Source organism: Hesperophylax consimilis, chromosome 13 (assembly GCF_061612785.1).
Source record: "Hesperophylax consimilis isolate HC1 chromosome 13, BYU_Hcon_1.0, whole genome shotgun sequence".
In the NCBI taxonomy this organism is placed as follows: Eukaryota; Metazoa; Arthropoda; class Insecta; order Trichoptera; family Limnephilidae; genus Hesperophylax; species Hesperophylax consimilis.
Window position 1 is genome coordinate 34,784,761 of NC_142848.1, and position 288,358 is coordinate 35,073,118.

At 33.5% G+C, this 288,358-nt stretch overlaps 6 protein-coding genes, 2 non-coding genes and 1 pseudogene across 20 annotated transcripts in view; 6 read left to right on the forward strand and 3 right to left on the reverse strand.

Moving 5' to 3' along the window:
* The first annotated feature begins 9,111 nt into the window (after positions 1 to 9,111).
* LOC149418891 (aldehyde dehydrogenase, dimeric NADP-preferring-like) lies at positions 9,112 to 145,985 on the forward strand. Of its 9 annotated transcripts, none has more exons than XM_089639053.1 (12): positions 9,112 to 9,349; positions 12,929 to 13,230; positions 75,935 to 75,978; positions 91,838 to 92,077; positions 92,429 to 92,650; positions 93,400 to 93,563; positions 98,303 to 98,533; positions 99,872 to 100,069; positions 100,205 to 100,320; positions 103,296 to 103,431; positions 109,193 to 109,343; positions 145,930 to 145,985. In XM_089639053.1, the coding sequence occupies exons 2-12, from the start codon at positions 13,059 to 13,061 to the stop codon at positions 145,966 to 145,968; spliced, it is 1,713 nt and encodes a 570-aa protein (XP_089495179.1). In that variant the 5' UTR covers positions 9,112 to 9,349; positions 12,929 to 13,058; the 3' UTR covers positions 145,969 to 145,985. The 9 variants fall into 9 exon arrangements, with proteins under 9 accessions (XP_089495179.1, XP_089495180.1, XP_089495184.1 ...); XM_089639054.1 differs by having other exon boundaries at positions 13,043 to 13,230; XM_089639058.1 differs by having other exon boundaries at positions 13,067 to 13,230.
* Positions 145,986 to 147,816: 1,831 nt separating this feature from the next.
* LOC149418892 (ejaculatory bulb-specific protein 3-like) lies at positions 147,817 to 158,051 on the forward strand. The gene is made up of 3 exons (XM_089639070.1): positions 147,817 to 147,889; positions 151,527 to 151,730; positions 156,323 to 158,051. The coding sequence occupies exons 2-3, from the start codon at positions 151,538 to 151,540 to the stop codon at positions 156,508 to 156,510; spliced, it is 381 nt and encodes a 126-aa protein (XP_089495196.1). The 5' UTR covers positions 147,817 to 147,889; positions 151,527 to 151,537; the 3' UTR covers positions 156,511 to 158,051.
* A 6,183-nt stretch (positions 158,052 to 164,234) lies between these two features.
* LOC149418893 (allergen Tha p 1-like) lies at positions 164,235 to 170,408 on the reverse strand. The gene is made up of 3 exons (XM_089639071.1): positions 170,296 to 170,408; positions 165,677 to 165,956; positions 164,235 to 165,064 (listed from the first exon to the last, which is right to left on the reverse strand). Exons 2-3 carry the CDS (start codon positions 165,932 to 165,934, stop codon positions 164,951 to 164,953), a joined length of 372 nt encoding a protein of 123 aa, XP_089495197.1. The 5' UTR covers positions 165,935 to 165,956; positions 170,296 to 170,408; the 3' UTR covers positions 164,235 to 164,950.
* Positions 170,409 to 182,323: 11,915 nt separating this feature from the next.
* On the reverse strand, positions 182,324 to 188,405 carry LOC149418894 (allergen Tha p 1 pseudogene; annotated as a pseudogene). The gene is made up of 2 exons (XR_016303020.1): positions 188,270 to 188,405; positions 182,324 to 182,814 (listed from the first exon to the last, which is right to left on the reverse strand). The product of XR_016303020.1 is annotated as an allergen Tha p 1 pseudogene (transcript).
* Positions 188,406 to 205,334: 16,929 nt separating this feature from the next.
* On the forward strand, positions 205,335 to 207,468 carry LOC149418895 (myb/SANT-like DNA-binding domain-containing protein 3). 4 transcript variants are annotated; one of them, XR_016303019.1, is made up of 5 exons: positions 205,335 to 205,506; positions 205,935 to 206,160; positions 206,261 to 206,399; positions 206,806 to 206,931; positions 207,017 to 207,468. XR_016303019.1 is itself a non-coding variant. In XM_089639067.1 (4 exons), coding segments are annotated over exons 1-4 (462 nt in total). In that variant the 5' UTR covers positions 205,335 to 205,411; the 3' UTR covers positions 206,808 to 207,468. The 4 variants fall into 4 exon arrangements, 3 of the variants coding, with proteins under 3 accessions (XP_089495193.1, XP_089495192.1, XP_089495194.1); XM_089639067.1 differs by having other exon boundaries at positions 206,806 to 207,468; XM_089639066.1 differs by lacking the exons at positions 206,806 to 206,931; positions 207,017 to 207,468 and having other exon boundaries at positions 206,261 to 206,765.
* An 8,266-nt stretch (positions 207,469 to 215,734) lies between these two features.
* TRNAK-CUU (transfer RNA lysine (anticodon CUU)) lies at positions 215,735 to 215,807 on the reverse strand. The gene has a single exon. It is a non-coding gene; the product is annotated as a tRNA-Lys (tRNA).
* Positions 215,808 to 255,583: 39,776 nt separating this feature from the next.
* Positions 255,584 to 255,655, forward strand: TRNAA-UGC (transfer RNA alanine (anticodon UGC)). Its single transcript has one exon. It is a non-coding gene; the product is annotated as a tRNA-Ala (tRNA).
* Positions 255,656 to 258,499: 2,844 nt separating this feature from the next.
* LOC149418898 (allergen Tha p 1-like) lies at positions 258,500 to 261,442 on the forward strand. The gene is made up of 3 exons (XM_089639069.1): positions 258,500 to 258,682; positions 259,408 to 259,534; positions 261,318 to 261,442. The coding sequence occupies exons 1-3, from the start codon at positions 258,505 to 258,507 to the stop codon at positions 261,427 to 261,429; spliced, it is 417 nt and encodes a 138-aa protein (XP_089495195.1). The 5' UTR covers positions 258,500 to 258,504; the 3' UTR covers positions 261,430 to 261,442.
* Positions 261,443 to 286,867: 25,425 nt separating this feature from the next.
* LOC149418899 (uncharacterized) overlaps positions 286,868 to 288,358 on the forward strand; it is a 3,274-nt gene continuing 1,783 nt past the window's right edge. The window contains exon 1 of the mRNA XM_089638704.1: positions 286,868 to 287,262. Coding sequence (XP_089494830.1) covers positions 286,944 to 287,262 — 319 coding nt within the window. The 5' untranslated portion in view covers positions 286,868 to 286,943. The remainder of the gene's footprint in view (positions 287,263 to 288,358) is intronic.

A 288,358-nucleotide genomic window follows, 5' to 3' on the forward strand; every position in this document is an offset into this window, starting at 1 on the left:
TCATACAATACCTGGAAAATAGTGTGCAATTAGTTTTCTTTTATACAAAGTTTTATTATTAATTTATGTAAAGACTAGCTGACGTGTATTCGGCGTTGCTAGACTTTTCTCTACTTTCTACAAATATAATATGCATGTATTATGTATACAAACCATCCAGAACAGTAGTGAAAACCCTATCACAATCCATTGCGTAGTTTAAAAGAACTAAGCGCATAAACGGACAGACGCGGATAGCGACTTTGTTTTATACTATATAGAGAAGAATGTCTGTGGCGGGCGGCCAGACTCTAGCCGTGCGGCGTTGATTTGATTCGTATACAAATCAACAGTTTTATTCCGAGATTTGTGAAATTTTGACATTCAAAACAAGAGGAAAGTCACTACTTATTAATAAAATATATATTTTTATCTAACAATGCAATAAACACATATTTTTAAAAATTGACAAAAATCCCTGAGACACATTTAAATTGCACTTATTGAGAAAAAGCATGAAATGAAAGAAAGATAAATGAGAATGCATGGCTAAATAGATCTAGTCGCTAAACTTATCTAATGTTTATGTATATGTTCAGATCAAACTTTAATTTTTATTAGAACAATAAAAAATGCCAGCATTATGATATTTCTGTACATACGTATTGGTCAGTGGCAGCTCGCTTTAACACGTTCCCGGACGAGCATGCTATAGCATTCGCATTGGATAGTTTAATTATGTCGCGGATGCTATAGCATTCGAAGTTTATTGAGTTTTTTTGTCAGATGCTTGAGCAGTTGCTTTATCCTTACAAAATATTGGTAGTCTATTTCTTACTGCCACTGCTGACACAACCACAGATCGCTTACTGTCGCATGAGACCTTTTCTGCACACAAAGATAAAACAGTGTTTACCCCTTCCCCTACAGCTCGCCCGGCGTACCCCGCGTGGTGGCGTATGCTATAGCATGCGTCAAATGTATTGAGATACGTCTGCTAGAGCATTCGCGTCGCACTTGATGGTGTTGTTGGTACGTATCATGACGGAAATGCTAGAGCAATCGCAAAAATCTAATCCAAAAAAGTAGTGCCAAAGTAGTGTGTCTCACTGCCCGTGAACGTGTTAAGGTGTGTTGGAGCAAGGCACCCCCAAAATTTCAATCAATCTAAAAATAATAATTGTCAGCCGATAATAATATCATCGAAAATCAATGCAAATAAGATTAATAAAAGTAATACTATAAACATATTAAGTTAAATTCAACCGGCTCGAATTTTTGTTCTTTGTGTCACGTGTCATAAGTCACGTGGTGCGAGCGAATTTCATAACGCTCATCGAGAAACGTCACCCGGGAACATTAATTATCTATACACACAGAGGGTGGATGTCGACCACAGTATTGAAATTTCTCCGGAACATGAACGGCGCTCGCCAATGCCTCATAAACTCTTCGGTAAGATGGCGCCACTTTAGTTTACAGTTTGCCTACCGATCATTCTTGTAGGTAGGGATAGATTGGCAATATTTTTAGCGCACTACCCATTTTTGTGAGTACAAGCTGCCACTGTTCATTTCAAAATGATAAAGAGAAAAATAATTTATTTTAAATATTAATAAGTAAATAAATGATTCCTCTAAAAAGACTGATTTCTTTAGAGTAAGCATTGGTAGATTTGATGGCTGCTTTTACCAATCAAAACTGAGCAAATGTTAATTAGTTAAAAATGTATCTGTTCTGCGCCGCAAAGGATTAGTCTATTATTATTTCGACATCATTTTTTAACTGAGCGTTCAGATAATTCCTTTAGTTATTCAAAATACAACTTAATTAATTTAGTTTTTGGAATAACTTAAAAATCACAAATTGTAATATTCATTGAAGAAAATATTAACGGCTCTCAAACGAAAAATGTGAAGCAGAAAAGAGAGAAAAGGATTCAGTTGCATCTAGGAATTGAACTTAGGACGGAAGTGCTCTGACCACTAAGCTAATTCGACCACATCACATTATGTCAGTTTTTAGTGTTTCAGATTGAGGTTTTGCTCATTACGTTATTCTAAAAATAAAAATATTTGTCATAGGCTTATAGAAAAGTCAATAGGAGTCACATGAAATAATGTTGGATATATTTATCCCAGACACTATCTGTATTGCATTTAGTTCGGGTAGAATGTTATAAGATAGCAGCAAATAAAAAAATCAAGGTGATGTTGATAGATCTCAGTCGAAGTATGAAACAGTTAAAAATGAAGTAAGTTGATATGGTCGAATTAATGGTTAAAGCACTTCCCCAGCAAGGAAGAGGTCCTGGGATTAATTCCTACATTTCATTAAATGTTTTTCTGTCCCACATTTTTCGTTTGGGAGTCGTTAATATTGTTGTTGATGATTAAATGTAAATTTGTATACTATAGTTATAGTATAAAATAAACATAATACTGTTGTTCTGATCTTATCCCTAAGAATTGTCCATACATCAATACCTATTACTTGTAAATAAAGTTACGATTTTGTTACCTACGTGAAAAACTGTGCGGAAAAGTCACTTTGAATATAATCAACATATTTATTATGGTACCATGATAACTCCTCAAAACGACAATTCAACATACCTTTAAAAGGTGTTATAAAGTCATTAAAAGCGATGAAACAAAAACTAGCTTAAATAGTTACATATGTAACCTATTTAACGTGGTTTTTGTTTCAACACTTTTCATAACTTTATAACACTTTTTATATGTGTTTTGAATTGTCATTTTAATGAATTATCAAGTCAACATTTATTATATAGCATTGGTCAATCCATTCAAATTATTTAACTATCGCTTAGTTTGAGAGGTAAAATTTGTGGTTAGTATTATATACGTCGTAAATTGCTCAAAAACTACGTAGAGATTTGAATATTGTAAAAAAACTTTTTCGCATTGATTTTTATTTAGTCTTTGGTCTCATGTAAATATTTTCTCACTTTAAGAACATAATATATTTATAATTCCAAAAAAATAAAGCACAAAATAGAAAATAATTTTAGCTATTATTATGAAAATAGAATGTTTTATTTATTTTTAGTCGAGGATAGTTTTTAAGCAATAATTAATATTTTTCAAAAATAATAAGGAATTGACCATGAGATTTCGTTTTATTTCCTTTACGAAATATTTTTTTTTACTCCCGAAAAATCCATAGTCAAAAATCATAATAACTATGTACATATCATTCTTTCATATCGTGTTTTCTAAACGTGATGACACAAGGAAGTGTAACCTCCATGTATCGAAATGAAAAATAGAAAACAAGTTTTTTTTCAAGACGAAAAAACAATGCTGAATAATCAAAGTTTAATATAATTCGTATTTCATAATGTGGCCATGTGCCATGTGAATTATTATTTCATATTAAGCAAGTTAGTGAATTCAAGACTCTCTTAAAATCTACATATGCATGTATTATTTGATAATTCACACATTATTTCCAAGAAGCTAGATGGTTTTAGGTGAGCATAATATTTCATAAAAATATTCAGGTACTTACCTACCTATGATTTTCAAATAATCAAAGGTTTTGCAAAAGAAGTGGTTAAATAAAATTAAAAAAAACGACACTTCCAAAGTTTTTTCAGATTCTCAGAATAGCTAACTATAAAATTTGGCGAAAACATAAATAATATTGAATTTGTTTCTTTCATCTGTTTACCTAATCAGTTTTTCAATATTTGTATCTTTATCTTTTTAAATGCCTACTTTCGGACATCCAATTTTTATGACAATGCATTCTCTCAACTGTTGGTGGCACTGTCGCACTCACACGCTTTTCTCTGAAATTTAAGGACATTATAAAAAATTTTAGCAGTTAATATACGAAATAAATCTCGGTATCATCCAATCAGGATTTGGCTTAAGTGATAGCGCGGCTCACTCATTTTAGTTAGTCCCTGGGGACGAAGGTTTAATCCTCAATCAAACAAAACAAAAGTTTTAAAAGACATTTTGAAAGTTCACAGCGGTTGAGAGGCAGTTCTTGGGGAGGAAGGTTAAATCCTCCGTCAAATCATTTTTTTTTTTTTAATTTTAAATACATCTATTTATTTTTTAATCCGGTAGAATTTTTTAAATTTTTCGAACTACTGATTATCAAAACAATGATCATGACCTATGAATTTTTGGTTTAATAATTTGCAGAATTACAAAACACCTGAAAAGTCAATGGCATGAATATGTTTCAGAATCACCAAAAGGACAAACACGTTCGTAATCATTGTTACCATCATTTCATAGTATGTAATTAAATTTTCCGACTTTATGTCCGGGTTAAATCTTCCCCACAGGAAAAACTAAACCCTTCCACACACTTTTCCACAAATGATCATCTAGTCAATCCAAATTATACAAGTGCATTATATAAGTATAATAAATACTAAACAATACAAGAACAACACGTCAAATCACCAGAGATCAAATGGGAAAATAATTCACCGACTCCAGATATTTTCGGTGACCGGATAAATCATCACAATGATAATTCATCACATCTTTTAAAAGTTATATAAAGTCATGGAAAGTGATGAAACAAAAATTTTATTCTGGGTTAAGTAGGTTAGGTTGGGTTAGGTTAAAAAAAAAATTTCATCGTTTCTAATGACTTTATATCACTTTTAAAAAGTGTGTTGAATTGTCACTGTGTTGAGTTGCCATGGAACCATATTTTCATATCAGAGGATGCGGCTCGGTAGAACTCCTAACTGGATCTATAAATCCTACTGATCCCCCAATACAAATATTTAAAAAATCTTCGGAATCATACGTGTATTTAAAATGACTTATTTTTGCAATTTTTATATATAAATTCTTTGACAGATCTAATACGCCTAAATTTTGAATGAGAGAGCTAGGTATAATGCCAGTAGCCGAAATAACAAATGGTAATATTTTTATAGTCTGAAAATAATAATTTATTTATTTATTGTAAGAAACAAACAGCAATTGTATACAGGATGAGTTATACAAGAGGTTAAATATGAGGTAAGCCAAAATAGTTTCTTATGCTAATGTTGGTTAATATGATATAATACAAAATTGTAATTGGTTATAACAATTAACTGAAAATGAAATTAACAAAAAAGAAAAAAAAATCATATCATATTAGAAGGAAGAAGGAAAAGGAAAGTGCAAGAGGCAGAGGAAGATGGGATGGGGATAGGAGATGCTCATGTTGTACCTTTTCTATAACTGTGCATTAATTTAATTAACATTTGTGGTCGTACGCTTGACTTCGTTTCGGTATTTCACAAGAGTATTATTAAGAATATCGATATTGTTAAATTGCGTGTTATATTGCCCGCATATACGGGAGATTGGAGAATTTTTTCTAAGGTTGGTTCTGCACGCGGGCAAATGAAAAAAATGGTTTTGTCTGGTTGGCCTTGTAGGTATGTGAATTCTTAAATAATTTACGAGTTCAGGAGAGTCCAGGCCGTTATTCAGAATTTTGTATAAAAATATTTGATCAGATATTAATCTACGTGTTTGAAGTGGAGTAAAGTTGTGAAATTTTAAGGATTCGGTGTTATTTGCAAAGAGTAATTTGAATTTATAATTTATGTGTTTAAAAAAATTGTTTTGCACACTTTCGATTCTGTCAATATGGCATTGGTAGAACGGTGCCCAAATTAGTGTGCAGTATTCTAAGTGGGGGCGGATATACGCGGTGTAAAGGGAATACATAGTGTTAATAATTAATAATAATAATTGGATGGCTTGTATAGCGCCGTTTTTGTGCAAAACCACCTCAAGGGCGCTGTAAAAACTTATAATACAGTGATCTATGTTATTACTTAACTATTTATGGAGATAATATACAGTACAATACTTACCTGGTAGGTCACTTGAGATTAACAATTAATTAATATTATCTAATTGTTTTTTAGCGAAATTTAGATACAGGATTTAGGACATAATTGGAAAATTGAATATAACTGGACTTTCTCTTAGGAATGGTATATTTAATTTAAGGGTATATTAATACATAAATAATATTATTATTATTTGACCATCGCAAATGAACCATTTAAGAAATTAAACAATAAAAGATGATGCACCTTCATTTATTACAATCACAAAAAAGTGAGCAGTGAAAAGTATTCACTAAAAACAGTTCAAAATGTATATATGCCACTAGGAACCAGACTTGAATGTAAATCAATCGCCTCTAGTTGTAGCGTGAATTTTAATTTCTTGTTGATGGAAAAAGTCCATTCTTTAATTCGTTCAACGATTCAATATCCCTTTCTGGATGAATATGATGAATTCAAATACAAGAAGTTAAAATATATAACTAACCCGTAAAAAACAACATTACTATAATTTATAACCTTCAGTACTGTTTATCACTTTTGTACAGTTTGCAATGTTTTCTGTGTATTTCAAATGCGCAATATACATCTTATTTTGTTATTTTCCGTAAAATAAAATGACTGTTTTCAAAACTAGATAAAAAAATTTCCGGTGTATGAATTTAAAATAAACATAACTATTTATAAATAATATCAAACATGAAAAATGTTGTCAAAAACGCTAACCACATTTTTACTTAAATTTTTACTCTAATCTTAGAAAAATTGAGAGAAATCGATGTTTCGAAAACACGTTCGTTTTGTTTGAGGATTTTTTTAAGAAAACTGTACCTTCACTTTTATCTCGTTCATATAATAAAAAATAATAAATAATTTAAACCGATTGTTACGATAGCTGCGCGAAATATGAATTATTCATTTTGGCTATTTTTATGATTTTATTAATCGGTTTCATTATCAATATCTGAGGCAAACTGGAAAGAATTATTATTTTTATTTCTAACATCAAAAAAATCAGTATTTCTAAAAAAAAGATAAAAATACCTTTAAAAAATTTAAATGTTGTAAAATATGGGCGCCCGGTCATATATGACCCTCAAACGCCGGAGTCGTTAAAATTTTAAAGAAAACCAGGAACTACCAAACTCGACAAAATTTAGTTCGAGTAGGACTAAGACGGACATTTATTTCGCATATTAACTGCCGTAATGTCGTCAGATTTCAGATAAATGCGTAAAAATAATCCATAATCAAATCTACCCGTAAAAATTTTTTCGGATAGATGCATATAAGTCCGCGTGTGTATGTTATTGCCACCAATAAATATAATGTAATGTCATCGACAACGAGTATATCTGCCGAGTTTCAGCTCGATCGGATATCGGGAAGTGAGTTAATTTCCGCTCCTAAGGTTTGCACTCATTCATTACCGGAAACAAAAGTGAAATTCAAATAAATGTGTTTAAAAACAAAGTTTAAATATCACCATTCAAAATCTAAACATATCGTGAAATAGCCGTGTAGTGGTAACTAGATAGCTAGGTACTTCCCTTTATGTTTTCTTTCCTTCCCTTCTACCTTCAATCTAACAACATAACCAATTTTTAGATACCATAGTCCCATCAACGCTGGTTGGGAACAGTTGAGACTCTTGTGCTAAAAAATCATCGTTACGTAATTTAATCCAAGCTATTTCAATGTTGATGTCTTTCAAAAGTAAAGATAATTCAAAGTTAAGTGGGAATCATGTTAGTTTATCTGTTTGAAATTATTTAAGAGTGATTAACTAGATTAAAAATGTTACAACATATCATTTACCCGCAATATACACTTTTTGTCAAGTTTTTTCTATTTTCCTCGTAGTTTTCTTCTACAGTAGAGTAAGTTAGAATCCTCGCTTTCACTTTTAAATTGTTCACAATATCGACCGCGGTAAGCGACTAGTAAAGCATTGGTTTAAAGCAGTTATTCTCAACCTGGACAATATTTACCCATTGCATTAAAAGTGCTTTGGGGAGCAATTTTAATGATAATTTTGGGCGATAGGCGTACTTTTTACGCATCACAGACCAAATAAACTTCCGAAGTCTCTTTTATAAACACTGTAGATAATTCAGCAGTTTTATTTTTAATGATATCTACTTTTGATGCAAGTTTATGTGACATAACACCAAGAATTTTTTTATCATGCGAATCAGCTAGTGAGGCGCACAAAAAAGTTAAAACGGGCACCATCTTAAACCGGAACCGGAACGTGACAAACAAATTTATAGAAACACGAAATGCAAAACGTTCGAGTAGTCCGGATTAAAACAGGACTTGCTAGGCTAACTTAATAAATAAAGTTCAAAAAGTTTTCTTGGCAATTTTTTTCTTTAGAATGTGTTTTTCCGAACGATAAGAATAAACAGCTATTATTCTGTTTGAATTCCACTGTTATTAATTATTATTATTACACGCCCTAATGGGCTTTTACACACTACAAAGTTTAATAGTAGAGTATCACAGTTATTATAGATTCTACAAAATTAAAACAATAAAGGAAACATAATACAACGAAAAAGGAAAAATATTAAATGTTACAACAAAAGCATATAATAAAATAAGATACATCAGTAAAAATGATAAGAAGTCTCACATGAATGGAAGATGTTTTTTTTGTTATGCATTACATCTGCATGCAAATTTGTTTGTGTGTTTTCTGTTTCAAGATGGTGGATTAATTAAGTTTTAATAATTTAAATTTTAATTATTCTTTTTTAATGTGAAATTGTCGTGTTTATTTGGACATTCTTCTTCGCAATTTTTCATATGTTGTGGTAGTTACCTAGTACCTACCTTCCGGAAGAAAGTTTTTTTAAAAGTCATTCAAATAGTGACGTTTCTTTAGACAAATTGTGTAATTCCTTATTTTAAATAATAAAATGTTACATAAAATATATTTTGTAGGTATGTAGATAATTACAAATATTATGATGCATAAGATAAAATTAGAACCACACTTTTTTGGACGGGAGGTCTAAAGTAATGTTCACAGAAATACAATTATATTTCCTATTAGGTACTTACTTATGAATATTCAAACCAACTTCTTTACCGGCTTCGTAATGCCTTCTTCTTTTTGTAATGCCTCTAATAAAATGTCCTCAAGGGCGCGTTCGCTAGTTCTATTGAACTTCCCTGATGGTCACCTTCGCCCAGACCTACGGACCACCACTCGCACTCATTGAGGTATTAATGGTCGCACCAAGCGGTATCCAGTTTCATGCGAGACTTCGGTACGTCAACACGACGCGCTGTACCGGCGCACGAGTCTTTTGTACTTTTTTCTCACGGAGTTATGTAAATATTTTCATACGAATTCGGTGCGTTTGTGCGCAGCGCGGGAAAACGGAAAAAAATCGACGCCATTGAAAAATAGTGACAGTTCGTTCTGTTTAGTTTTTCGAAATATTAACAATATTGTAATTTTTCTTTCTCACAAGAAACCTGTGTGACATTTTTAAATTTGGTATTGATGTAGGTATATTATGTTAAATCGACAATTGATAATAAAACATTGTTGTTGTTTCTTTAATTCGTAGAACACTTTTTTTTAATACAAAATATATCAAATTTAATAATGTTACCATAAAGTTCTGCAAGCAACGTGGTTTTTATTATTCTGACAGCTGTTTCCGTGCTTAAGGCCATTGTCAAACTGTGGTTATTGAGACGACTTATTATACTGTTTTTTTTAATACCTCTCTATGAATTTCATTTTTTTTCGTGAATGATTAAATACTAATCTCGGAAGCGGAAACTAGCCTATTTTCCGACATCCTTTCCAGCTGAAACCCTGCAGATAGACTCGTTGTTGATGACATTGCATTCTATAATGTTTTGGTGGTAATCACGTATACACTCGCGGATATATATGTATTTCTCTGAAATCGGGTGACATTACGGCAGTTAATATACGAAATAAATGTCGGTCCTACCCGGTCAGCGTTTCGCGAGATTGGTAGAGTTGACGACTCCAGTTCTTGGGTAGGAATAAAATAAAATGTTAGAATCACTTAAAATTTTGGTTTTCCCTTAAAATATTTTTTTAAAGATTTAATATACAGAGTGATTTGTTGTAAATAGTCTAAATTAAACTGTTATAATATACCATTGAACCTGGGACATTCTTTTATGGACACCCTGTATTTTACCATACGATTATTGAATTGTGTAATATTATTTTTTTGTTTCTGAGGAAAGAAAATTTCTCTGATTTCATCTTGGCAAGCAAATTATATTTCGTTAAGCATGTACCAACTACTAATGATTTGTTATTCTTTGTGTATTTCTTCTTAGTAGCAATTTTGCAACAATCGTTGATAAAATTGCTGATTTCCGCCGCACGTAAAAATAGCACTAGGTTTCAACTTAATTACTATAAGAAACATGTATTAAAGTAACATTTTTTTCTATATCAAATTTAAGTTTGAAGGTTAGGAAATAGGAAGTTATTAAAGTAACACTAATTGACAGCCTGAATACCTATTTCTTGTATGTTTTGCATCTCACCCTACTTAAATAGTTGTTTACAGTAGTAATTATGTTGAAAAAAAACTTGGGAGGAATGCAGATCACGCCAAACTCTGGGAATTGAATAAAAATGCACTTTCTAGATGAAAAAAGTGTGTAGAAATTCATTAAAAAAATAATTAAGGCGCGGAAGAATAAATTGAGGGAGATACAGCCGATCAAAATTTAATAAATTGCACTTCGCGATCTGATATTATCACCATATTCGGACAGTCCGCCGCCATATTTTGTCACGAAAATCAAATTAAAAACTTTTAATACTTTTGAAATTTCAGTAGTGCCATCCAAAAAATAAAAAGTGTTGCCATATAATAATATCAATGCATGGAAAATTCTGAAAATTAAATATCATTTGCCAGATTGGTAGTTTATTATTTAAAATCTTGTAAATATTTAATTTATGTATATATATAACCTAACCTAACTGTGATTTTCTATAACAAAAAAATGACCCTTTAATAACGCCCACTCGCGTCCCCTTTAGAGTTTTATCCCAGTTTTCAAGTAGTTTGTGGGCTACGCTAGGTTTGTATAGACGGTTTGTGATTTAATACTAATACCTTTTTTCCATGTTATTTCCTGTTACACAAAATTGCCCCTTTAATAACGCCTGCTCGCGTCCCCTTTAGAGTTATATCCCAGTTTTCAAGTAGTTTGTGGGCTACGCTAGGTTTGTATAGACTGGTTTGTGATTTAATTCTAATACCTTTTTCCCATGTTCTTCTGCCTACTCTAACCCAAACTAAACACCTAACCTATTTTGTAAAAAAATATTATTATTATATGGCAACACTTTTCTTTTTTTGATTGGCACTACTGAAATTTCAAAAGTAAATAGTTGCTAATTTGATTTTCTTAAGTCATAATTGATAAATAAAACATGGTTCCTATGTATCGCGTACGAAGTTTCAAAACCCTATAACTCAGTTAATAGTGCCGACCCCCACCTAATTCTTTCAGATTCGGATTCCTCAGCCCTAAATTAGACTAAATCAAGTTCAATTTCGGTTATACTCCCATAAACCGAATATTACCCTCAGATCGCGAAGTGCAATTTTATTAAACTTTGATCGGCTGTATCTCCCTCAATTTATTCTTCCGCGCCTTAATTCTTTTTTTAATGAGTTTCTACACACTTTTCTCATCTAGAAAGTGCATTTTTATTCAATTCCCAGAGTTTGGCGTGATCTGCATTTCACCCAAAAACTTATTTTATATTGCGTGAGCAAAGCTGAATTTGGCATCTTTCTCCAATCGTTAATAATTATTATGTCAAAAAGTAATAGGTAATAATTGTTCCCACAGTCACATCACATCACAAACAACCGAAATTAGTATGCTTGATGATGAATGATGATGTTTATTGTGCTTGTGGATGAAATGCTGAATCAATATTATCGAAATTTATTCACGGTTGTTACAATAATAATGTCTTTAGAAAATAAATTGGAAACGCGGAATTCATTCTGCATTTTTAAATATTTTACGATCCTTTTGTATTTCCGGAAGAATGGTTGATTCAGCATTGTAATAAATTTGTGGAAATTTCTTTTGTTGTATGCACGAAGATTACAGTTGAAAAAAACGGCTTTTTATCGAAAGTACTGAAGTATGATTAACGAGTACAGCGTTATAATTGCGAACGAAAAGTAGTTGCATATATTTTTTTATAATAGAATAACTTATTGCGTAAAACCTCAATTAATATTCAATCATTGAAAACAATATTAAGAACTCTAAAATAAATAAAAAATGTGAATCAGAAATATCCAAAAAGGTGCTGTCTTATTTAGTTTCGTTTAGGATATATTATAATGGATTTAGACAATTTCAATGTTTTCGGAGTAACAGGGAAGCAAGCGAGGGAGGAGTGGGGACATTTTTGAAAATACTCCCCGCAGTAGGTACTATCCACCTACAAAAATTCAGCTTTTCCCTAATTTGTTCCAGTTCAATGCGTTCATTGACTGGGCTACCAGATGCGACCGAATCTTTTTCTATTTCACATTTTCGTTAATATTACTAACATGAGTAGCTGTTAATATTATCTTCAATGATTAAATATTAAAATATTCATTATGAGGTAGGTACATAAAATTATATTATTAAGGTAACATATTATATTATAGGCAGGTACTTTATCGCTTATCTGATTCTACAAACAGCACACTCCAATTTTGAAACGACATTCAAATTCAAATGTTCTAGATTTCATTAAACTAGACTCATACCGGAGTTACGGATAGAGACACAACAGAAATGAGCATTTTCTATTAGAATTATAGCTAACTTCGACAAAACATAAATTTGGTAATTAGAATGCCGAAAGAATTTTTTGTCATTTTATTTTAGTACCTACCTACCAAGATGGTTACGCACCAAAAATATTGTTCTAGTTTTATAGTAATTTTATGAGCCTAGCAACATTATTTCTATTTGACAGTTCATTATTACTACAAATTAGAATTTCTTCGAAGAATATCCATAAAATAATTATAATATATGTTGTATTTCACACCTCAGAGTTTACAAATGCAAAACCTTGACATTCAAATTAGCAAATAACACCATCACTGACAGTCGCAGTAAACTGCGACCAATATTACTTGGTGAAGTGTTATAATAATATTATTACAGAATATTTTCTTTGACAATGGCCAGTGACTTGACAAATAGCGCGATAGTTGGCGGGAAATATTCAGAAATGGAGGAGAAAAGTGTTGCCAGTGATTTTATTATACAAGTGGACAATAATGGATCTCTTTCGTACAACGGGGATGGAAAAACAGATGAACATAATGGAAACAGACCTGAAAATGGCATGGGTAAGTAAAAATACAAATTTATTTAATTAGAATGCGTTAAATTTCCGTACTACCGTTTTAAATTATTCTCGCAACGACTGGAAAAATGCATCTTTTACCATCTTCACCAAATTAAGTTGAATCGAAGTGTTATTTCAAAAAAAGCATTTTCAGCTACGCTTAAAGATTACCCTAGAATCCAAGAGACTAGCTAAAGCTAAAGCTATTTACTCGGGGAGATGGTAAAGAGGCATCAAAGTTAATACCCTGTTTAGTTTCTGCTTTAATCTAAACATACACAAATTATTTATAACTATTATAACCCAAACTAAGAACCTAATAACCTACATATTTTGTGTATGTTTTTCCATCTCCCCCGACTTAAATAGTTGTTTCTTGTATTAGTAGAGTTTAATAAAATTGCCTTTCCAATAATTTGGGCGTACACTATTGAATATGAAGTAATGTCGAAGTCAGTACATCAGATGTGTAAACGGTGTGTATGAATGTGACTGAAACAAATAATGTATGTTAAGACAGAATTGTGTGACGGTCCATCTTCCCTGCGTTCCCCCTCGGAGAAATAGTCTATTGGTTAGTTTGCGAGTAGGTACCTACCTAATAGGAAATGTACATATACTACTTAGTACCTACTTGTACGTCATAAATAGTAGTATACCTATTGTGATGGTAATAATAGAGATGTCGCAATCTTGGACCACTTAAAAAATTGCAACATTTTGTAACAGCCAATCGACGTTCACATATCAATAAATAGGTATAAAGCATGAGTTATACCTACAGATATTCTCACATACGTCCAGTTATAAAAACTCAGTTAAAATATGTAAATATAATTACAAAACCTGCTTAGCCAAAGAATACATAATATCTGCATAAAATTACACGAATATAAAGTTTCATAAAAACTCACTCAAATAACAAATAATACAAAGAGAGGCAAGATACACAAGAGACACAAGAGTTACAAGAGAAACAATAAACACAAAAGACACAAGAGTCACAGGTTTCTCAAGAGACACAATAGACACAAGCGACATAAGAGACACAGCCGATGCAAGAAAGAGGCACAAGAGACATAAGAGACACAAGAGACAATGATACACAAGAGACACAAGAGTCACAAGAGAAAAATAAACACAAAAGATATAAGAGGTACAAAAGGCACAAGAGACACAATAGACAAAAGAGTCACAAGTGTCTCAAGAGATATAAGCGACACAAGAGACACAGCCGACGCAAAAAAGATGCACAAGAGTCACAAGAGACATAAGAGACACATGAGACACGACAGACAAAGAGACACAAGATACACAGAAGACAAAATAATCACAAGATATAGATACAGAGGGATACAAGGAACATAAGGGACACACGTGACACAAGATCCACAAGAGACACAAGAAATACAAAATACACAGAAGACATAAGAGACATAAAGGGAGAGATAAGATCACTTATATCTCTATCTCTTTACGTCTCTTTATATCAACGTAATCTAATTAGCTCAACAATTGTTATTTATTGGGCAGTAGCAGAACATTTTTTCTGAATCCGTATAAATTATCGACGAAAATGTCTACTTCAGCACACTCTATCCTATTATACAGTGGACACATTTGGGTCAGAGGTCTAACATAGGCAATATTATTTTTAAATGTATTCAGATGAAACACTCAATGGTGTCAAACAATGGGAATTATAGGGAACATTTATTTCAATATTGCTGAGACATAATGTAGTATCAAGATGACCCGCGATTTATTGTATGTAAACATATTAGACCTGTTAATTAATTGCCTCCTAATTTTAATGGATTATTAATCTTGAAGTATTCAAAGCTTAATTTTTTGTATTTAATTTAGTAATAATATATGTGTTTATACAGGTTAAATTGAAAATAGTAGCAAAGGGGCCACATGGCTGTTTGTCTGCCGGTTCTCCCCTATTTTTGTCTTAAGTAATAAGAATATAAAGCAGAATTTTCAATATTAAAGTGAAAATTTTTGTTTTTACTGTACGTCATAAAATGATCTGAGATTTTCATGTAGACCCCAATTAAAAGATCTCAGCATTTAAAAAAAATCTATTCTACATACGATGTTTTCAGATTTGCAGTAATTTGGATTCGAAATAGTGCTTTCATATTCCAGTTTACTTCTAATTAAAATTGATTTCGGGTTTCTGAATAGTCAACACATTCTGTGAATAAATTAGATCATTTTAATTTTGCACCTAATGTCTAAAGCATAATGATTAATGATTGAACAATAAAAAACCAAATAAATTTAAGAGCCACAACCATTCTCAGCCTCATATAATGTGTTATGAATATAGTTCAAGGTCCGTCGTTTGGTCAAAATAACATTTGGTGAAAACTTAATTTAACTGTATTCTTACATAACTTTTGCATAAGTAGTTATTAACACTATCCAGGCCGCGACTTTGGAAGCGTGCTAAGCGTATCACCTCACGAACATGGCACGTAGTTTATATGGGAAAATATTCAAACCAAACACGAACATAGTTTGGACTCGGTCGGTTGGTTAGCCGAAAAATCTATACGAATCGTGAGATATATAGATAGAGCCAACATTGGCGTTCAAAGTATGGACCACTTACATCGGTTCATTGTCCGCTGTGAGATACCACGGGCTTCAGTCGGCTACAAGCGCTCGCCGGGCACAGTTCTCTGGCGATAACTTCAAAATGCCGACATGCACGCTGATATATTGTGAGTCGTACTGGAAAATATAGGGAAAGCAATGGTATAATCTTTCATCGGTAAATAGGGTTTTACCATAGTCAGTAGTCGTATAAATCGGCTTTTTAATGTTAAAAAAAACTCCAGAATCACTTGAAACTGGCGCGCTGGTAACCCAAATGCTACGGGCCGCTATCGGAAGGATTCGTCGACATCGACAGCCGCCACACCTACCTTCCTACTTCACGCACGGGAATAACATTTTAAAATGATTTTGAAATGAAAAATAGACTACCAATATACCTCAACGTGGTCGTTCGGAGTTCGTACACGACCGGATGAGGATGGAAGGCGAGTAAAGTGCCGGCCAACTGGAAGAAGAATGCTTACCGAACAGAGTCCGTGTATGGCCCGGAAAGTATCATTTCACACAATCCAAGATAATGTGGTTGAGGGGTAAGGTACTTCCAGAGTACGCAAGTACATTTTATATGATTAATTTGTATTATTTAAATAATTGGTAGCATATTTTCCGCACGTTTTACAGTGGAAGATACTCTTAGTATCGCCCTGGTGAATGAACACCATTCATAATTGAAAAGTTGATTGAAATCTATTGAGTTTTTGATTGAGTATTTAAGTGTGTAAAATAAATTGAAAATTTGAAAAGTTAAGTTAGGTTAGGTTCAGTTAAGTCAGGTTGTGTTAGGTTAAGTTGGGTTAGGTTAAGTCAGGTCAGGTTAGGCTTTTTTGACGAATGTAATCCTGGGCATTGGTACATGAAATTCACGTCCGCATAATTTCGTCGTGTAGTTCCTACCAATCTTCATTATAATACTGCAAAATTTCCGAAATCCAAAAACTGTTTCCGTAGCAAACATTCCATTAAGTCGTTTTTTATTCATTCATATTCATTAACCTTTGACTTGAATATTGCAAAACTTGATGAATAATTCATTTATTCTTTCGTAAATCTAACAAAAAAAATATTTAACCCGAACAAAAGCTCATAAATCGGTTTTGCTTGTGTTTTTGGTAAAGGTGACAAAGTTCACACCTAATTAACAGTTTTTCAACAATTTTCCGTTTTGTTGCAAAAATAGTGTCACATTTAAAAAAATCCAATCCAATGCAAGTTTCACTGATATTTTAATTAAAAACATGTATGGAATAAATAATAATTTAGCATCTTCTAATTTTTTAAAGCTCACAGGCGACGGAAATAACGTTATAATAATTTTAATAAAATAACATTGTTTTTAATACCACTTTATTGTATATATTACTAATTTATAAAACCAACCGGTTTCGATTCACACTGAAACTTCATCCGGGTTATATAAAAACATATTAAGGCGAAGCTTAATGCTAAATCAATATTTTGATTAATCTTTGTAACGAATTGGTGTACATTATGAATACCAAAAAATATGCTTTAGATAAATTGAACGTTTTCCTATCGTTTCGTTTGAATAGAATACAAATAAATAAAAATTACTCAATAAAAATATAAATGTGAACTAATAACATTTTTTTCAATATGAACGTGTAAAGGAAACAACTTTTGAAAAATACAGTATTATAGCTAAGATTATCTGTAACAGTTTCATTTGATTAACTTTTTTGCTTTCTTATAAAATTATTTACAAAATAAACAAATAACACGGGCATGTGCCTAGCATGGTGGTCGAAAAATCCTAATTTTTTTTTATTTTAAATTTTTAAAAGAAAGACAAACATTCCCGGGTTACGAATAACCGAACAATGTTTGAAAATCTCCTATTACCATCACAGAAAGCCGAAAATGTTGCTTGTGTTGTGATGGAGGACTTAGTCAGCCGAGGAATCGAACACGCGACGCTCGAGACCCAAGCGCTATGCCCACTCAACCACTGACCGGTCATGTGCATGTAATAAATAATTTCAATGAATAAAGACACATAAAACAAAAACAAACTAGTTTTGTGCTTGAAATCGAACGTTTCTAGACTCCGTTTGTCAAGCGATTTTAATGCCTATTGCCTACAATATATAAGGTATACCAAGAATGGTGACCGGATAAATCAGCACAGTGATAATTCATCACATCTTTAAAAAGTTATATAAAGTCATGTAAAATGATGAAACAAAAGCTTTATTAACTGGGTTAAGTAGGTTAGGTTAGGTTAGGCTAAAAAAAAATTTTTTCATCGTTTCTAATGACTTTATATCACTTTTTAAAAGTGTGTTGAATTGTCACTGTGTTGAGTTATCATGGAACCACCAAGAATATTCACATTTTGGCTTGTAGCTTCCTCGTAAATCAATAACAGAGTTACAATGTATTTATAGGTAAGATACAAGAGGGATAGGGAACATCAACTTTGATGGGGGGAGGGGGAAGTCGAGGAGAAAAATTGGTGGAGGGGAGGGGAAAATGTTTTATTTCGCTATTCGACAAGTCTAATTGTTAATTTAGTAATAAGTTTTATTTGTTTTTAGGGATTTTTTTTATTTCCAGTGCTTCTAGATTGTTCAAACGTAAACCTATCCAATTTCTGCTAAGCACAACTATTCCCGAGGTTTTATTAAAATATTCATCTTTATCTATTAGGTGTGTTACAAATTCTGGAAATAACTTTGAGATAAATCTGTTCAATGTCTACAAAGTCAGAGCTCACTATTCGAGAGTTAGTAATTTCAGTACCTACTGTTACTTTATTTGATAGCTGACGTGTACCCCCGGCGCACTTTGGACGGAATGGAAAAAAAACGCGAATTAAGTGGTTTTTGCAAATGGTAATTTTTTTAAAATTTATATATTTTTTAGTGTAGTACAATAGTTTCTGCATTTTTTGTGTTAATTTAAATATGTCAATAGGGCTTGATGGAAGTTTGGCAACGCTGCAAAGTGTGTCTTAAGATGGATGTTCGGTATCGCGTTTTTCAGTTCACTCCTACGCGTGAGCAGAGACGGTTGTGTAATTAGTGACATTTGGATATATTCACAAAAGTTTGTTATGGTTGACATTCCTCAAGGTATTTTTAAATTAATTTACTAAACTATATATCAATATATTATGTGTGTGAAATTTGAACTAACATCTAATTTTACACTATTTTTGAATTTTTTTGCTGTTAAAATGCATATTTCAATTAGCATTTAGAAACAAAACATCATTTGTTCCCATTTATGAATATATACGTATTGTAGACTGAAGTCTCACCTTTAATGTCATATATAAATTGTGATCATCTTTTGTCCTTTCTTGAACAATTTTGTTATTTTCAGGAAGGCCTATATGCATTCAACGGAGAGAATTATTCGAGGCATTAAAAGAACGGGGTATATTAAATGCCACTTCTGTGAAATCAAAAGAGTTTTTATTTAATTACGTAACACAAAAATACCACATAGCGGCAGGTTCTAACATTTTGAGCCCTACATTTTACGAAAACATTAAGAATTTTTCACTACAATTAATGAAGAAATGGAGAAAAAGCCGCAGTTATATTGTGAGGTTTGAAAAACATAATTTAGAGTGGTTGCAAGAAAAGCTAGTTTTCTCCAAATCTTTGGGTAGACCAATAAAAATATTTCAAGAAAGTGGTTCTAGATCAAAGCAGAAAAAAGTGCACGATCTGTTAGTCTCGCACTCTTGATGAAGTCCAGTTAGCAGCAGAAATGAGTTTTCGAAGCGCAGGAAAAAGTGATGCTGCAAAACTCGTAAAACAGATAACATTTTTACCTTGTCGAGCATCAAGAATACGTCAAGCTTTTGCAATGAAATGTAAAAACATCCTTAATCCATACTCACCGTAAGAGGCTTTAGCGCTTATTGTGGGCTTAAAGTTAACGAAAGAACAATACGTCAGTAATGAAATTATTTTTACTCCCAATAGGACAACTAAGTGAAGATGTGCAAGAATCGAGGCATAAAGAGATAAGGTACTACCGAGAACATCATAGCCCAAAAAGTTTTCAGAACAAGCACCAATCAAGATATATTAAATAATTTGTTAATCTCATCAGACCCCGTAATTTTCTCTATTCGACCACTTCCTAAAAAAAAAGTTCTGTGTTACCAATTGAAGTTTTAAGTCTACTAAGAATTCCGTCCAATGGCTCTGGAAATTTGAGTGATGATTTAGACTTCGATGACAACGGAGACACCTTTAGCACCTAGATTTTCTATACGACCATATTTCTAATAAAATATGTGTTTCTGATTATTGCCCATCTTTTTGTGTTCATAGAAGTGACTTATAATATGTAATATTTATGATTAATATATTTTATTTTCCCAGATATTTGTATATCTTCAAATTGTATTGAATTATTTGTCGTTGTAAATTTCTACATAAGAGTATATTAATATTTTTACTTAAAAATAGTTATAATTCATTAATAAAATAAAAAATAAAAATATTGCACTAATATTTAGCCAGCAAACAATTAATTCGTGTTTTTTCTTCATTCCGTCCACTGTGCGGCGGTGCTCATTGTTTCTACATTATATAAATATGGAGTATGGAGTATGTATATGGAGTATATCCACTGGAGTATGCTTCCACAATATGGAATCCTCAATATAAGGTATACATAGATTTAGTAGAAAGTATACAGAATAAATTTTCTAAACATTTACTCAAGAAATACAACAATACTACAAATAATATGTTAACTTTACAAAAAAGACGCACATTGTCAGACCTGTTGTTTCTACATAATCTGCTAAATAATAAAATAGATAGTCCCGAATTGCTATCCGTCATTGGTTTAAATGTTCCAACGAGGCGTACCAGGCACACTACACTATTTCATATTGAAGCCAACAATACCAATGCAGCAAACAATTCAGTTATTACTCGCGCAATCACAACATACACCCATTACGAAAAATTACTACATTTAGACATCTTTCATGATTCCTTTCTAACATACAAAACTAACTTATTAAATTTCTTAGCATGACATATTTCAAAAATATTTTCACATCATTTTTCAAAACTCCTATTTATTAACAGTCAATTACAATTCGTCAGCTTATTATAATTCTTGTTTTCAATTCATTTATTATTTATTATTTTTATTATTATCCACACACTTCCTTCCTTTTATAACAATCTCAGGCGAAATTACATAATGATATTTTATGGACATACGTAATAGGTACTACAACTATGTAATAACTAAAAATATCTAATTGTATCTAATTGTACTGTGTATGTCTTAACAAATAAATAAATAAAAATATACATGTATTAAATATATATATAAACCTTCCGGAATAAATTCTCTAAACGATAGTGAAAACTCTTTCAAAATCCATGGGGCAGTTTAGAAGAATTAAGCGCACAAACAGACAGCGGATAGCTACTTTGTTATGTACTATTTTTAGTATAATAGAGATTATAAGGATTTAAGATTACACAAAAAATGTGTTCGGTTGATTGGTATGCGTTACTATTTGTAATTAGTATACATTTTTATATTATTAAATGTTCATAATTAAATAAAATTGTCAAAAGGCTTTTAAATAATCATAACAAAATAAAGTCTGATCATGTTTATACAGGGTGTCCCAAAAGTCAACGATAGGCCAACTCATGATGGACCAGAATATCATAATATGATTTCAGTAAAATTAAATTATTATATTAAAACTTCAGTAGAGTTAGATTTCGAGAAATGGGGACTTTTATGAAAATTTTAGTGAAAATCAACACCTTAGATTAGTTTTTCGAGTGTCACAGTTACAAAATTCAATATTCTAAGATTCTATTATTACGCAACCCTAAATAGTACTGCTATCGGTCAGAGTCCAAAATACAACTAACAGTGCCTATACCTTTGGAAAATAAATACATTTGTGCCCGATTCACGAGTTTTAATTTTTAAAATTAGTAAACTTTGACCAGGCAAGTTATTAAAAAATGAAATTTACTGCAGTTTTTTAAATGGTGTAATATTAGCCATATTAAAAATTAATTTAAAAAAATATATTGCTATTTTGCAGAATGAGCTCGAATTTTGGGAAACCTGTTCAAACAGTTAGTTATATTGATCAAAATCCTATTTTTAACCTTTCCCTTACTGTGCTAAAAAAATCCACGCGTTCCGGTGATGTGTAGTCATTACACATCTCAAAATAAGCTATTTAATATCGGAAAAATATTAATATTTATAGCTAATCATATTATATTTTATATCAAAATTGATAATAATTGTAATTTAATTGCTGAAAACATGAAAAAACCGTACAAAAAATGTATAAAAAAACGTGCGAGAGTCCTTATCTAACGACGGCCCGCGACCGACTGGCTGCAGGTGCTGGAGGGGCGCTGGACTCACACACACAGCTATGCGATCGTAGGTATCGATGGTCTAAAACTCTAAAGTGTCAGCTACACTACTCGCTTCGACGCTTCGACGAAGTCCTCGACGAAGTTAGCCGAAGTTCGAAGTGCGTGCCCATACACTCGTGCAACTTCGCGAGTAACTCAGTCCAACCAGTCAGTGATTGGTTTATTTATGCCGTGACGCTTCGAGTCCTTTGACTCGGGCGCATTTACCGACAACAATCAGAAGTCGGGCGAAGCGAAGCGAAGTTCGTGCCCACACTATCGTATTCGGTCAACTTCGATCAACTTCGCGAGTAGTGTAGCTGGGCTATTAAACTCTAAATACAACTGCGGACGTGTGGATTTCTCATGTTCCCGCATAGCGAACTAAAGCGGGACATCAATAGCGTGTCATTTCCTCGCACACTATTCGCGTAGCAGTGTCGCGTGGTTGATTGTATTAGTGTATTTGTTCCCGATTTTTAAAAAAAATCTCTGATTTTTAATTGAATTTGAAAACTATGTAAAATATTATTTTTTAATTCAGTGCATAAATGTATAACGGAGGAATACCTAAAATCTGATTCCAGAATTTATTTTATTTATAGAGTTATTAATTAGAAGCAATGTGTAGTAAATACACACCACAGATCAGGAAAGGATTTAACGTATTGCAGGGTCGGAACAAGGCATTTTAGCGCCCGTGCGTGGGCGTACGTTTCAAAAATAAAAATATACCCCATTCACAATGGAGTTATAAAATTTGCTTCAAAACTAGCATGGAGTATAATCGTAGGTTGTAGCTTGTCCATTTTAAATTAATTTCATACGTTTTTAGGCTCAACCGAGCTCAATTTAATTTTTACCGACCACACTTATTTACGTTCTATCATGGAATAGCTGAAGCTCCCAGCGTTATCTGGGCTTTATACACATTTTAAAATCATATGTAGACAATAGTTTACCTCCTGTTGTTCAAACATTAAGTGTTTCACCAAGAAGTATCAATATTCTGCTGTAAGGGTATGGAAAGGGGACGTTTTAGGAAATCTCATGTAGATAATGGCCTTTATCTTGTATTGAAGGTCAAGTATTCATCAATCTCGGAATAAAACTGTAGATTTTGTATTCAAATAAAATCCACGGCGCCAGCCAAAGACACTCTTCTTTACCCGGGTCTTACACTGAGTTTTTGTTTATAAATTTAATATAGACAGACAGTTACCTTCTTCTTGTTTTGAAGGCCAAGTTCGCAAAATTTCATTAATCTCGTAATAAAATTGTTCATTTGTAAAAAATCAAAACCACCCGCTGAAGATAACAGATAGATTAAAATCCTTATTTATAATACAACATTTTGATTGTACCCTACGCTATTAATAACATCATTTAATAGCACGTTTTATAGTTCAAATCACAATTACCCGATCAAATTATAAAAATCCTTTGCGCAACTAAGACATTTTAATGAGATATCCGAGTACACAATAATAATTAATGCACGTTCCACTCTTCGATATTTGTTATTGTGATTTTTTTCTTATTAGGTACTATTACGTGCACTCTTTATTATTTTAAATTATAATATAATGCGTGTAATGTAATAAATTGTGGAAGACCAAATAGGTCATGAATAAACTGTGAATTGTTATTACAAAGAGATCACTCCTCTATTCAGAACTACAAAGTCATTTGGAATTATTTTTTCAGAATTTTTTTTTAATAATATTATTCTCTTCCCTTTGTCTTATTTGGATGAGGGACCATGGCTTCGATGAGACGCCTCGAGGCTTCCCTATCCTGGGTCTTGGATTTCGTTTGCTGCCTCTGTCCATCTAAGGTCCAACCTCTCCTGGCACAACCTCTGGAGTTGATTTCCCCAACTTTATCTGGGAAGACCCATTGAATGTTATCCCTTTGAAATTGCTGCCAGTATTTTATGAGTAAGTCTGACTTCTGGCGTTCTAGTACATGTCTAAGCCAGAAAAACCAGCGAAGTTTTTACAAAGAGCATATCACTTAAGGCGATCCACCTCGAAGTGTAACGTTGGAAATTGGCCGAAATCACGCTTTTCTTAAGCCGATGGCGATAAGGTTGAAATTCCTCTGGCGTATTGTATTTTTACTTATTTCTTAAAGACGCTGTCATAAGGTCGGAGAATTCAAGTGTATATCCGCTTTGCATTAAAATCCAAATAAATGGAATATTTCTGTACGTATCCGAAAATTAAAACTTTTTTTTGAATGGTGACAATTTTTTTTTTGTGAGAAATGAAGGTATAATTTTGGAAATATTGAATGCAAACATAAAAAAAGTTTTAAAAAATGGGTCTCTTACGTTTTTTCGTCTAAAAACTGAAATACGACAAAAATACATATTTTATTAGACAAATATATTATAAATTTCACTGTTATCTTACTTTTTTATCGTTTCATATAAAAATAATTTTAGAAAAATTCACAAAGTTTCATAAATTATTCTCAAATTGCGGTTGGAACCTTTGGTTTCATAGAGGTGCACATGTTAAGTATTTCGTACTTAACTTCTAGATTTGAATATAAAGTGTAGTGTTTTCTCCTTCTAATGCTGTTTAGTTCATATTTCTTACTATGACGGTAAGGGAGACAGCGATTTCTTTTATACCATATGTGATGTTCCGTTAAAAGCGAACCAATTGACTCTAACGGCAATAGCTTTTTTGTTCGCAAAACCGAACAAATTAGCTCGAGGGGTTAACATGTGTATTTTATTTGATTTATGCATAAAAAATATCGCTGAAGTTCATTTTTTATTTTATTTTGTGAATTTCAGGTACAAATATTACAATTTTTTCCGATCATAATATAAAGAACTTAATTTGCTACAATATAAAATTTAACCATATCCCAAAAGGGGATTTTGCACTTCAAAGCATTTTTTGTAGGCCTGATACTTTATTTTTGTCTAGGCTTAAAAAATAATTCATCAAAAAAGTGCTCGATTATATCGATGGCTAAGATGTGTTCTATTCGCAGTATTTAATCAAAGAGTCTATAATACTTCGAAGCGATCAAATTTCAAAAGAAAAACACATGATATTTCTTTACTGCGCGTTGCATCGCCTCAATGTTATTTTTTTCTTTTTCTGGTTGATTTTGGCACCCTTTAGAAACAGCGCCTTGAACTATAACTGCCCGGTTTCTTCTTTGATCCGGCTCTGACATTTTATCGTTTTCAAACCGAATACAAATGGCACCAAATTAAATTTAAAAAAAGAAACTCAATACGTTTTATTATATTTTGTTTATTAGCCTGCCTCGTTTTATCTCTGGTTTTTTATTACAAATATAAAACATTACTGACGTTTGTAGCACAGTCAAGTTAGCAAAGTGCGCAGTCAAGTTACAGAAAATGAGTCAAGGCAGCATTTAATAAGTTTGAATTAAATGTCTTTATAATTATTCAAACTTATCTTTAATTATTGGTAAACGGCCTTGAAAAAAGCCCGGTTCTCTTTTCGCCAAATTCAATCTGAAAAAAATGACACACTTGTAGATTCGTGTAGTAAAATGACAATGTACAATGACACGATAATCATGAAAAGCATATGGATCATTATTGTGTAATATGTTATCGGGTAGGCACTTGCAGTGGTTCTCAACAAAAAACCAACATAATTAAAAATTACAAATAAGTTTTTTTTAAACTTTAAGTCGAAGCTTAATGCTAAATCACTATTTTGATTAATCTTTATAACGAATTGGTGTACATTATGAATACCAAAAAATATGCTATAGATAAATTGAAGGTTTTCCCATAGTTTCGCTTGAGTAGAATAGAAATAAAAAAATTAATTACTCAATAAAAAATATAAATGTAAACTACTAAAAAAAACATTTTTTCAATAGGAATGTATGAACGCATGAAGGAAACAACTTTTGCAGTATTATAGCTAACATTATTTGTGACAGTTTCACTTGATTAACTTTTTTGATTTCTTATAAAATTATTAACAAAATAAATAAAAATCAGTTTTGTGCTTGAAATCGAACGTTTCTAGAGTCCGTTTGTCAAGCGATTTTAATGCTTATTACCTACAATATAAGGTATACCAAGAATATACACATTTTTGGCTTGTAGCTTCCTCTTAAGGTATTGATAACATAAATAGTTCATCTAAATGATAGTTGAAAAAAATGCATCGAATTATATAAATCTTATAATAAACTAGCCGAAGTCCTCGGCGTTGCTCGGGCTTTGCACAGATTAAAGTAATCCTGTTAAAAATGGGACTGCAGGCCCTTAACCAATGAATCGATAGGTCTCATGTTAAACTTTTAGTAAAAAAGGAATCTATTTTCGGGACGTCGGAACAAGTGTTCATATTTATTAACAGGGAACGTGCATGAACACGTGTTCGGACATATTTGGAAAGTACTAAAATGTTATTAGGAAATATCCTGCTATCCCGTATTTAACAGGATTTTAATATATCAGCAATACTCATTTTTATTCGTGCAGATGAAGGCAGTGACGTACCTACCTCTCGTTTTGAAGGTCAAATGTGCAAAATTTCATCGATATCGGAATAAAACTAAAGATTTGTATTACAAACCAATCGCCCGTTATCCACCACGTGGTCGTCCGCCCACTAGCCACAAACATACCGACATTTTAATTTATATAAATAGATTTGTTTTCTGCCTTTCGTTCATACATTTGTTCTCTGCATGTTAATTTTGTTATTTTTGCAGGTAAATTGCATAACTTCATTCCCATTAATGCACTCAAAAATTAAAAAAAGGGTTTAATGGTGAAACAGGCACATAAAAAGTTAACTCATTTTATAACATTTACGGTTCCCACTTGTAACATATATGCGTACACTTTTCAGGTACAAAAATACCCACCGAGGCTGTCTGATTGGTACCTAATTACATAATACAAATACCATATTGTATCGGTGATTCAATCCAATATTGTATTTGTATGCCTTTCTTGAAAGAGTTTTTTTACGAATAACACTAATTATTCATATTCATATGGGCGCAAACAAATAATTCGTCTTAGTATTCCAAACTTAACTTAATGCGAAAAGCGTATTTTAATAAAATAATTAAAATATACTAATTAAAGCATGATAATTAGATTTTAATAATTAAATATGAATAATTTAATTTTAATACTTAATTAAATTTTAATAATTAAATTTTAGTCATTAAATTTTAATAATTAGATTTTAATAACTAAATTTTAATAATTAAATTTTAATAATTAAATATTAATAATTAAATTTAAAAGTTAAAAATTAATAGTTAAATTTTTATAATTCTTATATATTTTATGAAATAAGTAATAATTATTAAATATTATTAATTAAATTAGATTTATTAATTATTAAATTAGAACACTTAAAATTGAATAATTAAATTATAATAGTTACATTATAATAATTATATTATAACTCAATATTATAACAAAACGTAAATTTAAATGAAATAATTGAATTGTCACCATCTATGAAAGAGCAGACTATGAATTCTTAACGCTCTTACTTTTAACGCTTAACCGTCCCGCAAGTTAGGTAAGGTTCCGTAGTAAGCGTTCAAAAAGAAGAAGAAGATGGCTTGAAAGGGAGATTATCTTTAAAGAGTTTGTATTCGACGTAAGTCTTATATATAAAAATTCAGCCTGTGTGTGTTTTAGCTCGCAAAACTCGAAAACTAGTTGACTGATATCGAAAACTAGTTGATTGATATCGAAAACTCGAAAACTAGTTGACTGATATCGAAAACTCGAAAACTATTTGACTGATATCGAAAATTCTAAAACTAGTTGACTGATATCGAAAACTCGAAAACTACTTGACTGATATCGAAAACTCGAAAACTAGTTGACTGATATCGAAAACTCGAAAACTACTTGACTGATATCGAAAACTAGTTGATTGATATCGAAAACTCGAAAACTAGTTGACTGATATCGAAAACTAGTTGATTGATATCGAAAACTCGAAAACTACTTGACTGATATCGAAAACTCGAAAACTAGTTGACTGATATCGAAAACTCGAAAACTAGTTGACTGATATCGAAAACCAAAAAACTAGTTGACTGATATCGAAAACTCGAAAACTAGTTGACTGATATCGAAAACTAGAAAACTAGTTGACTGATATCGAAAACTCGAAAACTAGTTGACTGATATCGAAAAATCGAAAACTAGTTGACTGATATCGAAAACTCGAAAACTAGTTGACTGATATCGAAAACTCGAAAACTAGTGTTAAGAAAGTGGTTGAAAAAGTCGGGAACGCCCACGGAATACTTACTCAATATCTCTGCACAGGAATGAGATAAGGAGTTGAATTAAAGTCAATGTAATGTAGTTTTTTAACAGTAACGTTGTGGTATACAGTAGTGAATGGTGGAAGAAATCGGAGACGCCCGAGAGAGACATTAGCAATAGCTATGCATTGCGGGTTCCATTAATATGTTATATTTCGGTGGGAATTCGGAATACGGGGCCTTGATATTGTCTATTGTCCACGTGTTGAGTCACTTATCTACACATGAAGCGCATTTGAAAATATATGTCGTACATAATATTATTTCTACATATTCTTTACAAAACGTTTCCGTCAAAGTAAACAGTATCCATTGAATACAATAAATTCCATGTAGAGATATTGAAAGAACTTTAGTACAATCTATAGCCTTTAGAATACGCTATTTAAACCATTGATGTATTATTTAGTCAATTATTTAAACTCATTTAAGTTGTTGTCTCTATGTCCACTGAAAAATGTTTTGTTTCTACGAAAGAATACACATTTCCACAAAAGCCAATAATAACCATTAAAATGTTTTATTATCGTAAAATGGGGTGACTTTTTCAATTTTAAACTTTTAAACTATAACTTTTTTTTTAAATTGCATTTGATAATGTTCTGTCATATTTTATATATTTAAACTATCGAAATAGGTTTATTTTTATGAATATGTTTTGGGGAGTAAAAAAACGTGTTAAAAAAGGTAACCTTTCGGAGTGGGGCAACTTTGATACATCATTTTTAATAAGCTTATTACAATGATACTGTAATCCAAAAAATATGTAAGTTTGAATTGCCAACAAACTTAAAAACTTACAAACTTTTTTTGAAGTTAGCTTCGTTATTAATTTATTTTATTCTTTGTCATAAACACTCGCTAAACTACCAAAAAAGGTTAATTTATCAAGTTTTTTTACACAAAATCACAAATAAAAAAACAACGCAACGTCAACTTAAGTGTGTGGCAACGTTTATAATACCGTAATACGTATTTATAACTTTAAAAAAAATGTTTCCAGATTACATGTTAGAAAGTGTCTGTACAGTTCATGATACAAGCCGCAACGATACGAAGAAAATGTATCTAATAAAAAAAAATATATATACCTACCTACACAGTACACATATTATACCAATAATTACACACACATTGGTAAGTTTTTATTACTGCCTTCATTATTATATTTTTATTGCTTAACTTTATTTTATTTAAATACATAATTTGTCACATAAAATTGTAAAATGGCGGCCTCAGCACAATTAAAGCAGCCAGTGAGACTCACATTGGTAAATATTATTTTATAAAAAAATACTTCCAATGTATAAAAAAAACCAAGACAAATTTATCGGAAACACGAAACAATATTTTTAATAATGGTCCTAAAATGTTCAATGAACTCTCTTTAAATGTTTAAAAAGCAAAAATAAAACAGTTTTTCGTGGGTTATGGCTCAATATTGGAAGTCTGAGTTTTAGAACGTAGGAAATAGAATTTTATTATATTATATTTTAGAATAGATATACACTAGATGTACAAAAGATATAAAATGTAAAAAAGTTTATGTCAAAATAAAATAGAGATAGAACTCATGTTCTTAAAATTATTCCTACAGTGTGCCTTACCCAATACAGACCTTAAATTATAACACTATACTGTTTATACAAAGTGATGACAAAAATTAGAGTTACAATAACAGCAGGACAGGACAAAACAAGAATATTAAAATTAAAACATATTATAAAACAGGAAAAAGTTTGTGCTTAGAAATGAGAATCTTCTGAAAAGACATTTTAAAAAAGTACAATAAGGAGGCAACCGAAACAAAACAATTACCGGAAGTTTTAGAATATGGTTCATTATAAAATATTGAAAAGAAGTTAAGATTTATGAATGGTAAGATTTTTTAAATAATTTTGTTTTTAAAGCCCGTTTAAATTCAGCCAAATTCTGGAGATTAGTAAGAGCTGAGGGAAGTTTATTCCAGATGAGCGGGCCTCCTATATAAGTGACACGAAACTATTATAATCGTTGAGGATTGTATAAAATTTATTTACATTTTTTTTCTAAATGTGAAAATAACCAAAAAATAGCTTAACAATAATAATGACCGACAATGTGCTTGAATAATTCTATAAACCAACTAATTTGACACTTATTTACGACGAGCCAAACCCTCTATAGACCACTCACTTTGATTGGTTCAACCGTTGTGTGGCGAGTATTGCGCTCAGACATGTATGGTTGGTTCAATTTCGTCAGTTGCTCCTCTGGGGAACAAACGCTGTGTGCCTCCAACTTTATAAAAAAAATTGCGATCGCTCTAGTAGCGTCGTTATTAACATGAACAGAAAAATAAATAAATGGCTAAAAATGGCTCATGTAAGTAAAATAATTCAGTAATATGATGCAACCAACAGATTAAATAAAATGCTTTTTAAGGTTTGGTTCGTTGCATCCTTTTCAATGCTCCGAAAGGATCACAAGAGTTTCGTTCCTGGCATCTCTATCAAAGTACGCCTTGCTTATAAGTATCCCATAAGCAATTTAAATCTTCATGTAACACTTCACAATCACGTTATATTTATTTATTCGTCAATTGTACGCTCGCAAGCAACTACGCACGACTGCTCACGCTACAGGCGATCCAACTTGGTTGGCAGTTGGGTGGTTGGATGGTGGTTGGATGCTCTGGTGGCACAACCGTTCAAAATGATAACCACAAAGATATTAGAAGAACGAGATGTGCTATGAGCAGTTCATACTGTGTGGAATTGTTTTGCCCAGTGTCGCCGGTTTTGTTCACCAATACTACTGCACACCTTCGCTTACGCTAAGGTATCCGCACTAATACATAGAACAGATTTCTGTGCGTACACGTCTCGATAGTATTCAAAGTACCCTAATTAGGTAGTACTCCGCCTACGGTCCGGCGGCCAACATGGCATATCTCGTTCTTCTAATTAATATCTTTGGATAACCACGACCCTTGTCGCATATAACGCATCTTACACTGTTCAACATTACGTTCAAATCAACCAGATTAATACAACCGCTTAACCAAATCGAGTCGTGGCCGATTATGACGTATCCACGTTGCCCGATAAAATAACATTATTATTAAATAGGAATTATGCAGATATATATGCGCGATGATAAATTCGCCACCTGATTCATAAGTCACACCACATTACGGTATTTAATTATTTTCCGAGGGCAAGTTATTTCTTCATTAAAAAGAAATACAAACATTCGAGTTACGAAAAACATGAAAATATTTTAATTCTCTCTGCTTCCATCATTAAAGATGATGATAAGATTATTAATATGAGAGTGTGGAATGTATCGAGAGCATCTCCTATCCTCTTCCTATATTCCTCTTCCTCTCCCCTTCCTATAACTCTAAATGTATTTTCAGATATTAAAACTTCATTTCCTATGAACTTTAGCATAAGAAACTTCTGTGGCTTAAATTCAGTTCACTTTTATATTTATTATTGTATTTTATGTAAAAGCTGTTTGTTTACAAATAAATAAATTAATTAGAGGAGGGACAATGTTGTTTGTGCAATGATGGTGGACTTGGCTAACAGAGGATTGATCCAAAGCATTATCAACTCGGTTTGATTGATTTGCACTTTGAAACCTGAATAATGAATTAAAAGTATGTATCGGTTTCACTGACCCAGTAACAGAACGCGTTCGTTCTTGTTATTACTCGTAGTTATTAGAACTAATCATCGGAATTATAATAAGAACTCGCGTGCCGAAGCTTAAGTAATTGCTAAGTACATCCTTTATCTTAATCGGACGACATTGTTATCTAGCATAATGAAAATAATAACTTTGATACGGGTTTCACGCAGATAGATTCCATTCGCACTGTTATGGGCCTGGTACACGTTTGCCCCAATGTATTGGGCTAACGCGCTGGCCCACCGTGGCGACTTGGCCGTTGCATGCGTTGGCCGCCAACTTGTCGGTTTTCGTGCACACATCAAAGGATCTTTGCGCCAACCCGCCAACAGCGTTCACACGTTGGCTCTGTCTTCAGTTCGCTATACGCGTTCAGCGGAGACAATAGTGTTGATTATTGCATTAGTGATTATTTACGTTAACGAAGTACGATGTTTAAATGTTTAATCGTTAAACGTGTTGCACAAATTAATTGCCGCGGCTGCCATGATTTTCAAATGTATCTGAATTTGACAACCTCCGTGATCGAGGGGCAGGGCTTTTGACTAGCAATCTAAAGGTCGCTGGTTTAATCCCGGTGTGCGCCTGTAAATTTTCTTTGATGAATTTGTATTTGTTTGACACTATTATACAGTATATTTGCGGCACTCTCAGTATCGCCCTGTTGTAAGATCACTATTCAGAATTGACACGTTGCTTGAAATGGCTTTAGCCGTTTTTGGTAACCAAATCTGAAGAGTCAGGCACTACCCCACCGAACGATCCCTTAATCCCCTTAATTAATTATACGGGATCAATTGATTGCATTCCAGCTTTCAGAAAAATAGTTCTTGGTTGTGGCTAATGACCACATAAACTAATTAAATCCATTTTTAGTGTCAAAAAGTACATGCTAAATGCCAATGTACATTCAAATATTGTGAAGTTATCTAAGTCACTGTGCCCCCTGATCAAGTACCTAGATATCTTGAATCGTTTGTTGATTTACGCAGCGGATCCACAGGCGACGTTCAGCACTATCAACTTGGGTGTTGGCAATGGTTGACAAGACGTTTTCTAAAAATGAGGTAGCGTAACACGGCATAATACCCCAATATTAAATCAATTAATTAAAAATTAAAAATTAAATTAATAAATTTAAAAAAAACTTAAGAAAAACAACAGAAACTACACTCGTCTAAGCGAAGTGAAATGGAAAGCAGGCAATACGAGATACGGATTTATCGTTTACCATCGTATAATTAACATGGTATTTATATCCAAGCTTTCCTGTCTATTCCTGATGTTACTCGTCTCCACAAAGATAAATGCAGAAAATAACTAATTAATTACCTACAGTACAGTTCATACATTTTCGATAGACCTTGTACATTACAATGAACATGTACATTACAATGTATCTATTTATTTTTAAAATTCGACTTTATGTCCGGGTTAAATCTTCCCCACAGGAAAAACTAAACCCTTCCACACACTTTTCCACAAATGATAATCTAGTCAATCCACTTTATGAAAGTGCATTATATAAATATAATAAATACAAAACAATACAAAAACAACACGTCAACCCACCAGAGATCAAATGGGAAAATAATTCACCTACTCCAGATATTTTCATATCAGAGGGTTCGGCTTGGTAGAACTTCTAACTGGACATATAAATCCTACTGATCCATCAATATAAATATTTTAAAAATCTTTCGTTATCCTACATGTTTTTAAAATGACTGAATCTTGCATTTTTATGTATAAATTCTTTGACAGATCTAATACGCCTAAATTTTGAATGAGAGAGCTAGGTATAATGCCAGTAGCCGAAATAACAAATGGTAATATTTTTATAGTCTGAGAATACCAAATTCTTTTAATCTCATTTCCTAAATCTGTGTATTTTCTTATTTTTTCAGAAACAGTTTTTTTAATATTACAGGTAATAATAATATTAATTTTAAACACAAACGATATTATTACTCACTATAAATATACACATTATTATTACTGACACACATAATCTTAAGTAACAAAAAACTAAATGCTAATGAATAACAACTATTGATTGGTAGTGATGACTAGTTTAAAGTATATATACGGGGGAGCCATGTTTTCAGCATATATATCTTAATCTATTTGGGAATTCTGTACCCCGCCAAGAGTGGCTGTGTCTCAATCCGTCTGTGCAAATAGACAAACAATAGCGCTTGTTGCTTTTACATCCAACTTACCAGTCACAGGTGATATTTAACTATATAATATAGGTATTTATAAAAACACACGTGTATTCCAATGCAATCTTGAGTCAAAATTTCAAAGCAATCGGGGAAGAACTTTCGGAGATTTAAGACTTAGAACAAATGAAAATAAGGAAGTTGAGTAAAAAATATTTTGACTTATAAAAAATATGTTCATGTAGATCAAAAAATATCGATTCTAAATATTTAAATATATTTCTATATTATTATTCTTAGAATTAGTTAAACGTTCTTGAAAAAGCATTCAATAGCAATAGAGTGTATACGCTCCACGATTGGTCGAAAGAATTCTGACGTCACATGTGTCGTGATTGTACGTACAACAGATCACCTATGGTGCATCTCTTTCTATTACATGAGAGATGGTCGGTTTAGATGAGAGAGGTGTATAGGCCAAAGGTTTATTTGGGTTTGTCAAATATATGTACGTATTTGTTGTTATTATTATATGAAATGGATTTCTAAAGATACATATTCGTATAGTGCTTTATAATAATATGTTGTTTATTGCATAACTTAGAAGTTTTTATTATTATACATGTCACATAGCATGTGATACACTTCAGGCCGCCGGCCGCCCAGAAAAGTCAAACAGTGAACTGGGCTGTAAACCGTTATTTTACTATTGGTCTTTACTTTTCTGCGCGGTGGTCCTGAATTTGCGCGGGGAACGTCAACAAGTAGCGACGGCAATACGGTACAAGTACCGTACCGGGCGAGAAAAGCAAATATTCTAACTTAAAATATTAATTTAACTATGAAATCTTAATCAATTTTCTTTTTTTTTAATAACATCAATTCTAATAGACGGTTAACATTGGTAAAAAAATTACTGGAATTCCTTGTTGAAGAATTACAAATTTTTCGATACAAAATGCTTATGCGACGTGGTTTTCACAGTTCTAATGACGTCACACTACACCCCGCCTCTTACCGCTCGGATTCCGCTCGTTTTGGCGGGCTTAATAAAATTTAAACTTTGAGAATTAATTTAATTATGAAAACAAACTTTAAAAAAAAAAAAAAAATACCTGTATTTAAGTTTGAATGCGAACATTGATAAAAAAAAATAAAAAAAATGGACTCAACTTCCTTTTTTTATGTAGATTTGCAATTTTTGAAATTACTTGGTAACATTTTGGGCACATTATACTCAAGGATTCACTGTCCGTAGTTATTTTTATGTTTTGGAACAAGCATGCCTTCATTCTTTGTGAACCTGGTGTTGTGTTCATGTTCCATCTTCCTCTTATATTCTGAGTCAAATATATGCTGAATCAATATTTTCCCTGCAGTAAGTCTAGCTTACTCAGTTATGGCCCAGTAGTAAGCGTTTAAATATGGTTTAAAAGGGAGATATGTTAATACGAATGATAGAGGGAGCGCCATCTGGCGACCATCATCTGGCGACCATCAATAAAGTAACCCTGCTCTGGGTACCAGGACATAATGGTATTGAGGGCAACGAGCGGGCTGACGAACTAGCAAGGAAAGGGGCGAAAGCACCACTTGCGGGATCCGAGCCGGCTGTAGGAGTAGCAGCTTGCCACACCAAACTACATATCAAGAGGTGGGTCAAATCCCAACACTGGAAGGAATGGAAGAAGGCACCCGGAATAAGGCAATCTAAAGTACTCATAAACGGACCGGACCCTAACCGAACCAGGCAACTACTCGATATGGACAGAAACTCACTGAGGGAACTGGTAGGTCTACGGGACACTGCCATCTCAGGAGACACATGCAACTGTTGGGAGTGGAAAACACCAACATCTGTAGGAAATGTGAAGAGGAGGAAGAGACTCCAATTCACCTATGGTGCCAATGTCCCGCTCTGCTGGGAATAAGGCTCAGATACCTGGGAAGACACAGTGTGGAACCAGAAGACATCGCCACATATCCAATGACAGCCCTGGTGAACTTCATAAAAGGGACCGGGTTACTAGCAAGGGAATGAGGTAAAATGGGAGATAGTACAATGGGCCTATGGCCTAAGTGCTCGCGGGGAACGTAAGTAAACCGCCTCCGACTTAAAAAAAAAAATGTAGATTTGCAATTTATGAAATTACTTGGTAACATTTTGGGCACATTATACTCAAGGATTCGCTGTCCGTAGTTATTTTTATGTTTTGGAACAAGCATGCCTCCATTCTTTGTGAACCTGGTGTTGTGTTCGTGTTCCATCTTCCTCTTATATTCAGAGTCAGATATATATGCTGAATCAATATTTTCCCTGCAGTAAGTCTAGCTTACTCGGTTAAGGCCCAGTAGTAAGCGTTTAAATATGGTTTAAAAGGGAGATATGTTAATACGAATGATAGAGGGAGCGCGCTAATATTAAATAAAACGTCAATAAATAAGACTCGTTTGAAATAGACAAAAATCTCTCGACAAATATTTGAGTTGCATTTAAAGATACACGATGATTTTTTTCATACCTAGAATATGTTAAATAACAGGAAAAAGTGTGTTTTTAATAATTTTTGAAGCTTACTTTGGGATTTTTTTCTATTCAGGGAATTTCATATAATTACCATTTCGGTTTTAAAAATGTATAGATATTATCTTCAAAAATAACATATTTTATAGGATCTTAAAAACTTCTAAATGTCATAAATCAAAGCTAGTTCTGTTTACTTATAGCTATAGTTACTAGCTTGCTGTAACCGTAAATAAACCAATAACTAACTTGAAATACTAGCCTCGTGTGGTTCGGGCATATCTGAAGTATGTAGGTAATAATTTATTACATCAACAAAAGAAGGTCAAGTTAACGATTACTTACACTATAATACTGCGTCTGTTGCAATATAATTACATATAGGTATTATTAAATTAACTTTGCTCTACAAAACGTGAAAATTTCTGGTTTTAGTGAAATATAAAGTATACACAAGTATTACAATGTAAGTATTATATTATAGGTAATCGTTAACTTGACCTTTTTTATGTCAACACCGCACAGGAGTCTCAACTGCTCTCAGTTATCTGGAGATGGCTTTCCCAATTGGGGTATGTTGTGAGGCTGAAGGTAATGGTGAGGGAAGGAGATGGGGACAGGAACGAGATGGACTGAGATAATGGGGAAGTACCTAGCTATTCAGATCTGGTTACCAAACACGGCTAAAATCATTTCAAGCAATGTTTCAATTCTGAATGGTGGTTTTACACAAGGGCGAAAAAGATAGTATCTTTTACCCTGGAACGTGCCGCAAAAAGGCTACATGTTCTTTTAAATGAATAAGTTGTGAGAAAACACAAATTAATCAGATTAAATTTATGGACATTGTGACCGGATTACACACGGACACACCCCTAGACCGCGAAGGCCGTCAAAACCATATGCTAAATTCCTTTATTCCAAAGTTCTGTATATAAATTTCGGATTGATTTTATTATTGATTATTGAAAAGTCTTTCCTCATTGACGCGATCCTTTAACTACCGCCTGGTTTTTTTTTCAAAATTCTTGTCAATTATTTATATTTCTTATTTTATTACTTATTTAATCGTAAATCACAATCCTAGCAAATTTACGCGTCTTCGAGAAGTAGAGATACTGCTAGATACGGCAGGTCCTGGAAAGAGGTTTTGTTTGTTACGTCTAGGTTTTTTGAAGTTTTATGTTATGAAATTTTGGTAATATTGTCTTTTTTGTTCTTTGATCCATTTTGTGTCTGAATTTATTTTGTTTTCCTCAATTTTATTTTGTAAGTGTTGAATGCTTTTATAGCATGGTATTGATAGTGTCTTTGTCCGAAGCTTGTATTTACCGTCGGAGTTTTTATGTTTTCTTCGTACGCTTGTCTAACTGGTCTGTTAGTGATATTTCGTGTATGTTTAAATTCGTTTTTTTGGTCAAAAATGTAGTTTAGTAGTGTTTTAACGTATAATTGGCGTATACCTAGTACGTCACAACTGTTAAATATTTGGTCTGTATCAGTCAGTCTGTTGTTTTAGTATTACCTTTATTTGCGATTTCTATGTAATCGATATCCGAGTTTGTTGCTCCTTCCCAAGCCATAATTCCATATTCTATTATTGATTGGCAAAGTGCAATATACATTGTTGTATTTTATAAATGTTTCTTATGTTTAGTAAAATGTGTATTGTTTTGAGGAGTTTATTTGTGATTTATTTGATGTGAGACATCCATCTGAGGTTATGGTCAATTACGATTTCTAGATACTTTATTTGTTCTGTTTTTTCTAGAGGAGGGCAATCGCAGATGTTGTTGTATTTTTATGGTGTTTGTGTTATTTTTTGGCTGTCCTATGCTATTTAAACTGTACGGTGTATATTTTGTTTTCGATATGTTTTGCGCAAGTATGTTTGAGTCTAGCCATTTTTTTACTTATGAGATTCCTAAACTCGCTACGTTGTATGTATATATATATATTTTGTTTATAATTTTTAATTTTTGTTTATTTAGAAATAATAATCTTAGCAGATTAACGCGTCTTTGAGGAGTAGAGATACTGCTATATATGGCAGATCCTAGAAAGAGGTATGCAATCTCATAAGGGGATCAGAAGTGATAAGTTATTCGATGGCATCCTCGTACGGCGTACGGCAATGTCAAAGCCTTGAACTGGGCTGGTCATGCTGCAACCATAAAAAATATCGTAAACACGTCTGGTGGAGGTGTAATAACTAATTAGTGTTTCTATTGCGCACATTATAGATATAATGCGCAATTATATTTTTTTAAATCTATCATAAATTATCTTCATCTTATTGAAGAAGAATATAATATATTTTTTTATTTTATTTATGTGAGTTATAAATATTCTTTATCCATTCATATGTTACGGTATTAAGGAAGGAAGAGATTATATCATTGACCAATAAAATGACAACATTATAGATGAAGACCAAATAATTAAATAAATTAGCAGTTCTGATAAAGTGCTACTATTTAATGATTCAGTTAGTACGACGCCTTTTTTAAGATGATTTCTAAGATGATTTTGAGCTTAACTTGACAGATAGACTCGTTGTCAACGACAAATTATTCTGTCAACTTTTGGTAACAATCAAGCACACACACGCGGACTATTTCGCATTTCTGTGAAATTTTATGACATTACAGCATTGTATTAACATACGCAATAAATTTCGGTCTTATCCAATTTGGATTTGGCTCGGTTGGTAGAGTTTTAGACTCCAGTTCCTGAATAGGAAGGTTTTATCCCCAGTTAAATAATTTTGAAAATGTCAGTACGACTGTTGCATCCCCAATTTGGGGTATGTTGTACACCCCTCCCTCCAAACTAGTGTATAAATCTTTAAAAAAATATATCTGTAAAAACACTAAGGACGGATTGTTTCACATAATTTGAACAATTCATCAAATTTCAAAGTTCATTTGCAAGTTCTGTGAAATTTCGATTCAAGTTCTATTATTATATCATTATTAGCCAGTTGCTTCACACAACTGAAATCACAACAAAACTTGAATAGAACCTTCACAGAACTTGTAAATAAACTTTGAAATTTGACAAATCGTTAAAATTCTGTAAAACAACCCGTTTTAAGTTCCGAACAGTTTTTTTAGCTTGGCAGAGTGTGTACACAACGCTTTCACATATGGTATAATCTTCACCAACATAATCAACAAATCTATTTTTAATTTTAAGCCTAAACTTAACCGATTACGTCTTTCGGGACTAGTTTTATTTTAAAGTTTCCATAGATAACTTCCGTATGATAATGAGAGATATTTCGTATCAAAACTTCTAAAATGTACTCAAAACAAGTTTTTTTTGTTTTATTCACATATTCATCGAGTCCCAGACATTGAAATGTTAAATTGACGTTCAAGGATATTTGTTGTTATTATTATTTATACCTACAACGAGCTTATCAATTTCTGTAATATTTTTTCAAGTAGGAAGCAAACAGGTTTTTTGTTTTATATTCTAATGATACATTTGAGGTCAAGACAATAATGATTTTCATACTCGATGTAAACAACGATGTTTTGGTTCAAACGCTCGGAGAAAACTTACCGATATGAAATACTGTTTATTTATTATAAATCTAGCCAAATTATTCGTTTTCCTGTTTAAAAAGGGACTGAAGGTCTTTGGAGAATGAATTGACAGAGTTCCTAACAAATTATATGTTAAAAACGAATGTCGCATGAGGACGGCTGATCACTTGTTCATACAAATATCGATATACTGATATTGTCGCATTCCGTCATGACAGTTATTAGGAAAAGAAGACGTTTTCTCCATAAATTCTCAATAAATAATAACTTTAACATATAGCCCAGTCAATGAAGGTTTTGTGTCGGAACTAATTCCCCGGAAGCTGAATTTTTCACAGATGTTAGAAAACCTTTAGACATGTATTTTTACAAAAGTCCCCGACTTTCCCCCTTGTGCTTCCTTCACCACCCCCTCTTGAATATATTTTTCAAAGCCTTTCGGAATACGCTAATATCTCCTTAATGGTTTTATAAAATCAGATTTTTTTTTTTTGTTTAATTTATAATTAGTTATTCTAAAAAGTTTTATTTTTGCGAGAAAAGCTATACAATCTCTTCAATTTATTAGTAAAGGAAAAATATCAGTTTTTGAAATTCTATTTCAGAATATATTTGCACATAACTTTTTTCTGAGCCTGTTAACGAAAAAAAAAATCAACAAAACTTGTAGACAATATTTTTAGCTATAAATTAATGTATATAATGATGGGTTTTAATTTATAATAAGGCACGTAGGCTGTTAATAAGGAGCACGGCGCGCGGCGGCTCGAACGCGCAGCGGTTCGCGGCGCAGCGAGAAATTACAAAAAACTAAGGATTAATTCATGTATTTGCTTGTTTTTTTTATAACAAATTCATTTAACGTTGAAGAGTTTTATTGTTATTTACCAGTTTTAGTCCGGAGGGGAGGGGGGTAATATTAATATTTTCCCCTGCCCAATGAAGCGCTTTCATTATCCACCAACCACCGTGCCCCGGTCTGGCTAAACAGTCATATTATGTTGTATGATTGTTTGTAACTTATTATTTAAATAAAGTTATGTGAAATAAGCCAAAAATACCTACAACAGCGTGGGACTACCCTTTCACCACATTAAAATATTGCAGACCTTATGTTATGGCGAAGTTCTAAAAAATCTTTTGTGGAAATTCTCACTTGTTTTATTATGTGCACCATCAACAATAAAATACCGAAACAACAAATCACTTTAAATAGTGCATAAATCTAAAATGGTTTACATTCAAACAAGTTTCTTAAAATATACCTCAAAAATATTTTGATGACAAAACGGATTGTAAATTATGTTATATACTTATCAATATTATCTAAGACAAAACTAGGCAAATATTCAAATAATTTTCTATTCAAGAGAGTCTTCCATTTATTCGTCATACTGGGGTGTGTTCAGACATGATTATCCGTTACGGTTGTAGCACATGGCAGAGCAGGTAAATCCAGATTTTCTGCAGCCAGAGTAATTTCCACATCCAGACTTGCAGGAACAGGACACCAGAGAAAGAAGGTCATCAGGAGAAAATGGTTTCAAAAATTTCTTTTTTTCACCATTTTCATTTACATATTCATACCTCCATCCCCAGTTTATAGGGTTTAGTTTGTTTCCTAACCAAAACTGTACTTGCAAATAAACTCTCAACAAATGTTGATGACACGATTCTGAAGTCGGTGGTAGTTTTGCCAAGTCAAATTTAGATTTAAAAGCTGATTTTGTCGTTAGTCTGGTAAACTTATAGTATCGAGCTTCGTTTCAATTAGAGTAGCTACCAAGACCATACATGGCGAGAGCGAATTTTTCTCCATTTTGCAACAAGTTCTCTTCAGTTGCATCTTTTTCCAAAAATGCATCAGCTGCGCGTTTTGCTTCGGGATTGTTTTTCATCATGTCAACAGCTTTTATCTTTCCTAACCCATATAAAGATGGGGTCGTATCACAGCCCGTAATGGCATGGGTAAATAGCATGTGTTTTCGAATATCTTTATGTAACGTTATAGGTTTCTCTATGAGGTAGAAAGTTCTTGAAGGGGCCTTTCCACCAACATCTTTACAGAAAAAAATAGATTTTCCCTCAGGAGCAAGACTTACAAGTAATACCAAAAGATCACTATCCGTGCCAACAACAATCACTTTTGAGAAGATGTTGAGTTGTTCGATGCCGGTTAGTACAATGTCAATATCGGCATCACCTGCGGCCGTGACTATTTTCAAACCAGATTCACTAAATTCATGACAAAGTGCTTGCTAAATACTTTCGCCATACATGATTTTGTTCCTTTACGAAGGGAGACTTCATCAAAAATAGAAGGGGTCTTGAAGCCAATTCATATCCCAAGTAGGTCTAAAGCTTGCTAGGACTATCACGAATGTACAGTATTCTGTAAAATAGCTGCTGGGGGTTTACTGCAACTTGTCTCGTCCTAACAGTTGCGGATTTGAATCTTGCTGGGTAGTCACCATGTTTTTCCTTTTCAGTCGTATATCTCCAAAATTACATCCTTTCATTTATTGCATAGCTGCCAGGCCCACCTCATAAGAGTTTTCACAATTGACACTATTATCTGAAATAAACCCTGAAGATAAAGACATCAGCTCCCCTGAGAGCTTGGTGAACGGGCTGTGCTGTGTTAGCCATGATGTATATTTTCCTATATCTAGCTCATCCCTTTTCTTCCGTGATTCGCGCAGCTCAACATGCTGTTCAGTAAAATTAAATTCTATACCGATGAATTCTTCAATGCTCTCGTGCACTTTCACGCAGTAAGTGGTTCCAAGTTTCCACTTTGACAAAGCGCTGTCAGTTATTCCGCGCCCAAGTGTCAAACCTCCTACTGACTTCATTGGTCGCATGAGACACGATGATCGATGATCATGTCTGTCCACGTAACTAACTAACTAACCATCACGCCGTTTCCCCGCAGGGGTAGGCAGAGAGGACGGACCGCCAAACAGCTCGGTCTTGGCACACACATCTTGCCTCATTCACATTCATACATCGTCTCATACATACTCTTCTATTATTCTGACTCTTGACATGGCCCGACTCGAGTATCTGATTCACTTGATCGTGCCATGTCTTCCTCGGGCGTCCCAGACTTCTGCTACCATTCGCATTTGCATCATATATCCGCCTTACACTCCTATCTTCGCTCATTCGCTCTACATGCCCAAACCATCCGTCCACGTACCGGACTAATATCTGTCACTTCTTCTTTTTGTAAAGTACCCATTTTCAGTGAATAGTTTATATTCTTCTTTAGTTATTCTTGATTCGAGTTGCAACATACTTTGAACGTACATATGTGTGGACTTTGCGTATGGTAAATGTCCTGCCGGGTGGAAAAATGGAAGCATATCAACAATAGTATTTAGGTGAATTTTCCGATTCCCGGACTTCTCTGCAAATATAAATCTAAGCCTGAGGTCGATGCAATGTAGAAGGTAAAGCCACAACTTGGCAGTCCTACTCGATGATTCCTTAATCATGTCTTCACTTGCTTCAGTATATGGAATAGTCTCTTTTAGATTGTCATCATTATTAACCTCGTTAATATCTTTTTTCCACGTAACTAAATCTTGATGCATATTTTCTATTTGTCTTAATTTCCCATCAATATATCGGTATTCTTCTCTCATTACGTGGACAAGAGACGCTGCTGTTAAAGTGTAGGGTCTGTTTGCCCGAGAATATTCTTGTCCATGGAGCATGTGAGTTACTGTTAAGGACGCGTAAACAATTCCCATAAATTTCCCACATACCTTTATTTAAATAATAAATAATAAGTAACAAACAATCATACAACATAATATGACTGTTTAGTCAGACCGGGGCACGGCGGTTGGTGGATAATGAAAGCGCTTCATTGGGCAGGGTAAAATATTTATATTACCCCCCTCCCCTCCGAACTAAAACTGGTAAATAACAATAAAACTCTTCAACGTTAAATGAATTTTTTATAAAAAAAAGCAAACAAATGAATTAATCATTACTTTCCTTAGGTTTTTGTAATTTCTCGCTGCGCCGCGAACCGCTGCGCGTTCGAGCCGTCGCGCGCCATGCTCCTTATTAACAGCCTACGTGCCTTATTATAAATTAAAACCCATTATTACATACATTATTTTTTAGCTAAAAATATTGTCTACAAGTTTTGTTGATTTATTTTTTTTCGTTAACATGCTCAGAAAAAAGTTATGTGCAAATGTATTCTGAAATACTATTTTAAAAACTGATATTTTTCCTTTACTAATAAATTGTAGAGATTGTATAGCTTTTCTCGCAAAAATGAAAGAATACAATTTTTTAGAATTACTAATAAAAAACTAAACAAAAAATAAATAATCTAATTTTATAAAACCATTAAGGAGATATAAGCGTATTCCGAAAGGCTTTGAAAAATATATTCAAGAGGGGGTGGGGAAGGAAGCACAAGGGGGAAAGTCGGAGACTTTTGTAAAAATACATGTCTAAAGGTTTTCTAACATCTGTGAAAAATTCAGCTTCCGGGGAATTAGTTCCGACATTGGGTCTTTTTTTCCCTTCATTGACTGGGCTAATACATTGGCAGTCTGCTTTGACCTTAAAAAAGAGTTAATTAGTTCATTTGTCATAACTACTCATAGCTAACAATTTCAACTTTCAGTTCTAAGAGCTTAGTTAGTTCACCCATATTCAAATAAACCAGCTATTTTGCATAACAAACGAAGTTATCCAAAAAGTCGAACTAATTGACAGCTTATCCGACTCCTTGGAGGCCGCGGTAAAAGTAGCGGCTTTTGTCTACCGATTCAAATCATATTCAGGCCGTGCTCGCAAATATCTCTAACTGACCATAAATGACGATTACGTCAATATCTTATTGACATAGGGCTTTATCGATCGTCCGGTCTAGACATCCTGCTCCAAGTATTCCTCATTCACAGCAGCGGTCTTGAATACAATACAAAAATTAGACATGCACACGGAGAAGAATGATCTGATAGCATGCCGATTTCCTGTTAAAATATTAGTCATTCAGAATATATCGAGAACACGCGTTTCTTTCCGAATACATATCATTATCTTTTACATGAATTTTAAAAACAGTATATATCTAGTAAGCTATCAAAAATTATACAAAAAAATTTAACAGTCAACTGAAAATAATCATGACGGAATGCTACTATATTCTACTTCTATTAACTTCTTGTCATATGTAATATGTTGTAATTGGACATGATCCGTTAGTAAATAAATACATAAATATTATTATGTCAGTATCAATATCAGTATTTGTATCAACACGTGTTCCGCCGTCCTCATAGCACATTTGCTTTTTACTGATAATTTGTTAAGAATTCTTTCAATCCCCCAAACCAATACTAAATTAATGCAGACACATAGCAGTTTCATTGGTCCTCGTACATTTAACCTTCTACCACTACAAACTCAAATGATAAATAAAAAGATAGAATATATTAAAGAGGTAAAATTATGGCTGAATGACGCAGATATTGAAACGCTTTTACTATAAATTTATTGATCCTTTCTACAACTCACTTGCTGAAACTTTATAAACTATTATACATAATGTTTTCTCTTTACTTTTTATAATAACTTAATTTTTTTATAAACAAAAAAAAAACTTTTTCTACTAATGTATATTTATTTATTTATTTAAACGCCCATTGGGCTTGTACATACATTGTTATTAGTGTTATTACATTAACTATGTGACATTTAAAAGTTTACGTACATATATAAATAAAATAGTTATTATATCTGTAGTACATAAATGTTTTACAAATAATACAGAATACCATTATGGAGAACAGTTTTTTTTTATTTTTTTTACTTACTTAGAAAAATAAATGGATTGAAATTAATCAGCATTTATAGGGACTTAAACTCATATTCGAATTGTTATTTAAATTACAATATTAATTTGTAAAGTTAAAACATATTATTATACTTTAGGTACTTGAAATATAGTAATCGTTTTATATTACCCACTCTCAGACAGTGCCTTAGTGGGTTTTCATTTCTTGTGTATACTATTTGGTGTTATATATTATGTTATTATATACTATCTATTAATATGTATAATATGTGTAAAAAAATGAAAATAAATAAAGTTAAAAAAAACTATTATTAACAGGATAATGAATAATTTGACCAGATATTTAATAAATTAACAGTATTTCATATCAGTAAGTTTTCTACGTGTGGGTAATTGTCAAATGGGTGTTTTTGCGCGATGCTTTTTTTCTTCCTGATCCCCGGAATGATCCGTTGGAATTTATATCGGAATTATGGGTTCCGAGAAGAACCTTTGCTTTCCACGATCATTATTTCACGCTTATGAATTCGTAAAGGTAGATGTCATTACAGAATAAATTATAATAAATTATACAATCATACACGGTGAAAAATGAGTATTGATAATTTATTAAGAATCTCTTAAAATTATCCTGTTAAAAACGGGATCGCAAGCCCTATACGAATGAATTAATAGGTATCCCGATAAACTGTTTAGTAAAATACGAATATACTATCAGGATGTCGTAACACGTATTCATAAAAATCCAATATATTATCAAGGCGAATGCAGGTGCATGAACACGTGTTCCTACGTAAAAACAGAACAAAATTATGGGAAAGGAACGGAAACACAATTTGCGGCTCGACTACTGTGGCTCGAAATTTTATCCTGTTTATACATACCTAGCATTAGGAATTTTCTAAAAAATATCAGGAAACGGCTTGCAGTCCCGTTTTCAACCGGATTACCAATAATATTAAGAGATTCTTAATAAGTTAGCAAACTTATTTTTCTAGATGTATCAAAAAATCTGATTTTTATTGATCAGAAAAGCCAAAGTCTAAACGCTGGATGACCTTGTACAAACAGTTAAGAAAGAGTAAAAGAAAAAACACATCATAAATCATGTCAAAAAAACAAATTGCCTAAATGGCATTTTATGTGTTGGTTTTTTTGGGAATAAAAATGGTGCTGTATTCTGTTATTTATTAGGGCCTAGATTTAACTTAAAAAGATTTGCTCACTTGGAACTTAATACTCATAGATTAAAACAATATTAATTACCGTTGCAGCGGTCAAAGGGTCTCCCCAAAGCAGCCTCTCCCGATCTGGCACGTCACGCAGTTGATGGGCAGGCGCGTCCTGAACACACCTCTCCCGACAAACCCGGGCACCCCTGTTAAATCACCAACCGTTAGTAGCGAACCTCTTGGGGTGACCTATGGCAGAGGTGTTGGTTAGTTTGGTACCCAAACCCACCTCTTAAATTGAAATATATATTTTAAATCCTCCATTCGAACAGAAATGTAGGTAGTTATACTATTTGACAAAATTATGCGTATACCATAACATAATATATTGTCAAAGTGTTACTTTTATCCAAATGAACACCACACGTCTATCCACAAACAAATACTTCTAATAGAAGAGCAGTATAAATAAAATCATAAAATATAAAATGAATTATTATGTACATTATTATGTAATGTACTAAAGTTTTATTATAAATAATGGTGATTAACTATGCTTGACTCGCTAGGAAATCATGTCTTTAGAGAAGGTGCTATTTATCACATCACAGTTTAAAACACAATATTACAAGATATATCACATCACAGTTTAAAACACAATATCAAAAAATATATGACATCACAGTTTACAGCACAATACTACAAGATATGTTGCACTTTACAATATGATTAAATTATCGTGTGATCACCCTACATGCACTTAGGTTGCAGTTAAACAAGTACATCACTTCGTTTTTTGGCTAAGTTATGTAATATGGGTCAGTGAGTTGGCAAGTTACTAAATGGAAACCAGTGTCCTCTGTTCAGCAGATTGGAGTTGCCCTGAAACGAAAGTAAGGCGAAGAGTTAGTAGGTATAAGAGATCATGATTTTGAGTGTTGCTTTCCCTTTCGTTCTTTCGTCATTTTTGCAACATTTAGTAGTCGGTTCCATAACCGATAAAAATATAGTAATTCCAACGACAGTCATTCACTTACCTACCCTTTTTATGTATTTTAACTATTATTGTAGGTATGTAGCTGAAAAAACTAATAATCTATACTACTAAAAAACTAGCTTTTACCCGCGGCTTGGCTCGCGTGGTATTAGGAAGAATTGCCTGTACAAAGAATTTTCCCACGAGAATGAAACATCTTTTCCGGGATGAAAAGTCACTGTCACGTGTCACTTCCTAGTCCTCCAAAATCACGTCGATCGGTTGCTCTGTCGCGACCTGAAAGAACAACAAACAAACACACTTTCACGTTTACAACTATCGTATGCATGCATGTTCCGTTTACACTGTATAGTGGCAGATACTCTCAGTATCGTCCCTGTGAAAGAACACTATTCAGAATCGAAACGTTACTTGAAATGTATTTCCTGACCAAATCTGAATATCCAGGTACCTCTCCACTTTCCCTTTACTTATCTCCCTCCCCTCTCACTCTCTTCGGCGTCACAATATACCCTAATTGGGGTAGGTAGGTATCTATGTCTTCACCTCAGAGAACAGGCCGTTTCTCAGACAAACTTTATACGCGTATTTTTCCTCCTTTTATTAGGGCATCTCCAACAGTCGCATAACATTCCTATGGATGGTCCCTTCGTTTTCTCGTCTCAAAACTGTTGAAATATTGTATCTACACAAAACATAATATTGAGAAAACTGAGTTTGAAGATTTGAATACCTGAAATCATTAGATTTTGTGATCTAAAAACAAGTTTTTTGTTACATAATACAGTATATTGGCATGTACTTTAGGATAAGGCTAATAAATGTTGGGGAGATACAATATCTGTGCTGATAAACACAATGCTTGGAGGGTTTTAAATATATTTTAAAGTATATATTTAGGAAGGTAGGTTTAGGAGATGAAATATTTGAACCCTTAAAAATATAGGCTGTCTTTGGTTCATTTCAGTACTTAACTCATTTTCGACTGAAATTGGAGATAAAATATTTTAGCTATAAGTCATCGTTTTGTAATATAATCTCCCTTGATCCAAACGGTACAAGCAGCAAGTTCTAGTGAGTTGTCACATTATGAAATTACATATATTATATTTTTTTACTATGTCAGATCAGATCTTTCGCTGGCAGGACGATACATTCAACCATTACATAAAAAAATATTCGGACTTACTTGCATTATTCAGTAATCAGTAGGCGAAGCATGGATCATTGAATAATGGGCTGAGATACGTGACTTACTGATGAATAGGTAATGATGGGACACCATGCCAAATTATCTATAACAAATAGGCGAAGATTGCTTCATGCATATTTCAATAGACTGTCTTAGCAAATAATGCTGTTGACGATTAGTATTTTACTGTATTTTTATTTTTTTATTATTGTTCATTGGATACAGAAATTTTATATGTAACATACGAGTATTAGGCCAAATAATGTATTAGGATATTGGATATGTGCACAAGACATGCAATAAAAAATAAAATAATTTTTTAATACATTAGCTTCACATAGGAAGCCCTTAGGAAAGGAAATCCCTCAGGATGCTTTGGGATGATTTTGGGGATGCAGTGTGGAGGGTCTTTTTAGGGAAAGGAAGTAGAGGAAATTCTGGGAAGGATAAAGTTGTGATGGATGAGTCTGAGTCTGGGGAGTCGATGTGTCCAGGAGTGACAAACGTATGAATCCATCGCTACCATTGCAGTGCAAGGTGATGGGTCGAGAGAGTCCGACTGGAGAAGTCAAAAGGTCTCCCTCAACCAGTTTCTCCCGATCCGACCCGCCACGCAGTAGGTAGGCAAACGCATCCCCCGCCAAAACCTAGACAAACCTCACCCCATGAACCCGGGCACCCCAAGTCAGCAAACGTAGCGAAACACTTGGGGTGACATATGGCAGGAGTGTTGGTTATCCAATAAATGGTTCCCAGGGCGGCGGTACACATACCCGCCTCGCAAATTGAAAAGTAAATGTACGTCGAGGATAAGCTGCAATACCGGCCGTGAATACATTATGGCCTGGTCAACATTAGTTTCCAACAAGGCAGTGAGAAACTAACTGTTACTTATATAGTCAAAATAATACGTTTGTTGTTGCTGCCAAGTCTTAAATGGTTCTTTTCTTATTTTTATTTTCCTAGCTGAAGTCCCCGGCGTTGCCCGGCCCTTTTCGCAGAGTTTTTTTATAATCAGATGTATACAGTAATTTTCGTCTTATTTTTAAGGTCAAGTGTATAAAATTTCAGAATAGATTTTCTTGATCGATTCATACTAACTAACTAACCAGCGATTTCTGGGCATATTTGGAGTAAAAATATTGACATCATTTTGCTGTGCATTAATTTTTTTTTTCAATTAAAAGAAAAATATTTTTTCTACCACATGTCGCCTCTGATCACACTGCTGCATGTCGTAACGGATCACCTGATACGAGCTCTGTTTCGTCTGTACGGTGCTGCTGGAACGAGACTGAGTGCGTATCACAACATTGTAAATAAATAAATTTAAAACTTATAATAATATTTGACTGAGGATTTGACTGAGGATTTAACCTTCCTACCCAGGAACTGGAATCGACTACTCCAACAACCTCGCCAAATGCCGATCGGGTACGATCGACATTTATTTCGTATATAAACTGCTGCAATATCATCCGATTTAAGAGAAATCCGCGTACGTCCGCTTGTGTGTACGCGATTGCCACCAAAATTTCATAGAATGCATTGTCATCGATAACGAGTCTATCTGCAGAGTTTAAGATCGATCGAATGCCAGGAAATGGGTTAATTTCCGCTTCAAAGATTTGCATTAATATATTACCGAAAACGAAAGTTAAATTCCAATAGATTTATTATGAAAATAAGTATTGATAATTTCATACTCAAACCTATGTAAATATATTTCAGCCTATGTACTCAGATAGGGCCCAGTAAATCATGTTTGTACAGCGCTCTTGAGGTTATTTTTTACAAAAACCGCGCCTTACAAATTATCCAATTATATTTTCTACTTCCGATTTAGTTGTCCGGGTTAAATCTTCCCCAAAGGAAAAACTTAACCCTTCCACTCACTTTTCCACAAATGATCATCTAGTCAATCAACATTATGTAAGTGCATTATATAAGTAAAATAAATACAAAACAATACAAGAACAACAACACGTCAACTCACCAGATATCAAATGGGAAAAAAAATTCACCGTCTCCAGATATTTTCATATCAGAGGGTTCGGCTCGGTAGAACTTCTAACAGGGCCTATAAATCCTACTGATCCCTCAACATAAATATTTAAAAATCTTTTGTTATCCTAAATGTATTCAAAATGACCGACTTTTGCATCTTTATATATAATTTTTTTGATAAATCTGACACGCCTAAATTTTTAATTAGAGAGCTAGGTATAATGCCAGTAGCCGAAATAACGAATGGTAATATTTTTATAGTCTGAGAATGCCAAATTCTTTTTATTTCATTTCCTAAATCTGTGTATTTTCTTATTTTTTCGTTAACAGATTTTTGAATATTACAGGAATTTGGTATAGCGACATCAATGATATAAGTTATTTTTTTAATTATTTTATTTTTTATTTTTTTATTATTATTAGTATTATATAGTTTTAGTGACACGCTTGTTTCCATGTCTGTACTGCAAGACGTTGAACGATAAAAACCTAATTATATTAAACGTATACAATATAGAACCGAGTAAAACTGAGATAAAATGGTAAATTGTTACCTAACTTGCAGAATTACATTTTAGTTCAATTTCCTAGTAGACGATTCTGCTGGAGAAAGTGTAATTGCTATTAGATACTAGATATTCCTGGTCGTATAGTTTTCTTTGTGCATAATATGCAATTATTATTTCATTGAGCATGCAGCTATTCATAAACTAGTCAATTTATATGATTTAAGATTTTCACGGCCAAAAGTATTTTTATTATTTGTTTTTGGGCTGTTATGCCGTGTTGTGCGAACTCCTTATTTAGACCTGATGATGGATACTGTAACGTTATCCGAAACGTTGGCTAAAGAAGAAGTTAGTGCAACACGGCATAACACCCCAAAAACAAATAACAAAAATAGTCAAATAGTCAATTTATGGTTTACACTTGAAACGTCAGGAATAGTTTATACATATAATTATGTCTCTTTCGGTGTCAAATTTTATACATCGGTACCATAATATGATCGATAAAGCCCTATATAAATACGATATTGGTGAAATCCTCCATCTATGGTTGATATTTGCGAGCACGGTAAACAATTGATTATTTTTCCGACCGAAGACAGACAAATTTTTAGCGTGGTCTCCATAGTATCAGATAAGCTTCGGATAACTGTAAATATACACATCTTTTTAATAATGTCGGTCGTTTCGCAAAATCAGTATTTTTTTAACAAACGGAGTCGAACTAACGAAGCTCTTAGAATTGAAAGGATTCGTATACGGGTCGAGTTGAATCCTTGCGGGCCAATGACGCTACATTGGTTCGAATAAAAAACCTCATTAACTAATTAACTCCCTTTTTTAATGTCAACAAGTAAATGTGGACTGCCAATGCAAATTTACTAGTAGGTTAGTATTTCAATTCATAATTGACAATATATTAATATTTTCACAGAACTGGATGACGTTTGACGTTGAATATCAATTCAAAGATAATACGGTCCGGTGTTGCCAACAGCGCGACCGTGCACGGGAAATCGGTTTAAAATCATCGGCAGTTACTTCTATCAATCCGATATTGTAAAGTTATCGATCTCACTGTGCTAGACGAGGATGGTGACCGGGGATGTCATCAAAATGACAAGTCAACACACCACCAAAAAGTGATATAAAGTCATGAAAAGTGATAAAACAAAAACTAGGTTAAATAGGTTACATAGGTAACTATAAAACCTAGTTTTTGTTTTATCACTTTTAATCACTCTATATCAATTTTTAAAGGTGTGTTGAATTTTCATTTTGATGAAATATCAAAATGAAAATTAAATTTTTTTTACTCTCCAAACACAACACATTTTTTAAAATATATTTCGAGAGTTTAAACGTGCGTGAAATATGACATTTTCCGACAAATGTTTTTGTAAAAAAGTTATCGAGTTTCAATGTTGAAAATTGATCACGTCACATCAAGTCACCCCATTTTTTAAGGTACTCGAACTTTTAGAGTACTATAATCTCTAATTCTTCTTCTTCGTATTTTGAAGGAAATTTTGTGGGTACCTAGTACCCGGCATCATCGGCGTTTCAATGTTTTTATTTAATATGAAAGAAATGCCATTGCATCTAATTTGTTTATTGTTTATGGTTTATTGTTTATTGTTTATTGTTTATTGTTTATTGTTTATTGTTTATTGTTTATTGTTTATTGTTTATTGTTTATTGTTTATTGTTTATTGTTTATTGTTTATTGTTTATTGTTTATTGTTTATTGTTTATTGTTTATTGTTTATTGTTTATTGTTTATTGTTTATTGTTTATTGTTTATTGTTTATTGTTTATTGTTTATTGTTTATTGTTTATGGTTTATGGTTTATGGTTTATGGTTTATGGTTTATGGTTTATGGTTTATTGTTTATTGTTTTACGTTAGAATTTTAAACCTCACTAGGACAAGCCTGTGTTGAGGTAAATAACTATCGATTGATATTGAAATGCTCCACAACTTATTGTGAAAATGACGTTGCGAACTCATAACAATTTCGTTTACCTAAAATAGCCACTCAATTAGGTAGATAAAAACTGTGCAACATTGTAAGATCATTGATTGGTTTACAGAGTTTTTGTTACTTGACACAAACAGTCTTTTCAATATTGCGAAACTATTTGTACAAGCTCAGGTTATAATGGCTAAAATGTAATAAAAATACACCCAAGATACAAGATACGAGGCAACTATCCAGACGACCTTACATAATGGTAATAAATTATACTGTAGAATACACGATATTATAACCCATAAATACCCCTGTGCATCGGCAAGAGAATTGCATATTTACAGTCTCTGATCTTTATAATTATTTAAACGTTTGTATTTTATCTTATTGTAGGTATTATCTAAATTCACTCTGAAGCAGTGAAATTTAGGTTTCTTTTGGACGTTAAAATTATACCTCAGTTGTCGAGGGGTAAGGCTCTCGACCAGCAATCCGAAGGTCGCGAGTTCAATTCCCGGCGTGCGCAAGTAAATTTTACTTGACGAATTTGTGCAAATTCACAATTTACTCATTTAAAATAATATGGTTTCCTGGGGTAAAGTCAAAACCTCCTAGATCACAAGGCCAAGTGCACAAACTTAGGGAGGTAATTCCGCACGACAGTACAAGAACAAAAAGGTGAACTACGTTTTTCGGCATTCCAACGTATTAGAGTAGTTTCAGGTAAAGAAGTTGAATCTTTTGTATGGAAAATATAATATTCTTCTTTAAAAATATTTTTGTATACCAGGTACTCCCCCGCCTTCCTCTTACCCATTTCCTTCCTCATCTCCTCCCCTCCTCACTACCTTCAACCTCACAACATACCCAAATTGCGAATGCCATAGTCAAACTGGCCCCAGGCGGTTGGGAGCAGTTGGGACTCTTGTGAAAACTACTTTTACCTTAACTGCGATTCTTGTGCTCTCGGATGACAGCACCGGTGACAAAAGTCACCGGAATCGCCCACCAGGAATCGCAGTTAACCAAAAAGTCGTCCATTCTTACCCCCACATTACGTCCCCGCATACTTAATTTCTACAGATTTTTAATAGTTTCTCGTTAACTCCTTAAGTTTTTAAGTTCCAAAAAAATATATATGTCATTTTTTAAAATATATAAATATAATACATTTGTTATGCTGAAATGTTAACTATGTGAAATTCTCTGTATATAAAGAAATCGCAAATCGCTACAAAAATTATCAAAAACACGTTTTGTTTTGTTATTTAATATGTTATAGGCATGAAAAAATTTACAGTGTATCTTTAAATTCAACTAAAGCATTCGTCGAGAGATTTTTGATCTATTTCAAACCAGTCGTGTTTTATTCAATATTTTAAAAATTTTCGCTTAATTATTATCGTTTTTTAATATTAACGAGCTCCCTCTAACATTCGTATTTACATATCTCCCTTTCAAAATATCTTTGAACGCTTACTACGGGGCCTTAAGAGATATTTTTTACGTACGTCAAGTTACTATAGGTTTCCTGACAAAACTGAGCTTTCGGCCCTTACTAACTTACTCTAGTAACGCTTACGTAATAACAACCTAACTTACAGCTTACAAGTAAGCTATAATAATAATAACATTATTAGGAATATAATTACACACAACATATATCTAGGTACATAGGTATAATAAATTTATAACAGGAACGTCATTTGATTACAAAAATGTAATTTGTCCTATTATAGAGTATCATAATAAAGTACTTATTTTATGTTTGCATAATAATTTATTCAATGTTACTAGTAGGTATTATGATTTGAATAAATTCTTATCATATGTTTGAATAATAATTTATTCAGTGTTATAAGTACTTGAATAAATTCTTCATCATTTAACGATAATTATATAACCTTAATAATATGCAAAAATATAGTAAGAAACGTAATAAAGTTTTATTTGTTTGAAATTATATCATTACTTGATTGATAATTGTTGTAAGAAAACACAAAGGCGCAAAGGTTTTTTTATTTCATTTTACACGATGTAATAATTTTCAGCGTATGTTTCTGATTCCTACCTACAAAAAGTCTTAATATGTATAAATGGGCTAGGTCTAATTCACCATTCCTCGCCATACAGATGCCGACGAGTTAACGAAAATTTCGGCTATTTGAAGCTTTTTCCGTCGTTGTAAAATCCTGTCAGTCGGAGCATTGATTAACACTTAAAATAATAATAATTTTTATTTATTATAATGAGAAATCTGTGAAAAAGACGATTGGGAATCTATGGCGGGCGGTATGTTGAAACAGATTGATAACAATCCCTCATGTATTTGATAGTATTATAGCGTTCGTGTGAGACTAGTGACTAGAGTGGAAGATACTACCAGTATCGCCCTGGTGTAAGACCACCATTCAGAATTGAAACGTTGCTCCAAATGGCTTTAGCCGTGTTTAGTGACTAGATCTGAATAGCCAGGTACTTCCCCACCTTCCTCTTTCCCTTCCCCACTTACCTTCAGCCTCACAACATTCCCCAATTGGGGATGCCATAGTCTCACTGGATCCAGACGGGAGCAGTTGGGACTCTTGTGAGGTATTCACTATAAAAAAAAAAAAAAAAGTAAATAGCGTGCTAAGTCGTAAACTTCTCTAAATAGTATAAAACAATTCGCTATCCGCATCTGTCTGTTTGTGCGCTTAGTTTATCTAAACTACGCAACAGATTTTGATAGAGTTTTAACTATCATTTAGAAAATTTCTCCCGGAAGGTTTAAACATAATTATAACATGCATATTATTTTTATGAAAAGTAGATAAAAATCGATGTTTTATAATCAAGTCAAATTTTTTTTTTCGGGAGCTTACATTGTTTACGTTGAATGAACCTTTTGAGATACATCAAAATAATGTAATACGGAATTGTATATCTTAAAACGGCCGACAGAAAATTCGGCGATGGTATAATATGTCTATGTCCCAAGGATAACCCCCAGCAACGACGGATAAACGTTAACTAGTTTTAAAAAAAAAATAATAGTGTGTTTATCTGAAGTGACCAGTCAGGTAAGTATGTTTTTCTGTATCTGTTTGTCAATAAAATAATATGTATGTTTTTCTGAATATCTTTGTAAATTAATAAAATTAGAGACTAGGAATTCGTAAATAATGTACAGCACCCTTGAGGTGACTTTTCACGAAAACGGCTCAATACAATTTACCAAATTATTATAATCTTTAAATAGTATAAAACAATGTGAAAAAGATTATGGACACTGTAACGTTGTGCGAAACGTTGGCTAAATAATGAGTTTGCACAACACGGCATAACACCCCAAAAACAAATAACTAAAATTCTTTTGGCCGTGAAAATCTTAAATCATATTAGTATAAAACAAAAAACAAAGTCACCATGACTGTTTGTGCGCTTAAATCTACTAAATTATGCGACCGAGTTTGATAGGGTTTTCACTATCATTTAGAGAATTTCTTCCGGGAGGCATAAATCGATATTATATTTATTGAAAGTAGAGAATATAAAATATAATATACCAGTTATTGTTATTATAAAAAGTATTGCTTGATTTTCCCGCCACCGTCGAATGTTTCCCACACTTTCCGGTAGATGGCTCTAATTCGACATCCATGAAAATTTATCGTTTGAAGTGATGAACATTTCCAATGAGTTTTCATAAAAAACGTGTTTATGACGCATTTATTATTTGTTATGTTCCAGAGTTTTTTCAACGTTTTTTGTAAGAAATCCATCCAGCGAGGAGTCGTAGCACAGAGTCATCTATGTTTGTTTTCTGAAGCTTTAAAAGTCAGTCGAATTACGAAACAAACGTCAGATTAGCGAAGGTCAACAATTTAATAATTATAAATATTTTTTCTTGATTTTACAGTGAAAACATTCACGGGTAGCGAAAAACCAGAAAATATTTTTGAAACCTCCTACTAACATAAATTTATTGGGATAATGTTGCTTGTGCAATGATGGACGAGCAGAGGATTGACGATTTGGTTAATTTATTCACTCGACTATCAATCAGTTAATACATACCTTTATAAAATTTATATAGAACCGTTTTCGCAAAATAAAATAAATTAATTTGGCAGCTTAAATGTATCGCAGAACTAATCCCCGTTATTCGTTTAGTTAAATTGACTGAGTGTAGAAAAGTGCTGTTTTAACTCGACCGTTTTGCATTTCTTCATTCGGTAAATTTGTTTGTATATTCCGTTGCAAATTCAAGATGGTGGCCGTTTTAAGGGTTGAGTAAAGGTTATTTTTTTTGGATTTGAATTTTCTTAATCATATTTTTTTTAACACCAAACTACCTACCTGGGTGAATAAAGTTTAAAATAAGAATTTCCATTGATAGAATAACGTTTCTTTGGACAAATTATGTAATTCCTTATTTGAAAATAAAAATGTCGCATAAAATATGTATAATTTATTACTTACAAATCTTATGAATTCAGTAAAATTTTGGTTTTGATTTAAATTAGATAGTGTTAGAAATAAACTTTTTTGGTCTTCTGTTATACCTACTAACTTTTTACAGAACTATAACCAAGTCTAACTTCGGCATAAACATTATATTATTCGTTATGAAAAAGAGTGTGAAAAGAAGTTGCACAAAGTAGATAACTACCTATAATGAAAAGTGTCATTTATATATTATTTCAAATCGTGAAAATATAAACGTACGTTGTATGTAATATGTAATGTCAGCTTGTAATTTGACCTGTTTTGTCGGCCATGTTGACTTTGAAACTTGTCTTACTCGATACTGGAATCTGGAGACTAAGCATAACATCTGTGAAGTTAGTTGTCAGTTGCGTTCTGCATTTCGCCTTCTCTCCTACTTTGCTCTAGTTTTAGTTTATGCCAGTTTATACATGGTTTATGCCAGTTTATGCTCTCTCGTTTTAGAGACAATATTATTATTTGCCCTTGTCAGTTTTTGACGTCTATCCCTTAAAATCCGGTGAAGGTGCCTTATATCTGTTTTCATAGTGAAATTTATAGTGCTTTATAATTTAAAGTGAACTACAAGTGAAACTACACCACAATGAGTAAGAATACTTTTTTTTTATTTAATTCTACATATTGTTATGTGCTTATAGTGATATTTTTTGTGAATGCCTCTTTCCTTATCGTTAATTTTGTTATCATTGATGTATTACAGTTCAAACGTCATGTAGAAATCTTGTTGACAGTTTATTACGTATATTTGTTTATCTTACAATGATTTACCATTTTTAACCTAATTTTTAGTGCATAGTAACTACTTAGGTACGTTGTTTATTACACTCCTGATTATTATGCTGATTATTACACTCCTATTTGAGTTATCACTCAAATAGGAGTGTAATAATCAGTGTTATCACATTTTCACGATCACGTTTTGAAGATAATTTACCAATTTAACCGGTGCTTAAAAATAAACATATTCTACAAGTCGTAATGTTATTTTACGTTTCAACTTATTATTTATACTTTCAGAAGTTTTCATGTTGTGAAAACCGGAAATGTCGCACTAAAATCCCAACTGGCTTTACCTTTACCTTGGCTTCCCCAATAGTTGGGCTATTTTGTGTTATGCTCAGTAGTGGAGAGGGGAGGAGATGAATAGAGGAAGGTTTGTAAGTACCTTTGGTATTTTTGGGGTACTATGCATTTTTGCCCTACCTCCTTCTTTAGCCAACGTTTTGGACAGCAGTGCAGTGTCCATTATCAGGGCAGATGTGTGATGTGCCCTGATGATGGACACTACCATGCTGTCCGAAACGTTGGCTAAAGAAGGAGGTAGCGCAACACGGCATAATACCCCCAAAACAAATCACTTTAATACTTTTGTCCGTGAAAATCTCAAATCATACCTATTGAAGAATACTTCATTTTAACTTAACTCCTAAGGCTTCTGGCATTATGACCATTATATCTCTTAAAAAGACGCTGTCAGAAGGTCAGAACAATAAAGGTTATGAAATAAGCTTTCTAATTTTAGTGTCAGAAATAAACATATGATTTTAGAAAAATTTAAATTTTTAATGCAAACACAATTTTTTTTCATATACATTTGTAATAAACATTTCTGCCACCTCACTTTTTTGTCGTTTCATACAAAAATAATTTTTTTTAAATTCGTAATTTTTTCACAAATTGCGGTCGAAACCTTCGGTCTCATCGAGGTGCCCATTTTAATTATTATGTAGAAATTCTAGATTTGAATACAAAGTGTAGTGAACCATAGAAATGATATAATATTTTATTCTGGAAAGACAATCATTCAAAATTGAAACAGTGCTTGAAATGGCTTTGGTGACCAGATCTGAAGATCCTTCCAGATCCTTCCACTCCCTTCACCTTACAAACTATCCCAATTGGGCATGCCATAGACTCACTGGCTCCAGACATTCGGGAGCAGTTCAGGGAGTTTTCTTTTAGTGCTGTATTCGTATAATATATTTTTTTAAGTTGGTGTTGTAATTTGAAAAATTTCCTTGTGCAATTGATGTGATTGATTCTCATCAGGTCAATTAATACTTAATTATGTTCTACTAATAATGTTAATAATTATTATGACGCAAGTCCCTTATAATTACATCGCTTCTTGTTGACTTATAATCCAGGAAAAGACCGGTCATAATTATTATGAAAATAGTCACGCATTCAACTGCTAACTACCATCATACCGCGGGGGTAGGCAGAGAGGATGGACCGCCAAACAACTCGGTCTCGGCACACACTCCTTGCTTCAGTCCCATTCTCACTCCCTTCTGTTATGCTGACTCTCGACATGGTTACATAGTCAAGTATTTGGTTCACTTGATCGTGCCATGTCTTGCTCGGGCGTCCCCGTCTTCTTCTACCATTGACATTCGCGTCATATTTTGATTAACACTCCTTTCTTGGTCCATTCAATCTTCCTACCCAATTCATCTTAGCGTCCCTTTCTTCAGTCTTGCATTCTTTGCGAATCTGCACATTTCTCACATGATCTTGTGGTTTTACCACAAATACGCCTCTGGGTTCTCATTTCTACAGCATTCAGTCTACTTTCATCCTTCCTCTTCCAATTCATGCCCCACTTCCATACATTAGGGTAGGTACTAACACTCCAAGGTGGACCGCTAGTTTTGCTTCTTTGGGGAGTTTCCTTCAATTAACTCTTCTTTCAATGTTCCTTTCATCCTTTCCATCTCTCGTAAACATATTTCCCAAATACACAATCTCATCCACCTGCTCCAAGTAGCTATTCATCATTCACAGCAACGGACTAGAGGTCCATACATAAGTCAGAAAAATACAATACAAAAATAAGCAATGCGTTTGAACCATATCGTCGTTGTTTACATCGAGGTTGAAAATCGTTATACTCTTGACCTCAAATTTATCTTTAGAAAAAACCTGTTTACTTCCTACTTGTAAAAATGTTTCAGAAATTAATAATATTGATAAGCGCATTGTAAGTATAAATAATAATAATAATAGCGAATAGCCATCCTTGATCCTTGTAAATTTCAATTGTCAATGTCTGGGACTTCATGAATAGGTCAAAATATACAAAAAAGAAGACGAGGGATTTTTTACTCCCAATGCGAACAATGCACCAAGGTCTCTTTTCTTGAAATACGAACGCGGTGGTTTAATTAATTCTGATAAGTTTATCCGAAAGACTATGGCCCGGTACATCAGTCAGTCCTTATCCTCACTATGTACGACATTCCTCGCTCAAATTTAAGCGGACTAAATCTGCCGAATAAGAGTTAATTTTTTAGACGCCGAGACGCTAGCATGTCAAATATGGTATTTACGTCTCACCAAAATACTTAAATTGCCTTATTGTATCACTATAAACCATTATATTCATCGAGCAATGAGGAATTTTGATGTTATTAATTAAAAATCAATATAAAATAGCCTGGTAAGGAATTATACGAATGATTTTAAAAGTTTCAACGTCAGGACAGTTGTTTTCAGCAGTTAGTTCGTGTCATAATTTCACGAAGAGTGCAAAACTAATATTATTTAAATTAAGTATCCTCGCATATATCTCTATGCTGATTGAAGTGGGGATGTTTATCAAAAATCAGTTCGTAAATTACACCCGCCGAAAAAAAAAAGTATTTTGAATGATGACATTAGGGAGCATATATATAAGACTAGCGTAGACAGTAGTTTGGTTTTACAAAGAAAATGAAACATGTTCCTTTATTAAAATCATAGACAATACGTGTAATATTGCTGATATCTAGGATTACGACCTATATACGGATTATGTTCCAAGCCGTGCTAATCTCGACATTACAACCTAGCGGAGCTTAAAATCAACTGATATACAGGACCTATGTTGGTTTTAGTTACTGGAACTCTGAATATCTTGTTCCGATGAATAATTTTAAAACCAAAAATTATGGTACATCGATTGGAGGCATCAGCTGGCTCATGAAATAATAGAATCAATTTGTAGAAACATGAATGTAACAATATTGTTCTCAATATAAAATCTTTGTGTTATTTTTATTATTTTGTAAAATTATTAACCTCAACACAAACTTGTCCTAGTGCGGTTAAAAATTCTAACGTAAAGAAGATACAATGTAAAGAAACAATAGACAATAAACAACAATGAAAAAATAACTTTGAATATTGCAACCGACGAAAAGATCAACAACGGAAAACGCTAAAGGAAAAACTCAAATTAAAACTGCAAATAATAATCAAATGATATAAAATAAATAATAATAATGCTATTCCAAATTCCTGTAATATTAAAAAATCTGTTAATGAAAAAATAAGAAAATACACAGATTTAGGAAATGAAATAAAAAGAATTTGGCATTCTCAGACTATAAAAATATTACCATTCGTTATTTCGGCTACTGGCATTATACCTAGCTCCCTTATTAAAAATTTAGGCGTATTAGATCTATCAAAAAATTTATATATAAAGATGCAAAAGTCGGTCATTTTGAATACATGTAGGATAACTAACATTTTTTAAATGTTTATGTTGAGGGGGATCAGTAGGATTTATAGGCCCTGTTAGAAGTTCTACCGAGCCAAACCCTCTGATACGAAAATATCTGGAGTCGGTGAATTATTTTCCCATTTGATCTCTGGTGAGTTGACGTGTTGTTCTTGTATTGTTTTGAATTTATTTTGCTTATATAATGCACTTACATAATGTTGATTGACTAGTTGATCATTTGTGGAAAAGTGTGTGGAAGGGTTTAGTTTTTCCTATGGGGAAGATTTAACCCGGGTTAATCTATTGAAGCTTTCATTGAAGAAGATAATATATATGTAGAAATCTCAATGAAAATATGAATGAAAAAAAACAATGAAAACTGAGACTGGAGTCTTACCGGGACTGGCGTCACGACCAATCAAGTCATTGCCTCCTAATTATGTAAATTTGCATCAATTTTAATATTTATTATAGTACCTACCTACCATTTTACGAGTTCTTAATACAGTCAATTCTGATGATAAGCCAACTATACAAAACTGTTATATTTCAATTTGGGAGGCAGGTGTGGGTACCGCCGTCCGGGAACCATTCATTGGATAACCATCACCTCTGCCATGGGTCACAACAAGTGATTCGCTGCCTCTGGTGACTTAGCAGGGGTGCCCAAGTTCCTGGGATGAGGAGTGTCTAGACCTTGGCGGCGGATGCCTCTGCCCTCCTACTGTGCAGACCGGTTTTGGAGAGACATTTGGTTGAATAAATTCGAGTGCCTGTCACTCCTTACAAGATCTTCCTTGCCTTCATCTCCTTCCTTTCTTTAAGCAAAGCCTCCATACAGCATCTCCAAATATGACATAGGCTATATTTATTTATTTATTTATTTTCACATATACGGCACAACATGTGCCATTCACATATGTACTAAATTACAGAGAATAGTACAGCAACATAAGGAATGCAACCATATAAATCTAAGTATAATGGTTTAATCAATAAATAGTAGTAAGGTTAAAAGTATGAAAAAAAGAGATATAAATAAAATATAAGTAGCAATCTGTAGTATAGTATTAAGTCAAAGTAAGAAATTATATGTAATATGTATATACGAGTATCAATGAGATGTATTAAATTGCGACATTGCGCAATTATAATTATGCTTTCTGAAGGTTTTCGGTCTTTTTTAGCGATTTTCTTGTCAAAGCGAACCTTTATGATGGAAATCAGCATCATTACCATTTTCTGTACCTGTAATAGAGCTGGAATATTATCTACTATTGGGATTGGGAAATCGCTCGTTTTCGTCCAAGTTGTATTAATAGCCTATGAAAGGAACAACTCGGAAACAATAATGACGTTTTCTATAGAAAGACTTCAATATTTAAGATGCAAATAAGTAGGCTAAACTCAAATAAGTTTGACCTTATTTCGCTTGAAATAAGCGTCTATTTTTGTCTTTAATGGCTTCAATGGACTCAATGGTACCCAATCACTTGGTGTTGTCATCGATTTGGACTAGCTAAGTCATAGCCATAGGTAGATATGCGTAGGGGGAGGAGTAAAAACTCTAAAAATTGGTTTAAACCCCCTCACCCTCCTCCAAAGTCACGTGGATAATGTTTTGACAATAGGATATATTCACTTTTTTGTTTTATTCTCGAAAAAAATACCACAATGAAGGTATTTACATTTTTTTATGTTGACAAATAAATTTTCTATAACAATTTAAAATGTGCCATATTCGATTTGTCGCCAAAACGATATGTTCGTTTTTATTCGTGATTTCGGCGATGTTGACGTCACGCCGGGCGACGTTGGTGGCAGCCGTCTTGACAGACTGGCGTTTTCTATGTCATAGTGACATTGTAGCCAGCCTGCTGGAATCGTCACGGAATGCGCGGTTTTAGATCGCGAGGTGATTCTACTTGATAGTAGAAGTAAAAAAGAAAAACAACTATTTTCGAATTTTCGAAATTTCAAAGTTTTGAGGTTTGTTTTTAGGTAAAAAAGTTGAATTTTTTGTATGGGAAAATAAATATTCGTCCATGGAAAAATATTTTTTATGGGAAAATAAACATGAAAATATCGAAAAAAAGTAATTTTTCTTTTTTACTTCTGCCATCGCGTAGAATCACCTCCCGAAGTTAGCGCACTTTACCCCCGGAAATCCTGTATTTTTAATATTGTAAACATTTATGATATTTTATAATATGTACTTGAATCAAAAATAAATATGCAATTCATGATCAAGATTTTGTAATGTGTTATTTGATAAGTGGATTGTAATAGTTTTTTGTAAGTTACATAATTAAGTATTTACCTGGTGAAGTTGGCGATTAAACTTTGAACTGTAATATATCATAACAATATGACATTTCATATAGCTGGTTGATGGTATCATTAGGTGACGTAATGTTTGTTCGTAACAATATTTAAAAAAAATGATTAACTATTCTGTTCGTCTACTACTATTTTTTTATTAGGTACACTTTATAAGACATTATGGGCGGAAATTTTTGCCAATCGACCTGTTGATACTGAGAAAAAAGGAGAAACATATTGTAATGTAGAAATTTTGGAAGTGAAGAATTATATAAGTAATTCAAAGAAAAATTATTTAACGAAATAAACCGAATTATTTAGGACGATTCCGTTTCTTTTTCTCGCCTTTCATTGATAAATTAAAATATTAAAAAATATATATACGAGGGTGGTCTGAAAAGTTTCCGACCGTTCCGAAGTCTTTTTATTTATTTTTCTACATAGTCTCCTTGTAACTCTACACACTTCTCCAGGCGATTCTCCCATCTCTCTAACCCATTCAAATAGTACTCGGCGTTTTTCTCAGCAAAAAAATTGTTCACAAAGGTGATTTCCTCCTCATTTGACGAAAATCTCTGTCTTCCGAGCGCAGTTTTTAGATTAGGAAACAAAAATAAGTCGTTTGGGGCTAGATCTGGTGAGTAAGGCGGATGGTCAAGTAGTTCAAACCGTAATTCGTGGATTTTTGCCATGGTAACCGCTGAGGTGTAAGACGGCGCGTTGTCTTGGTGAAACATCATTTTATTTTTCTGCAAATGTGGCCGTTTTTCCGCAATTTCTGCCTTCAGCTTGTCAACTAATGATGCGTAGTATGCTCCTGTAATAGTTTTTACTTTTTGTAGATGATCAATTAAGATGACTAACTCCATGACTATCCCAAAAACAGTCGCCATCACTTTCCCAGCCAAGAAAACAGTTTTTGCTTTTTTTGGAGCCGGTTCCCCCCTTGCAGTTTACTGTTTTGACTGTATTTTTGTTTCGGGCGTATAATGGTGTATCCAAGTTTCATCTACAGTAATTAATCGGCCCCAAAAATCGGATTTATTGCACCTAAACTGCGCCAACAGAGCGCTGGAAATGTTCATTCGAACACGTTTTTGGTCTAACGTGAGCAAACGCGGCACCCAACGCGCGGACAGCTTTCTCATGTCTAAATCTTGATTTAATATGTGACAGACACGTTCTTTGGACATTTTCATAACCTCTGCTATCTCTCTCACTTTAATTCGGCGGTCGTCTAACACTATTTAGTGAAGTTTAGCAATGCTATCGTCAGTAGTTGCAGTTTTTGGACGTCCCGAACGTTCATCGTCTCCCAAGCTCTTACGGCCACGTTTAAATTCAGCTGCCCAAAATTTCACTTTGGTAAATGATGGTGCAGAGTCCCCATACACAGAGTCCAACTCATCTTTGATTTACGTAGACGTATTGCTTTTCAAAATCAAAAATTTTAACAGCTCGATACTCAATGTTTTCCATTTTCACAAAAACACACATCGGATCGCTCAAACGACTATCAACTAAAAACTGCGCGTCCAAAATGGCCGAATCTTTGGTGAGTAACTGTCAAAAGAGGCACAACTACATTCACTAGCTTTTATTGATGAGTACCGCCATCTTTGCGTTGAGGTCGGAAACTTTTCAGACCACCCTCGTAACTATTCTTATGGCTTGTCTTGACTTCTAGATGCTGAAGTTAGCTACAGCTATTAAAATAATTATTCAAATTGAAATTAGAAGTTGAGAAAAAATTATTCACCTGGCGCCATTGACTAACATCAATGTTTAGCAACGTTTCAGACAGAAGTACAGTGTTCATCATGTTTACACTTCTGCCCTGATGATTACTGAAATGCTGTTCGAAACGTTGGCTAAAGAAGGGTTGGCTAACGCAACACGGCATAATACCCCAAAAATAAATCACATTTTTTTTATGTGAGTACCACACAAAATTCTCAACTGCTCGCGATTGTCTGGAACCAGTGTGATTATGGCATCCCCAATTGAGGTTTGTTGTGTGACTGAAGAGTACGGGAAGAATAAGTAGATGGGGTAGAGGAAGGTAGGGAAGTGGATCACCAAAACGATCAAAACCATTTCAAGCAACGTTTTGATTATGAATAGTGGGCAATATTGCCCACGTCGGGAATCATTGGCCTATAGTCTAGAGTCTAGAGGTTACAAGTCACACGAACCAGCCATTCAGTTATTTTAATTATTTATTTTTAGTTTTCAATGCCCTTCGAATTCGATGCACATTATTTTTATGCTTGCCGAGCAGTCGTTTACATAATTTTTTATTTTTTTTTTATTTTTTTATTTATTTTATAAAATACAGTATAATGTTTAAATTTACATAGTAAGAACATATTTCAATAAAAATTAACATGTTTACCTTTACAAGAGTTTAAAACTCGTGTGTAAAGGGAAAATAATAAAAACTTAACATACATATGTAAATAGAAGAAAAAAAGAATCATAAAAACATATAAAGTGAAGAGATTTTAGTTTTTTTATATAATAATTTATAAAATAATTTAGTGAGATATCATCGTCATTCTAATTCGTTAAATTATTTATTGTAGTGAGGTTAATTTTATTTTTAAATTTATTAAAATCCGGTTCTAATCTCATCTCAGTCGTTAATTTATTAAACCATACCACTCCAGTGTACGTGTAATAGTGTTGTGCAAAACTGGTATGCATTAATGGAGTCCATAAGCGACCCATTGTATTTTGCCTATTGCTCTCGACACGAACCATGGCATGGTGTGACTTCTTATACAGATCTTTGTGGATTTGAAGTAGCGTATTTTTCGTATATGTATTTTTTAGTGATGGGACTTGAAAATCTTGGAAAAGTTGTAAGGTTGGGTAGTCTGATGGTTTTTTTATTAAGATTTTTATTAACAACCTTTGAGTGATTTCCAGCGGTAAAAGTGATGATTTGTAAGCTCCCCCCCACGCAACGATACCATACTGTATTATTGAATGGGCTAGAGCGTAGTAAATATTTTTAAGAATTTTTAAGTTAAGTATATTTCTTAGACTAATAAATATGTAAATGAGTTTTCTTAATCTATTTATGATATTGTTTATGTGAGTTTTCCACTTAAGTTGACTATCTATTATTACACCTAAATATTTAATTTCATTTTTATTTCCTATGGATAAACAGTCATTATTTTGGCAAGTAGATTTTTTTGATATGCATTTTTTTGAATGTATTTTAATATTTAATGTAATAAAAGGGTTTATTTTGTTTATACTAAAAATTATATAATATGTTTTTTCAATATTTAATGTTAATAAGTTTTTATCAAACCATTCTTTTAACGTATTGATATCATTGTTAGCAATTATTTCAAGTTCATTCAATGAATTCGCTTGAAATATAATTGCAGTATCATCTGCATATGAAATGAGTTTTCCTGTTAATGGTAATTTAAAGATATTATTAACATATAATATGAATAGAAGAGGGCCCAATATGGTGCCTTGTGGTATTCCAAAGTCACTTGTGTTCGGTTCACTGAGAGTGTTATTTATTTTTACATATTGACTTCTAGAATTCAGGAAACTTTCTATCCACATTTTGGCATTATCTATAATTCCTATTTTGTTAAGCTTGTAGAGTAATTTTTTGTGACTTATGCTGTCAAAGGCTTTCTTTAGGTCTATGAATATTGCAAGAGATTTTTTGCCTTTGTCTAGTGCTTGATGTATTTTTGTTGTTAAATCTATAATTGCGTCCTGTGTGCTTATTTTTTCGCGAAATCCAAATTGTTGGTCACTCAATATATTATTAGTTTCAATAAATTTTAGCAGTTGCTTTTTTGCTACCTTTTCAAAAATTTTTGAGATATTTGATAATACTGATATAGGTCGGTAGTTATTAATTTCTTTAGTATCACCTGATTTAAAAATCGGTGAAATAATAGTTTTTTTGTAAATAGATGGAAAGATTCCTTTTTTAAGACTATTATTTATGATATGTGTAATAGGTTTTTTCAAAAAGTTAAGATTTTTTTTCAGAATTTCAACGGTTATCCCATCAAAACCTGGTGCGGACTCAGTTTTTAGGTTTTGTATTATAACAACAGTTTCTTGTTCGGTTATCGTTTCGAATGTTTTTACCGTTTTATTTAATGAAGCTACTGGAATTCCTGATGTGGTGGTATTATCTATGTTGTTAGTAATTTCGTTTGCGAGATTTTTTCCGACATTTGAAAAAAAATTATTGAAAGCATTCGCACATAGTTTTGGGTTATCAGAAACTTGCATCATATTATTGTTAATGTGCAGCTTTAAAATGTCACTTGTCTTTCTTTTTTTATCAATTATTTCATTTATTGTTTTCCAAATTTTTTTACCACTGTTACCTGAATTTAACATCTTTTGTTTGTAGAATTCTTCTTTGGTCATTTTAATTAGTGCCGTTAGTTTATTTCTGTATTTTTTAAAATGTAAAATAATCGAATTATTTAGTGGGAATTTTTTTGTAAGTTTAAATAATTTTTCTTTTTCTCTAATGGAAACCACTAGACCATGGGTAATCCATGGTTTAATTTTTTTGAATTTTTTTTTTATATATTTTTTTGTGTATTTCACAGCTTGAATCTTTTATATGCTTTTGTAAGGTGTCATGAAATTTTAAAGCACTATTATTTACACATAATTAACTGCATTGTTTGTCTTGAATGCACGCCGCGGTCTGGTAAGTAGGTATCCCTTACTTTACATTAGGCTGGGCCTTCAATATGTAGAAAGTTGTCGCAATGCATATTTGAGCATTTTCAATGCATATTTAAATTTAATTTGTGCGCAAATGAATTAAATTTAATAATGTGTGTTATTTCACGTAATCTTTTTTAATGCGAAACCGCACAAGCCAGTGCTTTCTCGTTTTTAACCAGATTACGCATAATTCGAAGAGCTTCTTAATAAATTAACATTACTCATTTTTCTCTGTGCACATTCAATAGAAATCCTTGTGGAAGTGCTGCTATTACACAATATTACTTTTTATTTTCTTTGGCAAGCTGGAGGTCAAATCCTGGCGTGCGCAATTTCACAATTTACTCATTTAAAACAATATATACTATATAATATTCTCTGTCAATATTCGATAGAACTCCTTTGATAACCCACCCTAAAATGCACCTGTGACACGTGACACAATTGTTATTATTCATGACCCCTGAAATGCAGCTAATGATTATACATGCTAACGGCAAGCATCGTGCGTTTTAACACCAAATGCTCGATTCATAAGTCGACATCTTCAGGAAAGTATTATTTTTTATTTGCCACTTGCAGCAATAAAGAATTTGAGTGGAAAATATCATTGTTTAGAAATATATTTTCATATAGATCAGAGGTTCCCAAAGTGGTCTATATGGACCCCCAGGGGTCGATTTCGGCTTGCTCCCCAGCAAGTCACCAAGAATTTTTTTTTGGAATCCACAAGATTTAAATGGGGATACACGCGAGCGGTATCTTTGGAGATACTCTCAATATTTATATCTCTTAGACTGGGCCCTTATCTCCAGTCTAAGATGCTCCTGGAAACTTGCTATTCTCCAATAATACACGATAAGGTTCTTACTGAACAGTGGAACTTTATTACGATTGTAGATACAATCACTGACTAACTACGACTAGCTCAAGGAGCGGAAAGATTGGTTCTCAGGAGCCCGTCCCCTCGGAACAGCTCCGTACCGAAAACACCTTGCCGCCTTCGGCAATCTCCGGCGATTGCCGAAATCCCGCAACTAACCCGATCTTACTACAAACACACCTATCAGCGAGAGCTGCACAACACTACATTTATTTTTCTAGACGATGAATTATCTGAGATTTCAGTAATACGTTCATCAGAAATAATTAAAATAAACCCCGCGGAAAGATCAATTTTCTAGGCCTGCTAGAGCAAATTTTTAACATTCCCACTTAATTTTAGAGATTTGCTAGGGCAAATTCAACCTTAGATCTGTTCAATACACTAGGGCCGGGCGTCGCATATTTTGTGCACGGCTTCTTCACTTACGTCGTTAAGATTCCGACTTTAAATATTGTACCTAATTCATCCAAATTTTTATTTTCCTAAAACGGGAATTACTCCTAGTTGGACAGTCAAAACATTCTACAAATGTATATGTTCCTTTACTATGTAAATAAACAAATTTGTCCACTAAGTAGATAACCGGTTAATTACTGCGATCGAATTATTTAAGAATTCGTGATCCATCTGAACATTACAGACAGCAAAATATTTCCTGTCTCTTCGTACTGGATGACCTTCATTGCATGTTCCTTGAGTTGAAGCCTTTCACGCGTTCAACACCCATCCAAGTGCTAATCAAATTTAAATATTTGTTCATATAATGTTTTTCTTGATTCTTTGTAATTTCACATCACAATTTAAAATAACTTGGTAAACACTTTTATTTTTTTTATATTTGACGCTGACCGGCTTTCGCTATAACAGTAGCTTCTTCAGGGCTGTATAATACTGTGTTAAGTACGCTACGATTAAAGCGAAACCCGGTCGGCATTAAGTATAAAAAATAAAAGTGGTGTTTACCAAGTTATTGTTGTATTTTAAAAATTTAAATTGACTTGTGTTTTTCTTTATGTATCTGTCGCTGAGAGATCCGTTGTAACTTAACTCTTAGGGCCAGTTGTTATTTATTAATTTAAACGCCCTGATGGGCTTTTACATGATACATATTTTACATAATTTACTGCATAATACAATGACAACAGAAGGTTTTTATTTTTAAAACATCAACAAAAAATAACAATTTCTTTTAGGTTCACAACATATCTACAAGTAAACAACAAATATACGCAATCGCTCTTTAAATATGCTGCATAAAAATGTCATTCAGTTATCTCTTGAACACAGGCAAACTTATATTAAATAGGGTTTTCTAATAAGAGGTGTTATTTTGATATTCAATCGTAAAAGATCAATGGTTTCGTTGCTTGTGTGGCACGTAGCGCCGTCTTGTTGAAAGTAAACGTTGTCCAGATCAATACCATCCAATTCCGGCCATAAAAATCATTAATCATCTCTCGAAAGCTCAATACATTCAGCGTAACTGTTTCTCCAGCCTCATTTTCGAAAAAGTAAGGTCCAATGACTCCGCCGGACCATAAACCGCACCAAACAGTCACACGTTGACGATAGAGAGGCTTTTCAACAATAACTCTTGGGTTTTCCGAGCCCCAGATGCGACAATTTTGCTTGTTGACGAAGCCACCGAGGTGGAAATGGGCCTCATCACTCAAGATGATTTGCATTTGATTCACTCAAGTGAATTTTAATAATTCACTCAAGTGGATTGTTGAAGCGTGTATCGTTCCATTTATATTAATGGCGTAGTTTCTACTTGTCAAATGTCAAAAAATGACAGCTTCAAAAGTAACATCTACCGAAATAGCGGGCTATTCAAAATAACACCTCTTATTGGAAAACCCCATATGTCGATATTTGAGGTGAATTTGTTTCCAAATGTGTGAAAGCGAGAAATAGGTGCATGCATATGGTAGTTGGTACTGAAGTTACTGTTGCAGAATAAAATATTTTGCCTAGTTGCTCTAGTAGGTACTCTGATGAAATCTATGGGTTGCAGGAGTTCACAACAGTCTAGTTTGGAGTGAATAATCTTTAATAAAAAAGTTAGGTCATTTATTTTTCTTCTATTTGCTAGGAAATGTATTTTAAGTGTATGTAGTAAGAATGTATAGTTTATGTGTTGAATAGGTATGTATAATTTGAATTTAATAAATCCTAAAAATTGTGCTGCACACGTTCAATATTTTTTATATGAAGTTTTTAGTATGGGGGACCACACTATTGAATTGTATTCTATAACCTCCAACGAGTCGTCTTTGATGTTTCTGATTATAAATCCCAGTGTCTTCGTACCTTTGTTAGTTATTTGTTGTATGTGATTTACAAAATTTAATTGAGTGTCAAACATAACTCCAAAGTCCCGAATTTCGTTGACTTTTTCTAAATTTCGCTTGCTTACATACACAATGTGAATAATAGTGGGGTCTTTGTTCGACAAACTGTTAGGACGAGTTGTTTCGGAGAATTTGAACAATTCATCAAATTTCAACGTTCATTTTCAAGTTCTGTGAAAGATTTTTTAAAGTTCTGTTTTAATTTCAGTTTTGTCAAGCACCTAGCCTATGATGATATAATAACAGAACTTGAATAGGACTTTCACAGAACCCGGAAACGAACGTTGAAATTTGATGAATTGTTCAAATTCTCCGAAACAACCCATCCTTAATGTCTTACGTTATGTAATTTGTCGATGTTTGACTGTAAGATTAGGCAGTCGCTTATATTAGATATTTTTTTGTATAGGTAATTTGATGTCATCGGCAAAAAGCAGAACTTGTACAACGTCGAAACTGAACAATATTGAAGAATTCATCAAATTTCAGTGCTTATATTGAAGTTCTGGGAAAGTTCTATTTAAGTTTATTCCTTTATGGGCCAGTTGTTTCACAGAACTGTAATAATAATAGAATTTTCACAGAACTTGCATATTAACTTTTATGAATAATTGTTTAAATTCTGTGAAATAACTAACCTCTACGGTTCGGATCCATAGTTAAAAGAACCTAACCTAACCCAACCCAGCCTAACCAACTTCATTAATTTGTTTTATATTATCTACGCTTACAAAGTTATATTCCAACTAGCTAAACCCCGCCCCGTGTTGCTGTGGCTCAGTCTGTCTGTGCAGTTAGAAAAACAATAGCGCGTATTGCTTTTACATCCAAAAGATGGCGCTGTTTTTTTTAAAGCATATTTGTCCAACAGATTACGCTGTTTTTCAAAAAAAGTTTTTACCTCTCACAGGTGACATCTACATAATATAGGTGCATAAAAACACGCTTATTCCAATGTAACATTGTGCCAAAATTCCAAAGCAATCGGTGAAAAACTTTAGGAGATTTAAGATTTTGAACAAACGTACATTTACATTTGTATTTATGTAGATATATAGCAAATGTGTAATTAGTCCATACTCGTTATTTAATTATTTGCATTTTGAATATTTACGTCGAAAATGTCAACTTTTCGAGGGCATTATTACTAAACTAGCTGACGTGTACCCGGCGTTACTTGACTTTTCTCTACTTTCAATAAATAAAATATCCATGTATTATGTATACAGGGTGTATCGGCAAGTACCCGACAAACTTTAACCAGCTATTCCTCAGCACATTTGGAGTAAAAAATGTTATGGGCGCTTTGCTGTCCGGTAACATTTTTTTCTTTTAAAAACAAAAAATAAATAAAAAATCCACACTCCGTCACTGTCATTTGCATTGTTTCTCGAGTTTAACAGCTGTTATTAGTAAGTGTGTCAAAAAGTGTCCTCGCTCTTTCGTACACACTAAATAATAATAGTTAAAAATGAGACGAATGGTGCCGTGCCATTTCGTTGTGATTGTAAAAGCGCGCCAACGTAGGTACGTACGTACATTATTCAACGAAACTCGAACAAAATATTGCCAGATGAGTTTTCAAACTTTGACAAAGGATAAAACATTGGTGACATGTGGTGAAAATATGAATAGTAAATTTTTTGTTAAAAAAAAATGCTACCGGACAGCAAAGTGCGCATAACATTTTTTACTCCAAATGTGCTAAGGAATAGCTGGTTAAAGTTTGTCGGGTTAGTGCCGATACACCCTGTATAAACCTTCTGAAAGAAATTCTCTAAATGATAGTGAAAACACAATTTAACTCCGTTGCAGAGTTTAGAAGAACTAAATGCACAAACAGACAGACTTTTATACTATTTAGAGATGGTATATTAGTTCCGCATTTCTGAACAAGGAAATATCTGTGCGCGCGCACTCTTATAAAATTGTCATAAAGGGTTTACGAGAAAGAGGCAGAGGATACAACGTTTCCCTTTCGAATCGCCCGGTTTTCGTTTAGAATAACTCTTCCCTTCTACTTCCCCGCCAGCACTGCATTGGGGGTTAGTGTCCAATTCCCATCGGCTCCAGACAGTTAAGACTATAGTGTCATATTAGCATATAAAAGATTGCATACTGCACTTTGAACACTTGTGCCACAAGGCCAACATCTTCTGCAAGTTATCCTCGTTACATTTTAATGTATACCTGCTTACTGCTTCAGTCAGTTTCAATGTCCTACAATTATATTTTACATACAGGTATCTACGTACTTCTAGAAGAGTAAAACTAGCTTCTCGAATATACCGTTGTTATCTTCGAAAAATCTATATATAAAGAAGATTGTCTGTGGGTGGCTTGTTTTTTTTTACACGAATCTACATATTTTTCTGAGATTGATAAATTTTTTTTTACGGATAATGCAAAGTGCTTTTCGAATTATAGCGATTTTATTTCAAGATTAATAATTGTTTTTTTAATCTTACAGGTTCCCCTGCTATCAAAAAGACTAGAATTTCAGAAATCCCAGAGGTAAGTCATTCCAATAATTACATTATTTTAAGTTAACACAAGACTCTAATAATGGGGTATGAACGAAGCTTACATTTTAATTAATTCCGAAGAATTCTCAATTATAATACCTTTTTTTCATACCGATACCCACGGATGTGAGTTATTTATATTTAAGATTTATTAAAACCTTACCATTAAAATATTTTACGTTAAATGGTTTGAAAAATGTTATAAACCATTTTTCAACTGTAAAATAAGCGGTAAGCACCAGTTTTTATTTTTCTAGACCAGTGTTTTTCAATCTGTGGGTCGCCGCCAAAAGGAAAAAGGTGAGGTTCTAACTACAATAAAAACACTACTTCAGTGAGAAGTTCGGCTTGTTTATTTTTCAAAAATAATCGCATCCTTACCAACTTACTTCGTACTTACTTTCAAAGCTATCGCGGCTTCCTTGCAGAATAAAAGGCCGTAATAATAAATATAGGCACCAAAATAGAGAAAATAATTAACGTTTAAATTACTAACTTTTTTCTGTATCTATGGCCAAAGGGGGTCGCCTGAATTTTTCACCCTGTAAAGGGGTCGCTTATTCAAAAAGATTGAAAAACACTGTTCTATACGATGAATTCGTAGCTTCTTGAGGCACTTATTTAGAAACACTGATGTTTTTGTGATACGTTTATCAGAATCAATTAAAATAAACTCATCCGAAAAATTCTAATTCGTTGGTCTGCTAGCGTAAATTCGACCACAGATCCGTTCAATACACCGGAACCGCGCGTTGCATATTTACACTTACGTTGTTAAGGCCCCGTAGTAAGCGTTCAAAGATGGTTTGAAAGGGAGATATGTAAATACGAATGTTAGAGGGAGCACGCAAATATTTAAAAAAAAAACGACAATAATTAAGCGAGAAAAGTGAAAATATTTAATAAAACACGACTCGTTTGAAATAGATCAAAAATCTCTGCTTGAATGCTTCAGTTGCATTTAAAGATACACTGTGAATTTTTTCATGTCTATAACATATTAAATAACAGAACTAAACGTGTTTTTAATAATTTTCGGAGCATACTTTGCGATTTTTTTCTATCGAGGGAATTTCAGATAATTAACGTTTCGGCATAACAATGTTGTATTATCTTAAAAAAATAACATATATTTTATTTGGAACTTAAAAACTTAAAGAGTAACGAGAAACTTGTTTATAAATTGGATATGCGGGAGATTAAGATTTCGACTTTAAGGCGAAGCTTATTGCTAAATCACTATTTTGATTAATCTTTATAACGAATTTGTGTATACATTATGAATACCAAAAATATGCTTTAGATAAATTGAAGGATTTCCTATCGCTTCGCTTGAGTAGAATACAAATAAAAAAATAAATTACTCAGTAAAAAATATAAATGCAAACTACTAAAAAAAATATTTTTTCAATAGAAATGTATAAACGCGTAAAGGAAACAACTTAAAAAAATACAGTATTATAGCTGAGATTATCTGTGACAGTTTCACTTGATTAACTTTTTTGCTTTCTTATAAAATTATTTACAAAATAAATAAATACCAGTTTTGTGCTTGAAATCGAACGTTTCTAGACTCCGTTTGTCAAGCTATTAATGCCTATACCAAGAATATACACATTTTTGGCTTGTAGCTTCCTCGCTTTAGCCGTTTCTATGGATCAGATTTGAATATCTAGGCACTTCCTCACTTTTGGCGATGCAATACGTAGTAATGCAAAATCATGTGTTTTTGGTTTGAAAATTTGGTCGCCTAGAAATGTTTTAGATGCTTTAATTAAATACTGCGAGTAGAATACATCTTGGCCTTTGAAATAATCGACTATTTTTTAGATACGTCTATTTATAAGCCCAGAAAAAAATGTGTAAGGCCTATAAAAACCGCTTTAAAGTTCAAAATCTCCTACTTACTAACCTATTTTCGGTTATGATTTTATTGTATAATGTGGCAAATTAAGTTATTTATAAAATGATCGGAAAAAAATTAAATATTTATGTCTGAACATCCACAAAATAAAATAAAAGGCACTTTTTGGCCATGTTTTTTTCTTGCATAAATCAAAACAGGCGGATGGTGTTAAGCGGGAATATAAACCTTATCGCCATCTACGTAAGAGGTGTTTTTGATAGCGGCTCGATTTAAAATATTACACGACGTAGTGCATCGCCGTAACGTAAATAACAAAATTCAAACCTGTTTCCGCTCATTATAGCCGCCAATGATATTGATTTCTGCGGCTAATTGCGTTTATTGGTAAGAAGACATGCTTTTCTAAGGAGCGAACGGGCTCGGTAAACTAACGATAATATCGATGTCAACTGTCAAATGTAATTGTCGTGCTCGCGAATGTCGACTGATAAACTTTATTGTCAAAAAGACTATTGTTCTGTCAATGTTGGCTTTCATTCTGGGTACTAAGTCCCACTAGCAGCGATAGAGGTTTTATCAATAATATCGATAAATTATCATCGTTTCTTGCAGATTGCCAACGATTGAAAAATAGTTAAAGTCGAGTTAATTCAGCATATTTACATTATGTTAATTGTTATTTGTTCGTTGGCAATCTGCAGTCTTGCTAGGGAATTGTGACAAGTTATTATCAATATTTTTTTTAGATATTTATTTACCCTAGCATCAGCCAATCAAACCAGGTAAAGGTTTTATCAATAATGTCGATAACTTGGCGTCGTTTCCGAGCACGACTGCAGATCGCCTATGATCGAACAACTGTTTAAGTCAAGTCCATATATTCACCATTATTACTAAGTCAACTGTTGTTTGTATCAATCTGTTACCGACATCTATTTATATAAAGAAGAGTGGCTGTGGCGCGCGGCGTTTATTTGATTTTTATACAAATCTACAGTTTTATTCCGAAATTGACGAAATTCGCACACTTTACCTTCAAAACAAGAGGAAGGTCACTGACTATATGTGATATAGAAGAAACACCCCATACCATTTTCCCACCCCTTAAAGCAAAATCGTAATGCTTTTTGATGAAATTTTCACACTTGATATTCAAAATAAGAGGAAAATTACCGTCAATATCTGATTTCGAAAAATTCTTCGTAAAGCCCGGGCATCGCCGGGACTTCAGCTAGTTACCGATAAAAACTTTATCGATGTGCTATTGTTAGTATTAAGCTCAGTGTACTTACGTATCTTTGTAATTTTGTCTTAATCAGGTAAATTCTATTTGGACTCGATTTAGTCGGCAGACTCAATCAATCATGTTAATTAATTACTATTTTGTATAAATAATATATTAGAAGACCTTGAAAGGCGTAAAACAACCGTCACATAACCTGAAGTTTGCTGTCAGAACCGATTTTAAGTACCGTTTATTATTATATTAGTGAGACATGTTGCATTGAAGGCAATCATTGGCCATTAAGAACCTGACCTCGAGTATAATTTTTTTTAAATATTATATTATTCATATTTCCGGCATTCCAGCTGATCAGAAGTTTCGTATTTGAACTTATGTAGGAAGCCAAATAAACTCCCAAAAAAATAAATTTTCTACTTAGTTTTTGTAAAGTGGCTAAAAACGTGATTGCAATCCATTTCCCTCTAATATTTATTTATTTATTAATTTATTTATTTATTTATTAGATACAAATAATTACATACATATTAAGGAAGCTTTGGCTGTCCAACTAGGAAATTTTCCCGTTTTAGGACAGCCAAATTGCCTGGTTTAGTTAACATTTGTACACGCTGCTTTTATGAATTATGTTTCCATACTTTACATTAATAGTTACGCTAGTAATATAGTCTATATACATATATATTTATCAAAGTAATCAAAATAAAAACTTTTTCAGACATATTTGTACACCCGCATATTAGTTTTTTTTTAATGAAAACACCTGATAAATTTTATCAAGGTACATCTAATAATATGCAATTAAGGAACACTGTATCAGGGTACATGATAACATATTGGATTAATTCAATTTATAGTTACAATATAAGATAAATATTAGGTGGGTTTCTTAATTTGATCGCTATTACTGTGCTGTGTATTAATTTACATAATCAAGGTACATATAATATAATATACATAATCAAGAAAAATATAAACAAGGTACATGAAAACATATTGTATAAACATTATCAATCACAAAAATTATCAATCGCATTGTATAAATCAGATGCATGGTAGGAATTTTTTATTTAACTGCCAATAACAATGAATAAATGTGAGTACAGAACATTTTTGTTTATCTGTTGGTCATCATAAGTTCGCTTTCGACTCTTCCTAAGTCTAGAAGCCAATAATAAACTAATTTACGCAGAATGCTTATGCTTTCCGATTTCCATAAATCGGGTAAGAGGTTGAATAATTTTGGACCAAGGTAATAGAATTGTCTTTGGGCAAAGGATGTCATAGTAGTAGGTGGAACAACTGGATTCCTCCTTGAATGTCTAGTGTCGTGATAATAATAATAATAATAATAATAATAATAATAATAATTTTTGCAAATTTATATATAAAGATGCAAAAGTCGGTCATTTTGAATACATGTAGGATAACAAAAGATTTTTTAAATATTTATGTTGAGGGATCAGTAGGATTTATAGGCCCTGTTAGAAGTTCTACCGAGCCGAACCCTCTGATATGAAAATATCTGGAGACGGTGAATTTTTTTTCCCATTTGATATCTGGTGATTTGACGTGTTGTTGTTCTTGTATTGTTTTGTATTTATTTTACTTATATAATGCACTTACATAGTGTTGATTGACTAGCTGATCATTTGTGGAAAAGTGAGTGGAAGGGTTAAGTTTTTCCTTTGGGGAAGACTTAACCCGGACAACTAAATCGGAAGTTTAAAATAAAAAGTGTTTATTCCGGTATGTGGGGAGGTTAGTGCAGTCCCACACATTCCATATAGAGATACAATAAAATATATAATCAAAAACAAAAAGATAGAACAGAAAACCAAAGAAAAGAAAACAGAATAAATTGAGAATAAAATAAAATAAAATGATAAAATAATAGAATAATAGAAAGTTGAAGCCTTTAGGGAGCCGTGACTATATTAGGAGCTAGTATTTTTCTCCAGTGTGCGTCAATGCTGGAGGATGGAGTGAGGCGGGCTTCCATAGTGAGGATATTTCCAGAGCTTCTTATCCTTTCCCTCATTCCTGCCACCCTGGATCTAATAAGGGCTGCATATCCGGGAACTCGCCCCTCCGTGAACATACATAATGATCAATGGAAGGGTAGTGGTGGCGTTGTTTTTGAGTGTGTAATATAATTTTTTTATGTATAGTTGCCTTACATCAAGAACTCGTATCTCTTCGAATAATACATCACTGGGGTACCTAAATGGTTTTTTTAGGATGACCCTTAGCAGTGATTTCTGTGCTTTTGCTAAGGGATCCAGTATTGTTTTGGTACATCCGCCCCATCCCAAAGATACATATTCAATAAGATAAGATAAATAAATAAAAAACACAATGGCACGCAAATCGCTGATATACAGCGCCGCGCATCTTGTAAGTTCCAATGTGATGCGCGTTGCATGTATATAGCCTAGCGAAATTTTGTATAGAAAAACTATTTCAACTACGTATTTATACGTGGAGTCAGGCACATGCAACCATGTGACGTGATAGGTCCAAAAAAATAAATCTATTTTAAATGGTTGCATATTTTCCTTAGGCCCTTGCGAATTTCCTAAAAGAGTTTTTCTAATAACGTAACCTGTGACAGGTAATTTTTTTTTAAATAGCGTAATCTGTTGGATAAGCATGCTTCCTTGATTTTTTTTTTAATTAGTTCAGAATATACCAGTTGGCATACAAAACATTTCAAAAGTTTGTCATGCAAGATAGCTGCCAGAGAATTTCCCCTCATCCTAGATTCGGCTTAGTTATGTATTTATTTGAATTAACGATTCTAGTATAATAACAATGTAAATACTTTGTTATTGTTTTTTTAATTCTGACAATTATCTAATTACGTAAAGGAAAATTACTGAAACAATTTTAGATAATAATATTCACAGAATATGAATTAGAAACGACGGAGATAATAAACTATCAAGTTGAGATCGAGACGCTCTACTAACTGGGCTACCGTCTTCTCGAAAATTATTAACTTTTTTTTTCGAAAGAGAACCCGCGTTTTAATGTCGATCACAACCTAATCTTTTATTTTCTGTGTCTTTTCTATTTAATATTATTAATATTGTTTCAACCCAAGTTAACAAATTTTTAAGAGAATAATTAAAGACTTCGTAAATAATCAGTATCTTGTAGATGAAGGAAGTTAAAGGGTTTTGAAAATCTAGAGGAAATATTAATATTGTTAAAATAATTATTTTGGCCGCCTAACCCTAGGTTGCTAATCGCTATTATAAAATTCAATGAAGATATTAAAAAAATGGTAAACTTATGACCTCTTCAATGTTTCAGAGTTCTCATAATCATGACATAAACAGTTAGTCAATCAATAAAATTAACACTGTACTGCTCGATTGTAGCGTCTGTTGCTAAGGCCAGCTTTAGACTTGTAAGTTTTTTCGTAAATTTACGACTTCTAGCCAATGGGCATATTGCATTTTGAAAATCCAATATGCCCATTGGCTAGAAGTCGTAAATTTACGAAAAAACTTACAAGTCTAAAGCTAGCCTTATAATAACTTATCTTATTACGACATGCTGTTGATAGTGCCTTGTTTACTTGTAAACAATACGCTAACATGATTTATTGTGCCCAATGTTTATTGCATCCGAAATTGCTTACGAATTACAGCTTTAGATGAACATGAAAGTTGACTTTAAATAATTTAAACGATACGAATGAAATGGTGTTTCATGGAATTGGGTGATAGTGTGTGTAGAAATGAATAATGTGTAGAAAGATGGAAAACATGAAACCAATCACATGACACTGTATCTCTGCGAAGAAGCACACAACACAATCACAACAAGAATAGCCATAAGGAATATAGATGATGGGGAAAAATGTTATTCATAGATCTCCAGAAAGCTTTTGACACAATAGACCATAAAATATTACTGTCTTAAGCTAAAAGGAAATAGGAATAGCCGAAACGACAATGAACCTGTTGATGACACATATAACAGAGCGAGAACAACAAGTGCAGATTGGCAAAAAAAGAGTAAACTATTGACATTAAACTATGGCGTCCCCCAAGGAAGCGTACTGGGACCGATTATATTTATTATCTATATAAATGATATCACAAACCTTAACATTAAAGGAAACATTACCAAATTTGCTGATGATACCGTTATATTATTTCAAGAAGAAAACAGGACGGATACATTTTGTGCGGCTGAACAAGTGCTTAGTAAATTTATTAAACTGAAAATAAATTCACTTATCCTTAATATAAGCAAAACTAAAAATATAACATTTTCAATGAATTTAAGGGGCCAACCAAAGGGTACAATCATTTGAACTAAAATTACACGAATGTCATAGAAATAATGATCAATGTCATTGCCCAATTATAGAAAACTCACAAAGCATAAAATATCTCGGGGTAGTAATTGATGAAAATCTTATATGGGACCTAAGTATTAAAGGTATCACGGAAGAACTTACAAAATTATTATTTATTTTTATATTTCTTTAAAAATCTAAGAAATGTGGTAAATAAAAAGGACATGAAAAAAATCTATTACGCTTTATGTCATTCTCGTATTGAATATGGAATTATAGGACGAGGATCTGCTGTATCTAAGTATATACATAACCTAAACATAATTAAAAAATGAATCATAAATACCATACTGAAAGTACCCATAAGAACGCCTTAGATTGAAATGTTCAATAGTTTTGATGTACCAAATGTACAACAAAATACAATGCTAAAAATATGTTATTGAAACTATTAAAAAAATACTGTATCCTCTACAGTACCACGTATTCATCACACTAGGTCAACTCGCAATGATATAAAAAAATTCCAGGTCATAAAACCACATTCGGACGAAGAAATTACATTTATTTTGCGAAAAAACACCACAAAATCCTTCCCCCAGATATAAAGCGAATACAATTTTTTAATGACTACACATCTGGCTGAAAGAGATTGGTGAAAAAACTCTGAAAAACACGTTTAAAATGACATAGAAAATAATAGAACAGAAATGAAAAACTTTAGTCCGCCTCAGCACAGGTCACCCCAGTGAGGAGGACTAAAAATACAATTTATTATTAGTATACACATTTCACTATCACATTTTGTATGTACAATGTTTAAATAGTCGCTACAATAAAAAAGGTTTACCGCGATACCTCGAGGCAATTACACAACAAAACGAGTGAGTATTTAAAACGTTATTATTTATTTATTTAAACGCCATAAAATGGCTTTTACAATAGAGTGATTACAGAACAAGTAATGTGTACACAAAAATATTGTTGCAAGTGATACAGTTGTTAATAGAAGTGCAGTTAAACAATACATAATTAAAATAAATATCTACTAGTGTAGTAATAATATTAGTAGCATGAATACTAGGTTTGTATAAGACCTGACATAAATCATGGTATGAGGTGTTTATGATAATGAATAGTAACTATGTAATATAAAGTAAGGCCTAGAGTGTTATAATAACAGAGAATATTTTATTTGAACAGAATATTAATATGTATAAAAAGTGACTTTTCACATGTATAATCTAGCAAAATATTATAATAGAGTAATTAGTAGTGAGTTTATTGTTGCCTTCAAAATTAATTCTACTTGGAATAGCTGGGCAAGTATCGCAATTTGGCTTTAGTAAAACAGGGCTGTCAACGATTTTATGATACTTTTGGATAAGAAATAATATATTGTTTTGTTTCCCGACTATGCACCAGTGCCGAAGGGATTAATGATGCTAATTCCTTACCAGTAGAACAAGTATGGCATTTCCACATGACGCCTGTAATCTAAAATGTAGTCTTCCAAAGGGCCACCCATTTCTGCACAGCATTGAGTCAGGATTTTCAAATTATGTTGGGGCACCAGATCAAGTGAATTGAGATTGGTACAGGGTCAGCAGTTGTACACTACATATTACAGTTGTGTATAATCATGTATTTCATATATATATAAGCGTGATTCGTTTTTTAGATTTTTTTTGATTGGCGTGTCATTGTAATAAGTTTATAAATTGTATGTAAAAGTCACCCCTCTCCGAAAGGTGACTTTGACCACTATTTTTTTGATCCCCCAACAAATCTGTACATCTATATCTCGATGGTTTAAACATGTGCAATAAAATCTTCATAAACAAATGAATTTAGAAAAAAAAAAGTTATTTACTTTAAAAGTGTTAAATTCGTATATGCAGTCGATCGAGGTCGAACGAAATCGAATCGATTTTTATTTATATTACACGCCCATAGTGGCTTTTACTAACATGTGATATAATTATAATAATTTAGCACTAATATAACAAAAGCTAACATTAATATTTATTTATGAGGTATGTTATTATAGCCTTCTTGTAACTACATTCCGTGCATGCACTTTAACTTACGATACTCAACTTCTTTTTACTTTTCAACGAGATTATGTACACGCAAAACACAGTTTGCTTTTAAGGTTGTAAGGTTTATTCCTTCTATTGTTTTTCAAAACAAATGCACTCGAATTTGCACTATATTCTTGCCACTGTTTTAAATTTTAAATACTTTTCCAGCAAGGTGATGGTTAAGGATATGTAGGAACCGGATAAATGACATCCCTAGGAACTAGGAACTAAGCATATTCTCTTTTTAAAACAAAGCAATGGTACTAAATATTTTAGATGTTATTGTTTTTGGTTCGTCCAGGTGTTAAATACCGTGTTGCCGTAAACGTAACATCTTTTGATGTTATTAAATACTAAAACAATAATATGTTTCTTCTGTTGCCTTCTAGTTATCATCAGGGAATCTCAAACCTGCATTGTGTAGCGCCTGCAGTCTAGAAAAGCTTCACCTTTTGTTGTTTTTTCGAGATTTATAAGACATTTTAAAATATATGTTATTTTAGTAAAAAAAAACTTTTTTACGGGTTGAATTATTAAATAAAGAAATATTAAGTTTATTTTTATTTGACACAAAATATTATTATTCCAACAGCCCAGAGCCAGTGGAACTATAGCATACCCAATTTAGGGGTTGTTGTAACTTGTAAAACAAAATATTACTCTTATTTTTATAAGCAATAATTGTTCGCCTGAAACACTCATCCACATTGAAAAAATCTCCTGATAAAAAATACATGACGCCAACGGGACATGTATTATGTATTTTTTATCAGGAGATTTTTTCAATGTGGATGAGTGTTTCAGGCGAACAATTATTGCTTATAAAAATAATTGTTATCCTTTGTGCTATGCATAAATAAAATCTTGTCTTAAAAACATTAATTTATCAAAAAAATAATAAAATATTACTCCATTTTAAAATATAATAAATAAATGGTTTAAAATCGCTACATTGAAAATGACGATAATTGCACGCCATTGAATAACCTGTTATGCGCACGTAATGATATTATGTTGGAGTATTTGTAGGTAATGATACAGTCATTATATGTTCTTGTCTTCATCTGGACTTCTGAGTCAAGGTCTCTATAAAACTCTGACAGACGTTTAAATCAATCTAATGCACATATAGCTATAATAACTTGATCGATGAATGCAAGCATTGATTTTCCATCTTGCATTCAAAATCAATCTAATACACATATAGCTATAATAACTTGATCGACAAGTGCAAGAATTGATTTTCCATATTACATTAAAAATCAATCTAATTAACAGACATCGTCCAAATTACAAAATAATAACACGAATACAGTAAAATGAAAAATACACGAGTAGACAAAGGTACATGAAAGCAAAGACATAAGGCAGTTAATAATATAAGAAAATAAAGTGACAAGTCGAATCAAGTCAAGACTACGCCGTGGGTCAGGACCACGGGACACTTATAATATTCCGTCACTTGTTTAGCGACTGGCAAAAATCATTCAGACTTATCCCAAAAAACGTTAAGGTTTTGACTTGAGTTGACCAGTCTACACATTCTGGACAATGGTGAATAATATCCAAAATTTGTCGAATGATGGTTGAGGAAGAGCAGTTCATTATTTCCGAGTCTGTGCGAGGGGATATTGAAGGGAATGAGTTGCAGTAGAGTAGGTGAATCAATAATACCATTTATAATTTTGAAGAAGCAAATGAGGTCATTTCTTTCCCGACGGACTTCCAAAGGAGAGAGACATATAGCTATAATAACTTGATCGATGAATGGAAGCATTGATTTTCCATCTTGCATTAAAAAAATGATCACATATCGATTCGAAACGCCCATTTGGGTTTCAAAAGCACAAGCACATGCTTTATTCTTTATGAAAATGCCGGTAACTTCATCGGTCATTGTTCCCGAACGACTGCAGATCGCAAACGAACAAACAACGATTCACGTCGATTAAGGCGATGCACCATGTCGTGAACATTTGGAATCGGGCCGCTAACAATAATACTCCTTATGTAAATGGCTGTAAGGCTTAATTTCCCGTTAACAATGGGAAAAGGGGATTAGTACTCGTAAGTATGACATTTTGAATATTAAAGCAGTTTTTATAGACCTGATACTTTATTTTTTTCTGGGCTTATAAAAAGAAAAATCCTGATTATTTCAAAGGCCAATGTGTGTTTTAGTCGTAGTATTTATTTTAAGCATCTTAAATATTTTTGACTGATCAAATTTAATAAAACAAAAACATATGAATTTGCATTACTTCGTAGTACTTCCGCCTCACGAAGTATAATATACTGTATTATAATGGTACGTATACATTTGGAGTTTCGCGCCATTTGCGGTTGATTTGTTTCTTTCCCATAAGTTGAGGTTCAGTTCAGTAGTTCTGCTCGCGTATGTATACGTAGCATTACATTACACATAATCTATCAAATAAACTGATAGCTGAACACATTTCTTTGCTCACTGCTGTAATACTTACTAATTATTATTCTTAAACCGATTAGCGCATACAAATTTAGCCGATTCATCAAGATACAATAAATCGCTGTATTCGTTACGTATATAATATACGATTTCCGTTAAGATTCATTGTTGTCAATTCGACTTTGACCGCGGAAAAAGGCAATAAACGATGCTCGTTAAATATGTATACATGAATGTTTAGTAATACCTGTTTGTTTTATAGTTTTAAAACTATCGTTTACTTTTTTATGCTTACAAAAGCCAAATGATACATTGTTACTCGTACATAATAAAATGATCTACCTATCCATTTTCTTTTTATATAAAGAAGAGTGTCTGCAGCGGGCGCGCGGCGTGGATTAATTTCTTATGCAAATCTACAGTTTTATTACGCTATTTACAAAATTTTGCGCACTTGACCTCAAAACAAAAGGAAGGTCATAGTCTACATAAGATTTCGAAAATTTTTGCGTAAAGCCCTTGCAACGCCGGGGACTTCTATTTAATATTAAATTTCAATATTTGGTTACAGGTAAAATGTTAGTAAACAGAATGATCGTTTATAGAACAAATAGTTAGGATGCAGGCGAATTCTCAAGTTATTGTTTTACAAAATTATCTTTTAATTACTGTCTGTATCTTCTCCTTAGATAAAAAAAAAATAAAAACATGATCGTAACTCTCAAATGATCGTAAATCTCAAATTATCGTAACCCTTAAATGTTCGTAACTCTCAAATGATCTAACTCTCAAATGATTGTAACTGTCATATGTTTATAACTCTCAAATGATCGTAACTCTCAAATGATCGTAACTCTTAAATGATCGTAATTAGCAAACGGTCATAAATCTCAAATTATCGTAACCCTTAAATGTTCATAACTCTCAAACGCTCTTAACTCTCAAATGATTGTAACTCTCAAATGATCGTAACTCTCAAATGATCATAAAACTCAAATAGTCGCAACTCTCAAATTATCGTAACCCTTAAATGTTTGTCAATTTCTAATGATCGTAACTCTCAAATTATCGTAACCCTCAAATGTTCATAACTCTCAAATGATCGTAATTCTCAAATGATCGTAAATCTCAAATGGTCGATTTAAATTTAAAAAAATTATCAGCCACTTTGCTGTTCGGTAACGTTTTTTTAATACAAAATTTAGTATTCATATTTTCACCACATGTCACCACTGTTTTATCCTTTGTCAAAGTTTGAAAACCCACCTGGCAATATTTTATTCGAATTTCGTTGAATAATGTTCGTATGTACCTACATTGGCGCGCTTTTACAATCACGACGAAATGGCACGGTACCATTCGTCTCATTTTTAACTATTATTATTTAGTGTGTACGAAAGGGCGAAGACGCTTTTCGACATACTTGCTAATAATAGCTGTTGAACACGAGAGGCAATGCCAATGACAGTGACAAATTTTTAACTTTTTTGTTTTCAATTGAAAAAAAAAGTTACTGGACAGCAAAGTGCCCATAACATTTTTTACTCCAAATGTACTAAGGAATAGCTGGTTAAAGTTTGTCGGGTACGTGCCGATACACCCTCTATAAGCAGTAGTATTCTACTCGCATATATTTAAAATAACTGATGTGATAATAAGAAAAGAAAAAGATAAAATTATATTTATAACTTTTTCAGATAAACGGTTCAAAGATCACTTCAAAACAGTGGCGGATGGTGGTATCTTCAATTCAATTCATTTTATTTATTAATTAAAAAAAAAAAATTAGTATTATCATAATATTGTAACTACATGGTTTTTACCCAGCATGCTCCCTATTCCCTTTTTTCAACTTTTGAACGTTTTTACTATTCAAAAACCTTGTTCTTTAGCAACAAAAACTTTTGAACAGTGAGCTCTGGAGTCACTTAATTTGTGTAAAGCAGTACTATTAGCAATTTTTTTACTACAAGCATTGTTTCTCAACCTTTTTATTGTCGCGACTCCCCTAAAAGTCTAAATGTAAATTAAAACGCCTTGTGACCCCTTCGCTACATATTTAACAGTTATCAAAGTTTTATATTACTAAAGTGAAAATAATAGGTTGATAATTAAATACACAAATTATTTATTATCATTTGTAAGTAATTTAATAAATTAAACAATGTTTACTTTGTTTGAACTATTTTTTTTTTTTATATACGCCGACTAGCTTCGGAACAACCGTTCCTTCCTCAGGGCAAAATATACTAACTTGAAATTACAAAACTATGGGTGAACATAATATATTATTAAGTGTTGAAGTGGGGGTGGAGGCGTGATTAGGGATTAGTGAAGAATGGGGGGAGGAGATAGAGCGAAAGTAATGTACTTTTTTTTTTTTTTAATAAATTCATAGATACCATGCCCTAATACAATTCTTTGTGTGTTTCAAATATTAATGTATAATGTAATATGCATGTATAAAACCTTTTAAGTGAAAAAAAAACTCAACCGTTGCATTGACTAATTAAAGGTTTCAAATATCCAATCATGTCTGATTATGTCTAAAAGGGATCGAAATTACATATTAATCTCCCAACATGCCCGCCATTGCTTATGCTTGGTATAACTCAAAGTGACCAGCTCAGGCACGGCGGCTCCATCCAAGCCAGAGTCAAGTTAGCCTCACAGAAGGGGGGCGTACTGTATAGGGTTGGCAGAAACTTTAATGGTAGTTTTTGCGATTTGCGCGTTCAACACGCTCTTGTGTCCTGTTCAGGGTGGATCAATGCAAAACGAACTCTAAGCAGAATTCTTGCCTGAACAGACTATGCAATAATTACAATAGCGTATTATCCAAGGTTGATATTTTCATTTGCGAACTCACCAAATACAAGAGGTCCATCAAATAATATTTCTCTGATGGTTTGTAAATAATGTTATGTCTCTATTGTTTATATTTCTATTATGAATTGATGTATATCTACAACCTCTCTCCATGGCTATAAATGTATTGTTTTGTAAATTTTTCGTTGTATATAATCTTTTGTTTTGTATAAATTTTTTAATTCGTATTCCTTTCTTACAAATTTAATTTACTTATTCCATATTATGCTGTCTCAGTAGAGGTAAAGTCACAAGGAGGAAATCCATAATTCGTTTTATTTTGGCTATATAATACTTATGTACAAACTCAGACTTGTTGTCGATGACAACGCGTTCTATCAACTTTTGGTGGCAATCACACACACACACACACACACACACACGTGGACAGATATGCATTTCTCTGAAATCAGATGACATTACAGCAGACACGAAATAAATGTCGGTCCTACGTGATCGGCATTTGGCTAGGTTGGTAGCGTTTTCGACTCCAGTTTCTGGGTAGGAAGATTCAATTCTCAGTCAAACCAATTTTTTATGGTTTAAGTTGACTGCCTCCGCGGTCGTGGGGTAAGGCTCTCAACTAGCAAGCTGGAGGTCGCGGGTTCAAAAATTCCGCGTGCGCATGTAAATTTTATTTGACTAATTTGTTTTATTTCACAAATTATTCATTTACAATAATATTTATTTATTTATTTATTTTTGGGAAATCGACAGTTTACATTTAATCAGTTTGTACATGTGTTATTTAGTAAAAATAAAACCAATTATGGATATCCTCCTTGTGACTTTAACTGAGACAGCATAATTTAAATTTGTGAGAAAGGAAATATGAATTAAAAAACTTAAAAAATTACTTGCAAATATATAGTATATTTGCGGCATGTTCCAGAGTTGAAGATAATCTCAGTAGGCATTTTACCCCTGGCATTCCAAAATTTAATGTATAGAGGACTAAAAATGTAGTTATGTCTGAAAGTAAGAAAAGTTAAAATAAAACTTTCAATGCCATGATTCTCACTTTGACTCTCAACACCTTTCAGATCGTCCAACGCTCCCGGGATGCCTTCAACCGCGGAGTGATGCGGCCGCTAGAGTTCCGCGAGAAGCAACTGAAGCAGCTGATGCGGCTGTACATGGAGAACTCGGAGCGGATCATCGAGGCGCTGAACAAGGACCTGGGCCGCTGCCGCATGGAGGCCAGCGTGCTGGAGGTGGAGTACATCAAGAATGACCTGGAGTACCTGCTGGAGAACTTGCGCACCTGGGCCAAACCCGAGAGGGTACGTCTTTTTAAATTATTCGAATGTAGGTTCCCAGCCTAAATCCAACCAGATTGAAGGTCAACATTATTTTGCGTACGTGCGAGACTAGCATTACTTCGTAGTGTATTACCCTAAAAGCAATTGGGGGCTCTTCAATAAAAATGATGCCTTTTACGAGAATGTAGCCTGTTTTAAAGGTTGATATTTAATTTACTGAAACCATTCATTTAAAATCCAAAATAGACTTAAACATACCGGAACATTTTACCTCCCTAGTGCTGCAAATACTTAATTTCTTCAGTCTTGTTTGCACTTGTCTATTATGCAGTGTTTTAGCTATCAGAAGGAATAATTAGAATGTCCTTCCAGCCGGAGAAGGGCATGATGAACGCCATGGACGACGTGGTGATCTACAAGGAGGCGTTCGGGGAGGTGCTGGTCATCGGGCCCTGGAACTACCCAGTGCAGCTGTGCTTCATCCCCTTGGCGGGAGCCCTGGCTGCCGGCAACACGGTCATCCTCAAGCCTTCGGAGCTGGCGCAGCACTGCACCGACCTCATCGCCGAGCTTGTGCCCAAATACCTGGATAATGTAAGAACAAAAATGTATTATATTTACCACGGAATGTATACTAACCTGAAGAAGAAATTCCATTAATAAGCGTAGCCGTAAAGTAGTAAAGAGAAATGGTAAAGCAATCAACGCAGAGTGTATTTACAGTTGATTAATTGGGACACACCGGGCCCAAACATTTTGTCCCAAATAAGTAGCTGTCCCAAATAAGTAGCTGTCCCAAATAAGCGAAGTTTAAGGTAGATAAAGAAAAAATTGTTTTTTGAGTTTTATTTTATACGTTTTCATAGTGGTTTAAAACAAAAAACTTTTTCATTTTGTGAATAACTTGAACTTATGTTAACGAATGTCGGTGGGCGGCTAACAGCCGGTATGGGTGAAGTCTACTGAATTACTCCATTTTGCATGGACTTCAGATGGGAATTTGTCCCAATTAAACGGAGTGGTGTCCCAGGTAACTGAAGTAAATTAGTATTAGTTTCTTTATTTGGTTTCTATTCCTCGGGTTCTGGCCCAAATAACCGGCTTTCCGAATAAACCGGTGTGGCAATTAAGCTGCAACGACTATATTAACTCATCGTTACAGACTGGTTTACAAGAACTACGGTACCTTGAAATGGGCCAAAACAATTTTCAACTTTGAAACTTAATAACCTTTTTATAAAACATTTTTAAGATTTGTACAGGCTGTGTGTTTTCTTAATTTATGTTGTTGAAATGTTGTTATGATCAATATAGTATTACAATCAGTCTACTTAAAATTTCAGGACGTGGTACAAGTTGTGCTGGGCGGTGTGGAGGAGACCAGTGAGCTGCTGAAGCAGGAGTTTGACTACATCTTCTTCACCGGCTCCACGGAGGTGGGGCGGATCGTGCATGCGGCTGCCAATAAGCACCTCACTCCAGTCACCCTGGAGTTGGGAGGAAAGAGGTACCTAAGTCGTATTACAATACCCCCAATGCACTAAATAGATAATAAACACTACAAATGCCTTCCTTGTAGATTTAAATGGAAAGCAATGTCGCCACCAGTGAGTGATGTAACTATTGAAGACATGAAGTAAAAAAACTGCTTCCACTTTTTTTTACCTCTGGTTCAGAAACTACTGAATCCGGTCCACACAAATCGCTTACCGAGTGAGTGAGAATTGTAGAACACATTTCAAAGAAATATTAATAAGTATGCAATTTCCAGTTTAAAACTTCACTGAAAATTTCACATTTTATGTTATTAGTTATTATCTTTTATCTTCAAAGAAAATTAACATTTTAATATTATACTTAAACCAAATATGATTTAAGACTTTCACGGCCAAAAGTATTTTTGTTATTTGTTTTTGGGGTGTTATGCCGTGTTGCGTTAACTAGGGTTTGGGGTGTTATGCCGTGTTAGCGCAACACGGCATAACACCCCAAAAACAAATAACAAAAATATACTTAAACTATTTAATGTTACAATCTATTATAATACCCACGGACAGGCTTTGCCTTTGTGGGATTTTTTGCTGCGTACTACAATGTATTTTTATTTGTAATATTATTCCAATGATGTATACAAAACTTTCAATAAAAAAAATAAAAAAATTAAAAATTGCACTTCTAATTGTACAATATGTAGCTCTATGGTCGCCGCCGATTTAATACTTTTGTTTCTAGCCCATTTAGCATGCGCTCTGTCTCGCTTACACTTGCCTGACATTGTATATCACAATCCCATTTGAATTTCATAATGATGATGAAACATAGTTTGGTATTGGAAATTTAAGGCCCAATTGGCCGGACTTTTGGATTTGCAAAAGTTCAACGACCCCGTTTGGGGTGGTGACCCTGGGTCGGGAACCCATGAGATAACCAATAAGATTAATTCTTTGTTCAGTCAAACTCATTTAAGAAGTTATCATGCTTAAGAAGTTTTGTTTATCGGTCCCTTGAAATTTCCAAACAAAAATCAGCAAAAAACACGATTTTTTCCCACTTAGAAGTTTTATAGCTAAAATTGTTTCCCACTTAAGAACTTTTAGAAATCTGGCGGTAAAACCCAACACAATCAAAATATAGTGCTGCAAAATATCTAAAATGAACCCTTTTTCCTAAAGTGAAAGAAGTGGATTCACAAATTATGCACAATCCTAGTACCTGAGATCATAACCAGGCCCTTTGTCAGCCGTAACCCCCTAACTACAATAAGAATTCGACTATGAAATCATAGGACCAATATGCAAGCGTCTTTAACAGTGGCGGCTCGTGACTTTTGAGTGTGATAGGGTGCTAAGTTTGACAAATTCGACACTATTAGTGTTGTTGTATCTGATTTTTTTTTTTTTTTTAAATTCTGTTTTTTGTATGAAGATTTTCAGGGAATCTGTGCGGCGCACAGTCAAACTGAAATTTCGTGAAAATATTCATAAAAAAACATTTACGGATTAATTTAATGCCATTTTTTGTAATATTTGCACCCAAAAGTTACGAGCTGCCACTGGTCTTTAAGGTTGTCTTTAATATAACTTTTCATGTATTTTTCAGCCTTGACAACGAGGGCTAGTTCTACATTTGCATACATTTAAAGGAGGCAGCCTTTTGTCATCAAACATAGAAATGTTTCATAATATTATTGTGTTTAAAATGATTTTTAAAACCATCGTATTGGTAAAAGATGAAAAACTTTTAGATTGCCTAAACTCACTAGAATTCCAGCATCGAACCGCTTGTATGCTGTAACTTTCTATGATTTAAGCCATTCATTTACACGCAAAATCATAGATATTTGATAGGTCTGGTCGGTAGGAAGTTTTCAAACAAACACACCATGCTGAGATTGTCAGTTCATTTCGTAACTAACTAACCATCACGCCGTTTCCCCGCAGGGGTAGGCAGAGAGGACGGACCGCCAAACAACTCGGTCTTGGCACACACTCCTTGCCTCATTCACATTCGTACATCGTCTCATACATACTCTTCTATTGTTCTGACTCTTGACATGGCCCGACTCAAGTATCTGATTCACTTGGTCGTGCCATGTCTTCCTCGGGCGTCCCCGACTTCTGCTACCATTCACATTTGCATCGTATATTCTCCTTACACTCCTTTCTTCGCTCATTCGCTCTACATGCCCAAACCATCTAAGCGTCCCTTTCTTGATCTTACTCATTACGCTTACATCAGCCTTGCACTCTTTGCGGATATCCACATTCCTCACACGATCATACATGGTTTTACCACACATACGCCTCAGGGATCTCATTTCAACAGCATTCAATCTACTTTCATCCTTTCTTTGCCAGTTCCATGCCTCACTTCCATACATCATACTTCGTTCATCCTAGACACGAGAGACTGCAGATCATCCATACTATTGGCAATCAGCACCGCATCATCAGCATACAACAGGCAACATACTTTAAGATTACTCAAATTCGCGCCCAATCCCACCTCTTTCAATTCTTGCATACAATTATCCATGTATAGATTGAATAACCACCGTGACATTACGCAGCCTTGTTTAACACCTTTCGTGATATCAAACCACCCCGTAAAACCACCGTTTACCCTAACACATGCAAGGCTTCCCTCATATAGAGACGCAATTGCCTGAGTCAGATTCGCATTCACTCCATACTTGGACAACACCTTCCATAGCTTTTTCCTGTCGACTCGGTTGTATGCTTTTTGTAGATCTACAAAGGCACAGAAAAGTTTCTGGTTTTTTGCCAGAAACTTCTCGGTGAGCATACGCAATGAGAAGATCTGGTCCATGCACCCCCTTCCACTCAAAAAACACCTTGCAAATCCCATATTTTATCCTTTGTTTCCTTTCTTACCCTTTCAATCATTTTGTACATAGTTGTTATTACAACTTTTGCTTATAAGGGATTATACTGCAGTTAAAAATATGATATTCAGCCTGTATTAATCCTGGGGGATGCACAGTACCAAACCATTTTATGCCTAACAATAAGCTCTTCGGTCTCCGACCCGTGATCGTCACTCCAGCCAGCAGCAAGCGTGCAAGAAAGTTAGGTCTGTTAAAGAATGGTAACGGTTTGGCCGGGCAGGACTTTGTGGGACTTTTTTGTGCAGGATTGCAGCATGCAGAATGCTCGTTCTATATATGAGTAAAACCTGCTAATCATCGATTATTCCGATGATCAAATGTAAGCAAGAATGCGAAATTAGAATGGAAATGCGACCATCTTTATGTTTTCTTTTGCATTTTTAGAAAGATATGATAATCAATGTAATATGAGAAATCTCCAATCGAATACAAGATTACCCATTTGATAGCAGGGGAAGATTAATGGAAGATATATAGTAGTGAAAGACACCTCATGGCTGGGAAACTCATTTGACTAATTCAAGTGCAGTTCGGTAATGGGATACAGTCTGCAGAGGGAAAGAAATTGCCTTGTTGATAGCCATCCTCCGAAGAAGGACTTATAGGAAGGAAAACTTAAGGAAAATATGACATTTTTAGCTGTGACAGCGGTTGCTTTTAGTTTCATCGCATTATTACCTTTTTGTCTAGAGGTATATTTTTCAGTAAACAAATTTACCTTTTATGACTGCTATTTTTAGACTTGTTGCATATCAATAAGCTATTTATTGACTGCGCAGTCTTCACAAATTATTAACAATGCCTTGAGGTATAATATGTATTTGTAAACAAGATTTTCATTATTTTCAATTTCTTAGAATTCTGTTGTTGACCTTTTAATAATTTATTTGCTTAAATGTATTTTTTTTGCTTAGCTTTTATTAAATATTAAGATGTGTGTAAATATTTTAGTTGAACCTTTAGGACGTCAAGCTCCCGTCACCTAATTAATACCTCTGTAGTGTGCCGAGGGTAAAAATCCCACAAACAGAATATATAAATGGTCAGATTACCAATCGGATATGGCGACGCCCAACAGATGCAAATTTTTCATATCGATAGGTACTTTTGGTGCTTTAGAAGTTAAATTTCAAAACATTTATTTAAAACAAGGCCACTGGCTGATCTTGTCTTGCAGTCACCAAAAAATATAATTCGCCCAATGTAATGATTTATCATATTGATAGGTACTTTTGGCGCTTTAGAAGATAAATTTCAAAACATTTATTTAAAACAAGGCCACTGGCTGATCTTGTCTTGCAGTCACCAAAAAATATAATTCGCGGAATGTAATGATTTTTTTTCATTTCAAAAAAAGAATTACAAATATAATTTATCCAAAATATGTCACTTCCGCAATAACAATTCTTTTTTCAAACTTTCTTCAGGCAGTTAGTTACCATAATTTATTTATATTCTACGGCCATAGGGGCTTTTGCAAAAATTTGATATACATAATAATTTATTGAAACAGTAATCATGAAGTAAAATTTGCTATTTAAGTTACATGGAGCCCATGCAGAAAAATAGTGTTGCGCCAACAATAATTATTATTGAGGTGTGTTATTGTAGCCTTCTTGTAACTATATTCCGTGCAGTTGAATACATGTGCTGTTTCTGTAAAAGTATTGCAAATTGAATATTGAAAGAATGCAAATAAAAGAGTCCAAATAAACATGACTTCCATCTTGAAATAGAAACAGAACGTAAAACAAATTTGCAGGCAGATGAAATGCAAAACGGTCAATGCGCTCAATTATGAATATTTATAATAATACAATATAATGTCTCTTTTGTAGCCCCGTATACATCGACAGTTCAGCAGACATGGACGTGACCGTGAAGCGGGTGCTGTGGGGCAAGCTGATCAATGCTGGACAGACTTGCATTGCCCCCGACTACGTGCTCTGTACCAAGGAGGTGCAGGAAGAGTTCCTCAAGCGGGCCACTGACGTGCTCAACTCCTGGTACACCGAGAACCCACAGAATTCACCCGATTTCTGCAGGATCATCAACGGAACTCATTTCAAGTGAGGATTTTGAATGAATGTTAATTATTCTATAACTCTTGAAAGTCCACTCCTTTTGTCCCCTTTAGTCCACTCCTATTGTCCCTATTTAGTCCTCTCCTGTTGTCCCTCTTCAGTCCACTCCTGTTGTCCCTCTTTAATCCACTCCTGTAGACCCTCTTTAGTCCACTCCTGTAGTCCCTCTTTAGTCCACTCCTGTTGTCCCTCTTTAGTCCATTCCTGTTGTCCTTCTTTAGTCCACTCCTGTAGTCACTCTTTAGTCCACTCCTGTAGTCCCTCTTTAGTCCACTCCTGTTGTCCCTCTTTAGTCCATTCCTGTTGTCCTTCTTTAGTCCACTCCTGTAGTCCCTCTTTAGTCCACTCCTGTTGTCCCTCTTTAGTCCATTCCTGTTGTCCCTCTTTAGTCCACTCCTGTAGTCCCTCTTTAGTCCACTCCTGTTGTCCCTCTTTAGTCTACTCCTGTAGTCCTTCTTTAGTCCACTCCTGTGGAAAACAACAAATAAATTAAGAACAAAGGGCCAGTTGCTTCACAGAATTTGAACAATTCATCAAATTTCAAAGTTAATTTTCAAGTCTCTTCAAGTTCTGTTATTATTTCACTATGGACCAATTGTTTCACAAAACTGGCAACCGGAAAAAACTGGCCCTTAGTCATTTGTTTGTTGGCGATCTCGTGAACAATGACAAGTTACCGACATTATCGATAAAACCTTTATATATCGACCGTGCTAGATATCCTGATCAGTTGTCCAGAGCCAGTGGAACTATGGCATCCCACTAGCTCCTGGATGGTATATTTAGAGGCTAAAGGGAGTTGGGAGGGGACGAAGATAGGTCATTAAACATATTTAAAGCCATTAAAAGCAATATTTCGATTCCAAATGGTGATTGAGTATCTGCCACTTTTTACCAGTTCCTGTTGCCAAAGATGTTGTGTTTCCAAAATGTTCCACCACCTAAGTTTAGTTCTCCCAAAACTCCTTCGTCCATCAGACTTATTACGCGTAACCTCATTGGTGATCAGTTATCTTCCATACTTACTATATTTCCTGCCTCCCGGAGCCCTTGCAGTTTATAAATCTTCTTATTGACCGCGCTTTCAACAGTTGCCATGGCTCGATGCTCATGGTTGTATTTTGACCTCCAAACACCATTTTCTGATTATAATTTTCCCCTCATTTTGCTGTTGTTTGATTGACTAAGATCTTTCTGGAGAGCAAACTGTAGTAGAGAATTTTATAGTTGATCAAGATTTTTCATCTGTTAATGTTTTTTCATAAATAAAGTGGTGAAATTTATGCACTTGTGTGATTTATATGTTGTCTTATTTAATTCCAGTCGCATCATTTCTCTGATCGACAAGAGCAAAGTGGCTTATGGCGGCAACTCGGATGCAAAAGAGAAGTACATCCAGCCGACCATCCTGGCGGACGTGCAGCCAACAGACGCCATCATGTCCCAGGAGATTTTCGGGCCCGTTCTGCCCATAGTCACAGTAGAGAATGCGTACGAGGCCATTAAATTCATCAATAGCAGGTAAAAAATATGCATTATTCAGTTAGTTTTTTTTAATTAAATGTATTGTTTATTCAAATGAGATGAGGACTTGACTTTGGTGTTCAGTATGGTGACTTTTGAATACGTAATCTTATTGTGCTTTGTTTTTTACAGGGACAAGCCGCTGGTATTCTACATATTCTCTCTTCTGAAGAAGGATGTGGACCTCATGATCAGCAACACCAGCTCCGGGGCACTGTGCATCAATGACACTATGATGCACATGGCAGGTTCGGATTAGCACTTTTTTTGTATAAAGCAGGGACAGTTTAACATAGTTTCCATGAGTACTCAGGTCATGGGCCCATGGAGCTATCTCCCATTTCACCTCATTACTTTGACAGTTCACCAGGGCTATCATTGGATATTTGGCGACTGTGTCTTCTGTTTCCACAATGTGTCTTCCCAGGTATCTGAGCTTTGTTCCCAACCTTTTTAAGGCGATGCACTACGTCGTGTAATATTTTAAATCGAGCCGCTATCAATAACAGCCCGTACGTAGATGGCGATAAGGTTTAAATTCACGCTTAACACCATCCGCCTGTTTTGATTTACGCAAGTAAAAAACATGGCCAAAAAGTGCCTTTTATTTTATTTTGTGGATATTCAGGGATAAATATTTAATTTTTTTCCGATCATTTTATAAATAACTTAATTTGCCACATTATACAATAAAATCACAGCCGAAAATGGGTTCGTAAGTAGGAGATTTTGATCTTTAAAGCAGTTTTCATAGGCCTTATATATTATTTTTTTCTGGGTTTATAAAAAGACTTATCTAAAAAATACTCGATTATTTCAAAGCCCAAGATGTATTCTACTCGCAGTATTTAATTAAAGCATCTGAAACATTTCTAGGCGACCAAATTTTCAAACCAAAAACACATGATTTTGCATTATTACATAGTGCATCGCCTTAAGGTTTATGTTTTAATTCAAAAAGATTGTTACATTTTAATTTTATTTACTGTTATGAGCGCTATAGACTACACAATTTGTTTTTTTTAACATTACTTCTACACAGGAGGCCCTGAGGAAAAAATTCCTCATTACCTATGTCATCTTTGGGAAGCTGTGTGGAGGGTCTTTTTAGGGTAAGGAAAGAGAGGAAGTTCTGAGAAGAAAAATGTATATCTGGAGGTCAATGTGTCTCACTGCGGTCTAAGGCGGTGGGTCGAGAAAGTCCAGAGGGAGAGGTCAAAAGGTCTCCCCCAACCATTCTGCCCGCCACGCAGCAGATGGTCAAACTCCTCCGCCGCCAAGACCCTAGACAAACCTCACCTCATGTACCCGGTCACCAACGTAGGCAAACGTAGCGAGAACCACTTGGGGTGACCTATGGCATAGGTGTTGGTTATCCAATAAATGGTTCCCAGTACCCGCCTCCCAAATTAAAAAGCAGTTGTATCAATCTGGTTAAGTTGAACATGAAGTTGTCCGTGTGGGGATGCTTTGTATGCGATAGGGGAGCATGGCTATCAAGCTGAACGATTGTACCGCCAGAGCATCCAACCATCAACCAAACATGATAATCTGTAGCGTGGTTGAGCGCTTGAATCAATTTTACTCACTCTGCCTAGGGGGCCTTTGTGCGTAGTTGTTTGTCAGCGTTCATTTAACCAATAAAAGTAAATAAAATGACAGGCTTCACTTTTTTAACTTGCTTATGGGATACTAAAATGAAGATGTACTGTGATATAGATGCCAGGAACCAAACTCTTGTATTCCTTTTGGAGCAGTTCAAGTGTATTGAAAATAGTGCAATGAATCAAAACATAAAAGCAATTTTTTTTCTTTAAAATTAAGGCATAGTTTTGTCCACCTTTTTCTTTTCATGTTAATTGTCATGTTTTTATGTTAATCTATGGCGCAGATCTGGGTGAAATTTTGGAATTGTGATGAGAATCATAGCCTCAAGCGAAATCACTTTTTTGAATGTTGCATTTGAAGAAAAATCATAACATTAATGGGCACTATTGCAAGACTTGAGTTCTTTTTTTTTTTTTTTTTATAGTGAATACCTCACAAGAGTCCCAACTGCTCCCGTCTGGAGCCAGTGAGACTATGGCATCCCCAATTGGGGGATGTTGTGAGGCTGAAGGTAAGTGGGGAAGGGAAAGAGGAAGGTGGGGAAGTACCTGGCTATTTAGATCTAGTCACTAAACACGGCTAAAGCCATTTGGAGCAACGTTTCAATTCTGAATGGTGGTCTTACACCAGGGCGATACTGGTAGTATCTTCCACTCTGGAACGTGCCGCAAATATACTATATATTATTTTAATTAATTAATTGTGAAAATAACACAAATTAATCAAATAAAATTTATTTGCGCACGCCAGGTTCGAACCCGCGACCTTCGGAATGGCAGTCCAATGCGTTACCACTGGACTATGCCGGCCGTCAACACGTCAGTTCAGACTTTAAAAACAATTTTTTCTGGCTCTATGGTACCAAACGGGCTAAAATTTTGGAATCGCGATCAGAATCATGATCCAAACCGAAATCAGTTCTAAAATCTGCATAAAGTTGCATTTCTGGAAATATCATCTTTTTTATGGGCGCTAATTTGAAACTTGGGTTAGAACTTTAAAAACCTTTTTTTTCTGGCTCTATGGCTCCGATCTGGGTGAAATTTTGGAATCGTGATGAGAATCACAGTCTCAAGTCACAGTGAATTTCTAGAAAAATCATCTTTTTTATGGGCGCTAATTGACTTGGGTTCGGACTTTAAAAACCATTTTTCTAGCTCTATGGTACCAAACGGGCTGAAATTTTGGAATCGCGATCAGAATTATGGTTTAAACCGCAATCTGTCTTAAAATCTAAATAATGTTGCATTTCTAGAAAAATCATCTTTTTTATGGGCGCATTTGAGACTTAGGTTCGAACTTTAAAAGCAACTTTTTCAGGCTCTATGGCGCCGATCTGGGTGAAATTTTGTGAAATCAGTTGCCAATAACGATGCCAATAGAGCAATTGCAAATTTTTTTTTTATAAAGTAGGAAGCATGCTGCGTGTGTTCCCCAGAGGACCAACCATCGCATGGTCTGTACGCAATGCCCAATGGTCGACACACAACGGTAGACAAACAATGGTTGAACCATCCAAATAGAGTGGTCCGTGCGTAGGTTTAACTTTTTAATTATTCTATCCTAACTTTCTAATACAGAGTAATTTAAGTTATGTATTTTGTTTGTGTTCCAGTGATGACTCTGCCATTCGGAGGAGTTGGGGCTAGTGGCATGGGATCGTACCACGGCAAGGCCACATTTGACACCTTCTGCCACAAGAAGAGCTGTCTCGCCAGGAACTTCAACCACATCCTGGAACAACTGGCATCGTACGTACATATACATTCAATACATCTTCCAATAATATATTTGGTGAGCTTTACGGGAAAAGGACCTATTTTTTAAATTCAAGATTCTATAGGAGTAAATCTAGTTTAAATTTCAATCTGTAATAAAGTGACCTAAATAAGCCTTGATCTATTATCTCCAGTTATGCCTATTATTGACGACCTACTGATCTTGATAATTCTCATTTATTTTTTAATCTATCCCTCACTATTACTTGTTGTTGACTTATCCATTCACTAACCTCAATAAATAAAAGTTTCATTTAGAAGGATCAATATTTGAGTCATTGAATTGCATACCCCGTTACGAAAGCTTTTGAGATAACCGTGACAAACTGTTTGGATCACACTGAATGTAAAGAAATAATATAAAAAACTTTCGCTAAATATAGAAATACAATTTATTTTCATTTTAAATGTTGTATATTATGTAATAATAGTAGAGCAAATATCTAGGGCAACTTAGGCAATTATTTTATTTCATGGTTCTAGAGGCAACTTGGGAAATTATTTTATTTCAAGGTTTTAGAGGCAATTATTTTATTTAATGTTTTTAATTAATTTAATTAATTTATTTCATTTAATTAATTTATTTCATTTCATTTCATTTAAACGCCCATAGGGCTTTTACATATAATAATGTACATCTTTATTTTTTTAGTTATACATTTTATATAAAAAAAAATACATATAGATTACATATAAAAATTTCAGATTTAGCAAAATATAGGTTACATAAAATATAAGAGTTTAAAAAATTAGGTATGATAGAGTGCAAATAAGTGCGACAAAAAATATAAAATTTGCCAAAATCCTCCAAATCAACGATAATGTTAATAAGAAGGTATAAAATTAGTTGATAACAATAGTTTACAAAGTATGTAAAAATAGTTCGCACATACTCCGTTTAAAGTTGGCCAAGTTCAAATTATTGTCAAATACATTTATATTATTTAAGTATTTGTTACCAAGACTGTGTAAACGTTGTATTGGAGAGTGAAAACTATAGTTGGAATGAGATGTATGTATGTAAAATGTTGATATTTGCCTAGTTGTTCGTGTAGGTATGTGTAGATTTATTAAATGCAGGAGTTCACAACAATCGAATTTAGAGTTCAATAATTTTAATAAAAAGGTTAGGTCGTTTATTTTTCTTCTGTTTTCTAATGTCGGAATATTTAAATGATTCAATAATGACTGGTAATTTATGTGTTCTAAAGGGATGTTAAGTTTAAAATTGACGAAGCGTAGAAATTTTCTTTGAATTCTTTCAACATTATGAATATGTACATTGTAGAAGGGTGACCAAACTATGGAGTTATGTTCTATCAGGCTTCTAACAAGGGATATGTACAATAGTTTTATGATTTGTAAAGATTTAAAGTTTTTAATTGTTCTTAATATAAAACCTAATGTTTTCATACCCTTATTCACAGTTTGTTGAATGTGGGCCGTAAAGTCTAGTTTCTCATCCATTATTATGCCAAGATCTCGCATTTCCTTTACTCTTTCTAAATTTGTTTTATTTATTGAATAGCCAAAAAATTGTGATGTTTTTTTTCTGGAAAAGGTCAAAATTTTGCATTTTTCTACATTTAAATATAAATTGTTTTGTGAACACCACTTATTTAGCATGTCTATATTAGATTGAAGAACTTTACAGTCGTTTAATGAGGTTATTTCTTTATATAATTTAATATCGTCGGCGAATAGCAGTACATTGACATTTTCAAAGCAGTTGACTATGTCATTTATAAAAACAATAAATAAAATTGGGCCAAGATGACTACCTTGCGGTACGCCACTAGTGGCCAAAAATGGTTTAGATAAAAAAGATTTTATTTTAACAAGTAAAGTTCTACCAGATATGTAGCTACTTAACCAGCTTAACATATTTGCTCTGATTCCTATAGCATGAAGTTTTTGGATCAGTACTTTGTGAGACACTTTATCAAAGGCTTTCGAAAAATCAGTATATATGTATACAGTCAACTTGTTTATTTTTAGAAAAAGACTCCAATATATAGTTTTGAAACAGTAGTAAATTTGTTGTAGTTGATCTACCTCTAATGAAGCCATGTTGTTTGTCATTTATTAATTTTGTTAGTGTAGGATATATTTCTTCCAAAACTAAAGATTCAAAGATTTTGGGTAATACAGATTGTATGCATATTGGTCGATAGTTTGAAATGTCAGTCTCGTCACCTTTTTTAAATATTGGAATAATATAGCTGGATTTCCAGTAGACGGGAAAATATCCAGAGGATAGTAGGTGGTTAAATAAAATGGTTAGTGGTTTAGACAATACGGAGGAGCACTGTTTTAGGAAAATTGGCGGGATGGTGTCCGGGCCTGCAGACTTGTTTATGTCTAAGGAATTTAATTTTTTTTTGCAAGATTCTTCGGTGATGTAGCAGTCTGTTAAATGTGTGGTTTTTTTGAATGTGTATGAAGGAATATTTTCTTCTAGTGTTTCATCATCATAAACATTTTTAAAGAAGTCAGAAAAAAGATTTACAATGTCTTGCGTATTGTTGGCGTATTTGTCGTCCATGTGCATTTCTGGAGGATAGTCTGTGCTGTCGTTGTTTATTTTTTTAATAAATTTCCAGAGATTGTTCGAGTTTAAGGCTGTGTTCTCGATAGAATTTATATATGTTTTATAACAGATTTTAGAGAGATCTTTGCATTTTTTCCTACTTTCACTGAAATTTGTATAGTCGATTTTCTTCAGAGTTTTTTTGAATTTTTTATGAAGTATTTTTTTTTGTTGTAGTGAGGCTATTAGTTCTGATGAGAAGTAAGTTGGATATGTATGTTTTTTAGGAGTAAATAGTGGTACATATGATTTGATAGTGGTGGAGAATATTGAATATAGATTTTCTAAGGAATCGTCAGTATTAACATCAGACAAAAAAGACCAGTCAACATGCGAAAGATGAGAATTTATAGATTCAAAATCTGCTTTTTTGTAGTTGAGAGTTTTTTCAACGGGTTTCGGCTCGACGCCACATATATTTAACTTAATATAAAGAGGGGGGTGATGGTTATCAACAGGTAACAGAGGATCATTACATTTCTCAATGAACAATTTAGGATAATTTGATATTGCTAGATCTAGTAAGCGATCATTTATGTTGTATATAAAGTTATGTTGTAAAAGATTTAAAAAATTTGTCATATCTAAAATCTCACGTGCACGATCATTTTGACTTTCATTAACAATGAAACCACTATCACTTGTTTTCCATTTTAGGTTAGGGAGGTTGTAATCCCCGAGAATAATAATTTTAGAGTTAGGATATTTGTAGAGTAGATTTTCAACGTCTTCGCTGTGGCTTCGATAGTTTCCGGCATCAGATAGTGGCGGTGTGTATAAAGTTGCAATTATTATCTTTTCTACAGTGGTATCAATTTGTACAAATAGTTGTTCGAGTGTATTATTTTTTGTTTTGAGTTTTCTTGACATCAATTTCTTCTTTATTGCAATTAGTACTCCGCCTCCCCTTGTTTTGGAACTGGATTTAGAGTTTCTATCGCAGCGAAAAATTTTGTAGTTGTTGAGTCCGAGTTCTGTTGATTTTATTTCCGAGTCGAGCCAAGTTTCTGTCAGCACATATACGTCGTAATGGTTTAGCGATATTGTAGAACGTAGTTCATTTAATTTGGTGCGTAGTCCCCGCGCGTTCTGGTAGTATATCTTGAGTTTGCATCGTTTTTTGGCGGTGTTTGCACTATTTTAGGGTTTCCGTTTACATATTTTATAGTAATATCATTTTCGCCATTTGTCTTTCGTTTTTCCAGTTCTTCTCTTAGATTTTTTAGATGTTTTTGTTGAAAAATTGTAGCATCGGGGTATATCCTTGTGTTGTTTTTTAAAAGATGACGTTTACTTAGTAATGTTCTGGATGTTGTGGAGTTATTGAATTCTATTTTAAGGGACCTTGGTTTTTCAACACTTGGTTTTCTAATGCGGTAAACACGTAGCATATCACGGTTTGCGGTATCATCGAGAGCAGAGATTAAAACCGTTACCTTGTTTTTGTCATCTATTAATTTGTTGGCCGCAGTCGTTTCAGTGCTTTCGGGTATATTACAAAGAATGATGTTTTTAGCTCTTTCGCTACGCTCATTAATTTCAGAAATTACCTCGCAAATGTCGAGGTTGTTTTGTGGGGCTGGGATATTTATTCCGATTTCCTTATAAGCCCGTAATTCACCCTCTAGACTAGCAGTTTTATTAGACACCGTTTGCGCCAATCTACCAATAGCTATTAAGAAATGACTTGTAATTGGGGTTAGTTTTGTTATTTGGTCTTTCGTGAACTTATTTGCTGGATCCGTTAAACAGGTATTAAATGCAGCCACAGCATTTTCTACATTTGTTATAAATGATTCGACATCCATTATGGTAAAAATTGGATTGCAAGTAGAAAAAAGGTTATTATTTTTATTTAATTATTTAACTGCAATGGTTTCACTCCCCTGAAAAGTTGGTTTACTCCGAGTACCTATGTAATATGTCTATGAGTACTTATGTAGTTACAATACACTGCGAGACAGTAAGTTTGACAAGGCAGGTAGCAATAATAATCTTCCAGATATTTGCACTGAGTCACTTTTAATTATTATTTTGTTTTCACTTTTGACACTTTAAAATCACTCTTTTTAAAGATGTAAGACCAGTTACACTTTTGGGCAATTGAAGCCACGTTTTAATATACTTTTCGCTGCTTTTGAGTATATAAATTCACTGGTTTTCTATTAATTTGTATAGAGCGAATATTTGATGTGCTCACCGTGTGTTGTTGTTGTGATTTTTTAGAGGCAACTTAGGCAATTATTTAATTTCATGGTTTTATAGGTAACATCGGCAATTATTTTATTTCATTATTTTAGAGGCAACTTGGACAATTATTTTATTTAATGTTTTTAGAGGCAACTTAGGCAATTATTTAATTTCATGGTTTTATAGGTAACATCGGCAATTATTTTATTTCATTATTTTAGGGGCAACTTTGGCAATTATTTTATTTCTTGGAATCGAATTCTTTAGTGGCCTGTATTTTATAATTTAAAACATAAATAAATAAAATATTAATATTTTCTGTACCTTTAGATTAATAAACAAAAAAATAAAATTTTGTTGTTATTTTGGCCTTAAATCCAAAATTAACTCCCAAGCTAATTTTTTCCTTTTTTTGGTAATAATTAATTTATGGTCTTGTAGAAATCATTTTGTCTCCCTTACTGTCATGGTGAGAAATATGATCTAAACGATGTTAGAAAAAGAAAACACCATGCTTTTTCTTCAAATTTAGAATTTCAGAAAAAATTATGGAACTTATTTTTTTATTAATTATTTTTGTATGAGGCAACAACAAAAGTAAGATGAAAATATGTTTATAATAAGAATATTTGTCTTATGATTTTTTTTTTTCATTTCAGTAATTTTAGTTCAGTGCTAAAAAAAAATAATGTTTAAAACTTTTTATTTTTGAATTAAAAATTTTAATATATCAAAAATTATGTTTATTTCCAATAAAACATATTTCATCACTTTTCAAAACATTTTTTAGGTTTCAGATACCTTCAGAAATATTCCATTTATTTGGATTTTATTGTAATTCTGACAGAATATGCCAGAGGCCTAAGGGGTTAAGCTTTATATGAAAAAGGGAGCGCAACCGTTCATCTTAATTTTATATTTGAATTTAGAAACGTGCATGTGTTTTTGTTCTAGTTGTCGCTACCCGCCCTACTCGGAGAAGAAGAACAAGATGCTTGTATACTTTGCCAAGAACCACGCCGGCCTGTCCTTCAAGTACCTGCCGCACGTGGCCATGTTTGCGCTGGGCGCAGCCCTCACCTTCGCCATCACACAATTGCCAAAGGTACGAAACGCCGCCGGCCGCGTCGCCACTCTTCGCTAGGCCATCTAAGCCAAGCTCACTATACTTGAATGTGGTTCCATAGCTAAACAGAACAGTAACTATACAGGACCTTGAAGAAATGTGAAAACAAACAAATGAACCTATCCTAATCTGATATTTTATCATTTTCTGTTGAATCACTGTTCTGTTTTATTTGGTTACCCTTGAATATATACATTTTTTAGGCTGGGTTGTTTCAAGCTGTATTTCATTTGATGACCATTGAATCGACTCCCATTTTTATGCATACAATATTATTTTTGTGCATGTAATGTGTATGTAGCATTTTGATTAAATGCATTTATTAACACATAACCATATTCTAAAGTTTCATACTAATATTGCATTTCATTATCACGCTCATTTTATTTTAATTTAATGTTAGCATTTTTTAACCACCAAAAAATATTTTTGCACAAATTCGTGTTTTATTTGATAAATGCTTTATATTTTAACAATTGTTTAAAATCTTTAACCTCTTACAGGTAAAAACTATGATTTTATTAAATTAATAGCGCAGATACTCCGAATTCGTGACAAATCAGTTCCAGTTTTAAAAATGACCCCATTAAAAAATAATTTTCTTTTAAAATATTATAATACAGGCAGGTACTTTATCACTTGTCTGAATTATTCCAATTTTGAAAATGACACTTAAATCTGAATTCAATTTTTATTTCAAATGTTTTTATTTAAGACCTGCTAAATTTAAAATACAATTGTTAATTATTTTACAATGCACTTTGGCAGGAAAAATGACTAAAATTTAAAATGTTATTCTGTGCTTTTTCTTGCATTGCAATAAATTCGGTTTAGGGGAGTCACTCGAATAACCGAAATTGAACTTGATTTAGACTAATTTAGGGCTGGGGAAACCGAATCTGTAAGAATTAAGTGGGGGTCGGCACTATTAACTGAGTTATAAGGTCTTGAAATTTTGTACGCGATACATAGAAACCATGTTTTATTTATCAACTATGACTTAAGAAAATCAAATTAATAACTATTTAATTCTTTCGAAATTTCAGTAGTGCCAACCAAAAAAAGAAAAGTGTTGCCATATAATAATAATATCAATGCATGGAAAATTCTGAAAATTAAATATCATTTGCCAGATTTGTAGTTTATTATTTAAAATCTTGTAAATATTAAATTTAATATATATATGTAACCTAAACTAACTGTGATTTTCTATAACAAAAAAATGACCCTTTAATAACGCCCACTCGCGTCCCCTTTAGAGTTATATCCCAGTTTTCAAGTACTTTGTGGGCTACGCTAGGTTTGTATAGACTGGTTTGAGATTTAATTCTAATACCCTTTTCCCATGTTATTCTGCCTACTCTAACCCAAACTAAAAACCTAATCTATTTTGTAAAAAAATATTATTATTATATGGCAACACTTTTCTTTTTTTGGTTGACACTACTGAAATTAGTTATTAATTTGATTTTCTTAAGTCATAGTTGATAAATAAAACATGGTTTCTATGTATCGCGTACAAAATTTCAAGACCCTACAACTCAGTTAATAGTGCCGACCCCCACCTAATTCTTACAGATTCGGATTCCCCAGCCCTAAATTAGTCTAAATCAAGTAAAATTTCGGTTATTCGAGTGACTCCCCTAAACCGAATTTTACCCCTTGCATTTATTAAAGGTTGTTAATTAGTTGATATGTAAACCTTTTATTTCGCTATACCAATAACAACAATAGTATAGGTTGATGTGTAAGAAGTACCCTATAATATTAATAATATCTTTCTGATATTTCCCATACATTCTGATGGCAACATCCTACACTAGCGCCTCCTAGGGGCGTGAGTTGTTGATATTGCCACAACTTTACTGGAGTTGGAGGTATTATTAATATTACAGGGTATTTGTGTGTAATCAGTAGCTTATTCACGTATCTACGTAGGTATTCATTTTTATATTATGTACGTAGATACTTACTTGTCTCTGTTTTGGCTTGTAATGCTTTTATTGTTATTGTATCTTGTTAATTTATATATATTTTATGAGTCCCCAACGCTAGGCCATAGTCTGTGCCAAGGAGAACTGATCATTTTTGTTTTTAATGCAGTGGGTGAGTCCAATATACCTTTTATGCATAATTTATTAAAGATATATTATAAGGGGGGTACAAATGTTATGAAATTAAAATGTCATAAATGCACTGATTAAAGAAATCATATTACGTGTGTGGGGAACAAACCAACATGAAGGGGGCGGCTCTAATGACATATTACTACAGTCCGCAGGCAACTCTCATTGCAGTACTAGTATTTTAGTCGTCTGAAATGAAAACTGCTTACTAAAAACACATACTCTTTACCATGGTGAGCAAATTCCTCGCTGTCTTAGCCATAAGTAAAAATCCCAGATCTCATGTAAAAGTTTTGACTTGCATAATAACAAAGCACGAATATTTTGCCATTTTTATAATTGTTGTATAATTTACTCAACACACTAAACAACCACTTTGTATCTTGTACAATGAGCAAACTTGAAATAACGATTATCTGTGGAATGTGATATTCCTCACTGATAATTCTCTTTATTATTTATATATTTACACAGTTTGATTGCGCAGAAAATACAATTGTGGAGATATTCTGGGAAATTTTCCAATAAGCGCTAGATGACAGTCAAAATTTGAATGATGACGTATTTTATTTAAGAAATGCGCCAACTTGTCTGGTGCCAAAATAGGTTGTCACTTGGTTGCCTCCAAGGCGTCGAAATGGAACGCATATTTGGCTTTATGGCAGGTCTGTTTATTCTGACGTCAGTGCGTACATAATATTATGTGGGAATGTTAAGAGATATTATTTTTGCCTGTTTTATTATTGTGCAAATAATAATTTATGTTTGCATGTCAATTAATATTATTATTTGTAACCAATTGAGTTGTTGAAGCCTTACAAAACATTTATTATGTTTTAGTATTTAACCCTTGGGACCTTCTAAGACCCAAACAGTCCCAAATTCCGTGCGCGCATTATACTCTCCTAAGACCATATTTGTCCCAGAACGACCGCACATTATTAAAATGCATATATCTCTCTTCCTCTCATCTAAAAATTAATTATTTCTTTTATGTCAGAAAGAGAACGAAATAGTGCTTGTTATTGTCTTTGAAAAAGTGGAAGCTTGTAGAAGGTTTGATCCGTGCAAATCAACAACGTCTCAAGGGTTAAACTAATTTATACTGCTGTGGCATATATGATCTATCAGCGGCTATCCCCCATAAACGGATGTTGCGTATGTGATCCATCAGTGGCTATCCCCATAAACAGATGTTGCGTATGTGACCCATCGGTGGCTATCCCCATAAACGGATGTCGTATATGTGATCCATTGGTGGTTATTCCCATAAACAGATGTCGCATATGTGATCCAAGAAGGTTTACTAAAGCACAAAACAATACAACATTGTGCAAAACATATAATGAGATAGATTGGTTTGAAAAGCCCAGCGTTGAAAAGGCCAGCATTTATTGTAAACAATAACAACTTTAAAAATATTATTTGTTAATTTGCAATCATTTTTAAATGCCTAGATAAAGTTGTTAATGTTTTTTGATTTATTGGTATTTGATATTGTTTAATTCATGGTTATTTGAAACGTGGTGGAAGTTATTAATATTACGTAAGTTTTATATTTACATTAAGAAGGGTTCTGGTGTAAAATGCATTTATAAACCAACAAATTTTTTCAGAAAATTCAACTTTAAAAGTGCTTGACATCAGGCCAACAGTCACTTTATAAGTAGTATAGTACTCTCTCACTAACCCATGGCTTGATTATCCGACAACTAGTATAATCTGCCGTTATTTTTACCAGTTGAAAACGCAACATCAAATTCTATAATACGCCGGTATTTGTGTGTCAAATTCAGTAGTCTGTCGCATGCCTATACTCGTGCACCGATCTTTGTACACCGACGCATCGGGTTATCTACTATACCGCCATCTAGCTTGCTAGAGCTGACCATTTTACCTGTCACCAGGGTTAATTATTGTAGTTTTAGGACATTTCGGTTTTCGGTTATTGTATTTCTGTTCATTTCGTTCTGCCACATTTATTGTTTGAATAAGTTCACAAAATGAAGCCTTCTCACGAGCATAATCATGACACCTTAACTTTAAACAAAAAATGAAAATCTTACAAAAGATCAATCATAGTTTTTTTACAAAATCCTGTTTTATAAACTGCCGCTTTAACTAATTTGACAGTTGCCCAGTTTTCAGAGTGGCGAATTAGTGACAGAGTACTATATTGAGATTTTAGTATCATAAAGTTATAATGTTACATTCTTTATCTTCTTTTCTTTAAGTGAAATGAATTTTCTTTATAATATTTTTAAATTAATATCAAAATTATAATGCTTAACAGGTTCGCTGCCACTAAATTTTGAGGACGTAAACAAACTATACCCGAACGTTCCCGATCGGGACCGGTGGCATCGAACGAGTTAACAACATTTTTTCAACTTTACTTCAAATGTATGATCATAAATACAAAAAAATATACATCTAATGCTTCCATAATTAAGCGTCAATTTGATTTTAGAAAAAAATGGATTGCTAATATTTCTTATGTGCTCAAATTATTAGTTTGTAAAATGTGTTTTTTTTAAATTTCATTTTTAATATTGTAAATTACTATATTTTCCTGAATATTTGAAAGTTTTTGCCATTTTTAACCCATTGCGTACCAACACCGTATTATCAGTCATTTATATGGACCTATTTGTTACATCTGATGAGCAAATTTCTACTTCGAGCTATCACATATTTACATCTGAGAGAGGGTACATATTTGGATTATTTTACGCACATTCATTTTAGAAGATGAAGACATAATGAGGTTGTCTCCTAATATATTATTTTGATGAAAATGTATTACATTTAAAGATTTAATAACAACAGTAAAATTAGTTTTTCTATATCTCCAAAAATGACGAAATTATGAGCTTTCAAAGTGAACTTGGTTAGAATGTATACAATTGAAACTTGTGACGTCACACAAGACACGATTCAGTACAATTCATCATTTGAATGACAGTACTGTAGTACCGCCCATATGTACTGTGTTGTCAAACGATTTTTAGACAGCGGCAAATATCAACGTTTTGACGGCCTGTATCTCCGGTAATATCTGGTAAAATTTTAAAAGTTCTGCCCTCAGGATGCTCAAATAATATATGGTATATTTGTAAAGAACATGACATTAACTTCACTGTAGGAAACAATCTCATTGTAATTTTCACTATCAATTAAAAAACAAATGGGTTAATAATGGTTTGAACTTGAACAAAATTTTTGTCCCCAAAGAAGATTTAGTTTGTAATAAAGTGCTAACCTCAGATATCAAGAGGCTGAAATCATAAATATGTTTGGTTTCTTGTGAAACCAGTTTAAATTTTTGTATTTACGTAGCGTAGTCTTGTTAGAAAATTTAATGGGAAGAAAATTAAATAGTTTACAAAAAAATTATCACCTTTTTATAATTTCTTTAACCATTTCCACCACTCCATTGACACAAGTGAAAATGATATAAGCACATATAAAAACAAAACTCAATATTTTCATATTTTATTTGCAAATGACTTGTTTTAACTTAACTGCAAATCAATTTGATTAAAACTACATTTGTAATTTGAAATAAGCTTAGGTAAACAATTTAATTATACACATGTAAATGTTAAAACCATGATGAAGTCATGTTTATGGAATAGCAGTATCAAACATTAGTTTTTAATTGAATATAAGGAAATAACTATTTGTCGAATATAAGTATATAATTATTGTATAGCTTATAGTTGATAGTTACTTCAGTAAACTTGTTGAATTCTGCTGCATGCAAAGAACAACACTTGATTTTTTAACCTTTGCAACACCAGTCCCTTTTTGAGGGAAATAAAAAGTGAAATCAAAACTCTAAAAGTGTTTCAAGCGCAAACAATTCTGATAAAAAAATTTATGCACTTTCTCATGGCTTACAGGTTTAAATTGCACATCATTCCAGCTAGGGCGAAATTCCAATGTTAGCAGCACACAAACGGTTTATCGGCTAGAAATTTTTTTTGTCACTGGTGCACAAATTATTAACTATACATAATTATAATTATTAGTGATTTACTCAAATATCGAATGGAGACAACTATTTAAGTAGGGGTTTAAGTAAACATGCCCAAAATAGGTTTTTAGCGTTTAGTTTGGGTTATTTTAATAATTTGTGCGTATTTCCTGACCTTCAAACTTAACTTTGAATGAGAAAAATTGTAACTTGCATATTTTATCATCTCCCACCACATAAATAGTTGTTTCTTGTAGTACATAAATAAGCTAAAACCAAGTACTGATTATATTTATTTTTGCATATTAAGCGTGCAGAGGAATTCAACAAGATTAATGTTACTTTCACTGCGACATTCAGTAGGCCACCACAGAACAAAGATGATTTAAGAAATAGTTTTTCATAAGTTGAGATTATGTATTTTGGAAGAATATTATTTTGTGTATCAAAGAGATTTAACATGCTTAAAGCAATTTTTGCGAGGAATTTTCTCTATGAATTCACCAACGTAGCATAATATATTACACTACTACTACATATGATATCCTGAAATAAGGTTTGGAAATGATAGTCCTACAGTGAAAATTAAATTATTATTTTTTGAGGGAAATAAAAAGTGAAATCAAAACTCTAAAAGTGTTTCAAGCGCAAACAATTCTGATAAAAAAATTTATGCACTTTCTCATGGCTTACAGGTTTAAATTGCACATCATTCCAGCTAGGGCGAAATTCCAATGTTAGCAGCACACAAACGGTTTATCGGCTAGAAATTTTTTTTGTCACTGGTGCACAAATTATTAACTATACATAATTATAATTATTAGTGATTTACTCAAATATCGAATGGAGACAACTATTTAAGTAGGGGTTTAAGTAAACATGCCCAAAATAGGTTTTTAGCGTTTAGTTTGGGTTATTTTAATAATTTGTGCGTATTTCCTGACCTTCAAACTTAACTTTGAATGAGAAAAATTGTAACTTGCATATTTTATCATCTCCCACCACATAAATAGTTGTTTCTTGTAGTACATAAATAAGCTAAAACCAAGTACTGATTATATTTATTTTTGCATATTAAGCGTGCAGAGGAATTCAACAAGATTAATGTTACTTTCACTGCGACATTCAGTAGGCCACCACAGAACAAAGATGATTTAAGAAATAGTTTTTCATAAGTTGAGATTATGTATTTTGGAAGAATATTATTTTGTGTATCAAAGAGATTTAACATGCTTAAAGCAATTTTTGCGAGGAATTTTCTCTATGAATTCACCAACGTAGCATAATATATTACACTACTACTACATATGATATCCTGAAATAAGGTTTGGAAATGATAGTCCTACAGTGAAAATTAAATTATTATTTTTTGAGGGAAATAAAAAGTGAAATCAAAACTCTAAAAGTGTTTCAAGCGCAAACAATTCTGATAAAAAAATTTATGCACTTTCTCATGGCTTACAGGTTTAAATTGCACATCATTCCAGCTAGGGCGAAATTCCAATGTTAGCAGCACACAAACGGTTTATCGGCTAGAAATTTTTTTTGTCACTGGTGCACAAATTATTAACTATACATAATTATAATTATTAGTGATTTACTCAAATATCGAATGGAGACAACTATTTAAGTAGGGGTTTAAGTAAACATGCCCAAAATAGGTTTTTAGCGTTTAGTTTGGGTTATTTTAATAATTTGTGCGTATTTCCTGACCTTCAAACTTAACTTTGAATGAGAAAAATTGTAACTTGCATATTTTATCATCTCCCACCACATAAATAGTTGTTTCTTGTAGTACATAAATAAGCTAAAACCAAGTACTGATTATATTTATTTTTGCATATTAAGCGTGCAGAGGAATTCAACAAGATTAATGTTACTTTCACTGCGACATTCAGTAGGCCACCACAGAACAAAGATGATTTAAGAAATAGTTTTTCATAAGTTGAGATTATGTATTTTGGAAGAATATTATTTTGTGTATCAAAGAGATTTAACATGCTTAAAGCAATTTTTGCGAGGAATTTTCTCTATGAATTCACCAACGTAGCATAATATATTACACTACTACTACATATGATATCCTGAAATAAGGTTTGGAAATGATAGTCCTACAGTGAAAATTAAATTATTATTTTTATATATTTGGTATTGAAACATTAGCTTAAAAGTCACATTTTTGCCATTCACTAGTCATACGCTTTATGCAAGCATAATATGAGATCTGTCAATTATGGCACTCCGTAAATTGTTCTGACCCCTTCTCCTGCCGTTGGAAGGAGAGGGGGTTGGCGTAATTTTCAAATATAGCCTGGCTAGCAGATCACAGCGCATATCGTCGCAGCGCCCACACTTATAACACATCATCTTTTTAGGTGTGACAGGTCTATATGGGATTTTACGGAAAGCAATATGAAGTTATATAAATCCCTTTGAATTTATAGCGTAATCGGTCACCCCTATAAATATATGTTACAGACGGTACACAAACATCCTCACAACACAAACAAAGGGACCATAAAAGATAACACAAAGAACATGAAATCTGTTCTAAAGTTGCTACTTTATAAAGGTGATAAAACTATAGAGAGGTATTTCAAAACATTTTTTTCTTTATTGCAAAAGGCCATCAACTCTTAGGACGGGTTGTTTCGGAGAATCTGAACAGTTCATCAAATTTCAACGTTCATTTTCAAGTTCTGTGAAAGACTTTTTCAAGTTCTGTTTTTATTTCAGTTTTGTCAAGCAACTAGCCTACAATGATATAAAAACAGAACTTGAATAAGTCTTTCACAGAACCCGAAAATGAACGTTGAAATTTGATGAATTGTTCAAATTCTCCGAAACAACCCGTCCTTAGTAATTATTATTTAAAATACTACATAATTTGTAAATCCTTTTCTATGTACGTATATTAAATTTCAACTTCTTTTTACTTTTCTTAAATAGGTATCTGTTTTTTAGTCTCCTGTAATCTGTTTTTTTACTTTTTTTCCTCTTGTTTTTAAATTTCAACCTGTAACCGGTTTTATTTAAATAAGATATAAATTAGATTAAATTAGAAGACTTTTATCAGTGTCAGCTAGGACACATCCAGACACACCTATTTTTGTTATAAAACTTTGGACTTTGACCAATAGATGTCATTAGCATAATTATTATTTGATGGTCGCCTTTCTTATTTAAATAGGTGCTTTTTAATCTAGACTGAAGATGGCACTCATAATATTTATTATTAATCTGTTTACTGTTATATAGAAACTACTATAATATTTGACCAAACAGTAATATTTATTAATGTCAAATTTTTAAAAAAGATGTAATTTTTAAGATTTGCAAAACTGAACTTAATTTTATTATTGTATATACTAATCTAGTTTTTATAAAACATGCAATGGGTCCCATATAGAATTTAGTATTCTATTTACTTACCTGATCTCATTTTGTGATAAATTTGTAAAAATATTCTAAAATTATTTTTTATAATCTAGTTCATTAATTTCAGTACATTATTATTACATTTTTTTAATTATTATAAAACTAAGTTTCATGGCTTTAAGTTAGCTCCAAAACTAAAATATCACATTCTCTATTTTATGTATGTATTACCTTTTAAACATAAAATTCACCTATTACATTTATCATTTTTTATCATACTAATTATCAAACTACTTCATCTGATAAGCTATTACTGACATATTTTAAATAATAAATCACTTTACATTTCTCATCATTCATTATTAAAAATATATAATATAAGTTGCACGTACACAATAATCCCTCATCAGACTACAATATAGTATCTGTAATCGGAACCACCGGATGACGGGGACGGTATGTTTGGATGGAAAACACAGGATGTTAACCATTGTTTTCCATTCATGCATCCCGTCCCCGTCATTCAGTGGTTCAGATTATAGTATATGTAATCGGAACCACCGGTTGACGGAGACAGGATGCGTCTATACAAATACTACAATCCGAACCACTGAATGACGGGGATTGGATGCGTGAATGGAAAACAATAGTTAACATCCCACGCATCCCGTCCCCGTTATCTGGTGGTTCGGATTATAATATCTGTAATCGGAACCACCGGGTGACGGCGATGGGTTGCGTGGATGGAAAATAAAAGTTAACACCCCACGCAACTCGTCCCCGTCATCCGGTGGTTCGGATTATAGTGTCTTTAATCCGAACCAATGAATGACGTAGACGGAATGCGTGGATGGAAAACAATAGTTAACACATTTTGATCGGGCAGTTTTCGGCCGCGTACTAGTGCTGGTAACGGGTGATTTTTCGCATAATTTCGCGCTAACGTAGACCTCTAGAAAAATTGCGATAACTTCAAAAATATTTGTTTGATTTCAATAATTCTTTTTGCAAATTATTTATTTTATTTCATTTTATTTTATTATATTTAGAAATGTATTCTTCATCGTTAAACTAGTGCAGAATTTCACATAAAGTAGGAAAGTTTTGAAAAAAAAATTTTTTTTTTTACATAACATCCTTTATTTTACAAATTATACACAAAAATTATTTCTAAATGTAAAATAAAAATTATTATTGCATGGCTACAACCCTACAGACGCTATATAGCGAAAACTCAAGTATATTGGAACCCGTATTTTAACGTGACCCGCGCTCCACTAACAATCTATCAAAAACGTATAAATACGTGATCCGCTCTAGCATTAATTTGCTAAAAACGTATTAATACGTGATCCGATTACAATGTGTTAACATCCCGCGCATCCCGTCCCCGTCATCCGGTTGTTCGGATTATAGTATCTGTAATGGACAGGATGCATGGATGGAAAACACAGGATGTTAACCATTGAAGATTATTATTTAAAATCACTTTTTTGATCTATTTTATACACTTCGGCTATTCATCGAGCGATGAGGAATGTCGATGAAATTAATTAATAAGGGATGGGACTCAATCTAAAACTTTTTTATAATGTATAAGAGGTATTTTAAAAGTTCCAAAGTGAGAAGATTTTTTTCAAATTTTCAGAGGTTACTTCATCATTATTTAATGAATAGTGCACTGACTCCAGCTAAACAAATACTATTTACAATTAGTATTTTCGCATATAGCAAGCACCCTGCTGATTGAAGTGGGGACCTTTATCAAAAATCAATTGTTAACCCCTAGGGGTCAGAGCCCTGCATTTGCAGTGTTGAAGTATCGTGCCCATGCACGGTGCAAAGCACTGTAATTGCAGTTTCGTCCTTATAATTCATTTTGCCTTCAGATATTTCCTCTACTGAGTTAGTTAAAGACAAAAATAAAAATGTCACTTTATCATGTATGGTACTGTTCACATGTTGGGTTTAACAAAAAAATATATTTATTTAGTGTAGTTTCATGCCGAATATGAATTAAACCCCCATAAAAATAAACAGGACAATAAAATATAATACTAAATTATAATACAGAGTAAGGTATAAGGTAAACATATTTATAAGGTAAACATATCTACTACATACTTTCTCTTTCTTTTATGTTTACCTTATACCTTACTCTGTATTATAATTTAGTATTATATTTTATTGTCCTGAAGAAGATTGAGTCCAATCGAAACCGGTCGACGAATATAACTCGAAATAAAGTGGTTTAAAACTAAGTGTTTGTTTCATTTTGTATAATGTCAAGCCACAAAGTGTTTGCTTTCTTCGATAATTTAATTGCTATAACAGTATGTTATGTAGTTTTGTTTTGCAAAGAAAAAAGAAACGCGTTACATCTATTAAAATCCTAGATAAAACGTGTAATATTGGTGAAATCTATACTTATGACCTATATACGGATTTATGTGCTACGTAGCATCTACATAAGTTCCAGAACTTTTAACTCCCAAATGTTTGGAAATCCAGCTGTTTCAAGATTGCTGTAATCCAAAAATTAATAAAATGGAACAGGCTTAGTTTTGAATTATTCCTATTAAATAGACCATAATATATAATTATGTAACTATATAAATTCAATATAATATGTGTTTATTGAGGCTTTTTGTTGCAGATAATTGGACATGACGACCAGTAGACATCGCAGAGGAAAATAGTAAATTCTATTCATTGCTAATGCTGTGACATACTTCATATTATGTAGTTTAGTCAAATGTTTATATGGCATTGATTCATATTACCTACCATTAGTATAAGTACATATATTACTTTTATGCAAGTGTTTAATAAATTACATTTATTCAATTCAGAAGATGTTGCAAAATAAATCCTTGAATGCTTTGATTTTTATGATTTTGTAATTATTGCATCATCTTTATAAATGGATATATAAAATGCAGATAAATCTTTAAACTCAAAATTCAATTTTCCGATAAATAAATAATATAATTTTAATTCTGTGTTATCAAGGTCAATGATACTGTAATGAGACATTTTATTATGTTTGTCTTGTAATACACATGATTTCTGGAAACTACTGGTATAAGTGAGAAAGTGGTTAATCTATATCGCATTTAGAGTCAGTTTTATTGTATATTTTTTTTATTTGGGCTTTTATTTTCGAGGAAATCGAGAATTACTTAGGTCAATTTTAAAATTTATTTTTTGGTCTAGACATATTATATAATCTCTTCTATCAAGCCTTATCTAAAATTGCCTCCACTCCATTTAACATCCCATCTCTTCTAAGTCTGAATTCGACTGCAATCTTCCATATAATTTTGAAAATTGATAATAACAAAATTAATTTAAAAATTCACCTTCTCTCTCTCCATAATTTGAAATGGCCTATACATTAACCTATAAAGTTTTCGAGAAAAAAAATCAAAAATCAAAATGATCAAAAATGAAAAAAAAAAAAAGAAAGGATTCTCTGTGTGATTCACATTCCTGGTTTTCTGCTTATACCACTAGCCTTCGAACACCATGTATATGCAATTATTTTTTTATGATTTTTATCATTGAATTTTTTAACACATTAATATGGGATATATGGCAATTTTTATTTGACCAGGTGTATTATATTATCCACTGAACGGAAAATCACTAGAAGTGTAATCTATACCAGTTTGAAATACCTTTAGTCTCCTCGACACCAGACAGGCCAATGAAATTGGATTTTCTGCTCAGGAAAGGATTTTCCCAGAAGTAAGGAAAAATTGACCTTACTTCGGGCAAACGGACACGCCCACAACACACTTCTATCGGATTATCTTTTCAGTGATTATATCAAACATTATTTTTTAAATGACATCGATATGCACAGTAATATTTTTAATAATATAATGTTACCAAATTATTATTATGTTTTATGTCAAATTTAATTTTTTTAAATATTTTAAAAATCCTATTAATTTTAGATATTTAATTAGAAAATTTATTCATTTAAATAGTGTCCTAACTCATAATACCATTCACCTAATTTTTTTATTTTATTTTTAAAATTTTTGTACAAAACATTTTATATATAATAATATTACCATATATTATGTAGGTATCTAGGATACCTAAGTATGTTAATTTGAAAGTTACCAAATTGTTAATTATAAGTTACCTGATGTCTTTAAAATGGACTCACAATGTTCTACAACAATAATAAATAAATTGATAATAATTTATATAGTGCCATTTTTGTGAAGTTACCTCAAATGCACTTTTGGAGATCCCCCCCGGGTTTCCGAAAATAACATTGAATCCTTAAATTCTTTGGAATGTTCGCAAATAATCAGGATAATGTTCTTATAGATTTGTTTTTCACAAGTTCTAAAGAGTAACAATTTACCTACCGATGTAAAAAAATTATTCTGGCAAGGTAGGGGGAGACGTTAAAACTGATTGGTGAGTGCAGGCGCCTAAAGATGAATGATCCAGAATTGGATTTAGATCAGTCAATAGATAACCCCTAAAAAGAAATGATCCAGAATTTGATTTAAGTCAATCAAAAGTTAATCCGTAAAGATCTGATATAGATCAGTCAAAAGATAACCCCTAAAGAAAAATGATCCAAATTTGATTTAGATCAGTCAAAAGATAGCTCTTAAAGAAAAATGATCCAGAATTTGATTTAAATCAGTCAAAAAATAGCTCTTAAACAGAAATAATCTAGAATTTGATTTAGAACAGTCAAAAGATAGCTCTTTAAGAGAAATGATCCAGAATTTGATTTAAATCAGTCAAAAGAGAGCCCCTAAAGAGAAATGATCCAGAATTTGATTTTGATCAGTCAAAGATAGAGATCGTGAATTATCATAGAAAATCAATGTTATATTACAGATTTGTATTGAATGTGTTAAAAAATATTATAACGTCTACATACTATTTATGTATTTTTTACCGTCATTTATTAGCACATGTATTACTGATAAGGCTGGTATAGGTACTATTTTCAATACAAAATCAATTTGAAACCATATCATGCATAGACTAAATTAGACTAGACACGGCATATTCATTTAAAAATAACCCCAACACAATTTTGGTTTGGTTCACATGCACATTTATGAAAAGGCCCACGCACTGTGTCGCAATGCGAAATGGGCACTGTGCATTGCGTTTTACCTTTTGTTGGTCTAGAGTAAGCTATTTTGTTTCTCAGCTATGCTGGGCAGGTTCATTTTTTCAATCACAAAAATAACCCAGTTCCAAATATTTAAATTTGAATTATGTCCATATTACACCACCTCTGACAACAAATTCTCCGTGGTTTCGCTTACGAGTTTGAACGCTTGTACAAGGAGTTTAAACAGAGTTAGGTTGTTAAGTTCATCTCCATATTTGCGACGTACGCTACGTGGCGTTATTTTTAAAATGAATTTAACTAGACAGGGCTAATCTAGTATAATACATCAATGATATCATGCCATGGTTTAAACTATTTTTCACAAATGTATGATATTGCTTGGTTGTTTTGTAATATTGTTTTACCTCATCGTATATTTTTATCACATTACTTTTTTAACTCTTCTATGTGCTACAAATCATTGAAAATATTTATTTAACGTAACATCAAAGATAAATAATATATCATTAGCTTACAGGCATACAGGTTTTAAATATAGGGACATAATTATTTTTAGGTTCCACGCAGAAAGTAGGTAAACGTTGAAAATAATATAAACCACCAATTAGTAAGTGCCTTATCTCTAGAATTTTAATATTCTCGAGATGTACACAAGAACAGAAATCTAATAATTTGTAGTGTTTTTTACCTCGAAATTTTGACATTTTACAAGTGTTTTTTTTGTACTGTTTTTCTTCTATCGGAGTTAATTTAATACTTGTTTTAATGATTGTTATGTTGTTATATTCACTAATCCTATAGCCTTTTAATGGTTAATATCTATACACGGTGTCTGGGGGTGATGTGCACAAATTCAGTAAGTGATTCTGCATGATAAATAACTTTTTTATAATTCTGTTTTTTTTCCCATAGAAGAATATTATTTTCTACATACAAACAATTCAATTATTGTACCTGAAAAACACCTTAAAAAATTGAAATTTCGAAATTTCATGTAGAATCACCTTCCGAAGTTTGTGCACTTTACCCCCAGACACCCTGTATATTTGAATGTGATATTGTAACTTATACAACACTGAAATATACCTACATTATTTTTAATGTTCAGTATGAAACTATTTATGTATTCACTTTCATATTTTTATTAAAATACTGATTAAAAAATAAATAAATTTGTTTTACTTTTTTTGACCTGAAATGTCATTGAATTAACCCCCGCCAAAATGGGAGACCTTCCCACAAAGTATTATTATTTATTTATTTATTTTTCTTGGTTTGTTCAATATTAAAACAATCGAATTATAAAAACTTAAGTAAAATACACAAAGATATTAGAAGAACGAGATATGCTATGTTGGCCGCCGGAACGTAGGCGGAGTACTACCTAATTAGGGTACTTTGAATACTATTGGGACGTGTACGCACAGAAATCTGTTCTATGTATTAGTGCGGATACCTTAGCGTAAGCGAAGGTGTGCAGTAGTATTGGTGAACAAAACCGGCGACACTGGGCAAAACAATTCCACACAGTATGAACTGCTCATAGCACATCTCGTTCTTCTAATATCTTTGAAAATACACAACATATGAAAGAAAAAAAAATCTGCTAAAAATAAAACGATTTCGTTGCTATTTTTTTTTAATTTTTGCAACTTAATGTCCAGGTTAAATATTCCCCACAGGAAAAACTAAACCCTTCCACACACTTTTCCACAAATGATCATCTAGTCAATCTACATTACGCAAGTGCATTATATAAGCATAATAAATATAAAACAATACAAGAACAACACGTCAAATCTCCAGAGATCAAATGGGAAAATAATTCACCGACTCTAGATATTTTCATATCAGAGGGTTCGGCTCGGTAGAACTCCCAACTTCAATCAATAAATCCTACTGATCCCTCAATATAAATATTTAAAAAATCTTTCGTAATCCTACATGTATTTAAAATGACTGATTTTTGCATTTTTATATATAAATTCTTTGACAGATCTCAGATACGCCTAAATTTTGAATGGGAGAGCTAGGTATAATGCCAGTAGCCGAAATAACAAATGGTCATATTTTTAGTCTGAGAATACCAAATTCTTTTAATCTCATTTCCTAAATATGTGTATTTTCGTATTTTTTCAGAAACAGATTTTTGAATATTACAGGAATTCGGAATAGCGACATCAATGATATAAGTTATATATTTAATACATATATTTTTATTAACAGATGTATTTACCTTTTTTGGGGGTTTTTTACATTTACCCCACACAAGAGAACTTGAGGAAAATGATTTTTCTTAGGGCCTATGTCATCTTTGGGGATGCTGTGTGAAGGGTCTTCTCTAGGGATAAGAATCTAGGGATCAGTGTGTTCAGGAGTGACGGAAGGCGATGGGTCGAGATACCAGTTGGAGAGGTTAAAGTTAAGTCTCACCAAACCAATCTCCCGATCCGTTACGCCATGTATCCGGTCAAATCTAAATCACCAAACGTAGCGAACTACTTGGGGTGGTAGAGGTGTTGGATATCCAATAAATGGTTCCCGGGGCGGTGGTATCTAAACCCGCCACTTATATTGCAAAATTAAGGATTGAAAGTCTTCCCAGGGACTGGAGTCAACCGCGCTAATAACTGAGCCGAATCCCGATTGCGTAAGACCGACATTTATTTCATATATTGACTACTGTAAAATAATCCAATTTATTCGTATATGCCCGCTAGTGTAGGCGTGATTGCCGCCAATAGTTGATACGAGTGCACTATCATTGACAACGTGTTGAGTTTCAGCTCGATCGAATGTCGGGAAGTGGGTTAATTTCCACTTCTAAGTTTCAATTTCACCTAGATTTGTGATTTGATTCATTCACAAAAAACAAAAGTGAAATTCAACTAGACGCATTTAAAATCTATCTCACAATTGAATTGTAAAAACTGAACTAGATAGATATCACAAAATAAAGAAAAGAAAAAAGCGCAAGATATTTGGAAATAACAAAAATGTATAAGCAGTACAAGTAATATGTAATGGTAAAATTAACTTATTATTTAGTTAGATATTAAAGAATGATAAAATTTTTTTATTTTTATTTTTAAGGCCTACCTAATTATTGACAAAAACATTAAAACCTGCATACTCGATTTTATTATTAAATTCTAGCTAAATTCCCCGCCGTCGCCCGGGTCTTGCGTGGTTTTTCGAAATCAGATGTAGAATGAAATTTTCCTCTTATTTTGAACATCAAATTTGCAAAATTTTACCAAAAATTATGAAAATTCTACTAGGGTTGAGAAAAGGAGATGGAATGTTTTTTTATAAATCATTCAAAATTGCATCAATCTCGGGATAAACTTGCAGATTTGTATAATATACAAAGTCACCCACAGACACTCTTCTTTATATATACAGGGTGTATCGGCACGTACCCGACAAACTTTAACCAGCTATTCCTTAGCACATTTGGAGTAAAAAATGTTATGGGCACTTTGCTGTTCGGTAACATTTTTTTTTAATAAAAAAATTAGTATTCATATTTTCACCACATGTCACCACTGTTTTATCCTTTGTCAAAGTTTGAAAACCCACCTGGCAATATTTTATTCGAGTTTCGTTGAATAATATACGTACCTACATTAGCGCGCTTTTACGATCACGACGAAATGGCATGGCACCATTCGTCTCATTTTTAGCTATTATTATTTAGTGTGTGTGAAAGAGCGAACACGCTTTTTGACACACTTGCTAATAACAGCTGTTGAACACGAGAAACAATGCCAATGACAGTGACGGAGTGTGGATTTTTTTTATCATTTTTGTTTTTAATTGAAAAAAAATGTTACCGGACAGCAAAGTGCCCATAACATTTTTTACTCCAAATGTGCTAAGGAATAGCTGGTTAAAGTTTGTCGGGTACGTGCCGATACACCCTGTATACGGTGTCCTGGAACTCGTAGTATGAAATTATTGAGTCTACATCTTGCAGAGAATCTAAAAAACTGTTTTTTTCGATCTGACCATTTCGATTTCTTTTTGTTTAAATTTTTTTTTGGCAACTAGGGATTAAAAAATACTTTGAAGAATTTAAATTACAAACGACTGATTTACGTTGGAACAAACATTTGTCGTACATAATTCAAAATGTTGACTCAAAAAATTTCTTTATACGATGTTTTTATTTATATTAAGTTTGATTAATCATTATTAATAAAACACAAAAAAATAGAGAACATTTTTAAATATTACAAAGTACAAATTAATAATGTTTTTAAATGATATGTATGGGTGTTAGTATATTATCACCACATTACTACGTTTCGTGTGTGCGACATTTATGCCACCTCCCACCCCCAGCAGACCAAATCACACAAACTCATTTTGAAATCATGTCCTATTTACATTTTTATAAAAATTAGTTTGTATTTTTAAATTTGCGTCATACATATAGACAAACAAAATCCCACGTGTTTTTCGTGATGTAATTTCCGGGTTTTTCCTCAAAATCGGTCAGAAATAAATATTGACCAAAAACAACAAGTTTTTCTTGTTGATCCTTCCTATCAATAAATTATCCTATGTACATGTTTTACGTAGAAAATTCTGATTTGAATGCTACCCGCTTCCAAGAATGATGATTGAAAGTAAACAAAATTAATGATAATTGTCATGTAAATAAATAAAATTACCAGAAAGATTAGGTACTTACGATCCTTGTCACATCGGCAACCAGCGGTGCGCGAACCGCATGCGTTTTTTAAACTTTTACACAAAGACACACTTTTGCTTTGACGCCAGATTGATCTCACCGTAACCGTAAGATTTTCTTGCTTTGATCTCTTGCTACTGAGAGCTCCGTTGTTACCTCGCTTATGAGAAAGAGCGAAAGGTTACAGCTGATCTGGCGGTGGCATTATCTAGTCTGGTGGCTAAAGCTTAGTATTCACGCACGGACATGTCCGGCCGAACACGACATGTCACAGGAGTATATCTGCTCGTGCACGGAGAAAAAAATCCTGTGAAAATATTGATAGCATACCAATTTCCTAAAAAAATATTAGTCATACAGAATATATCGCATCACGTGTTCACGCAATCCTTATCTTATTTTCCTAAAGAATATCATGACAGAATGCGACAGTATTGGTATATTTGTATGGAAACGTGTTCCACCGTCCTCATAAAACATCCGCTTTTTACTGATACTTTGCTAGGAACTCTGTCAATTCATTCATTATAGGCCTTCAGTCCCATTTTTAACAGAAACACAATTCAATTGACCACATTTTTAATAAATTAACAGTATTTTATACCAGTTTTCTCCTTGTGTGGGTTGTTCTGTCCGGTAGACATGCATACAAAAATGCTCGACGTTCGGCCTGTGACGTTCTGCTCGCCCGTATACACTAGGTTTAAAATATATGGTTTTCGGGATAATTGATTGTTTTCATATGTTAAAAAAGAGTTTTCATTTCTGTTAGGTATGTACTTTCTATTTGACGCAGGTATATTAAAAGTCCGTATGACCACTTAACCGATTCGCTGCGGATCCCATTAATTATTATTTGATATTCATGTACCTACGCCAAATAGGCTGTTACAGTTCTTTTTTTTTACTATCTGGGAAAAGCACGCATGAAATAGGTTATTCGGTTCTTAGTTTGGGTTATTTAAATAATCTGTGCGTATTAATCTGTATCGACCGGTCGGTGGCCGAGTTGACATCGCGTTTGGGTCCCACCCAGGCGAAGTGTGTTCAATTCCTCTGCTGGCTAAGTCCTCCATCACAACACAAGCAACATTTTCAGCTTACTGTGGTGGTAGTAGGAGATTTTCAAATATTCTTTATTATTATTTTATTCGTAACCCGGGAATGTTTGTCTTTCTTTTTAAATATAAAAAATAAAAATTTAATTAATTAATGTCTGTCGGTGTCGAGCGGGCGGCCTGGATTCGATTTGTATACAAATCTACAGGTTTATTACGAGTTTGATAAAATTTTGGACCCTTGACCCTCAAAACATGAGGAAGGTTAGTGTCTATATGAAATCTAAAAAAATCACCCCATCCCAATTTCACACCCCTAAAAGTAGAATTTTCAGTTCAAACAGTTTGAAAAATGCCTTGAAAGCCGAAACAGCTGTAACAATAATAAAAAAATACTCGCAGAACTTAATAATAATATTATTAAATTGGATTTACATCAAATTTAAACAAAAAATGGAGTTCTACGAATTAAACACAAAAACAATAAATACTCTGATGAAGTTTTTTCAAACTTGGCGTACAAAATAAGAGGAAATTAACTGTTTTCATCTGATTTTGAAAAACTCTTCATAAAGCCCGGCCAACGCTGAGAACTTCAGCTATTTTATAAAAACCAAGTGTCCCCCCCAACCTGCAAAAAAAGGTTCCGAAATTAATGTTTTTTTTCCATATTTGATGTTTTTTCGAAATAGTTTGTCGACCCAAAGGTACTTTGACGCATTTTTTATCGACAACGTATTACGGTAAGATATCTGAAAAGCATGGCGTATAAAATAAATAAAAAGGCAATTACTCGTAGATAAATAAATATTAACAGTTCAAAGTTCAATTAGAAGTATTTTGACTTTTGACTTGTGTTTTTCACGAGCGCGGGTCAAACATCTCTTAAGCTGTAAGAAATGGTCGTAAATTAATTTACAGCACAACACATATTCTAAGTAGAACTACAATTGTCTTCGACTTGTTTTCCCAAACTTTTTTCTATCTTCTTCTGTACACAATTTCAAATTTGGCAGCAACCTCTGGTCGTCCCAAAATACCTGAAAAGCCCCTTCACTCTGTGCAGAAAATGCTGCACCTGTTCTACCGGTATTTTAATGGAAGATGCTCCGAGCTACTAGCCACATTGATCCCTTCCGCTCACGTGCGCACAGCTGGGGAACACGCCAAACGTGCGCCCAACTTTTGTACTCTGTTAACACTTGTCACATGAGAATGCGTCGTTTCTATGATTCGTTCTTGAGTTCAACTTCAGTTTTTAAAATATTTTGTGCGTATTAAGGATGTTCATCCTATCTGAACAATTAACAACAAATCTTTTTTGGATCTACCTCCGAAAAAATCTCCATTACCCTTTATTTAGTTATTTGTCCCAGCTCTGTACGCGTCGCACTGTAAAATACTGATGCCTTTTCGCTAGATTTCCGTTTTCAGATTTTCAAGACATATTCTTCTAGAATGCATTTGGAATAATGCTTCGATTACCTGCGCCTTCAGAGTTTCCGTTGAAAACATCTGGCGCACGATAAAAATCAACATTAGGTATTTATTGGTTTTACCGAACCTAGCAAAAAAATAAATACCAGTACATAGATCACCTAAAAAACATTGGACTTATGAGTATTTTATTATACAGATTTACTTTGATTATTCTCAAGTAGTGTATCGTTCATTTGACGTCGTTTTGCAAGGCAAATATTGAAATACCCATTAAAAAAATGCGGAAAAACTAAACATCAATTGCGACAACATTGAAAAAATTTGGAGACTTCCGAATAGAACAGACTCTAAACCGGCTAATGTAATAGTGAAGTTCTTACGTCACAAAAACACAAACAAAAGTTCTTACGTACAAAAAAAGAAAAGCATACTGACAAACAATGATATTATATACGAAAATGGAAATAATGGCCGAATTTACATCAACAAAAATCTTACTAAAGAAAAAAAAGACCTCAAAATTTAAATATATATGGGTTCAAAATGCAAAAATATTAATAAGAAGAGAAGGTGAAGGCAAAATCAAGGGAAATCATTAATATTAAATTGGTATATTCTAAATTAAAACTAGTAAATTGGGGAAAACTATTACAAATTGAATGTCCCTCAGAACTGTACTATACTTTGAAAAATATATTTGATAATATTTATTCGTCCCCGAAGAACGAAATATCATTTTAAAATAATCTTAGGCACAGAAATCCGTGGGTTACTGAAGAAATTAAGAACATGATTAAAAAAAGAGATTATCTTTACCGAAAATGTAAGAATAGCCCAAATAACGGTATTTCGTTTAGAATATACTCGATATAGAAACAAAACAAACAAACATATTAATATTACTAAAAACGCATATCACAAAAATGTAATAAATAGCTTAAACGGAAACCCGAGAAAACTCTGGGACGAAATAAACAACCTAATAGGAAAACCTAAACAAAATCTAGATAAAATAATCCTTCACATTTGTAAATGAAATAAAAGACATAAGACACAATTGTACTACAAAATTCTTAGATCGTAACATGTATACAACTCTTGCTATTATGTCAATGAGATTTAGACCTGTAACAGAAAAAGATATTAAAAAAATAATTAATGATATGGATGTTAAAAAGTCAGAAGGCAACGACCAAATAAGAATTAAAGACCTGAAGTTAATTGCTGATAATATAATTCCAGTCCTTACTAAATTAATTAACCTTTGTGTAAATAAAAGCATCATGCCTGACGAACTTAAAACATCCATCATCAGACCTATTTATAAATCAGCAAATCACAAAGATTTCACAAACTATCGACCGATTGCGATTCTCTCGTGTATTGATAAAATTAATGAAAGAGCTATCTTTAACCAAATACATTTTTTTATAGAAAAAAACAGAATCATAAATCCCAAACACTAAACAGTACGGATTTTAAAAAGAAAAAAGTACTACACAATTACTTTCTAATTTTACTGACCATATAAATTGTCATTTAAATGAAAAATATTACGTTGGTATAATTTTTATAGACTTTAAAAAGGCCTTTGACACATTGGACCATCAAACATTACTAAAGGCAATGGAAGAATGTGGTATTAGAGGTCCTTTAAATAAAATGATTAAAAATTATCTGTTAAACAGAAAAATTAAAGTTAAAATTGACGGAATTTTCAGTGATGAAATGTTAACAGACACTGGAGTAGCAACAGGGTCGATATCGGGACCTACGTGTTATATAAGCAAGTAAACAGTTTACCTAACGTAATAAAACGTTGTAAATGTTACATGTTTGCAGATGATACTTGCATCATGTGTGCTGACAGAAATCTACAGAAAATTGAGGAATTTTTACAAACAGACCTAAATAACATCATTAAATGGTCCCACGACAATGGAATTATTATTAACGCAAAAAAAAAAACAAAATATATGCTTATACACTCTCCATATGCAAGTTGTCAGGATAAAGAACTGCATATAAAAAGTCATTCATACGATTGTTTACACACAAAAAACCAATCTCTGCCATGTAAATGCCCAAACATAGAAAAAGTTTACCAATATACATACCTTGGTCTTACAATAGATGTCAATTTTAACTGGTAAGCAATTTTAACTGGTGGCCTTGTAAGCCGAAACAGCTGTCACAATAATAAAAAACTAAAACACTTGCAGAACTTAATAATAATATTATCAAATTTAATCTAAATTAAATTTATAAAAAAATTTAACTGGTCAAATCACATTGAAAATGTATATAATAGATTAATCCATATTAGGGAAATTTTATCACCTAAAAAACTTTGTTAATAAAAATATATTATACTGTATATATAATGCATTGGCGGAATCAATTATAGGATACGGAGTAAATAGTTACGGATTAACGTATAAAACGTACTTAAATAAAATAGAACAATTACAAATCCGTTTCCTAAAATTGATATCAGGCAAAAAAAAATACAATTATGTGAAGGCGATTATAAAAAAATGTTCTCTTTGTGTAATGTGCTCTCTATACATAGTAGGATAGATTACCAACTAACGCTAGATGAATTCTGGAACACAGAATTCAAAAAACCTGTAAACCATAACTACCCTACTAGGCATAGAGAAGCACAAATGTTTATTATTAAAATATCGCAAAATGTATACGGAGATAGAACAAAAAGACATAAATTTCCGGAATTATTTAACGCATTACCTGAAGATATTAAAAATGAGACATGTTATTCAAAAATAAAAAGGAAAATTAGATCGTTCTACCTCCGTCAAACATAAAAACAATTAATGTTGTGGTACCAAGATATCAAGTTGAAATTAAATATATTATTATAAGCTAATAAATAGGAAAAGTGAGAGATTTCTTACAATTAAACAAATTGATCAGTTTTGTAGGATCTAAGTAAGAGAAAATAATGTACAAATAAAAAAAGGTGATAAGAGTTCCGAGGTAAATACATTTATTTACTTCAAATAATGACATTGAAGTTATTGAAACGCAAGCAATTTATGATAATGATTTTTAGAATTAAAACGATAAATTTTGGCGTTCTCCTATTTGAGACGTTTACCTAATTATCAATTCATTCGATGATTGATTAATGACCAATTTATTCATTGAAGAAGTTCATTTCAATGATCAAAAATAAAATATTAAAGAGATAAAGACACAGAAAATAAAAAGATAACTTTCGCCACTGGGACTAGAACCCAAATCTTCCATTCTTCCCGGGAATTGGCAAGCTTTTGCCATCAAATTAGTCACACTTTATTTAATAATTAAAATGACGGAATGTAACAATGTAACCACAAATTTCAAAATACAATATAATTAATTTTACAAGATCATTTTCATCAAACTCATTCTTCAATGTTTTAACTGCCATTAAGGCAAAGCTTATAGTGCTAAATCACTATTTTGATTAATCTTTATAACGAATTGGTGTACATTATGAATACCAAAAAATATGCTTTAGATAAATTGAAGATTTTCCTATCGTTTCGCTTGAGTAGAATACAAATAAAAAATGAATTACTCAATAAAAAATATAAATGTAAACTACTAAAAAAAATATTTTACAATAGAAATCTATGAACGCGTAAAGGAAACAACTTCAAAAAAATACAGTATTATAGCTAAGATAATCTGTGACAGTTTCACTTGATTAACTTTTTTGCTTTCTTACAAAATTATTTACAAAATAAATAAAAACAGTTTTGTGCTTGAAATCGAACGTTCCTAGACTCCGTTTGTCAAGCGATTTTAATGACTATTACCTACAGTATAAGGTATACCAAGAATATACACATTTTTGGCTTGTAGCTTCCTCTTAACTTGAACTACTACTGAATTGCATTTAGTGCGGTAAGAATCTTGCCATAATACGTGCGAATTTAATATGCGGTAAAAAAATGAAGATAATGTTGTTAGTTCTTAGTCGAAGTATGATACAGTTACATATGACCAAAGGGTATAGGGTCGAGTTAGCTCAGTGGTAGAGCTAAACCCCGGCAAGGCTGAGGTCCTGAGTTCAATTCCTAGATGCGACCAAATCTTTTTATTATTTTTCTGTTTCAAATTCTCGTATAAGAGACGTTAATATTGTCATCAATTAGTAAATTTGCTCATTAGTTATTAAAAAAACTAAATTATCTTTAACTATTTCCCATGTTTAAATTTTTTACGATGTTCATATTTTCATATTGAATTTTTTTTGTTTGATTTTAATGTTCTACTCAAATATTTTTACAACCTAGATGTTGACTTGAATAAACCTATCCAATTTCATTTAGCTTTGGTTTGTCTGAATTTTATTTGACTTTTCTGTAAGACTAGGAATAATCCAAAGATTTATATATTATGTTCGTTGACAGTTCTTGATTTGATCTTCTTCAATCATTAAATATAACTATAAAGTTTATATATAAGTTTCAATAAATTAATCATACATACATGTAGAGTTTTTCAGCTGAATCTTTCACATCGTACAACATCTTAATAGCCGTTATGAATGTTTGTTTTGTTTTCATGTAGATGACAATGACTCTTTATTTTTAATTTACCGTGGAGAGAATTTTCATCAAGGATAAATCCAACAAGTATTTGAATGATTCGCGTAAAACCCGTATAAAAAACACAAAAACGCAATCATTTTGTCAAGTTACCGTGAAATGTTTGATTTTAAAGATTATCAACATTTGAACACGTACAAATGACAAGTCGAAGGTTAATTACTTCAAGGCCTTTTCAGAGAAATTCTAAGGCAATTGGCAACGAATATCTATATATATAAAAATGAATGCTTGTTTGTTTGTTTGTTTGTCCCTTACAGACTAAAAACTACTGGCATTACTTTGGATTTGTTCCTGAAATCCTGGGGAGACCGAAAACTTATAGAGCACGGCTGATTACGGAGGCCATTGAAATTCATCAAAAATGATAAATCGAAGGTTAATTACTTCAAGGTCTTTTCGTAGAAATTCTAAGGCAATTGGCAACGAATATCCATATATATAAAAATGAATGCTTGTTTGTTTGTTTGTCCCTTACAGACTAAAAACTACTGGACCGATTTCGATTTGTTCTTATTAGTGTAAGAAGTGTTTAGACCGTGGTTTGAATGGTAGAAGAAATCGGAGGTGCCCGAGGAAGACTTACTGCATTATCTCTGCACTCCCATGAGATACGGAGTCAAATTAAAGTCAATTTCATATAGTTTTTAAGAGTAACAATGTGGGTTTTATGAAACTACACCACAGACATAGGAATTAATAGACGAGAAGATAATGGCGAGGGGTAAAATCAACTGTTGAAGAACGAAGGGGGTAAAGCTGACTGTGATTCGTCAATAAATCAATCTGACAGTAAATAGGCATCTCGCATTATAATATCACCATTAACTTCTTAAAAGTAAAATCTGCTTTTGAATGCATAGACATTTTTACATGGGAGCGCAAATTACTCGCCACGTTATGAACAAATTTTCGAAATCCAAATTCGGCAAAAAATTTCTTCTATTTTCAGAGTCGAATATTTCGTTTAAGTATTTAGTTAAGACACTTTTATAAATGTTCATAATTTACTTCCCAGCAACCAACCAGCTTTGTGTTTCGCGTCCAGACGTTTCTCGATGTGATAGTATATGTTTCTACAACTCATCCATATTATACGATGTGAATATGCAATAAAGTAAAATAATGCTTATATATGGAATGTAATACGACAATTGGGTTTATTCTCTTTTTCACATCTATTTTTACAAGTTTTCATAGCACAAGTCAACATTTTACCGTGTTATTTCGTAAAATGAACCGATGATGCCTCGACCATAGTTCGCACAAGAATGATGACGTCACGTTTTCAAATTTCACTTGAGGCCATACGCGAGCCCAGCCGGCTCCAATAGAACCGGTATGGGGAGTGGGGATAATACGCTTTTAATCACTTAGGGCAGGTCTACTAATATTCATATGTCTATGAACTACACGAAGTAAATGGTAGATGAAGTTGAAGACCGGTGAAGACATAACACGATTAATTTAAACAAATATATATATATATTTTTTAAACTTTATTTCCACCTTAAAAATGCACACAGATTTCAAGTACACTATGATTCAAAAACTCAAAATCTTACTCCAAACCATTCACAATACTGAGCAACGCCGGGTAGACGTCAGTTAGTGATTTATATTCTTGAGGTCTAAATAGCAAATGGTTTTTTCCTTCTATTCAAATATTCTATTGGAGACTCGTGTGCTAGGTTCATATGTTACCAAAGGATAAAGATGAAAACATGAAGATAAAATCGTAAAAATTGTGTTTGTATTCTTCTACAGTGTGGTTACTGCGGTTTTGAAGATGTTAGTTTTTGCATATATCACCTGTTGAAACTGAATAAAACCGTAAATAACCAATTGACGCGGTGCGGATATGTATTTTTTGTTTTCGTTTGACATAATTTTCTCGTAAAGTAAAGGAAAACCTTCGTCGGATTAAAGACAGCCGCATTAAAAAACGAATCTGAAAACGGGTGTTTTTTTGTGTTTGGTCTTGGCCTTACGCCAATAGTGCATATTATACAACAGGGTCATCGAAAAAGGTGTTTGTAATTTTAAAATGTAATCACTAATTGTGATTTAACGGTACAATTTATTCATTCACCAAAACACGCAGAAAATCTTATGTTTGTTTTAACATTTCTCAGACAATTTAAATATGACTTTCTCCTGTTGCACGGCAAATGTCTAAGCGATAGTTGATCTGCTTTCAGGAGGGTAGTCTTTCAATACGATATTGACGAAATACGTCAGTTGTTGTTAGGTAGCGGTATTTGCGAGTACGGTCAGAATATGATTCCGACAGTCGGTAGACAAAACACGTTGCTTTTATTGCGGCCTTGGTGTCGATAAGCTGTAAATATGCACAACTGATATTGTCGTTCGTTATGCAAAATAATTTGCCTATTAGTGAATGGAAGTGAACTGACTAAGCCATTAGAATTGAAAAATATCGTGTACACGATCCATAGACTTAATTAATTCACCGAAGACGCGATCAATTGATTCGGTTCCAGCTTCGAGAAACAAAAGTTCTTAGTTATGGCTTATGACCTCGTGAACTTATTAACAACAATTTTAGTGTCAAAAAGTACACGCGGACTATCAATGTACAATAAAGTGAATATTTAAATTTGACAACGTCAATTTATTAGTACTTTTGGCTATTACGTAGCCATCTGACGTTCAGGAATGTTAATTCATCGAGAGATGCGCCAGTGTTGCCAGTGTATATCGTTAATTCATCGAGAGATGCGCCAGTGTTGCCAGTGTTGCCAGTGTATAACGTTAATTCATCGAGAGATGCGCCAGTGTTGCCAGTATATATCGTTAATTCATCGAGAGATGAGCCAGTGTTGCCAGTGTATATCGATTCTGATTTATTGCGTTTCCAACATCGGACTGGATATCAATCGCGACCATGATCGGTAAATCGGTATAAAATCATCGGTAGTTACGCCTATCAATCCGAAATAGTAAAGTAAAGTTATCGACTTCACTGTGCTGGACTCCCTGGAACGCTGAATAATATATTTATTTATTTGGAAAAGTTTACAGCAAATCTTTAATTATATAATGATACAATAATAATATTATTAATTATGCCAATTATGAACTTTCCACTGATGAATAACTAATGGTAAGGTGTACAATGTCATAGAGATGTTCTCTTAAATTAATTTCTTGTTTAGTTAGAAAATATTAAAGATATTAAAATAAAGGAGGGTGGGGGGAGGAGGGGGAAATATAGGATAAGGAATTAAGAGGCAAAGGACGGGAATATATAGGAATTGAACTTCTAATTTGAGTTTTGTTGATTATTGAGTTTTTGTTTTATGTCGCGTAAAGTCGAGTTAAATATGTCAATATGGTAATAATTTAAGTTAAATGACTGTGTGGATCTGTAGATAAATGAGTTTTGTTTGGAATTGGTCTTACAATGAGGGAGATTAAAAGTAAGCGACTGTCTGCTGTTGCGATTGGGAACATGGAATAATAGGCGTTGAAGAAGATCAGGACTATCGATTAAATTGTGTGTAATTTTGAATAACATTACCGAATCTGCTATATTTCTTCGGATAGTTAACGTCTGTATATTGAAGAACTTTGCAGAGTCTTCATTACTGATATGAGATCGAAAAGAGCGGAAATTAAGGTACCTTAAAAATCTATTTTGAACACTTTCAATTCTATTTTTATGTATTGCATAGCCTGGGTTCCACACTTGTGATGCGTATTCAAGGATACTACGAACGTATGAGAAATACAGTGTTTTGAAAGTAGCAATATCTTTGAATTGTTTACAGGAACGGATTATGAAACCCAGCATAGAAGATGCGTTAGTGACTACGTGGTCAATATGTTTATTTAAATTCAGTTTACTATCAAGTATAACCCCAAGGTCAATCACAGTCGCAATTGCTGCGTGAATTCTATCTTAAATGTTGCAGACCCGTGATTTATTATTAATCCGGGATTTAAAAAAAGAAGATTTTGCAAAAAATAAATTAAAATCACATAGTTTTCAATGACCCTGTACACAAAGTAGTTACCTACCGTAGATTTAACAGCAAGGACATGCCGGAGAAGGTGGATTTTACGAGAATATTCTGACTTCTGATTCTACGCCAATAGTAGATAATAATAGATGTTTCGCCAAATCAATACCATCCGATACCGCCAACAGACTAACAGATTAATCTCATTGACAGCTAAATCAACCAGTTTTATTCCACAACATGTTTTTTCTCAGTAATGTTTTTCTATTTGTTCATCGTACCTAACCAACCACGTAGTTCTATTTCCAAGTAAACTGTCAAGTATGATGTAGGTGAAAATGGAAACCTTCTAGTAAGGCGACATAATACTATAATAGTAGGGTTTTGCTCGACGATCACATTTCAATTATTTCTGATGAACGTATTATTAAAATCTCAAATGTTTCTAGAGGGATCCTTACGGATATAAGTTATCTATATTTAATATTAATAAAAACAGGACCTTACAAATAAAATATTTTATGTAAAACGGTTATAAAATTAGTGGTAAGAGCCAGATTATATTTTTCTAGGCGATGAATTAGTAACTCTGGTGATCCCTCTAGAAACATTTGAGATTTAAGTAATATACATTCATCAGAAATAAATAAAATAAATCCTACAAAACGATCGTTTTTTCAGCAATATTATTTTTACACGACTTCATCACTTATATTGTTAAGATTCCCACTTAATTTTAGAGATTTGACAAGGCAAATTCAACCGCAAGTCTGTCCAGTACACCAGGGCCGAACGTCGCATATATTTGTGCACGGCTGCTTTACTTACGGTATGGTACGGTAGGTATTGTCTCGTCTTAACCGTTACTAGGGATTTGTTGTAATTATTAATTAATATAAATTGTGGTAATGTATGACGGAAGCCTTGTGGTATACAGGCAAAGTACAATCATCCTTGATCATTATTAACATCACTAACTAAGGAATCAACTCATTAATAAATTTCGCCTACACTAAATGTAATTCATTACTATACATAAGAGACTTGACAAGTTTTAAAAGTTATATATGCTACTGATAATAGCAGAACATTTCCTAAAGCAGTATCACATGAAGTACCTACTGGAATGCCAAATACAATTTATTTCGGAAGGTGACTCTACATGACGGTAGAAATAAAAAAAGACTAATAACTTTTTTCGATATTCCGTTTTTTTATCAAAATATTCCATAGAAAATTTAATATTTTTCAATTCAAACGATTTAACTTTTTAACCTGTAAATTTTGGTATTCGGAAAAAGGGGAAAAAAGTGTCTGTGAGTTTTTTTTTACAGTTTTATTCCGAGATTGATGGAATTTTGCACACTCGAGCTTAAAACAAGAGGATGGTCACTGTCTACATGATTTTTCTAAAATCCAACTTATCCACTTTTCCCACGCCTTAAGAGGAAGCTACAAGCCATGAATATGAAGTGTAGTGTTTTCTCTTTCTAACACCGTTTATATCATATTTCTCACTAATTCAGACCAATATTAACTGTTCCTAAAAGCGAACAATTTAGCCTGAGGGGTTGACGTAGGAGTCGGGAGATTATGGATTCGATTCCCGCTGGGCGCCAAAAATATACATCCATTCTATCACGAATACAGCACTGTTTTTAAAATATTTTATTGACATTTCAATTAAATTTGGCACGAGAAAACATCCTCGTACATTGACCACATTGTCAATTCAAGTGAGGAATATTGGTTCAGAGGCCAATCAGCTTCTACTGGCCCTTGACATTTAGCAGTCATCGATTTTGCAGGGGACACTTTCGAGATATAAACATACTGTAACAAACACAAATAGAGATATGGCGTGGAAGCGTGCCGTCTATCGCCGAGTTACGTCAAATTTCCATACCATTCCATACGAACGTTACGTGTAGGTGGAAACAGAGGCGGGGGTCGCTCAGTACGTTGTGCAGTAATGTGGTAAACGATGTTGGCGACACTTTTGTGCGCGACGTTTAATACTAATAATGGTTCATGCTCCATCACTCTTGTTACTTTTATCGATGCATAAGGTCATCTTCAGAAGGAAATGTGGGCCAGTGGACAGTGTGGACACTGTGAACCGAGTTCCTCTCGGTGGGTACTACTCAACCGATGTTTACGAAAATTCTGTAGTTTGCGAAATAAAGTTTTAATAAAAAATGTTCCGAATTTACTAAAAGTTTATCATTTAATAACGTTTTTAACATGATCCCCAATAATTCGAAGAGATTCTTAGTAAATTATCAATTCTCAATTTGTTCCGTGTGAATTTTCACGGCCAAAGTATTACATCATGATTTATATTGGGGTATTATGCTGGTTGTGTTTCGTATAGCTTTTCGGCAAGAGCAGAATACCATTTTTTATGAAAGACAGGAATAAATTTAAACAAGCAACACGATATACAAAATGTAATTACACCGCATAAAAAATCCTCCTAAATTGTTAGACATTGAATTAAAAGTTTGTAGGTATTACTAACAAATACGTATTTAATAAATTTTATTTCTTAATTTTTAATTCTGCTACCGGGTTTCGGACACCGGAATCTCCGCTAACCAAGCGATTGTTCCAATTTGCAATCACAACAGACTCAATGCACGACATTTCAACGTTTAATTGGTTCACTTGACTTGCCAGAATAATCAATAAACAATATACAAAAACTCTTTTTCTCGAAAAATGTCTATAAAAATAAATTTTTAATATTTTGCATTACTCAACATTTTAAAATCAATTTTTTTTTACAGTAACTATTAATTTTTTTACACAGAAGACTTCGAGAAAAATATTTTTTCTCAGGGCCTATGTCATCTTTGGGGATTCTGTGTTTAGGTATTTTTGAGGAGAGTGATCAGTTGTAAGAGGGAGGAAACACAGTGTGGATAACGGTACTGCAGCCGAACTGTTCAACTCAAGAACGAGTCATAGGAACGATCCGTTCTCATGTGAAAAATGTCAACCGTTTAAAAATGTTAGCACGTGTTTGTCGTGATCCGGCCATGCACCGGCGCTGAAGAGGACAATGACGCTAATTTCTCAGAGTATCTTACATTGAAATACCGGTATAACAAGAACAGCATTTCCACCAATTATCCATTGCTATAAAGATCCATTCGTTAAGTTAGGGAGAATCTATTAAAGAGTTTTTTCATGTATTTTGGAGCTCCAGACCAGAGGTGGCTGCCGAATTCAACAGTGCCCTCAGCTGGGCATACATATTACATAAGAGATGGTACATTGCAACTAAGGATTCGTAAAGTTAGTAAAGGAAGTAACTAGATCGCGTTATGCAACGTGCTTCTGTTTATCTTATAATATGAACTTGTAAGGAATATGTACACGACAATGTTGTAAAGTTAACATCTTCTGGCATACTGTTGGCATTTTAATCATGCAGTTTATATTCAATCGTATGTACTTGGGTTATGTTGTGGTCTTATATAAATGCATGTCCCCAATACCACGTCTTACATCCATCGATATTACATCTGATTCTACCAGACGCAAGTAAATCATTTTTATAAATAGATACGTATAAGTTTAAATTAACGGGTCATAAGTCATAAAATCTCTGACAAAACAAGCATTTTCCTAAGTGCAATGAAAATATCTCGTTTTTTAATGTTATCAAGATTAATTTGTAGAAGTCCGTTTTAATTTAAAAAAAAAAACAGACAGTTTCCGCGTAATAGTAATTACGCAGCAGAACTTGTTTTCAACTACAAAAGATCGTAAGCGAATGTTTTTATTTCTTTCTCTATAAACCAATATTTGACATATTTTTACAGTAAATGTACAATTTTTAACGTGTTACACAGTGTTAGACAGGAAAGTGATAATAGCATTTCCTCACAATAAAGAGACAAGGCTTTTGTGTTTGGTAAGGGAATTCTAGCTCATAATAATAAATTCATGGAAGCAAGAAATAATAAAATATTGTAAATAAATAAGAAAAATGCTACATTTACCGATTACAGAAAAGAAAGACTTAAAAAAACACACATGCACTCTTAAAACAGTTTTAGGTAATTTTTCAATTTAAGCTGAAATTCACAAATGCTTTTTTTTATTTTTAAAAAAGAAAGACAAACATCCCCGGTTTACAAATAACCTAAAAATATTTAATCCCCTTCTAACACTACAAAAGGCGAAATGTTGCTTGTGTTGTGATGGAGCCGACCGAGCAATTGGTCTCACCACGTCTAGGTAGGACCTAAACGCGATGCTAACTCGGCCACTGACCGGTCACCTGTCACATTTCTACACTAAACTGTAACCCTGAGTTATTTTTACTTTAATGGAGTAGAGTGGTGTAACACACAACATTTTAATACATAACACAACTTTTTCTTCTTAAACAATAATGTCAATTTAAAAATATTTTCCAATTTTTAAATTTTTTTTTTTACCATCGATCGGATTGCTCTATAACTCCTGACGAAAATTAAGTTGTGGAACTCCAACATTTTTGCGAAAATATTCAGAATTGTACAATGGCTTATATATAAGGGGGCAGTGGGGCGGGGGTATAAGCCTCTCCCATCGGCCACAGTATTGTGAAGGGAAAAAATATAATAGTACTTGTATATTACATTCCTGGAAAATACAACCATATTATTTGCACTGGTTATTATACTTACCACAATTTATTATTTATAGAAAGTAGTATCTAAGTAGATACCCAAAACACTTATTGATAATGTTTACAACCCCCCCCCCCTTTTTTTACCCCTTTTACCCCCCCAAGGATTGAACCACCCCTCCAAGGGTCGAACCCCTCCCCCACGTGAATGTTGCAGCTACACCCTTGGCCATGTACTTGTTTTGGAATATTATGTAGTAATACCGTCAAATTGACTATCCTAATATGGGCATTTCTTAGTTGTACAGTCAAATTTTAGATACCCGTATTTAGTACTTACTTAATAAAATAAAATAAATCATTCTAATTATAATAATAACTGTCCTAGATGTGACCGTACCTTTATTAGATTTTTCTGTTTCAGATTTTCATTCAGGAATCGCTAATATTGTCTTCAATAATTAAATATTACAATTTGAGGTTTTACTCATTAAGTTATTCCAAAAAATAAATAAATAATTACTTATAAATTATTATCGTTCAAATACATTACAATAAACATCTTAGCCAATCGTTTAAATGTTCATGAGGAGGTATTGAGTTAATATTAGGATTATAAATGAGAACATAAAAATCCAAATATTTTTTTGTTTAATTAGTGTTACAGAGTTGTATTTCAGATTTTTATCGATTAACAAATTAATTCTTCATTTTTTTTTTATTATTTACCAAACAATAAATTCACATAATTTTTTTTTGGTATAATCCACCTCACTAGGCTGAGCCTGTTCCGAGGTGGCGAGAGTTTGATCTAATTTTAGATAATGCGAAATTAGATAGAATCAAAGATATAAATAAAAAGATATATAGAAAATATAAATAAAAAAGATAAACAATTAGATAAATAAGAATTTTATAAAGAAAAACATAATAAATAATGAAAATACAAATAAATTAATGAGAACAAAAGAGAAAAATCAGGCGTGGAGTGTGCTATAATTTATGGTATTGTAGATGTTATCTGTCCGCAGTATACAATTCCTTTGTTGACTATCCATGTGTGGATTTTGTGTCTTATATTTACACTTGTTGCCAGGTCTTTAATATCTTTTTCCATTAAATTGAAAATTTTTGGGGCCAGATTATGAAAATGTCTTTGTCCATAGGTGGTATTTATCTTCGGGGTCATGTGTTGATGTCTGTTTCTTGTTTCGTTATTGTGTTGTATAGTATGATGGTTAAGTTTGTCTTTTTGGTAATATACAGTTATGATTTTTATGTATAGTTGCTGTATGTTCAGTACGGTGAAGTTCTTAAATAACTGTATTGTCGAGAATCTGTAAGGTTTTTTTGTGATAATTTTAATTAAGGCTTTTTGCGCTTTGACAAGAGGGTCCATATTAGTTTTAGCAGCACCACCCCAACCAATCATACCGTGAGTGATAATTGATTGGGCCAGTGCGTAAAATATTGTATTTAGAGTCTTGCATTATGTTTCGTATGTTCTTAAAGAAATATTTTTCCCTGGCAGGTGGAAGCTGGCCTACATCATACCGGTCCACAAGGGTGATTCGCGTCAACGAGTGGAAAACTACAGGCCAATATCCATTCTCTCGGCAATCCCTAAACTGTTGGAAAGACTTGTCCATACTAATATATATCCCCAGCTTGCTGCCAAAATTACAAAACAACAACACGGGTTTGTCAAAGGCAAATCTACCGTGAGTAATTTACTTATTTACTCTAATTTTTTGTTTACTAGCATGGATCGAGGCCATCAGGTGGATGCAATTTACTGCGATTTCAAAAAGGCTTTTGACAAGGTTGATCACCTTATTCTTATTAAAAAAATTATGTATAACGGAATTAGGGGAAACTTATTACGTTGGTTCATCTCATATTTAACAAAAAGACAGCAAGCTGTATCGTTACGAGGACATACTTCCGTATGGGAACCAGTTACTTCTGGCGTACCACAGGGATCAATTCTAGGACCGCTTTTATTTATACTTTTTATTAATACAGTTTCTGAATGTTTCATGCATTGTTTATTTCTCTTGTACGCCGATGACATAAAAATATTTGCTATTGTTAGGAATTTAAATGATTGTCTGCTCATCCAACGAGACTTAGTAAGGTTCGAAGCGTTTTGCAATGAAAAAAAAATTTACCTAAGTTACAATAAATGTAAACAAATAAGCTTCACTTAAAATCATAACGCTATTATACACAATTATTATATAGGCAACTATTCACTAGATCGTGTATACTGTATAAGGGATCTTGGCGTACTTTTTGATTCCAAACTTCATTTCGATGCGCACATTAAAAACATTGTGAATAAAGGTTACTGCATGCTAGGCTTTGTTATCAGAAACAGCCACGTATTTCGAAAGCCTGAAACCTACCTTCTGCTTTACTATACGCTGGTCCGTTCTCAACTTGAATACTGCACCTCCATATGGACTCCACTTTACGATATCTATAAAGAAAATATTGAAAGTATCCAGAAGAAATTTCTGCGTTACTTCAACCACAGAATGAGCGCACCTAAACGGGGATACACAAATATGCTCTCGAAATATAACGTCTCCACTCTTACTAACCGGCAGACTTACCTTGACCTAATGACCTTGTACAAAATTTGTAACAACTTTATCGACTGTCCTGGTTTACTCAATCTAATAAACTTTAAAATACCACCCAGAACGGCGAGGCTTAACGACTTATTCCATTTGAGCCGGACGCGCACAAATGCTGGTGTCAGAGATCCAATCAGAAGAATGTGCGAATTGTATAATAAAAACCAAAACCTGAAGGATTCCGACATATTTTTTGATACATATAGTACTTTTGGTAGGAAATTGAAGTCTGTTTTACTATAAAAAAGAAGAAAATGTGTACTTACTTCATTCACTATACTCTTTAAGTACTTTTTTATGATTTATCTCTAAACTTGTATAAAAATATTTGTACACTTTTATTTTATACTGAGCATTATCTATATACAAAATAATTTTACCTTATTTACATGTAAAAAATATTTAAAATTGTTATCTACCAGTCAATCAGTGGGAAATAGTTAGGATGCAGGCGAATTCTCAAGTTATTGTTTTACAAAATTATCTTTTAATTACTGTCTGTATCTGTGTTTTCTCCTTAAATAAATAAATAAATAAATATATCAGTTTTCTAACTTTACCCGCTGTTTTATTTATTTGTTCTGTCAAATTCATAAATTCATTCATATATTTCGCAATACTTCTACATAAACATATCACAGTAGTTTTGCACATGTATTGCGATCTAAGATACGTTTTTAAAACTAGAAAAAAAACTTAATTTAAGTTACCCCTGTTTCCCCGCATTTCCTCGAGTGTTTTTATGCTGAGTAGGCACTGACGCTTTTCCTGCTCAACACGTTCATATAAAGTCGCGCGCGGAACATCTGCACATCAGTTTAGTGCCTTTATTGATTTGGTTAACCACAGGTAACACACACACTCATTAAAATTCATAGAAATATAACTCATTCTAAATTTTTGTATTTCTTGGGCATTAAATATGTAACAATTTCTAGTTAATGACACGGTTGTGTACCTATATATCTATATAAAAATTGTAAATATTCGTTTGTTCAAAGTTCTCCGAAAGTTCTTCACAAATTTATTTGGAATTTTGACACAACATTGAATTCGAATATGCGCGTGTTTTTATATATTTCTTTTATTATATAGATGTCACTTGTTACAGGTAAGAACATGCTTTTTTAAAAAAAGAGCATCATATGTTGAAATTTATTATTTTTTTATTAATACAATTTTTTTTTTAAAATAAACAGCGCCATTTGTTGGACGTAAAAGCTACACGCGCTATAGATTATCTATCTGCACAGACAGACTGAACCATAGCAACGCGTGGCGGGGTACACCTAGTAATATAAAAAAAATAATTTACAGACCATTATTTTAGTTTTCGTTTTGAAAAATTTAACAGATTTCTCAAGAATTCAGATTATCCCGTAATTTTCAGTACTTACCTATTTAGCTTCTTATTGAGGTGTAATCACAGTGATTTATATACGTGTAAGAAATTATGATTAATTACTTGAAGATTTACTTTACTGTCCTCATTTCTCACAAAATTACAACAGGAACTAAAATATTAAATTAAAATTGGCATATTTTGTAACACATTCATCATATTTTAATTCAGAGTAGAATGTACTTTCATTATCGCCCGAAGATTAACATACTAAAGTGAACTATAACTGATTTTTCGTTGTTGCATGACAAAATCGAAAAAGACATTAAAAACTTAATTTAATATCCGTGCATTCCGTGTAAGTTGGACGTCATAGACTTAGATTTGTTAATTCAGATTATGTTTTTAAAAACCCTTTTTTATTGTAAGTACCGCACAAGAGTCCCAACTGCTCCTAACCGCCTGGAGCCAGTAAGGCAATGGGGGTATATTGTAAGGCTGAAGGCAGTGGGGAAGAGAGGAATGAAATCGGGAAGAGTAAGAGTAAGAGTACCTGGCTATTCAGATCTGCTCAACAAACACGGATAAAGCCATTTCAAGCAACGTTTAAATTCTGAGTGGTGGTCTTGTACCAGGGCGATACTGAGAGTATTTTCCACTCTGGAACTTGCCGAAAGCAGGTGTACTATTTTAAATGAATATTTGTGAAATAATACAAATTATTCAAATAAAATAACTTGCGCACGCCGGGATTCGAACCGCGACCTTCGGATGGTAAACTTCGGAAAATGGTTGATTTTGATTAGGTTTCTGTGGTTTACTCTTTTGAAATTGGTTAGGTAAATATTATTTCTCATAAATCATGAGTGCTAACAGTGATGGCATCGCATCCAGTTTCCGTATTAAAATGGTTTCCAACAACAACAAAAAATTACTAACAGTTACAAAAATTATTAGCGGGCATACAATGATACGAATTAATAACAAAAACAAATAAATATCATACCCATTGTAATCCTGTATTTTGGTTGACATGACGTCATGCTAGACAAATGATCACAATTTGTTCAAAAGCTGAAACGGTCAAGATATGTGAAAATGTCAAGATTTCAAATTGGAGCCGATTGTTAATTTGATTTTCATAGAATGTGACGAGAGTTTGAAATAACCCAAACAATGTGACTGGCTAATGAAAATATGTAAAAATAGATTTCCAGATTTTTTTTTAATATAGGGATTTCCGGAAACCCTTCTTTTACATTAGTTCCCTTCAGGAGGCCTTGAGGAAAGTAATTTCCCTCAGAGTCTATGTTATCTTTGGGGATGCTGTGTGGATGGTCTTTTTGGAGAGAGGAAGGAGTGAATTTGGATTTTAAAGAGACCTATTTAATAGGAGGGAAGAAACACAGAGGCTGGCAAATGGTTCCACTAGAAACGTCCCGTTCTCATGTGATAAATGTCAATGGTGTTTATGTGTTGGGCGCGCGTTTAATGTGTTTCTACTATACACCGATGCCGAAGGAATAAATGATGCTAGTAAAGAACGTAACAGAGTGAATAATATCATATAGCAACTAATTTTTGGTAGCTACCTTTTTAAATGGTCACAAAGTTTCTAATAAAATTGGTTTGTAATCTAGATAGATTCTCTATTTAGACTAAACGAAACACGAAACAACAAGGCACTGAAAAATAATAAAAGATATCGGCACAGTTAGGAATCGAACCCAGGAGTTCTTGTCTTACTGGGACAGGCGTCTTAACCTGTTGACCATTAGGACCTATTTATTAAATGTCATATATTATATATATCGATATCATATTTCAAATTCAAAATTTAAAAAATCATCTTGAAACATTTTTTTTACAGTTATCTTTTTTTTAAATTTGTTTTATTCTTGTTCTGTTTCATGTTTCGTTCAGATTTATTAGTATTATCTACTTCAATGGTATATTACATTAATGGATATAACCTTCAAAATAAGTTAAAGAAAAAGTTGTTCCTGAAGTGTTTTAAATTTAAACAAGCTTGGTTACTACTTGTTTCATTATTGATTTATCCTTGAACAAGAAAGACCAATAATCAGCTAAGTCCATATGTGCGAGTCACGGAATTACATGATAATTGCTTAAATAATTAGCGATTTGCATCCATCTTGCAGATTTACAAGCATCCTATGACATAAAGTCAACTTTTCCATCAATCATTCTCTTGTCATATTTGATTTCTAGTAAGAGACGACCATTCAGAATTTAAAAAAAAGATTTTAGCTGTGTTTAGTGACTAGATCTGTATTCCCAGGAATTTACCATCTTATTCTCCTCCGTCGCTTCCTTCAACCTCACGCATCCGAAGTCATAACCCCTCTCCTTTTAACTATATATTCGACATTTCTTTTTAACAATATAAAACAATGAGATTGCACGATTCTACCCGAACTAAGATATATAAACACACATTAAGATAGCAGCTAAAAAAATGTGCGTTACGAAAATGAAGATAATGTTGCTAGCTTTCAATCGAAGTATGATAGAGCTAAAAATGGCGTTAGTTGATTTGGTCGAATTAATTCATTGGTAAGATCACTTCCCCGGCAAGTAAGAGGTGTTGGGTTCAATTTCTAGATGCAAATAAATCTTTTCCCGTCTTTTCTGTTTTTGCATCTTTCGTTTGAGAGTCGTTAATATTGTCCTCAAAAATAACTTATTAATTCCTCAACGTAGTAAAATAAAATAAAAATACCTAGTAACAAACACACCAAAGAAATACATGAAGAACGAAAACCTGTTTTTGATAATTTTTTATTAAATTTCGAATATAATCAGGATTTCCGGTTAGGTGCACTTGCCCTTATAATATCTCATGACGAAATGCGAAAATATTCGGATTTCGTGAACACGTGTTCTGACATCGTGATAATACAGGGTTTTCCAATAAGAGGTGTTATTTTGATATTCAATCGTAAAATATCAATGGTTTCGTTGCTTTTGTGGCACGTAACGCCGTCTTGTTGAAAGTAAACGTTGTCCAGATCAATACCATCTGATACTATTCGCAAGACAAATCTAATGCAAACATATATCACAGATAATAACAATATAAGAGTGACTGATGAACATTAAATTTCATCAACTTTATTACAGATTATTACAAGATGAACTCTCTAATCATCTCCTTTATGCTGGTGTGTCTGACCGTCGTGCTGGCCGCCCCACAAGACAAGTACACCAGCAAGTATGACAACTTCGACATCGACTCTGTCCTCGGCAATGAAAGGATTCTCAAGAACTACATCAAATGTCTGATGGACAATGGACCATGCACCAGGGAAGGAAAGGACTTGAAACGTAAGCCACTCATATTAATTTCATAAAATTTTAACTTAGTTACTTACCAAGTGCCTGGTAGACATCATTGTACCATGCACCGCAGAAGCTATCAGTGGAATCACAGATTTCAATTAATCTTTACTACGAATTACTTTACATTATGAACACCAAAAACTTAAATAGAATTAAATTTAAATTGTTAATTACGCTATAAAAAAATACAAGCGTAAGCTACTAAATAATTTACTGTTTAAATCATTGAAGAAGAAGATAATACTAATGAGATCTAAACGGATGATGAAAAAGAACAAGACACAGAAAATAAAAAGTGAACGGTTGCAATTGAAAATAATTGCAAAGCATATAAGAAACAACTTAAACATAAATAATATTTCTACAAATACATAAGGATTTATTATAATAAAACAAATAAAAAACTTTATTCCACTTAATTTTATTTTGACCGTAACCGGTTTCAGCTCGTCAAAGCCATCTTCAGACTGGTACACAAAATTCTTAGTCTACGGTTTATATACACACAGTTCACATTAAGTGAACTGCGCTAACTGCCCAGCATATTACGTTGGTCAAACAGGGAGATCTTTCAAAACCCGTATTAAAGAACATTTTACAAATTGGGTAAATAATAAAGGCGAATTGTCAAATGTAGCATCACATTTATTAGAAAACAAACACTCGTTTGATAAAGACAGAGATGTTAAAGTTCTCCATACTTGCAATAAAGGCCATAAGCTTGATAGATTAGAATCTTTAGAAATTACTCGCTTAATTAATAAAATAGACCCTAACTTTGTAATGAATAAACAATTAGAATCATTTACCAAGTCTCCGCTCTTGTATCCATTGTAATTTTCATAATAATTTTGATGTTAAAATATGTAGTTAGGTTAGACCATCCCTACTTCAATGTAAACATGTACCCCTTCAATAAGTAACTTTGTAATTAATAAGCTATTAGTATTAGTTGCTAAGTCCCTACTTTCTTAATTCCTATAATAATTTCTCAAATGTAAACATGTATATTTTCAAAAAGCAAATATAATCCCATCATAAATAATGATTTGACATTAAAATTAGGTCATTAATAATGCATATTACCTGTGAGGTTTTTTCCCTAATAAATATTGAAATGAGCTACAAACCCAAGGTAATTAGCTTACTGGATTTACCAAATATTTAGAAATTCGACAATCTTAAACGACTTAGTAACAAATAAAATTGATTAAAACCCTATAAACTACCCCTCTCCCCCCTCCCCCATATGTTGTGTATATAAACCGTAGACTAAGAATTTTGTGTACCAGTCTGAAGATGGCTTTGACGAGCTGAAACCGGTTACGGTCAAAATAAAATTAAGTGGAATAAAGTTTTTTATTTGTTTTATTATAATATATTATAATGGAATTCCACCACGAATTATCGGTCTCAAAAATAGAAATACATAAGGATTTCTTTAGTAAAAATAATTTACCACAATTGAATATTAGCAAAAGAATAATATCTGTTGGAGGACTAACCGTGCCACTAGCACGAACCACAACAGCACAGCATCACTATATATTCAAGGGTGTTAAATTATTTAATAAATTACCCCTTGATATACGATCGGAAGAAAATTACGAAAAATATTTAAAAAAAATTAAATTAAAATACTCTTGTACCACCTCATAACTTTACTTCATCTATTAACTAACCAATATTTTTATTACTTTTATTGTTATTTTTTGTTAAATTACAAATATTTTTAGTTTAATTTAAACAAATGTAAAAATATTTTGTTGTCCTCTCCTAAACACAAGCAGCTGCTTTATTAGGAGAGTGATTGAAATATTGGTGTTTATATTGTCAAAAATTGTAACCTTGTTTATATGTTTCAATAAAAAAATTAAAAAAATAATCCTGTTTTATAGCTAAGTTTATTTGTGGCAGTTTCACTCGAATAACTTTTTTTTCTTTTAAACTCTTCATAAAATAATTAATAACCATTTTTTCGCCTAAATCGACCATTTCCATACTCAACTTGCCAAGCGATTTGTATGCCTATTACCTAGATTCGTGGTGATATAACAAACATTGACATATTTTTTACTTTTATACTGCCCTTAAAAGGTGACTCTCTTATCTGATAACTGCGACACATAATTACACACAAAAAGGTATTTGAAAAGATGCTGTTGAAATAATAGCAACGAATTATTTTTGCTCAGGAAAATACGAAGTGTAAATAGGAGGTCTAGAACGGACGATCGATAAAGCTCTATCTCAATACGATATCGATGAAATCCGTCTTCTACGATCAGGTAGCGATATTTGCGAGCACGGTCAACGATTGATAAGACGTATTCCAACCGACGATTGACAATTTTTTGCGCGGCCTCTATAGTATCAGATAAGCTTCTTTTAACTTACATTTTTTTTTAATAATTTCGCTCGCTACGTAAAATTTCTGCCCAATTAACAAACGGAGTTGAAATAACGAAGTTCTTAGAATTTAAAGAATTCGATCACTTGCGGAAACGAAATTTGTTCACATAAGTTGTGAATAAAAATTTAATTAACTAACTTAATGTCAAAAAGTAAATACGGACTGCCAATACGTATTTAGATAAACATTTCAATTCAACATTGCAAATGTATTAACATTTTTACTTATTTGTATATTTTACAAACGTCAAACTGTATGACGTTTGACGTTTGTCGTCTCGGAATGTCAATTCGTAGAAAATACCTTCTGTTTTGCCAGCGAAAGTCTTCTTCTTGTTTATTGCGTTATCAATATCATTCTGGATAATAACAGCGCGACCGTGCTCAGGAAATCTTTATAAAATCATCGGTAGTTACGCCTAACGATCCGATATTATAAAGTTTCACTGTGCTAGACCCCCTGATAGGTTATAGGTATTTGACACATACGAGTACCAAGCAGGTTGTCAAGTTATATTTCATAATACCACACTTATCTGATGTGTGTTCGCCCTTCCTCTATCTTTAATAATAGCCTTACACAATGCCCACATCTTCATGACATGATTTATTGCTGAAGTGGAGAGTGCTCCCGGCTAATGGTTTATTATTGACGTAAGGTTCAACAGTGTTTATACGAGAAGAATCTCCTTACCACTGTCAATAGTTTCATCATGAAACACTCTGATGTAATTCTAGTTGCATAATATGCACCAAAACTAATAATGCATTAAAATTTATTGAAAAGATTTAAAAATTATATTTAGAACTCTGAAGAAATCAACCTTTAAGCGGTAGATACTTGAAATAATTAGTATTATTGGTATTATTAATTCTTATTACTTATCTAATACAACTATATTATTTCATTCATACGTCATAATTATAAATAAAATGTTTTTCGGTGTGATATTTTTCTTCGTGCTCCATTGCTGGGGAATAAATAAACGCCATTTTATTAGCGTTTTGTTTACCTATTATTTATTTAATTTTGTGTCTTGTAGTGTGTCTGAAACAAAGGTTTGTACCTCAATTGGGAACAAGGTTAGAAAATTTACGTCAATTGGGAACAATCTAAGAAAAATTATCTCAATTGGGAACAATGTAAGAAATTTTACCTCAATTGCGATCAATGTAAGACAATTTAACTGATTTGGGAACAATGTTAGTAAATTTACCTTATTCGGGAACAATGTAAGAAAATTTACCTGATTTGGGATCAATATTCGCAAAATTTCATCAATTGGGAACAATGTAAGATAATTTATTATGTTAACTATTCGTTTGGAAAAGATGTTTGACATTACATTTATTTAATTTATTTATTCATCTTATTTTAGCCATTTGTACATTACCGTTTCGGACTCTACCTGTTTCACTCTACATTCATTTTGTTACTGACCACATTAATTTTCTTTACACTCTACCTGTTTCACTCTACATTCATTTTGTTACTGACCACATTAATTTTCTTTACACTCTACCTGTTTTGGACTCTACCTGTTCCACTATACATTCATTTTTTTTACTGATCACTTTAATTTTATTTACAATTATATTTACTCTGTTTCGTAAGAACCCTTCCTTAATCAGGAGAATATTACAAACGTTAAGGGAAGGGTTTTTCCGAAACCGGTAGTGTGAATAAAATTAAAGTGGTCCATAACAAATTTGTGTTTTTATTGTAAATTATGACGAGCCACAAAGTCGATGCCTTTTACAAATACGTAATTTATAATTAATTACATTCATACATTATAACATTTTTATTATTAATTGCATTTTATTTTTATTAATATGGTGCCGACTTTATGGTTTCCTGCATTGTATTATAATATTGTATTCCTTTGTACAGTAAACTATTTTGTGTATTGGATTTGTCCTTTTTTGGTATCCTAATTTCGATGCACGTTCTTGTATTATGTTTGTGAATGTCCCTAGGCTGAGGGAATAAATCCGCTCAGACGTAGCATAATTAATTTTCTACGTGAGACCAAGATTACTCTAATTAAATATAGATTCTCAATTCAAATATAGATCAAAGAATTACAGTTGTCGTGTAGGGACTCTGTTGAAAGTGTAGCAAATGAATGCATTATCCTTTAAATGCCTCTTGTGTCCTGCAGAGATCCTGCCCGAAGCTCTGGAGACGTCCTGCTCCAAGTGCACCCCCTCGCAGCGCCGCATCATGCGCAAGCTCAGCAAGCACGTGATGATCAACAAGCCTGAGGACTGGGCCAAGCTGACAACTAAGTACGACCGTGATCATAAGTATACCGCCAGCTTCGACAAGTTCGTCAACGAGGACAACTAAACTAAAAGACACCGACCCTTAAGTTTTAATTAGAATTGATATTAAGAAATATCTGTTATCTTAATATGTAACGGATTAAAGGTACCACAAAATAGTGTTAAAACAAAAGTTTATGTCAATCCGATAAAATAATTTGCAATTTCGGTGGTGGGTTTGGGGACCGCCGCCCCAGGAACCATTTATTGTATAACCACCACCTCTGCCATAGGTCACCCTAAGTGGTTTGCTACGTTTTGTGATTTAGCAGGAGTGCCCGGGTTCATCGGGTGAGGTGTATTCAGAATGCGTATGCCCACCAGCTGCGTGACGTGCCGGATCGGGAGAGGGTGGTTTAGGGAGACCCTTTGACCTCTCCAACTGGTCTCTCGACCCATCGCCTTGCGCCGCAACGGGAGGGATAGATCGTTCGTCCGTCACTCCTGGACACAGATATACCTAGATTCCCACCCACACCTCATACCTTTTCCTTCCCAGAACTTTCTCTCCTTCCTTTCCCTGAAAAGACCCCTCACACATCATCCCCAAAGATAACTCCTGTATGGGGTTAAGTAAATACAAAATAATAATTACCGTAATTTCAAACATCTATGGTACAACGCCACAATCATGAATGTACCACTCACCACAACTAATAGCGGGTTCAGACGTTTCAATTTTAGTTGATCAACTCGACACTATTGAAAGCATATTAATGAGCGAACCTTCTTTCAACAAAGTTGATCGAGTTTCTACATAGAAATCTTGTCGTTAAATAAAAGTTGATGAACTAACTGTAATGGTCAATGCGCGCCAAAAAACAGATATTTGAAACATGAGTGTCATCTACTGAACAGTTTACACACTAATTGACAAAGCATAGATTTGATGAAGTTGTTATGGTTTGGGAATACTCTTTGTCCGCCATTTTTTCACTCGTCATTCTTGTCAAAGAGTCAATGTGGGTGACGTATATAATCTCGTTGCCCGCTTAATTTTAAATTCTCTCAATTACGATTCTTCATCGATTTATTCAATGAAATGTGTTTGATGGACATAGTTCAGAAGGTACTTCATAATTACGAGGTAATCCCAAAAGAAAGGTATCGGTTGAAAATTTTGTCGATGTTGTCGATGCATTTTTGTAAGCGCTGTAATAATTTTTATATTCCCATGTCATAGGTACCGGCTCGCCGCCATGTCATTGAGGTCAGGTTGAAACCCATATATATGGACATTATCGGAATGTATTCCCTTGAATGCTCACACAAGACGACAAACTCATACAAAACATTTGCTGTAACAAGAATAACTGCACAAAAACAACCGATTAACAACAAAAATACTGCTAAAATTAAAATAATAAGTGTTACATATTTTTTTGTAATCAAACATTACGTATTATATCTATCACATAGCAAAAACAGTCCTTAATGTATTATATATTTGACAAAATAGCTCTTGTATGTAATATTGTGATAAATGCATATTTTGTAATTATTTTTTTGTTATTCTACCATGTTGTGTAATTATATTATTATTAGAATGATTGAATAATAAATCTTGAGATTCAATGCTGTCTTTTTAATATATTTTTAATCATTATGTTAATATTCGCAGCATAAAGAAGAATTATAAAGTATTATCTCAATTGGTATACTGTACATTATTTTAATTCTTTTCCACCGCAGGGGTGGGATATATCCATATATTGTTAAGTGCTTATCCGCTAGGCTAAATGAACTCTGTACGATAAATTAATCATTGATCAATCCTGATTATATTATCAATCACTAAATAAAGAACCCTAGTACCTACTGAAAGATTCTTCCATATTGAGAATTTATGTAGTAATTACTCCCACCGTGCAAGCTCACTGAAAGAATCCTTGATTGAAGGTGTTAGAATAAAAAATGTTTCTTTAATTAGTAATGTGATATTTGGGACTATTTATAGGTCTAAGGTAGGTATTTAACCATCCTCGCGATTAACTGTTTTTTTTTATTATTTATTAACTTTCAAAAATACATTTATACTATTAAGTCCCGTTAAACTGATTGATATCAGTTTGTCAACGGGTTCTTTTAACAATTACTTTTTAAATACATATACAATTTTACAATTACATAAAATATACAAATAATTACATTAGTACAAAAAAATTCTTTCACATAACCATTTTTTTAACATACATTTCCTTCTGTGAGTCAATTCACAGCTTTTTAATGAGTTTGGTAACATGTTGTAAATTATTGGAACGAGGTATTCTAGAGTTCTTTGACCGTATTTATTCAGGTATCTGGGAACTACAAGTCCATCGTTTGCAATTAGTCTTGTATTATGAACATGTGTCACTATTTTATTATGTTCAGATTGAGATGTATGCTGACTCGCAATTTTAAGCCACAATAAAGCACGAACAGATAATAAATTTACAGAATTGTATAGTAATGACTTTGGTACGTCATTTCTTTGTTCGTATTTAATTTTGTTCAATAATAATTTTACCAAATAATATTGTACATTTTGGACTGAAAGAAGATTTATTTTTGTTGAATGTCCCCATGAAGTTATTCCATATCTTATTAGGGAACAAACATAAACAGTTGTTAAAACAAATATCTATTACAATAAATAAATACTCCTAATCGGTAGAAAACTCTTTTCGCTTGTCCGTTGTATAATAGCCACTGTTTATAGGGTCGAGTAACTACAGAAGAGTAATACCGGACCATATATAAAATAAAGGTTATTCTATGGATAAGCTATCAAGGGGATGGTGAAATACCAAGATATTGGAGACAATAATACTTGCTGCCAGGTCAAACGCTGGGTTTATTTCGGATTGCTAAAAATGAAGGACATGCTGGCAGTAGGTTATTTATTAAAATTAATGTGTTATCGTTACCAAAGTGAACGGCGAGTCTCAAGGGACATAATTACGTTTTTTTTTAAATAGGGAGTCCATTTTTATGTTATGAAAAAACAGTGCCTTTTTTGTAAATACCGCACAAGAGTTCCAACCACTCACAACCGTTTGGATCCGTGAGGCTATGGCATCCTCAATTGGGGTATTTTATGAGGCTGAAGGTAGTGGGATTTCGAAGGAAATCGGAAAGAGGAAGGTGAGGTTGTAACTGGCTATTCATATCTGCAAAAAACACAGCTAAAGACATTCAAGCAACGTTTCAATTCTGAACGATGGTCTTATACCGGGGCGATAATGAGAGTATCTTTCAAGCCGGATCGCGCCGCAAGTATACTACTTATTATTTCAAATGAATAAATTGTGAAATAAAACAAACTCATAAAATTAAATTTACTTGCGCACGCCGGGATTTGAACCCGCGACTTTCAAATTGCTAATCGAGAGCCTTAACCCTCGACCACGGAGACCAACCACCTAATCTAAACATAAAAATATTGACATCTTGTGCAATTAAATTGTAAACGCTAAGTAACAAAAACTAAGGGTCTAAAATATTAACTAAAATTCAAAATTGTAAATATTACATAAATCATAAAATGAGATATGAGAACACAAATAAATAACAACAGCAATTATCACAAATATATACCTACAACTGAACTGATCAAATGTTTATAAAATGAATGGTACGCAATTGAACAGGATTTATAGCAACAAAATGATAACTTGGAGAACGTTTTAAATTATTCAATGTTAGCTAGCTTTAAATGTTCTTGAATTACACTAAAATGAATATAATTCAAAATCTTATTAAATAAGTTACACGCTCGTGTTTATGGGAGGAGTACGTGGAGTAAGTAGGAGTACATGCAACATGAAAATAATGCTTAAAAGGCGATGTGCAAACAATAGTCTTATTAAATAACTACAAACGTATTTCAACATACAAATTAATATAATTCAATCTTAAAATTAACTACAAACAATTCAATATACACAATTTTAGAGAATTAGTATTATCACAATAGCTAAAGTTTTTTAAATTCTAGATAGTATAAATTAAGTATACGTAGGTATATTAAGGGTACAATATATCACTATCCAATTTCAGGGAATTAATTTGCTTTTTGAATTGTTCATATTTCAAAGCTCCTGTTACCTTAATTTTGTTTTTGAACAATAACATATTGCATATTTGTAATAAGCATTTAATTTGTGGCTTTTCATAATTTACAATAAAAGATATAAATTTGTTTTAGACCACTTTAATTTTAATTGCACTCTACCGGTTTCGGAAGCACCCTTCCTTCGTCAGGAGAATATTAATACTAATCTATGATATACAGGGTGCGCCAGAGAAACTTACTTATTTGAAAGTTCAATAAAAACAAAAGCACTGTAGTTATTGTTGTAATTCTTTTTTTATTTGAAAATGCAATGTACCAAGTTTTTTTTCATACTGTTTTAAAAATTACATCTTTTAAATGGCGACCCTCATCGCGCATACACTGGTTAAGTCGTTTTTTGAAGTTCTCGTCCACTCTTCTCAGCATATCAATTGGAATATTGGCAATAGCATCGCGAATGTTGTTTTTCAGGTGATCTATGGTCCGTGGTTGATCGACATAAACAAGGGATTTCAAATAACCCCATAAAAAAAAATCACATGGAGTCAAATCCGGAGAGCGCGCCGGCCATGGGAGATCGCCTCGGAGAGAGAGATGAGGCGGTTGGGGAAATGTTGTCGCAGCAAATTCATGCCCGCTGCACTCTAGACTACAGCATAATGGCAACTGACGAGAATGGGAAACAAATTTGGGGACGTCCCCCTCCAGATGCGCCCCCTCCCGCCCCTCTACCTGCCCAACTCAACGGACGGGAATTTTTTCAAATAAGTAAGTTTCTCTGGCGCACCCTGTACTAATACTGATGACATTCTAATCTATGGTTAACAAATAATAACCAAATTAATTTATCGTTTAGTCCCATTCTAGATATGCTTCTAGTAAACCGCCCTGTTATTGCCGGAATTCCCGCAATTACCTACCCGTCCCCTTTGTTAACCTCCCACTCAAACACCTAAATTATATTTTTTGTGTAAATATCTGTCGATATTTTGTATCATAGGTTAGTTTTAATATTCTCCTGACGAAGGAAGGGTGCTTCCGAAACCAGTAGAGTGCAATTAAAATTAAAGTGGTCTAAAAAAAATTTATATATTTTATTTTAATAATATATTATACCATTTCACACCTATATTCAATTAGTGGTGTTGAGTCATGGTCGTTCTTAGCATTGGGGTGGCTATTAGGCCCTTTGTTTTAAATCTATTGCTTATGCTATCTAAGGGATGAATATTATTGATGAAATATTCTTTATGAATTTGATACATAAATACGTAAAAATGATTAAATTAACCCAAAACATCTAGTTTGTGCATGTTAACTTACACCCCCGACATTAACCAACAGTTGTCTCCATTAGATATTTAAGATAACAATAAATATTTGTTAGATATTTTGAAAGTTAAAATCAAGAGTATTTTTTAAAGAGCTTTGCATGCAGCGGAATTTAAAAGCTTACCAATATTGCTTTTTTACAAGATTTGCTACTGCCCACCAAATACGACCTCTATTATCAACAGACAAAACCAATCAACTTGCTCTGTAAAAGAAAAACAAATTAATTTTCAACGATTCAGTCACTAATCTAAGATTCAAACCAATATTGAAAAACTTAGATTTTTTATACAGGAAAGTATTAAATTATGATAGAGCTTTCAGTCTTTTGCCACAGAAGTCCGCTGTTTTTTATTCTTTTATAGCACCAATTACAGCTTATTTATTGATTAATTATGCAACGAAATAATTACTTTAGTAATAAGTAATTATATGTTTAAATGAGATTACGATTAATAAGAGGATTATAATTGTGGTTTCCTAATCATAATAATAACTGATTTATATTTCTTGTGTAATCTTAAGTAGCCTGAAAATCATTTAAAAAAAACATCACTTCATTTTTATTTTTATATAGCACCTCAAAGCGACACGTATCTGTACGGTAACTTACCCGATTGGGTTATGTTTTGATGCCGGTAAAGGAAGGGGCTTCATGGAAGGGATTTGTATGTGAACCTTGGGGAGCCAGATTAAATGAAGGACAGATTTCAGAAGCTTTTTTCACACTTGTACCATTTTATACAAAAACGAGACGGAGAATGACCTGTTTTCATAAATCCGAAATCAATGGTGGCAGGTCCTTCAAGCAGGATCCATTTAAATACCCGTAATACAGACGCAGCATACCTACGTTCCGAACCGCCTTCTTTTCACAGAATCAAGCAGGTAAATTAAGCTTCGGGAGCTCTAGCCCAGAGGTGACCATCAAATTCTACACCTCACTATTGATAATACACGGAGAAAAATGAGTATTTCTAATTTTTTAAGAATCTCTTCAAATTATTCGTAAATCGATTAAAAACGGGATTGCAGGCCTTTAACGAATGAGTTTATGGGTTTCCTGATACACTTTTAGTAAAATGCGGAACACGTGTTCATAAAAATCCTAATATTATCAAGGCAAATGGAGGTGCATGAACACGTGTTCTGATATATTAGGAATTTATTGAAAGTTTATCAGGAAACGGCCCGCAATCCCGTTTTTAACCTGATTACGAAGAATATGAAGAAATTCTTAATAAATTAACAATACTCGTTTTACTCCGTGTATATGAAATAATTACATCGATACCTTTCATCATCTTATGAACTAAATAAGCGTCAAATAATGCCAACAAAAATCCTTATCATATTTTTGTGGTGGTGTGTTTTTGTTGAATATGTTTGAAAATTATTAGTAATTCAAAACTTTAAAAAAATCCTAATTCCTACGTAGAATGGACACTGCTTCGATGCCTCAATACTTAAATTAAATTAATTACAGACCCTTGAAAAACCACGGGATATTATGTTAGTAAATATAGTTAGTCTTAGCAAATAACGCTGCCTTGAAAATGGAAAAATTGCAGACCTTTGAGAAACATTTAAAATATAGAATTAAAAAACTTTTCTTTGAAAAAATATTGTATTATCGGTAGGTACTGTTTTGAATTAACTGAATTCTTAACAAATCAGTTCCCATTTTGAAAAAGACACTTACATTCATAATGAATCTGAGTTATAATGAACAGATAACCAATACACAATGTAATAATAATCAATAACCAGAGTTAAAATCACTCACAGATCAACAGCCGAAGTAAATATGTCCGATGATGATGAATGAAAAATGAAATACTTTTTTTATCAGTTGACAACAATCACAATTTACCATCGTATCGGTATCCGGAGCACAGAGTCGTCAAAGTAATTTCACAATATTTATGTAACACTCGAAATTAATTCAATTTCACCATTCATTCTGCCGGCCTTTTACTCGGCAAACTTTTGCGCTCCGGGTAGTGAGAACATAAGAAACGTCTGAAATTGACTGACTTGTCAACAAACAAAAACACAAAAATTATTAGAGAAATTATTTAAAACGAGTCCCTCGCGATTGTGTTCAGAAGTCCTAGCAAATCAGAAAAAAATCCATTTGATTTAATTTTATATTGATCCCGCTTACAGGATAAATACAAGAATATTATTTTATCGTAATTTTTGCTGAACATATAATTTTTTTACTAGCACTCCACGAATAGATCACTCTTCATCTCATCTTCAAATATCGATTAAATAAATTACAGTCGATTGTTGAATACATTTTTTGTTGACGCTACTCGGGCGTAAACAGTACTCTTAGGAGTAAGTTGAATACATATGAAAAGAAAAAACTTTTTTTTTTAATAAAATTTTATTGTAACAAAAGTAACGAAAAATGGTGTTCATTTACAGGTGAGATGTATAAAAGGGTAAGCGATGCAAAGGGAGGCGAATTATAAAATTAGGATCTAATAGTTTTGGGTAGATATTGCTTACGATCTAGGAAGATATCACACTATTAGCCATATAAATAATACAATAAATACCAAAAATTGTAAACAAGTAGAAGAAGTAAAAGGTTAGTCGGATAAAGCAATATGAATGTAACATTAATAGGCGAAAAATAAATGTTAAGGGGTCAGGGTTCGTCGGCTATGGTAAACTGGCATCGGTCATTATATTCAAGTAGAACTGGTCTAAGCCTGCAGATTGGTTGACAGATGTGACTCGAACTGATTTGCCGTTCTGTGTTAAGTTGGTAGAATCAACCTGCTTCACTTTGCTGTTTTGATGAAATCAGCTGCAGAATATGATAGAATCAACCCACTTTCACAAGAATCATACCGCTTTGCTGTGTTGTGTTGATAGCATCAAACTGCTTTGCTGTCGTGTGTTGATAGAATCTTCTTGCTTTGCTGTTGTGTGTTGATGGAATCTTGCTTGCTTGTTTAGTTGGTTAAGTCAGCATGTTGTCGTAGTTGGTCACGTCAATTTGCAGTGATGTAGTTTGGTAGGTTGTTAGGTTGGTAAGGGTCGGTTGTTCAGTGGGCGCTTAAAGCTTGGTGGTCAGATCCTTGTACTTGACGGCGTAGATGCCCTTGGGGTCGTACTTGCCCTCCAGCTGCTTCCAGAGGTCGGGGCGCTTGTTGACGAAGTGCTTGATGACCTGGAACCAAGAAGAAATATAAGATAAACGAACTTAAACGGATAGACATTATTAAAGGGAACTTAATTATTTTATTTTAAAATACTAAGACCGATTAATCATCCACCTGTACAAGGTTTTTTTATTTCAACACTTTTAACAATAGTGCCTGGAATAAGTTCCATGTGTCCGCATTCCTGAGGATTTTTTTTTGAATTTGTTCTAGCAGTTTAATTTGGAAGCCGGGTTTGGGTATCGCTGCCCCGGGAAACATTTATTGGATAACCAACACCTCTGCCATAGGTTTCACTAGTGTTTCGCTACGTTTAGTGATTCAGCAGGGGTGCCTGGGTTCGTCGACTGAGGTGTTTTCAGGAAGCGCCTGCCCACCAGCTACATAGCGTACAAGATCGAGAGAGGTTCACTCCAGCTTACTTCTTACAATGCCATCATGGCTATCATTGGGTCTGGGTCATTAAAAACTGTTTAGATGTTCTGATGATAAACCTCAGGAGTTTGCAGAAAGCTGGAGTGAACTGTCAAACATGGTCGAAGAACTTTAGTTTGGGATCAAAAATAACACCGGGAGAATCATAATCGAATCCATTTATTAAAAGATTGTTTAGTTCGTACCTTGGTGGAGCCATCCTTTTGCTTTTCGGTGCACTTGCTGCATTCGTTCTCTAGCGCGTCGGGAAGGGTGTCCTTCAGGGTCTTGGCATCGGGAGCACAGCGGCCCTTGTCCAACAGGCACTCCACGTACTTGTTGAGGAGTCGGTCAGAGGACAGGATCTCGTCCAAGTCCAGGTTATCCCACTTGTCCGTGTAGGTATCATCGGTCAGCGCGCACGCCAGCACGCTCAGGAAAACGAAAGCGATCAGGAACTTCATCTTGGATTCAATGGCGGATAATCTGAAAATATTAGTTATTTATATAAACTGAACAAAATTTGGAATTGGAAAAAAATCTGAGGACCCCATGGACAACCAGGCGCACTAATATGTATATACTCGTATAGGTATATCCATTCTTGAAAGCATAGGCATCTGACATCTGAGTATTATCTTAATGATAGTACGGTTTGTTCAATATTTGGATTGACAGGATTGTTATAAACGGAAGTGACGCCATCTGTTATTTTCAAAAAACCCGTAGTGGCGGGTTTTTATCTGCTGGTCAACAATAATAGGCTATAAAATTTGTGCCTACAAGAAATAATAAAGAAAAACAGAAGAAATGCCAGGTGGAAGTGTTTCGTGATTAAAATATTTGCCCAATCGACCCTTGAATTTCCAGTTTCAAAACAGTGTTTCATCAAGATTACGAAATTCAAATGCGATCGAAATCTACGATGACAGGTGAGTGTAAGTGAGACAGAATGCGTGCTAAATGGGCTAGAACCAAAAGGTACAAAGTCAGGGACGACTTCTACTTTTCTTTTTGATTCTATGGCCTACAACTTATCGTCCCCAAAAAAGACTTCATTGAATTGTTTTGATTAATTGTATCAGACCGGCTCAAGTTTCGGGGTTCCATAAAAGCTACAGTAAATCTGGGGTCCAATAAACTGGGCATTTTTTAAGACTTGAATTTGTGAGCCACCTCTGGGCTGGTGCACCAAATTTCTTGATAAACCTATTTAATTATGTGCAAAGGTAGGCGGGTCGTCTGATTGACAATCCATCATTAATATAGAGATTGTCATCTTTAATGACACGAGCGGAAAACCCGTCACAGTTTTTAAATACTAAACATAACTAATCAAAAGCATCAGACCAATTTTCCAAGAATATAATACTGAATCCTCAAAAATATCGCGTATTTATCAAACAGGTCAAATCACAATGACATAAAAAATATTCTAGGTCATAAAACCACATTCGGACAAAGAAATTATATTTATTTTGCGACGAAACTCCACAACATCCTTCTCTCTGATATAAATTGAATAGAAAACATTGAAAGATTACAAATATAGAATAAAAATCTGTCTGAAAGAGATTAATAAAAAAACTAAAAAAACATAAATAACTAATAAAACAGAAATGAATAATAGTTCGCCTCAGCACAAGTCACCCTAGTGAGGAGAACTAAGAAATACAATTTACTATACATATATTTATAATCATATTTTGTATGTACAATGTTTAAATAGTCGGTATAATAAAAAATAAAATCTATTGTTGAATTGTGAACCCGTGACTTGGGGTCAGAACAAAGCTTACCCCTTCATCACCGAGGTCGTTAAACACGAACAAGTAATAATTACTGCACAACAATCGACCAATCGGTGAGAAGTTTGCGATATGACCACGCGTTGATTTTCACACGTGATTATTATTTTCATACTAATGTGCAACGGCCATGCAACGACAAACATATTAACGGCTTATTTCCTATACTTATTAATGCAATAATAAATTCTTCACGACCAGTAGTAGGTACTAACCGACAAAGAAACCATAAAACCACAATAAATTCACACAGTGAACAAACAAACGTCGCAAAACGCAATGTCATCAACAATCACGCTATTATCCACAAGTCAGTGTTGTAACCGTTTACGTCTTGGTTAAGCACAGGTACATTAGCACAGTGCCAAAACAATAACACACTTAGTCACAGGTAACATTATAAGTAACTCTTTAAGGTCTGCACGAGCGATTACACCTTGACATAACTGATGAAGAATTGTTACTTCCATTTTACCACAGTACGAGTTAGTAGGTACCTACTCTCGATACTGTTTATATACTTTATCATTGAGTACATATTCAACTTCTGTATGAATATGCAAACAAATTATCTGCAGTGATCTTGTGTCTAAGGTCCTGAGAGATCAGTCAATAAACATGAATTACTGCATGTCTTCATTTACAATTACAATTACAATCAGTGACGTGCTGTAATTTTGCGATTTTCAGAACATTTTTATCTTATGTTTATTTCACGACTTTCAAATGCGATGTTGCTATCTAAAATCATAAATTAAATTACTGACTATCATGAGTTATTTAACAGAATAGATTTTAAGGAACCTAAACTTAGACTCAAATAAGACTGTATTCCAAATGTAATTTTATTTTCTCTGATGTAGATATTTTCAATTGCAACGAAAGTTAATATAAATTAATTTATTTGATTTGAACGGGATTTGAACTCTAGATCTCCAGCTTGCTAGTCAAAATCCTTACCCCTTCGACCTTGGAGCCCGTCAAAAACACTTTAAGTGAATGTGTTCGTCGTAATTTGCTATAATGAAAACTGAATTATGATAATAACAATCAACTATAATTATTGTTTGCTATATTGTGATCACAAAATTTTAAAAACTTATGCACAATTTTTAGGAGTTTAATTATATAAAATAAACACTTTAAATAATAAGATGTAATTTTTAAATACCAATGATAATTATTTTTGAATCTCATAAAATGTCTATACTTAAAAAAACTCAAAGCACGTCACTGGAATCTAATCCCACCATAATATTGTTATGTAGATTATACATCGTTATTGTACCGCCAACTTCACAAATAGTTGAATACAATGGTATAATATTTATACAACAGGTTGAAACGAACAATATAAAAACAATAAAATGAATATTGAATGAAGAGTTTTTTTTGCTGACTTGGGTAATGGTTCTCAGCACTCCAAAAAAGAGCTTTGTAAAAAAAAACTGTTAGAGGAATAAGAGCCTTGAGAGTATCTCTTTGCGAGATATTTGCAATCGAGATAGACAAAGAGAACCAAAAAACAAAACAGGTTATAGAGATAACTATCGGAATCTTCTCTTAGAGATGGGATTATGCCAGACAGGTATACGAAAATAAATAATTTTTGAACTTCCAATATCACTGGATACCGACTGTTATTTTATTTTATTTGGTTTTACGTCCAGTCGGGCTTTTACATGGATTTTAAGAACATAATATACCTAGTGAGCTTTTGAAAATTATTTACAATATTTCTAAAGCATGAAATATCAGTAAAATGATAAACTGAATATGAAATAATATTAGTAAAACATATAACAGTAACATGAAATAATATAGAAACTAGAGCATTACTACATATAAGACTGAAACTACATTACCAACGCTACTATAATTTGTAGGATTCAACAAGTACTGGTATAGATTACGCTTAATTCTATAAATGGAATCAATAAATATATCAATAGTACCCCAAACTTGTTGCACAGATCATGCATCCTGTTGGTTAGTGAGTGTCTCTGATAGTTGGTTGTGTATGTGTTGCGGCATATAGAATTTAATAGTGGCAACGATGGCAGGACTGTCAATTAAGTTGTAAATGACTCTGTGTAACACAACCAGGTATGACATAGAAATAATTCTCCTGTCAAACAGTGTTATTAGACGCAACTGATTCATCAAACTGACTTCAATTGGAATGTTAGAAATTTGTGCTGAGCTCTTCCTATATTGTTAGTTAGTGCTTTATTATTAGGCAAGAGGTCGCCCAAGGACAAAATGGTTTGACGCCCTAAATTTACATGTCATTTTTTATTTCTTAACAACTGTTTATGTTCGTATGCTAATGAAGTCGGCGGTATAACTACGTTTTGCATTTGAATAACGATGTTTATTATTTAATTGTGAGCAATTTCTATAAAATAGTATGTAACAATCACGCAATTCTCCACAGAAAAATAATTATATGATAAAATAATACTCAAAGAAACAATGCGTCTGTTTCAATATAGAATCAATGGTTTATGACGTCACTACATCTCAATATTTACAATTACTTAGGGATAAAATTAATTTACAAAAGAAAATAATGTGGGATATCGGTTGAAAAATTATTTTTCAACTAAAATGTGTTTATTTTGAGAAAGATGTAAATAAAATTTCGCCGTTTTTTATTATTAACTCAATAAATTTCTGGGTTTATAATTAGTTTTAATAATAAAAGAATAATACATCCTGGGTTTTTGCCGTATATGCATTTCAAATATATAAAGATATTTATTGTAATTTAAAAATATCGTGGTATACTGTTAATTAAACAAACCGAAAATTCAAACTGGTAATATTTTAAGATGCCGTCTTAATAGGTTCAAAATGCCTAAGGGCAGGTCTCAATTAAAACACTCAAAAATAAAAAAGGTAATCGTGATCGGTTGAGTCCTCGATTAAAACCTTACAAACGAGTTATGTAAATTAATTAACACTGTTTTTATGAATAATTGCACAAAATAGGTGAGATATAGAATGTAACTTACCTCACTGTAAACGGACCAAAGCACTGAGGACGAATGATTTTTGTTGCACATGCAGCTGGTATTTATAGTTCCGACTCCAGGAGAATAATTCCAAGAGGTGATGCTGGTAAAACGTCATCGCAGTTCTCTAGAGGGGACATCTCGGAAAAATAATTGCATTGGCAGATAAATGTGTAAATTTTACCAACACAGATACAAATACAAGGGGAGTTCAAACTATCAAAGGCGGAGAGCAAGGCAAATAGTACTTCAGATTTCTATACGCGACAAGACGTGGAGGTAAATTATATATCGTGTTGTTTGGTTGACAGGACCAGGTCAATTGGTATTGCAACTGGACTTATGTCATTCTACAAATAATGACGGAAGCAATTTTTTATTTTATTTTATTCACAATGAAAAATAATTACAAATATATTGTCATTACAAAGAAAAAAATCAACCTTTCTAGTAATGCTAAACAACAAATCTTTAAATAGTATAAAATAAAGTCACCATCCACATCTGTCTGTTTATTCGCTCAGTTCTTCTAAACTAAATTGATAGGGTTTTTATTATCATTTAGATTTTTTTTTCGGAAGGTTGAAATATATATTCCATGCATATTTTATTTATAGAAAGTAGCGCTGGTTAAACCTTATGAGATATATCGAAATAATGTACAACATAATTGTATCTTTAAAAGGCCTACAGAAAAGTCCGTGTTGGTGTCTGTTTATCTCCTAAGGATTACCTTCAGTAACGCCGGGTACACGTCAGCTAGTGTAAGAGGGTCGCAGAGGGCCTGGTAGGAGACAAATGTCTTGGCTGCGAAATATACGAGAGTGGACCGGCATTAGAAGTGTGGAGGAGCTATTCCGGGCAGCGCAAGACAAAGAGACATTTTCTAGAGTGATCGCCAACGTCGGGGGGACCTGATACGGCACATAAAGAAGAAGAAGTGTAAGAATAAAAAAATTAGTACGTATAACAACAACAACCAAAAAATTCAAAGACAATAAAGTTTGGGCCAAGTGTAGTCAAGTGAAAAGATTCGATAAATTTAGCAAGGTTGTAGAGCACTATAGCGAAAGATATATAGTCACATATACATTCGCACAGCAGGTTGCAAGAAGGTTGTTTGCTTCTTTGAAAAGGAACATAGAAAGTTTCGGGTTTTCTTATGATGTTGTTTTTGGTTGTGGCCAAGAGAGGAGATTCTAAATGGTTATTTATAAAATAAATTTGATGTGATTTTTGTCACTACGTTCATTTATTTTTCCAATTTGAATTATTCTATACATTCATTACAGTCGGTAAGCAGTGTGGACAATAATTAAGGAGCACAATGGGGTTGGGGAATATTCTTTATAGGATATGTAAAGAGATTTCTATATAGAATAAGCGTGCAAGTTGAGAGAGTTATGGGAGACATAAACTTGGGTGACAAGATGTGTCATTTGTCAAAGGGAAATTAAGGAAAACATGAAGAGACCAGCAGGAAGAAGGAGGCATTACTTCCTAAAGCCCGCTAGATCCCTCAAAAGGTAATGGGGTCTATTGTGGTGATGATTTTGTTTAGAATTTACAGAACAGCTTAAGGGCACACAATAAACTACATACGTACGACTTCCGTAAACAATTGTGTAAAAGTAGATTATCGTCTCAACATTCGTTTTTTACAAAAACTCTTACTGCAAAATTTGATCCATTTGAAAACAGTCTGGAAATCTATATGAATTTTAATTTGAAAATTTTACGTAAAAAAGTGATTTTAAAAACCCTGGCCCAAGTAATGATCAGAAATTCTAACAATGGTGATGATTTGTAAATTGACTTCTGACCCATGGACTGATATTTTATTTCTTAAAAAAAATATTGCAAACTTATCTTGATTATATCTATTTGATCAATACCCAGCGTAGATTGTTTCAAATAACCATCGGTATAAGTAATATCCAATAAAATTTTTATAATATATCGATGGCAGGTTTGGTCTAAACCCAGCTATTGATACAACCACAAACGAATGGGTCAATGATAGCAAATAAGGTTAGGTAAATCATCTTTGTTACAGAATGTTTTATGGACTCTGCGGTTCCTGAAATGACCTGTTCCCAATTTATTATGGTTTCTGTTGAAGATGAGCTGATTCATCGTCATCTATTCTCCATCAATACCGTATGACGTCAAACACAAACCTAAGGAATTATCAATCACAGTGACAAAGCAGTAGGCCTGTCTTTGTACCCAGTTCAAAACGAATGCATTCACATTTTTGAAAATTCGTGTGGGTTTTTAACACGTGGAAAACAATTAATATTTATTTGAATCATAGACATATGAATATTAGTAGACCTGCCCTAAGTGATTAAAAGCGTATTATCCCCACTCCCCATACCGGTTCCATTGGAGCCGGCTGGGCTCGCGTATGGCCTCAAGTGAAATTTGAAAACGTGACGTCATCATTCTTGTGCGAACTATGGTCGAGGCATCATCGGTTCATTTTACGAAATAACACGGCAAAATGTTGACTTGTGATATGAAAACTTGTAAAAATAGATGTGAAAAAGAGAATAAACCCAATTGTCGTATTACATTCCATAAGTAAGCATTATTTTATTTATTTTAAGCTTATTCACACCGTATTATATGGATCAGTTTTAGAAACATATACTATCACATCACAATGTAGCGATTCTCAAGTGTGCTCATCGTTGTTTACTGGGGTGAGTAAATTATGAAACATTTGTAAAAGTGTCTTAACTAAATACTCTGAAACTAACTACGACTCTGCAAACAGAAGAAATTTACTTTGCCGAATTTGGACTTCGCAAATTAGTTCATAACGTGGCGAGTAATTTGCGCTCCCATGTAAAAATGTCTATTCATTCAAAAACAGATTTTACTTTTAAGAAGTAAATGGTGATATTATAATGCGAGATGCCTATTTACTGTCAGATTGATTTATTGACGAATCACAGTCAGCTTAACCCCTTTCGTTCTTCAACAGTTGATTTTACCCCTCGCCATTATCTTCTCGTCTATTAATTCCTATGTCTGTGATTTGAATCTTGTACCAGAGCGGAAAATTTTCTCGGTATAATTCTGGTTACACCGAGAAACCCACAGACACACGCATGTGACCCTTGACTTTAGTATCCACATTTTCATCAATGATCGCCTGGTTTCTCTGCACCTTTAGTCCCTTCCTTGCTCTTAAACTTAAACTTGTTTGTCTTATAATTCTGGGAATTTTCAAAACTCTCATCTTTTTCTTCTTCTTGTGTCCTCTCCTATAGGAAATTGTCTATCTTTAGAGTAATCTTTATCTTGTGGTGCAGCCTAGACAAACTCTACGAAACTCCTACAATTATGCAGATTTAGACGTCTTACCCTAGATTTTCAATTGATATTTTTTTCGTTTTCATATAATTACCAATGTATTGCGGCTGTCGTCTTTTAATTGTACAATATCACTAGTCATTCGACGAAGATCTTCTAAATAGTTCAGGTACGCTACCCTCTGCGTTCAGGGCATTTTGAGTATGCGCCTATATTATATCTTTTCCACATTTAAAATTCTTCCATTTTAGTGCTTGGTTTTATAATTTTTTGTTGATCAATGACTATTTAAGATATATTTATCATATTAAGAAAAGTATTGATATATAGAGGTTATTTATATTCAGTCCCCCTCAGTACAAATTTCTGTTCCAAGGCGGACTGTAGGTTGTTGTGTTGGTGTTATACTTAAACTGTCTTCACAATTTTTGTAATTCCATCATCTTCAAGTAAACTTATCTTGTCTTTATCCTATTTTGCTAAACCTTTCTTCATTTATATTTTTTAATTTCCCCATCTTCAATTTTACTTGACCTGTCTTTATAATTTTTTTATACTTATCCTGTCTTCATAATTTTTGATATTTACTCATATTCATGTTAACTTAGCTACTTGTTGATAAACTCTTTAAACTTCATGGGATTTGTAATTTAATTTATATGGGTATTATATAATTTTGTTGTATGGATTGCTTCATGTCAATGTCCATGTTTCCATGCCTGCAGCATAAAAGAGAAAACATAACTACGAAACGTTCTGAATCTTAAAATGACAATCTCTGCAATCCCATAGACACTCATACACTGAGACAATGGCAATTAAGCACGCAATGCTCGGTTTGTTCGCAGGTCCTTCGTGACCGCCTCACGACCAGCAACCCAATGTCCAACTACCAAGAGCTCCATTACCAAAGATTCCTCTACAGAGTATACTTACTGCTTACTGTAAACTTGCTCACTTGCTCCCAACTCAGTCTAATGCCAATGGTGAACATAATAGATACGTGAAATACTTTCATATACTTGTCAACACTCGTGGCTCTCTTTTTCTTCATTTTCTCGCAATTGTGACAAGTCGCGGCGTGTGAACTCTAACACAATTATAGCACAGTTATCATAGTTGACATGTGATTTTGGTTTGATAATTTTACGCGAGAATTCAGTGAAAATCACAAAATAAAATATGTGTGATTTATGCATTATTTTAATTTAAAAAAAGCTAATTTTCGAGGAATATTCAAAGCTTGGGGGCGTAGGCCTTTGTTAAAATATATTATTCTTTTGAATTGAACAAATATGCTTTTAAGGGCTAGGCAAAAAATTTGAAATACCACAATATTCGGTCTAAGATACTTTATTCACATTTATACGTACACAATGTATTATTGTTGAAATGACCCGAGTCAAGTATTTGATTGACTTCATCGTGCCATGTTGTTTGAGTGTGGCGTCCCATTCCCATATGTTGTGTGAATTCGTTATTTTGCACAAAGTTTAATTATGCTAAATCTAACTTATAACTTTTTACAGCCAATAACTCAGAGTGTTTCCCTAAAATGGAATAAATCTACACAAAAGGGGATTTTTCGGGTTATTACAGTAATTTATCATTCGTTAAGTAAGTAGGTAATTACCTTAAATTACCGCTTTTGAGAATTTAGGTTTTTGTAATTTCCAACTTTTGAAATATTTTATTAATGGTGGATTTCAATTCATAACGTTTTTTTAATAAAATCGTTCATAAAGTGGACAAAAGTCATGAAGGTTTTACAAAATTTAAAAAAAATCATGTTTTTACCCACATTTTATGTTTACATTAATGACAAATTTTCCTAATTTAAAATTAAATTTGTTTACACTTTCTTATAATTTTATTTCCGTCGGTAATTCGATAAATATCTTCATTGCTCCCTACATCAACCACTTTGAACTCTGGGTTTTTAATTATTTTTATTTGATGTCCTTTCCTCGTCTCGTGTGTATGTTTGTGCTGCAGATTTTCAAATTTTCTTAGAAATTCAATTGCTGTGTAAACATCAATTATGTTATGGAGTTAAAATAAAGGATCAAAGTAAATAATGTATGTAAATCATACATCACTAATTCCTTCAACATTTCCTTGATTGTCATATACCTATTTTTCCTCAGTATAATTTTCGTAGCTCTACTTTGTAGCATTTATAGGCATTTGTTTCATATATCCATCGTTGGCTAAAAATAGAATGCTGCTACAGTAATTTTAACGTATGGTAAAATGACTGCGTTTTACACTTAATTACTGAATAAATAATTACTTATTATTAAAACAATTAACGTATTCATAATAAATATATTACTGAAAGAATAAAATTATTATCATTCTAGATATTAATCCGGAAGAAAGTGGTGTGCAGATATTTTGACGAAATAAACGAGCAAATAATATACAGCTACAATAATTAGTACGCTACTGCGTACTTCCGCGTATATCTTCTCCAAACTTGTTCCATTTAAGGCCCCGTAGTAAGCGTTCAAAGATGGTTTGAAAGTGAGATATGTAAATAGGGAGCGCGCTAATATTAAAAAAACGATAGTAATTAAGCGAAAATGGTGAAAATATTTAATAAAACACGTCTCGTTTGAAATAGAGCAAAAATCTCTCGTAAAATTCTTTAGTTGCATTTAAAGATATGCTTTGAATTTTTTCATGCCGATAACTTATTAAATAACAGAACAAAACGTGTTTTTACTAATTTTCGGAGCTTACTTTGCGAATTTTTTCCATCAACGGAATTTCATATAATTAACGATTAGGCATAACAAATGATTACATATTATCTTAAAAAATAACATATATTTTTTAACTTATAAACTTAAAGAATTGACGAGAAATTTGTTGTAAATCAGTAGAAACTGGATGAATGCGGAGGTTTTCGGGTGCGTGTAGACCCGATTCCATAGTTCTAGTTAGAGCGTTGGGAGAGTTGGAGGTTAAAAGCGGAACCTATGTTTTCGCTTCATATCTCATCTACATATAATACATAAATAGAAAATAAGTTATATACATTGCAATTATTTTTTTTAAAGCCCCACTTCTTAAAAATTGACTACTTATTTTCTTTTCATTTTACAAGAACCTACAGAAAGCAAACGTATATCAAATAATTATAGTTGTCGAGCAAACGAATATTTCGTTATTATTACCAATTAAAAATGATTTTTTTTGCTTATTTACAAATTTCCACAATAATTCTAAAATCAGCTCACCCAAGAATAATAATTCTAAACTATTTATTAGTTATATTTGTGTTTAAAATTAACAATATTTTCAAATATATTAAATATTGTACAGGACATTCTTCGACCCTCTAAAATAATTATTTCATTTGTAAACCAATATCGAAAAATATGATTTAAGATTTTCACGGCCAAAAGTATTTTTGCTATTTGTTTTTGGGGTATTATGCCGTGTTGCGCTAACTCCTTCTTTAGCCAACGTTTCGGACAGCATTGCAGTGTCCATCATCAGGGCAGATGTGTTATTTAGTTAAATAACACATCTGCCCTGCCTTTGCCATTACATTGTGCAGAAGGAATTTCTATATTTGATCCATTTCACCAGAAGTAGAGAAAAAATGGCTTATTTCTACATTAAACTACACACGTCTATTTGGTTATCCCATCAGTGCACAGGTATATAAAACATATCCACCACATTGTTTACATTTATTGAACCGAGTCTAAGGTCTAAGGCATGTATTTTAATCTGTGTGTATACAACAATGCCTAAGGTCAAAAATACCAACCTTTACATTTAATGTATTTGTTAAGTGATAAATAAATATGAAGTTACTAGAACCTATCGTAGAATTGTGCAAAATCATCGCTGATGTTTCCGTGACACGCAATAATATGTCAAATCATTTTTTGTGAGGTTAATTGCGGGAAGCAGTTAAAAATAAGATTTTATTCTCATATATACCAAAGTTGATTTTTTTTTAAATTGGCGTATTGTTGTGTCAATACTCCCTCTGGAGGCTTAATTTAAAAGAACACATTACCCGCTTACTTCTAAACACCTACCCTCAAAATTTTGAAATAACACTTACTTTCAACAGGCGACATAAGCCTCTAATAACGGGGGTTTGCTCGATGCTCACATTTTAATTATTTCCGATGAACGTATTTCTAAAATCTCAATTGTTTTGAGATGGGTACCTAGGGTACAGTATAAAAACAGCACCTTACCATTCAAATATTTTGTGTAAAACGGTTTGAAGTGTTTATAAAACGTTTTTTCAACTTTAAAATTAGTGGTAAAAATCAGATTTTATTTTTCTAGATGATACATCAGAAAAATTCCCTAGAAACAGATTTTAGTAATAAGTTCAATAGAAAAAAATTAAATAAACCTCACGGAAAGACCGGAGTCTAGGCCTGCTAGGGCAAAGTCGACCGTAGGTACGTCCATTACGCTGGGCCGTGCGCTGAATATTGTTTTTAAACGACTTCTTCACTTATGTCCTTAAGATATCTACTTTATTTTAGAGATTTGATAGGTCAAATTCAACCGTAGTTGTATCCAATATATCAGTCATACGTCGCATATTTTTGTGCACGGTTGCTTCACTTAACGCCTTTAAGATTCTGGCTTTATTTTATGGTATTGTCTCGTCTTAATACGGTGACAAGAAACAACTATTTAATAAGGGAAAGGGGGGGGTGACAAAACATTAGATTTTTAGGTTCTTGGTTTTAGATTGAAACTGAACTATCCGGCAAACATCAAATCATACTAATAAGTTCATAAGATCAAAAATGACATAAAAAACGGGAAATTTTTCATTTTGATGAAAGAAATTTTGGAAAATCGCATTGTTTACCACCCCCCCCCCCTCTGACGTAAAAAGTTGTTGATTGTAGTAATTAAATTGAAACAAAGTTTTATTCAAATACTTTATGCGTATTGTTATTTTAAATTAGCTTAAAAAACAGGAACATTGGCTTGATTGAGCATTGTACCTACCTTTCTTTCCAGGGACTAGAATCAACCGCGCTAAAAACCTCGCCAAATTCCGATCGGTTAGGACTGACATTTATTTGGTAAATTAACTGCTGTAATGACCAATTTCTGAAAAAGCCACCTAAAGTCGATTCAATTTGCACAACAAGGAACAAAAGCACAACGATCTGTGACAGATCAATTTTACTGTCGTGAAATAATAAATGTGGATAAAAGAAAAAAGTTTTTAGCTGTTTTGTTTTACTGCTTAAGTTGGCACCTATTTGTAATAAACTTTTTAAAAGTAACAGTTAAAACAGTAGCCTTCAACATTTTTTGTTTGTTATTATTTACGAAGCATGACCAAGGTTTACGTTTTAGGAAAGATAAATTGCCTTGTGGGAAGCAAACAAAGCAGCGATCTCACATTAGAGTACCTTCGACTTCACCAATAGCGGACGTGATGTTTGACTTCAGCCTCCAGCACCACGATGCTTTGGGTCGAGCTAGCCCGAACAGATACATTCTGTTCCTGATTTCCGAGGTTACCCCACCCCGCGGGGTGCGTGCCGTGTTCGCTCACCACTTTCTCGTTTAAATATCAATATTTATTTATTTGTGTAAATTCGTTGTAAATATACCTGTAACTAACTTTGATGGCGTTCTTATTTGATATATCATTCGAAACACATTTATAGAATGGTGACATGGTGACCCAAACGAGATCTGTATGGAGAAGTTGTTAGTTGCGTAAGAATGAGCAATACAAATATACTATAAGCTTAAGAGTTCTTCTTTATAGAAAATCTATGTTATGTCGTAAATCATTAATTTATTGTTGTCACCTCAGCATAAAATTCGCATTAAAAATGTCGAAAGAATTCAGCGAAGGTTTATACGATTTATAAAGAACCATTTATAAACTAGATTTTTTTATTAAATACTTAAATATATACTTATAGATACAGGGTTTTCCAATAAGAGGTGTTATTTTAATAGCCCGCTATTTCGGTAGATGTTACTTTTGAAGCTGTCATTTTTTGACATTTGACAAGTAGAAACTACGCCATTAATAAAAATGGAACTATACACGCTTCAACAACGCATTGAAATTATTAAAATTCACTTGATTGAATCAAATGCAAATCATCTTGAGTGATGAGGCCCATTTCCACCTCGGTGGCTACGTAAACAAGCAAAATTGTCGCATTTGGGGCTCGGAAAACCCAAGAGTTATTGTTGAAAAGCCTCTTTATCTTCAACGTGTGACTGTTTGGTGCGATTTATGGTCCGGCGGAGTCATTGGACCTTTTACTTTTTGAAAATGAGTCTGGAGCAACAGTTACGGTGAATAGATTGCGCTATCGAGAGATGATTAATGATGTTTTATTGAAAAACTATCAAAATTGGATGATATTGATCTGGACAACGTTTAATTTCAAAAAAGCGGCGCTACGTGCCACACAAGCAACAAAACCATTGATCTTTTACGATTGAATATCAAAATAACACCTCTTATTGGAAAACCCTGTAAATACCACGTACAAAGAGGATTGACGAAGAATAAGCGACTTATATATATATTTTTTAATTGTAAATTCGCAGCTCGACTGTTGTGAACTCCTAGGTCTCGTTAATATAAGAGTTCTTACTCGACACACTAGGCATAAGGGCCTATTTCATCGTCACTGTTGACCAACGAATTATCTTGCGAAATCGCCAATTCCTCGCCTACATACAAAAATATATATGAATATCGACCATCCAAACGACATAGACATTTGTAAATTTGAAGAAATTTTATACGTCATTATTCCGGAGTCAAATTGAGTATCACCCTATTTGGTCACCACATTATATATTAACCAGCTAACATATACCCGGCGTTGCTTGGAGACTTTTCTCTGATTTCTATAAATATAATATGCATGTATTATATATATAAGCCTTCCGGAAGATATTCTCTCAATAACAGTGAAAACTCTCTCAAAATCTGTTGCATAGTTAAAAAGATCTGAGCGCACAAACAGACAGCTCCGGAGGGAGACTTAATTTTATACTATTTAGAGAACCAGATTTTGAAAAAATACACCACAAATTTTTAATACACATAAATTATTAACTTATTACTCTTATTGAAAGTATTAACTGTAACTGCCTAATGAAAAATCTAACATGAATAACTCTGTCCTGTCTTAAAATGATTAATTCACCTTTTTACAGCCCTGCATTATTGTAATTGATTTCATTCCATTTTCCTAAAAGAATCTCACACGGAGAAATCTTACTGATATAAAATGATGTTAATTAATTAAAAATCTGGTCAAATTATTCGTTTTACTGTTAAAAACAGGACTGCAGGCCTTAACGAATGAACAATATGTAAATGTTACTGAAAAGATAAACCAAATATGTTGTGGATTGTCAAATGGTCAATTTTTCCTTACAGTGATCTTTAAACGGGTCTAACATTTTCAAAAATAATATTCTTTCTGAATATCCATAATAAATATAAATACTAATTTCGGTTGTAACTCCGGTTCAATGAACTACATGAAGAACTTTTGCTTTTTAAATTGATGTGTCATTTTCGTAATTGATTTTTTTAAACATTAACCCAACTCAGGAGGCCCTGAGAAAAAATATTTTCTTCATGGCCTATGCCATTTTTAGATGCTGTAAGGAGGGTCTTTTTAAAGGAAAGGAAGTAGAGGAAATTCTGGGAAGGTAAAAGGAATGAGGGTTGGGTAGGAATCTAAAGATCAGTGTGACCAGGAGCGACATATGAATATATCCCTCCCTAAGGCAATAGGTCGAGAGACAATTTGGAGAGGTTAAAGGGTCTCCCTAAACTAGCCTCTCTCTATCTGGCATGCCAAGCAGCTGGTGGGCAGGCGCATTCCGAACAAACCTCACCCGATTTACCCGGGCACCCCTGTTAAATCACCTAACGTGGTGAACCAGGTAGAGGTAGTGGTTATCCAGTAAATGGTTCCCGGGGCGGCTGTACCTAAACGCGCCTCCCAAATTGAAATGTTTGTTTGGAGAATTCGGAAAAGTGATTAAGTACCTACCTACCTACCATTTATTGGATAACCATCATCTCTGCCATAGGTCACTCCCAAGTGGTTCGCTACGGTCAACTATCCCTTAGATACTCCAGGTGAAGTTGTTTAAACATTTCAAATAGGTATAAAAACTCATTTAAGATCAAAAATATTCATTTTTTTTATTTTATTTTTTTTATTTTTATTTTTTATATATTCAATAATATTGTTATTGGGTTTATAAAAACAGTTTATTTTTAAACAAGTTCTGCTGTGTAATTATTATTACGCGTGACAGCTGTTTCGCCCTCTGAAGGCATTATCAAACTGTCCTGACCTTCAGAGGGCGAAACAGCTGTCACGCGTAATAATAATTACACAGCAGAACTTGTTTAAAAATAAACTGTTTTTATAAACCCAATAACAATATTATTGAATATATAAAAAATAAAAATTAAAATGGAGTTCTACAAATTAAACTTAAAAACAATAAAAAAAAAAAAATAAAAAAAAATATTCATATTCACTGTCCTGTCTGGTACCTGGAAGTTGAAAGTTCTTATGTAGCAAACACATTGCAATCTTTTTAGGTATAAATGGATCGAAGCTGAAAAAATCACAAACAATGTACCAAAAAGTATCTTCAGTGGGAAAGTAGGTTTGAGTAAAAGAGTAAATTAAAAATGTCATGGATCAATTTAATAGTGAACAAACATTCTAGGAGTTTCTAACGATATAAATAAAGGACTTTTTTTCGACTTCAAAGACAACATCAGCTTAGTTTTTGGCCTTGTTGATTTCGTCCCTGTACTTGTCGGCGTAGATTCCCTGTGGGTCGTACTTGACCTCGAGCTGGCGCCAAAGTTCGGGGCGCTTGTTGACAAAGTGACGGATGACCTTGGTTGCAGAGTCCTTCTGCTTCTTAGTGCACTTGCTGCAGTTGTGGGAAAGCGCGTCGGGCAGGTTGTCCTTGAGTGTCTTGGCGTCAGGTGTGCAGCGCCCCTTGTCCAGCAGGCAGTCCACGTACTTTTTGAGCAGACGTTCCGAGCCGAGAATCTCGTCCAGGTTCACGTTGTCGAAGCGGTCCGTGTACTTGTCGGCGGGCAGAGCGGCGCTGTAGGCCACCATGCACAAGGCCATGGCGATGAATAAGAACTTCATGTTTGTTCTGAAATTTAAAACAATGAATTAGTTAGCGGTCGGATTCTCGTAGAAATTACAATAACATCGGATCGAAAAGAGAAGTTCAAAGATGAAGATGAGACAGGTCGATGATGAAAAGAAATGCTTGACGTACTTTGGGAGGCCCGTCTCCAATTTTGGATGCCAGACTTGCCGATGAAAAGAAAAAATCTCAAGAGGAAATCTACGAGAACGATTATAGAATTTTCGTAGGCTGTAATATTCTATAGGAGACGTACTATTGTCACCAAAAATATATTTAAAAATGATGAGCAAGCTGTTTGTATAAATCTGTATTTCCACCTTGTGTAACCTATGGTCTATTTCTATTTCATAAAACGAAAGCTGAAGTCAAATCAATATAATCGTAGTTATATTTCACTGATCTATTTCATAGATTCCAATGTAATGAGGTGGGATCGCAGGTTTAGTGATTACAAAAATTAATTCTGCGTTGTATTTAACTTATTATTTACTAAAACTATATAACTGCCATAATTTTCTCGCCTATTGATTTTATTTAAATGAAAAAAGATGTTGACGTTACTTTCCACGGTGAAGTCAAATTTACTAATGATAATGATGGCGGGCCATATTAAAATGAATCTATCATATATTTTTTAATGAACAATCGAATTCAAGTAAATGATAAAAGAATGATAACCACTCGAGCGATTGGTATGTTTATAATTAACTAGATTATTTAATTAACATCATTCCTCAAAAACTAACATGGAAACAAATAAAACTGATTACTGCGGTTTAAAGCCAATAAATCTACGTAGATTTCGCTGTTTATCTCATATTTTTATATTGTATAAATTTGGCACACTAGAGATCGCTCAAAGCGGTTTTGTAAACTTGTCATAAAATGCCAAAAATCGCTCGAGTGGAATATATCATAACAAAAACACGACAACTATGAATTTTTGAAGCACAATTTTTTATCAGCTTCAAACTTTATTATTTGGCTGCCTTCTTTAGGCATCTTTAAAAAAATAGAATCACGTATCTTTGAATGGAAGCCGCTAGTCAGTGGTCAGCGCGTCGCAATGTTGATAACTTTAGAAAAATGATTGGCAGCTGTCGCAAGGACAAATGATGAATCAATTATTGTTATTCCATGGTTGACGCTATTTTTAAATTTGGTTAGTCGAAGCACACGTTGCCTATTAGGCTGGTCAGTATCTTATATTTATTTATAAACATAAGCATTGTTTACAACCGGTGTTACCTTTTAGGCTAGTTTTAATGTTTCATAAGTCTGATCGGCAATAATAATTAGTATAGTAATCTATTTCACCTGCAGCAATATGAGAGGTTAATACCTCTAAAAACTGTGTTTCATTACGATTACGAAATTAGTGTGGAAGACATGGTCTCTGACATAAATAGTCTAGAACCAAAAGGTACTAAGTCAGCGGCACATTTGTTTCCTTCCAAATTTATATGGAGGGAACTTCTAGTTTTCTTCTTCATTATATATATTTTTTTTTTTTTTTTTTTTTTTTTTTAAAAGAAAGACAAACATTCCCAGGTTACGAATAACCCAACAATGTTTGAAAATCTCCTACTACCACCACAGAAAGCCGAAAATGTTGCTTGTGTTGTGATGGAGGACTTAGCCAGCCGAGGAATCGAACACGCGACGCTCGGGTGAGACCCAAGCGCTATGCCCACTCAACCACTGACCGGTCACTGACTGGGTTTATTCTTCTATTAAAGCATACTAATTTCGGTTGTTGATTTGTCTGTTTGTGTAACTCTGGTTCAATGAACCCAGTTTTATTTGGATCTAAGTGTCATTATCTGCGCTAGTGATCATCATAAATTTTATGCGATATGTTGTTTTAAATATGACCTAATTAAAACTTCAGTAACATTTGATGTACAGTATCGTTTCTCGTGTTTTCTAATTGATTAAAGTGTCAAAAACAATGCTTATTTTCGACAATTATTATCATTTGGGTTAGGATAATTAATTGTAAAAATAAATAAGTAATTAAGATTAAAACGTGTTTAGTGAATATTATAAAATAAGTCCACAGTTAATAATTATAAAAACATCCATTATGCACAGTTCACTTTCATAGAAAGCAATAATGATTATTCATTTACGACAATATTAACGACTCTCAAACGTTGATTCGCCCGTTCGATCGATTTTTTTTTTCAAAATCTGTCAATCTATTTGTATTTTCTAGTAATCTCTGTTTTTTTCATCCACTAATTGACCTCTATCGTAAGAAACCATTCCTGTTCAAGTACTTATGCCCTTTTGTCGAAAAAAATCGTTCATTATTTCCATGACTGTGCGGAACGCTCCAAGAGGCTTACCGGCAGACCAACTTTTTCAAAGCTCACTAAATTTCCATTCTCATACAAAATACTTCCATCTGTGTACCAGATGACGTAGGATTTGTTGTACCGGGATCTAAAGGCCCCGTAGTAGGCGTTCAAAGATGGTTTGAACTATAATAGTTAAGCGAAAATATTTAATAAAACACGACTCATTTGTAATAGAGCAAAAACCTCTCGACAAACGCTTTAGTTTCATTTAAAAATTCACTGTGATTTTTTTCATGCCTATAACATATTAAATAACAGAACGAAACGTGTTTTTAATAATTTTTTGAGCTTACTTTACAATTTTTATTCTATTGAGGGAATTTCCTATAGTCAACGATTCGGCATAACAAATTTATAGATATTATCTTCAAAATTAACTCTAGTTTTTTGTTAATTAAAAACTTAACGAGTTAACGAGAAACTTGCTATAAATCGGTAGAAATTGGGTATGCTTGGGTTTAAGCTAATCCCTACTTAGTAATATTATTAGTCGGATCAAGTTGCCAGGGAGAGCAATTTAATGAACATGAATATGTAATATCTAATGAACGTAAAAATGCCGACCAATAGTCCTATTAAATCAAAATCTTCTTAGCTTTACTCAATTGTAATTTTTTTCATCACTTTGACCGAGCGTTCGGGCATTACTAATTGCTATTATGAACTAAAAACAGTTGACCGTAAATAATACTTTTAATTAGATGATCAACATAATGTATGTACCATTTTCGGTACCCACTCGTGTGTACTCATTGTAAAACAATTTTCTTTAATTTTACCAATAAGAGGGAACAAACAAATATCTCGTTACTTTCACACTGTTACAAAATAAATACTTTTAGGTCTGCAATACCGTCCGACGAATAATCTATACAAATAGACTTTAAAGCGATGCTATTCGTATAAGTCCTTAAGAGGGAGCTACAAGCCAAAAATATGTATATTCTTGGTATACCTTAAGCGTAAAGGAAACAACTTAAAAAACATTATTATAGCTAACATTATCTGTGACAGTTTCACTTGATTAACTTTTTTGCTTTCTTATAAAATTATTTACAAAATAAATAAAAACCAGTTTTGTGCTTGATATCAAATGTTTCTAGACTCTGTTTGTCAAGCGATTGTAATGCCTATTACCTACAATATAAGGTATACCAAGAATATACACATTTTTGGATTGTAGCTTCCTCTTAAATTTTGATTTACGCAAATTTGTTTTAAATTGTTTTCCTTGTTTTCCCCTACGCTCTTCATTTAATTAAAAACATCTACATAAAATTATTGAATTAGTATTATTTCGCAGTAAAACTAAATAAGGATGAGACGCGTTGCGTCGGTCGGTAGCATTGAAATTATTTGCGTTTGAGTGAACTTCAACTCACGTTAAAAGTAGAAAGAAGACTTTAAAACGTTTCTAATAATGATAATCACCTTAGCCTATCTATTACGTATGAAGATTGATGGTATCACTGCAGCTACAGTGTTGTCATAAACGATTTGGTACGTGTAAATTATGAACACCGGTTGGTTTCATAATGATCATTCGGTAGCGTTTTGGTTTCAAGTTCATTATGTGAACAACAGTCCTCTGAGGTAACAGACAGGTTTCTTGAGAAAGTGATTTAACTACTGCACAGTGCACTGTGTGGTTACGTACTTAGATAAGTGTTTACGAGTGTCGAGTGAATTTAAGCCTCTGAATATATTAAACTTTTTCTTACAGATTATTTAAACTTTGATCGCTTTAATTGTGAAAATAATGACGCGTATTTTATTGAATTGTTGCTAGGGCCGCTGTCGATCGTTCTATGAATGTATTTTGTTATGAATCGAACCAAAATGCAATGAAATCAATTAGACTCGAGCGGGTAATCTGGTATAATATAAAAAAATCTAATTGATTTCCAGATATGTAATCCAAAACTTGGACAGAATTTAAACAACACTACAGGAATATTATTAAAGAAGGGAAAATGTTTGTTTCTCTGTAAAACTCTCGAGGTCTGTGCATTTATTTTCTTTCTATGATTTCTAGGTCTAATTAAATATTGTTAGCTTTTAGCACCATATTCATAATATACATAGACTAGCTGACGTGTACCCGGCTTTGCTAGGGGACTTATGAATGGTTTGGAGTAATGTTTTGAGGTTGCGATGATCTTATAAGGTTTATACAGTGTTAGCAATGTAAGCGCCCGAAAATTATATTTTTACGTCCAGATTACAAAACATCGACTTTTCTCTAATTTCTATAAATATAATATGCAAATAATTTCTATATATATAAACGATCCGGAATTCCCTAAATGATAGTGAAACCCATAATTAAATTTGTTGCGAAGTTTAGAAGAACTGAGCGCACAAACAGACAGACGCGGATGGCGACTTTGTTTTTATAAAAATTTAGAGATAATTCATCGTCAACAAGACGAGACAAGATGCCGTATTATCTGTCTCATATTTGGGAACAGTTCAGTATGAAAATAAGACTTGGAAAAGGGGTTTTTAATACGTTAGAATATCAGAAAGAAAAACAGTCTTAAAATACAATTTGTCAAAATATGAGTAAAATATTCGTACTTCGCTTGCTTCTAAATAGGTCCAAATTACTGAAATAACACTTCGTCTCAACTTAATTAGTATAACGAACACGCACAAAATAGGTGACTACGATCTTAGTTTGGGTTGTTTAAATAATATTTTTGTATTTAGATTGAAGTGGAACCTTCCGGCAAACGTCATACGGTACTAACAAGATCAAACATGCCGTCAAAACGCGGGAATTTTTTAAACTTTTTCCACAAATTGGAACTTTTTACTATCTCCCCCGATGTAAAATTTTTTTTTTCAAATGTTTCATGTTTGTGTTTGAGCACAAAAATAATACCAACATATGAATTGTTCACCCACTAGCCTAACAATTAAAAATAGGTATATACATTATAAATGAAGATATTAAATGAATTCTGAAAGAGTAAACCGAAGACGCCGATATGAAAAAAAAATCTTTACATAAACGAATTATTAGGTATCCAAATATAATTGTTTGACACTTTCCTTAAATATAACTAAACTTATAATGGTTAACTTACATTTAAATGTGTATTTCACTGTTCACAGATCGAAACTCAAATGTTGTATGATGGTCCAAATATTTCCTTGACGTATTTATACGCCGGGTTCCCAAATACGAACGCGGTCAGTTTTTTTCCCCCAAGATTTCCTCGACCGATAATATCAATATCAATACGACGCACAATTCAGGAGGAACCGTATCAAATGTCAGTCTGTCTTCGATTTGGACACCTAGGCAACTAGTTGAAGAGAGACGTCGATAATGTCTCCCAATAATTCAAGAAATTCATTCGGATCCGTTTTTCAATCAACAGTCTAACAAGCGAAAGTAATTTTTAAATTATTTGATGTTCTTAAAAATAATGTCTCCTTTTATGTCTCATTAACTCATTATCAGATTCAGAAAAAAAATCATTAAATACATTTAATACGAATTGCACAATCGATTTCATAATTAGGTATCTAGATTCAGCTGTATTTTTTAATATTGATTCATTGAGTATATGTAGACAATATTCAAATGCAATGTAACCTTTGGAAAGAATAGACAATATCAAATATCTTGGCTTAATAATTGATAGAAATCTAAAATAGAACATTAATGTTACTATATTAGCAAACAAATAAAGAAAGTTAGCATACGTCTTCAAGACTCCAAGAAAGATATTGGACATAGTTACATTAAAAACTATATACTATTCGCTTGTTCAATCAATGCTTACATATAATGTTGCAAATTGGAGTTCTTGCCATAAGACTACCCTAAAGCCTTTAAATATTGCACAAAAAATAATATATAAGAGAAGCTTTTTGTATTCGTCAAAATTATTATATGGTGAAAGTAAAATCATGTCAATAAGGCAATTGTACATAATACAGGCTCTGTAATTTTTTTTAACAATATTGATGCTGCCAAAAGATCATAACAAGTGCGCAACACAAGATTGGGTTCTCATTTAATTTATCAGCCGGTGAATATCAGAACATCCTTTGGACAAAGGAGTTTGTCTTACAAAGCTCTGGTGCTTTATAATATGCTCGGTGAAAATATAAAAACTATAGGTTCGTTGAATCTATTCAAGAAAATGGTAAAAATTCCGTACTGGCTGAGAGTGGTGATGTTTGTTGGATTGCCCATGTCGTGGCTTTCATGCTGTCATGAATCACCTTAGGAGCCCCATATTCGATGTGATCCATCTGTGTGTGTGTGTGTGTTATGTGATGTACTCATTTGATTGAATATACTTGTAAAGCTGCTCATCTCGAAACAGGAATTTCATAGTGAGATAAAAGCAGCGGACGAAAAAAAAATATATAGAAGTAGCAACGTGTTTTATTTAATTTAATATTACTTTATTATGCTTAGTAATTTGGTCCGAACCTTGTCTCGGAGACAAAATGATAATTTGGCCCCAGACCTTGAAAGGTTGCCCATGCCTGGTTTAGACAAATAGGAAAAGTTTTGAAATAACTTATTTTTATATAATTAGTTGTCTCTCATAACCCAGTGTTATTACGAAATTTTCACACGAGTTGAAAACAAATTAGATGCTAAATATCCAATTCGCCAATGATTTTGTTTATTCTGTACTCTTTAAGATAAAAAAATTAACGGTATAAAGATCTAACGATGGCAAAAGGCGAGCTTGACTAATGGAGAGAGACTGAGATGACCGATAGACTGAAATGACCGACGTACTGAAATGACCGACAGACTGAGATGACCGATAGAATGAGATGACGGATAGACTGAGATGACCGGCAGACTGAGATGAGTGACAGACTGAGATGACCGCCAAAACGGGAGCTGTTACTTATTTGCGGTATTTATGTCGAGAATGTGGATTGCAACCTTTCAGAAAGAAGAGATGTAATAGGTTAAATTACCAACTATTAAAACCAAAAACCAGGTTTTAAAAATCTTAATAGTTACAGGAAAAACAATAAAAAAGTCTCTGTTCATTTAACACTGAAGGTTGTTCTATTTCCGGAGTTTGTCTCAACTCTCTTAGTCAATAAAGGATTTAACAAAACACTCTGTACTTTATTATGATTGTTATCCCGAGCTTGAGGTTGCCACCTGATCTATTGTCCTATTACTAACGCCATCTACGACTAACCTAATTCACTAATCTAGTGCCACCTATGAGTGTGCTCATATACTAATATCAAGGATATTAAATTGGTTAACTATCAGAATATACAATATTAATATAAAATAAAATTGATAATTCTTGATTTGTAACGTAATTTTTTTTGTTTCAAATTTAAAAAGCTGTAATTGAAAAGCATATTGATAAACCGACCCGTCCAAATCCATAGAAACGAAACACAGCCAACACTAAATAATGACGCAGGCCTAACTTCTGGTAGCAATTTTGCACAGTGTTACATTTGCATACGCAGTAGAGTGAGTCGAGTACCCAGTACTAGTACAGCAATAGGTACAGACTTCAACTAGAGTTCGTAGCATTACCTCTGATTGCAATCAATGATCCTATATCGGCCCGTGCTGCATTCGGAACAAAGAAGTGAGAATTCCGCGTAAACTAGTTTGCAGCGAGTTAGGCAGCTAGCACCCAGACCAGACCGCACCACCTTCAATATATTTATATTCGGTTACGTAAATTTTATGCATTCTTTCGAGGTAAGCGTAGAATGCAATTAAAAATTCTTAGAAATTGTCAGTTTAATTTATTATTAATTTTGTATCATTATTATTATTAGTGTTGGTTCAATCATTTTATATTTCATTGCCAGCAACCCGGGTATATATATATACATTTACGTTACCCGCCTTACTAGACAATGGTAGTTCTGAAATAATCTACTGGTAATATGCCATGCAGTGCTTTATCCGTTAGCCTACGCTTTGTACAGCGATAATGTTAATTTATTAAGAATCTCTTGAAATTATTGGTAATTCCGGTAAAACGGGATTGCAGGCCTTACGAATTAACGGGTTTCCTGATAAACTTTTATAACAATGTTGGAACACGTATTTATGAAAATCCGAATATTTTTGTAATACAACGAAATTTTTTTGTATCATTCATTAATAATAATAATAATATTGTGATAATAAGGATTTGTGTCATTTATTAAGGCAAATCGATAAAATATTCCTAAATTGATGTTTTATTTCTGTTCATTTAATGTGAAGACAAAACCCGTTTCTCCAAAGGAGGAAGCGCAACACGGCATGATACCCCAAAAATAATCAAGATAATCACATATAATCAATCACAGCTCGTGAAAATCTCAAGTAATATCTCTAATCTATTTGTGTTTGACAAACTTGACTGTGATGCTGCCTGGACTTGAGAAAAGTACGCACACTTTCTCAGAATATGACCGTTTGAGTGTATAAACAAAATAGTTTTTTATTACAAGTTTAAATAAAAGATAACGGTATGAAATATAAACACTGAAAAGTAAACTCGTATGGGTACCTAATAAATGAATTAATAATGAGATGTCACTGATCGAAAAAAGACAAAAATACACATTATTCCACTATCAGTGACTACTAGTTAATAATTTAATTAATACCCGACGCACCTGTAAATAGGTACCTACCCAATTACTAAGTAATTTGACAATGGTCGTCTTGCAGACAAAAGGGTTGACACGCGTTAAAAAATATATTAATATCAAAAAATTATAATTAGTTCAGAAAGTTACTACTAGTTACTAAAGTTACTAACTGCGATCACAAAAAGTCTGAATTGTCGACAAATCAGTTCCAATTTTAAAAATGACAAATTAAACTGTTTTTTAAAAATTATTTTATTATTATAGGTTGGTACTTTAATTACTAAAAAACACTAAGGACGGGTTGTTTCGGAGAATTTGAACAATTCATCAAATTTCAACGTTCATTTTCGGGGTCTGTGAAAGTCCTATGCAAGTTCTGTTAATATATCATTATAGGTTGTTGGCTTGACAGAACTGAAATAAAAACAAAACTTGAAAAAATCTTTTGCGGAACTGGAAAATGAACGTTGAAATTTGATGAATTGTTCAAATTTTCCGAAACAACCCGTCCTTAAGAAATGTTTTCTGAAGAACTAAAATTTTTGAAAAAGAAGCTTAAATTCAAGATCCAGAGTTCATTAAACCCGAGGTAGTGACAGATACAGAACCGAAATTATTATTTTTGAGTACGTAAGTTGACCATGAAACCGACTTCACTAAAATTTATTTTTATAATTTTCTTTTAAACATTTTTTGTCGTTGTTCTTGTTGTTTACTTCTGCTGGTTTATTATTGACAGGCGTGACAGCCGTGTCGTCCTTAGAACGCATTATCAAACTATCAATCAATAAAAAACAAATACAAAACATTATTGTTGTTGCGATAAGGTCACAACTTTTAGTCATAATTGATTGAGTTGATTTGAAAGAAAACCGATGTCGTATTAGGCCCCAAACAAACCAGAACAAAAGAGTTTATTTTTTATTTTATTTATTAATTTTATTTTAGCCTTTTGTACATAAAGGTTTAGTCTAATTTATCATTAACATTTGAAATTTTTTATTATTTTAATTAATATGGCTCTATAATCCAGCTTAAACTATCAATTCGTTTTCGGCAGCCCATTATAATATTGTTAACTATTTTGTGTATTGACTTTGTCCTTTTTTGATAGCCTAATTTCGTTTGCACGTTTTTTTTTACATTAGCTCCACACAGAAGGCCCTTAGTACATTCCCTTAGGGCAGAGATGGGCAAACTTTTTAAGGAAAGGGCCTGATAAAATAAAAAAATATCTAGGCGGGCCGGAAAAAAAATTTAATAAAATAATTTTTTATAAGTGATATAAGTACTTTATTTTTTAATTCTTACATCAAGCATAATATTGAGTACATTTATATGCTAAAATGGTAAAAAAGTTAAAAAAAAAGATTATTCTTTAGAAGAGTATGAAGGCGTATGTGACAGATAAAACTGTGGCTGAGCTTCTAAAAGTTTATCATAATCTGGTAAAAACTTGGATGGGCTGATTCGCAGTAGTGAAGCTAAATGGTGGTCAGTCAATCGGTTTCTAACACTGTTTTTGCGAAGCTTCATAGTAGAAAACACCTGTCCACAGATGTAGGAAGATTCAAACGTCGCAATTATCTTCTGAGCATGAGATTTCAGGTTTGGGAAACTTGATTTTGACAGGGCCTTGTAGAACTCAATTTTGGAAACGTTGAGAAACAGTTGCTTCAATTCAGTGTTACATTGCAACTCAATCAATTCGAGCTGCAATTCTGGTTTGACTGATTCACAATCCATATTAAATGGCATGCTAAAAATGTCCAGGTCCTGTTCTATAACTTTGAAGTATTGGAATCTTCGTTCAAATTCTTCATAAAGATATTTCACGCTTTTCTCATAGTTCTTAAGTTGGTCCTCCCTAACTGCAATAGTTTTTAGTCTTGGAAAATGGGTAAAGTCTTTCTTGACTAGTTGTTTAGAAAATAGATTCAATTGCATTTTGAAACTCCTGATATGACCCCAAATATTATTGATTAATTGATTTCTTCCCTGGAGTTTAAGGTTCAATTTATTGATGTGACTGAGAAGATCTGTAAAAAATGCAGTCTGAAAGCCATACAATATCTTTCATATGCATTCGCCATGCTACCGATCTGCAAAGCGCGAGGTTGTGTGCAAACTAATATTAGATGCAATAATACCGTACTTAAAACACAATGAGAAGGAAACCGTTAAGTATTCTATTCTATCTACGTAGAAAATACATTTTGTTCAATTGGTAAATTGTGGTAGGGTTATTCAAAACAATGTCGCGGGCCGGATTGACTAGCCTGGCGGGCCGGACTTGGCCCGCGGGCCGTACTTAGCCCATCACTGCCTTAGGGTGTAAATTATTTTTGGGGATGCTGTGTGGAGGGGCTTTTTAGGAAAAGGAAGGAGAGGATGTTCTGGGTAAAAGAGGGTGGATAGGAATCTAAGGGTCAATGTGTCCAGGAGTGATGTATGAATCCATCTCTCCCACTGCGATTCAAGGCGATGTGTCGCGAGAGTACGGCTGGAGAAGTCCCGCCGATCCGGCCCGCCACGCAGCAGGTGGGAAAACGCATCCACCGCCAAGACTTAGACCAACCTTAACCCGGGCATCCCTGCTAGCCACGAAACGTAACAAACCACATGAGTGACCTATGGCAGGGGTGTTGGTTTCCGAGGCGGCGGTACCCATACCCGCCTGCCAAATTGTTCTTGTATTATGTCTGTGAATGTCCTTGTAGTATTTGATTTTCTTCGAAAAGTATTTTGATAGTGGGTTGTTTATTATTTTATGTATGAATATCATCGTTTTCAAGGTCATCTGTTTCACTGTTAGCCAAATTAGTTTCTTCAACATTATTATTATCATTGCCTTATTCTGGAGGATTTGCAACTTATTTTGTTCTCTGTCATTACATAAGAAAATAATTGTCGAGCAGTAGTAAAAATGAGGAGCAATAATGAAGTACTTCTAGAAAGAATTTCTCCAGAAGTGGGGAAAAGTTCACCTTAATTTGGGCACACGGACACGCCCTCTTCACACTTCGATCGGCTTATCTCTTCAGTGGTACAGACAATATTGACCGTATCGCAAATAGTAATGTTGTGCGTGTGTATTATTTGTTTAACTCAAGAACCGTCAGACGTCAAGAGAAAGTTCCTCGGATAAGCCGACGCGACGTGTCATATTCACGACAGTAAATTTATTCTGACGAAACGTTTTCTACAGTAGTTACCAGCGTACTTCATTTTACCAATATTCAATGTGCGTGCGCTCAGGACCGGATCAAGTACCTTCTTCAGAAAATAATGAACAACATCAAAGAGATAATGCATCATCAATTAAATCATATATTTGAATCGGTTCACGTCAAGAGATGGAGGAACAAACGAGTGGTCAGCAAGCGTAAATCTTTATATAAAACTACTCGTAATAAATTACTTTATTTCATTTAAATTAACGCAAATAATTAAATTCATTGGTTAAATTATTAGCTAAAAAAATATTATACAAAGAAAGGCACAATATTCCATACTTCTATCAAAGTCTCAAAATTCTTTCAGTGAGAGCAATTCTGTGGTACAAATATTATATTTCAGCACATAAATAACCCCTTATATATAAACAGGCTAGAACACAATCATAATACTCGTTTTAACTTTAATGAAGGACTTATTGTACCTAAGCATACAAATAAATATGGACAAAGACCTTTAAACTATATGATTCCCAGTTGTTTTAATATGTTACCCCCTGAAATTAAAAACTGTGCCCAAAACAAACAATTGGTGAACTTACTGAAGACTTGGCGCACTGAAAGAATTAATTTGTGTTAGCTTACAGTGATATATTATTCTAAAGACTTTTAAAATTGTTATTTATGTTTTTCATAATTTTCTTTTTACTATATTTCTGTAAATTTTTTTGTTTTATAATTTAAAAAATGTAACTGTAAACTCACTATAATAAGATTTATAATGTAAAGAACCCGGTAGACAAACTGCTAAAAAATAGTTTATCGGGACTTGTTTGCCTTTGTAAAGTGTGTAACATATTTAAAAATATATATTTTTATTCCCAACTAAATGAATGGGATATGTAATTAAATTTATCAGTAGAAGTTAGCACTATTTACAGCAAAAAATTAGATGGGAACGAGATGATTCATTATAATACTCGTACGTACAAAAAATAATACAAAGCAGAGAGAACAGCAGAAAAAAGTATTGATACCTGCCTAGCATAAATAGCAAAAGTCAACATTATAAGAAAAGTAATTTATGTTAAAAATAAACATAAAAAGTAAATTTCTTTGTATATAATAATATTAAAAAAACAAAAAAACGATTTGAATTCAAGAGAGAAATAAATGAAAATAAACGGAATTGAATTTATTTCTAAGCCTATGTAGCCTTTGGACTGTAATATAGAGTGTTGTGTAATATTATCACACTTCGATGGCTTAGAGATAAAATATTGTATCTCCATAAACACACTGAGAAAACTTCAAATTGAAAATTTGCAAACCTTGGAGAATTAAATTTCGCGATTTAAAAATTAGTTTTTTTTTTTTTGAATGATAAACTAATGTTTATAAGACAAGGTTTTATGCATAGCACAAAGGATAACAAATAATTATAAATAATAATTAGTCGCCTGAAATATTAATACAAATTGAAAATATCTTCCGAGTAAAAATAAATGCCGCCAACGGGAATTGAACCCGTGCCTTCTGATGTCCGGTCAGATGCTCTGAAACCACTGAACTATGTCGGCCTATTTCCAACCCGCCAAATGATTCAATATGTACTAGTACCTCAATCAACAATTACTGTTTATTTGTTCCTATTATATTTAATTATTGCTTATAATTATTAAGAAGATACAATATCTGTGCTAATAAAAACGTTGCCAGGAGGATTTACAAAATATTTTAATATGTTTATATAGTTGGTACGAACTTTATGTTTAGGATATGCAATATTTGAACACATAACTCATTATCGACAAAAATAGGAGATAGAATATTTTAACTCTAATCCACCGACATGATCTGCTTAGCTCTGCGGAGAAAAATGGCGTAGTTATTGGTTGATTCGGTATTAGAGTAAATAAATTTATTTGTAGCAAAGTTTGCACCAACTTTGTACCATGCTCTTTAAATAAGTTAGCATTAATTTGCAACAGCACGCTGAATTAGGTTGCTTCCAAGATCGAATGCAGCTAAGATTAAAATATAGATTTTTTTTACCCACTGTATGTGAACAAGACATCCGATATTTAAATCGATCATTAATTGAACAAGACGTCCAATTTTTAAATCGAATATCAACTGAACAAGATATCCGAACAAGTTTCGTTTTTTGTAGAATGACTGTGGTGTGACGTAATATCAACTTTGCAGATAAACAAGTTGATATTATCAATGGTGACCAGATCACTCAGCAAAATGACAATTCAACACAACTTCAAAAAGTGACATGAAGTCGTTAAAAGAGATGAAACAAAACTAGGTTAAATAGGTTACGTAGGTTAGGTTAGTTTTTTCATCTGTTTTGAATTGTCGTTGCGTTGAGTTATCATGGAACCATTGATAACTATTTATTTTTAATATTTTATATCCCGTGGTTATTAACGGGTCTACGCTAGTGTTATATCAAAAAGCAAGTTCTCTGATACTGAGAAAAAAATGTTTGCAAAAGATAAACAATCACGATTTTTCAGATTTCACTAAACTCTCGACACCTGACCTATTGTACCCAATATTAATGAAATAATCACCACTGCGATAGTGTGTAGGTATTTATAACGCGTTCTCGTAAACAAAACATTAAAAATAAACCACCACTCTGATTTATAATAATCAAACATGAATAATTTATTAGGTATTAAGGTGTGGTTTATATTTTTATTGCCCTTACTCCAAATACAAGTACCTAGGGTCAATAAAATGTGTCCTCCGTTTCTACTATATTATGTATAAATTTAGTTATACTAGTATGCCAATGAGTTATCGAGAAATACGAGTTCCTGGATATGTTATGATCGTTACCAAGTCATGAACAAAGTTGGCGTAATTGTTCGGAGAATTGTTCCAACGGTGTCAACTGCACAAAGAAATATCAATATTATCTCGACCGGTTCACATCAGCTGACGGGAAAGAACCAGTGTGAGTCATACAGATTTCAGAAACAACATGTCAATTATTGCATACATAATACGAGGCGTATCCAGAAAGTAAGTGTACTGAATTTTTGTAGGTTACAAATCTTTTTATTGAAACAAAAAAATTACATGGTTACCGTAGTACATATGTAAGCTATTTTTAGACATAGTCGCCATTCCTCTCAATGCAGGTGGTGAAGCGGGGTATCAATTTTTTATGGCTTCCTCGAAGAAGTTTCCCGCCAACCCCTTCGTCCACTTCTCCACCTCCTCCTTTACCTCCTCGTCGGTTGAAAACCTTTTTCCACCCATGTACAGCTTCAGGGAGGTAAAGAGATAATAATCTGAAGGTGCTAGGTTAAGGGAATGCGCGGGGTGGTTCAGGATATCCCATTTAAACGAAGCAAGCAGTTCCTTCGTGGCGTTGGCCGTGTGTGGTCTGGCATTGTCATGCAGCAGGCTGACTCCCTTTGTCAGCATGCCTCTCCTCTTGTTATGAATCGCCTTCCGCAATTTTTTTAGGGTCTCACAGTATCTCGCAGAGTTGATGGTCTCCACTTGAGGCAGATATTTAATCAAAATTATGCCTTGACAGTCCCAAAACACGGATGCCACGATTTTCTTGGCTGAAATTGTGGTTTTGAACTTTTTGGTGGAGGGTGAAGAGGTGAGAACCGTTTTTAAACTCGCGATACCACTTGTACACACTCGTACAATTCATAGCTTTATCACCATATGCAGTTTTAACCTCATTATAAACTTTAAACGGAGGTTTTTCCTTCCAAACGAGATAACGGATGACGCCGCGTATTTCGCATTTGGCGGGAGATTGGATTGACATTTTTCACGAAACGTGTTGTCGCGTTGACACTTCTCAACGTACTGACTTTGAACAGGTCTCGTTGCGGAGGGGAAGAGTCAGGCTACACGTAAGTGTAGCCAACATATCGAAAATAAAATTCATTCGGTTGTGAGAGCCTCAGTACACTTACTTTGTGGATATGCCTCGTATATAACATTATTCTTCTTCTTCTTTCGTATGGTGGGGGGTCAGAGGGGGACATCTAGATCTGCGAGCCATTTTAGGGCCTCAGGCGTCGCCATGTGGACCTCATCAATCCCGCCGGGGAATGAATGGAGCGGGCATTCGTTATATTATATATACATTATATAACATTAAAACTCTACGACTGAGACTGTCGGCGAGTCCTCGATGATTCGGGTATTTATTCTACGGAGCGTCTTTAAATTGACGAATAATGAAAACGAATAATAATGTATTGATCAGAGTTCAAAGATGTTATTAATGTATACTGTAAGAAACGCAAAGAAATACGCATCTCAGTATAGAACTATAAACTAATTAATTAAAATAAATAATTTTGATATCTAATTTATCCCTTGTACGAATTGTTTCCACAATCAGTTCTATTTTTTTTAAATGACACTTAAATTCAAAGCAAATCTAAGTTCTGAAGTTTATTGAACCGGAGTTATAGACAGAATCACAACCCCAATTTCTTTATTTGAAATTTGATTTAGTTTTCTTTTATGAATTAATGCATATCTTGAATGCTGAAATTAATCTACTTCCCGACTTCCGATCAAGCTGAAACTCGACAGATAGAGGTCCTACCCTATTTTGATTTGGCTTAGTCGTTAGCGCGGTTGACTCCAGTCCTTGGGAAGGCAGGTTCAATCCCCAGTTAAACCAAAATAAATGTATCATAATAAAATAAAAATACTACCGATTGTTTTTAATTAATAATATGTATATAATTGCTGATTATTTGTGATTGAAGGAGCTCATACAACCCCAATATGTATTTTTAAATAAGCTTTAAGACAAGGCCAATTTATATTTGTTTTGAGAAGTTCTATGTTGACGGCAAGTATTTGTGTATATACCATATTTATTCGGACACCCAAAGAAAACCGGGATCTACATACAGTTATTGTTATTACATCTCGTTTACAAAATAAATAAAAATATTGTAATTAATTCACAAAAAAACGAATTAAGTCGGGTTCTAAAAATAACCAATATTTAGAGAAAATGATGATCATATACAATATTGTCAAAGGTTGTGTTACACAACCTTGTGTGATACACGCTTCAACAACGCATTGAAATTATTAAAATTCACTTGAGTGAATCAAATGCAAATCATCTTGAGTGATGAGGCCCATTTCCACCTCGGTGGCTTCGTCAAAAAGCAAAATTGTCGCATCTGGGGCTCGGAAAACCCAATAGTTATTGTTGAAAAACCTTTTTATCCTCAACGTGTGACTGTTTGGTGCGGTTTATGGTCCGGCGGAGTCATTGGACCTTACTTTTTCGAAAATGAGGCTGGAGCGACAGTTACGGTGAATGGATTGCGCTATTGAGAGATGATTAATATTTTTTTTATGGCCGAAATTGGATGGTATTGATCTGGATAACGTTTACTTTCATCAAGACTGCGCTACGTGCCACACAAGAAACGAAACCATTGATCTTTTACGATTGAATATCAAAATAACACCTCTAATTGGAAAACCCTGTATAATTGTACATAAGACCTTAAAGATTTGCTGTGAAATGTGGTCATAGAATTGTATTGAGAACAGAGACTTCTGAGAGAAAAAATGTTTTATTTAGTATACGATAAAAGCGTTTTGAGTCTCAAGTGGTTTAATTTTAAACATTTTAGATCGGTTATAAAAATAGTATTCTCCAAATTAACCATTCATTATTATAGCACCGCAATTATAAGCAATAAAACTTATTTGGCAAAAACTTGGAGTAAATTAATATTAGCACCAATAAAACCAGTTTGTATATTGGTGAATTTAATATTATGCCAACTAGTGGTGGTGATGTTTTTACCAGCTGATTCTCAGAAATTGCTATGTTCATAATATGAGTGCAAACTTTATTCCACACGGGTACAAAAACAAAGATTCCCACCAAAACGATAATTATAGCAGAATACGTAAAACATAATGCAGCGTGTCCGGGGGTAAGTGCACAAACTTCGGGAGGTGATTCTACATGATGGTAGAGGTAAAAAAAAAAAATCCAAAATTTCTAAAAAAATTTTTTTTAGAAATTTGGAAAACATTTGCGTTGCCCAATGGGTCCGCAAGGAATTGACACAAAGTCTTTAAACTAGAAGATATATTATCCATAAAATTATCAATGAATTTAATGATTGTTCTCCCCTTTTGTCTGAAATTAATTTTAAAGTCCCAAACTCGAGAACTAGAAAAAAAACACTTTTTCATCTTCATAAATGTTCTAGGTACTTACATATTTAGAGCATGAGCAACTTTTTTAAGAATTTTAATGATACAGACATATTTTTGTGTAATTTAAGAACATTTCAAAAATATATCTAACTAACTTTGAATAATTTTTAATAACAAAATGCAAGTAATCATTTTGTTGCTATGAATCCTGTCCAGTTACTTTCGATTCATTTTATAAACACTTCAGTTTAGCTGTAGGAATATTAGTGTTTATTATTGCTGTTGTTAGTTTAGTTATGATATGTATAAATTTTAAATATTGTCATTTATTTGTGTTTTTGTATCATAATTATTTTTTTTAAATTTAGTATTTAGAATTTTGTATTTAATGTAAATATTTTGGCCCACGGGTACTGGACCCTTAGTTTTTTGTTTTAATTGTAATGTTTATTTTTCCATAAAAAGGTACTTTTCCATCGAAGATAATTTATTTTGGCACATAAAAAATTAAACTTTTTAACCTAAAAACTACACGTTTGAATTTCGAAAAAATGTTTTGTCTTTTTTACTTGTACTGTGGATGCAGAATCACCCCGTAGTTTTGATTACAAGATTAAAACTTAAATAGCATAGCTATCCAATCAAAGTATGAATGACGTCAATAATTAATTTGTTTCTAATTCCATCTTTTGTAAAGACGTGGGTAATTATTGACTTCAAAGTTGCGAATATTCGCGATTTTGTAAACAAGGAGCGAGTGATATTATTGGTATGTATTTATGACGTCCAAGATGGTAATTTTATTTTCCATTCGCACAGAAATTTGATGAAAAAAATGGGGTACGAGGGGACTTAAGTCCAATCCAACATCTTGCATGACTCAATAGGTGTTATGGTAATGTTCCAAACGACGCATTCTTTCAGAAATAAAAATATTTAAAATTCGTTCATAGAAAAAAATAAACAACAATAAGTCCCAGTTGTTTCGAAAAAATTCACGTGTGACAAATTCATCAAATGGCTATTCAGCGCCCGTTAAACGCCGGTTGTAAGTGCTCTTCAGCTTTCTATCAAATTGTAATAAGCTGACAAGCTTAGAGGAAATATATTCAAACTGAAAAGCTTAACAAGACGATAGTTGTCCTCTTCTGCTGATCACAATTTGTTCCAAAGCTGAAACGGACTTAGGATGAGTTGTTTCATACAATTTGAACGATTCTTCAAATTTAAATGTTCATTTTCGAGCTCTCTGAAAGTCCTATTCAATTTCTGGTATTATATCATTATGGATTAGTTACTTAACACAATTGAAATAATAACAGAATCTGTAAAGAACTTTTACCGAATTTGAAAATGAAGTTTGAAATTTGAAGAATAGTTCAAATTTTCTGAAACAACCCGTCCTTAGAATCGGCATTCAATAGGGACCAATGACAATGTAACAATAAAATTTATGGAAACAACCCGTCCTAAGTAAGCGAAAATATAAAGAAATTAGCTGTCACAGCAACCCAAGAAAATTATGACAACTCAAACAGAAAAGGATATCCTTTAAGGCAGTGGTCCCCAACGCCCGGTCCGCGTTGGTTTCAGGCGTTGACCGGTCCGCGGCGACAAAAAGGTTGGAGACCACTGCTTTAGGGTATTGCTTTTGTTGAAACAAACAATTATTATACCCAATTTTCATAACATACGACAAACAGATCGCATCGTCTTCACAAGTTTAAAATAAAAAAAATAAGTTTTATGTAATGTTTTTACAGTTTCTTTAATGAAATAACACAATAGAAGGCTCTGGACTAAAAATTCGAAGGTCACGAGTTCAAATCCAGCGTTCGCAAGTAATTTTGTAATTAATTTGTTGTCTCACAAATAATTGTATGTACGCAAAATGTGTGAATTATGCTTTCAACGAAAAAATAAAATACACGCTCTCCTCCGTTTTATTCAGTAAATGTGGCACATAAAACAAGACGTGAATTTTGACACGAGTTTTGTCGTCCTCTTCAAATCGAATTTTATTTATATCTTCAAGGTTTATGCCTTTTGAGTGAAGGTTCAAGGAAACAGTTGTGTTTTCAGAAAATCGTTTATGTGTTATGAATTAAAATGTATATTTTATCTATACGATAAGGTTGAATAAACTTCTCGAATTCCGCTTCAAGCTTAATACGTTAAAAAAAATTATAAATAGCACTTGGTTTCAACTAAATTTTTAAAATAAACAACGATTTAGGTGATGATAAAAGATGCAATTGAGTTCCATTTTTTATCAAGTATTTATCTATTTATTTTTGTTATTTATTTTTCTCAACCCTTAAAAGTTAAGTTTAAGGGTTGAGAAAAATGTACAAAATATAAAAATAACCCAAACTAATAACCTACGAACATATTTTGTGCAAATATGATTTAAGATTTTCACGGCCAAAAGTATTTTTGTTATTTGTTTTTGGGGTGTTATGCCGTGTTCAAAAATAACACATCTGCCCTGATGATGGACACTGCAATGCTGTCCGAAACGTTGGCTATAGAAGGAGTTAGCGCAACACGGCATAACACCCCAAAAACAAATAACAAAAATATTTTGTGCATTTTACTTGGTAAATATTCGGTGATCGCTAACCACGAAAATCGATTCCATGTTTTGAATTAAAATGTATATTTTATCCATACCTTTTAATTCCCCTTAATTTCTATAAAAAGCCACTATATGCATTTGTATTTTACGTAATTAAAAATTAGAATGCTAAGATTTAAAAAAAATCACAAATCAGATTCCTTTTATAGAAATTAAGGTGAATCCAAAGGTTTTAATTTAGAAAAATTGTATTAAGCGTGGCCAGCGATCCCGAATAATCACCGTTTACTTAAACCCCGACATCTATTTATGTCTCTATTTGATATTTAAGTTAAAATCGAGTGTTTTTTCTTTACAGAGCCTTTTCATGAAGCGGAATTAAACATGCTTACCAAATAATCAATCACAAGTAATAAAGATAAGTTTCTTACTATTATGAAAAGATTGCAAAGGAGTGTGAAGACTTATAGCAACTTTCGAAAACTTAGCCTTTCTAGGAAATGATGTGAATTTAAACAAAACGGGTAGTATAACTACGTTATAACGAAGAATTTAACAAATTATTTCTAAAAAAATAAAGTAAACTGAGAAAAAAATAAACGCGGAAAAATATAATGCGAAAACAAATTAGGATGAAAAATATATCATTCACATAGCCAGCTTTTATTTTATTCATATTCAGAAATCGTTCCTTATTAATTAGGTGGGTACCTGCTTGCATTTTTTTAATTCTTAAAAAGATATTTTGATATCTGAAATATTTTTTTACGTTTTACGCAGCATTTATTTATTTTAAATCATATAGTAATGGATCAGTTTATTATGGTATGAAATATTCGAAAAATATTTTACGATTTGTAAATTGTACAAAAACATAATTATTACAAGACATAATATTTTTATTAAGAATGAATTTTTATGTAAGAAGTCGGGAACTGACTGGGGCCCGAGGCCATGGCAAAAATCAGAATAATTGATAGTCAGATATGAATGAATGTGAATAGGGCAAGGAGAGTGTGTCAAAACCGAGTTGTTTGTCGGTCCGTCCTCTCTGCCTACCCCTGCGAGGAAACGGTGTGGTGGTTAGTTAGATAGTTAACATTTATAGACAAAACAGGTCACCAAGTGGACCTAGAATATTTAAGTACTGTTTTCCATATCAAATCGGAATGATATTCTGGGAGGTAACGGACGTTCCCGACTTAACTTTGACCATTGTGATTCCTGGCGTCAATTAGAACAAAAAATGTAAATGGATTATTTTCTGTTGTTTTTGTATGTTAAACAAACATTTTACATTTTGAAAGTCATCCATATTTTTTCAAACTTCAAATAAGTCCAGGAATCGCTAGATAAAGTTTGTCTGGTACACCTAACACCATTTATAGATGCAAATTTATAATTTATCATAACTAAGTTGATATTAACTAAGTATTTTTATTTCACAAATTTAGGGTGGGTTTTTTCATTTACCGTTACTTTTAGCTGTACAGTTTGCAGTTACTTTAGCAGTGCAGTTGACATTTACGGCAAAATGAGTTTTTTCACGACGCCAACTGCGAAAGTAAAGGTAAACAGGGATGACAGCATGATAACTAATCTAATTCCCACATTTTCGTATTGGAAACTGTACATATATTTTTTTCATGTGGCAACCCATACAATAAATGTCAAACATAATCTTCATCTATGGTTTCATCGTTTTTTGGTTCGCGCCGTGTGTTCTTATAAAATTGATAATAATGAGTATTTTTGTAGAAAAGTAAGTGGAAACTCAATTATGTCGATATTAATAGTAATTTTATATTATTATCTAAGTACTTTGAAGTGTTTTTGAAATAAAAAGTGGGTATTTAATCTGCCGCCACATCTGTAGGCACAGATTTTGGAAATTACACTTCATTTCAACTTAGTTACTTCAAAAACATCGATTTCAGTCGGGGCTGATGACAAACTGTTAATTTATATTCCATAAAAAACTTTCATATACCTACGTAAATTTTTCATCAGCCTGAAATCGATGTTCTTTGTTGTAGGTAACTAAGTTGAAACGAAGTGTAATTTGCAAAATCTGTGCCTATCAAAAACGTGACGGCTTATGGATTATTTACCAAAAAATGTATGTTAAACCGATTATGTAAATATTTAATGTTATTTTTCAGTACATAACCAATGTTTATATGTTTGCAGCGAACGTGGAAGTATTTTTTCGGCGAGGGAGGTTGAGATGCTAAAGAGCCTCATTGATAAATATGGCAAAATAATTTTGTGTAAAAAAACTGACGCAATGGGCTCACAAGCAAAGGAGAAAGCATGGATAGATATTACAAGTGAGTTCAATGCGTCAACGACCATCTTAAGAACGGTGAAACAGATCAAATACAAGTGGGAATACATGAAGCGCGTCGCAAGAAAGGTAAAAAATCAGTACTCATTTGATATTGTCTTGGATTTATTCTAGACGATTTCACTCTTTCTTGTTTATAATTTAAAAATGTATGTTTTGTTTATTTTAGGAAGCTGGAAAGCAGAAGCAATCCATCACACAAACTGGTGGTGGACCTCCTCCTCCGCCAATGTCCGACACTTCAGAATGGGTGTCTAGTGTAATGAAGGAATCCATTGTGGGGATTACTTCAACGTATGATGGAGATTGTAAGTTCTCATAAACATATCATATTCTGCTAAGGTCTAAAAAAAACATGTCGGCTTTGTTCTCATATAAATATTGTTCATCTTTTCAGCCACACCAAACAATTATGTTCCATTGGATGGGGATTATTATTGTTATTGATGTAAGATGTTGATACATATTAACATATAAATATTAGGGTATTATGAATATGTTGTATAAATGCTGTGTGAAAGGTCCGTGTGGCCAAGCAGACAGCAAGCAGATAAACAAGTGATTTACAAACTGCAACTACAACTGCAATAATTAGCAACTGTCCCGTCAATCAATTACTTGATCCCAATTACATACTGTCATTTCTTTAACCAGGAAATTGTTCTTCCGCCAAATCCCATAATATATAAGTACATAGTTATTATTTGATTTCAGAATTAAATCCTGGGCCATCCCAGGATATATCCTATATCTTGGCACCAAGTCAGGAACTATCCGAAGGAGTGGTAGATGTTGACGTTACATCCAAAATTGAAAGCCACATTGAAACTCCTGCCAGAAGTAAGTGGAATCATTGTAATCAATACAAATTTGAATTAATTCATGAATCCAATAAATAAAATACTAATGTTTATTCTTGTTCCAGATATTCGCAAAAGGTTTCCCAAAGAAACACCTTTGAAACAGTCGAGGCTGTCTGTTTGCACAGATGTGATGAAATTGAAGTCGGAAAAAATACAAACAGAAATAAATGTGATGAAAGAAACATTTGAATTGGAAAAAACGAAAAGAAAATTCGAAGAGGAAAGAGAAAAACTAAAATTTGCTGCTGAAATTTAAAATATTGAATTGGAAAAAAAGAAGAAAAAAATAGAATTACTGTTACTAGAAAAACAATTAAATATTTAATCTAGAGGAAATTATGTATGCATTTCAGCAGTATGTTTTAGTTCTTCTCTTTCATTCTTCCACTTCAACACATTTATTTCCGTTTGTATTTTTTCTGCAGAAGAGGATCGCTGAACCATCGCTTGAATTGCCTTATGTTTAATAATACATTTTAGTTATGCTCTTGTTTGGTCCTGGAATGTGAAGCAATCAGAGCATATTTCTGTAATCGCTCCAGTGGTTAGCCTCCTCAAGGGTCTTCCTCCACTCATCTCGATTTTGGCCTTAATAAATAATTATGTGTATGTAATAAATTAAACAATATTTTGTTTGAACCACTTCTATACTTGTTTATTATTTAATATGTATTAGTTATAACTATATATTTTCATTTTCATCAAAACCCACTGAAAAGGGCATTAATAAATTAAACAATATTTTGTTTGAACCATTTCTATACTTGTTTATTATTTAATATGTATTAGTTATAACTATATATTTTCATTTTCATCAAAACCCCCTGAAAAGGGCATTAATAAATTATGAACATATAATTGTTATTTAGAACTAATAATTTTCTTACATAAGTCCTACAACTTCTTAAATAAAAAATAATATTTTTAAAAGAGTTCATCATTTCAATTCCTCATTTTCTTATTCCTTAAAATGTGCCTACTGCACACTGCTTGAGCAGAGCTTGACGAACTGTCACTTGTCGAGAACATAATGATAATATACTAGCAAGCAAATACCGTCAAATAGAAAATCTCTAAAATAGCTACAACAACAAAATTACCTCTCAACTGTCACTTTGACAATGGCAGCCATTTTTTACTTTGCATTTAGCATTTACAGCATGGTTGCCTTGCTGTAAGATTGTAGGTGAAAGTAAACGGTAAATGTCAAATGAAAAAACTCATTTCTATGACTTTTACTGTTTACTTTTACAATTAGCATTGCATTTAGCATTCTCGGTAAATGAAAAAACCCACCCTTAAACATTTAAAAATACTTTTAATGCATTAAGGATAAATTTGCGGCACGTTCCAGGGGTAGACACTTTTATTCTGACCCTATTGGTGACCAGATCTGAATAGTCATGTAATTTCCCATCTTCAACCCCTCCCCACTACCTTCAACCTCACAACATACCGCAATAGGGGATGCCATAGTCTCATTAGCTCCAAAAGGTTGTGAGCAGCTCAGACTCTCAGCTTTTTTAATGCTTTATTTTTTTTAAACTAAGGGTATATATGGTAGGATTTGAGATATTTACGGCCAAAAGTATTATAGTGATTTGTTTTTGGGGTATTATGCCGTGTTGCGCTACCTCCCTTCTTTAGCCAACGTTTCGGACAGCATTGCAGTGTCCATCATCAGGGCAGATGTGTAATCATTATACATTTGCCCTGACAATACCCCAAAACAAATCACTATAATGTATATTTGTTGGTGTTAATTAATACCTCCCTAATTGAGAATATCTGGTGTTTAGGAACTACTTTGGTATTTCCAATCCTCCATTAGAATCCATCAGGGCTGTTATCAGCAATTCATTGTGGACTTCAAGTCAGCTTGTTAAATAACCATTCTGTAACCCACCCTTTCCCCATCCTTTAAATCAGAATTTTACACAATTTACTTATTGATGATATTTTACACAATTGACGTTCAAAATAAGTTACAGTCTACATTTTATTTAAAAAAAATCTAGTGAAAAGCACAGTCAACGCTAGTACTTCTATAAATATATATATATATTTTTTTATTATTTTTTAAAAGAAAGACAAACATTCCCGGGTTACGAATAACCTGACAATATTTGAAAATCTCCTACTACCAACACAGTAAGCTGAAAATGTTGCTTGTGTTGTGATGGAGGACTTAGCCAGCCGAGGAATTGAACACACAACGCCCGAGTGGGACCCAAGCGCGACGTCAACTCGTCCACCGACCGGTCGAAAATGAATGGTAGGTACATTTAGCAATATAATATGGGTTTTCCAATAAGAGGTGTTATTTTGAATAGACCTTTATTTCGGTAGATGTTACTTTTGAAGTTATCATTTTTTGACTTTTTGATAAGTAAAAACTACATCATTAATAAAAATGGAATGATATACGCTTCAAAAACGCATTGAAATTATTAAAATTCACTTGGGTGAATCAAATGCAAATCATCTTGAGTGATGAGGCCCATTTCCACCTCGGTGGTTTCGTCAACAAGCAAAATTGCCGCATCTGGAGCTCGGAAAACCCAAGAGTTATTGTTGAAAAGCCTCTTTATCTTCAACGTGTGACTGTTTGGTGCGGTTTATGGTCCTGCGGAGTCATTGAACCTTACTTTTTTGAAAATGAGGCTGGAGCAACAGTTACGGTGAATGAATTGCACTATCGAGAGATGATTTATGATTTTTTATGGCTGGAATTGAATGGTATTTAACTGGACAACGTTTACTTTCAACATAACGGCGCTACGTGCCACATAAACAACGAAACCATTGATTTTTTACGATTGAATATCAAAATAACACCTCTTATTGAAAAACCCTGTATTCACAATAAACTCAATGAATTAGATTAAAGTTGTTTTGAATTCCACTCCATTTATTAAAATGAGTCACAGTAATATGTTTTTCTGATTGACAAGAAAATGCCGCTTTGAACATTGCATAATTGCATTTGCTAATTAGTTTTGACTTTGCCAGTGGACCAGCAGGTAATGTGGAGCGGATATTTGATACAGAAAATAAAGAATAATATCGTGTTCAGCGTGGTAATTAATAATTATTAATGACTGAGTTCATTGATCAAGGTAGAGGGCATATTTAATCGTGTTGACACGACCGTGACAAGTCATTATTTGATGTGAGTCATCGAAGGAATTAAAAGATGGCTTTTCTAGATTTCAAGAAGTGGAAAATTAGAAAATACTCCTAATAAGTTTGAATTCAAACCTCCTACTGCGGTATAAGGCGATAGATCAGGAGAGTCCTGCTGAAGAGGTAAGAAGATCTTCCACAACCAGTCTCTCCAGTAAATGGACAGAAGCGTCCACCACCAAGACCTAGACAATTCTCACTCGATAAATTCGGGCACCCCTGCTAACTCACCAAACGTAGCGAACTCATCCACTCATTGTATCTTCAGTGGTATTGTGAATCCAATTGAGGTGATTTTCTCACGAAAACGGCGCTATATAAATAATCCAATCATTATTATTATAGAGATGGTACCATTCTTCAGTGATATCGTGGATCCAATGCATAGAGATTGTCCCATTCTTTAGTGATATCATGGATCCAATGAAGAGAGATGGTCCCATTCTTCAGTGATATCGTGGATACAATGCATAGAGATGGTCCCATTCTTCAGTGATATCGTGGATCCAATGCATAGAGATTGTCCCATTCTTTAGTGATATCGTGGATCCAATGTATAGAGATGGTCCCATTCTTCATTGATATCGTGGATCCAATGCATAGAGATTGTCCCATTCTTTAGTGATATCGTGGATCCAATGAAGAGAGATGGTCCCATTCTTCAGTGATATCGTGGATCCAATGCATAGAGATGGTCCCATTCTTCAGTGATATCGTGGATCCAATGCATAGAGATTGTCCCATTCTTTAGTGATATCGTGGATCCAATGTATAGAGATGGTCCCATTATTCAGTGATATCGTGGATCCAATGCATAGAGATGGTCCCATTCGTCAGTGGTATCGTGAATTCAATGTATAGAAATGGTCCCAGACTCGGGGGAAGGGGATTAACCCGCCCGCATCTCTACCAATGTCCCGCTAGCCAAAAATCTGGTTACCTTACTCGTACCTCGCTGAAGGTTAAAAATCGAATAAAAATTATGAAAATACTTTTCATTGAGATAAAACGTTATGTTTTTGCTAACGACGTTTATTCAATAGTGCTATTAAATTTGTTTATGAATTTGGAAAATACTCGTAAGACGGATCTTCTTGAAATAATTTTATAATTATCTACTTAAGTAAGTAGTTTTTTTAATGTAAATACCGCACAAGACTCTCAATTACTCTTAACCGTCTGGAGCCAGTGAGACTATGGCTTCCCTAATTGGGATATGTTTTTAGACAGGTGGGGGTGTACCTGGCAACTCATATCTGATCCTAAACATTGTTTTTGGGGTGTTATGCCGTGTTGCGCTAACTCCTTCTTTAGCCAACGTTTCGGACAGCATTGCAGTGTCCATCATCAGGGCAGATGTGTTATTTGAGGTTGTGTTAAAAAGTGTGAGCTTATGTATGAAGTTGTGATACCGTGTTGCCAGCTCCAACCCTCTGAGCTAACATTAATGTATCATTTTTTATTTAAAGTAGTTTTCTTCGTTTAGCTCTGGTGTAGCCGTCAATTACCGAATACCAAGAACTATTGAGCTTAGTTCCATCGTCTCTATTAATGTTTACGGGATTTTTATGAATTTCAATGGCTTCCGTAATCAGCCGTCCTCTATAATAGTGTGAAATATATGATATTGTGAATAGTGGTACTTGCGCACGTCGAGATTTGAAACCGCGACCTTCGGATTGCTAGTCGAGAGCCTCACCCCTCGATCACGGAGGTACATAATATTATAATGGTAAATATTATTCACAGTGTAAATATAGCTTGAAACGGCTTTAATCATGTTTGGTGATCAGGTCTAAATATACAGTTACTTTTCCACCTTTCTCTACCCTATCTCCTTTCACTCCATATTCACTACATTCAGTTTTACCACACCCAAATTAGAGGTGTCATAATGCCGTTAGTAGAGAGCAGTTAGGACTGTGTAGTATTCATGTTAAAAAAAATAAAGATTTATTTCAACACTCTTAACAAAATGGCGGGAAATGTTAAAAAGATAATAATTATTGTTATTTAACCACTCGGATATCCGGAACTGAATTTTGATGGTGACTAAAGTGATTTATGAATACACCAGCGTTATTATATATTTGTAATAATGACGTCCTGTCTGAATAATTAGTAATATGACATTGATGATTTTGAAATGTCTGCCGATTGTACGTTCTTGTTGTGATGATATTTCCCAGAAGGTTTTCTTCTTGTTCATCCAACCACGGCCAGAATACACAAGACTGACAATAGACTTGCGAGATTTGGAAATCGTGACGGTTGAACAACGATACAAACATGCAATGTAAAGCAGTGACGTGCTATTCTATAAAAACTGATATAGTCGTTTCGGGATGTACGATATTGATGAAATCCGTCATCTATGGTCAATTAGCGATATTTGCGAACACGGTCCACGATTGATTATAAATATTCTGATAAATAGACAAGCGCGGCCTTCATAGTAGGGTAGACTGGGGACGATTGAAACACGTCATGATTGAAACATCTCAATTAGCTCGATAACTATAATATCTATGAGTGTGACAAACACTCGAAAAACTGTCAGATCTGTTAGGACATATCCTACAGCTCTAGCCAGTGAGTGACACAGTCGTGCATAGCAGACATTATTGGATTTTGTCCTCAAAAGTAAGTATTTACAACATTTTATTTTACGTTATAACTCATTTTACTCTTGTAGCTTGACCAAAATTTTTTATGCTATTCTCTTCTTCATCTATTTCGAGTATTTATGTTTGCATGGCGTTAATGTATATTCAAAAGGCTTATTTTTTACCTTGAAGTAGAAAATGCTTCGTTGGTACGTTTGAAACAACTGATGTATCAATTGATATTTAAAAAAAAACGATTTACATGATTTTAACCTCACAAAAAAGAAAAACGCCATCTCCTAAACCATAAGTTTGTACAGCGCCCTTGAGGTGGTTTTGCACAAAAACGGCGCTATACAAGTCATCCAAGTATTATTATTATTATTATTGCAAATAGAACAAAAAAAACTACAAATTTCAGATTGTGAAAAATATCTCTGACTACATATCGATTAACACTTAAAATTTAAGCAGCACATAAAAACTTAAAGAAAAAATATCCCACTAATTGGTGTACTTGATAGAATAGCCCATCTTCAACACAAGTAAAGAGGGGATTATATTTTAGTTTAATCCAGTCTCATCTGAATTATTTAATAGAAATATGGGGAAACACATACATTACATAGTTAAACGACCTACAAATAATACAGAATAGAGTTATAAAAAACTATTTAATTATAAACCTGGTACCCCAACCAAAAAAGTACACCAAGAAACGAAATGATGAAAATCAGAAAACTGTACGAATATAACATATGCTTATTAATATACAAAATCCAGAAGGGATACATACGAACACAACATTTATAAAAACATCACAAGTACATGAACACTACACAAGACAACATAATAAACTATACACACATTCAGCAAATACTGAAAGTGGTAAAAGAAACATAGGCTACGAGGGTTTATACATAGACATATACAATCTCCGACCCAATAGCTTGACATCAGTGCATACAATAAACTATTTGCTCATAAGATCAGCGAGCTAAATTACAATGTACTTGTATAAGTTATGTAGTAACAATAATATTTAGATTTTTTTTGAATATGTACTTTTAAGTTAAGAAAGAGTGTATATTTCTTTTAACTTAAAATATATATTTTTTAAAGTTGCCTAATTTTGCGCGGCCTCGAAGGTATCAGATAAGCTTCGGTTAAAATATACACAGTTTTTTTAAATTATGTGGTTCGTTATAAATGCAAGGAACAGACTAACGAAGCTCGTAGAGTAGAAAGACGTCGTATACGCGGTCAAGTGAATCCGTACGAGCTTCAAGAAATGGAGTTCAAGCAATTGTTTAGAATGCTAAAGATATCATTGACCAATTAAATCGCTTTTTAGAGTCAAAAAGTACATGCGGACTGCCAATGTTTATTAAAATGAGTGTCATATAAAAATATTATGATATCTTACAAAGTAAAAAAAATTAATGATTGCGTTTCTCGTTTGATAGTAAAATGCAGAAGATAGCCGACTACCGTTTACGTTTCTTTACAATAAATAATGAGCCTTATGAAAAAGAGAGTTTTAGAATAAGTAGTTGAAGAGAGACAGTACAAAATATCGGTAAAGTAAACAAGAAACACCCTAAGTCACCCCAAGTGATTTGCTGCATTTGGTGATTTAACAGGGGTGCCCGGGTTCATAGGGTAAGGTGTGTTCAGGATCCGCCACCCCACCAGCTGCGTGGCATGTCAGATCGGGAGAGGCTGCTTTGGGGAGACCCTTTGACTTCTCCAACTGGTCTTTCTTGTCCGTCACTCCTGGACACACTGATCCCTAGATTCCTACCCATCCATGTAACATATAAGATTTGTAACAAGGTGTGCGTGCATCACTTTACTTACATCGTATCTATGGTCTTGGTGTGTGGGACCTTTTATTGGTTAAATTGACAGCCCTGGAATTCAGACTTGGAGAGTTGCCAAACCTGAGGGAGCAAGGATCTGCGATTTCTCACTGGAAGCAGTCGCCATTCTCCAGCCCAGAGCAGCGGGCATTTCCTCTTGGCTGATGTTCGACAAACACATTCGCCAATTTTTGTGAGCATCAGCTTTGCATATGGAGCATTGGCCATTGGATTGATGGAATCGGATAACATCTACCGATCCTCATTGGTTAAGAGGGACCCTTTTGGAGACCAGCAGCGTGAGGCTGTTTTGCATTGGACTACAAGATTTTGAGTGAATTGCTGTGAAGACCCGGAATCTACTACTTCGCATCAAGAACGAACTGGTATCACACCTTCATTTTACCTATGCAAGCCCTTTGCCAGACAGATTATACAGGGTGTATCGGCAAGTACCCGACAAACTTTAACCAGCTATTCCTTAGCACATTTGGAGTAAAAAATGTTATGGGCGCTTTGCTGTCCGGTAACATTTTTTTTCCATTAAAAACAAAAAATAAATAAAAAATCCACACCCCGTCACTGTCATTTGCATTGTTTCTCGTGTTCACCGGCTGTTATTAGCTAGTGTGTCAAAAAGTGTCCTCGCTCTTTCGTACACACTAAATAATAATAGTTAAAAATGAGACGAATGGTGCCGTGCCATTTCGTTGTGATTGTAAAAGCGCGCCAACGTTGGTACATACGTATATTATTCAACGAAACTCGAATAAAATATTGCCAGACGGGTTTTAAAACTTTGACAAAGGATAAAACATTGGTGACATGTGGTGAAAATATGAATAATAAATTTTTTATTAAAAAAAATGTTACCGGACAGCAAAGAGCCCATAACATTTTTTACTCCAGATGTGCTAAGGAATAGCTGGTTAAAGTTTGTCGGGTACGTGCCGATACCTACACCCTGTATAGTAGGATGCTAATTATTTTTTTTTACTATGTCTTTTTTGTGGTAATGAATAAAATAAACTGAATTTTTAGTGTTCTTAAATATTTTTTATTTCTATAAAATAAACCCATCCTTACTTTTATTTGTTGCCACTTAATCCCACGGTAACATTATTGGCGCCCAACGTGGGGCTCGAACCCACGACACTGAGATTAAGAGTCTCATGCTCTACAGACTGAGCTAGCCGGGCTAGCCTTTTTCTTCCCAGAACTTCCTCTCTTTAATTTCTTTAAAAAGACCCTCCACGCAGCATCCCCAAAGATGGGACTCTGGGAGTAATTATTTCTTCAGGGCCTCCTGTTTGGGGTTAATGTAAATAAAATCATTATTATTAATCTGTTACATTTCGTAAGCTTCGGGTACTTTATTGAATTCGATACCTACATCAACCGCAATAGTTAAGAACTATATTTTTCATCCCTGACAAAATGACCAAGACATTATTATGACCTAATAGGTACATTAACTTTGTATAATTTAATATTTAGAAGCTTATAACTTGTAGTAAAATATACAATGATTTTCCACATAAATAATTTTATTTTTCGATTCTTATTTCATATGGCAATCGACATAAAAAAAAATTATAATCTTCCATTCTAACAAACCATGAGATAATTGTGACTTCTCTTTGATACAAAATCCATTGTTTGTTCATCTCTTTTATATTTATTGAAATGATGTAGGCGGTATTCTCATTGGCACGTAGTGCGATGGAAAAATAATCAAATCAATTAATTATTACTTGAAACTCAATCGATTATATTATAGACGTCCGCGTCACACCATATTTATTAATTATATTGGTGAAGATAATATCAGAATTGATTATTATTTTTACTACCTAAGCCACTAAGCTATCGCGGTAATCTTTAGACCCGCGGTAGTTTTCCAGTACACGAAATAATTGTGACTTATTTATTTATTAATACCTTTTTTATGTGATAACCACACAAGAATCTCAATTGCCTGAAATATATCTGCAAACAAACTGCAAAAGTAGTTTAGCAGGTTTAAATAGTAAAATAAATAAATAAAAAACAAAATAGGGATAGCGACAAGATGTTCACTTGTCATTATCCCTGGCTTAGCAACGATGGCTGGGCTCATAGGGTGAGGATCGAGGATTGTCTAGCAATTTGGGAGACGGGTATGGTAATGGGTTACCAGCTCCGGGAACCATTCCTTGGATAACCAACACCTCTGCTATCGGTCCACTCCAAGTGGTTCGCTGCCTTTGATGATCGGGGATGACCAGGCTCATGGGACGAGGGTGCGTGGCGGGCTGGATTTTCAGAGACCAATGAGGGAGATCATTTTACCTCTTCAGCAGGACTCTCTCGACCTATCCCCTGTCACCCCAGTGAGAGGGATGAATTCAAACGTCCGTCTCTCCTGGACACACTGACCTTCAGATTCCTAACCACCCCTCATACCTTTTTCCTTCCAGATTTTCTCCTCCTTAGAAAACTCTCCATACAGCATCCCCATACAGTATTTTCACAAACTATGAAGACCGTTAAAAATCGTGAAACATTTAAAGTTTATTTGTCAGAATCTGATCGTTGTACTAAAAATGTGAAATTTTAATTCATAATAATTGATTTGAAAAACCGCACATTTCGAAACGGTTCCAACTGGCCACAACGTGATTATACTGGCTGGTAAGACTGCTGTCACCAATGTCGCTCGGTGTGACATCAATGCCGCCGAATTCACTAATAAAAACAAATGTCGTTTTGGCGGCAAATTTAAAACGGCACATTTTAAATCGTTTTAGAAAACTTATTTGTCAACATAAAAATAAAATTAAAATACCTTCACTATCGTAATTTTTTCGAGAGAAAAAAAAAATGAAAATACCCTATTATTAGGGGCATGTTTTGATACTGAGTAAGTAGGGAGGAGAATGAGATGAGGCTCTCCTCTCTTGGTTAAGACGAGACAGTACCCTGAAATAAAGCCAGAATATTAACGACGTAAGTGAAACAGCCGTGCACAAAAATATGCGACGCACAGGCTGGTGTATTGGAGAGACCCGCGGTTGAATTTGCTCTATCAAACCTCAAATATAAAGTGGGAATCCAAACGACGTAAGTGGTGAAGTCGTGTAAAATCGAACTTTCCTTGGGGTTTGTTTTAATTATCTCTGATGAACGTAAAAGTGAAATTATGAATACGAACCAAATTCATTTTTAGAAAACGAATTTTATAAAATATATTATGATAAAACTATACGAACAGACCGAGCGATTAGTTATAATAGAACCGATATAGTTTTTGCATGACAAAATCAAAAAAATAACTTATATCATTGATGTCGCTATACCAAATTCCTGTAATATTCAAAAATCTGTTAGCGAAAAAATAAGAAAATACACAGATTTAGGAAATGAAATAAAAAAAAATTTGGCATTCTCAGACTATAAAAATATTACCATTCGTTATTTCGGCTACTGGCATTATACCTAGCTCTCTAATTAAAAATTTAGGCGTATTAGATCTTTCAAAAAATTTATATATAAAGATGTAAAAGTCTGTCATTTTGAATACATGTAGGATAACAAAAGATTTTTTAAATATTTATGTTGAGGGATCAGTAGGATTTATAGGCCCTGTTAGAAGTTCTACCGAGACGAACCCTCTGATATGAAAATATCTGGAGTCGGTGAATTATTTTCCCATTTGATCTCTGGTGAGTTGACGTGTTGTTGTTCTTGTATTGTTTTGTATTTATTTTACTTGTTGTATAATGCACTTACATAGTGTTGATTGACTAGCTGATCATTTGTGGAAAAGTGAGTGGAAGGGTTTAGTTTTTCCTATGGGGAAGATTTAACCCGGACAACAAAATCGGAAGCAAAAAATAAAAAAAATAAAATCTGGTGCTTACCGCAAATTTTATTAATATTAAATATAAATAACTTACAACTTACATCAGTGGAAACATCTCTAGAAACGTTTGATATTTTAGTAATACATTTATTAGAAATAATTAAAATGTGAGTGTAGAACAAACCCCGTCATTAAAGTATTCGATGATGCCTTCGCTTTTAGTGTAAAAGAGATATTAATACATCAGTATATTATTAAGTGTAAATAATTAGTTATTTGAGTTGTGTATTGACTTTGCTGACCTTTTTGTTTTCTCGGGATTCGCTCAGGTAATATATGAGTGAGCACGTTTATTGTTTTCTCGGGATTCGCTCAGGTAATATATGAGTGAGCACGTTTATTGTTTTCTCGGGATTCGCTCAGGTAATATATGAGTGAGCACGTTTATTATAATAATTAATCGACTCGTTGACATTGATTTTACAAGATATGCATACAATATTATTATTAAATATGGTAATAATAGAGGAAGAATGCAACATAATTAGTTTGTTTTATCTCACAACATCTCAACAATACAGCTGATCATTAGATAGAATTAGTACAAATTTTCCCACTATAAAAACATAAAAATGTAGCTGTGAAAAAATAAATTCGACACATACCATTAGTCACACTAAAAATGTTATCATCGAACATATTATTGTCAGTTATTCTTCTGTCTTTTAAGTGTTTGTAACTCTGGTACAATGTGCTTGGATTTGTTTTGAATTTAAGTGTCATTTTCAAACACTCATTTTGATAAAGATCCTCCCTATAATCAATTTGTTTTAACCTGAAAATCTCTTTAAGCGAACGGCTGCGCGGCCCTTTTCATAGAAAACGTTAATTTGGATTTGAGGCAAAAAATATACCCAACCCGTTGAAAAATCATTTTATGGCAAATATCTAGTACGGATATGTGCTACTTTATTTATTTGTGATTTAAGTTTTAAAATCTAGGTGGTTTCAATTAATATATGGGTCTCTACTCTAGGTGGTTTCAATAAATATATGGGTCTCTACTTTAGGTGGTTTCAATAAATATATGGGTCTCTACTTTAGATGGTTTCAATAAATATATGGGTCTCTACTTTAGGTGGTTTCAATTAATATATGGGTCTCTACTTTAGTTGGTTTCAATAAATATATGGGTCTCTACTTTAGGTGGTTTCAGTAAATATATGGGTCTCTACTCTAGGTGGTTTCAATTAATATATGGGTCTCTACTTTAGGTGGTTTCAATTAATATATGGGTCTCTACTCTAGGTGGTTTCAATAAATATATGGGTCTCTACTTTAGGTGTTTTCAATTAATATATGGGTCTCTACTCTAGGTGGTTTCAATTAATATATGGGTCTCTACTCTAGGTGGTTTCAATAAATATATGGGTCTCTACTTTAGGTGGTTTCAATATATATATGGGTCTCTACTTTAGGTGGTTTCAATTAATATATGGGTCTCTACTCTAGGTGGTTTCAATAAATATATGGGTCTCTACTTTAGGTGGTTTCAATATATATATGGGTCTCTACTCTAGGTGGTTTCAATTAATATATGGGTCTCTACTCTAGATGGTTTCAATAAAGTGTTCTCGAATTTAATACCATTAGCTATCCCTCAGCCAAGTGGGGGAGTAGGTAGTACACAAAAATACTATCCTCTTTATATTAGCTTAAATACATGATATATCATTTTAGTATTTTACGAAATTCAGCGCAAATACTTATGTTATCATTAATAATTGGAATTTATATAGTTTAAAAGCCCATTATACAGAAAAATGCATGGGGTCGTCGGAAGACCCACTTGGTTACAGACGTTTTGTTTGGCATCTTGGCCTGTCACGAGTTAATCATTACTAAAGTTAAAATTTAACCATTAAAATGTATAAGCTGTCAAGAACACATCAAATAAAAAACAATAATTTTACCAGGATAACGATCTCAGAGGAATTGTTACAGTTTTTTATGGTTCATACAATTTAGCATTCAGTATGCAATGTTATAATATATATAAAAATATTTAATAAAATGCATTTTATATTCGTAAACGTAATAAAATATAATATTTAACCATTGAAGACGGTTTAGTCTTGAAATGAGAATATTTGATTCCTAACGGAATATCATTTATCCAGTTCCTACCTCTCCGTAACCATCACCCAGCTGGAAAACTTTTTGAATTATGGAACACGACAATTGCAAATAAAAAGTGCAAATTCGAGTTCAGTTGTTTTGAAAAATAGAAGAAAGATTGGGTCTACTTTGAAAGCAAGTTGTTGGAGTTATTTCGTGTACATAATCTAGTTGAAAAGTAAAAAGAAGTTGTCTATCTTGGAAGTGCATAATATCGTTTTGTTGTGGCGATAATTACTTCAAGGCATCGCGATAGAACTCACTATATTGTAATTGTGTTGTGTGCTTCTTCGCAGAGATAAAGTGATAAGTGATTGGTCATCCTGTTTTCCCACCTTCCAAACAATGTTTTTTTCTACACGTTTTATCATTAAATTCCAGTAAACACCAATTCATTTTGTTTCGTTTAAATTATTTACGGTTCATTTTTAAGTGCATCTGAAGTTGTAATTCGTAAACAGTTTCGATTGCAACGTGTTATAGCATTTATATTTGCAAAAATAATATTTGTTAAATATTCAAAGTTTATTGAAGACAATATTAACCACTCTCAAACAAAACATGTGAAACAGAAAAAATATTTTTTGGCATCTATGAATTTCAGATATTCGTTTGTTATAATATTTGTTAGCATCTATGAATTTCAGATTTTCGTTTGTTATAATATTTGTTAGCATCTATGAATTTCAGATTTTCGTTTGTTATAATATTTGTTAGCATCTATGAATTTCAGATTTTCGTTTGTTATAATATTTGTTAGCATCTATGAATTTCAGATTTTCGTTTGTTATAATATTTGTTAGCATCTGTGAATTTCAGATTTTCGTTTGTTATGATATTTGTTAGCATCTATGAATTTCAGATATTCGTTTGTTATAATATTTGTTAGCATCTATGAATTTCAGATTTTCGTTTGTTATAATATTTGTTAGCATCTATGAATTTCAGATATTCGTTTGTTATAATATTTGTTAGCATCTATGAATTTCAGATTTTCGTTTGTTATAATATTTGTTAGGATCTATGAATTTCAGATTTTCTTTTGTTATAATAGTCTTCAGTGATTAAATATGACAATTTTACTCACTAAATTATCCCACTACAAAAATATTGAATACAATTATATATAAGCTTTATGAAAAGGTGTGGTAAATAAAGCACGCATATAAAATAACTAAAAATTGTAATTAAACAAGATTCTGGTTTGTGTATATAAAACTGCAATTCTTTGAATGCTGAACTTCGCGAGAAATAGTAGATCCATTATTTATTCACGACAACATGAACACAAGTTTTTCCATGTATTATTAAGGAATTTGTATCATAGGTATTTATAAAAATTCACAATAACATATTAGTTTTCCATTAAGATGATCAGAAAGATTCATTGAAAACCTTTTTCTAATTATTATAACATTGTTAATTATTTTCCCAGAAACATACGCAGAAGTAATAATAGTTCTGTGAACAGTAGACCTCACCTCACTTCCAATAAAGTATGTTTATAATTCTCACTTATTTAATAAATAATAAAAATATGGAATAACTTAATGAGTAAACCTAAAATAATAATGTTTAATTTTTGATGATAATGTTAACGATTTTAAACAAAAATCTGAAACAGAAATGATTCAGACTGGGATTTAAACCAAAGAGTCTCATGATCTTCGCCTTGCCTGGGCGCAGCCCTACAAACTGCGCTAATGGGACCCTATTTCCTTCGGTCATATATATATTTACCAATTTTTTCTCTGAAATCATAGGTGTTACATACTTAAATACCTACCAAGTTAATTATAAACCATACTTCTACAAAAATATACAATTTTTTCTCTGAAATCATAGGTGTTACATACTTAAATACCTACCAAGTTAATTATAAACCATACTTCTACAAAAATATACAATTTTTTCAAAACACGTAACTCTCTCAATGATAATTATTCATTTTAGAACTTTCTCAGACTTATTGAAAAAATGTATCAAGAGATTCCAAAAAAACATTACCGTTTCACATTTGAAAAAATAATCTTTACTGAACCAATAAAACGGCCATCATCTTGAAACGTTCGAGTTAAAACAGGAATTCTCTTCAAACAAATAATTATAAAAGTAACACATGTCACATATACGTTATTTGTATAACCTTACGAAAATTGACGAAGATAACAAATATTATAATCTAACAATTAATCGTATTCTCGACATCTGATCCATATTTAATTAATTTATGTACAGTCCATACAGGCTGAAAAGGTGCCTACTCTAGAAAAAACGAAGCATGAAAAGAAATGGCAAAAAAACTAACAAGTTTCTCATAAAAAACGCATGTTTCTATGAATACGCTCATTTATTAAACAGACCGAAACAATTATCTGAAGATGATTATATAATTACCATTTTCAAAATATAATTTACAGCAGTGAAATAAATGACAGATATGAAATAAATGTTGGTCCTACCTATTCGTGATTTGGTGTAGTTATTAGCGCGGTTGACTCTAGTCTATTGGGAGGAAGGTTAAATCCTCAGTCAAACCAAAAATATTATTAAGTTTAAAGGACATTTTAAAAGTTCACAGCAGACTCTGGGGAGAAAGGTTCAATCCTCAGTCAAAATATTTTTTTTTTTAAACTGTGAAATTGGTTACCAGCCGACCCAAGAGATGGCGCAATCTAGTCAAAAATTGAAAATAGAAATATTGTAATAAAAATAGATTTTTCGCAGTGAAATAAATAAATATACTACTTAATGTTATTACAATGCTCAATAAGAAAACATGTTTGCGTGAATATAATGCCTGATATAGCTACAAGCCCATCACAAATGTAATATATAATTTGTTTACATTGCAATCTTAGCATTATTATTGAAAACATGTAATTATCGCTTTCAGAAAAGAGTATTAAGTATTGTCACACATTAAACATAATATGGCAAGGTTTTTGTATAATGTAACCAAAAAAAATAGTTAAGTGAAAAACGTTAAATGTGTAAACAAATCACATATTCAACATTCGATGCATATACTAAACAAACATTATTTTATTTGTTCATAATAATCCGTGTTTAACAGTTATACAAACATTCTCCACCACTAACTAAGCATTAAGCAGAAAATCTGAACTAAGCATACCTAAATAGTACCAAAATCACTATAAAATATACTAATTACGGTTGTTTGTTTATACGTCAGTGAAATGTGAAATATTCCTGCGTAAAATTAGGCACGTTCAATAAACTCAAATTTGCTTCGAATTGGCGATGCCATACGTAGTAATGCAAAATCATGAGTTTTTGGTCGCCTAGAAATGTTTCAATGCTTTAATTAAATACTGCGAGTAGAATACATCTTGGCCTTTGAAATAATCGACTATTTTTTAGGTAAGTCTTTTTATAAGCCCGGGAAAAAATAATGTAAAAGGCCTATGAAAACTGTTTTAAAGTTCAAAATCTCCTACTTACGAACCCATTTTCGGTTATGAATTTATTTTATAATGTGTGAAATTAAGTTATTTATAAAATGATCGAAAAAAAATATTTATTCCTGAACATCCACAAAATAAAATAAAAGGCACTTTTTGGCCATGTTTTTTTCTTGCATAGATCAAAACAGGCGGATGGTGTTAAGCGGGAATTTAAACCTTATCGCCATCTACGTAAGGGTTGTTATTGATAGTGGCTCAATTTAAAATACTACACGACGTAGTGCATCGCCTTAAGTGTCATTTTCAAAAATGGAATCAGTTGTGTGAAGAATTCAGAATTCATTGTAGCAAACACTTTGTAGAGATATAAGAAGGTTCAGGGTGTATATACAATAAAGTGGAATTAAAAACAATGTTATTTTATTCTAATTATTATGAAGCAATTATTATAAGCCTGAAACACAAAAATATTCAAAAAAATCTTACGAAAAAAAAAATGCCGCCGACAGGGAATTTATAATATCCCGTGAAAGCTGAAATTTTGTTTGGCAAGACTTGCAGCGGGTAGCCCCTTTAGCACCTTTTTCTGTCTAATGTCAACCTAAAAATTTTCATTACAAAATATGATCATGGCAGAACACGCCATTTTGAAATATTCTTAAAAAAATTATGATGCAATATTTTTTAATGTTCAATATTTACAAAAGAGACTTTCTATGACTCAGGCAAAGCCGGGTAGCGGGCAAGAAAAAAATGTTTGCACTTTTAGCACAAAGCTTTTTGGATTACCGCAATCGACAAGTCAATCAATCGGCTGAAACACAAGACAGGTTTTGTGAAAGTTTTATATTTATTTAAACTTTTTATCTTCCGTTAAATCAACATGTCAAGTGATGTTTGGCTTTTCCTTCTCAACATGACATCACCACAGAACCAAACAAGTTTCATTTGTGATACAGAATTGTCTGAATAACGTTTATAAAGAGTGAGCGCAAGGAAAATAACATAATGTATTTAAATTCGTACCTAGTACCAACTCAAATATACCTATATGATCTGCGCGTCCATAAGGAATTGTTTTTCTTTTTTTAACTCTTCAGACTAAGTTGTTCAGTTTGCAGAACAAACACCAAACACCCGTAGAGTCAAGCTGTTCGCTTTTCGGAACGGCTCATATGGTATCATAGAAATCCCTTACAGTCATAGTTAGAAATACGAAATAAACGGTGTTTGAAAGAAAAAAACACCAAGATTTATTCAAGATTTATTACACCAAGATGTATCTTCCACTTTGAAACTTGCCGCAGGTATACTATATATTATTTTTAATGAATAAATCTGTGGTACCCCAATTGGGGAATGTCATAAGGCTGTGTGTAGAGGAAGGAGATGGGGGAGAGAAAGGTGGGAGGTTACCTGGATATTTAGATCTGTTCACCAAACACGGATAAAGCCATTTCAAACCACGATTCAATTCTGAGTGGTGGTCTTACACCAGGGCGATGCTGAGAGTATCTTCCACTCTGGAACTTGCCGCAAGTATACTTTATATATTGTACCTTCGGTTTGCTAGTCGAGAGCCTTATCCCTTGACCACGGAGACAAAATTAAATGTATACCTCCATGAAAACAAAGATTCCAACCCGTTGAAATGTTCCGACCGCAATTTGAGATAAAAATATGAAAACTGTGAATTTTTTTAATATGAAAAAACAAGAAAAGTCAGGTGGCAGTAATGTTTATAATACATTTGTCTAAAATAAAATTTGTTTTCAAATTATCCGTAATTTTAGTTCGGTAAGTGACGTAAGGTGAGCCAAAAGAGTTTATCATACATAATATATAATAAATTCAGTAGTTATTTAAGCACGTGCCTACAAATTTCTTGATATCTGGGGAAATTTTGGTTTTGATTTATTATATGAGGGAAAATTAGAAACTTATTTTTTTTAATTACAAGTTATTTCGTACGATTTAGTTCTGTATGCTTCATTGGTTGTAGCAGTTTGTATATATTGTTTGGATGATAGACATCGGGTGCAGAGTTTGTTAAATGGGAGGTGCTCAAAAGAAGCGTCCTTGACTCTTAGATGATTTTTAGTCCTTCCTCTTTTCAACAACACAGGTCTCTTCTAGAAACATGTTCAATCTGAGATTATTTTTACATTAATCCACAGAAGTCACTTAGGAAAATAATTTCCCTCAGTGCCTATGTCATCTTTGGGGATGCTGTGTGGAGGGTCTTTTCAAGGAAAAGAAGGAAAGGAAGTTCTGGGAAGGAAAAATGTATGAGGGATGGGTATCTAGGGATCAGTTTGTTCAGGAGTAACGGACATATCCCTCCCACTGCGGCGGAGAGACCAGTTGGAGAGGTCAAAGGGTCTCCCCAAACCATCCTCGACCGATCTGGCCCGCCACGCAGCTGTTGTCCAGGCACATCCTGACCACACCTCACCCAATGAACCCTGCTGCCACCCTGCTAAATCACCAAACACTTGCGGTGACCTGTGGCAGAGGTGTTGGTTTTACAATAAATGATTCCCGGGGCGGCGGTACCCAAGCCCGCCTCCCAAATTATCTATTATGTAGAATGTATCAAATGACAAATAATCCGAATTTTACCGATCCGTAAAACAGCCGTTTTCGGTGCAACTTTTAGGTGATTTCTAGTTTGTTTATCACGCAATAAGATTTTATAAAACAAAAAGTCTCCAAACATTCGGGGCTGAAAATGTGGAAAAAAATTACAGCACCTCTTTGTATCCTTTAATTCTGATTATTCAATTCGTCCACTTTACTGTTGATTTTGTGGCGGTATATCTTTATATTCGAAAAAAATACCGTACAAATAGAAAATATAATAACTATAAAAATAAAGATTAAGACGAACCTTCTGTTTTATTAAAATATAATAAAATTAGAATTTTACTTCGTCGTTACAGGCGAACTTTGAATCTAGAATGATAGCCGTTAATATAGTATTTTTATAGCCAACATTTTTTTACCTCTAATGGGATAAATGATACCAGCAATTTATTCAGCCAAAAATGTCATAAATAGTTATTACCGATGTAATTATTCGTGTTGTTTATGACCCGAATCATTCGATTAAAAAACATTTAATAGATTCATTTTATTGAGGAAAAAATGTTAAAATTTCTGTTTGAACGTTTAGGTTGGATCAATGTTGTTTTTTGCACTTGGAAACACAAGGTCGATCAAATTTTTTTACATAACATTTAGGTTTATGAGTCAGAAACGTTGAGCCGGTTAAAAAATAGTAGTTATAAACTATGAAATACTAAGTTGAAAATATTTGTTTGTTTATGGGTCTTTAATACAGGCAAAACATCGTTAATTTATCACTTCTTCAATGTTATTAAGCACACTTTGACCCAGGTACAAATGAAGCAGGTCATGTCGAGCGGTGCATTGCCGAGGACCTGCATTTATCATTAAGGTGGAGTGAATTTTTTTTTTGTTAATAACGAAATCGACATAGTTGGGAAAGATGCTCCATATATTAACAATTACAACAAAAATAATTTAAAAAAATATATTCACAATACCTGGACATCGCCAAAGCTTTATATTTTATCATTTTCACGATTTTACCTAAGTATTTATAGCTCATGTACGCGAAATAAAACACACAAAAAATTTGAATTTTACCATTTATTTTATAGATAATACATTCGTAGATTGTTAGAATGGAACAAATAGTGGAAATAAAAAATGTACATAGGTATATTATTTACCGCATTGAAAAACTTGAAAATTACAAAAGTTACTATGAACGGTACTGCATTTTGGTGTTAAAAATAAGCATAAGGTGTCGTGACTCTAACCTTGTTTTTATTAATCCATCTCGCCTCAAGGGTCCACAAACAACGGCTGAGGCTTCTGTTACAATTTTCACACATCTCTCTGTAGCTTGAGTGTGGCAAGGAAAATTCTTTATCATTGGTAGTATGACATCCTCAATTATCGTGTGATCGGTAATGGCTTGTAAAATAGTCTCGTCACTTAAAAATTTGGTTAGTGGTGGCTCGGTTATATTTTCCCACTTTATAATATCAATATAATCATCTGCTGAAAAATCAAAAACAGGCACTTCGAAGGTACGAATAAAGTCTGATTGCCTTTTCATTTGCCGATATTTCAATATTCTTCTCAACGCCAACTCTCTTACGTATTTTCGGTTGTCGTTTAACATGGCTAACAATATATTTTCGTGATGCCCAAAAAAGCCATTACACTGGATTACTGGATCAATAATATCTTTTAAATCACTGGGCAAATACCGTGAAAGCACTATTGTTTCGTGTAAATGCCTTGCACCGGAAAGACATAATGGTTTAGTCTTAATGTTGAACCACATAGGTGCGTAAACTGTTAATACAAATGTCGTCTAGTTACCATATTTTTTATGGTTTTAGGGTAGAAATGTAAAGCCGAAGAATCCGATTCGCTGTAGTGAGCCACCTGGGTTGTACAATTTTACCGGGATTTGTTTTTTATAAATTTTCATTGCAGAATCCGGAGTCAATAGTTTTACAAATTTTCAGTAGATACAGCTGATCTGTACTTAAATCCTGTGGATTTTTCATACTTGGTAATGAACATTGAATGATTTTAAATTTCACGACAGGAAGTTGTTCACACTTATTTAAAGATTTACCAATAATTCCAGTGAAACTTTGCGGTCCAGTCGTGGTTCTGTCGATGTTCCCAAAGAGATGTCGCAAAATGAGTCCGTTTGCTTGTAATTGACAGACAATCCAATTTAAAGGCCGTTTGAGATGTGATTCAAGGCGCCGAATAACACCTCCTTTGCACCCCGTATTAACTGCAGTTCCGTCGGATCCAATTGCAACAATTTTTTCCAAAGCAATATCTTTCGAAGACAGTAATGAAATAATTCCATTACTTATTGCTTCAGATTTTCCGGTTTTTAATGAAATGTGTCCCATGTACTCGCTACCTGGTTCTTTTACTAAACTAACGTGTTCTTCAGTTATTATTTTTCGCCGGTTGTCCTCTATGCTTAAAGTTTTGTCCTTCCGTCCGTCGAAGTATAAACCAAATTGATTGGAATCGATTACTAACGGCTTACTAGTAAGGGCAGTTCTTTTCTTCATTCGAGCTCGACGAATTTTACTCCTATCCACAACGCGAGATGTCTCGTTCTGTGAAATTAAGCCAACATCTTGTAATACAGCGAAAACAATTGCAGCTTCTGCTCGATCTGAAATACAATATCTGTCTAGTGTTCTGGCCACAACAGGGAAGTCTTTCACCTCATGGTGAGAATTATTTGGTTGTGCTTCACTTTGCATTATTTCTTGAGGAATTGAAGACGAAGCACATTTTTTTGAGAGTCTAAAGTTTAAACTACAAGAAGGAATAGCGTCAGTACCCCGATCTACTAGATAATGTCTAGCGGATCGGAAACTTCGCCAAGATGATACGCGATACACTTCACTCTGTTTGATACGCGTTTGGGGTAGAAGGATTCGTTGCTGTGTGGGAATAGTTTAACTGTTCCTGCAGTCCTACTTTATAATTATATTATAAAATAATAATGTAATTATATCATAGGTAATAAATAAACACTCAATTTTTTTTACATAATTATAAGCATTTCTAAGAATCGGGAGAACATTATTGATGTTTTCAGTGTTTTTATCAAAAATTCAAAGTGGTGGCGACGTCGTAATTATAAATAAATATTTTTTATATTTTTTATTTAAGATAAGTACATAACGGAGCACCAATCCCGCGTATGCCGAATTCTATATTACGAAAAAAAAATTCTCCATACTAGACCGCTCCACCTTATTTATCATGCCTTCTACCTACTACATACTTTCAGTAAGTGTTGTTATAATTACAGTAGATTAGATCTCTCATATCTTCTAACCTCAATCTAAAAATAACACCACCAAAGAGTAGTTCCTAATACAATTCCCCATCGAATACCCATGCCTCACTTCGAAAGCTTAGATATAAATGCATTATCTATTATGTAAAACAGAGCACAAAGTTCACTCGAATCCTTGATGTAATTTGTTTATTTTATCGGCCAATAGCAAGCCTGAAAGTCATCGTGTCACAAGATTTAGACCTGAACTTGAATGTATAAGCTTCTAAAATCGTACGCGAAACCAGCGAAGATCAAACACTTTCTTCCCTTCTCCATTACCGCCACCCTCACAACATTCCCAATCCTCTTATACTGATATCTCTAATAAAGTGGTTTAAATAAAGTATTTTGACTGTAACAATTCGTAAAAATTATTTCTTTAATGATGGTGAAACATGTTTCTTTACGAAATTAATATACTTTTTTATGAGGAACGGTTGCGCGACATTTTTCACACAAAACTTAAATTTTTTATTTGTTGTCAAAATACCTAAACAAAACTGAATAACTATTTTTGTAATCAAAAGGTATAGCAAATATCTAGTATAGATGATGTGATCTTTTATTTATTTGCATTTTAAATTATGATATATAGGCCAATAAAGAGTTAAAATTTTCTTGATTTTATAGGCAACTTTTTTGGAAGTTAATTTTATTATTAAAACCCTACCTACCATGTTATTATAATGAACTATTAAATTAAACATCGTAAAAAAGGCGTATAACTCACATACGACAAAGTTGTTTTCCAACGTATAGGTCGTTTGTAATTAAAATTTATGCCCATCAAAATGTGTTTACAAATCTTCCTTTTTTTATTTACCAAACATTTATATTACACCAAACGTGTATAGTAAATAACTCAAACTTTGAAAAAAAATCACTAACTCAAAAATAATTGCCAACATAACCCCTAAATTTATGAAAAATTGAACTTTTAAATCATTATTTATTTTATTAGAAGGTAACACATTAAAAAATGATAACAAATTTAATGTTATATGTTATATTCCCAGTGAGTTTCCAAAACTCATTTCAGAAAAGACAACATTAGATTAAAGACAAGACAATATAAATAAATACATTAAATTAAATAAACGTAGGACTTATTTTGGAGTTCCAAAGAAATAATTTGTCAGTCATTAATAATGGTCCATATTTTATAATTTTAAACACACATTTTCTTACTAGATATTAATTATCCCTTTTAATCAGTTACTCTAACCTTATTAAATTATGCAAAAGCAATAATTCCGCATCAGTGTACACAACTGTCAGCAATTTAATATTCCATGTTTCAAAGAATCTGACCACTGTTTTGATCAGATTATTAATGATCTAGTTCCCAGGGTGACCTCGCTAGGCGTAACTTAGTTCAGTGCACAATGAAGTCACAGACTCCCAACTCAACTCAACTCAAAGTCATCCCACTGCCACTTGCGTAGGATTGCGTGACGTACACGGTGCCAAGAGTCGAGAAAAAATTGATGCACGCAACCTGCTGGGAGCGATTACAATTTATTTCTAAAAAAAATAGTTAACCCGTTTGAAGACTGTGGGAAAATAGCAAGCATATTATATTTTCAGCATTTGCAAATGTGCTGGAGCAATATCCTTACCACAGAGTACAATTTACAGCTACAGAATATACATATTATCAACAACAAAAAGGGTAGGTTATGTTAACAAAAACTTTCGTGTGACAGATGTCAATGTTATTCTGTGTCAGTTGCACGTGAGGGTTTTGTCATGTTTTGAAGGTTTTTGTCCAGAATGTCTGCAAAAAATCCGGTAAACACTTTTAATGCATTAATTTGTATGGTTTTTGAGTGTATCTAATACATTCTATGAAAACATTTAACCTCCTTGCCAATTTTCGTAGGTGGTTTTCATAAACGACAAGTTTTTTGGGAGATATATATCCCAACCTGACACGGTATCATAAAAGGTATGCCACCTCATTATATATTACAGTGAAAAATATGGTTACAACAGTTAGAAACGGTTACAACGGTTAAAAACAGTAAGGAAGAAAAAATACCGCCCTCTTAGTTTGCATTAAAAAATACCATAAACGCTCCCAAAAAATTTGTAATAATTATGTGAAACAACTTTTATCATTTAAAAAATATTTCTCAAGGTTTACAATTGTTAAATAAACTTTAATGATATATTTTTTTTAAACATTTTTTTGTATTACGTATAAAGTAGTAATTACAGTTTACAAATTAAAAACCATTATCTTTATTTGCGATCAAGTTTTTAATATTTTCAATTGCATTTGTAACTAAATTCGGAAATTCTTTCATTTGCTTTCAAGAACATTGTAGTTATAAATATTTTCAGAAACAGCAAATTAGTCTGGAATCAAAAGCAATGTAACAATATTTTCGGTGTAATTTGTACTCTGACAGTTATCTTAAGAGCAGTACATTGCAATACGTCAGAGGTTTTAGGGGTTAAAAGCACCTGAAAGATGATAAACTAAAGTTTATAAGACAAAATTTTATGCATAGCACAAAGGATAACAAATTATTAAAAGCAATAATTAGTCGCCTGAAATATAAATATAAATTGAAAATATCTCCCGAGTAAAAATAAATACCGCCGAAGGGAATTGAACCCGCACCTTCTGGTGTCCGGTAAGATGCTCTGGACCACTGAGCTACGTAGGCTAGTTTCCAAAACGCCAAATAATTCAATATCTACTAGTTCTTCAATCAACAATTACTGCTTATTTTATTTTTTTATATAATAATATAATAACAATTTAGTAATACGATCGTTCTCTTTTCAGTAATTTCCTCACATTTGTTCAGTTTGCAGTGTTTTCTGTTGTGTATTTCAAATGTGCTATGTGCATCTTATTTTTTTCCATAAAAACAAATACGGTTTTAGATACTAAATAAAATTATCTTTCCGGTGTATGCATTTAAAATAAACATTACTATTTCTAAATAATAAAATTTTAATATCAAACGTGAAAAATATTGTCAAAAATGCTAACCTATATCATAGAAAAGTTAAGAGATCTCGATATTTAGAAAACACATTAGTTTTTTTTTGGTAAATTTATAAGAAAACTATAGCTTCACTTATCTCGTTCATATAATTACAAAAAATAAAAAATAAAATGAAACCGATTGTTAGGATAGCGGTGCGAAATAGGAATTTTTCATTTAAGCTATTTGTAGGATTTCATGAATGGATTCCAGTATAAATATTTGAGGCAAACTGGAAAAAATTATTATTTCTCTTTCTAACATCAAAAACATAGAATAAAAGACAAAAATACTTTTATAAAATGTAGACGCCCAGTCATAAATGACCATCGAACGCTGGAGGGGTTAACTGTAAGTATTAAACATATGAGTAGATAATTGCAGTCTCTATTAGGCCTTTCAAGGGGTTAAACCTGTTCGAAACAAATTATGTTTAGTAGTATCTTGCATACAGATCTAATCGATTATTGTTAATTACTACGCTATAGTAGTTAATAATAACAATAACAGTTTTTTATTGGAATCATTATAACATTAATTTATTACCCCCCAAGGGCACATTGTATATTACAGTACTTGGAAAGTGGTTTAAATGAATAATTTGAATGAATATATTGCAAATAAAATCATTTAACGCTAACTTACAAAACAACAAGTGATTACCTACGGCTGTAAGAAGTAAGTAAGTAAGTATTTCTCCCCAAATTAATAGGTCAAATTATATAATTCAACAAAATTATACAGGTGTCCGTGGTAAAGTGCACAAATCAGAGGTAATTCTATATGATTCATACAAATAAAAAAAGGTAGTTTTCAGGTAAATCTTTTAATTTTTTGGATGGAAAAACAAATATTCTTTTATGGAAAAAAGAAAAAATGGATTTTCGAAAAAACTTATTTATCTTTTTTTTTACTTACCACTTAGAATCACTTCTCGGAGTGAACATTACCCCCGGACTCCGGCACGTCATAATATCGGAACACGTGCACCTGCATTTGTCTTAATCTATCTATCTACATAAATAAAAATGTTCGTTTGTTCAAAATCTTAAGTCTCCAGACGTTCTTCACTGATTGCGTGAAAATATTGACGTAATGTTGCATTTAAAAACAGCGCCATCTGTAGGACGTCAAAGCAACTCGCGGTATTGTTTCTCTATCTGCACAGAAAGACTGAGCCACAGCAATGCGTGGCGAGGTACAGCTAGTTATGTACAGGGTTTTCCAATAAGAATTATTATTTTGTATAACCCGCTATTTCAGCAGATGTTACTTTGGAAGCTGTCATTTTTTGACATTTGACAAGTAGGAACTACGCCATTAATAAAAATGGAACGATACACGCTTCAACAACGCATTGAAATAATTAAAATTCACTTGAGTGAATCAAATGCAAATCATCTTGAGTGATGAGGCCCATTTACACCTCGGTGGCTTCGTCAACAAGCAAAATTGTCGCATCTGGGGCTCGGAAAACCCAAGAGTTATTGTTGAAAAGCCTCCTCTATCCTCAACGTGTGACTGTTTGGTGCGTTTTATGGTCCGGCGGAGTCATTGGACCTTACTTTTTTAATAATGAGGCTGGAGCAACAGTTACGGTGAATGGATTGCGCTATCGAGAGATGATTAATGATTTTTTATGGCCGGAATTGGATGGTATTGATCTGGACAAGGTTTAATTTCAACAAAACCGTGCTACGTGCCACACAAGCAACGAAACTATTGATCTTTTACGATTGAATATCAAAATAACACCTCTTATTGGAAAACCCTGTATAATGACGAAATGAAAAATGTTATTATTTTTATAAACACGTGTTACGACATCATGACAAAACAACAGTATTTTACTAAAAGTTTCTGCAATCCCGTTTTAACCGGATTACGAATAATTTCAAGAGATTCCTAATAAATAAGCAATATTTTTTATCAGTATATTTTCTCCATGATTGCTATTAGAATTATTATTCATTAGCCTATATTCGATAACTAGCTGACTTGTACACGGAGTTGTTAAACTTTTCTCTATTTTCGCTAAATACATGCATAAACCTTTCGGAAGAAATTCTCTAACCGATAGTGTAAACCATATCAAACCCTGTTGCATATTTAAGAACTAATCGCACAGACAGACGCGGATAGTGACCTTGTTTTATACTATTTGAAATTTGCAACAGAGATAAATAAAATAGCTCGAATCCTTACTAAACTCTTGGTTGTGTATTTTTGCCTCAAATCCAAATGAAAGTGTTAAAAAGGCCTTGCAGTCGTTTCTCTTAATAATTTAACAATCATTTAAACTGGAATAATAAACTTAACTTACGAGAGGTGGAAAGGCTGACAGAGATATTGAAAGAAGAGTAAATGCAGGTAATTACATTAATGAAGGACTGAATGCGGTTGACGCTAGCAAAAAAATGTCAAAGAAGTGAAGCTAGCAGTCCACAATGGAGTTCTGATATCTACCCTAATAGCAGTGAGGCTTGGAATTGACAGAGGAAGGATGAAAGTAGACTGAATGACGTGGAAAAGAGTTCCCTCAGGCGTATATGTGGTAAAACCACGTATAATCGTGTAAAATGGGGAGATGCGCAAAAAATACAAGGCTGATGTAAGCGTGATGAGCAAGATTAAGAAAGGGACGCTTAGACGGCGTGGGCATGTAGAGCGAATGAACGAATGAATGAGTGTAATGAGAATATATAATACTTGTGTCGGACTATGAAAAGAGTCAGAATAACAGAAGAGTGTTTATGAGACGATGTGTGAATGTGAATGAGGTAAGGAGTGTGTGCTAAGACCGAGTTGTTTGGCGGTCTGTCCTCTCTGCCTACCCCTGCGGAAAACGACGTGATGTTTATTTAGTTAATTAGTTTGAAACATAAAATTTTATTGGTCCTTATATTTCCTCACGATTCTTCGTATTGCTAATAACAATTCAAGACATAAACAACATCGACTTTGCCCCGATCTGTGGTAACTTCGGGTCAGCTAATGACCGGAATATTACAAAGCAGCGTGAATCACATCACATATAAGTGTTATTATTTTCCCCGCAAACAATGATTCATTATTCTAGTTGCGGTCATGGAAAAATTAATGCAAAGCAACCTTTGAAACGCAAACAAGTTGATTTCTCCTTTTCCCGAGGGTAAGAAGCCTACGCAGATCAGGCGATTGACGTCATTGTGGTTTATCAATCATCACAACAAGTTATTATTGCCTTTATTGCTTATTTCGGTGCTATTCATGTTTATTCATGGAGATCATTTGTTGAAAATTGTGTTTTATTGACTAACAATTTTCTCAAGGTAAAATTTCATTTTATTGGTTTATGGTATGATTTATGTATTGAATTTTTTTTTCGCCTAGTGTAAATAACAGCTGTATTAGGTGACCAAATCACAATAGCCAGGTAGGTACTTGCCAACCTTCATCTTCTTGACTTTCCACTCCAAATCCTGCAGTTGTACCTTAAATGTATCCTAAAATGTCAACATGACCGGAATAACTGTAAAAAGATGTAAAACATACCTATTCAAGTGACACTGTGCTCAGTGCAGCTCAGCATCAAGCATCCAGAATCTTGCAGACTTTGTTGCCCCAATTGCAACGGCTTTTTTCGTATAATCCAATCTGGGCTTACTTTATGTTCCAGAAGCCCAGATTTTAAACATTGAGGAATACTGTCCATCTAGTTTAGCGGATACAATTAACTATCCTAAATAACATAACTGCAGTTGACATGATTTTGGGACTGGTCCTTCGATTGTGTAACGTGGGGCGTATCCCAGTAGCACCTTCTAACACCAACTCAAATAGTAAAGTTGCAGTTTTGGGGCACCAGTCACAATATACCCGATTTTTTTTATTTTTTATATTAACTCCACACAGAAGGCCCTGAAGAAAATAACTTCCCTCAGGGCCTATGTCATCTTTGGGGATGCTTTGTGGAGGGTCTTTTTGTGGAGAGGAAGGAGTGACCATGGGTCTTGAAGAGTCCCAAGTTGTAGGAGGGAGGAAACACAGAGGCCGGCAGTTCGTTCCACAGCCGAGCTGTTTAACCTAAGAACGAATCGTAGAAGCGAACCGTTCTCATGTCAACCGTGTACAAATCTTGGGCGCGCGTTTGGCGTGTATCCCGACTACGCACCGGTTCCGAAGGGATCAATGACGCTAGTTCCTCAGAGCATCTTCTATTGTAATAACGATAGAACAAGGACAGCATATCTACCTGACGCCTGTGCTCTAAAGATTGCAGTCCGTTTGTTAAGATTGGGGAATCTATAAAACGGACCGCCCATTTCTGCACAGAGTCAAGGGTTTTTTTCAGGTATTTTGGGGCTCCGGACCAGAGATGGCTAACAAATTCGACAGTAGGGCGCACTTGCGATTTGTACAGGGTCAGCAGTTGTGTACTATTAAAGTATCAGCGGGCCCTGTACAGTACGCCCAGCTTCTGAGAGGACCATCTTCCCGATAGACCAACTGGCCCGAAAATGACTGAAGAAGTCAATAATTTTCTGTGACATTCACATAAAAAAGATATATTTACGTTCTTTTCGCTTTTTCGTCCAATTTTTACATTAACTTCACGCAGGAGGGCCCGATCAAAATAATTTCTCTCTGGGACTTAGGAAGGAATGAGAGAACGTTCTGGGAAGGAAAAAGGTACGAGGGGTGGGTAGGATTCTGGGGTGTTCAGGAATGACTGATATATGAATCCAACCCTCCCAACCCTTGGTCATGAGAGTCTGGCTGGAGAGGTCATAGGGTCTCACTCAACCGGCATCTGCCTATCCATACGGCCGCCACTTAGCAAGACCTGAACAAACCGAAAACTGAATTTTAATTTGGGAGGTGGTCAATGGGTACCGCCGCCCCGGGAACCATACTCTGGGTTACCAACACCTCTGCCACAGGTCACCTGAAGTGGTTCGCTACGTTTGGTGACTTAGCAGGGGTGCCCGGGTTCATGGAGGGTTGTGCGTTCTGGATCACACTGATGAATGGGTCGGCCTACTCACTGCGGGGCGGGCCGGGCTGGGAGAGGCCGGTTGAGGGAGATCCAGTAAACCGGTTATCGCTGTCCGGGCCGCTGGATAGTACAGGGGCCCGACCCTTGGGCTCACGACCAAGGGTGGGCTGCCCCATCAGCCAGCGAAAAAACCCTGCCGCTGATGTTGTGCCGGTTCGTGACCGGTGAGGACCCAGCATCTAGCGTTTGGGGCGCACTGGGCGACCTCCACAGACGGACTCTCCTGCCCATTGCCTAGAACCGCAGTCAGAAGAACATACCTTACATTTGGTGTATCCAGTTGCTCCACTCTCCAACTCCCCACCCAACCTTTTTAACCTAATCCTTCCCAACCCATCCTAAATCCCTCAAACAAATAAAACAAACTTAAAAACTATGAACTCACAACAAATTAATATAAACTCAGCGACAGCGAACAGTAGGAGTCCTCAGTGTGGACCGAGGATGAAGGTGAATTTCGCTAACATTCGCGGTCTGCACACCAACCTAACTCCCATCCACCACCACCTTCTCTCACAAAATCCCCATCTCCTCTTCCTTACGGAAACACAGATTGCCGAGCCCCCAGATACCTCCTATCTGAACTGCCCAGGATATCATCTGGAAAGCCTTTTCAGGCCCAAATGAGGTGTCTGCCTTTACAGCCGTGCTGACATCAGCTGCGCTCGTCTCGCAAATATCGAGAGCGCAAAACACGAAGTGTTATGGGTACGTGTGGATCTCACCGGTATGATGAGAATTTATGCGTGCCTATATCGCTCACCAAACCTTGCCGAATCAGACACTGTTGAGTTGTTTAAATACTTGAGTGACACTGTAGATATTCTCTTGCCCCGTTACCCATCGGCCGAGTTTGTAATCCTGGGGGACTTCAATGTTCATAATGAACAATGGCTGAAGTTCTCGGGCCCAACAAACTCTGCCGGTAGATCTGCGGAATCCTTTGCCCTTATCCATGGACTAAGCCAACTCGTAGAATCTCCGACCAGAATACCAGACATCCCATCACATCGAGCCAACCTACTCGATTTGTTTCTCACTAGTGAGCCACTCGGGTACAAAGTGGAGGTGACAGCGCCCTTGGGATCCTCTGACCACTGCCTGATTACCACCTCTGTCCCATCCTCCATGAACCGTCAACCCGACAAACATGTAAAGAGGAAGGTATGGCACTACAGGGCAGCAAAATGGGACGGCATGCGGTCTTTCTTCGGCGCCTTTCCTTGGAGTACTGTTTGCTTTAGCTCCGAGGACCCATCAATTTGTGCACGCGAGGTAGAAGAAGTAATCACATCAGCAATGGATTGCTACATTCCCTTCTCCGTCAAATCCTCTGGAGCGGGCACAAAACCGTGGTTTGACCATCGCTGTGCTGATGCTGTCAGACTCAAAAATACGGCTTTTAATGCACTCCGGAAGATTAGCTCCATGAATAACCTTTCGGAATACCGAAAACGGGCAAGGGATTGTAAGAGAGTTCTAAATAGAGCTAAGAGCGATCACGACCAGAGAATTGCGAAAAAGCTGGCTGACTGCCCCACAGCCGTGCTTTCTGGTCACTCGCTAGCTCGATCGGAAGAAATTTCTGCAGAACCACTTTCCCACCTCTGACCAAGCCTGATGGTCGGCTGGCTAACTCGGCCCGCGAGAAAGCTGAATTATTAGGCAAAATTTTCGCGGAAAACTCAACTCTTCAAGATAACGGAGAGACTCCCCCTTCCATTCCGCACTGCGGTTTTCAAATGGAGGAACCGAAGATCCGGAACAGAGAGGTTCTCCGAGTCTTGAACGAGCTGAAAGTCGACAAAGCCAGTGGGCCGGACGGAATACCTGCCTTAGTCCTCAAGAGGTGTTCTGCAGAAATGACTCCAGTGCTCGCGAAATTATTTAGGCTCTCTCTCAAAGGTGGAAAGGTGCCTGATCTTTGGAAAAAGGCAATCGTCCACCCAATCCCAAAAAAGGGGGACCGTTCCGACCCTTCTAACTACCGCCCCATAGCCATCACTTCCATACTCTCGAAGGTATTAGAAAGGGTGGTTAACAACAAATTGCTCACATATCTCGAGAATAACAATATCCTAAGCGATCGGCAATATGGATTTCGTCAAAACCGATCGTGTGGCGATCTACTCGGATATGTAACGCATATTTGGGGGCGGTACATGGAACGTTTTGGTGAAACCCAAACCGTTGGGTTGGATATCTCCAAAGCCTTTGACAGAGTCTGGCACCGGGCGCTTATCGGGAAATTACCATCGTATGGGATCCACCCAACCCTGCATAGTTGGATTGCGGACTTTCTGAGGGGAAGAACAATTCAAACCGTGGTTGACGGCTCTTCTTCCTCACCGCACCAAATCAATGCGGGGGTGCCACAAGGATCTGTGCTGTCTCCGACGCTGTTTTTATTGCACATCAACGATCTCGTTGAATGTGCACCAATTCACTGCTACGCTGATGACAGCACCGTTCACGAGGGTTATCTTTTTGACAGGCCCCCTTCCACCTATGATGTCCGAACAGCTCGGGAAGTTTTGAAGCGAAAAATTGACCACCACCTAGAGATGGTTCGTGCCTGGGGTAAGGCCAACTTGGTCAGTTTCAACGTCTCAAAAACCCAAGCGTGTCTGATTTCGGCAAAGAGGGAGATCAATGACTGTCTGGTGCAATTTGATGGGAGCACTCTCCCCAATAAAGACTCCATTGAAATGCTTGGAGTTACTATATCAGACCAGCTCAAGTATCGGGGATCCATAGAAGCCCGAGTAAATCAGGCCTCCAAAAAGTTGGGCGTCTTGTACAGGGCTAGGAGATTCTTCAACAGTGACCAGCTGCTGACCCTGTACAAGTCTCAAGTCCGCCCAACTATTGAATTTGGGAGCCACCTTTGGGCTGGTGCCCCAAAATACTTGATAAACCTGCTTGAGTCTGTGCAAAGGAGAGCGATCCGTCTGATTGACAATCCGTTGTTAACAGACCGATTGCCTTTTCTGATGCATAGACGCAATGTAGGCATGCTGTGTCTGTTCTACAGGTATTTCAATGGAGCCTGCTCCAAGGAGCTAGCAGCATTGATTCCTGATGCACCGGTGCACGTGCGCGAAACTCGACGGACACGAACTGAACACCCGTTCACGGTTGACGTTGGCTTCATGAGAACGGGCCGTTTTTACGACTCGTTTTTGTGTAAGTCGGCTCGTATGTGGAACGAGCTACCGGCATCTGTTTTTCCTCCCTCCTATAATCCGAGCCTCTTCAAGGCCCGCATTAACAAATCCCTTCCTACAGCCCCTACCTTACTCCGCCTCACAACGCCGCCCAACCGGGTGGTGACATAGTTCCCCTGTCTGTGCACTGCACAGGCAGGGACACTCTTGTGAGGTGTCACATAAAAAAAAAAAAAAAAAAAAAACCTCACCCCATGCATCTTAGCGGTTGGGCACCCCTGCTGTCTTGCGCACCACTTAGGGTTATCTAAAGCATCGATGACACGGAGCTAGTTTACGAGCTGCTAGTCGACGAGTCTACAAGCTAGCGAGTAAGCGAGTTAGCGAGTGTTGATGACACACAAAACTTTCCACTCGCTCAGTAGCGAACTAGCTAGCGAGTTGGAATCACGTGTTATTTTGCGTGACGTGTTGTTTGCGTCCTATGGTTTATTTTTTTAAGTTGAAAAATGAAGTGGAACACGCGTGATATATTCTCTATCTTCCCATAAGTATATATTATTAACAAAAAAACAGACACACACACACCACAAAATGCAGGACATCATATAATTATACCGATGTTACTGAAGGCCGCATATGTTTCAAGTTGACTATCGGCCGCTCCTTCCTGGGTAAGATTTTCTGCGGTTTCCCTTACTCCATCAGGCAAATTCGGAAGGATTCCCACAAAAGAACGCAGCCGAATTTCCCCTCGATCCCAACACAACACAAACAGACACGTATGTAGTATATGGCCGCCGTTGGTCGCTGGCGATGTTGATGCTGGATAATACATGCAATTTTAGTAGGGTTTTTTGGTAACAAATTTTTTCCCTACCGAGAAAATACAAGGCCTCTAAGTCTATAAAAGCCAGGTAATATTTGAATAAACCCATATGAGGTAAAAATTGTGAGGCGCATATGACACCGTTCTATTTGTATAAAGAACATTAACAGTAACATTAACATTAACATTAACAGAACAGTAAATTTAAATGATCACCACTTCATGGAATATAAGAATCTAGAAAATAAAAGATAGATGACTGCCAAAACGCAAAGATACTCGCAACTAGTTACTAGCAGCGATGATGACACACGGCTAGTTAATTAGCTTATAAGCCAACACGCCAGCGAATGGCGAGTAAATTAGCCCGTCTTTCTATTTTACTCGCTGCTTTTTTACAATCGGATAGTCAACTAGCAGATTGTAAAAAAGCCGATGACACGGGGCTAGTTTACAAGCTGCTAGCGAACTCGCTGGCTTGTAGCTTGTAAACTAGCCCCGTGTCATCGATGCTTAAGGCAGATATGTTGGTTATCCCATGAATGGATCCCGGAGCGGCGGTATCAATTCCCGCCTATCCAAAACTTCATTGATATTATCTGAAACCTTGAAATTGCAACCCAGGATAAAGATAAAATTAAATAAATACATGGAATTTATTTTGTTAAATAGGCATGTATCTACATAGAATCATTCGTTTTTTAAAACATCGTTAGTTTTATTACAAAAATAAGTTTAATGTCTTTTATTTTAGTTTGATTCATAAAATAACGATAACATCTAATAAATATATGTTAATTTATTGTGTTTTTTAGTACACACACTGATTCGATTAATTATTCTGTTGCCCTTCAGACAACCAGTACAATAAACTAAGCGATGATTTTTTTATCTATAATTTACTGGCCGTCGAATTAATTTCGTCTGACCCTCGAAATTACACAACATGTTATTTTTATTAAATACACCTATTTGAATTTAACATTATTTTGGGGAATGAATCATTTGCCGACATTACACTAATAATTACGCTATACAGTGTAATTCCAGTAGCCATTAGAAAGAGCACAAAGCTATACAATGCTATTCCACTGGTCATTAGACAAAACACAAAGCTATTCAATGCAATTCCACTGGCCATTAGACAGAACACAAGGCTATACAGTGTAATTTCACTAGCCATTAGACAGAACACAAAGATATACAATGCAATTCCACTGGTCATTAGACAAAATACAAAGCTATACAATGCAATTCCACTAGCCATTAGACAGAACACAAAATATTTTAAATATAAATCAGACAACAAGTCTCGAATCATCAGCCAAGACAGATCAAACATCAACGATTTTATGAAAACCTGTTTGTCTTTTATTTGAAATGAATATTTTGTCGTTCTTTTTATTTCTGTTGTAAACTGCTTTTGTTATATAATGCGTCTACACTCAACACAGTAGTTCCTAGTGAGAAAGGCACAGCACATCACCAATATAAATGTATTTAATGAGGATTAATAATATATTTTTTTAAATCTACTCGAGTTAATCGAAAATATGGCATCACAGGTTATTTAGAAACATGGAGAGGTTAAAAAGACTGTGAAGAGGATGAACGTATTCCGAAACTCCAACACAAGTTAAGGTAAAGGTTTGATTGATATCGCAGATCTCAGTCACCAAAACGTCTTCAACTATAAATGAGCTCTGTTATCTGTACTTAATTCCCTGCGTAGAATCAAATAAAATAGTTATTTGAAATTTGTATAACGTTTGTTAAAATTTTTTGACAGATGTAGTAATTTTTAAAATTTACCAACGATGTTCATCCAAAAGGTTAATTTAATTTCCGATTGTCCCTAAAATTGATAATGTTTGTTTTTGAGAGGCAATAAAGTAAACATATTTATGATATCCCGCGATTTTTCACGGGTTATACGAGTAACCTGTTGACTGAATTAAGTACACATTCGCGTGACAAACAGCATTTAAAGTGACGAATATTATATTAAAAATATAAAACATTCGGTAGAATGGTGTCACCATGATCACCATTAAAAAGATATGAATACTGAAATGTTTTATTTTGTTTTAGAAAACCTTCTTATTCGGTTTGCTGAGCTTCAAATGAGCGCCATTTTAACAAAATCTGTCAATCAGGAGAGTTCATTGACTTCAAAGCTTCGCAAATAAGAATCATAATATGTTTTGAAGACTTGTTTAAAGCTTTTTTAAAAAAAATAATATATGTGGTTAATATACATATATTACGTAGTCTGCTTTGCTTTCAGAGTAGGTACCTACCTCCGTAACGTATGTAAGTAGTTAGGCAGCGTAGTAGACGAAATTACGTTCTGGGGTTACTTTGCCACACCAGCAAACTTTTAGATAATGAAGTAATTATTTTGATTTTACTCATTAAATGCCAATCGCCCAACGTACGGTGAGCATTCCAATGTTAATGTTTTCGTAATAACTTACTTGCATTTTGCGGAATAAAGTTTTGTTAATAGTACCATTTTACCAGATAATGTATAAATCTTATGTAGTTTCCCCATAATAGCTACCTATATTCAGAAAAATATTTTTTTTATCTCTAATGTTATATAAAAATATTAAATTATTTTTTTTATTAATTTTATTTTAGTAATTTGAACATTTAATGTTATAAATTACTAATTAATTGTTAAATGCATATATGCTATATTTTCTCCTGTTTGATCTGGCTCCTACACAACTTCTTGAACCTTCCAATTGGTGCAGCCTTTAAGTTTTCCGGCAGCGCATTATAGTACTTCATCCCTTTATATAGTATACTATTCTGAGTATTCGCCTTTTCCTTTTTTTGTAGCCTGATTTCATTGCTTGTCCTTGTTTTATGTATGTGTATGTCCTTGTTGTATACAATAAAAGGTTGTTTACTATTTTATGTACAAATATCATCGTGGTCAGCATCTATTACACCGTTAGCCAATTTAGTTCCTTTAACATTTTATTTACTTCTGAATATTTATTTCGTCTAAGTATTGTTCTCATTGTCCTATTTTGTTATCGGTCGTTACTCAAGAAAAGGATAATTGAGCAGTAGTTAAAATGTGAAGCAAAAATGGAGTTATAAATGGTGCAGTTTTTCCGGAAAGTTTTTGGCGAATTCTTCCCAAAAAAGATTTTTTTCCAATTTTTTTTTGGGTATATTCAGCATGTTTGTTAAAGTTGAGTTAGGAATCTATTATAACTCCTAAGTATTTTATATCGGTAACATTTTCAATAATTTCACCATCAATTTTAAATTTGCTTTCTCTTATATCAATTAATTTTAATTTTCTCTTGTTATATCCAATTACCATACATTTTGTTTTTTTTTTTTAAATTTAAGCATATTTATTTTTAGCCATCTTGATACATTAGCTAGTTCATTATTTAAAATATTGTTAATTCTTCATAGTTATCTCCAATTATATTCATTATAAATAATGTATTCATACTAAAATATTCTTATGTTTTATTACATTTTCACAAATAAAATAAACATATTTTCAAGTGACAAAACAAAAAGCTAGAATAATATTAAGATGTACTATTTCCTTGCCAAGTGAATAAAATATCATTAAGTATGCTAGTTGCATTTTTCAAGGTTCAAAATACCAAAAAACCAAGGCAAGTGCGGTGAGCTGCTAGAAAATCTACGGTAGACGACATCACCTCATAACACAGGTCAGGCTTCGTTTATATACCATAGGCATTATTTGTAGCGTTAAAATTAACATACAAGACAAATACAATCGAAACTAAACAAAGCTATCAAAATTTTATATTCCTAAACATTTTAAAAGAAAAAAAGATATTTTAGTTACTATACACATACACGCATGCGTACTCTAAAAATATACAAAAATCGAAGTGTTAAAAAAATGCGTCAGGAAAAAGTAACTCCATTCTACCCAAAAATGATTATGCCAACCCATAGAAAACATTACCATTATATTGTATTGAAGAGATAAGTAAAAAATAATTGTACATTTGTTTTGTTTTAGTCAAATGACACTACTTGTGATACAAGTCACGAATCTTTGGTTTTACAAAAAGTTAATACAAATTATTCTGCAGAAGAAAGAATCATCATTGGTTTAAAAAAAATCCAACAAAAACCTGGGATAAAAAAGAGCCGGTTGACGACAAAGTCATTCCAAAGGTGAGGAAAGGCGTATGATACTCTGAGATGACGTGAGTTGAGACACACAAATCATTATTTATAATTTTATCTGAAAATATATTCGTACATGACATTGTTTTTTCATGAAGAATCACTTATTATTCCTTATAATACTAACATTATAAATATGATCTGTGCTTATTTTGTCCAATTTCACTATTTGTTGTATTATTAATAGGTAAGTTTTTTTTCGTTACAAATATTTTATCCTTAGCGGTACGTAGGTTGATTTCTTTTCAATAATAGGTAAAATTTTGGTTTCAGAAGTTTTTAAATTTAAAAATTTTTTTTTTAAAAATGTACAACTTAATTCGGTATAATATTTTATTTATTTATTTTCTTAAAATACTACATTTGTACAGTGGTAACATAAATACAATAATATATCAATGTTACAACATTAAATAATAATCATATACATATAATATTACATTCAGGTTTTACATAGCTTCTGTTTTTTTTTTTTTTATTCTAGATAAAAGAAAATTACATTTTTTCACTTATTTAACTAGAAATAACATATATATTACACATAAATATATTACACACTGATATTATTCACTTTCATTGTTTTGTTGATTGAGCATAAAACTGAACAATTTTTTTTTAAATGTACCTATACTTTTTTCATTTTTAATTTCGTCTGGGAGGCAATTATATATGTATATATTTATATTGTATATATTTATACTACTCTTTCATCAAAAACATTTGCTTGTGGATGGAAGAGGGATCTACATTTGCGAAAAAATAATGGTATTGTAATTTAATGCATTATTTGGTGAAATAATTAACATATTTTAAATTAAAGATTTATGTTACAGTAAGTTTATGGTTACAAAGTAAAAAATTATTACGAAATTAAAATCCATAGAAATTGTTTTATTTGGAAAGAAGAAAAAAATATTATGGAAGATAAACAGAGTATTGTAGGATAATTTGTGAGATTTTCAAGTGAAACTAGGGGAAGCAGTTTTTTTAAATTATTTTATTTTATTTTAGTAATACAAGACTTAGAGGGTACATATGGTTTTTGTGATATTTCACCCTCCATGCTAGGGATGACCCTGTGTTATGGAGGGTGAATTTTACAGTTCTTGAGAGAATAACACTAATTAAACAAGTAAGTATACATAGAAGATCTACAAATAATTATTTGATTCATGTCTTCCTCTGCCATTTTCCATTTGCTTAATATAGTATCGAGAAATCAACGTTGTTACTGTTAAAAAAACGATATTATATCCACTTTAATTCGACTCCGTAACTTATTCCAGTGCAGAGACAATGCGTTAGGTATTTCTCGAGCGTCCCCGACTTCTTCTATCAGGCAGACAACTCTCTAAAAACTTCCGGCACTAATAAGAACAAACTTTGAAATTTTCAGCGAAACCGGATGAACAAATTTTTATTTTATTTTTATATATATACATGCCATTTTTATAGTAATTCTTTGTTCGATGTAGGTAAATATAATACCTACAGCCTTCAGACAAGTGCAGTGATAGAGTTGATTAATCACGCGGAGGATCAAAGATTGTAATAATTATATATACTTTAGTAATTTAGTTGAAGCAATTAAGCCGTATATTTTTATACGACTATTCGTCATCTACGATTCTAGGAAAGCTGTCAAATAGCTGCCAGTCGCTACTAATTAACTCATAATTTATTATATGACTGTGAATAAAAAGTCGGTGATGTTTCAAACTGGTTATTGAAGGCTTCGTTAATGGGGATAAATCCACTGAAGAGATAAATAGAAATAGAAGTACGTCATGTGTGTGTCAGTGTGTTAAGCTCAATTTATTTTAGCCTCAGTAAATTCGAATTCCGCTTCACGGTTAATATGGAATATTTACTTTTTTTATTTAAATACTTTTATTATTACAAAAAACCACTATTTGTTAAAGGGAAACGAAAAAAATATGCACTAAAATTTTAATTTGGCTAAAATTAATTCACCTACGCGGTATATCCCGGGTTCAACGAGATGCTCCATTATTATACAGCTCTCCTCTAGTTCATAAATAATCAAATATGACATTTTCTGGAAGTCCTAACTGCTTAAAATAAATTCTTGTAAAAATAAAACCAAATATATTTAAACACTACGTACCTACCTACTTACTAATTCAAATAACGTTTATATTTTTTTAAATAATTATTTTTTAACTACATAAAACCTAACCTATTCTTATCTTACCTAACCTAACCTAACTATAACCAAACTTAACCTTTAGCCTAACTTAACATAATCTATTATATCCTGACCTAACCTAACCTAACCTGAAAAACTTTTTTTTTTGTGCTATTTAGGTTTTTTGTATTTAACTGTGAAACTAATACTCTTGGTATCAAAATACCTTACAAAATTGCATCTATTACCTCCCACTTATATGTTAAAATAACTCCCGTACTAAATGAGTTATATTACTCTAAACTTCAATAAACTACAAATACTAATAAAAAGTTTAAAATTAAAATGGACATAATTATGCTTACCGAATGCTGGATAACCGATAAATACTCTGCTTTACAAATTGACAGTTACATCCCTCACTCAACGTTAATGAATAAGGGAAAAAGTGATGGTGTAGTTGTATACATTAATGAAGATATAGAAGTTAATTAATATTAAGTTCTTTATCTTCATTAATGTTAAAGAGATCAGTATAAATAATTCAAACTGCCTAAAATTATCAATCTGGGAACGATACAGCCATACTAGCAATTTATCGATCACCCTCAAACAAAAACATAGAACCTTTCCTTCATTCTCTATCTCAAGAACTAAATCAACTCAAAAACATTAAAAACGTTTTTGTTATTGGTGATATCAATATTGATATTCTTCAAAATGGACATCCAAAAAAATTTGACTATATGCAGACGCTTGCTTACCATGGATTCAAAAGCCTCATGAATGAACCAACTCAAATATCAAATGAATGAAAAACTAGCATCGATCATATCTTCAGTAAGACCAATAAACAAACTCAAGCCATCATATATACATCCACCATTACAGACCATTACCCAAAAATTCTCTCCATTAACAAAAATAAAACAGGAAAAATCCAAAATCATAAAATTGTACTGCAAATATCAGAAACCAATTCGAAGGAAGTAAAAAAAAATTACAAAATACTGAGTGGACAAACTTTTATGAAACAGATTATACAAATTCCACTTGGAGCTATTTTAACGAAATTATACAACATACAATACTATTAAATACCATATTAATAGAAAAAAAGATATCCCATAAAAATAAGCACACCAAACCTTGGATTACACGAAACATCATCAACTGTTTAAGGAAAAGAGACGAAATACATTTAAAAGTTTAAAAAGACCCTTACGATATACTTTAATTAAGATTCTATAAAAGATACAGAAATATAAGTAAAAATGTTATTCGCAACGCCAAAGAAAACTACTAAAAAAGGAAAATATAAGAATGTAACAATGACTCAAGAAAAATATGGAAGATTATAAAAGAAATCACTAACTCTGAACCCTCCTACAGCAAGAAAATGATTGGAAAATTAAACATTGACATGATTCCAACTTCTTTTGCATAGTATCCTGACAAAATTCTGGAATATATTAATACTTTTTTCACTATCATAGGCTCGAAATTGGCAAATAAAATCACAAAACCAATTACTAATGAAAAGGAAATAGAAAATAATGAAGTCTTAATCCAAGATAGCACACTAAATCTAAACCAAATAACTAGCAACGAACTAAGAAAAGTGATTGCTTCACTAGATAACAACACTTCTTCAGGAAATGATCCTATCTCAATCAAAACTATAAAACATCTCCAAGAGGAGTTGATCCTCCCCCTGACATACCTTATAAATCTCTCTATATCAAAGGGAATATTTCCTTCTTGTCTAAAAAATGCTACAATTTTACCAATTTATAAAAATGCAAGCATAAATTACATAAATAATTATCGCCCTATAAGTATCCTAAGCACTTTCTCAAAAATCCTGGAAAAAATTTTGAATAGTCAAATCGTCCACTTTCTGGAAATTAATAAAAAAAATTCCCCGACACAATATGGATTTCGGGAAAGTTTGAGTACCGTGGACGCCATTGAACATTTTATAAGAATAGCCATAAAAAATTTAGACGATGGTCAAAAATGTCTGGCTGTTTTTATAGACCTAAAAAAAGCCTTTGACACAATAGATCATAAAATTCTTCTCACAAAACTTTAAAAAATGGGGATATCTGGCACTCCACTAAATTTACTGATGACATACTTGACAGGACGAACACAACAAGTACAAATAGGCCAGCAAAAAAGCAATCCTCTTCCAATAAACTACGGCGTCCCTCAAGGAAGTGTCTTGGGACCAATCTTATTTATCATCTACATAAATGAAATTACCAAACTTCCCATCAATGGAAACATAATTAGTTTTGCCGATGATACTTTTATGTTATTCCACGAAAGGGACTGGATGGACACTTATAAAGAGGCTGAACATGGACTAACTGCACTTCAAAATTGGCTTCGGATGAACTCTTTTACGCTCAATATAATTAAAACTAATTATCTAGCCTTTTCAATAAACTCGAGAGGTCAACCGGGTAAAGAATACACTCTAAAATTGCACGAGTGTCAAAACAATAAGTCACATTGCTCTTGCCCTATTATAACAAAGGCAAAAAGTATTAAGTATCTAGGAGTGGAAATAGACGAAAACCTTAGATGGGACATACACATAAATGAAATCACTAAAAAGCTTACGAGACTTGTATATTTCTTCAAAAACCTAAGAAACATACTACCTAGGAAAGACATCAAAAAAGTATTTTATGCTTTATGTCATTCCCGTCTTGAGTACGGAACTACAGAGGAGGACTAAGAACAAACAGATGAAATATTATAGATTATCATATATTGTAACTCTCATCAAACCTGTAATTAAATAGACACTAATAAAAATAAAAATGAAAAAAACCAAAAAAAAACAAAAATAATTACAAATTATTCAATTCAAAACATATTTGGAATGAAACATAGTATGTACCTTTAATTACAAGGATTGCAACGTGTTTCATATAAATGTATAACAAGGAATGTAACCTGTTTCATGTATATGTGTTACAAGGATTGCAATCTGTTGCATATATATGTATTACAAGCATTGCAACTTATTTTATTTAAATGTATTATAAGCATTGCAACTTATTTTATTTAAATGTATTACCAGGATTACAACCGGTTTCATATATATAAGTATTTTATTGTGAAGATTTTTAAACATGAGCTCTTTAAAATGATCTTCTTGTAGTTACATAAGTGCAAAAAACAATTTCATTCAGCTGTAAATTGGAAATAAATATGAATAATTCTTGGTAGATATTCATTGAAGGTTTTTTTAATAAGTACAAGAAATTAAAATAAGATAAGCTTCGCTGGTTAAGAGATATATTATCTGAATAATTATTATTGTTTATATTCCGAAATGAATAATCTCCTTTATTCATGACAAACAAGCTGCTGCGACCTTTCTGGTTTTACAATCGAGAATAAATTACACTGGCATTGTTGAAGCAAGCGGCTATCGGAAATTAGACATAAAAAACTATGATATTGGAATCAGAAAACAGTAATATTTCTGAAACGAATCACAATATCAAAAAAAAAATTGGTTAAACTCGAACATTCGATATTTTTAACCTTTTTAAAACATCCCTAGTAAGAGATAAACCACAAATAAACCAATAAAGGCATGTCAAAAACGTATGTGAATTTTTTAAATATGGCAAAGATCCGGCAGGCTGAGGTTCAGTTCCTAGATGCAACCGAATCTTTTACATATGGCAAATCCCGGCAGGCTGAGGTTGAATTCCTAGATGCAACCGAATCTTTTATATATTGCAAAGCCCCGGAAGGCTGAGGTTCAATTCCTAGATGCAACCGAATCTTTTATGTTTAGCAAAGCCCCGGCAAGACTGAGGTCCTGGTTCATTTTCTAGATGCAACCGAATCTTTTATATATGGCAAAGCCCCGGCAATGCTGAGGTTGAATTCCTAGTTGCAACCGAATCATTTATATATTGCAAAGCCCCGGAAGGCTGAGGTTCAATTCCTAGATGCAACCGAATCTTTTATGTTTAGCAAAGCCCCGGCAAGGCTGAGGTCCTGGTTCATTTTCTAGATGCAACCGAATCTTTTATATATGGCAAAGCCCCGGCAAAGCTGAGGTCCTGGTTCATTTTCTAGATGCAACCGAATCTTTTATATATGGCAAAGCCCCGGCAAGGCTGAGGTCCTGGTTCATTTTCTAGATGCAACCGAATCTTTTATATATGGCAAAGCCCCGGCAAGGCTGAGGTCCTGGTTCATTTTCTAGATGCAACCGAATCTTTTATATATGGCAAAGCCCCGGCAAGGCTGAGGTCCTGGTTCATTTTCTAGATGCAACCGAATCTTTTATATATGGCAAAGCCCCGGCAAGGCTGAGGTCCTGGGCTCAATTCTTAGATGTAACCGAATCTTTTTCTGATTTTTTCGTTTTAAATGTTCGTTAATATTGTCTTCAATAAGTAAAAATTTAAACATTCGTCATTTTCAACCAAGGGTTTTTACTCAAACCCATTAGACTAATAACCCAAATGTAATAAAATAAAACTTTCAGTACTCAATCAGGTAATGCGTAACGATGATTTTTCTAGAATTTTCTTTAAGGTGAATATTATTAACTTCTTTCTTTGTAACGATCACTGACGAGATAAACCTAAAGAAGTGTATTGTGAGCGTGTCCTTGTGCCCGAAGTAATTGCAATTTTTCCCTAATTTTCACTTCGTGTGAAATTGATCAAACATTTTCAAATATCATAATAGGTTATTTTCAATGTTTTTTTTATTTACGAAAAAAATTACGATAGTGAACAATTTAAAATGTGCCATTTTCGACTTTATTCGTGAATCTGGCGGCGTTGAAATCACGCCGGGCGACGTTGCGTTGGTGACAGCCGTCTTTACCAGCCAGTAAGTTTCAGCGAGTTTCAGTCATAATGGCGTTCGATAGCGTTGTAGATCTTTAGATTATTTAGATCTTTAGATTATGAAATCAATAATTATGAATGAAAATATTTTAATTACATATTTTAGTACGATAATCGTAATCAGAAAAATAAACTTTAAATCTTCAACACATTTTAACGGTATTCGTAGTTGAAAAAGTGAAAATACCCCATTCTTTCTTGAACCATTGTCTTATCTGAGATCTCGGAATCGATAGGTCTTATGGGGAGAATCTATTCAGTGGAATAAACAACAGGGTTTATAGTGTGCAGATAAACTGGACAGTTTATTGATAACATTACAGTCAATTTGCCAATCATTTTATTCCATAAAATGCTCACAAATTGAATGATTGATGAAGATTTTGCTATATAAGATGAATTCAGTTTCATAGATAAACATTTTTGTGGACTATTTTGTTGGATTCGAACTTCTGTGTAAAAGGTGAGACATTTTTTAAAAATTCTATTCAAATTAATGTTTAACATTTTTAATATTAGTATATAACTAGCGCAGACATGTAAAAATCACAGGATACGTATTATGATATTATTATGCATTTGATAGTCTAGAATTGCTTGCATTGATAAGCTTTTGGATTTCACTATGTAATACTAGAAGTCGGGATTTATTTCAGTGCATAAATTCTGGTACTAACTACAATATGTATTCTTCATTGCCCAGAAAACTTATAGAGGGAAATAATTACTGAATCAGTGGACATCTTTAATTTATGACTTAACAAATACAAAAGATTATTGCTAATATATTTTAGTTACTTTTAATAAATATGTACTGTATTAATATATAAATTGGAATTTTTTTTAAAGGGCGTTAATGAAGTAATAAATACAATGATGATGTTTTTTCATTCAGTGTCCACATGGGTAGTATTTTCGGTGACCGGATAAATCATCACAATGATAATTCATAACATCTTTAAAAAGTTATATAAAGTCATGGAAAGTGATGAGAGTAGGTTAGGTTAGGTTAAAAAAAATTCATCGTTTTTAATGACTTTATATCACTTTTTAAAAGTGTGTTGAATTGTCACTGTGTTGAGTTATCATGGAACCGTATTTTCATATGGATTTGTAATTAAATGAAGGACGTGTTCTATTTTGTAACTGATTTTCGTACAGTTAAAGATAGCGGACATTATTTTACATCCGTCATCATTATTGACCAAATAGGGTAGAAATGTTGCTTATTTATTCATTTTATATTTAAAATATTGATAAAAAAGCTATAGCATGTTTAATCATTGAATATTAGCGACTCTTAAACGAAAATTTGAAACAGAAAAATCAGAATCAGATCAAATCGGATCTAGAAATTGAACCTAGAACCTTAGACTCTACTCTAACGAATGAACTAATTTGATCTTATACCCGTAGGTCATATTTAACTGTATCATACTTCAACTAAGAGCTACCAACAATATTTTCATTTTCTTGACTTATTTTTTTTATTGGGTGCTATCTTTGTGTTCGATCCCAAGATTTTACCCAAACTAAATGCAATCTAGATAGTGTCTTAGATAAATATATGCAGTTTGTTTTTAATGTGCGACATATATTTTATTATACAGCAAGGGTAAGGTTATGGGTAATTCCTAGATGCGAACAAAACTTTTTCTGATTTTTCTTTTTTAAATTTTCGTTCGAGAGTCGCTGATATAGTCGATTATGATTAAATATTACAATTTAAAGTTTTACTCATAAGGTTATTACATAACAACTAAAAAAAACTGTAATTTGTATTTATCACTAATTGGTATCGTAGGTATATTACGATTCGGTATTGTGATGATTTGATTTGCGTGTGTTGTTGATGATTTATTTTTTGACGACAAAGTCAAATGCCAAACGATTTAATAAAATCTATGGTAATATTAAAGGTGTTGCCATTTTTATACGATTTAGTACCTACCACAGTCAAAAAAAATATTTCTTCTCCAATGGCAACTATCTGTATGAAATCTTTAGTCCGAAAATAATGATTTTGTAAAGATTTTTCATGTGGGTCCTGACATAGTTTCCATATGAGATCGGTATGAAAAAAGCATCATCAAATAATGCATCTATTTTCTAAATTACTTTTAAAATTGATTATCACGAACAAGTAAAGAGATAACAATATTGTTTTTTTCGCCTTTGATAAAATTATTTGAAGATGCACACCACCTGTCAGAAGTCAAATAAAAGACAGGTGTTGAAGTATGGAGCAGTTGTATCTGGGTGATACATTTTCCATACTTCTTAATGGTTTGTTTACTTTCCACTCGATTAGTATGTGGGGATGTAGCTCAGTGGTAGAGCGTTCGCTTTGCATGTGAAAGGCCCGGGGTTCGATCCCCCGCATCTCCAAACTTTTTGTTTTTTAATTGAATTTTCTAAATGTTTTTAAAAATACATGTAACGTCCTGAGACCTAATAGATATTCAAATGCACGACAAAGGTTGTATGATTTATTTTTTTTTTATTTAAGCCATGCATTTAAAGAGAGACCTGCCAATTGATTTCAAAATAAAAATAAGCACGTATCTTTTTTCACAACTTAAATACTTATGAAATCACCAAATATCTCTGTAAACTTTGAAATTTAACAAAATTCACAGAAATTATGTATTAAGGTGTTTGTTTTTCAATTAACATATTAAACATTAATACGCGGTATTTTAAATAATAATAACACACGTATTTTACATCTGCATAATTTATAATCACAAGGTTTATATGATACTCAAATTAATTCAATAAATTAGTTAGATATATTAGAAAATAAACAAATATTAATTAATTCTTAAATATTGCACTAAAATAATATTACCAACAATTCATTTTACCGCATTTTCTCTCGACCTTAGAATATTAAATTCATTAGGTTATGTAACACTCAAGGATATCTTACAACTAGTAATCCACACTATTTTTATTACATATGTTTTGATGTGAATGCTACACAAGAGTCTTAACTGCTCCCAACTGTTCGGAGCAAGTTGGTTGTTTTAGGAGGCTGAAGGGAGATGGAACTAAGCACTACAAAAAAATCCCACTCTCATTCAACTCACAAACAAAAACACTCAAATAAAAAGCTGGACTCAAAATATAGGGAGATCATTATACTGACACTAAATACCTGCAGACTGAAACCGAACCTAATCAACTGAACAAAAAAATGCCATTTAATATATTTCAGAAAAAACACAATTTAATATACAGTGGTACCTCGACATACGAGTTTAATTCGTTCCGCAACCTTGCTCGTATCTTGAATTACTCGTATATCGATGCAGATTTCCCCATGCAAAACAATTAGACTACCATTAATCCGTTCCAACCCCCAAAATGTCACACCTGTAGGCCGTTTAAAAAAAAACATGTCCAAGGAGGTTTGTTTCTTCCTCCCTCTCAGAATGTTCCGGAAATGAGTTAGGCAAGTGTCATTAAAAAGATCAGATGCACGGCCTGTTGCAACTTTTTCTGGGTGTTTCTTTTCCACGAACTGTGAAACTCTCTCCCACATTCCTAAGATCTCCTTTATCTCACTTGTAGAAATAACCTCTTCCTCCTCTGACTCCTCGAAACCAATTTCTTGCAAAACATCCGTATGCTGCTGTGACTGTATCACAGCGGGAGCACGCTGCTAACTGATTCACTGGCCGTGGCGGGCGTGGCCGCGCACGCGCGCTACCGGCTGACCTGCTAAACCGAACTCGTATCTCGAATTTCGCTCGTAACTCAAAGCAAAAAATCACTCGCTCGCCGGCTCGTATCTCGAAAAACTCGTATGTTGGGGCACTCGTATGTCGAGGTACCAATGTATTTATAATTACATTACATTATCAATACTACTAAATTTTAATCATGTGCAAACGAAATCCTCTGCACGGGAGATCCCAGTGAGGATATCATTTTTTTATTTGTTACAAAAAAGGAATATAATAAACCAATCATCATAATAATTATTATTACAAACTGCACATGATGCCTTAAAGCAAATTATTTCACTTTTTGAATGCTATGCAAAGGGCCTCTTCAATGAAAAGAAGGAGCGGAAGTTCTGGGAAGAAAAATATATGAGGGGGGGTCAGTGTGACCAGGAGTGACGGATGTTAGAATCTATCTCTCCCACTGCAGTGCAAGGCGATTGGTCGAGAGAGCTTGGTCCGCCATGCAGCTAAGGTAGGCAGACCAAGACCTGGACAAATCTCTCCCCATGAACCCGGTAAACCCCTGTTAAGTTACCAAACCAAGCTTTTCACTTTGGGGTGACCTATGGCAATGGTTTGGCTATCCAATTAATGATTCCTGGGATGGCGGTTCCAATGCCCGCCCCCCAAATGGTCCCTGGACCCCGAATTAGTTTCACGACCTAGAAGACATTTTTTGACAATGTTGTGTAAAAAAAACAAAATTTCTATCAGCAGGTAAAACGTGTTATTCATAAAATTAATCGTTTTACTATTAAGTTTAATCCAACTTATGCTCAAAATGAATTTTCAAATAGTGAACCGGTTTGCATATGAAAACATGAATTTCGTATTTTTATTGCTATCATTTTACTCCATTTTAGAGCAGTTAAGCAAAGGCAGCTTGATAATGCCTTCAGAAGGCGAAACAGCTCTCATGCGTAATAATAATTACGCAGCAGAACTTGTTTACTTTGACTAAGTTATTATATTACTATAAAACCATTTTCAAACAACTTTCGATATATCTTTATATCGTTCATATTTTCTCTTGTGCACCTTTTTTGGCTGTATTAATTTAGCTATGTTTTGTAGAATACAAAAACTTGCGTAGTAAAGATTTGCTAAATACAAACATAAAACATTAACAAAGTTTCTACACACTGCTCTCTAACTACTATAGTACCTTAAGTACTTATTTTGTACTCTATACAATTACTGAACTCCTTTGAAAATCAGAATTTCTTTCTATGATAGCTTATATTGTACCAGCTTATATCGTTTATACTCAATTTATTATGTTATGTAGGTACTATACACTTATTATTGTACTCTTTAACAACTTACTTTTATAAAATTATACACATGTAAAAAGCCTTCAAGGCGTGAATATATAAATAAACTGTTTCAATCATATTGTTAAATATTAAAAAAAATTGTAATTCAGACCTTAAAAATTATTACCAGGTTTTCATAATGTCTACGGTGAATCTCTTCGTGTTCCTGGCTCTATCAATTGTTCTGATGATTGGGGGTCAAGCTTCTCCGGTTCCCCGCGAGGGCGACGCTAACGTCACCTACACAACCAAGTACGACAACGTGGATATTAACGAGATTATCAACAGCCACCGCCTTATGAAGGGCTACGTGGACTGCCTGTTAGATAAAGGCCACTGCACTCCTGATGGACTTGAACTGAAAAGTACTATTTTTTATCAAATTGTATACCAATTTAAGGCACCAATTCTAGACTAAAAAATCATTTCTTGGTTGACATAGACTAAATTAGACTAGACATAATCATTTAAAAATAACCCCAACACAATTTTGGTTTGGTTCACGTGCACATTTATAAAAAGGCCCACGCATTGTGTCGCAATGCGAAATGGGCACTGTGCATTGCGTTTTACCTTTTGTTGGTCAAGAGTAAGCTATTTCGCTTATCAGCTATGCTGGGCAAGTTCATTTTTTCAATCACGAAAATAACCCAGTTCCAAATATTTAAATTTGAATTATGTCCATATTACAAAACCTCTGAGAACAAATTCTCCGTGTTTTCGATTACGAGTTTGAACGCTTGTACAAGGAGTTTAAACAGAGTTGGGTTGTTAAGTTCATCTCTATATTTGTAACGTACGCTACGTGGCGTTATTTTTTAAATTAATTTAACTAGACAGGGCTAATCTAGTTTGCTTGGCAATCAATTACAAATAGATTCGCTGTTTTTCAACGCATAACAAAATAAAATACTGTATTTGAAACACCTTGAAAATGTTTAAAATGTTTACGCAAACCTAGTCATGTGTTATTAGACAGCAAAGTGACATCAACATTTTTACTCCATACATGTCCAGGAATCGCTAGATAACGTCCATGTTTTGTTGTACTACATCCTGAATATTAAATTTGTTATATATTTTATTTCAGAGAATCTACCCGATGCCATAAATAATGGGTGCAAGAAGTGCAGTGCCACCCAGAAGTCGGGATCAGACAAAATGATGCACCACATTATAGACAATGACCCGGAGTGGTGGGCTGAACTGGAAGCTAAGTAAGATCCAAGAACAGTATTATATTTTCTATGCAATGCGTATTTTCCTTGATTCAAAGCTACGTAAGCATTCCTCTCCAGCCTTGCCGCAAATATAAGGCCGCCTGTTCTATCGGCCAAATTCACGTAGAAGTGTTACTGACCAATACCCTAAAATAAACTGGGAATCTTAACTACGTAAGTGGAGAGAACGTCTACAAAAACATTCGGCGTCCTGTCTTTATTTTTATTCATTAATCTTAAGTTAGCTCACATCTTCGTGTGTGCTAATAGTTTTATAAACATATAAACATGTACATTGTTTGGCAAACATAATCTTTCTTTGTCTGGCGCATTGGACGGACCCACAGTCCATATTTCTAAATGAAAACCTCGGGAAGTTACTAATTCATGGTCTTGTAAAATAAAATCTGGTGCTTAGCGCAAATTTTATAGTTGAAAAACGTTTTTTGAATTTTCACGTAACTGTTTTCACGTCAAATATTTTAATGGCAAGTTACTGTTTTTATTAATCTTAATTAATATAAACATATACAACTTACATCCGTGGGTATTGGTTTGAAAAAAAAAGTATTAGACTTATTGGATTAAAACCCCTAGTTAAGTATGGCCTCAATATTGCAGGAAATTTTAGGTTTCGTCGGGACAGAGGACTCGACGACGGTGACAGTCGATATGTAGGGACCAATGTCATGCCTATACAGGAGAACCTGAGGAAAATAATATCCCTGCTGTAATGCGGTATTTTTATAAGAGGAAGGAGTGAACATGCAGGGCCGGACCTGATCCAAACGGCGCCTGGCGCGACTAAAATTACAGCGCCCCTTGTCAAAAATTTATTGCCGTTTTATTGAAAAACAATGTTGAGTGTTAGACCTTGGCAATTCGGCACCCGGAGTGGACTGTTCCAATTGCGCCCATGTCCATAGGGCCCGCCCTGTGAATATGGATCTCGAAGATATCCGTGTAGTAGGAGGGAGGAAACACAGAGGTCAGCAAATCGTTCCACAGCCAAGCTGTTGATCTCAAGATCGGATCGTTCTCAAATGAAAAACGTCAACCATGTACAACCATGGGCGCGCGTTTGGCGTGTTTCCCGACCTGACACCGGTGCCGAAGGGATCAAAGACGCTAGTATTTTGGCGCATCTTTCACTAAAATAGTGTTCACTATATAATACAAGAACGAAGGATTAAAAGTAAACTGGAATAAGAACGTATTATTTTGGAATCCACGATACAGCAAACACGAAAACATCGTTGAATCTGTTAAAAAATAATAATAAATTACCATCTTAGATCATGCGACATACGTCTTGAATACTTAGATATATCACTGCATCATAATGCACTAGATGCAGTGATATATCTCTTATGATTTTAAGATCGGCCTTGTTTAGAATGTCGAGCTTAACGCCTCTTGGAATATAATCCGTATATACGAGTATGTAAGTTGTAAGCCTAACGAAAACTAAATGGGGCGCTATTGACGTCACGCCAGCCAACATCGGTGACAGCATTTTCCCAGTAGAGTTTTCTACAAGATAATGCTCTTGTAGCCAATTGGAATGAGCGATTTTAGATCGTTTTTAAAATAAAATATAAACTAGATCAACGAAACTACAATTGTCATCATATATGTTGTTATGGCATCCAGTTCCTCAATTCTGAATGAAAATATTAAAATTACAGATAGAACAATAATCAGTAAAAGAAAAATTCTCTGTAACTCTTCTTTAAAATTTAAATGGTATCCATAATTTATAAATTGTTTTTTTTTCTAGATACAAAACCGATGGATCCTACAAGAAAGCTTATTTGGAGTCCAAAAAGGGAAGCACTTTGGGGGATACTGGTACTGAGAAATCAACTAAAGAAACCACCGTGAAAAATTAATCCAAAAGTCTAGCAATGTATAAAACTTAATCAATTACGTAAATCATTCATTCTATTTTAAAACGTAGATTCATGTTTTCTCCAGTGTTACAAAAATAAACCTAGCAAAGTAGCTGTAGATACTGAAAAAATAGTTATTGTTATTAATTTATTGACAGAGTATGGCGAAGTCCTGTTTTAAATCGAGCGCTTTGCATTGCTTCTCCTCAATCCTGTCAAGATGGTAGCCGTATTGGAAAGTACATTTTTACTCCGCCAGAGTTCGGATGAACGTTACGATCTGTCGAATCGAAATAATTGACATTAAGCGAGGACTACTGTTCAAAAAACTAACTAACAACTAATTTTAGCGCTTCAAAATGTTTAAACAATATTTTTATATTTTATGCCAATTTGAGTGACGGGTAGTGGGTATCGCCGCCCCGGGAACCACTTATTGAATAACATACACCTTTATCACAGGTAGCCCCGAGTGGTTCTCAACGTAAGGCGACTTAGCAGTGGTGAAACTTCCTTTACATAAAAATACCCTCCACGCAGCATTCTCAAAGATGACATAGGCTTTGACTGTGATTATAAATATTTATATTCTACATTATACTATACATTCTACATTTTTATTTGTGTATGGTGTATTTATTCGACTAGAGATTGCAGATTCGATTATTGTCGCTTGAGAAAAATATACACATGTTCAAGTATTAACATGGATTTTTACTGTTCCTTTGTTCTTGGAGGGTCGAGAGTCATTCATAATAATCTTCCTTTTATTTTAAAAATATAGTCTTGACGTTTATCGTACACGTGACGTGTACCGTGTACGACGAAGTAGTATTCCTTATACCGTTATTGGGTTGCTTTGTTCTTATCTGACCACAAATCAGAAACGAAACTTTGCTTGGATATTTGCATAGTCAGGTACTTTCAAACTTTACCATTTGGAATACCATAGTCCCAGTAGCTCTGGGGGTTGAGGTCGAGAGCAGTCTTACGCAATAGTATAATAATTATTTTTAAATATCTAAGCCATCATTATAAATTATTGATGAAATGAGTTATTAAATTAATTTTATTTTACGGCCAAATTTCTTAATTATTCAAAAGATTTGAGTGGACTTCAGACCTAGAATCAGTGGCGGCTAGCTCTAAGGAACGTCGGAAAAACGCACCCCTTAAATTTCAGTCAATCTAAAAATAATAATTATCAACCAATTATCGAAAATAAAGGAAATAAGACTAATAAAACTATTAAGTTTTATAAGTCACATGGTGCGAGCGAATATCATATCGCTCATTGAGAAACGTCACCCGGGAATATCAATTATGTATACGCACAGAGCGTGGATGTCGAGCACGGTACTGAAATTTTTCAGAAACATGAACGGCGCTCGCCAATGCCTCTTAAACTCTTCGGTGAGATGGCGCCACTTTAGTTTACAGTTCGCATACCGATCATTTCAGTAGGTAGGGATAGATTGGCAATATTTTAAACGCACTACTGTTTTTGTGAGTACAAGCAGCCACTGCTTAGGATAGGTGAGAAGTTGAACGGAAGGGAAACAATTTTATAGAAGAAAGGATATTCGTATTAGAGGTGGGTCCTGTGAGTATTTTTCGTTACTGGGTACAATGAGTGCAGGTACAAATAAATACCTGGTAAAAATACCGGTTACATAATACTCAAAAGTATTTTATACCTACCTGGGGATTTATTTATTATTGCATCTCACTATACATAAAACACTTTTTTTCACATAAAAATCAACCTCACTAGGACTGAGCCTTTATCGAGGTTAACAATTTACATTTGAGTGAAGCAAACATAAGAGTAATCACAAAAATAAAGTAATTCTACACACAAACACAAAATATTTCAAAATTAAAGAAAAAATATGTATTAGATGTGTTACCAGATGGGTAATTTGACAGTATATTGTAACAATATTTGAACCATAACTAATTATTAATTATTATTCAAAAGAAGAAACAAAGTAGATAATAAAGACAGATAGGGTGACATTCAGTTTTTAGCAAATGGGACTTTTATAAAATCTTATTATTTAAGAAAGGACAAGGATGAAAAAATATTAAGACAATCGTCTGTCAATACAAACATCTTAATTAACTTTTTAAATTTAACTAAGGAATTTGTAGACTTTATATGATTTGAAAGAATATTAAAAATAAGTGGTGCCTGATATAAATAATTTGTTTGACCAAAAGAAGTTTTAGTATGTACAGCCACAAAGTTCAATGTAGAGCTAATTCTAGTTGTCCGCATTTGTTGTGTTCTTTCAGCAAATTTAATATTGATTAAAAATCGACAAAGTATTTGAGTGATATATTGCTGTTTTATACACATCCGGAGAACTTCCGTGAAAAGTTAATCCCCAACAAAAAAATTCGTTGTGTGATTCCCCACAGTAATTTTTCAAATCCATGGGGAGGTGGCTACGAAATTCCCTACAGAGGAATTCCCCACATTTTTAATGTACCTATGGCAAATACATATAAAAAATACCTGGTAAAAGTACCTTTTGAAAATATCCATCAAAAGTACCTATTCAAAGTACCTATTGAAAATACATATTAAAAATACCTATCAAAAATACCTGGTATCCGGCATACAGCCGCAGTATAGTTTTTAGGTTCCTCGAAAAAACTCAAATACGAGTACATTAATAACCATGTAAAGCATCAATAGATAATCATTTATAAATATGTTAGAGCAAGTAAACTTAGGTTTGGGTACTCTGAAAAATAAAGGAATCCAAAGTCCAAAAATGCAACCAGGTATTTTGGAGATTTGTCACAACTACAGAGTATCGCATGAAAATACCCGATTCTTTTACTGGGTACGATAAATACGCCTAACATCTAATTCGTATATAGAGAGACCAAAAATGCTTCTAGACCACAGAATGTGCAATCAAGAGATTTTAAAAATGAAAAAATGAACGGAAATAATGTCAATTTCTTATTCGAATAAGTGTGTATTTTTAATGGAAAATACGGTCGAAAAATTCTGTTTTATTTAACTGTATCATACTTCAAATAAAAACTACGAACATTACCTTCATTTTCTCACCGCACATAAAGATAGCATCAATAAAAATGTGCATTGAGAAAATTAAGACAATGTTGGTAGTTTTTATTTGAAGTATGATACAGTTAAATATGACAAAAGTAGTTAGGGTCCGATTAGCTCAGTTGGTAGAGCTGTGCCCTGGCAAGGCAAGTGTCCTGGGCTCAAGTCCTAGATGTGACTTTTTTTCTGATGTTTCTCTTTCAAATTTTCGTTTAGGAACGCTAATATTGTTTTCAATAATCATGTATTTCACTTTAAAATCAAGCCGAATGAAGATGAACACATTTTAAAAATCTGTATACCGCTGTCGTAAGATATATTTATGAATATAAATAACTTTAAATAGCTATAATTGAATAAACTATAATTGAATAAACTATAATTGAATAAACTATAATTGAATAAACTATAATTGAATAAACTATAATTGAACTCACTCTTCTACTTCCACGGAATATTATTTTCTTTGATGTGATTTAAAAGCGACATCTTTAAATTATTTGTCGAACCCTTACAATAGCTTGCTTTGAAATGTCACTTTCGATTAAAAATCAAGTTAAACTTACTACAGTGGACATTTTGGTTGCAGGAAAAACTAGTTGACACAATAAGTACAAATAATTAATTACTTATGGTAAATTAGGTATAAACCCATTTTTTAAATTTTGGTATATAAAAAAATATTTAAATTGACAATGTGTTTTTGTATTAAGATATTCAGGTTTGTATTATTTGTCATCCGGTGCCATAATAAAATTATTAAAAATGTTCAAAGGAAAGACCAACGCGTGGTTAAGCACAAAACCCAAAAACAAAAGAAATTATTTTAGAAACGTTGGAATAATATATTTTTTTCATCATAATAATACGTTAATTTGAACATGAAAAGGGAAAATTATTTTTTTATTCTGCTAAAATGAACTGTATAAGATCTTGAATTAGTTTCTTACTTGCATACACAGATGGCGTAGTTTTTTGTGGTATTGTAGACAGCACTGAATCTGTCTATCTATATAAATAAAAATGTTAAGGTTAAACGCAACGCTCGTTGTATTCTACGTGTTCACAGATGGCGTTAATTAATTAATTTTGTTTAAATACGCTTTTGCAAGGTATTGCTTTACAATATTAAGACAAATCATTTGTTTGCGCCCGTATATACGCAATATGAATATGAATCAATAGTTTTGTTCGTTTAAAGACTTAATTCTTTCGAGAAAGGCACACAAATACAATATTTTACCGATGATTCAATCCAATATTGTATTTGTATGCCTTTCTCGATATATCTATGTAATATATGTTATATAACATATATTACATAGATATATCGAGAAAGAAAAAAAAAAATATATATATATATATTACATAGATATCACCCGTGACAGGTAGTAACATTTTTTGAAAAGCGCCATCTCTTGTACGTAAAAGTAACACGCGTTATTGTTTCTCTATCTGCACATACATACTGTGCCACAGCAACTCATGGTGGGGTTCAGCTAGTAGATAATAAATCTGAGAAATGCCTTTTATGTAGAAATAAATGTAAATTAATGTCACCTTTGGAGTATGCCGTGAAGATAGACGGTTGAATAAAAAAATATGACATACCTACTTTCTTTTAGGGATCAACTGTCCGGGGGGGTCAACTGTCCGGGGGATCAACTGTCCGGGGGATCAACTGTCCGGGGGATCAACTTTCCGGGGGATCAACTGTCCGGGGGATCAACTGTCCGGGGGATCAACATTCCCGGGGATAAACTGTCCGGGGGATCAACTGTCCAGGGGATAAACTGGCCGGGGGATCAACTGTCCCGGGGATAAACTGTCCGGGGGATCAACTGTCCCGGGGATAAACTGTGAGGGGATTCAACTGTCCCGGGGATAAACTGTCTGGGGGATCAACTGTCCCAGGGATAAACTGTCCAGGGGATCAACTGTCCCGGGGATAAACTGTCCGGGGGATCAACTGTCCCGGGGATAAACTGTCCGGGGGATCAACTGTCCCGGGGATAAACTGTCCGGGGGATCAACTGTCCCGGGGATAAACTGTCCGGGGGATCAACTGTCCCGGGGATAAACTGTCCGGGGGATCAACTGTCCCGGGGATAAACTGTCCGGGGGATCAACTGTCCCGGGGATAAACTGTCCGGGGGATCAACTGTCCCGGGGATAAACTGTCCGGGGGATCAACTGTCCCGGGGATAAACTGTCCGGGGGATCAACCGTCCGGGGTATCAACTGCCGGCGGGCCAACTGTCGGGTCCTTACAGATTATATGTTGTAGTGTCATACGAAGCTATCCCTATGGTAGTAGAGGGGGTAAGATCAATTGCGAAACTACATTTTCAACCAAGGATGGGGTAGCATCATTTTCAAATATCGCATGGCCACAGATTACGGCACATCATCATATCTTATAACACATCATCTGTCTGGTGTGACAGGTCTGTATGTGATTGTATGGCGATCGAATTGAAGATATAAGCTACGCTCAAAAACGCTTTGAACTTTACAGCGTAATAAGTCAGTAACATAATGGAGTGAAGTAGGATTACGAGAAGAAAATAGTATGAATAAAGACGAGTTTGCAGTTGACTTGATTGGATTATGTCAAGTTAGGTTAGGTTTTTTTTATTTAAGAAGAAAACACAGATACAGACAATAATTAAAAGTTAATTTTATAAAATAATAACTTGAGAATTCGCCTGCATCCTAACTATTTCTCACAGATTGACAGGTAGATAACAATTTTAAATATTTTTTACATATAAATAAGGAAACAGTATAAAAGTAAATTATTTTGTAAATAGACAATGCACAATGTCAAGTAAAAGTGTACAAATTTATAGATAAATCATTTAGAAAAGTATTCAAAGAGAATAGTGAAAAAAGTGTGTTCAAATTTAATTTTTTTATAAGAAAACAGACTTCAATTTCCTACCAAAAGTACCATATATATCAAAAAATATGTCGGAATTCTTCAGGTTTTGGTTTTTATTATGCAATTCGTACATTCTTCTGATTGGATCCCTGACTCCAGCATTTGTTCACATAAGTTAGAGTCAGAATACGCAAGGTCATGTTAGGTTTTGTCAGGTTACACGTAGAAAAATGAGTATTGCTAATTTATTAAAAATCTAAAAATACCAATAAATCAAATTTTTGATATTCGAACATACTTACTACCGATTTACTTAAAGTTTACCAGGAAACCTATAAGTTCATTCGTTAAGGGCCTGCAATCCCGCTTTGAACCGGATTATGAATAACTTGAAGAGACAATAAATAAATTAGCAATATTTTTTATCAGTTAGGTTTCTCCGCGTACGTAAGGTTAAGTGTATTAATATGCACTAATTCCGAATATAGTGTAAATAACTAATTGATATTATTATTATTCTTACACTAATTAATGTGTTAACTTAACCAGACCTTAACTACGCTGACCTGTCTGAACCTAATCGTACTTGAAACGTGGACACAGGTATTTTTTTTCGTTTTTTTTCATTGTTTTGCAAATACCCAACAACACACGGTGTTATGAAATAAAATCTAATAATATTGTGAGAGCCCACGTTTAAACATGTTTGCCTTCTTTGTGCAAGTTTCAAGGGCTACTTTAAAGTGGTTAGTTACTAGCCACTTATTTTTAAAATATAATACGACGTAGGCAAGTGAAAATATACGATGAACGAAAAATTCAAAACAAAATTCATAGGTAAACAAAAATATTACTCAACAAGTTTTTTTTTCACGGATTTGGGCGTGGTTTTATGAAATACTAGCTGACATGTACACGGAGTTTGCACGGGGACTTTGAAATGGTTTGTGGTAAAATTGAAAGGTTGTGAATAATATTTTACTGTCATTGTATTTGTTTTACTTGATCGATGTCTTCCTTGGGCGTCCTCGACCTGTTCAACCATTCACTTCCAAGTCATACATTCTCCTTACGTCTCTTTCTTTGTTCAACTCTTACGACTCATTTTATCACAAATAATTATTTGAATCATGTCTTCCTCGGTCATCCCCGACTTTTTCAACTTTTCACATTGTTACTGTTAAAAGACTACATTATGTCCACTTTAATTCGACTCTGTATCTCAATGTAGTGTAGAAATAAGGCATTAAATCTTTCTCGAGTGTTCACCACTTCTTCTACCATTGAAACCAATCTCAAAACACTCCTGACACTAATAAGAACACACTTTTGAATTTTTCGGATGAATGGTATAGGAATGCGTACTGAACAAACAAAGAAACATTAATTTGTTTATAAATATATTTTTATATCTTTGTTATAACGACGCGTTTTTAAATACTAGGTTGGTCTATTGTTTTTTTTTTTTTCTAAAAATCTTTCCCCAAAAAAACAATCCAGTCATTCAGAATATATCTGAACACTTGTTCACGCAGGTGGCCTTAGCCGAATAAATATAATGTACGAGTATATTATAATTTTTAAGACCACGTACACGTGCTTTACTGATAACAATGGTTTGTAATAAAAATTATAAATTCATTCGTTATATTCCTCCAGAATAGTCTCTTACGTGAAAACGAATAATTTAACAGGTTTTTAATAAATTGACAATTTATTTTTTTATTTCCACTAAAATTTCCGTCCGGGTTAAATCTTCCCCACAGGAAAAACTAAACCCTTCCACACACTTTTCCACAAACGATCATCTAGTCAATCAACATTATGCAAGTGCATTATATAAGAAAAAAATACAAAACAATACAAGAACAACACGTCAACTCACCAGAGATCAAATTGGAAAATAATTCACCGACTCCAGATATTTTCATATCAGAGGGTTCGGCTCGGTAGAACTCCTAACAGGGCCTATAAATCCTACTGATCCGTCAACACAAATATTTATAAAATTCTTTTTTAATGCTACATGTATTTAAAAGAATAAATTTTTTGATAGATCTAATACGCCTAAATTTTTAATGAGAGAGCTAGGTATAATGCCAGTAGCCAAAATAACAATTATTATTATTAATATTTTAATAATAATTTTATTTCAAATCAATAAGTTTTCTACATGTGGCATCCGCAATTATGAATATATGCTTTGAGACAGGAGAGAGTGGGGACGGAAAGGTGATATGGAAGGTTCAGAGCATGTCATCAAACACAGCTATAGCCATTTCAAGCAATTCCATCACTAGGATGATGTTGAGAGTATATCATTAAGTGTAAAGGTTAACTTTACAGTAAAATGTATCGATTATACTTTCCCATAAATTAATAAATTGTCAATAATGATTATTCCATTGATCTTGTGGAAGTGTCAAAACCTAACCATGGACTAATTTCCATGATAAACAAATAAACGGTCAATGTCACTCTAATATGGGCTCAGTCTCACGCTTTCTGGTCTCAGGTGGCATTGCATAATGTGTACCAGTTCTGGAAATAGACAACTTATAACTTAGGTAGTCATGGTTCGGATATAACATTATCTAATTCTGAAACAGTGAAGATCAACCTGATATGGCGCGGTCCTTTCAAGAAGCCATTTAAGCTCGTGAGAAATTCCGAAAACGGAAATATTATTTTCCAAACCACGACGAAACAAAGAGGTTTAAATTACCCTTTTACTGGTCACAAACTAGTCACAAAAACAAAAATACAACAGTATTCTTCTCGAATACTTAAAAACTACTCACCAATTTCAATCTTTAATATTGTAGAACAATATAGATTCCAGTGCAGTCCAAAAAAGCCTGAAAAGCTGTGCCTAATAAGGAAAATCATATTATTCACAAATATATAGTGAACTTATATTCTCATTTATTCCTTTGCTAAGGGAAGATGATAATATTATGGCCATTTTCAATTATTTCATGCACATGACGGCCTCCGTGGTTAAGAGGTAAGGCTCTCGACTAGCAAGCCGGAAGTCGCGGGTTCAAATCCGTGCGTGTGCAATTTTACTAGATTAATTTATTTTATTTCACAATTAATTCATTATAAACAATATATACCATATCTGCGACACGTTCCAGAGTGGAAGATTCTCTCAGAGTCGCCTTGGTTTAAGACCACCATTCAGAATTGAAACTTTGCTTGAAATGGCTCTGGCCGTGTTTGTTGACCAGATCTGAATAGCCAGGTACTCCCCCACTTTCCTCCTCCCTATCTTCTTCCTCTTCATACCCCAATTGGGGATTGCATAGGTTTACTGGCTACAGACGGTTGGGAGTAGTTGGGACTCTTGTGCCTACCTTTGGTCATAGAGAGGTACGCCACTGAATATATGCATTAAAAAAACCTCAACTAATACTAACTCTTTGAAAGTAATAAGACATTTTTTAAACTTACTGAATTTATAAAATACTAAGGCAAAGTAATTTATTTATCGTTAGGAAGTAGATTATTATTTATAAAGTTCACCATCAATTTACACGTAGATCAGTACAATGTATATTGTTTAACTACCAAGTCAATTAGTAATTATGAATTAGACAATAATGATAATAATCTGATAGTATTGTTATCTTAATGACTGTTCAGTTTAGGATTGTTGCAAACGGAAGTGGCGCCCTCTGTTATTTTCAGAAACAACTGTTGAATTTTATATAAGTAGTTTTCAGGCACACATGTACCAAAAATAGTATCTTTTGGTGCATGGGTGGGAAACAAAGTATTTTATTCCTTTTTTTAATGTTTTTTGCAAAAAATAGTGTTATAATTTACAGAAGATATAGTAATTATTTCAACTAATTTTATACATAAGATGTACCACCATAGTAAATCTAAGCTTGTATGTATGAAGGATGTGTCATTTAGTTCGTTATTTTTTTATTATTATTATTATTATTATTATTTTTTTTTTTAAAAGAAAGACAAACATTCCCGGGTTACGAATAACCTGACAATATTTGAAAATCTCCTACTACCACCACAGTAAGCTGAAAATGTTGCTTGTGTTGTGATGGAGGACTTAGCCAGCCGAGGAATTGAACACACTACGCCTGAGTAGGACCCAAGCGCGATGTCAACTCGGCCACCGACCGGTCTATATGCCTAAGTATTTAGTTTTTAAATTTTCATAATTTCCAACAGGAAATAAAACCGTTTTCTACACTAATAATAACCTAGGCAAACATTTGATCAATTCAAAGTATAAATAATTAAGTGTAATGATTGTCCAGCATTTTACGTAGGTAAAACTGCAAGAAATGTTCAAACAAGAGTGGTTGAACACTTGAGATGCCTAAATAGTGTAAGTATTTCAGAATTTGCACACCTAATACACAGAGATCACATATTGATAAATCCTCGGGTATGTATGTGCTGCGCAGACATGGGATAGGTTTACTAAACTTACTAATTACAAAAAAATACATATATTATTAAAAAAATGTATTAAAATAATTGATTAGCGTATAAACCTTTACCTATCTATCTGATTTATAAATAAAAATGTAAATGTTCGCTTCTTCGAAATCTTGAATTTCAGAAAGTTCTTCATCGATTGTTTTAAAATTTTGACACGTTGCATTCGAATATGCTTGTGTTTTTTATATACCTATGTTATATAGATGTCACCTGTGAAAGGTAACAACATCATTTAAAAAAAACTGCAATATCTGTTGGACGTAAAAGCAACACGCGCTATTGTTTCTCTATCTGCACAGACAAATTGAGCCATAGATACGCGTAGCTGAGTACAGCTAGTATGTGGATATAAAGCTTGGTGTTTTTTTCTTTCTTTAATAATTCTTTATTGATTGAAAATTTTTTAAATTTTTTTTTTTTTTTTAGACAATATAAAGATAGTCCCACGAAGCTGCCACATGGCTGCTTGTCTGCAGGTTCTATCTCAATATACAATTATAATACAGTATAAGTCTCGGGTTAGATGAAATAAATAACAGACTCTTACATACAATCATAGAACTCACTAAAGCGTCCCAAGTACACTAACAATTTGAATGGCAATACGATAACGTACATTCAAAAGTACAAAACAATATAGCACACAGATAACACACATTCAAAAATTAGACATATACGATAACACACATTGAAAGTGAATAACATCGTACTGTAGCACAATGTAATAGAATTATAATTCTAGTTAACTAAGTCAAAAATGTTTTTGTTTTTTTTTCTGGAAATCAAAAGCTTGTTAGTGAAAAAATAAAAAATAATTACATTCATTTATATTAGAATTAAGACTTTCAAATAATGTCTTTCCTTTTCTTATTTGTTTGCTCTATTTTTTATAGATATATAGATTTTTCATTTATAAGCCACACCTTTACAGTTTTCATGCTTAAACTCTTATTTTCTGAAAAAACAAATTTATTTTTGAGCTTATTAAAAATCACTGGTACACAGTACTCCAGCGTTCGGCTTCCATACTTATTTGTTATTTTAGGTATTTTCAGCCCTTTTTTTTCTGTAAGACGTGTGCTGTGGCTATGTACCAATGGTTTTTTATAAGTACTATCGCCCCAGTTATCTTTAATGGTAAGGAACCAAAATAAACCTTTTATAGGGAGCAGGCCCTCAGCACAATATAAGAGTTGCACATTGTGTCTTTGTCTATACATATTAGGTGATACAATTTTTTTTATGATAGAGATTTGCAAATTTTGTACATACTTAATATATGTCATGCTTGTATTTCCCCAGCTTCTAATTCCATATCTAAGAATAGATTCTACTAATGAGAAATATACTAGTTTGAGTGTGCTATGAGGCAAGACAAATTTTAATTTATAGAAACTGTTTGCTAGAGCTCTTAGCTGGTTACATATTTTAGTAACTTGCTTATCCCATTTAAATGTGTTATCTACTTTTAATCCCAGATAAGTATACTCGTTGACAAAATCAATTTTCTCACATTGGCAGTTAGATATTATTTTTCTATGGATGCATTCAAAGTTATGTGCGGTTAGTTTGGGAATATTCCACATTTTCAAACTTGGTGATCTGATATACATGCATTTTGTTTTCTTTACATTTATAACCAATCCTACATCGTGTGCCCATTTCAGCAGTTCATCGAAGTCGGTTTGCAATTCTTGAATCGCTATTTGAGGATTTTCATTAGATACTACAAGTGCGGTGTCATCTGCGAAAATGAATCTGCGCGCTTTTCTAAATAGTTTCGACATAGCTATGACATATATAATATATAATTTTGGACCCAAAATTGACCCTGTGATGTTTTGAATATCCACATAAATAAACGATAAATAATAAACAAACGTGCTCTAAAAAAATTTTTTGTCTAGACTAGCAACATGGGATAGATTATAGGCCTTGAGTAAACACATTCCCACAGAAAGGGATAAAATACGGGCAGTCGGTCTTTGAACTTGAGTACGTTGACAGCTCCGAGAAATCAATACAAGTCAGAAGTGATATGTGAAATTACAGTTAATTATTGAATTCAAATGGTATTAGAGAATATTGTGGAATATTGAATTAAAGTGAAAGATTATTGATCCGGTGTTTGTGTGAAGTGAAAGTGTGTTAGATTAAACGTGATTTCGTAAATATGTAGTTCAAACTAAGTGACTTGTCTTAAAAACATGGAAATGATAAAAATAATGATTGCGTTTTTAAAACAGAGTGAACGTATTTAAAGGCAGGAAGTGTTTTAATCGGGCTAGGGAGGAATTGATTTGACGAGATGGCATTCTATCCACGGAGACCGAAATCCAGAGAATTAAAAAAATCATAAACTCGGGTTCGAATCCCAACAGAGATTAGGGAGGTACAATTGTATTTACAGGAATATTTAATTACCCTTTTATAAGCGTAGGGAGGGGACCAAAATTGAACAGATAGCAAGGATTTCGCTAAAATGAGGAAAGAAGCCGATAGGGGGGGGATCGAAAATTAAAGTGATTTAGCTATATATTGTAACCAGGTAAGCTTCACGCTGAGAATGAGAGATGACTAACTGGGTGAGTTTTTTATATTATTTATTAAATTTCAGAGGACCCTTTTAAAAGACGGATACAACCGAGGTACAGGAACTAAGTTTACGACACCTGCCGCCCAAATAATGTTATCATTAAAAGGGATGTGCTAGGCGAAATGTCAATCAGCCGTGAGCGAGAGACGAGCCAACGACCTTTTCATATGTAGGCCGATAACTTTGTTTTAGGGGAACGCCTTGGAACGAGGGTCATATCGAAAATTTACCTACCTGCCAATCTGTTATTCTTTTAAAACATTACGAATCAAATCATGACGTTGTCCCTGCGGTAGGTATTGAATCGCCGACGAAACATAAAATACCTATTACAAATTAGGCCAACCAATATAAATTCGCAGTATAAAAATACCTATCTACAGGGTACCTACCACAACACTGGCGTACAATTGAAACAGCAAACACTATGGTGGATAGAGGCGGGTAGGCTATGGCAGTGTACAGTCAGTCAAAGGGGAAGTTTTGCTAGCGTATGCCCTCCCGAATTGAAAGCGATCGGATGCAACCAGACGGAACAAAATGAAAACTTTTCTTCTGTTATTTGACTTTCTAATTTAATACTTTTCATCTATTGTTTGACTTTCTAAGTTACGAATTGGGATGCACAAAAACAAATCTAAAGTCAAAAAAGGGAGATGGTAATCTCCGAAATAAAACTACCAACCGAACAACTTTTCTCAACAGGTACCTTTCGAGAGGTAGGCAGCCTCTTTAAATAAAATGCAAAAATCAAACCAATTATCCGTTTATACCTACCTGAGAGGATAGGTATTCAGTAGAAGTTACCCATACCTAATACACGAGGGTGCTAGTAACCTCATAAAATAAATACTGCAACCAAATATTAAAATACAGACAGTCCTCATCCTAAATTTGGCATTTCGAGTAGACCTTACATATATCTCACATGATAATTTGCTGAATGGGTAGGCACACAACCTATCGCTAAAAAGCAGGCTAAATGTCGACAAGATTGTCGTGTGTTATCTATGTTATTGACCTAGAAAGGGATGTAAATCCCCGACGAAGAGGGAGTTACAACGTTTTCTAGAGGTGGCACGTAACTTAGGACCTTACGTGTCACATTTTCGTGACTAGATTCGTGACAAGGGATGTCATGGTTTTCCCCTTCTACACTCAGTAAAGTAGATTATCCTGGAGGTGTTTGAGGTTGGGGCAATTCTGAAATTGGTGATGAGACCTGGTTTTCTTTATTCTGGCGTGACGGTTGCCGATTTGGAACAAGGGGAGACCCGGCCGGTTGTGATATCCAGACACGCAGATATCGATCGCCTTGCTCAAATTATCATCCATCGGTTTTGTTTGGTAAAGAGGAGGAGCCAATCTTAACTTGAAAAAAATTCATTTCCTTCCTCTCCTTCCCCTCCCAAAATATATACATGGATGGCGCCGACAACTAACACCATAAATTTATCGTATGTTCATCACACATACAAAATCTAACACTTTATTTTACTCACATAACCCTATGACAGGTAGACTCACGTAGCTAGTTTGAAGAGCAGGCGACTCAGAAAAATCAGGTTTATGAGATGGCTTCAAAACACAGCGGTAATGGATTCAACTCACTCCATCTCAAAAGAACCAAGGGATACCACACATACATAGATAACTAGGTTTCTAAACCGAGAAACAAAAAACCAACACAACGTTCGGTGAAGCCTTTTTATACTGAACCGTCACGTGAAATGAGTACGTTCAAGGTCGTACGTCACGTAGACAAACTAGGATGGACACACTTGAAGGGGTGTGTAATAAAGAGAGAGGCAAGAGATTGAAAGACGACAGGGAGGACCTTCCTACCCCGGATATATACATAACCAAAGCCTTATGGAAAAGTTACCTATGGGACTTAAAGAAAATTTATCGTAGAAAGAAGAGAAGGAAAAGTTTGAAGTAGAAAGGTCAGATCATTGCATCTGATGCCGCAAACCAGGAGAGATAGATATACAAGCTGGCTTGAATTCATTGCTGTTGTTGAGAAAAAAAAATGGATTTCATAAACCTTATTAATTCACATTAACAGCGAAAGAAATGGTACCTATCGTCAAAAATGATAACAGAGACACCGTACTTCAAAGGCAAATAGAATAAACAGACAAACCCGGAAAACACCGAAATTATTGTGACGACAAAAAACATCTAAAATGTTCATAAACAACGAAGCCGAAGGATAAACAAACATCGAAATCGGATTAATAATAACACAAGAATAAGATAGCTGGGACAAATCTAAAATAAACATTGCATTCGGATATCGTGAAGTATATGGCATATTTTATACCGTTGATATTAGAATAACTGTAAACAATTATTGTTTATTCCAGATCTAAAAGGCAGAGAATGTTTAAGTCATAAATAATAAAAGACAAAAAAAACCATCGGATCACCGCCGAGGACACAAAATAAAAACAAATCAACATGAAAATAAATAACACTCGAACATAATACAAATAACGTAAGTATTGAGATGAAACAACACTGTTTAAACAAATAACTCAGAGTTTAAAATTCGAAAATAAACAAGTGTGACATGACATATTGAATTTCTACCCATAGAGACACGAAACACTTGAAAAAGCTGAGGGCGGAAAAAAACTCACCAGTAGAACAAGCCGATAATCACGGGAACCAAAAAATAAACAGATGCTAGGTTAGAAACGAAGAACATGGGCGCTCAACATTTTGGAAGAATTAAAATAAAATTTAAAATAAAAATAAAAAATAAATACAGAGGTATTCGAGAAACGTAAATTACCTATAGTTATTTCTAATCCCATCGACTAACACGTGGAAGCGAGATTACCCGCTGGGCTTAGAACTAAAGGGAGGTTGTGATGTTTTGAATATCCACATAAATAAACGATAAATAATAAACGAACGTGCTCTAAAAAATTTTATTGTCTAGACTAGCAACATGGGATAGATTATAGGCCTTGAGTAAACACATTCCCACAGAAAGGGATAAAATACGGGCAGTCGGTCTTTGAACTTGAGTACGTTGACAGCTCCGAGAAATCAATACAAGTCAGAAGTGATATGTGAAATTACAGTTAATTATTGAATTCAAATGGTATTAGAGAATATTGTGGAATATTGAATTAAAGTGAAAGATTATTGATCCGGTGTTTGTGTGAAGTGAAAGTGTGTTAGATTAAACGTGATTTCGTAAATATGTAGTTCAAACTAAGTGACTTGTCTTAAAAACATGGAAATGATAAAAATAATGATTGCGTTTTTAAAACAGAGTGAACGTATTTAAAGGCAGGAAGTGTTTTAATCGGGCTAGGGAGGAATTGATTTGACGAGATGGCATTCTATCCACGGAGACCGAAATCCAGAGAATTAAAAAAATCATAAACTCGGGTTCGAATCCCAACAGAGATTAGGGAGGTACAATTGTATTTACAGGAATATTTAATTACCCTTTTATAAGCGTAGGGAGGGGACCAAAATTGAACAGATAGCAAGGATTTCGCTAAAATGAGGAAAGAAGCCGATAGGGGGGGGGGATCGAAAATTAAAGTGATTTAGCTATATAGTGTAACCAGGTAAGCTTCACGCTGAGAATGAGAGATGACTAACTGGGTGAGTTTTTTTTATATTATTTATTAAATTTCAGAGGACCCTTTTAAAAGACGGATACAACCGAGGTACAGGAACTAAGTTTACGACACCTGCCGCCCAAATAATGTTATCATTAAAAGGGATGTGCTAGGCGAAATGTCAATCAGCCGTGAGCGAGAGACGAGCCAACGACCTTTTCATATGTAGGCCGATAACTTTGTTTTAGGGGAACGCCTTGGACCGAGGGTCATATCGAAAATTTACCTACCTGCCGATCTGCTATTCTTTTAAAACATTACGAATCAAATCATGACGTTGTCCCTGCGGTAGGTATTGAATCGCCGACGAAACATAAAATACCTATTACAAATTAGGCCAACCAATATAAATTCGCAGTATAAAAATACCTATCTACAGGGTACCTACCACAACACTGGCGTACAATTGAAACAGCGAACACTATGGTGGATAGAGGCGGGTAGGCTATGGCAGTGTACAGTCAGTCAAAGGGGAAGTTTTGCTAGCATATGCCCTTCCGAATTGAAAGCGATCGGATGCAACCAGACGGTACAAAATGAAAACTTTTCTTCTGTTATTTGACTTTCTAATTTAATACTTTTCATCTATTGTTTGACTTTCTAAGTTACGAATTGGGATGCACAAAAACAAATCTAAAGTCAAAAGAGGGAGATGGTAATCTCCGAAATAAAACTACCAACCGAACAACTTTTCTCAACAGGTACCTTTCGCGAGGTAGGCAGCCTCTTTAAATAAAATGCAAAAATCAAACCAATTATCCGTTTATACCTACCTGAGAGGATAGGTATTCAGTAGAAGTTACCCATACCTAATACACGAGGGTGCTAGTAACCTCATAAAATAAATACTGCAACCAAATATTAAAATACAGACAGTCCTCATCCTAAATTTGGCATTTCGAGTAGACCTTACATATATCTCACATGATAATTGGCTGAATGGGTAGGCACACAACCTATCGCTAAAAAGCAGGCTAAATGTCGACAAGATTGTCGTGTGTTATCTATGTTATTGACCTAGAAAAGGATGTAAATCCCCGACGAAGAGGGAGTTACAACGTTTTCTAGAGGTGGCACGTAACTTAGGACCTTACGTGTCACATTTTCGTGACTAGATTCGTGACAAGGGATGTCATGGTTTTCCCCTTCTACACTCAGTAAAGTAGATTATCCTGGAGGTGTTTGAGGTTGGGGCAATTCTGAAATTGGTGATGAGACCTGGTTTTCTTTATTCTGGCGTGACGGTTGCCGATTTGGAACAAGGGGAGACCCGGCCGGTTGTGATATCCAGACACGCAGATATCGATCGCCTTGCTCAAATTATCATCCATCGGTTTTTTTTGGTAAAGAGGAGGAGCCAATCTTAACTTGAAAAAAATTCATTTCCTTCCTCTCCTTCCCCTCCCAAAATATATACATGGATGGCGCCGACAACTAACACCATAAATTTATCGTATGTTCATCACACATACAAAATCTAACACTTTATTATACTCACATAACCCTATGACAGGTAGACTCACGTAGCTAGTTTGAAGAGCAGGCGACTCAGAAAAATCAGGTTTATGAGATGGCTTCAAAACACAGCGGTAATGGATTCAACTCACTCTATCTCAAAAGAACCAAGGGATACCACACATACATAGATAACTAGGTTTCTAAACCGAGAAACAAAAAACCAACACAACGTTCGGTGAAGCCTTTTTATACTGAACCGTCACGTGAAATGAGTACGTTCAAGGTCGTACGTCACGTAGACAAACTAGGATGTACACACTTGAAGGGGTGTGTAATAAAGAGAGAGGCAAGAGATTGAAAGACGGCAGGGAGGACCTTCCTACCCCGGATATATACATAACCAAAGCCTTATGGAAAAGTTACCTATGGGACTTAAAGAAAATTTATCGTAGAAAGAAGAGAAGGAAAAGTTTGAAGTAGAAAGGTCAGATCATTACAACCCCTGTGGGACACCAGACCTTACAAATTTAGATTTACTCATCTCATTCAATATTTTTACCCTCATTTTTCTATTTGATAAGTAGTTATTAAAAAAAGTTAGCAGTTTACCACGGATTCCAATAATTTGTAGAAATTTTATTATTTGTTTATGGCATAGTGTATCAAAGGCTTTAGAGAAATCAATAAAAAGTACAAGTACGTGTTTTTGAGAGTTGAGCTGGGTGTTTATGAAATTAGAAAAATTATTAAGTAGTGCGTCACAGCTTTTTTTTTTCTGGAATCCGTACTGACATTCGTCAATGATACCAAATTTATTTAAATATCCATCTTGGTATATTGCTATATATTTTTCGAGAATTTTTTCCAAGGCAGGTAATAGGGAGATAGGTCTGTAATTATTTATAATTGAATGATCACCGCCTTTAAAAATAGGTCTAACAATACTAGTTTTTAATTCTTCAGGTATTTGGCAAGTATCAATTATTGTGTTTATAAAATGAGTAATTACTGGGCTCAGTATTTTTACATGTCTAACACCGTTTATTTCATTTTTCTAACTATGACAGTAAATGAGGCACAACGGTTTCAATGAGACCATACGAGCTGTTCCGAATAGCGAATAAATGCGAAAACACCACGGTTGACAGCTGTTTATTCCTAAAGCCGAACAAATTAGCCCGAAGAGTCAAACGATAATTTAACAGGAGAATGCAGAGTTAAAATGAACCGAGAACTCGAAAATGTTATTGAGCATGAGACCATTGAAAGATTATGTTGCAATTCCCGGTTTGTATCACTAACTTTTTACCACTCGAGCGATGGGTGTATGTATATAAAGGGTGTTAGGGGACGTACTTGTTTTGCTTTAACCAGTGATTCCTGACATTATTTGGAGTAAAAATTTAAAAGAAATTTAAGAATCCGGTCACTATTTTTTCATTTTTTTAACGAAGCCAAAATAAATTTCTTTCACGTGTTATCACTGTCAGTCAACCTAGTAATCGACCAACACCTCGACCCGATCCTGACTGTTCCAATCCCTATTGATTTTTTATGTTTTATTGGATTCCAACATTTTATTTACACATAATAATGTCAGGAATCACTGGTTAAAATAAGTCAACTACGTCCCTTAGCACCCATGTGGTATCTTGAATAAGTAGCGAGTGGTAACGACTATTTCAATCATTTGAATTAAAGTTTTATCCGTTCTGTTATTGTGATATGCATTGGCAAACACATTTTTTAATGTTGGAAGCCTCTGGACCTGTATTAAACATAATGATGCATATGCTAATGAACCTGGTCTACCACAATCCTCAACTCCTCCCAAAGCGACAATAATTTAGAATCGACAAGTCGGCCGTGGCCCAAAAGGTAAATAAAACCCACTTTTGGGTTAAACGTCATGACCACTTGCAACAATACAAATTAAATGATAACAGTATGGAACCTAATGTCAAGGTAGATATTTCTTAATATATTTTTTTTATTTTTTATAAACTTAAAATAGTTATTTATAAAACAAACAATTTCTGCGAGAAACCCATATTTTCAAAAAGTTCCCATATTGTGATAGATCAGTATAATCGTTTCCATTATCCAAAGTACTTCAACAATCCTTTTGTCTCTAAATATTATTGATTGGGATAGCGAAGTCCTGTTTTAACTCGACTGTTAGGCATTTCATCTGTTTTTAAATATGTTTCTTATGCTTCGTTTCCTGTTCAAGATGGTAGGCGTGTTGAAAACTGCCTTAAAGTTGGAAATTACGTTTATTCACACGAATTAAATTACTCTTCCATTAAAACTTAACCTTAATGAAAAATGTCATTAGTAAGACCCTTTAGAGTAAATTATAAATGACTAAAATGGCATAACGGTATGAAAACTTGAAATGATGGGTAGAAAGATTATATCCAGCGGTGGATAGAGCATTTAAAAAAAATGTAAATTTAGTACGAGTTTAAAAGCATTTGTGATGGAGAATTGCACAAACATATACAGTGGGTATCTGTATATAAATTAATAATTGAGCTTACATTTTAAAGGCAGCTGATTGGTGGTACATATGTCAACATCCAAATTGATTCTATTCAACAGCAAAATTGCTCTCCCCATCGCACCGGCTTGACCATTGGCAAGTTAGTCCTGCAGGCCGGGAGATGAAGAGTCCATGCTGTCGGTAGGGGAGATAACCATCAGGAACATAGAAATGAAGGCTCTCAATGATGATCGAGTTTTAAAACCACCCACGAATCAGTCTGAAGAAATGTGTAACAATGTACACAATGTGTTCATCCCTTCTGACCCGTAAATGGTTCTTTCTGAGCATACCCGAAAGAAAGTCAATAGGCCAGAACTACGGGTAGCAGCTATACTCTGATCCATAATAATCCTAGTTAATGATGATCAACAACCGCAGACCTTGTCATGAGACAAAAATGACCTGTGCCCCGCAATTTTATTACTATTTACATATAAAAATTAAACAATACAAAGACATAACAAAGAATAAACCGTCTAATAATTAATAATTACAAGTCCGAATAAGAAAAAACTACTGAACAACAATATTATCAAACGAATAAGAAATGGAAATCACTTTATTACACAAATGCAAAACAATTTTATTTACCAAGACATTAAATAGTACAATATCCAATCACAACAACAAAAAATTAAACAATTTAAAAATAAGTTTTATATAAAACGTATATTAATATAATCTTCAACCCGAATCGTGACCCCCTTATTAGGCACAAGAGTTAGTATTTTTTGATAAGGTATGACTAATAATGATCTTAAATATATATGTATAAATGTAATCCATATTCTTTATATTACAATAAAAATTAACAAAAAAAAGTTATGCAAGAATAAAACAATGTATGCAAAACAACAACAAAAACAAGAGACTTTAAAGTTCATGTCAAGCGAAATGAAGAGATTCAAGATATTTTGGAAAGTTCTGGGGGCTATTGCTAAATATGTCCGAAATCTTGCCACCACAGTGAATTTTTTTTGTTAATTTAATTAAAATCAAATTTAATAATATAATTATTACGATCTGCAAGTATTTTTTAGTTTTTGTTATTGTTACAGCTGTTTCGGCTTTCAATGCCATTTTCGAACTGTCAACACAGTTTTAAGTGACAATTGAACAGGAGACTGTAAGGTTCAAGTCAAACGAAAAGAAGAGATTTGAGACATTTTGGAAAGTTCTGGGGGCTATTGCTAAATATGTCCAGAATGTTGCCACCATAGTAGATGTTATATGGTCGACAAAAGTGACAAAGAAGATAAAAAATATATTCTGTCTTGAAATCAGTACAATTAGTTCATATATAATAAGCTCACCAATTGACAAAAATGGGTTCGCGATTAAAATGGCAAGGTTCCCATGTAAACTTTAAAATTGGACGTTTTGGTGATTTATAGAGTCGTTAGAATGATGAGTAATTTCAATGGAAAAGCTATTAATCTTGTGTCAATACGAGAAAAATGTTAAATTTCTATTGGCACTTTTTTATGAGAGATGCATGTTTAATTAGCAATGCAACAGATATTATAGCAAGCCGAATATAATAAACAGGTGCTCTCAACCTTCCCGCACATTTGATAATTTTATAACTGTATTTCATATCCAGTCATAGAATACCCATTGTTTTAATGTATCGTGTTTGTTGGCGAAATCACAAAATATTTATGTGATACCACAAAGTCACTGTCCAGAGCTAAAAGAACTTTGGCATGATGGAATGTGAGAAACGTTCTGTGGCTGAAGAACGTGGAGGTGGGAGGGAGAAGGGTATAGAATTTTGGGTATCTGGCGAGGAGGCACGAAATGAAAGATGTTAAGAAGGTCACAGTGTTTTATTTGAGTCAGGTTGCCGTATGTGAGATGACTTGAGGACCGATGATGAAGACTCCGGATGACGATGGCCGGGGCCAAGGCGCTGTTTTGATCCCGATGGAGTCCATGATCGAACCGTGCAAAGCCGGGTTTTATCGCCCCACGCGCCGTGGAGGGGCGCGGGTTGTCACTCGCAGAGTATTGTAAATTGTTTAACGACTGATGGCTGACTGACTGTCGAGAAGGAAGAGGGAAAAATGAATTATTGGGAAGCAACTGATTCTTCATCTTATCTTTCTAACAATTCGACCGAATTTTCTAATTTGAATAGAGATCTCTCAAAATGTAAGAAAACGTTTTCTGTTTTTTTTTTACTCCGTGGAATTGAATTTGGTAAATTATGGAAGTAAATATTTTAAAATCAGTTCCCGGCGTGCGCAAGTAAATTTTATTTGATCCGGAAATTTCACAATTTATTAATTAAAAATAATATATCTATAGTACATTTGAGGCATGTTCCAGAAAGGAAGATATTCTCTATCGCCCGGTGAAAGACCACCATTCAGAATCGAAACGTTGCTTGAAACGGCTTTAGCCGTGTCAGGTGGCCAGTTCACATTCTTCTTCCTCATCTTCCCACTACCATCAGCAAATATTGGTAAAATCTTGTGAAATGGAGGACTTAGCGAGTCGAAGAATTTGTCACGACGCGTTCTAGTGATAATTATTAAAGTACGTCCTGTGATAATTATTGATGGTCCTGTTTATGGCAGCATTATAAGTTAATCAGATTTTCATCACAATAATAAAACGTGACGATGAAAACATATTAATAATCACGTTCAAAGAGACATATTATAACAATTATTTAACATTTATCTGAGATAATTACTAATTACTAATAACACAGACACCTAATTATAATACAATTAAAGACATCATTAAACCCTTTGATGTTAGGAGCATCAGGAAAAACATGTGAATATAATTCATCTCTTTTAATTATATTTAGATGAGAGATAAAGCGAAAACCTTCAACTGACCTCCAACTCTCCTGACGCTCAACTAAAACTTGTGAATCCGGTCTAGCGCACTGCCTATCACGTTCTAATAGTGGAACAGGCTTTGACGCGATATTATTACGCAGTGGCGCCTCTAATTGTAGCTCTATGTCTTTTTACAATGTGTCAGGTAAAATATTATCAACAAAAAGTATTTCAAATTGACTGAATTCAATCATATAAATATTGTACTATATTTCTTCAACGCGATGGTCTTAAGACAGGTAGGTACCTACTAGAAGGATAAAATGGAGGATTTTATAAATTTCAGCATAAATTATATCGTAATATGTGACAAAATAAATATGTTAAAATATTGTTAACCTTTTGCCTGCGGCTTTCATACAAACGTCATAGGAAGAATAGGATAAGTTTAAATGTTCTGAATCCAATTTTTATTCGATTAAGTTATTAAAGAGCTGACTGTTAAAAACAAGGTACCCAAAAACCATGAATACCATTAAAATATGTGGAATATTTTTTCAGGTTATGATTACTAAAAATATGTAATTTTGATATATTTTCACTCTTAATTATTGATTTCGAAAATGGCACACTTTAAATGGTCATCGAAAATGTATTTGTCAACATAATAATATAATAAAAGTATCTTCATATCGTAATTTTTTTCGTGAGTTAACAAACACTGAAAATACCCTTTTTTTAAATAAAGGCAAACATTCCCGGGTTACTAATAACCTGACAATATTTAAAAAATCTCCTACTACCACCTTGCAATGTCCATGCCCTTGGGGAGAATGTCTACACTCATTAACCACCTTATTTAACATCAAGAGATAGACATCTTTCACTGAAACTTCGGTGACTTCAAGATTGCAATGAATATGTTTTTTGCACAATTCTGCTTCTAAAGTGATGTAATAAAAAATGTGACTGTTAATTTTGTGAAATGTTTCTCAAAATAAACAAATAATATAAACATCTGAAATTGAAATCTCGAATACCTTGTTTTCACTTGACCCAAACTACATTGCGTCTTGTTTTTATGTTGTTTTAAATTCTTGATTTTTTTAAAATTAATTAATTAATATCAAATTTAATAATATAATTATTAAGTTTTGCAAGTATTTTTTGGTTTTTCTTATTGTTACAGCTGTTTCCTGGTGGCCTTGAAAGCCGAAACAGCTTTAACAATAACAAAAACCAAAAAATACTTGCAGAACTTAATAAATATATTATTAAATTTGATTTTAAATAAATTTTTTTAATGGAGTGCTACGAATTAAACAAAACAACAATAAATATTTGAATTCTAGCTTTATTCTTAAATTTTGGTGTACACCGTTATTGTACGGTCAAAATTAAGTTTTCTATATTAACCTCTGTTTGTTAGGTAAATAAAATAATCAATCAATAAATCAAATCTTATGAAGAGTGACAATGGTTTTTTTTTCAATTTTGCAGTTATTTCTTATATTATCTCTTTTTCCGATTATTATTGACAATAAAACCAAAATAAATAAGTGTATCATCAACGATTTTGATCGAATTACTGGGCAAAAACTGTCAATATCAATCACTGTATATAGTGTTATATTTCTTGGTTCATTTAAAATTCTGTGTAATATGTCGATGGGTGATTTGATTGGTAATATTTTTCAACTATTTATACTTTTGTAATACGGTGACTGCACCAAAACTACCCATATTCAAAGTCAATATTTCCTATTTAAGCGAAGAATTGTTACCCATTTTACCCGTACATATTTAAATGTTGGTCTCGTTGCGGTGATATATATGTGTCCTCCGCACTAAAAAGTTAACAAGGTTTCCGTGACAGGTTTCTTTTAATTCGTTAGGCTTGTGATAAAACCTGCTACAGCCAGCGAAAAACTATCAGTTCCGAGTCATCTGCTAATCTCGTGATACCTGGACCAAACATTCAAAACGCACAGTTAGTTCACCAAGAGTTATATTGAAGTGAAAATGCGTTCCATTATATCATTTTTCTTGCTCAGTTTGTCGGTGTTCTTTGTGTGCGGTAGAGAAATTGTCCTTTTGCAGAACGAGGATGGAACTTTTGAAGAGTTACCGCAGTTCTTGGAGCCGCCCAAAGCCGACCAGGTGTCTGAGTACGATTCCTCCACTCTGGAAGTGAAGAAGGACGTTGGGAGGAAGAAGTATAAACCAGAAGAAGAGGTTAAGAAGAGTTACGAATGGGTAGAGGGAGAAGACTTCAAACAATGGGAAATCAACTGTCTCATGGACCAGGGGAAATGCAATCAAAAACTTGAAAATATTAAAAGTAAGATATATCACCATTATCAAACATATTACTTTCGGCTGTTGGTCTATCTGTGAGTGGTTGTAACTTTGGTTTTGTCATTTTCAAAATTGGAACCGATTATGCCAAGAATTTGAAATTTTAAATGTGAAATGTGTATTTCTTTTGTTTTATTTTCTTATTGATAATCTTGGCATGCAAGATTTCTTCACAGGCAGATTTCGTGAGTTTTCAAGGGTCTGCGCTTTTTTTCCATTTTTAAAAGCATTATTAACTAACCAGAATTCTAACTATATTCTTCAAATAAAAAAACAAAATTATATTTGCTTAGCAACTGTCACACCTATTTATCACCTTGGTTTAACTTTAGATGCAAGCTTACTTTTCGGGAACACCACTAGAATTACCGATAAACTTGTCGAATTCCGCTTCACGGCTTCATAGGTTAAAAAATCATAAATAGGAATTGGTTTCCACTTAATTACTACAAGTAACAACTATTTATATCGGGGGAGATGGTAAAAGATGCATTAAAATTACATTTTTTTTCTCAATCAAAGTTAAGTTTGAAGGTTGAAAATAACCCAAACTAACAATCTAAAAACCAATTTTGAGCATGTTTACTTAAACCTCCGACATAACTCCTTTAGATATTTAGTTTAAAATCAAATGTTGTTTTTTTAAAGACCGTCTGCGCGAAGCGGAATTCAACAATTTTACCGAATTACATTTGACTTCAAAAACATAAATACCCTCAGAGCTCTTACTGTTCCTTGGTTCCTGCCCCCATCCTTCATATAATTGTATCAATTGGTCTCAAATAATATTCTTCGTATTGAATCCATTCAAGATCGGTTGTTAAAAGGGATAGTCAGGAGGTTAGGATTTGAAAAAGACTACTCAAACGATGAAATTGAACTAACTAACTAAACCTTTCTCCTTTTGAAGGCCGTAGGACAAAATTGATCTTATTTGTTAGCCGTTTATAAGTTTCTGTATTAATATATTGAGGAACGATATTGAGTAAAATATATGACCAGATCGAAAACCGAACACCCATCACCCCAGTAGACATTATGACGACTTCATCAATGGTCTATGTCTAATGCCTTTGATT

What these genes read in the sequence shown, in the direction of transcription:
- LOC149418891 (XM_089639053.1), top strand. Translation starts at nt 13,059, where the DNA reads ATGGCCAGTGACTTGACAAATAGCGCGATAGTTGGCGGGAAATATTCA. An exon ending in TGCCCAAATACCTGGATAAT is followed by an intron (nt 92,651 to 93,399) that starts GTAAGAACAAAA and finishes TTAAAATTTCAG; the next exon opens with GACGTGGTACAAGTTGTGCT. An exon ending in ATTAAATTCATCAATAGCAG is followed by an intron (nt 100,070 to 100,204) that starts GTAAAAAATATG and finishes TGTTTTTTACAG; the next exon opens with GGACAAGCCGCTGGTATTCT.
- LOC149418892 (XM_089639070.1), top strand. Translation starts at nt 151,538, where the DNA reads ATGAACTCTCTAATCATCTCCTTTATGCTGGTGTGTCTGACCGTCGTG. An exon ending in GGAAGGAAAGGACTTGAAAC is followed by an intron (nt 151,731 to 156,322) that starts GTAAGCCACTCA and finishes TGTGTCCTGCAG; the next exon opens with AGATCCTGCCCGAAGCTCTG.
- LOC149418893 (XM_089639071.1), bottom strand. Translation starts at nt 165,934, where the DNA reads ATGAAGTTCCTGATCGCTTTCGTTTTCCTGAGCGTGCTGGCGTGCGCG. An exon ending in AAAAGGATGGCTCCACCAAG is followed by an intron (nt 165,065 to 165,676) that starts GTACGAACTAAA and finishes TCTTGGTTCCAG; the next exon opens with GTCATCAAGCACTTCGTCAA.
- LOC149418895 (XM_089639066.1), top strand. Translation starts at nt 205,412, where the DNA reads ATGTCAAACATAATCTTCATCTATGGTTTCATCGTTTTTTGGTTCGCG. An exon ending in ATGAGTATTTTTGTAGAAAA is followed by an intron (nt 205,507 to 205,934) that starts GTAAGTGGAAAC and finishes ATATGTTTGCAG; the next exon opens with CGAACGTGGAAGTATTTTTT. An exon ending in TGAAGCGCGTCGCAAGAAAG is followed by an intron (nt 206,161 to 206,260) that starts GTAAAAAATCAG and finishes TGTTTATTTTAG; the next exon opens with GAAGCTGGAAAGCAGAAGCA.
- LOC149418898 (XM_089639069.1), top strand. Translation starts at nt 258,505, where the DNA reads ATGATTGGGGGTCAAGCTTCTCCGGTTCCCCGCGAGGGCGACGCTAAC. An exon ending in TGATGGACTTGAACTGAAAA is followed by an intron (nt 258,683 to 259,407) that starts GTACTATTTTTT and finishes ATTTTATTTCAG; the next exon opens with AGAATCTACCCGATGCCATA. An exon ending in TGGGCTGAACTGGAAGCTAA is followed by an intron (nt 259,535 to 261,317) that starts GTAAGATCCAAG and finishes TTTTTTTTCTAG; the next exon opens with ATACAAAACCGATGGATCCT.